The sequence below is a fragment of the Microcebus murinus genome, chromosome 10 (genome assembly GCF_040939455.1).
Source record: "Microcebus murinus isolate Inina chromosome 10, M.murinus_Inina_mat1.0, whole genome shotgun sequence".
In the NCBI taxonomy this organism is placed as follows: Eukaryota; Metazoa; Chordata; class Mammalia; order Primates; family Cheirogaleidae; genus Microcebus; species Microcebus murinus.
Window position 1 is genome coordinate 46,675,095 of NC_134113.1, and position 265,024 is coordinate 46,940,118.

The window sequence follows — 265,024 nt, forward strand, 5'->3', positions numbered from 1 at the left end:
TTTTTGATCTTATCCTTCACTTTCCCCCCAAGTTCTTGTGGGGGTTGGGAACTCCCCTCTGCAGTTCCCATGCTCTGGGTGTCAAAAGCAACAGGGGTCTGTGGTGGAGAAGGTTATGCCAACATTCTCTGTGGTTTAATGTTCTTTTTCCTGGTGTGCAATAAAAGAGATACATTTTACAACTCTTGGTAGCAAGTTAAATTGTTTTTTAGCAGGATTGTTGCTTGGAGATTGGGAAGAAAAACTAATTTTGGGGAAAAGGTGACACTGTAATGTGGAGATAATAATAAGAGGCAAGAAGTAGATTCAGAAAGGCTTTTCTTAAGTGAAAAATAACACCTCCTTAGTATCCAAAATGTACCAGAAGACTAACTCCACTTTGTAAAACACTCATCTACTCCCATTCACAACTCACTGAGTGTGCCACAGTTGGATCTCAGAGCTCCCAACCGTGCAGAATTGTTCCCGGAAAGGTCACCACTGTTACCCAACCCTAAGGGCACTTTTCAGTCCTTCCTGCTCTTGACCTCACTGGTAAACACTTCCCCTTTTAAGTACTTGCCTCCATTCTCTCCTTTTCCCTCTCTCACCCCTCCTTGTACCTCCTGAGCCTCTTCTTCCTCTTTTACCTCTTACATTCCTGAGTCCCCTCTCTTTCTTCCTTTATAAGCTTAGATCTTTCCCTCTCTCCCATTGTAGCAATTACTGTGCTGTATTGCTTCTTCATTGTTTGAATCTCTGCCTCACTAGATTGTTAGTGTTAGCTACTTCAGGTTAAAGACTGGGTCTTCTGGGTCCCCAACACACAGAGCAGAGACCACAGACAGTAGGTACATAGTAGTTGTTGACTTAATAACTAAATATCCTGGGGGATGCTTGTTTTCATAGTCCAAGTGTGCCTTCTTATTATTTAATAATTTTAAACAGTACTCAAAACTAATTAAACCATCAAATTTTTAAATACTTTAGATAGATAGATGTATGCTTCTAATAATAGGTGTAATTAAAATCATCCACTTGGGATAGTAAAAAATACATCTGAATTTTCCAGAAACTCTAGAACTCTAGTACCAATGTTGAAGGATATGATACACACACACACACACACACACACACACACACACGCATATTTTCATTTGGAAAATAAGCATGTATGTGCTTTTATTTTATAGCTGTCTTTGGTAGGGATATGAAACTATGTTCTAAAGATATCTTGTAATTATTGACTTGAAAAGGCAATGTTTTTGCAAAATGAAATTTCAAGTTACTTTTTTTCCTATAAAGAAATATAATAAAAGGTTTATCATTTTATTATTCTTAATATTATTAAGGTTTATCATTTTATTTTTCTTAATATTATTTTATCAGTAGAGGTTAAATACCATGAGTACTCATTTTATGTAATTTAATCCAATAACTATTTCTTTTTTAAATCTTAAGGTGTACAAATATTTTAGGTAGGTATTGCTTTTGTAATGCTTGAGTCCCAGCTATAGATGTGCCAATAAATATTTCTTGATTACCTGTAATACGCCCAGTAACATAAAGCAATGATCTATTCTGGATGAAATAAACATGGATCATTTTCAATTTTTATTTCTCTCCAATACACTAAATATAATATACACGTGTGCTTTTAAAACTTTTAAACTAGAATATAATATTGACATGCAATTTTGGGAGGCTGGTTTTCTGAGGAAACCAACCATGAAGAATGGATGCCCGCTGTTCTAATCTCAGAGTGACTCGGATTTGACTTTAATGAGAGATTATTTCAATTGATATGAGGAGAATATCATACCACAGGGCAGGTGTAATTTTTGTCTCTGGTTCAGAAACCAGAAAAAAGTTGCTTTCAGTATATATAAGACATAGATGATAAAGGATAAGTGCAGGTTCGGTGATTAGATAGCTTCTCTCTGGTTTAATGAAACTCACCCGAGAACAGAATGATTGAAAAAAGTCTGGACTGGGAGGCTGAGAACCTGGTGTCACACAGTCCAGTTCTGCCTCTTAGTGATGACTTTGGAGAGATCATGTAAGTCTTCCAGTCTTCCATTCATGTCCATTCAGATATTCATCTAAGTAACAACTATTCATGGAATGGCTACTGAGTGCCAGGAACTCGTTTGGTGAGTAGGTATAGACAAAATCCAATTCTGTGTTTTCATGGAATTCACAGTGTACCCTTGAACAACACAAGTTTGAACTGCACAGGTCTGCTTATAAACCTTATATGTCTCTGTCAAGTGTCAGTCTGAAATGTCAGTTCTTACTGTTCTCCTGGCTGAAAAATGGCCAGACGCATCAAAGTAAGGCAAGCATGAAAATGAGGTTTATTGAGGAGAGAAAGATAAGATTATAGGGAAAGAACAAGATATAGGTTTACAGAGCATGATACATGTGCCACAGATGATGGATGACTGGACCCATTGTTGTAGCAAAGGAAGGGCACAAAAAGGGACTTGGTTATGTTCTGTGTTTTGCTTTATTTTATAGTGTCCAGATTGGGACCTGCTTAGAGGTTCAGATGTCACCATGGAACCACTTTGGACAGTTGGGAGTTGCATTACTACACATGCAGATGGCTCTAGGTCAATTTCCAGACCCTATTGTACCTATGCAGTTTGGCCCATGGGCTAGAAAGTCCTCTGCATTCTTTTACAGCTGGTGCACTAAGTTCTGTTTGGCAGATTTGTATGGTATTCCCTCCTCCCCCAGGCATGACAGTTGGTTGGGAGATTAAGGTGGGGCAGTACCAAGATGGGGGCAACAGCACCCACTTTCATCCCTAGGAGACCCGGAATCCTTTGCTAACTACCTAACACCTCTGCTTATATGGCTCCCCTTTCACTTCCTCCACCTCTTTCACCTCTGCCACCCCGAGACAGCAAGACCAAACTCTTCTCTTCCTCCTTCTTCTTAGCCTATTCAACATGAAGACAACAAGGATAGACCTTTATGATGATCCACTTCCCCTTAATGAATAGTAAATTATTTTTTCTTCCTCATAATTTTCTGAATAACATTTTCTTTTCTCTAGCATGCTTTCTTGTAAGAATAGAGTATATAATACACATAACATATGTGTATTATATACACATATTATACACATACTATGTGTATTATATAACACATAAAATATGTGTTAGTCTGACACAGAAAATGTCTGGTGCCGGTACGTGGCCGCTTACCACCTCCCCGTCACTCTGCATCTCTGCGGGCAAGCGTTGCATGTGGCCAGTTGGAGGGTACACTGCTGGGGCCAGGCCCTGTGGCAGAGAGGTACTTGAGGCCCGTGTGCGGGAACATCCCCTACCCCGCGTGCCACTGGGGGCCTGTGTGCCTGAACGTCCCCCTGCCACCGCCTGTTTCCAGCCACGCTGCTTGCGTGATCCTGATTGGGTAATTTTTGAATCCCACTGGTTTTGATTGGATGTTAAAGCTTGTTGTTGATTGGATGTTAAAGCTTGTAGTTGATTGGACACTTTTTGAGCCCTACCAAGGGTATAAAAGCAGGAGGAGAACAAGGAAGGGGGAGCAGAAGATCAGAAGACAGGAAGAGAGCTGTAACACTAGGTGTGCTGAGCCTGCCAGAGGAATAAATGCTGTTTTCCAACTCTTCGTGTGTGGCTCGGTTCTTTCCCAGTCAAGAGCTGTAACACTAGCTGTACACACTGCTGTAACAAGTCCACTGTTTATGTCATCAGCAGAGTTTCTGGTCAACAGTAGGCTATTAGTAGTTAAACAGGGGATTCAAAAGGATTTTTGTAGTGAGTTGGTACCCCTAACCCCTTGTGTTGTTCAAGGGTCAAAAGTATTTCTAAGAACCAGGCTATTTAGTTGGGTTGTTGTTTGTGGGCTATGTGGACTTTTGTGTTATAGTATATCCCCAAGGTGTCCCCACTGGAATTCAGTTTGGATTTTCCTATTTTGCTAGTGCCATATAAAATATTTTTACCTTATATTTATTAGAGTGCTATGTTATGGTCATATTTGCCAAATAAGTTTTCTACTGTTAAAGTAAAAGATTGTATTTTATAGTTCTCTTTAATTTTTTTATTATAATTTTCTGTGGAAAATTTGAAAATACAGAAAAATAGAAAGACCATAAAAATTACCCCTAATTTTATCACTCAATATGAATCACTGCTATGTTTGTGTATTACTTACTTTCACTAGTTTTGTCAGGCATGCACTTTTTTGGATGTCTTTGCAAAATTTTAACCAAAATTCTTAAATTTTATGACATAATTTTTCACATATATTATGCATATTTTATTATTTCCTCAAAATAAACTCCCATATAAATTTCAAGGACTTCTTTGCTAATTTGGTGAATAAAAGAATTAATATGTTGTTTTGAGTGCCATTATAGTTGAACATGTGTTTAATTATTTTTATTATGAAATAAGTTAGAAATACAGAATATGGATAATATAATGAACACTGAACACTTATGTACCCCACAGCAAGTGTAAGGAAAAAAAGTTACAGATACAAGTGTAGCTTGCAAAATATTCTTCTTGAATGCATTTCTTCCTTTTTCTTCCCAGTGGTAAACAGTAGCTAGAATTTGGTAGATATTATTCCTATGCATAATATTTATACCTTTAAGATATATATATATATCCCTAAGGTATGTAAAACCTTGCATATTTATAGAATTAGTGTATTGATATCATACTACAAGGTGTTCCAAAAGTTGCCATACCTAGGGAAAATGGGAAATTGTGGCTAAATGTACCTTTATTACAAAATATTCATTATAAAATTTTACAAATTTTTTCCTTTGTAGTCTCCATACTTTTTGTGACTTTTGGGACACCCTGTATATATGTATATTACTGCAACTTTTACAAAAATCTCAGCATTATATTTTCTTGCTATTTAGACATATTGATACATGGAACTCTAGTTCAATATTTTTCACAGATTTATACAAGTCCATTATATGAATATATGCTCTTTAAACGTTGATGAATATTCAAAGGATCTGCATTTTCATTGTAAGCAAAAATATGCTGCACTGAGCAGTCTTACACAAACATCCTCGGGTTCTATATATGAGAGTATCTCTAAGGAATATCCTTAGAGTGAAAATGTCAGGTTATAGGATGGACACACGTTCAACTTTGTTAGATATTGCAGTATTGCTCTCTAAAGTAATTGCTATGATTATACTCTCGCCGGTACTGTGCAAGTATTCTAGTTGTTCCACATCCCAGACAATAATTGTTATTATCAAACTTTAAAGTTTTGGTTAATCTTAGGGGTGTGAATTGGTATCTCATTATGGCTTTAATGAGCATTTCCTTGAATACTTGTGGAGTTGAGCATCTTCTGATAGGTTTATTAGTTTTATTGGCATTTCCTCTTCTGTAAATTATCTTTTATATCTTTTACTCATGTAAAAACTAGGCTACTTGTCTTTTCCTTTATGATTTGTGGTAGTTCTTTTATATATTATTAATTTTTGTTGGTTTTATGCACTATAAAAATCTTCAAGGATATGGTTATCTTTTAACTTTAATAATAGAATCTTTTGCGTACTTAGTTTTAAATTTTAATGTCTCTGAATTTATTAATTTTTTTCCTTTATGGACTGTGATTTTTATGACTTATCTTTCCCTACTTTAATATCAGAAAGACAGTTCCTATATTTTTTCCAAAAATTTTAGTTTCATTTTTCATAAAAAAATGTTCAATCCATGTTGCATTTATTTTTGCACAAGGATATCATTTGATGCTTTTTCCACAACCAGTGGTCTCAGATTCGATTATCCTATTTATTGTCTTTTTTCTTCCCTCTGATACATAATGCAACATTTCTCATATATCATTTCCATATTTGTAAGAGTGTGTTTCTGAGCTCTTTATATTCTTTCACTGCCCATTTTGTATAGCTGTGTCAATAACCTGCTGATTAATTTCTATAGCTTCATAATGACATGATGCTGCATATGTTGTGCAAGTGGTGTCCTGCGTAAGGATTCCAGGATGAAGAAATTCGTGGAAATCCAAATCCTACTTAGTACAACTTGATCTAAGGCTGTGTCTGCTTGGAAAGAGGGGCACATTTATCTAAATCACAGGAAGACGTTGCTAGCTAGGTAAAATATGTGCTTTCAGGTTATATCCTCTCCCTCTTCCCAGGGGCACATTTTATTCCTCTGGGAAATTGATAGACAAAGGCTAGCACATGCCCTGAATCAATGTCCAGTTGGATAACTCTTCCACTTTCTTCTTCTTCAAAGTGTCTGGGGTATTCTAGGCCCCTTTGATCTTGCTGAAATCTATATGAATCTTGCTGAGAACTGCATTACTCTTGTATTGTTTTTTTTAAAACTTTGTGGAGAATTGCCATCTTTTTGATATTTAATCTTCCCATTAATTAATATGGAATATCCATTTATTTATTCCTTTTTAATGCCTTTTAATATAGAGCCATAGTTTCTTCATAAAGGCTTTGTTAATATTTTATTTATTCCCAAGTTTTCTCTATCTTTCTTATTGTCATTACAAACATTACCCCCCACAACTGCATTTTACAACAGTTACTGATGTATATGAACACAATTTTTATATAATGATGAACTTTTTTTATTTAATAGTTATTGTTCATTCACAGTGAGTTTCCTGTTTAAAACCTTAATCTATTTTTTTCTGGCATGTCGGCCCCCTTCCCCCAGTAATTTGTAAGAACTTTTGAAAGATGAAGGCTAATTATATTTTTGTCATATATATTACAACTTTTTTTTTTCCCAGTTTGCTATTTGTCTCTTAGTTTTTTGTATGGGCATTTTTCTTTGACTGCAGAAAACTTAAATTTTATGAAGTCACATGTATCAATCTTCTCTGGTTTCTTTCTTTGTTTTTGTGCTTCCTCATCCAAGATTAAATAACAATTTATATTTTCTTTTTAAAGTTATTTTTATTTAACTTTTTAATCCATCTGGAGTTTGTTTGGGTGTTTGCTGTAATTAGTAATGTGAGTTTTATTTTTTCTTTTCGGGAAGTTAGCCAAATGTTCCAACACCATTTTATTCTCCACTGAACACTGCCTTGGTCATGAATCTGTGCCTGTAGTCTTCATTTTCAGTCTTGTTAACTACCTGAAGAGCTGGTAAGTCTTGGGATTTTAGTTAATTAATTAAATATTTGTGAATGCTAAGAGTATACTTTGCCCTTCCACTGCAGTAGTTCATGGGAGAATGCTTCCAACAGGGAACTCATATTCCCACATTGCCTACCCACAGTCTGGCTAATAAAGAGTAGACAATAAATAAGCAATAGATGAATGAATAAATTAAGGAAATTAGGAGACTTTTAAAATTTAGTTTTACCTTTTTTTGGAAGGGACATAGGTACAATTTCGTGCAAGGTGGTAATCCAGTAGACTGGGAAAGAAGAAACTGATGCAGAGGAACAGGAAGGAAGCCATGAGGGGGAGAATTCCTAGGAACATTTCAGACATTGAGCAGTCAGAAGTTGAAGCAAGTTCAGAAACTACTTAGAAAAGGATATATGGTAGGTCTGATAAAGGTTATAAGATTGGGAGAGCTTTTTCTCCCCCATTATGGGAAATTTTTATACAGAGAGAATAGTCTTATACAACTAGACCACATGAACTTAGCACTTACCTTTAGCAATTAACAATTCAAAAGTTGTTATTTTATCTCTACCTCTACCCATTTCACTTTTCTCCCCAGCATTGGATTACTGTGAATCAAATCCTAACCATTTTATCATTTCAACTGTAAATATTTTAGCATGTCTCTGTAAAAGATAAAGACTCAACATGACATATTTACAATAGCCAGGTTGAGTCAGAACTTGCTTTCTTACGACCCTAATGTGTTAAGGAAGCCTAACCTCAAAGTGGTGGAGTGTGAAGAACCTTCGATCTGGTGTTAGATCTAGCTGAGTTTAAGTCCTGGCTCTCCACTTCCCACCTGTGTGACTCCAGAAAGGCCATCACTTATCAACTCCAAAATCTCAATTTTCTCACTAGTGAAAGAAGGATACATAGCAGCAGTCTTATCCATTTCAGAATTGTCATCGGGATGAGATAACAGATGTGGAAAAAAAATCTAAAATTGTGAAATACTAACTTCAGTTCAATCCTCTCATTTGTAAATGACATTGAGGACCGATCATCTGAAGGCAATAGATCAACTCTGCCCAGCCTTGTCTACCTAGTTCTTCTTACTGAGGCTTCTCTTCCTGAAAAACACATCACTTTGGTACTTCTTTTTTTTAACTTTAGGTTTATAGACACCCATACTCATATGTAATCCTGAACACCAAAAGAACAATATTTAGGTTTGCTTCTTTCACCTTTTCACCTTTCATTTCATATACCCTATCCTTTTCTTAATTCTAACAGGGGAGAGAACTGATTACTTTTGTTGTGCCCCAACTATCAGGATCCTGCCTGGAGCAAACTCACATTTTCAAAAGTTCATTTAGTGGCCTTCTGGAGGAGACCAGAGCTTCCTCCCCTACAAACAGCAAAACAATCTCAGAAAAGACAGTTACTGGGCAAGTTTTAATTGCCAAACTCTCTCTCCATCCTTTGGGGGAAATTACTCATCTCCCTATAGGGGGAACTCTAAAGAGAATGTTTTCCTAAAAGGGGCCAACTGGGCGGTGTCCTCTTTTCCCAACGCCCTGATTTCTATTCTTAGATCTGGAGATAGGCGGCTTTCATTTTTTTCTCCTCCTGGTTCCCAGACTGCAGGAGCCCCCGCGTGGCGGCGGGTCGCGCGGCGTGGCCGGCCGGGGGCAGCCTGCTCCGGGCCACTGCGGGACTCGGGCCTGGGGACTCGGCGCGGTCCGCTGAGTCCGGTTCTCCCCGCGCGACTCCGCGGGGACTGGAATCTGGTCCCCGGAGGCGGCGCCCGCCGGGGGTCGGGTCTCGGCGGGCCTGGGGCCCGGGTCACGGCCCACCCCGGGCCGGGCCCGCTCCGGCCGCCCCTCCGTCGCCGCCGCGGTGCAGCGCGGCCCGTCGCCCCCGGCGGAGCCTGCACAGGCCACTGGGCTCGTTTGTGGGGCCTGGGTGGGGGAGGAGGAAGCCCAGGAGGAGGAGGAGGAGGGCTCGGGGGAGCGAGGAGGGAGGGCGGCGCAGGGCGGGGAGCCGCCGCCTTCCTCTTAAGCAGGCGGGAGCGGGCGGGCGGCGCCGGCTGCGGCACGAGCTGCGGTCCCGCCCGCGGTGACCCGCGCCCGCCCGGCCGCGCGCGTTCGTGCTGGGAGGGCCGGCGCTTGGAGCAGGGGCCACCATGGCCAGTGGCAGCTGCCGGGGGTGCGAGGAGGAGGAGGAAACTCTGAAGAAGTTGATAGTCAGGCTGAACAATGTCCAGGAAGGAAAACAGATAGAGACGCTGGTCCAAATCCTGGAGGATCTGCTGGTGTTCACTTACGCCGACCACGGTAACCATCTGCCAGGAAACTGTTCCTGCGTCCCCCCCCCCCCCGCCTCGACCTCCCCACCGCGGCAAACTTTTCTCCCTGCACTTGGGAGCTGCCCCAAACCGGACTCCTGAGAAGCCAAGCAGACTCCCTTCTCCTACCCCTAGGGCAGAAAGGGGCTGAGAATTCCGGGAAGATCTCGAGCTCACCCCCTTTTTACTTTTCTCCCCTTTTCAGACCCCTACAAGGGGTGCCGCGGATCATAACTTTGTTTCTGTCCCCCCAACCCTTTCTTTTCCAGCCTCCAAGTTATTTCAAGGCAAACATGTCCACGTGCCTCTGTTGATCATCTTGGACTCGTATATGAGAGTGGCCAGCGTGCAGCAGGTAAAGGACGTGTTTTCACTTCACTGGTCCCCCCTCCCCTTTGGAAAGACACGTTTTTCTGTCAATGTTTTATACCCGGAGTTCTTGGTTATCCCTGAGATTGCATTTGGTGAACTGCTGACTGTGATTTTAAGCTGGAAGCATTGTCAAATCATTAGCCAGCGTTCGTGGGATCAAGGGCCCGCTGCATGTCCCCTGACTGTCTCTCAGAAACAACTTTATATAAAACGGACTGACAGAATATGGATGGTGGCAGGAAGGGAGTAAAAACGGGTTGAGGTTTTAGTTCTGCTATTGGCAGGATGAGTTCATTAGTGTTTAGATAGGACTATTCTAAGACTCTTCCCAATGTACAATGTCCTACATATGACAGTATTGTGAATAGTTTGGGAAAAGGAAATAATTACCAGTGATAAAACACAATTAAGTGACTGGCAAACTCTCATAAGTTTCAGCTTGTTGGTTTTAATTTGAAGACAGATTTCGAGTATCTGAGAGAAGTGATGTCTTACGATTCTCCTATATGTTTAAATTTATACATTGCAACTATTGTCCTGTAAAATAAATGTAAAAGTGAAATTTTTAGAATCGGTACCATAGAAAACCCAGAAATCTGCTAAGTATCTTGGACATATTAAAAAAGGAGCCCTGAGATGATAATTAAATGATATACAGTCAAAACAAAATTACTGCCCAAGGTGTTAACTTCCTCTGGAGCCTTTTGAGATTTGGGGAACTGATACCAGTTTTGTCATCTGTATGTTAAGTCAGGCAGTAATTGGACTTTGAACTCTGTGGAGGTGCTAGACAGATTTAAGAATGATTTCGATCTCTAAATTGGTGTATGTCTATTGTTATCTTTATACTTAATCACTGTATCTAGCTGTATCTAATCTGGGTAAACCATATATCTAACTTCTTTTTTATATAAGGACATTTATATCTGGAATAAGTATTTTAATTTTTCTTTAACTGAAATACTTTCCACCTGACTGTTGGTTTTCAGGCTATTATCAAACCAAAACAAGAAAAGATGGAGGCATAGTAAAGATGCTGTTCATTTTAGCACTCAAAGTCTGAATTTTGCCTGTGAACTATGATCACTTTTTAGGCATTGGCCTATTATGCTTGCTGGTCTCCACCCACAACCTCCCTTCCTATGTGCCTCCGCTTTGGTGTTCAAAAGTGCCTGATTCTGGCTGCCTCCATTCCCTGGTCTCTGTGCTTGGTAGAGTTGATACCAGCCAGGACAATTGGACCCTGAGCAGGCTTTGGTCTGCAGGACCCAGAGGAGACAGTGGTGGCCTTGAGGACCCAAAGGAGCTTAGAACATACCCACCACCTAATTCTTAATTTTAGAAACTTCCCAAGCCTGGGCACACTTGTTTGGAGTAGTTGTGAATGTTACTCAATAACTTTGCCCAAAAGTACCAGAGGCAAAGTATGTTGGAAAATAAGGAATAGTCTTTTTTAAAAATTATTAGGCTGGGCATGGTGGCTCATGCCTATAATCCTAGCACTTTGGGAGGCTGAGAGGCAGGATTGCTGAGGCCAGGAGTTCGAGACCAGCCTGGGCAATAGTGAGATTCCATTTGTACAAAAAATTTTTAAAAAGTAGCTGGGCATGGTGGCACACATATGTAGTCTTGGCTAATTGGGAGGCTGAGTCAGGAACGTCCCTTGAACCCAGGAGTTTGAAGTTGCAATGAGCTATGATGACACCACCACACTCTAACCAGGGCAACAGAGTGAGACCCTGTCTCAAAAAAACAAAAACAAAAACAAAAACACACAAAAAACCCCAAATACACCTAAGCTAAAATAAAAAATTAAAATAAAAAAATTAATTCATTTGGGGAGGGGAGGGTATATCATAGTTGTATGTATTTTGGGGATACAAGTGATATTTTGATGTATACATGTGTAATAAACAAATCATGGTATTTGGGATATCCATTACCTCAAACATTTATCATTGTATTGGGAACATTACAATTTTTCTTTATAGCCATTTTAAAAAATATAATAAATTATTTTTAGCTATAATTACTGTACTATCAAATACTAGAATTTATTTCTCTTAACTGTATTTTTGTACCCATGAACTAACTGCTCTTCATCTCCCCTTTCTCCTTCCATTCCCAGCCTCTGGTAACCACCATTTTATTTTCTACCTCCATAACTTTTTTAGTTCCTGCATATGAGTGAGAACATGGGATATTTGTCTTTCTGTTCCTGGCTTATTTTGCTTAACACAATGATCTCTAGTTCCATTCATGTTGCTGCAAATGGCAGGATTTCATTCTTTTTTATGGCTGAGTAATATTCCATTATATATATATATATATACATATATATATACACACACACACACACACACGCACATATATATATATATATATCTCACATTTTCTTTATCCATTCATCTCTTGACAGACACTTAGATTGATTCCATATCTTGGCTATTGTGAATAGTGCTGCAGTATACATGGGAGTTCAGATAGCTCTTTGATATAATGATTTCCTTTCTTTTGCATATATACTCAGTAGTGGAATTGCTGGATGATATGTTAGTTCTATGTTTAGTTTTTTGAGGACACTCCATATTGTTTTCCATAATGGCTGTACTACTTTACATTCCCACTAACAGTGTAAAAGCATTCCCCTATCTCTGTATCCTCACTTGCATTTGTTATTTTTTGTCTTTTTGGTAATAACCATTCTAACTGGCGTGAGATGATATTTCATTGTGGTTTTGATTTGCATTTCCCTAATGATTAGTTATGAGCGTTTTTTTGATATACCTATTGGCTATTTGTACGTCTTCTTTTGACAGGTGTCTATTTGGGTCTTTTGCCCATTTTTTAATTGAATTATTCGTTTTATTATCATTGACTTGAGTTCCTTATATATTCTGGTTATTAATCTTTTGTAGGATGGATAGTTTGCAAATGTTTTCTCCCATTCTGTAGGTTGTCTCTTCACTTTGTTAATTGTTTCTTTTGTTGTACAGAGCTTTTAGCTTGATGTAATCCCTTTTGTCTATTTTTGCTTTTGTTGTCTTTTGAGGTCTTACCCAAAAAATCTTTGCCTAGACCAGTGTCCTGTAGTGTTTCCCCAATGTTTTTTTCTAGTAGTTTCATTGTTTAAGATATTACATTTAAGTCTTAATGCATTTGGGGTTGATTTTTGTATACAGTGAAAGATGGGGATCTAGTTTCCTTCTTCTGCCTGTGGATATCTAGTTTTCCCAGCACTGTTTATTAAAAAGACTGTCCCCAATGCATGTTCCTAGCACCTTTCTTGAAAATGAGTTGGCTGTAAGTGGGTGGATTTATGTCTAAGTTCTCTATTCTGTTATAGTGTTTTATATGAGGAATAGTCTTTTGATTTGTCAGTTTAATGGAATAGAATTATTAATTTTAGCACCATATGTGTATGTGTCTACAAGGGGCATTATTATGTATATTATAGCATCACTGGAATCTCATTGCCTTTTCAGAAATCTTACTTTGACTTTCATAGCTCAGTGAGAGTAAGTAGTTCATTGAGAATCACAGAGCTTATGACAGGGCCAAGATTCAAATCTTCACACACCTTCAAAATCCCTGTCATGATCCACTGGATGCTGAATTCACAAGCTTTTGTGCAAGCAAGTAAAAAGCACCAATAGTGTGGCCATGCTAGCTACCATGACATAATTTTTAATTATTACACTGTTGGCCTCATCAAAGGGATGTAGAAAGGGGTCTCTATACTAACATTTTAATACTTCACTGGAAAATAGGCTTTTTCTTCAAATTCATGTTATTGGTAATTACTCTAAGTATCGTTTAATGCTGTATAAATTGGATTAGCTGAAAGTGCTGAATTAAAAACTCTTAATGATGCATATAAACAGTTAAGGTAAATTATGCTTCAAAAATAAATATGAAGGTGTATTTTCAGAATTCATTTAACATAATATTCAAGACTCTGAATTTTTACTGTCAAGGTTTTTTTTTTAATTTTATTAATGATTCTTAGTAAATGACAGTTTTTAGAGCATTTGTAGTTAGGCAAGCTGTCTTATATTTTTCTTTTCCTGCCCATCATTATACTGTGCTCCTATATTTTACTTCTTTTTATTCACAAAGTTTCAACCTTTGAATAAGGGGAGTAGAATAAATGAAAGTGGCTAAAATTTTCTTTAATCCCTAGACTCTTTCCTATTGTGCATTAATTCGATGCTTGAGTTCATAGAATAATTATAATAAGGTAAAACTACCAATTTGATTGTATTGTAACTGTGCAGGACAGGAACCTTCTCTCTTTGGAAGATAAGCTTTTAATTGAATAGATTAATGGATCAATTGTTACCTCTGCTTTGCTGCTGGAGGTCCCATTTAATCATGGAAGTGACTGAGAGCTTAGCTTCCTGCATCTTTTTGCAAAGCAATTACGGGTGCTGTTGCTTCACCAACTAAAACAAGTTTCTTTTTTTTTTTTTTTCTTGAGTCATCCATACAGGTACAGAGATAAATTTAGCATCCTATGTGATTTCCCCCCCCACACCAAAAGCTGTTCAGAATATTATTTTCTTAAATAGTTGGGGGAAAAAATCTTAATGTATTTTATGAAAGCACAAAAATAGTCGGTTTCCATGACAGCTGGATTGTCAGCGTCTGTTCAGCTTACATGGAGGAGGATGTCCTACTTAAATAGTATAGGAAGGAATAACTGTCAGAAATTGCTGCCTTTTAAAGCAATTTGAAATTATGTAAAATGAAGTAATGACAAAATAAAGCAATTCATGTTTAATCTGGAAAAGATCCAGAAATGATATTGAAAAGAGATGTTCATATCTTTTTTATCTTTTTGAAATAGCCCTTGTTTACTCTTGTAACCAAGTAAGAAAATTGTACTGTTATTCTTTATTGGATACATATAACTTTCTCACTTTGTCATTCAATTCTTTGCAACATTCAACTCCACTTATGCATTCAGTCTTGTCCTGAAATAGCCTCCTCCCCCGTAGCAGTCTCCTTACCATATAGCATCCTACTCTGCTCACCACTCATCAGTTTCAGAGCATTCTTTTGAAATCTGGCTCAAGTTCTACCTCATCCATATAATATCCTCCTCTGAGTAATTCCAGCTCACAGTGAGTCTTATTTTCAGCATCTATATTATATTGGTATTTATCACACCTCATACATAACTTTTTCATTAATCTGTAGGTGCTACATATATATGTATTTTCTATTTTGTTTTTTCCTTTCTGTATCAAGTATAGTTCTATAGCGTAATAGAAAGAATTAAAGATCCTTTAAATTTAGAGAGGAATATATGGTAGGAAGAGTGGGTTAAATTTTATTATCGTCTCCAGTTTGAAATTGAGGCCTCAATTTTCTTGGGGGGTAAAAAGCAACTTATTCAAGTTGGCATCATGTGTAAACAGACTGAGTGAAGATATATTGAAAATGTATCAATGAGTCCATATTTCACTTGGAGATGTGAAAGAATCTAGGGACATCTCTAGACCTCATCAGTTTATATTTAAACATTCTAGAGAAATCTAGGGGTGGGGGCATTGAGGAGTTCTACCTCCTCTCTATATTATGGTGCCCTTTCTCTTTGTCCTGTAACAGATGTAGATTCAATCACTGGACAATGCCATTTCTCTTGCTGCTGTTCGAGCTCCACTACCCTGGGAGCAGTCATTCCAGATAACTTATACTTTGCCACTAAAATCTTCAACTCCCCTCAATTCTAATACACTTCATTGTTTCTTGCTATCAAAATCCTAAATTCAAAGAAATTCTGTCAGGTAGATACAACTTAAAAAGTACTGAGATCTAAGTATAGCCATTCTTGCATTCTGTAATCTTGGTATGCCTTCTAAAACTATTTTTTGTATTTATTTTATTATGTTTTATTTAGACAATAAGCATGTCTATGTCTTTCATCATTCAGAAGTGTTATAATTTTTGTGTATGCCCTTCTAGTATGACTTTTGGAGAAAGATGTATTCTAAGTATACTGGATGACTTGCTTTTTTTTTTTCTAGTAAGCATTTTAGGGTGTCATTTTATTTTAAAATAATTATTTAAAAATGATATAGTCACCTATTCCACTAAGAGTGAAGAGACTCTTGTTTGACTGAATATCTTCCATTAGCATCCTTTAAAAAATGTGAATATTTTTCTTTCTTGCATTTAGGTGGGTTGGTCACTTCTATGCAAATTAATAGAAATCTGCCCTGGTACAATGCAAAGTTTAATGGGACCCCAGGATATTGGAAATGATTGGGAAGTCCTTGGTGTTCACCAGTAAGTATGATAGACATGTAAAAACAAACTGCATTGATATTTACCTATGCAAATAACAACTTTTCCCATGATACATTATATTTTCAATCTGAGGCTACTCCGATAAAACTTTTTAAAATACAGGTGAGCTGCTATGGTTCATGTCTGTAATCCCAAGGCTTTGGGAAGCCATGGTAGGAGGATCACTTGAGGCCAGGCATTTGAGACCAGCCTGGGCAGCACATCAAGACCCCATCTCTATAGAAAGTTAAAAATTAGCTGAGCATGGTGGCACACACCTGTAGTCCTAGGTACTTGGGAGCCTGAGGCAGGATTGCTTGAACCCAGGAGTTTGAGGTTAATAATATAATTATAATTATACAATTGGTTAAGTTGTAGATTTTTGATGATTATTTATGAATTCAAACCAAGAAGAGTTTTTACTTTTTAATAGTAGAACTGATACAAACCACTAGCTCTTAAAAAACATGGGAACTGAAAAGTTAGTTCTGTAACTGTTAATTTAAAAGTTTATGCTGTACTGTCTCTAAATAGTACATTTATGTATATTCATACATACATATTTAGTGAGTTGAAACTATGGCTTTCAAAAGAAGAAAAAAGAGGAAATTACCTTCAGCACATCTGCAGCCAACTCTTGATAGCTAAAATATTTTAGCAGCTATGTTTTTGCAGTTTGCAGCATAATGATTTCTTAGATGAGACTACTTCCTTAGCCATAATTAATTAAGAAAACATTTTCTGAAGAAAAATGTGTTTCCGGGAAAACCCTTTTTGGATAACTCTTGTTTCTTGACATTTTAAAAATATATTCTGTCATTAACTTTAAGTCTTTTTTTATACCTAATGTGACTTTTCTCTACCACAGAGAAGAAAATTGTGAATAATTTTTGCTTCCAATTTTATTTTGCTTAAGAAAAACATAATTTGTGTAAAACTAAATTTTACATATTTGTATTATTGATCAGTATTAACTATAGCTATCAATTTAGATAAATTGGAGCTATGGGTTTTGTTCATGGGTGAACATACCTATGCTTATACATTTTTTAATTTTTGAAAAATATGTGTTGCTGTTCTTCAGTTTTCAGCATTAAAAGGGTATATTTTGAATAGAGCATATTTTCAATTAGTCTATGTTCTTTTCTCCAAACTAATCTTTGAGATTCTATGAGTCAGATGTAAAGTGTACAGCATTTAATGAGAAACTACCCCAAAATGTACCTGTAATTAAGAATTGTAGCTTTAAATGTCCTTTGGTTTGGTTGAGACTTTCCAAAATCTCCAAAGATGAGCCAGTCTGTAACCTAGGGAGTGTGGAAAACTCATCTAGTCATATTCTATTCTAACAGATGAACCAACTGTTAAAATTAAATAAGCATTTCTGTAGGAAATCGCCTTCATTTATTCTTTTATTCACTCGTTGATTCATTCATCTGTCCTCATTCATCACATGTTTATTATGCCCCTCCCGTAGGCCAGAAGCAATGCAGTTGTGAACCAGATAGACACACTGCTCTCTACAGTGGAGGTTCTGAGATCCCAGAAAAATTTTCCCAGCAAAATTTGTCCTAAAACCTATTTCCCTATATTTAAGGTCTTTCCTCCCTCCAAAGACTTTCCAATACTAAAGGAGGAATTTCTTCTGTTGTGATAAAGTTAGGAGCAGTAGGAATGGTATATGGGACCAGTTTCTTGAATCTAGATGAAGCTCTGGATGTTGTCAGCTCAGTCTTCTCCCAACAATGTAAAGCCAAACAATGCTGGGCAGAAGTAGGTTAAAGATTATATTTCAGAGTTGGTAACATAGTGATTAAAATCTCATGACTTTGGACTAATGAAATACTACTGATATGTTAGGTTCACTTTCCTTTTTTTTGAGACAGGGTCTTGCTCTGTTGCCAAGGCTGGAGTGCCGTGGAGTCAGCCTAGCCACAGCAACCTCAAACTCCTGGGCTCAAGTGATCCTCCTGCCTCAGCCTCCCAAGTATCCGGGACTACAGGCATGCACCATCATGCTTGGCCAATTTTTTTTTCTATTTGTAGCTGTCCAGCTAATTTTTTCTATTTTTAGTAGAGACAAGTCTTGCTCTTGCTCAGGCTGGTCTCGAACAACTGAGCTCAAGCCATCCTCCCACCTCGACCTCCCAGAGGTTCACTTTCTAATGTAAAATATTATTAATTTCTCTTTTAAAAATAGTAGCAGTCAATAATTTAAATAACTTAATGAATTCTTAATTTACATATATAAACTAACATCTTTATTACATCTCCCTATATTTTAATATATGGACATGTATAATATAATTCATAAGTTTACATCACATATAAAAAATGGGCTTGCCGTCCTGATGTATATAACTGTTCAAGATATTTTAGATATGAAGTTGGGTGAAAATAGTTAATAACTGAATTTGAATATTTAGTGGAAAATAGGAAGTACTTATAACTTTTCCAATTAGATTCATAATAGTTCCCTGTTAATTTTCTTTGTTTTTTTCCTCAACTTTATTGATGTATAGTTGACAATTAAAAATTGTTTATATTTAAGGTATACAATTGATGATTTGATATATGCATACACTGGAATATTCATCACAATAAAGCTAATTAAAATTCCCCATTAATTTTTATAAGCCTGGCTCAAATTTGTAGAAAGAAAAAAACCACATGAACTTCACTATAGAGTATTAAATACAAGACTGATAAAAATATAGATAAGGAAAAAAACAATATCTAAATAAGCAAACCTCTTAATATAATATTTTACATTTATCTTGATTTCTATTTTTAATTCCAGACTGATTCTTAAAATGCTAACAGTTCATAATGCCAGTATCAACCTGTCAACAATTGGGCTGAAGGCCTTAGATCTCCTCCTATCTTCAGGTAATACACATTTATGTTTTTCATGTTGACTGTAATTTAAAACAATATTTGATGTATATCAAATGTATTTTAATTTTTTTGTAGGATCATAATGTAACCTAAATATCAGCGATTTCCAAAGTTCTTTTTGTTTCCATCTTTCTCTATGCTTTGTATCTCAAAAATCTCATTCAATACCTTGGTTTTAATCAGTGCCTTATATACTACTCCTAAATTTCTATTTCTAGCCCCAGGTTTGCTCCCCAAACCTGGTCCTACATCTCACTTTCCCACTAGCTTGGTTGCCATTATTATATCTTTTTCCATATATATCTTTAATACACTTTCTATAACTATATGTTCTAAGGTGTGCCATAATAGTAATATTTTAAAAATATATATTATAGCATTACTCTTGAATGCTTCCTAGATGCTGAGCTTCATGTGTAAAATGCCTCACATTGCTTTTAAACACATAATCCTCAAAACACCCCCTGCGATAGGGATTTGATCTCAGTTTTCTAGGTGAGAAGCACTGCAGCACAGAGAGATTGCCTTAGCTACTGAGTGGTAGAACCAGGATCTGATTCCTCATGTCAGCTTCTTTGCCTGAGAAAACTTTTGCCTGGAGCATCCTGGACCCCTAAAAACAAGGAATCTTGATACGGTGCAGTAGTTGTGGTCACTGCTGTGATGGGTGCTTGCTGTTGTATAAGGTTTTGAGAAGAAAGGCTACTCACAGGGCAGCTAAGTTTGAAGGTCTAGGAGGAGTTTCCTTCCACGAAGGGGAGGGCATTTCAGATCAAGACAAATGTGGGTTCCAAGGCCTGGGAGGATAGCATGAGAGAGGCTGGACATGTGGGTAGGAAGGTTTTAAATGGTCTTATCAGCCGTGGTAACTGATTAAGACTCTGCAGGAGGAAGAGAAAGGAAGAAAGAGAGTGAAGACAGGGTGTGAAGGAAGAGGGATAGGAAAAACCAGAAGGTGCCCAGCATTTCACCACAGCCTTTTATTACCATATTTAATGGCATGTACTAGCTAGTCTCAACCATGATTCATTTTAATCCCATCTTTGGGAGGCTCTTTTTTTTTTTTTGGGTTCATTCTCCATTTGGCAATAGACAGAAAGATTAGGGTTTATAAATATGAAAAATCTCCCAACACTGGAATATACTGATGTCAGCGGCTTGCAGGTAGTCAGGAAGCTTGACATGTGTTTTGTAAAGACCAGTTCCATGTGATTTCTCCCATATAACATTCAGAATTTTGAGCTGTTAGGTAAGTTTTACATGTGTTTTAAAGTTCATTGCAGATACTTGGAGGTTAATTTGTGAATCATTTTTATTGTCTGGCTATTAGTTAGTTGATTTAATGGTTTATTGGGCACTTACTGTTGTGCTGGGTGCTGGAGAATCCTAAGACAACTGGCTAGGTGCTGTGACTCATACCTGTAATCCCAGAATTTGGGAAGGCTGAAGCAGGAGGATTACTTGAGGCTGGAAGTTCGAGACCAGCATGGGCAGCATATATGGCAAGACTCTGTCTCTACAAAAATCATCATAATAATAATTAGCCAAGTGTGGTGTGTGTGCCTATAATCTCAGCTACTTGTGAGGCTGAGGCAGGATTGCTTCGGCCCAGGAATTCAAGGTTACAGTGAGCTATGATTGTGCCACTGCACTCTAGCTTGAGCAACAGAATGAGCCCTTGTCTCTGAAAAAAGAAAAAAAAATTAAGAAGGGAAAAAAAGAATTCTAAGACAGGTGAAGCAAAACTCCTGTAATATAGATGTTCACTTTCAACACTGCTATCGAATGTAACGTTTTGCAGTGGTGGAAATGTTCTGTGTCTGTGTTGTTGTCCAATACCATAGCTAGGAGCCATGTGGCTATTGAACATGTGGAATGTGAGAAACTAAATTTTAATTTGATTTAATTTAAATTAACTTAAATTTCAGTTTAAATATCCACATGTGATTAGTGACAGCTGAATTGTATAGCATAAGCAGACAGATAAAAGCATTCAGAGAAATAATTACAATTTTACAAGGAAAGTATCATAACAGGTATGAAGAAAACTACCATAGGAATATAGAGGAGAGAGTTGTTAAACTTACTTGTAGGAGTTAAGAGCATGGACATGAACCACCTATATTTTAATTCAACTCTGCAACGTATCAGTTGCTGGACTTTGGGCAAAGTCACTTGAATCACTCAACCATTTTTTGCCTCAGTTTTCTGATCTCTAAAATAGAAGTTGCACTTCCCTCATAGGGTTGCAGTGGGGATCAAATGTGTGATAGTGAAGTTCTTCAAACAGTGTCTGGCATTATGTGCTGTAAAAGTGTTTACTGCTATAGTACTACCACTCCTATTCCAGTACTGTTATTTTTATTGACAGAATAGGTGTCATTTGTGTTATTTCTTGAATTATGTTTCATGTAGAAAACGGCAAGAGTATTTCCATACAGCTAGTGCAAGTGCACAGAGATATCAAAGAACATGTTTAGTGATGAGCAAAGGGTTCAGCATGTTTGCAGTGGAGTCAATGTGTGGAAGAACATGGGGCTGATGAGATATATGGACTGACATTTGTTTTGCGAAGGGCTCTGTTTGTCACACTAAGGCGTATGAGAAGGCCTTCAATGATCAGCAAGAGCTTTGCAAGACCACATTTGTGTTTTTGATATTTGTAATGTCAGGAATAAATTGTAATTTGTGTTTGTAATGTTGGGAATAAATTAATTGGGTAGATATTTGGACCAGTAAAGCAATTGAGCACTGTTTTTGTATTCTAGGTGTAAGATAATGAAGTCTTGAACACAGTAGGAGTGAAGGGGCCTTGTTTGAAAGGGAGTTTTCAAGATGTTTAGGAGGTAAACTTGAAGGACTTGGTAATGAGTTGATTCATTGTTTGAACAGAGAATGAGAAGAAAGAGGGAGGATGCAAGAAGGAAGATGACTTGGTAGTTTCTTGGGTAGCTGTTGGATGATGGTATCACTGATGGAGATAGGGAACAAGAATGGGCTAGGTTTGGGGCACCTGTGGAATATTCAGATGATGTTGTCTAAGTCGGGGATGTAAATATATTTCAGAAGTTTAGAGCAAGAAGTTTAGGCTAGAAGTATTGATTGGGAATCATAAAACTAGAGTACAGTGAATTGGGAATTTATCTCATTTAGAAACACTCTAGGGCAGGTGTCCTCAAGCTACGGCCCGCGGGCCACAGGCAGCCCACCGAGAACATTTATCTGGCCCGCACGGTGTTTTTGCCACCGCTGCCTGTCCTGTTTAGCAGTCAACTCGTCCCGGGCCCACAGTGCGCATGTGTGGAATGTGCGCTGCACTCTCCAACGGCCCTCCAACAGTCTGAGGGACAGTGAACTGGCCCCCTGTTTAAAAAGTTTGAGGACCCCTGCTCTAGTGCCTCAGAGCTCTCACATCTGGAGCAAATTAAGTGGTTTATAAAAAAGAAAAGTCTATAAACCATTCGTGGTGCTCATGTAAAAATTAACATATTGAATGTTCAAGCAACTATTTACTTGGGGTTTATTATTTTTTTCAAAATAGGTAAAATCACTTTGCTGATATTGGATGAAGAAAGTGATATTTTCATGTTAATTTTTGATGCCATGAACACATTTTCAGCTAATGACGAAATCCAGAAACTTGGATGCAAAACATTACATGTGCTCTTTGAAAGAGGTATTTAAAAATGTCAAATTCTTTATTTTGAAATATATATAAGAAAAAAGGGTTTATAATGTTAAAAGTAGAATATGATTATGATAAGAATAAGATGTCTAAGATTGTACTATTTATTAAGAAGTGGGAGTTGTCTGTCGAAGGTAAGTAATGGGGTTAATTCAGAAATATTGCTTGTTTTGGTGGAGCGAATTTCATTCATGGGTTATAAATCATGCAATTGGAATAGACTTTCTTCTATTGCCTAACAGGCGTAAGGTTTACTTTGAAAACTGGCTGTGTGGGTGTTATGAAAGAAAAAATAAAACTGTGAAGTCAAGCATAGGTTACATTTGGGTTGAGTCATCCCCAGAGATTTTAGAAGTGTCCCTTAGGAAAAAGACTAATGCATTTCATAGCTCCACACTGAGATTTTAGAAGTTGTTCAAGGCTCTGCATAAAGAACCAGGAGGCTTACAAAGTGTCCCTTAGGAAAAAGACTAATGCATTTCATAGCTTGACACTGAGATTGATAACAGAGATTAGTATGCAATTTTAGAGTTGGTCAGAACCTTTGTTTAGTCTTTCTGCTGACTTGATGAGAAAATGGGTCAGAGCAGGTGACATGAGCAACCTGCCTGAGGGAACATAGTTCAAAGAGCCCCTTTTGTTATCATTATGAGAACCAATTGTGCTGGGGGTTTAGGATAAGAATGATTTATGCCACCCTGTGTCAGTGTTAGTTTTCCTGTCTAATTTCTGGCAGTTTCAAGAATGGGATAGATTACCTAATACCGTTTAATTACCTGTCTCATTCCAGAAGAACTTTGAACAGATTATAGATAATTATAATACACGGAAAAAATGGGATGAGAAAACAGGTGAAGGGAAAATAATATGAAGCAAGGTTACATTTACTATGTACTTAAGATCCTGTATACTTGCAAAGGGGTAGGCCAGAAGGTTGGCTCTTTGCTTCCTATCTGGAACGATTAACGTTATTGGCTACAAAATTCTTAAGATAAAAGTAAATCCATTACTCAGGAGAAGCAATTGATCTCATGTGAGACCTGAGAAAATCTTCCCATGGGTTTCCCTGGATAAGATGGTCAAGTACACACATTTTGTAAGGATTACAAAGTTTATTTGAGTGACAGCGACAGAGTCAGAACAGCCTGGTCTTGGTACCCAGCTCTTTGATGATCAGACTTGGTGGAGGAGAAGAGAGTTCACTCTGAGTGAGGAATGGAAGAACTTCATGTCTTTCAGGCTATCTTCTGTAAATGTTATATCTTGCAACTAAGCTTTTGATAAGAATTGGGCATGATAAAGTTTGAGGTTTTATTGTCTTGCAAGCCCCGTAATCTTTTCTGTTGCAGTTCAGGGACACATTCTTATTCATGGAAGAAGGGCTGACATCACTCTCTCACCAGCATTGTTGGGTCCCTCCACATGGAGATGGACCAGGGCATGTTAAAAAGAAGATTCTAACTCAGTAGAAAGATCATCAGTACTGAGAGTATTATGATTATAAATGTATAGTAGAAAAATTTTTGACTTTTCCAGGAGTATCAAGTTTCCCAGGACACAGGGGCAACTATAAAGTTAATTTTCAAAATTTGAAAGTATACTGTGAACACTACTGTATAAAACAGGAAAGTTCCATGATATCCCTTGTTTGTCAGAAGAACATAACCAATTGTACATTATATTATAGGGCCAGATTGGCATAAAATTGAAACAAAATTAATGCAGCTCACAAAGAGTGCTACATTTTCAAACATTTTTGTTGTTGGTGCCATTCTCAAGCTAGATAAACCAGATTTTTACAACTTTTTTATTTTTTTTGAGATAGAGTCTTTCTCCATTGCCCAGGCTAGAGTGGTGGTGTCGTAATACCTCACAGCAACCTCAAACTCCTGAGCTCAAGGAATCCTCCTGTCTCAAACTCCCAAGTAGTTGAGACTACAGGCATTTACCACCATGCTTGGCTAATTTTTAAACTTTTTGTAGAGATGGGGGTCTGGCTACTGCCCAGGCTGGTCTCAAACTCCTAGGCTCAAGTGATCTTCCCACCCCAGCCTCCCAAAGTGGTAGGATTATAGGCATTAGCCACCGTGCTCAGCCTTTACAAATGTTTTTGAGGTTTTTGCCTAATAAAATGACTTCAAATGGAACTTGGTGACTTGAGCAAAAGACTTTAATTACAAAAATTAATGAAACATTTTGCTCTCTGATAGCAAACCATTGAGAGTATTTCAAAGTCTGATTGCTTGCCATTTGCTCAAGTTCACAACTCTTGACCTGACATATTAATATTTAGCTGAGCTGGCCTTCAACAGTCTACAATTAACTCCTGCCTTTTAAGTATTATAACATGTTCACTTCAAGTAGGCCATCTTTAGTAGTCACTGATCTGTTTTCTCTAGAATTTCCCAAATGAAATTATTTATAATGAGAACTTTTTAGAACTAATTTATAATGAGAACTTTTGGGTGACTAATACTCTTACATTTGAAAACATGGAGTAACTAATATAGGTAAAAATAAAATTATTTTAATCTCAATAGATTATTTTCCCATTATAAAATTCTTGGAATGGACTGTTTTTTTTATAGGAATTTATTTTCATTTAAGTATATTATATGTGATGTGTCCCGTGCCACTATTACAAAACATTATATTTTTTGAGTAAACTTTTATATCATCTTTAAACTTAACTATTCTTGTCTGTCATTTTTCAGTTTCAGAGGAGCAACTGACTGAATTTGTCGAGAACAAAGATTATATGATATTGTTAAGTGCATTAAAAAATTTTAAGGATGAAGAGGAAATTGTGTTTCACGTACTGCACTGTTTACATTCCCTAGCAATTCCTTGTAAGTAGCCTCTATACATGATTTCTTTTTTGTATGTGAACAATTATATCTTCTGAGTATGTTTTAAAAATATTTTTATTATATAGAAGCTTGTGAATGCTAAATCCCATCCATTTATTCACTTAATGAATTTATATTTACTGAGACTGTACTGCAGCTGGCTCTGGGCTTTGTGATGGGGAAACGATAGTGGAAAATGTAAATGTGTTCTCTGCCTTTTCAGAGCTCATGGTACAATGGGGGATACAGTTAAGTACAGAGGTGATTACAGTGTATAAGGCAAGTGATGGCAGAAGTCCCCAGAGTAATGAGAACTGAAGGATAAGGACAGTTTTGTGTGTAGGGAGGTGTGAGGTGAAGGGGAAGTGTAGGCAGAATGTCCAGGCAATGGGCTCTCTAAGGGTGCTGGAGCCAGAGAGAGTATAGTGCATTCAAGAAGATGAAAGTAGCCCAGTATACTGTGGGTTCATTAGCATGTGTACATGTGTGTGCGTGTGTGCGTGCGTGTGTGCATTTGCGCGTGCACATCCCTGGATATCTGCTTGAGTTTCACCGACTGGGGCAGGGGAGGGAGAAAGGGCAGTGGGTGAAGCTGGAGACATAGAGTGGAGCTCAGGAAGGAGCAAGGGTGAATGAACTTTTTTGTGATTCCCAAGTAGCATTTTGATCATGCTTTGAAATCTAGCCACTTTTTTTCACAAAAAAATACACATCAGAAGAAAGTAGTTTATTGTCTATGCTACCAATCATTGCTAATGGGCTGAAATAATGCCTCAGATGCTTTTATTATTATTATTATTCAGGATATTATGGGGGTTAAAACCATTTTGGTTACATGTTATGATTTTGCCTCACCCAAGCCAGGATTAGAGGTGTGCCCTTCCCCCATACAATGTTCGCTGTGTCCATTAGTTGTGAGTTTACCCATCCCCACCCTCCCAACTCCTAGTGAATATTAGTACCATGTGAGCACCTTAGTGTTGATCAGTCAGTGCTGATTTGATGATAAGTACATGCGGTGCCTATTCTTCCATTCTTGTGATACCTCACTTCAGAAGATGCACTCAAGCTCTATCTAGGAAAATAATAAGAGGTGCTAGTTCACCATTGTTTTTTGTAATTGAGTAGTATTCCACTGTGTGTATATATATATATATATATATATATATATATACCATATTTTATTAATCAACTCATGGATTGATGGGCACTTGGGTTGTTTCCACATCCTTGCAATAGTGAATTGTGCTGCCATAAACATTCGAGTGCAGATGTCTTTATATAGAATGTCTTTTGTTCCTTTGGGTAGATGCCTAATAGTGCTATTGCTGGATCAGATGGTATTTCTATTTTTAGCTCTTTGAGGTATCTCCAAATTCTTTTCCACAGAGGCTGTACTAACTTGCAATCCCACCAGCAGTGTAAGAGTGTTTTAATCTTTCCACATCCATGCCAGCATTTGTTGTTTTGGAACTTATTAATAAAGGCTGTTCTCCCTAGGGTTAGGTGATATTGTGGTTTTGATTTACATTTCCCTGAAGATTAGAGATGTTTAGCATTTTTTATATGTTTGCTGGCAATGCCTCAGATTCTATTTTGTTTTGTAAGTGCCCATTAACATTTCATACTTTATGTATTACCTGTGTGGGTTTCTAGGGAATGTACATATGCATTTATCTATTCATAGTAATATTTTCCTCCTCCCACATTTGAAGTTTTGAGGATTTCATGAGTTAAACAATGTGAACAATATAGAATAGTACTGGTATGTAATACGTGTTCTAAAATCACCAATAGCATCATTCCATAATATGTACTTTATATGTATGTCATAAACTAAATAATAATATAGTATGCATATATGGTTTCAGATATGGAAATCGGTATGGCATTCCGAAGATGTGAAACTTCAGTGTAGGCAGGGTAAAAAATCCAATGCCCTTGTGAAATAATGCCTTTTCTTTGTGATGTTTATAACATCACAATGTTTTCTTATCCACAGGAAATTAAGCATTTAAAAATGAACAATAATAGAGAAAGGCCTTACTTTTACATTTCTCTGAGTCATCATTGCCAACAAGCTGAATATATTTTTCATTATACTTTTCCTTGGCTATATTTGTTCATTTATTTATTTATTTTGGACTGGGTGTATTTAGAATTCATTGTTTTCCACCCACATCTGACATATCTCCAGTTAAATTGTGTTGATTCATAATACAAAGGTCAAAGAATGTAGCAGCTAAAAATTAAGAAATCAAGAGTTTTTTTTTTTTTTTTTTTTTTTTTTGAGACAGAGTCTCACTTTGTTGCACAGGCTAGAGTGAGTGCCATGGCGTCAGCCTAGCTCACAGCAACCTCAAACTCCTGGGCTCAAGCAATCCTTCTGCCTCAGCCTCCTGAGTAGCTGGGACTACAGGCATGTGCCACCATGCCCGGCTAATTTTACATATATATATATATTAGTTGGCCAATTAATTTCTTTCTATTTATAGTAGAGATGGGGTCTTGCTCTTGCTCAGGCTGGTTTCGAACTCCTGACCTAGAGCAATCCGCCCCCCTCGGCCTCCCAGAGTGCTAGGATTACAGGCTTGAGCCACCTCGCCTGGCCTAAATCAAGAGTTTTAAACACTGATTCTACCGGAAAGACATTTGCATTTCCGTCGAAGGGAGAATGAAGTCTGTTCTCAGTTAAAGTAGGTAGTTGCTTTAAGAGGCTATTTTCTTTCATTACTAAAAGTTTTTCTATATTTAATGTTTTCAAATATAATTTAAATATTAAAATATATTTTTGACTGTGCTGAAAAGGAAAGAAAAACAAACAGCTGTTTTGTTTTTTTTTTAAAGAATAGTTAACATTTCATCCAGAGATAGAAATGTTTTCTCCACATAGGCTGACAACTCAACTCTCTTTATTGATTAATTGCTTTTCCTGGTGGCTTCTTTCCTTTCTTTCTGTTTCACCTGTTTGTCCCTGAGTCACGTATTTTAATATTATGCCTCTCTTTTTTTCTTTCTGCCATCCTTCCCCCCATCTATCTTGGAGCCTTCTGGAAACTTGACTTTGCTATCTTATCTACTGGTTGCTTGTTTGGAATGGAGGAAACAGACCATTGCTGATTTTAGCTGTTTTATTATGTGACATAATCTTGATTTTCCTACTGTTGGTTTGAGAAAAACAAACAACGCAAAAGCCATTCTTCAGTGAAATAGGGCCTCATTAGGAAATAGTCCCCCAAATTCATTTATCTGGAAACTTACTGCCAAAAAAGCACTCTGAATCCCTCCTTTTTTGGTCTTAAGTTTTGGGCTTAAGCCAAGAAACAGGAATAAAGTAATTTGCCCTTAATGTTAACAATGAGTCCTACAACTCATTATGTTATCAATCAACAACATAGTATTTTTTGTAGCTCTTTGGCAGAACATAATATTTAGATTTGGAAATGTAGACATTATGCTGCCATGTATTTACAATCTATACAAGATATCTTTGTATGTATATTTGAGAGGAGAAAATTATTACCTTATTGATAATTATGACTTCTTTACATTTAGGTAATAATGTTGAAGTCCTCATGAGTGGCAATGTCAGGTGTTATAATATTGTGGTAGAAGCCATGAAAGCATTCCCTATCAGTGAAAAAATTCAAGAAGTGAGTTGCTGCTTGCTCCACAGGCTTACATTAGGTGAGTTGTGATTCTTGGTTAAATATTTATCACAATCTATATGATTTAAGTATATATAACATATTTACTTATATATGTTGCATGTTGATAGATAAGTAGCATATTGACATATTTTTGATGAAAAAGTATTGTAAAGTAGCAAATTGTTCTGCTATGCTTAGATGGAATTTTAAAAGGGGTGGCAAAAATAGATATGCATCATGTAAAGAAGTATTATCTTCATCTTATTTTTTGTAAAGGTAATTCCATAGATGAGTTTTTATTGTTAGGGGTATATTTAAGATATAATTATATAATAATTGATGCATAAAAATAAGTATAACATATAGAAAACGTGAAGTGTAACGCAGAATTTTGTGTTTATAATATAAATCTTTTGCTTTCTAAATATAGTTTACTACATTTACATGTAGTAAACAAATTTGTTAATGTGTTCTTGTTTTTTGCTTCATCAAAATGGAATAATACTGTATATTATCTTTGGCAATTTAAAAAATTAACACTATGTTTATAAGAATTACATGTATCTTTGCATGTAGCTGTATGGAGTAATCTGTTACATGGATATAGCACAATTTTTTTTTCTTTTTTTTGAGACAGAGTCTTGCTTTGTTGCCCAGGCTAGAGTGAGTGCTGTGGCGTCAGCCTAGCTCACAGCAATCTCAAACTCCTGGGCTTAAGCAATCCTGCTGCCTCAGCCTCCTGAGTAGCTGGGACTACAGGCATGTGCCACCATACCTGGCTAATTTTTTCTATATATATTAGTTGGCTAATTAATTTCTTTCTATTTATAGTAGAGACGGGGTCTCACTCTTGCTCAGGCTGGTTTCAAACTCCTGACCTTGAGCAATCTGCCCGCCTTGGCCTCCCAGAGTACTAAGATTATAGGCATGAGCCACCGCACCCAGCCGGATAGAGCACAATTTACTTAATCCTTTCTCCTATCCATGGATATTTGGATCTTTTCTTGTTTTATGCTACTACTGTCTTGTTATGAAAATATAAATAGGATGAATTTTTTTAAATTATTTTTTTTCTCCCTTTGTGAGAAAAAATAATGTTTCTCCCTTTGTGAAATACATAGTCGGTTCTTTATCCTTTTTTCCATAGGATGGTCTTTATTTTTTAATTTTTTATTAGTCTTTTTAAAATTTATTTATAGATTCTAGATAATAACGTTTTGGTGCTCATATTTCTGCATCCCTAAACCAAACAAAGCCTTCTTTCTAAAATGTAGTAACCATTTACTAGTTTATCTTTTTATCAGGGGAGACTTTACTCATGATTTCATAAAGAAGGATGTGGTTGTATCAACTGGCTTTTATCTGAGAACATTTCAAACTAATGCAAAGGTTGACTTCTTAAATCTAGCTTTTAGAGCAGCATACTAATGTACAATTCTCTGTATCATGTTTTACAACTTAATCATAGTCAAGTTACAACTTGTACAAGTTATAATAAAAATGTGAGTTCACCTTAATCCTTTGAAATGAGTCAGAAGAAGTAGTTTTGTTTTTGTCATTAGGGAAACGGTACTTGACTACCAAATAGGTCTATAATGGCACATTAAAGGTGCTTGATATTATACTATTGAAATTAAATAAACCATGGAAACTATTATGTCACAAGTAATTTTTGAATTATTTTGTAACTTCTTTTTGAAAATATTAATATAAAGCCATCAAATTGATCTTCAGATAAGGATGCTTTTATTCTCTCATTTATCTCTTAACATATTATTTGTTCTATGTAATGACTAGAGAATTTATTATCTCTGTAATTGTTTCAAAAGAAGCTGGATACAACTTTTAACTTCCTCTTCACCGTTAAAATTAAAACCCAAAGTCAATAAATATTTAACATTTTGTCAAAATATATAATCTAATTATGAGTTTAATGCATTTAAGAGCTTTATAAAATTTAGTATATATTTCATACAAGTTGTCTGAACATAAGACTGGTCTTGCTGGTTTTTTGCCCAGAGCCACACAGTTGGTCAGTGGTAGAGTAGCTGTTGGCAGTGGCATGGGAATAATTGCAAGGAAAAGAGGGTGATGGGGACAACCTGGGTGTAGACAACCTGGTAAAAGCATAAGAGAATCTTTTTGAAATGACTCTCCAAGACTAGTGATCACTAAGGGCTGAGGAGAATGTCTGTTTGGAGAGTGAATGTGGAAGAGGCAGGAACATAGGAAGGTGTTGATGAAGGAGAACTGTATCTGGTTAAACTGCCTTTTGAATTATAGATAAATAGGAGTTTCATTCTTACTTTTAGAAGGAAACCTGGTGACTGTTAGTAAGTTACAAATAAGCTAAATGGAAGGAGCCACACATTTCAGGAATATCACTTACCATTTCTTTCCTCATAAGGATTTAGATTTTTGTTTGTCGCATTAATCTTCAGAAGAGGGGATATAAAAAGGTTTGGGACTTCTTCCTGGGATGGGCTGGAGGTGTTGAAATAATCTCTCTCTCTTTTTTTCCCCTGCGATCATCATAGACAAGATCGAACAATTAAGTGTGCCAATGAGTTTTCTGAGCAGTATTCCTTTAAGTAAATGAAGGGTGTTGTAGCAAAAGGATTTAAAAATAGATCTTCTAAAAGATGAAATTAAGACATCCATCATTTAGAAGGCAGAAAAATTAATTTATTTTGTACAATAAATATTGTAGTTATTATAGTGCACTGTATAACAGACATCTCATTGTTTTTATATGGTGATGACATGAGAGGGAATCAAAGAACACAAAGTTAATGCAACCCAAGCTCATATCATTATTTTTGTTCAGTTGCTTCTGTTGTCTAAGTAACATAATTAAATGACAGCATAAAATAACTTTTCAAAACTTTATTCAATCATATTAAGCTATTTTAATTAAAGTAAATATATATTTTAATGTCATTAAAATATTTATCACCATTCAAAATATACTGTTATAAAATTAAAGGTAATTTAAATTCCATGGATGAGAATTCAGCTAATGTGTCACTTAACTTTTAGGCAATTTTTTTAATATCCTGGTATTAAACGAGGTGCACACATTTGTGGTGAAAGCTGTGCAGCAGTATCCAAAGAACGCAGCGTTGCAGATCTCAGCGCTCAGCTGCTTAGCACTCCTCAGTAAGTAACTTTACTAAAAAGAAAACTCTCACCCAATGCATCTGATGTCAAATATTAACATTATAACAAGAGAATCGTATGTGGATAAGGAAGCACTAAATGCCTCTTTTGTCCTAATCTATTTTCCAATAGAGGATACTTAAAAGGGAACTAACAGTTGTGACAGGTATACACATCTCAGTTCATACAGGGTTTTGCTCTACATTCTTGGTTTAGCTTTGTCATTAAGCATCCACGCTCTTCAAATAATCCTCCTCTAGTCTTTTTTTTTTTATTATTTATTTTTTTATTATTTTTTAGAGACAAGGTTTTGTTTTCAATAGGAGTGCCAGGCTGGGCTGCAGTGGCGTGATCGTAGCTCACTGTCACCTTGAATGCCTGAGCTCGAACGATTTTCCCACCTCAGCCTCCCAAATAGCTAGGACGACAGGGCTCGCCACCACACCTGATTAATTTCTCCTCTAGTCAATTAGTTTTGTTTTCTGGTATCCTCTTCCTCATTATATCATTTATCTATATAGGATGGTAGTAGTATATTATATTAAAAATTGCCTTTATAAATTAATCAAGGCTGCTACTAAAGAACACTTTCTTCTGTTGACAACATTTCAAAATATGGACTTAGAGTTGGTTGTTCTAATTGAAGATACATTATATATATGTTATATATATTTCTTTTAATTTTTTCAAGCTGAGACCATTTTCTTAAATCAAGACTTAGAGGAAAAGAATGAGAATCAGGAGAATGATGAAGAGGAAGAAGATAAATTGTTTTGGCTAGAAGCCTGCTATAAAGCATTAACGTGGCATAGAAAGAACAAGCATGTGCAGGTTGGACTGTCACAAATATTCATTATTAAAAATTATGTTTTTCAATAATTTACATTTTGACAGTTTTCTTTTTTTCCTCCCCTAATCCAGGAGGCTGCATGCTGGGCATTGAATAATCTCCTTATGTACCAAAACAGTTTATATGAGAAGATTGGAGATGAAGATGGCCAGTCAGTAGTTTTGATTTTATGTGATAGAAAATTTCATTATATATTTTAATCAATACATATAAAGTAGCTTAACTGTAACTTTTATTGTTAGAAATATTTTCATAGAGGCATTTGTGTTTTAAATTTTGCTGCAAAATAGTAGCGGGCATATAGTATTTTAAGCTCATTGCTTTCAATAGTTAGGAAAAGTGGTATGTTTGACAGTTATTACTGAGAGATTGGGAATCAAGAGTCATTCAGTAATTTGTGATTCATGGAGAAAGAATCTTTCCGTTTTCTGGCTGATCGTTTAAAAATGCCATATTAATTCATCTCAGGTGGTAGAAATTGCAGAGCCATCTGTGACCTATTGCCTTGATTAGCCAGCAGGTTGTCCGTATCAGGAATTAGATTTGGTTAGAAAGCCTCCTATGGTAAGTTCCCATATGATGTGACGGTGTTGACCTGTCTTCCCTTGAGAGAGTTATTTGAAGCTGTTATCTCCCGAGCAGGCTTTCAGTAGGACTGCCACTCAAATATTGTAAGACGGCACTCTCTCCCAGAGATACGAACTGTAACAGGAGTTTTGTGTATATCAGATTTGTTTCCTGTCTAGGAGCCTTTGTCTTCTATGGCAACTGTTCATACTTGTGCTGTTTGCTCTGGGTATCCTCTGGGCTTTAAAATCTGAATGACTTATTTGGGAAGCTCAAATAGTAACATTTCTATGTCTGAAATCCCGACAGCCTCTTTGTATAATGATCCACTTCTGATAAGAAGGGAATTAGTGACACAGATGCTATTTAATTAAACATTTTAATTTTGAAAAGAAACAGCCATTTTTTGGAAAATGATGTTAAACCAATATCCTAATAGTCCCATGATAAGCAGTACTTTAAAAGAGATTAGAGGAAGGGAGATTCATGTTGCAGTTCATAAATTTTAGTTCACTGGACACTTCTTCCTCAGTATCTATAGGAGATCTTTAAAATAAATATATTATTACAATAAAGAAAATATATTTATGTCATACATCTTTAAAACATACTCTGCTTCTTTACAATTTTTTATTTTTCCTTTCTTGTTTTCATTATCTTCTTTTCCTACTTTACCTTTTTCCTTAACACCTTTTCATATATCTGCTGAGCCTCTTTTCTCTCTACTGCTTATCCGCTTTTGAAGAAACAGAGAAATATTAATTTATTAAAGTTTGATGGGTTTGAATCTAACTTTTAAACATAAAATTATCTAAGCATAACTCACTGTTACAAGAGGAGGTGACATAAGATATCGTTTATTGATATGCCATTATTTCTTGTTAGAGATATTAGGTAATGATAAGTGAGATCTTGAGCTAATTATTAAAAACATTACTATTAATATTGTGGTTGGGTTTTTGAAAGGTTCCCAGCTCACAGGGAAGTGATGCTGTCCATGCTGATGCATTCTTCATCAAAAGAAGTCTTCCAGGCATCTGCAAATGCATTGTCGACTCTCTTAGAACAAAATGGTAAGTGGTATACTATATTTTTAAATAAATGGAAACAGATTTTGTATTTTTTTAAATTATGAAAACTATATATTGTAAAAAATTCAAATATTAATATGTAGAGATATGTACCCGACATATGGATATATTGATACATAGGTAAATGGATGAAGAGTAAACATTTTTATGTATGTTCTTTTTGGACTTCTCTGTATATACTCACACATGACATATACAACCTTTTTTCTACTTTTTGCAGACATGGAATCATATTAAACTCTTTTATAACCAAATTTTATATTTTTTTCTTTTTCATGTTAATACACGTGTATTCTTTCATTATCATTTTTAATACCTGTGTAGTTTTCTGATGTATTCCTTAGCTTATGAATCCATTTGTTATTGATGGGCTTTTAGCTTGTGTGCAGTAGGATTTTTTTGGAACCTATATTAAAAACCAAATGGTCACTCTTCTTCTCCTCTATTTTCTGTTATACACTATTCCTGTTATTTTCTTAGGAAAATTTTACAGAAGTGTGACTGGGTGGAGAGATGCTCACCATTTTAAAATCTGGTAAAATTGTCCATTATAAAATTTTTATACTACATTTTAAAAAAAAAATGGTCCCTTATTGTTATTCTTATAAGTCTTGTAGCTTTGCATAATTAAGAAGAGAAAACCAGCTCGTATACCTTTGGAAGAAATTGTGAGGTTTAAGATTGTGGTTTAGGCTGCTCAGATCCCTGCCCCTATAAACAGGAAATCCTGCCAGAAAACCTTGGTGAAAACTTATCATAAAGACATTGGGACTTGACAGCTCTTGCAGGATATTTTTAGAAGGTGAAAAATAGGGAAAAACACTGGAAGTCTGAGACAAGACTAATATAAACTCCAAATTTTAGTAAAGAACTTGAATAGAATGAAAGAAAGAAATAAACCACCTCATGCACCTTTCTTTATACTATTATTTAAGTCAAATCAAGAGGAAAATCCTCTCTTCTTTCTCTTCCTACTTTTTCATCCCATCTCTCTGATGGCACTTTAATAAAAGGTTTGGAGTGGCAAGGGCACTGATAGACGGGTTGCTCCCAGGGACAGTGAATCAGCGTAGGAGTGATTGTAGTGGGAATTGCTATTCTCGAATCTCCCATATTGGACTGTGCAGTCAGAGAGGCCTGGGTAGGGATTTCACTCCTGAAAATGAGGACTGGACTTTGTTGGGGCACCTTAGAGAGGAGACAGACTTCCACTATGTACATACAGCATTGCACTGGTGCAGTAATTCCCAACTACCTGGAAATCTTTGATATGCAGATTGAACAACCATGATTTTGTGAGCTTTGGACTGATTCTTATTACTGTGTCTGAGGATTGGTTGCATTCAGAGTGAGCTTTGATGTCTTTGTTCAGAATCAGTTCTCTGCTCTTTCTAGTTTCTTACTTCTTCTTAGCTACCTGCTGGGTAAACTGTCCTCAGATCTCTTTGTATTGTCCTTGGAGTGCTGCTGCCTTAGTAAAGTGTTAAGAACTGGGGCAGCTTGTTCACCAACCTCCTTGGGCAACTTATCACTGAAAGACACTTGGGAACACCGGGTGTGCAGGGCTGGCTACGGGGCATGGGTTTTTTTTTTTTTTTTTTTTTTTTAAGAAAAATGACTGGGTTGGCAGCCAGAAGAGCTGGATTCTTGGAACCATGGGGATTTCAAGGTCAAGACTCAAACATCTTGCATGACATTTTCCCGATTTAATTAATGAATTAATCAATCAATATTTATTGAGCTCCCATTATCCCCTAGGCACTTGGGATACATCATTTAAATAGAAATCGCAGGCTCATGGAGTTTAAACTTGAGTGGAGAAGATAGATAATAAGACTCACTAAAATATATGATATGTGAAGTAGTTAAGAAAAAAAAATGAAGCAAGGAAGGAGAATATGATATGTTAGGAATCAGAGGAAATGAAATTGTGAGGCAGCTAGGAAAGAAGGTGACTGTTATTTGCCTTTTAAAGGAGATAATTTCCTGTTAAAAATGAAGTGGATGAGGTCAAGGGCGCTATGTAGATAACTGGTAAATAATGTGTGAAATGTTCTTCTGTAAACTCTAAAGTGACTTCATGGTGAAATTTCTTCTCCTAGGTCTAGTGTTTGCAATTTTCAAGTCACACATTAGGTTACTATCTAGGACAGTGTGGGCCCTGGGCCACAGCATTGCCTTGGAAGTTGTTAAAAATGTATAATTCTAGGTCCCCATAGAGACCTACTGAATCATAAACTCTGGAGCTTGGACCCAGCAACCTTTGTATTTTAACAAGCCCTCCAGATGATTCTGATGCAAATTAAAGTTTGAAAACAACTGGTCTAGAGTCACTTTTGTCTTTTAAAGGTGCAGTCCCCAACCCACTGGTGTATTTGATCTTGAACCTGTTAGCCTCTAGAACTGTGAGAAATAAATTTCTATTGCTTAAGCCTGTGGTCCCCAACCCCTGTCCCCAAACCCCAGTCCGTGGCCTGTTAGAAACCAGGCTGCACAGCAGGTGAGTGGCCCATAAGCAAGCAAAGCTTCTTCTGTATCCGCAGCCACTCCCTATCCTTTCCGTCACTGCCTGAGCTCCACCTCCTGTCAGATCAGCAGTGGCATTACATTCTCACAGGACTGCAAGCCGTGCTGTAAACTGCGCGCATGTGTGGGATCTATGCGTGCTCCTTATGAGAATCTAATGTCTGATGATCTGAGTTGGAGCTGAGGTGGTGATGCTAGTGCTGGGGAGCAGCTGCAAATACAGATAGATTATCATTGTCCCATGCTAATGCAGAGAGGTTTGACTGCACAATAAATGTAATGTACTTGAGTCATCCCAAACCATCTCCCTGTCCCCCCCAGTGGAAAAATTGTTTTCCATGAAACCAGTGAAACCAGTCCCTGGTGCCAAAAAATTTGGAGGCCACTGTTGTAAAGTATCTCCTTGGTTAGAAGCTAGCCAGTTTGGGGAGGGTTATTATAACTTTGGATGTGATCAAACCAAATAACCAACTCTTTATGGTATCTTAATGTGTGATATTCTGTATGGCTCCAAAAGCTATGAATTTTTCAGGTTTTTGGCAGTACTTTAGAGTGTGTATATCACTTCTACCTATTCCTGTGTTTTGTCCTATCTTTTCTTCTTGATATAGACAACCCATTTTTAAAAGCAGCACTTTAATTAAAACTTTCTAAGTCTCCTTTTTCCGCCACTTTCTAAGTGTAGTGTTATACTGTATCATGTTGAAATTGATGTTTCTATGGAGGCTTCAAGACAATTGATATTTATATGGAAACTTCAAGACAATGGGTTTGTGTTTGTGTGGGAAGTTTATTATCAAGAGAAAAATTATTCTGTAATCACCATTGCTAGAATACAGTTACTTTTCTACATGGAATGTAAAATCAGATGTAAGCACATGCATGTGTTTCCTAAGCTTTGGCGTTACTTTGAGAAAATAAATGTAATTACCTATGCTCTGTATCAGTGCTTTCTATCCCTGTGCCTATCATGGCATATACAGAGCTGATAATGTTTGCACAGTCCACTGGGGTAGATAGACAAAGCAGCTCAAGGCTGAAAGCAACCCAGCGTGGTTCCAGCTCTTTCATCTCTTACCCCAGCCCCAGATTGTCAATATCTCCACAGGCCTGTAACTTATTCCTAGCTCACTAGTGTCTAGCATATCTGGCTAGTCTTAGCTCTATATAAGTGCAATTATTTGTGAACTTGTTTTAAGTATTGGAATACAATTTAACTTTCATTCGTATTTTGAAGAGCATCATTTAAACACATTTTTTTCTGCAGAAACACTCTTTTCACCTAGACAGGGATATGGTGATTATACTGAAACTAGTCTAGTCTATAAATAAAAATTTTAAAAGCAAAACCTCAACAATAGGTTAATAAATATGAAAAAATCAAAAATTGTATATGTTTTAAAGAAGTAAGTATTATCTTTAAGTTGTCCATAAACTATGCATTATATATGTTCTTGTATATGCTTTCCTGTGAATTTGGACTATCTTAGTAGTCCACATTTTATTGCAAAAGTATGAAAATGTGCCTTCATTTCTATAAGTAACAATTAAAGAATCTTGTAGTTAATTTCAGAAAGATCCTGTTGTCAAAAGGAATATATCTGAATGTTTTGGAGTTAATGCAGAAGCATATATATTCTCCTGAAGTGGCTGAAAGTGGCTGTAAAATGCTAAATCATCTTTTTGAAGGAAGGTAATATAGATTCATGAACCTATGCAGAGTATATCATATTGGAGTAGGTAGCATTTTTCAATGTAATCTTGTATCATTGATATCATGAACTTATTTTATCCGAACATTGAAAGGAATGGCAGCAATTATAAAAATATATTGAAAGATTGTGTTTGTGCTTGGTGCTCGGTATTGGCTATGTTTTGAAAAATGGTAATTACATACTACATACATACCATACAGCAGTTTTTGAATTATTGTGTGTGAAAGGTATAAAAGATAAAATCAGGATATGGCTTCTAATTGTCACTCTTTCACAACAAATATGTTATTTATTATTATTTCTTCATTTGAATTGACTTTGTCTTCTCTTACTGCTTTCATTTCTTAGCTAGGGAAGCTTTTAGTCACATCTAGTCCAAGTGCAGACATGTTAGGATTATATAGCTGGTTAGTGACACAACAGAGACCAGATCTTTTTATCTGGGGGTAGATGGTAGCAGGGAAGGGGGATTAGGGTAGCTGGAGACAGAACTACTGGCTTACAAAAACCTGTTTAACAGACTAAAACCGAATTATATGCAGAAGGTTCCTACAGCAGGATATGCATTTTATTTTTTATTTATTTATTTATTTTTTTTTTTGAGACAGAGTCTCGCTTTGTTGCCCGGGCTAGAGTGAGTGCCGTGGCGTCAGCCTAGCTCACAGCAACCTCAAACTCCTGGGCTCGAGTGATCCTTCTGCCTCAGCCTCCCGGGTAGCTGGGACTACAGGCATGCGCCACCATGCCCGGCTAATTTTTTATATATATATATCAGTTGGCCAATTAATTTGTTTCTATTTATAGTAGAGACGGGGTCTCGCTCAGGCTGGTTTTGAACTCCTGACCTTGAGCAATCCGCCCGCCTCGGCCTCCCAAGAGCTAGGATTACAGGCGTGAGCCACAGCGCCCGGCCCAGGATATGCATTTTATTAGGTCAAAAATGGTGAGGTAACTTCGACATTGTCTGAGTAAATTTCAAACCAAAAGAGGCTATTATATATAGGAAACTGTCATCAGTGAAAGAAAAAATAAGTGGCACAGAAGTTACAGTAAAACTAATTTTATTTCTGGCTTTGCCACTAATTAGAGTCAAGTTTTTGGTTTCTAAACTTCAGATTCCTTACAGAGGGGTAATAATAACAACCTCGAAAGTTGTAAGTTTATAATATAAGGATTAAATAAATTAATTTTTATAAAGCACTTAGGGTAATGCCTGGTACATTTTAAGCACTCAGTAAATCATAGCTATTGTTATTATACTGTTGTTAAATGTGAATAAATGAAGTGTATTAGTGTGATAAACTGTTATATAGCACATCTGTAGACTTGTAAGAAGTGGGGCTACACTGCCTTTCCATTTAATCTATTTATTGTATATCGTATGTTAGTTTTATTTCTCTTATTTAAATACTGCTCTTGAACATTTAAGTGAAAAGATTATCTTAAATGGGGATTTTTATGGTGCTAGAAGTGTGTGAACCTTTATAAATGAGGCAAAGCCACAGTAGAATAAACTACAATTTAGGTTTCTGTAGATTCTGGGCAAGCCATTTAATGTTTTGGCTATTTCCTCATATGTAAAATATGTGTAGTTTCAGTCCTGGGGATTCTAAGTTAGCTATGACGACATGCCTGCCCTGCAAAACTCACTGTCTAGTTGTGGAGTCTGATACTTAAACAGATGATTACAGTCCAGTGTGAGTGTGCAATGGCATTGGTGTGTAAAAGACAGCAGTAAGAAAGAGCAAAGTGAACCCAGCCAGAGTCACAAAGGAATGGGTGTCCAAAGAAGGGATGTATTTAAATTGGGACTTGAAGGTGGAAAAAGAGAATATATCTCAATAACCACGGAACCATGCAAAGTGAGAGCATAGTTCTGATATGCACAGGTTTCAGTTAACATGGCACTGTACAAAGTAAGGACTGCCTGTATTAAAGTTCATAGCACCTACTGAAATCTGGTCAAGTGGCATTTGTTCATATGTGAAACAAAAAATACCTTAAATACCATGACTTTAATATATACCATAAAATCATGACTTTAATGTATACCAAAAATAATTAAGAATACCGTGTAAGAAATCCAGTGATGTTGTTCTGGAACAGGCAGGTTGGTATGATGTAAAGAGCCCTTGCCTCGCAGTCAGTTGAGTTTGGGCACCAGCCTTGACTCTTTCATTTTATAGCGATGAGACCTTGATCTTTAGCCTCCATGCACCTAAGTTCTTCATCTGGAAAATAGGGATAATGAAGAACCCCTACTTTCTGGGGTTCTTGCAAGTGGCCCAGACATACATCAAAAGGAAATTGTGAGTTTTAAGATACTAAATAAGAGAATTACCAGGTGACTATGAATTCTACTTTTTGAGGTCAAAGTTAAACAAAAATTAAAATTATATATGCTTATGCCACTGAATTCAAATGCATGTTCATATAGCCTTTCTTGATAAAATATATTGGTTCTGTTTTCCTGTACTTGTTTCAATTTGGTGTTTGTACCATTGATTCAGATCGTTCTTTCAATAAGCATGTCAATTTTATATCCCCAGTAACACTTCCGTGGATACAGTGGCAGCAGTGGTCCCCAAAATAATAACAGTTATGAAAAGTCATGAGATGTCATTATCAGTGCAGCTGGAGGCACTTCGGGCTATTTTACATTTTATAGGGCCAGGTAAGTTACATAACTGATTGTAGGAAGAGACAGCAATTTAAATGGATTTTTGACTTTTCTTGAAATATCAACTTTCTAGGCAAAAATTAAAGATCTAGTTTTGGTCAATTTAATCCAAATCTTTCTCTTAAATCAAAAATAAAAATAGACGGTAAATGATGATGCAGAGTAGTCATTTAGGGTAATTTACAAGAAAATATAAGAAAAGTCAATAATTTATGCAAAAAATATTACAATGTAAAGTGTGCAGCTTTCATTTGGAAGGAGGATGCTCATCTTTGATAATGTTTTTGTATTCCCGTTGCTATCACCTGAGTTCAAGCTTTTTTTTCTTTATGAACTATAATACTAGCTAATTAATTTTCATACCTCCTCTCTTCTTCATTTCAGTTCTTCTTTTGCTCTGTGGTTGAATTATTTCTTCTCCAGTGTAACCCTGTGGCTCTTTCTTATTAGCCTCAGTGGCTTCCAACCTCCAGCCCCCTTTATCTCGGACTTACATCTGTCACCTTTTTTGTCCTCCAAAGCCCATTTAAAGCACCTGTGCCTCCATTCATTCAACACATATTTATTAAGTGCCTCTTATGTTCTAAATGCCGTGATGCTGTTAAGGTTTGAAAGATGAATGGGAAAAAAAACCAACACAACTGTACTATGATGGGAGCTGAGAAGTAGATAGACATGTAAATAGTTAATTAACGAACAGTATGAGAGGGGCTGGCATAGATCCATGTATAAAAGGCTGTGAGAATATTAGTGGAGCCACTAATAGTTTAGCTATAAACAAGTAGGTCAGGAGACTGTGATATTGGAGGTACAAGGGTGAATAGAGCAGGCCTGGTAGAAAGGCTGGGAGGACATTTCGAGCAGAAGAAGAAAGTGCATGTATCTGGGGTGAGGGAACCCTAGGAAAGAGGAGAGAGGTGCTTGGGGATGAATGTCATGGGACAGGCCGAGACCTCAAGTGAAGGTCCTTGAATGCAATGCTGAGCAATTTGTGCCTTTTTAACGGAAGTCAGTTTAAATTTATTCAAATTTATGAGGGGTGATACTTTTTTTGCTGTTTTGTAGAATTCCCAATTCTTTTGAAGCCCAGTTTTGTTCATTTAAGATGAACTCTTCCTAAATCTATCATTTTCTGTAATTATCCAGGTATTTTATGTTTCTGTGTCTAAGAGTATTACTCAATATGAAAGGTTTTTTTAAGGACAGAGCTTTCTTCAGTCATCTCTTAAGAATCCCCGGGTACCTTGAACAAAAGTAGCTATTCAATCAATATTTTTAAAATTGAATCATGGTATCCCATTCACAGTTGTCAGCTTACTTTTTAGATGTGATTTAACAGACATAATTTGCTTGAAAATATCATTGCTAGTTTTATTGAATTTTGTTTGTAGAACTTAATAAAAAAAAAAACAACAGCAAACCCCTTTTGATTATCCTTGAAGGTGACAGCCTTATTCTTTTGAGGGTGGATTTGAGATTTAAAGATAACAAAAAGATATTCAGAAATCAAATCTGTTAGTTAATAAAATAATCTTCTTTTAGTCCAAAAACAAATTTTGCATATAGTATTTCTTTTCTTACTTGTTATTAAATTGACCCTGAAGCAACATTGTTGGTTAATAATTTAGATGAATTATGAGTGCCCTTGAAAATAATTACTTTAGGACTATAATTCACGTATAGAGATACATATGAATAAACATTTTATGACATATCAGAATATATGTACATATCTTTGTTAGGTAAAGGTTTAACCATCTACTCTACTCTGTGCTGCCACACCATATAACCATACCACCCCACCCCACACTGTGCCGTACTGTACCGTGTTGTGCTGCACTATGTCATTCTGCCTATCAATGAGTAACTATGGTATCAGAACCCCAGTAGTTTCAAGGTTGAATAGGATTCTAGTTGAGGTTCTTATAAGATATCTAGATGTACATGTACTCATTTATTAACTAGATCATATTTAGATTTCCTTAATAACAAAGATGTAGTAATACATTACCGCAAATTTGTATAATTCAGTATCCAATCAAGGGCACAATATTGTACCTAATGTTACATCCTTTAAGTTTCTTTCAGTTTAGTACTGTCACTTTCTCTTCTATTTGATAACAAAAACTTATGGAAGAGGTCGAGCTGGTTGCTTTAAAAAAGTAATAATAAAGACCCTGTTATTTTAATAAAATATCAGTTTGACTTGTTTTTTCTTGACTTAGTGTTAGTGTCAGAGGAAATAATATAAAATTATTTAAGAAGCAACATTGCAAATTGGGAAGTGTATAGAGGAGAGTGATTAGGGATATAAAACCAAATCATTAAAGCAATAAGAGGAACTGAGATTGTTTAATCTAGGGAAGAGATGGAGGATATGAAACTCTATTCAAATCTACTCATTTATAGCTAATAACAAATCATACTGAAAAATATGGAGGACCTAAAAAGTATTTGAAATGCTTTCTGTATAATTAACTTTTTTAATTCTCACAGCAATACACAAAGACAAATAGTAATTTTTTTTTTAGTATTCTATAGACAATAAAAGTAAGGCATAGAAATGCAGAGATTTTTAAGGTCACACCTTATATAGCAGAGACAGATTTTCAACCTGTGCAGACTGACTTCAGAGTAGGCACTTTAAAATACACATTTGTGCAACAATATGAATTGAACAACTGTTGTGTCTAAAGTACTATGCTTGGGACTCTTGAGATCTGGAGATGATGAGGTTATGGATACTGCTCACAAAAAAGTCTACAGTCCACAAAATTTGAAGGACTGTTGTGTAGATAGGAAATTATATCCATTTTGAATAGTAGGGCCTCAAGTAATAAAACAAAGACCTGAGATGAAATTTACAGGAATGCTCATTTGGTCTAAATATAAGGAAGGTGTTTAATAAGACCCATTACAAATGGCAAATGTTTCATACTCAAAAGGACTGATTTTATGTTATGTTATGTTATGTTATGTTGTTATGTTATGTTTTATGTTAGTAGAGATGGGGTCTCGCTCTTGCTCAGGCTGGTCTTGAACTCGACCTCAAACAATCCTCCCACCTAGGCCTCCCAGAGTGCTAGGATTACAGATTTGAGCCACTGCGCCCGGCCAGCAGGGCTGATTTTAGTGGTCATTTCTGCTTAAGGTGCAATAGGCAACCTCAGAAGTTAATGTGGTCTTAGTCACTGAAAATGATACTCAGAGAGTTTAAGGGCCTTGGCCTAGGTTGTACAACTGTCATGAATGTCACAACCTGTTTGAATAAATTTAAACTAAGGACTGAACGTTCCCAGAGGGTGGGAATCTAGTCTGCCTTTTTCACTGTGCTATTCACGGCATGTAGCAAAATTCCTGGCATACAGTTGGCATTTAGACTTTAGTTAAGTAGATGAAAAGATATATGCAGCCAATTTATAGTTCATGTTAATACATATTATTAAAATCAAAGATTATAAGTAATTGTTTATAATAATTATTTCTATGGTCTCAGATTTGGGAAAAATTATTCATTCAAGATAATTTTACTTATCTATTATATAACCAAACTTTTCGGTTTCTAGTGTTTTCAACAGTTTGAGAATGGTTGAGATACAGTATAGCTTAATAAGGAGTATGTTTTCGTTAAATCACTTAATACCATTAAATAACCTTTAGAGGACTTCTACAAAATGACATGTTATCTACCATCATAATACTGAAACTCAAACCTTGCTTTTTCCACTATTATTCCAGCTTCTCTTTTGTGTTTACGTTTCATATCTGACCTTTTTATGTTGTAGCCCAAATAACTTTGAGCTTTTCTCAAGTTGTCCATTGTTGCATGAAAAATCTTCTAGTGTCTTAAAGCACAGCCTGTGCAAACGAAAAGAGATTGTTTGTTACAGAAAATTCCTCCACTAATTGCTACTTTAAGTTCAATAAATGTCTATAACATTGTATTTATTTTATGTTAAGTTATGAACTATTTTTATAGATTCCTTATAACTAGGAATCTAGTTATAGATTCTTATATATCCTTATATATCCTATAGATCCTTATATATTCTTATAACTAGGAATGCTATTTTTTTTTACAAGGAACCATATACTATAAAAACCATGTACATGTGTACTTTCGGATTGATTTTGATCATTTCTAACAAGTGACAATCTTTAGCTTAAAAATGTATGAGAAAAGCACTTACTTCTTGATTATTTTTGCATTTAGGCATGCCAGAAGAATCCAGAGAGGATACTGAATCTCAACGTAAACTAAACATGGTTAAAAAACAGGGTTTCAGGAACGATATTCAACAATTGGTCCTAGCAGCTTTGAACAGGGTATGTTGATTATAGGTTTTCTGCCTTTATGTTATTAACTAGAATATTACATTTGGGGACCTACAGGGCCTTTTTAGTCTAAGTTTTCCATCCTCTGTTTACTATGATGCTAGAAAGTCATGTGATTAGAAACATAAGATGAAAAATAGGGATGTGGGAGGTGAGGAGTTATTTACTAAGCCAAGTCCAGTTAAGTGCACTGTCAATTCCAGACTTAGGCTAGGTTCTTTTGATTGCTAGTAACAGAAATCCAGTCTGGTTTGCTCAGGCAGAAAGAGAAGCAAAGAGCCAGATGTGCGCTAAACTTCACAAGCAATGCCAGGAGCTAGGGCTGCTGTTTTCTCTATCTGTTCCTTCCAGCTGCTCATCTTGCTTTTCTGGTCCCATGGTTCAACCCAGGAGGACATACCAGGCACAATAGTAAAGTCGTCTTTGATTTCTATGCTAGTTTTCATTGCTGTTCTCAGAGATAACCTCTGAAATGGTTGGTATGCATTTTTTTCTTCCCGTTTTTAGGCATTTATATACCTGCATTATTACATTATAGTGAAAGTAATCAATCAATAAATCATATGGAGTATGAAAAAAGGAGAAGAGGGGAATTACATCTATATTGTGCAATGCAAAAGATATTGATGGAATGAATATGGTTTAGAAGCTTAACATAAGATGATTGGTCTTTTTAAAAAGATACAAAGATGTAAAGAATGATTAGAGTGAATGTTTTTATGAAAGGAAGAGTATTCAGATTAATTAATGGAAATGATTCCTTGTGATTTGGTGCACTTTGATAAATGCCATAAGTTAATTAGAGTAGCCTCCAGAGAGATCTCCTTGAAAAATTCAATTTAAACTGAACTTTGTAATGTCATTGTCTCTGATATGTTTGAGTCATTTGTACTCAAATCTTAATATGATTCTTGAGTATAGCAAAAGTATATACTATAATGGGTTAAATTTAATTTGAGAGATAATTGTTTAAAAATAAAAGGATGTGGAAGGAACTTGTTAGGCACTGGGAAGATCAAAAAATGGATATTCTTTGTACTCTTTGCTCCTGGATCTCATAACCTGGCCAGGGGAACAGCAACCATGCATGAAAGCAGTTGTTCTACAATAGTACTCGTGAGCTATGCTAGCTTTGTGAACATACTCTCGGAACATAGAGGAGGAAAGAGCTAATTTGTTAAGTGTTGCCAGAGAAGAAAGAGGTAGCAGAAAATCCTTATAGACAACTCTGATTCTAGTTGACTGGCCTTCTCTGAAGTTGCTGGGCATGAGTGTCATAGAGGGGAAGGAGTCAGGAGTCACGAGAGCCGGCAAGCACTGTGATGTGGAGAAATCACTCGGCTCCCACGGTTGACTTTCCTTTGGTAGAAGTGGTTTAGAACTGCTTTTCTCCCCGTACCCTCACCCTTGCCAACACCTGAGTCATGACACGCAGCATCTTACTAGACAGTGACCATCACTGGTAGATGAGGAGTTACAGTCACAGGGAAACAGAAGCAACAATATTTTATTTTAAAATGCTCTGCAGGGTGGTTCCCCGAATCCTTCATCATGGTTGAGAAAAAATGCTCTAAAAGATGAAAGGTATAACTTTTGCTCTAAAATTCTGTGACTGCATGTCTCACTCTGATTAATGGTGACAGAGCATCAGAGGTTTCAGACCCAAATATTGTAGACACAATGAAATAATTACTGTTAAAAAGACGTCCAAACTTGGAAAGCAGAATTCCAAACAAAGTAGAGCTTGAGATTCAGCTATAACTTTTAAAGCAGAGACTAAGAAACATATTTATTAAAGGGAATCCATGTTTGGGTATGTACAATTCCAATAAAATTCAAGCTGAAGTTAAAATCTCTATCTGGAACGTTAATGTTCCATTTATGCCTAATCCTTTTAGCTTTTCCACAGATGAAAACTTTGTCACCTTTTGCAGAGAGATTTATTGTTATTGGAGAATGAAGTAGAAAATAGACTGTCAACATTTTGGCTTTGTCTGTGTTCTGTATGTGGTGACGCTCCTGTTCTCTTCAGTCAAGGAACCCAGTAAAGTAAAACCAATCTTTTGATGAAATGGACACACATCAAAGACTTTCGGGCTTCACAAAAACCTTGAAGCTAAATGTACTCAGCTTAACTATTGATATTTATTTTAGTTGGAAATTATATATAGTCAAAGAAAGAGTTAATTTGCCAAATCAGCAACAGTGACAACAATAAAAAGAAATTACATAGTAGTAAATTTCTAAAAGGTTTATAGATGACATTACAGAAAACCATGAAAGTTAACTTGAAGGTACACAAAAAGAGTTGAATGTATGAAAAGATAAACCTTATTTTTTGATAAAAGGACTAATTTTTTAAAAATGAAAATTGATCTGTATTTATGAGAACTTAGTAAAGATAACAATAGATAGTATTTTCCGGAACTTGGTAAGCTAGTATAAAATTTATATGAAAAGATTAATATGCATGAATTATCAGGAGAATTTTTAAAAAGAGTGATAATTCATATGGCCTAACTCCAACAGATCATCAAATATATTATAAAATTTTAGTAATTATAATGGTCTGATATTGGCACTGGAGGAGATAAAATCAATGCCACATAATGGTGGCTCAGGAAATAGACTCAAATGAAAATGTGCAATGATATGATATTCCCTGATCACCAGGGAAAAATAGATTACCCAATAACTTCTGTTGGAACAACTAACTCCAGGCATTTGGGGAAAGCAAAGGAAGCTGAATATTTATTTTACGCTTTTTGCCAAAACACATTACAGATGGGTGACATTTAAAGGTAAAAAATGAAATTGGCATATGAACATATGAAATTGGCATATGAACATATGAAATTGGCATATGAACATATGAAAAGGTTCAACTATAATCGTTATTAATGTAAATTTAAAAAGAAAAACTTTGTTGGAGGGAAGCTTGGTAACGCCTATCAAAATTAAAGTAGATGTATTTTCTGATCAGCAATTCCACTCTAAGAATTTATAATATGTATTTACTTGTGCATGTACACAAAGAGTTTTAGACAAGAATATTCGTGTGGCATTATTTGTACTAAGAAATATATGGCAACGTAATTAAATGCTTACGTGGTAATCATTAGTGCTATTTGCCAAATATTTTTACTTCTCTACCTTCTGGTGATTCTGACACAGTATTTAGCAGTTAGATTGAAGCATGTGACTAGTTTTGGCCAGGGAGTTTTTTTTTGTCTGTGGAGGTAATAGCTGGTGGGCATCTTCCAGAACACTCTCTCAGGCACTACGCCCTGCGTTGTTTGCGGCAGCAGTTGCTCCATCAGCAGAGGTCCCTCCTGACCTGTAACATACATGTAGCGTGAGTAAGAATTGAACCTCTTCTTTTCTCAGCCTGTGAAATTTTGAGATTGCAATTTCATTTAATCTGTCCTTACAACACAATACCTATCAATAGAGACCAATCAAATGAATTGTACTACTATGTAGGGATTAAAAAACAATGAGACAAGATTCCTAATGTACTAAGGAAAAATCTCCAATTTTCCATGAATATGAATATATCCCCCAGGTATCCATTTTTCCCCTTCATGTTTGTTAACACATTATCCACACTTTTTGATGAAATTAATATATTTCCACCTCCTAATATCCTCTCCCTTGTATCTATCAACCAATTTTAGCAGATAATACAGTATTTGCTTTTATAGCTTCAGCTATGCAAAATTCTCTAATAGTTAAGTTTGTGGGGTCTTGGAGTCAGGATATCTGGGTATGAATCTGACTCTACCACCTACAGACTGTGCACCCTGGAAAGTTACTTAATTTCTTGGTTTCATTATGTATAAAATGGAGTTAATAAATGATTTTTCACTTAGAGTTATTATGAATATTTTATGAGATAATTCATGAAAGTATGCACTCAATAAATGTTAATTAATGTTATTAATATTAGATTTCAAACTATCTTTTGACCTCTGGCTGTAAAAGATGAGAAAATCAGAGTATTCACATTTTCATTATCTCTTCCAATTTTCCCTCTGACTTTTTTGTTAAATAAATTGATTCTGCATTGGCAGAGTGTATAATATTTACATTTAGTTTTATAACCGTACTTCCTAAGTTTGTTTTCATCTTATTCCTATGGTTATGTGGATTCAGTGTTCTCAAGTCCTTTTTTATATTTTTCCATGCATCTTTTAGTTGTCCCAATATCTTTAAAAAAGTTTAATTCCATGAACATTTTGATGTTTAGAATTGTTTTGTTATTGTTGTTGTTGGCTTTATATTTGGACTCTTGAAAGACAGTTTTGTTTGTTATAAAATATTGGGGATTTTATTTTCCTTCCTTGAAGACTTTGTAGGCATTCCACTGATTTCTAGTACTGAATATTTTAGTGGAGAAGTCTGACACCAGCTTTATTTTTTTCTCACTTTTAAGTGACTTGATATTTTTGCCTGGCTGCCCAGAGGATTTTGTTATCTGGAAACCTAGCAACTGTTTTAGGATATATCTTAGTGTTAGTTCTGGGATATGGTGTTCTCATTCTAGCTATACATTCAATCTTTTTTTTTTCCTGTAAAGTTTTCTTGAATTGCATCTTTAAATATATACTTTTTTTGTTTCATTATTTTAGCTTTCTTCTTTTGGGATATCAGTTATATAATCTTGGACCTCTTTTGCCTTAGCCTTTTAATTTTTCAAAGAATAATCCAGAGGCCACTAATTATTTTTCAGTATGTTATTTACTCATATACGAGGGGCATAAACCTATACATTTATTTTATATGCCCAAGAGCAAGGATGAGATTAATAAGAGAAAAGGAGAAAGGAAAAAAGAAAACAAAAACAAATTATCAGGGAATAATGAGTTCATTTTCCTTTATTGGGCTAATCTACTGAGCTGGCAGCCAGGAAAGAGGCCAGTGTGGGCATATTTCTCTTGAGCTGGCTAGCTTATTCATTAGAGAAACCATTTCCATTATTTATGGATTCTCTTAAAAACAAGCAAGCAAACAACAACAACAAAAAAACCCTTGAGTCGTAGAGCATAGATGGTAGCATGTTTCTAATTATTGTTTGTAGGTGTCTTTCTTTTGGCAATGCCAAAGTTTTACTTGAAAACACTTGCTAAGTGGAAATTGGTAAATTGATTTTAATCTCTATTTGAACAGAAATGCATTCAATCACTGTTTTTAAGATGGAGTTTTAGATTAGTGAAGAAAAGTCCACTGTAGGCTTGTAAATATTATTATATTGTACCTATATAATACATATATGTATATATTAATATTTCAAATTTATTTAGTTATTAAAAACCAAATACTCCTATCTAAGCACCATCACATGTTATCCTGTGATACTCTGAATTTCCTTTTGCATAGACAAATCACAGATTTCCTACTGCAAGCTATTAGTCATTGAATTGGACTGAAATTGTTAGAGACTAGCGGAGCCCAAGAAAGAAGGACCAGTAGTTGAGTAGATACTTGTTACAGGTAAAGATATTAAAGACAAATATAGGTACATTATAAATATCAATGGATAAAATTTTAGCACACAAAATAAGCCTCTGATGCATTTTGAGCTTAGGAACAGAACTGGCTACATAATTTGTGGAGCCCAGTACAATATGAAACTTGGGTTCCTTGTCTGAAAATTATTAAGGATTTCAAGATGGTAACAGCAGAGCATTAAACCAAGTGCTCTGAGCATGGAGCATGTGTGACTGTACAGCTATACACCTGGGTAGCTGGCCCTGCCTGGCAAGCAGAAATGATGGTACTATTAATCTATTAATCAAACAGAAAGTTCAGAATGACAAGCTGACTTCCTTTTTTATTTTTATTTTTTTATAGAAGATACTAACTTTTGGCTTTGAACATCTGAGTTTAAGATGCTGGTGTCAAGCAAAGAGAAATGTGGGCTTACAGCTTAAGAAAGTTTAAATTTATGCTTTGAATTATGTGCTCAAAGTTCTCTATGTCTTAATTTTTTCCATCAATGCACAGGGATAATAATAGTGTGTTCATGTCATAGGGTTTGATGAGGATTAAGTGAGTTATATGAAGCGATTAAAAGAGTGTCTGGCATGCAGCAAGAGCTATGTGTGTTTTGGCACTGTTTTGTGGTGGTTGCTATTGTTGTTATTGTGACTCAAGCCATATTAGTGTATGAAATCCCATCCATGAAAAGAAGAATTTTAAGAAAAGAACTTTGGACAAGGTTTGGAGTTGAAAGAAGAGATTATAAAGGTGATGGGCAAATGAATGGTTTTAAGGTTTGAGAATAACTAAGGGAGTCCTGTGTCATGGAAATCAAGGGATGGAAAAGCAGCAATTAAGCTGTTAGTGGACTTTTCTCTTTGAATGGTTTTAATTCAGGGCGGTTAGGACCGAAGTTTGATTATGTGAAATTAAGGGGTAGGGAGAGTGTGGAGGTAGTGGGTGTAGACTTTTCTATTAATAAACATAGAAATGAAGGAAAAGTAGTAACCTGATGGCAGGGAGGACCCATTAAGGGAAATTCTCTTTCACCACAACAATTAAATTTTCATCTCTGAGGAGAAGGTTTAGCCCAAGATCTGACCTGTGGTCATCTCTCAGTATTTTTTTTTTTTTTTTTTTGAGACAGAGTCTCACTTTTGTTGCCCTGGCTAGAGTGAGTGCCGTGGCGTCAGCGTAGCTCACAGCAACCTCAAACTCCTGGGCTCAAGCAATCCTGCTGCCTCAGCCTCCCAAGTAGCTGGGACTACAGGCATGCGCCACCATGCCCGGCTAATTTTTTGTATATATATTTTTAGTTGGTTAATTAATTTCTTTCTATTTTTAGTAGAGACGGGGTCTCGCTCAGGATGGTTTCGAACTCCCAACCTCGAGCAATCCGCCCGCCTCGGCCTCCCAGAGTGCTAGGATTACAGGCGTGAGCCACCTCGCCTGGCCAATCTCTCAGTATTTATTGCATGGGGAGAGTTATCTTCTTTCATCCTAATAATAACCCTGTATTATTAAGATTGTTTTAGAGGTGAGGAAGCTGAGACAGACACCAAACCATCCCTCTAGTTTCACTTCACGCCACTTTGAATTTCTTTATTTTTCTTGAATAACCTTTTACTTACCACTTCTGAGTAAATGTTATTTCATTCATTTTTAATGGTCTTCGGATTCATAGAATTTAAACACAAATTTACTTGGCTCCAAAGCTGATGTGCTTTTACTACTCAGGGAGTTGGTAAGAAGGGGATAGTGACGGAAAACAATGTTAAGTGAGGAAGGGGTATAAGGGCCTTATTGAATGACAGATGGAATGATGTCCATGCCAAGCAGTGATGAGGTGGAGGAGAAGGGCAGGCACAGGGTGAGAATCTGATGCTTCTCCCACCTGCTGTAAAAAAAAAAAAAAGATGCTGAATAAAGACACTTGGGAGGCATTAGGGGTCTAGCCTGGGAAAGGGGCAAAACTCTGTTCGTTGAGAGTACAGAAGTGAGAAAGGCGAGAAGGCAGAGGAAAGAGCGTTTGGGCCAAACAGGCTGCATCAGAGCTTGAGGTCTGCCTTGAAGCTATTTCAGCTCCACAGTGTATCTGTGGTGGCGGCACCGGATCTTTGGAGTGGAAACACTTTGAAACGAGTGTCTGCCAAGTATCATCCTATGTGAAAGCAAAATCCTGAGAAGGGTAGCACTGTAATTTTTGAAAGGAAAGCTATGAGGTGGGCATTCACATCATGGTAGATATTTGGAGAGTGGTGCTTTTGTGTGGAAAAACAGAGATGACCAATGTTAGAGTTAGATGTACCATGTTTCCCTGAAAATAAGACAGGGTCTCATATTTATTTTTCCTCAAGAAGACACCCTAGGGCTTATTTTCAGGGGATGTGTTATTTTTTTTTAAAGTACGATACAACAATCTACATTTATTCAAATATAGTTAAGTTGTCTTCTTCTGGAACATCATCATAAGTCTTCAAACCCCGAATTCCATCCTGAATTTCTTGCGACTCTATTTCCTTTAGAACCATTGGCCCCAATCCCTCATGTCGAACAGTAGAGCTCTCACGGGGCAGATGAGAAGGGCTGCTCGTCGTCTTTTCTGCTGGGCGACGAAACGCATGGGTTGTGCAGATACACTGCATAGCCACGCCCATCACTAGGCCTTATTTTCAGGGCAGGGCATATATTATGCAAATGCTTAGAAATCCTGCTAGGGCTTATTTTACAGGTAGGTCTTATTTTCGGGAAAACACAGATGTCAAAAGAGGGGAGATGCGACTGTGATTGTGTGTTGACTGTTTGCTTTTCAGTTGATGAGCAGGATGGCCTGGGGAAAAAAAGTGGCTTCTATTAAAATACCTGTAAATAATGTCAGATCATCTGGAGGAAACTCAGATGAAAGAGCTTGAGAGATGTGATTAAAATCCTGAGCTTTTAAGGCAGACACATGCCTGGGCCTGACACTACCTATTATCTCTGTGACTTGAGCTCTTCTTGTTCCTGCATCTTTAATGTTTGGCAAAACTATTACATGGAGGCTGTTGAGGGGATAAATGAAATAAAGCTTTAACAATTGAAGGAAAGAGTAATCCTCAATTAGTATTTTCTGTGGTGAGAGGCAGCATTGCTTTTAATTGGTTAAGTATGTAGGCTTTGGGATCAAACATCCTTGGTTTGGTCTCATCTCTGCAATTTCCAGTCTGTAGGACTTTAGGAAGAGTTACTCAACCTTTCCTACCGTCAGTGAACTCATCCTCTAATGGGGATGATGTTAGTATGGATTTCATGAAATTGTGAAAAGAAAATACATGTAAAGTTTTTAGCATAATGCTTGGCACGGAATAAGCACTCAATACATGTTAAAATGCTAGACTTATCCTTAATAATGAATATAATTAATTAGTAATATAGAAGACAATCAAGGGTATTCATTTGTATTTGGTTTACTTGATTTGTATTTTGTCAGTGTATAACTGGTTTTAACTAAGGAAAGTATTAAGATCTCATTTTTAAAAGCAAATTTATTCTTAAATCCCTTTTGATTGTAGTTCATTGGAAATCCTGGGATTCAGAAGTGTGGATTAAAAGTAATTTCTTCTATAGCACATTTTCCTGAAGCTTTAGCGATATTATCCCTGGATGGTGCTTTTGATTCGGTGCTACACACACTGCAGATGTATCCAGACGACCAAGGTCAGTACTGTTTGAATTCAGGATTTAGGATGGCCTTTTTTTGGCCATTAGCTGTTGACTGGATGTCTTTAAATATTTTCTTCAGTTTTGAGGTTTAAAACAATTAATTTTTGTTTATTTTTTCTTTCATTCTAGAAATTCAGTGTCTGGGTTTAAGTCTTATAGGATGCTTGATTACAAAGAAGAATTTATGCATAGGGACTGAACATCTGCTGGCAAAAATTCTTGTTTCCAGCTTGCAACGATTTAAAGATGTTGCTGAAGTACAAATTGAAGTATGTGCAATATCTTGAAGGGAATTTGGGAACTTGTGCAGATTTCACTTTCAGAGCAGTTTTGTGTAATTCCCACTTTGCATTAATGCATGCTAGTTAATTGAAAACCATTTATCATTTTGTAGTATTTTAATTATAGAAGGCAAAGAGAATTGGATTAAATCTCTATAAATATCCAGCGTTTCATTATTAAATCTCAAAAATCAGCCTGTTTATTTGCCATTTGTCCTTCCCATAGAAAAGTAAGGAATGTACTAAGAAAAGAAATTCCAGCTAGCCGAGTTTATTTGCATAGATTTTAAAGAAATAAAAGTTATAATTATTCTGAAGTTTATCACTGTCTATGTTTTATTATGGGCTGCTTACCTCTAGTAATTTTGCTTCTTGATTTTTTTTCTTACAGTGATATAATGTTTTTAACACTTTTTATCAAGTTAAATTTAAAACATGATATGTAACAATTGTCTTTATAAGGAATCCAAGATACTGGCCTAGGCTTAATCCAAGGGAGATTAAGAAATAAATTCTGTTTCAGTTTTTTTCTTTTAAATTTTAGCAAAACAGTTTCAGAGTTTCTGCTTTGGTTATAGTTTTTAAGTAATGGAGTTTGCATCTTTCATAAACCACACTCAGTAAATATTTTCATAAATGGCAGCATTGACCAGGAATAAAAATACCTAGGCTCTAACTTCTACATAGATATTATCAGTAAATAAGAGAATGTCTGTAAAGGTTTTTTTTTTTCCCCCAGTTATACAGTGCTGAACACCCACAATTCTTAGGTTAAAAACAATAACGCATTTTATAACCTTGCTTTTCATAACATGCTAGCCTGATTAAAGCCAAGGCAGATTGATTAAAAGAAATCTTAGGAAAGGAAATGATTTTGTTTAGGTGTAGAGCTCTCAATCACTCTGGATTAATTCATGTAGGCATAAATTTTAGGATCGCTATAGTAGAGTCTATAAATTATTGACCAGTAGGCTACATCTGGTCTGCTAACATATTTTATTTGGCCAGTTCAGTGTTTAAAAGTTTTTAATTTGAATGATGTTCCTTCTACACATTTGCATTTCTGGCTTTGCTGCAGCATTCATTCAGGTTTGCAGGAACCTGTGCTCTAGAGGTAGGTGAACTACACGTCCCTCAGACATACATAAATTAAGGCCACTTCTCTTATCAAACGTTAGTAAGTATTTGTGGAAACTCAGCATCTTAAGAGCTCAAAATACTAATTTTGAGATGATTTTATTAATATATTGCATTAGAGGTAATAAAATATTAAAAAGCTAAGATGACCTTTGGTGGGTTTACCCAAGCTAAATAATATTAAAGTTATAAGTCCAGTTTTTCCTTAAAATAACCCCTGGGTAGAGAGGCCAGACCACTCTTGAGGATGTGCTTGAGGTGGTTCTAAAAAGAAACGGTCTTCTTTATAAATAACTTGCTGCAAGAATGTAAACCTCTGAGTATCTTCAGAGCTTCTCAAATGCACTCAACGAGAGTAAAATCTAGGAGCTCATACTTATCTCCTTGAGGTGAAAATTTCAGAAGACAGCCAAAAGTTTGGGGGAATATGCTAGGCTCTCTAGAGAACCTAATCTGCAATCTCGTAATAACACAATTTACTCTAGTGGCCTATTTGGATCTGTAACACGGCTGATTCAGCTGTACTAATCCTGTATCTGGCTTTCATCTTATAGGTATGACTTTAGACAACGTTCTTTAAAAGCCACGTTTTCGAGGGTTAGGTCTTTTTCCTGCTTTGCTAGACAATGGTTTGTTAACTAGACTTTTATTCTTTGTGTGCCTGCTGCATTTCTTAGCAATGAGGGCCAGCAAGGAGTATTTGTTTACAGAATTGTTTCAAGGTTTACATCTTTAAAAGCACAAACCCAATAAATATATCTGTAGTTAAATGGACATCTTAGATATTAAGTTTCAAATATAAACTCTCTGTTTTATATTATTTATGTATTCTTTTTACCCATAATTGCTTATGTTATTATTATTTCTGGTCATGCTTTCAGGGCTTGCAGACGATCTTAGCAATACTCGAATTGTCGGTATCTTTTTCCAAGCTCCTGGTGCATCATTCATTTGATTCAGTAATATTCCATCAGCTGTCTTCCAATATCATGGAACAAAAAGATCACCAGGTACAGTGATTTTCACTTGCGTGCTAAATGTGCTGCATTTAGCTGACTCTAATTCTCAATTCCACCTTTTTTAGTTTATAAACCTCTGTTGCAAGTGCTTTGCAAAATTAGCTATGGATGATGAGTTAAAAAATACGTTGCTAGAGAGAGCATGTGATCAGAATAACAGTATCATGGTTGAATGCTTGCTTCTGTTGGGAGCCGACGCCAATCAAGCAAAGGAGACAACTTCTTTAATTTGTCAGGTAAATATTCAATGTCTTACTCTTGTCTTTTTTCTATTTTTGGCCCTGCCATTGTATAGCTCTTACATTCTCTTATTATTTCACTGGAGAATTTACCAGTTTATTGTAATTGCTTGTGATTTGTCATAGGAGTTTAGATTCAAAGAATTTCAGAAGTGATAGGGACCTTTAGGTGTTATCCAGTCCAGTCTTCCATTTTACTTGCTTACATACCTTGGTAGGTTGAAAAATAACTTTTCAAATGTGTCCCTGACTATATAACTTGTTTTCCAGCCACACTCCACTGAACGCACAGTTTTGATCATTTTTCAATCATTTTCTCTATTTTTAGTTTCTTTACCTAGAAAGTTCTCCTCTCAGGGCTACTGCATGAGATTATTGCACTGCACACCTTTGGTGGTGTTATTAACACAGATATCCCTTGCTATGGGCCACCCTCAAAATTTTGTAACTCCAATGCCTTTCTTTCCTTCTCTCCCTTCCCTCCTGATTCGTGCAAACACATATCTGTCTGATGGTTACTGTTCTTTCAAAATCTAATCTAAGCCGGTGCGGTGGCTCACGCCTGTAATCCTAGCACTCTGGGAGGCCAAGGCGGGCGGATTGCTCGAGGTCATGAGTTCGAAACCAGCCTGAGCAAGAGCGAGACCCCGTCTCTACTATAAATAGAAAGAAATTAATTGGCCAACTAATATATATATAAAATTAGCCGGGCATGGTGGCGCATGCCTGTAGTCCCAGCTACTCAGGAGGCTGAGGCAGCAGGATTGCTTGAGCCCAGGAGTTTGAGGTTGCTGTGAGCTAGGCTGACGCCACGGCACTCACTCTAGCCTGGGCAACAAAGCGAGACTCTGTCTCAAAAAAAAAAAAAAAAAAAATCTAATCCAAATAATCTTTCTTTGATAAAGCCCTCTCCACACCCCAAACTTCCAAACAAAATTAAGATTTACTTCTTCTGTAAATCTATGACAATATATGTACACCTATTGTATATGTTGTTTGAAAATAGAAATGTACAATGTTCATCTTTGTATCATTTTAAATGTCCGTTAATAACTCATTGCTTTACATATAGTATGTATTCAGTAAATATTTACTAAAATGGATTACCTGCATTTTAGGTTTGTCCTAGTTGTATAAATGTTAGAGTTTATAATAGCATTTAGGTGGCACCATGTCTATTTTCTAGAAAGTTAATAATATTTCTAACAAAGCAATTATGTAGTGATTTAATAAACATTATTAGTCAGTAGAGTACTGTTTTCTAAAAATTTATTTTTAAGCCTTACTTTATTTAATTCCCACTTGCCTATGAATTGAAATCAATATCTCAACTGTAAGATTAAGTTAGCACTAATTAGTAATTAACATAAAAAGAAACAGAATTTGTAATTCATTTTCATGCACCATTATGTTTATGCATTAAATCAAACAAATAATCAAATTATTTAAATTTAGTCAAATTCCTTTTAAGCAGGCAACATTTAAAATAGTTGCTTCTTTATTACTAAAGGTAATTGAGGCCAGGCTGTGGCTCACACGCCTGTAATCCTAGCACTCTGGGAGGCGGAGGTGGGTGGATCGCTCAAGGTCAGGAGTTCAAAACCAGCCTGAGCAAGAGTGAGACCCCATCTCTACTAAAAATAGAAAGAAATCAATTGATCAACTAAAAATATATAGAAAGTTGGCCAGGTGTGGTGGCTCACGCCTGTAATCCTAGCACTCTGGGAGGCCGAGGCGGGCGGATTGCTCGAGGTCATGAGTTCGAAACCAGCCTGAGCAAGAGCGAGACCCCGTCTCTACTAAATATAGAAAGAAATTAATTGACCAACTAAAAATATATGTAGAAAAAATTAGCCGGGCATGGTGGCACATGCCTGTAGTCCCAGCTACTTGGGAGGCTGAGGCAGAAGGATTGCTTGAGCCCAGGAGTTTGAGGTTGCTGTGAGCTAGGATGATGCCACGGCACTCACTCTAGCCTGGGCAACAAAATGAGACTCTGTCTCAAAATAAAATAAAATAAAATAAAATAAAATAAAATAAAATAAAATAAAATAAAATAAAATAAAAGTAATTGAATTATTTCCCTCAATAACTTAATGCATTTTTATTGTGCATCTTTTGTGTGCAGATCGTTGCCTTAATATCATTTGGAGATGCCAAAGAACTAAAAGAAACTTCCCCTTCCAAGTCCTCTTTAGGGAAACAACATACCTAGGAGCACCCAAGTGCAACTACACTGCGTTCCCCACAGGAAATGCATTCTACTCTTCTCTTATTTATCCAAATCTTTCTATACAAAGGCTTTTTAGATTTTCTTTCTAGTCCCATGTTCTTTTGTACTTTAGGGGCTTATTTTTATCCTCTTTTCTTAAAATAAAATTAGATCTTTACACCCATGGGTTATCTATTACATTTAAAGAATTTATTCTAGTTGTCAGAGATTATCTGTGTCTAGCAAAGAATAAATGTAGATTAAATATTGTGGATGGATTTATTGAATGTACCTTATTTGGACCAGAGCAAAATAAGTTGATCAAGACTAGCCATTTGCCAAGAGGTTGCCTAATTAAGGACTATTCTAGAGCAAGAGTGGAGTTAATTGTGTTAGGGTTTCTGAGGAGAATTTAGTGATGTAATGTACATGATTGGTAGAGAAGAATATAGAAGATTAACACTGAGCACACAAGTGCAGAGATAGAGACTTGAAGATAAGATGCATCAAATCATGGTGGGTGGGAACAGTAAGGACAATTAAGTCTGAATAAAAATAATACCAGACACTTCTGTGGGGCTCATTACCACGTTGGCACTGCTCTGAATACTTCACCCAATTCTACCCTCACAATAGGTCTTAGTGTTAGCCCCATGATGCAGGTGAGAAATTGAGGCACTGAGGGATTAAGTAATTTGCTAAGAACAGTCTTCTGGTAAGTGGTGGAGAATCTGCCTCTCAAGTGCCTGCTCTAAACTTTTGGCTAAACAGCAGATTCATGGTGTTGTTCATTTACTCTCAAATACTAATTTGGAAAATTTGATTTTCATTGTGGGCTGCATTTATTGTGAGAAGATGTGACAATGATTGCAAAATAAAGCAAATTATCATTTTGATAATATTTAGTTATATTCTGAATTTTCTTCATTATTATTTGAATGCAAAACTGTGAATCTTTGCAGTAGTACTTTTTTTCCTGTCAAGAAGCTGAAATTAGTTTCATAAAAATGTGTGGCTATTCTAAAGGGAAGGACGATGTGAGATTTAAAGGAATTATAGTTAAGGAATCTATGTGAGATTTAAAGGAATTATTTCTTATTTTTGCTGGCATTTATTTCTTTTCCCTGATACATTTTCATATATATATATGCCTAAAGTCAGCTTGGATAGCTTGTATCCTCCAAGGAGAACTCCCTCTACAAAAATGTGCTGAGCATTCTCTGTGTGCAAAGTACTGTGCTAGATGATTAACAGAGAGTATAAAAGGAGTTTCCTATTTCAAGACAGTTTTTTCTAAGAGTGTGTGTGTGTGTGTGTGTGTGTGTGTGTGTTGGGATTGAAGAGAGGATGAAACATAAATCGCCTTAGTACAAAGTGTAAAAAAGGTCAGTTTTACCTTATTTTACTTTGTTTCAATCTAAATTGGAGGTGTAGAGAAAAATCACACCAAGTTCAATTTGCCAGTCTTCCCAAACGAAAAATACCAGTTTTTATTATGCTTACCTTTTTTTTTTTCCTTAATAGGTATGTGAGAAAGAGAGCAGTCCCAAATTGGTGGAGCTCTTACTGAATAGCGGGTCCCGTGAACAAGATGTGCGGAAAGCTCTGACTATCAGCATTGGGAAGGGCGACAGCCAGACCATCAGCTTGCTCTTAAGGAGGCTTGCCCTGGATATGGCCAATAATAGCATTTGCCTTGGAGGATTTTGTATAGGAAAAATTGAACCTTCTTGGCTTGGTCCTTTATTTCCAGATAAGACATCTAATCTAAGGAAACAAACAAGTAAGTATCAATAAGAATATTTTGTACAATTCTTATTTTTAGTAGTTTTATTTTTAAAGTCACTAGTTTTATAGTTATTATTCATGCCAGTTTCATATGCCTTAAGCCAAAAATGTTGCAAAGATGTGGATATGTTTTTTTTTGGCCATGAAATACTTGAATGTGACATCATATTTAAGTTCTTTATGAGACAGCAAAGACGTATTTTATAAAAATAGAGCAGAACAGTGGGAGCTTTCTGTGAGGCTACTTTTCTTTTTTTAATATTCTATATATTTTTTATTAAAGTAAGACATATTTGATTCAAAAGTAGGAAAACATAAAAATATAAAGAGGAAAATAAAAATAACATTTTCTCCATTATATGTAATTAATATAGATATTTTTCCTAGACTTTTTATATGCTTACATGTACATATGCATTTAAATGTATATGCAAAAACATAACACAGAAATACTTTGCATTTTTAACTTAATTGTACTTTGTATTTTATTGAGGATGCATTTTTTTATACTTTCAAGTTCATATGTATTTGTATATATTATGTATATTGATGACAAGTTATCATCCTCTGATCACATTTCTGTCTTTGCAGTGCTCTTATTTGCTCACACTGTATGTGTTTTTAAGATTTGAGCTCCCAGCTTTCCCTCTGTTACCTTAGTACCATGCCTATCTCCTTCCCAATAGTCATCTTACTCCATGGTTCTTCACTTTAAAAACTATCTTGCTGATAAGACTTTTGTTTTACTCTCATTCTACTGGTGCACTCACTGGTAAAACTCCGGTTTCAGTCAGTCCACCAGTCTACTTTTTTCCTCACTTTCACCCAGATAGCTGAGTGCTGCCAGAGAAAAGTATCCATCCGTGCATGTTGGTGCCTCTACACATCAAGCTCTCCAACCTTCCAGTGGGCCCTAGAAATTCCAATCAGGCTGAATTTCCCTCGGTGTCTTAAACATTGGACATACTCTTACTTCCAGGCGTTTTCCAATGTTATTCGCTCTACCTAACTCCCTTAACTTCTCTCTTCACCTGGCTGCCTCTTTATTCTTCCTGTCTCAGCACCATCATCACTTTTTACAAGAAAACATTCCTGCACCCATCAAGTCTGGATGGAAGGTCCTCTTACATGCTCCTGTAGCAACTTATTTCTTACCTGTACTACCACTTATTACATATAATGGAATTTTTCATTTTTATAACCTGTTTTTGGTTAATTATAAGCACCATAAAGTCAGTGTCAATTCTGTCCATAGTTGTAACCACATCATCTATAGTAGTTTGCACATGGTAGATGATCATTTAGAATTAAATATTTAATTTTAGTAAAAATAAAAATTTGGTTATAAATGATGTTAGTAAGTATATATGGAAACAGGTACTTCACACATTGTTGATATGAATTTAAACTGTTCTCTTTTTGAGGACAATTTGGCAATATCTCTTAATATTTTCAATGTACATACATACATTTTTGACCCACCAGTAGAGTGTTAGGATTCTGTGATATGGATATTCTCAATGTGCACAAGGAATTATGTACAAAAATGCACACTAAAACATTATTTATAATAGCAAAAGAGTGGGAAAAAAACTCTAAGTACTATTTAAATGAATCATGCTACATTCATGCAGTGAATTCTTTGCAATCATTGTGGAAAAAAATGCAGCAAATCTAAATGTCCTGGTAGACAATGTATTGTTAAATGAAAAAAAAAAAGGGGTGAAGAACAGTGTTTTTAGTATGCTAATGCTGATGAAGATACAATTGGAATGTGGTCATAAATGTTTGAATATGAACTAAACTCTAGAAATGGATTGCCTGGTTGCCTCTGGGGCCTTTGGAAATTAATGAGACATATTAAATCCCATGTTTCATTACTTCAACCAGTTTCATGTCAACTTCCTGCTTACTTTAATCTTTGCTGTCTGATGGAGGGGAATTGTGGGCCCATTGGAGAGGGATGGAGGGAGATTTGTCATTCACTATATTCTCTTTGTTCTGTATGTTTTCACCATTGACAAGTCTTACCTGATTAAAAAATATAATAATATGATTTATTGTTTGGAGGATGTAGCCATGACTTCGTTGGCAACTGGTTTGTGTAAAGACCGTTCTGAGTTCATAGCTTCAAAACATTTTCCAGGTTCTATTTGACTGAGTCACATATGTGTGTTATAGTGTGAGCTAGGAGAGTAATATTTGAAGAAATCTTCCAGGCTGCCTGTAGAACAATGAGGACTTTACCAATTCATTTCTTCATATTGGAACATAAGATAAAATGTAATGAAATTGTGAGAAAAATGTTAACTTTGATTTTTCATCAAATTTCCTGATAATCAGAATGAATTACTCAGCAAAGTTTATAAAGATAACTGTATCATTTATTTAGCATCTTATATATTCTAAGCATTGTGCTAAACATTTTATATGCATCATTTCATTTATTCTCTTCCATCACCCTATGCTGTATATATATATACTGTCATCTTCATTTTCCAGGTCAGGACACTTATACTCAGGGAGTTTATGTAACTTGCAAGTGACATTACTATGATTTGAACACAGGGCTGTCTGGCTTCAAAGCCCAGCCCTTTCAGAGAGATTTATTGTTGTCATCCATGCTGAAGCTTTGTGTAAATTCTTACGATTTTTTAAAAATTCAATTTGCCACCTGCTAAGTATTTAATATCACAATTGGAAAGTGACTTTAGAAGGAAAAATAGAAAAAATTCTCTAGAAGCATGAGACTATATAAAGAGCTTTGGTATATATAGTTGTATTTGTATAATTGTTGGTTTCCAAGTTGCTGGTATATCTCTACTTTTAGATCTAGGATCTACACTAGCAAGAATGGTGCTCAGATATCAGATGAAAAATGCAGTGGCAGAAGGAGCAGCCTCAGGCAGCGATAGGAATTTTCCTGAAGATGTACTTGATAAACTTGATGAATGGACCTTCATTCCTGACTCTTCCATGGACAGTGTGTTTGCTCAAAGTGATGATCTGGATAGTGAAGGTATTTATTATAAAAAACAATTCCCTTTATGTACTTACACATTGGCATGGAACAATAAATAGGAACTGAGACAAAAACCTGATTTAATTGATTTGGAAAAACCTGAGTAAAATTGTGTTTGTTTTCAAAAACAGTTATGCTTACTAACTCCAGTTAAAGCAATGACAAAAAAAAAAGTGTCTCTGTGCTAAATGTTAGGCAAATGAATTGGTTATTGGTGACTATTGCAGTCAAAAAAGTTTGACTCAGACTGGAAGTGGATTCCATGTTCTGTCATTGACTGGATCCGTTTGTAGCTTGTGTAAGCCCCTTAACCTTGTTAAAGGTAGTGAGGCCAACCTTGCAACATGTAGGAATTAGAGAAAATGTATGTGAAGTGTCTGCGACAGTGCTTGGCAAATAGGAAGTACTTAATAATTCTTTACCTTTATTGCAGTTAAAAATAATATTAATATTTTAAAAGGTCACTTGAGACAACTTTTAAAGCTTGATCTGGCAAGATATATAATGACAGTGATTAGGGCTGACATATTTAACACAATGTAGTTTGGTAAAAATGGGGCAAGAGGCTTTTTTATTAACATTGTATGATTGAAAACTTTGGGCCATAGAATAAAAGTATTTGGGAGGGAAAAAACAAGAGTTATTCTACACTGTCTTGACTCAAGTACAGGTATTTTTAAAAATCAAATTTATTGAGATAAAATTTATGCAAAATAAAATGCATTCACTTTAAGTATATATTTCCATAGGTTTTGAAAATTTATACATCCATGTAGTCATCATCACTATGAAGTCATCCAGAAAAGTTCCTTTAGGGTCTCTTCACAGAAAATGCCTCTCTGCCCTTGGCCCCTGGCAGTCACTTATCTGCTTTCTGTCACTATAGATTAAATTAATTTTTTCTTCAGTTTTTAAAAATTGCAGAGTACTGTGGTGATACAAACACTTTGGTTATATAAATTGTCTTTGCACTGCCTGAGTCAGAGCTTACGAGTGTGCCAATCCCCCGGACAGGGCGCACTGCACCTGTTAGGTGTGAGTTTTCCCATCCCCAGCTCCCCCCAACTCACCTGCCTGTTATACGATGAATGTTACTTCCATATGTGCACATACGTTTTGATTGAGTAGTACCAATTTAATGATGAGTACATATGGTGTTTGTTTTTCCATTCTTGTGAAATTTCACTTAGAAGAATGGGCTCCAGGTCCTCCAGGATAATACAAGAGGTAGTTTACCATTTTTTATGGCTGAGTAGTACTCACTCTATGGTATACAAATACTATATTTTATTAATTCACTCATGTATTGATGGGCACTTGGGTTGCTTCTAAAATCATACAGTATGGACTCTTTTGTGTCTGGCTGTTTTCCAAAGTGGTTGTACTACATTATACTTCCACCAGCAATACATGAGAATTCTAGTTGCTGTACATCCTTAACAGTTGGTATTGTCAGTCAATTTAATTTTGGCCATTCTAGTGGAGGTGTAGTCCTAATTCATTTGGGTTTAATTTTCAATTCTCTGATGACTAGTGATATTGAGGATATTTTCATGTTCTTATTGGCCATTCATATATTTTCTTTGTGAAGTGTCTGTTCAAATATTTTGCTTTTAATTGTGTGTTATTATTATTAATATGAGTTCTTTATATATTCTAGATAGAAGTTGTGACATATATGTATTACAAATATTTTCTCCCAGTCATAACTTGTCTTCTCATTTTATTAATGGTATTTTTCAAAGAGCAGAGGTTTTAAATTTTGGTGAAGTGTAGTTTTTCATTTTTTTTTCTTTTATGGTGTATGATTCTTTCTATTCCATTTAAGAAATCTTTTACTAGTCTAAATTTGTGAATATTTTATTCTATGTTTCCTTTTAGTAGTGTTAAATCTTATGTTTACATTTAGGTCTAAATCCATTTTAAGTTGATTTTTGTGTATAGTGTCAATGAAGAGTTGACATTTATTTTTCTCTGTATGGATATCTAGTTGTTCCAACATTATTTGTTGAAAATAATATAATTCCTCATTGAATTAATGGCAACTTTGTTCAATTTAATAGACCATATAGATATGGTTCTATTTTAGCATTATTTATACTATGCCATTGATTAATACCTTATCCTTATGCCAATACCACATTGTCTTGATTATCTACTGCTTAACAGTAGATCTAGAATTCAGGCAGTGTAAGTCCTCTGGTGTTCTTTTATTCAAAATTGTTCTTACTATTCTAGGTTCTTTGCATTTCCATATACATTTTGAATCAGCCAATTTTATGCTGGGATTATAATTGGATTAAATTTATATGTTGATTTAATATAGAACTAATTTTAAAAATGTATTATTTCCTATATTATATAAAATAGAATTAATATATAAGTAACAATTTATGTAGATTAAATCTATAAATCAATTTGGGGCAATTGATACTTTAATAGTGAGTCTTTTGACATAAAAATGGTATATATTTCCATTAATTTGTCTTTTAAAATTCTTTTAGTGGTATTTGTATTGCATGTTTTCTAATACTACTGTAAATGTGTTGTATTTTAATTTCAATTTCCAATAGTTCACTGATGACATATAGAAATACAGTTGATTTATTTGCGTTAACTTTGCTAAACTCACTTATGAATTCTTGTAGCTTTCTGTAGATTCCGTAGGATTTTCAATGTTCACAATTATGCCATTTTCTAATAAAGACAGATTTGCTTCTTCTTTTCTAATCTGTGTATCTTTTTTTTTTCTTGTTTTATTGCACTGGCTAGGACCTCCAGTACTATGTTGAATAGAAGTGGTAAGACTGGGCGTCATTCCCTGGTTTCCAAAGTTAGGGGGAAAGAATTTAGTCTCTCATCATTAAGTATGACATTATCCATAGTTTTTCATGGATGCCCTTCATCAGGTTGAGGAAGCTACTTCCTTAGTCATCATTTGCTGAGCCTTTTATTACATTAATGGGTGTTGGAAAATACTCATCAGCATCTGTGGAAATAGTCATATTTCCCCCCCCTTATTTTGTTAATATGGTCAGTTACATTGATTGATTTTCTAATGTTTTTACAGATAAAACTTGTATTCCTGAGGTAAATCTCACTTGGTTATAGTATACTATCCCTTTTATACAGTATTGAATTTTATTTTCTAAAATTTTAAGAATTTTCCATCTCTGAGAAATATTGGTCTGTAGTTTCATTCGTTCTTATGATAGTAATGCTGGCCTCTTGAAATGACTCGGGAAATGTTCCCAGTTCTACTATTTTCTGAAAGAGTTTGTGTAGAGATATTATTTCCTTCTTAAATGCCTCATAGCATTCATCAGTAATGGCTATCTAGGTTTGGAATTCTTTTTGAGGGGGGAGATTTTAAATTATAAATTTAATGACTTAAAAGATTTATGGTTATTTTGATTTTCTTTTATTTAAGTCAGTTTTAGTGATTTGTGACTTTCAAGGAATATGTCAATTTCACTTAAGTTGCCAAACTTATTCTATGTTTAATGCTATTTATAATAATTTCCTATTGTTAATGTGTGAAGGATCTGTAGTGATGCCTGGTCTTTCGTTCTTGACTTTGGTAATTTGTGTTTTTTCTTTTTTTTTCTTGTTCTTTCTGGCTCAAAGTTTACCAATTTTATTGATCTTTTCAAAGAATCAGATTTTTGTTTGATTTTTTTTCTATTATTTATGCCTTCATTTTCATTTATTTTTGTACTGATCTTTATTATTTACTTTTCTTTTTTGTTTTTTAATTGGCTCTTTTTATAGTTCTTAACTTGAAAGCTTAGGACACTGATTTTTAGACCTTTCTTATTTTATGATATAAACATTTAAGGCTATACATGTGTTACTAAACACCACTTTCATTGCATTCCAAAATTTTGGTATGTTATGTTTTTGTTCAGTGTTTAAAATTTTCAATTGTTTTGTGACTTCTTTGATTCATGCATTATTTAAAGCAATGCCATTTATTTCCAAACTATTTGGAGATTTTTCTGGATAACTTTCTGTTATTGGTTTCAAGCTTTTTTGTGTGTTTGGACAACCACTCTGATGATTTCTATCCTTTTAAATTTATTCAAAATGCTTTGTGGACTATTGTGTGGTGTGTCTTAGTGATGTCCCATGTGCAACTGAAAAGAAAGTGTCTTCAGCCGTTATTGGGTCAAGTCAATTAAGTCAAATTATTTGGTAACATTTTCAAGTCTTCTACAACTTTACTGATTTTTGTCTCTACTTGTGTTTGAGAAATGTTGACATCGTAAATGTGGGTTCGTTAATTTTCCTTTCAGTTCTATCAGTGTATGCTTTGTGTATTTTGTGAGGCTCTCTTGGGTGCACAACATTAAGGATTATATTTTTTTTATGAATTAACCTCTTTGTATTCATCTAAGTATCATTTCCTTCCTCTGGAAGAATTCCCTTTTTATTTCTTATAGTGCGTATCTGCCAGAAACCCTTAATGTGGATTGCTGGAGCTCTTTTTCCATAACTGCTCCAGAACTCACAGCTACCTCAGTCTCCATGAGTGTTCATCTGCAGCTCCTCATCTCAGGAAAGCCACCAGACTATGTTGAAATTTCTTCTCCCTGTGTCAGTGGACCTTAGATTGCCTCTAGGCAGAAGGCAGGGTGATCATAGGGCTCACGTAATTTGTTTCCCTTCTTTCCGGTATCACATAGTTCTGGGCTGTCTGTTGCCTAGTGTCTGAATCCAGTTGTTTAATATATTTGTCCAATTTTCTTGTTTATGGGAGTAGTCTGTTCTTGCCTGTGACTCCATCATGCCTGAAAGAATTATCTTCAAGTATTTTTAAGGAAAACATTAGAGATGTCAACATAAAATAATTATAAAATGTACTATGTTGCTAGTACGAATAATGTGCTAGTAGATCTTTTAGAAACATATAAAGTGAGATAATTATGAAAATTTAATAATCTTTATAAGATATACAAATGTAATTAAATTATGAATCCTATTTTATAGACATTCTTAAGGATAAAAATAATTTAAATGATAGAGTTAATGAAATTTTAATAATGAACCAGGCAGGAACTGTTTGTATCAAGATTTATACTAAATATTATGAAGTTGGTTTTTGGATATATAGATTTTATTATTTGGTTTTGACACACTTACTTCTTTGTGTTTCCAAGCTAAGAGCGGTTGAATTTAACATCTTATGAATAACTTTTCACAAATGCCTCCACATTATTTATCATTAATATGATTTATTTATTAATCTTAATTTTATTAAAAATTTATCATTTTAAAAGTACTTGTCATCCCTTCTATCACAAAACAATTATTGCTAGTTAAACTCATTGTGTTTGTTTTAATGTCACTCCATAAAAGAAACCATGAAATATGAAATTCAAATGAGAGATATTCTCAAGATTTCTGAATGTTAAATAATTTAAGCATCATTCCATTATTTAAAGCAAGACTTGAAACATTTATAAGAAAAATTCAGAGAAACAGAAAAGAGTAACATAGTATACAAACTTTCTCTGCTTTCTTTACACACATGTATTAGTATTTGTTACAGCATATGTAACCACTGACTTACTTGGCTTTTTCCTACTAGACTATGAGGTCCTCCAAGGCATGGATTTTTTTTTCTCCTTATCATTATCCAGCCCTTACTCAGTGCCTAGTCTATGACAGCCATTTAATAAATAATTATGGATGAAGAAAAATGTAGTTGAATTTTTAAAGTGAAAAACCAACATGGCTTATCATTTCTATTTTAAAGGTGCTACACAGGGAATTGACTATGAAATTTCCTTTAAGAAAAATACATTTAATCTTCCATGATTGAGCTAATATACTGGCATCTTATGATTGAATAAGCTTTTCTCACGAACCTTCATGTTATTTTATCATTTCAAAATAGGAAGTGAAGGCTCATTTCTTGTGAAAAAGAAATCAAACTCAATTAGTGTAGGAGAATTTTACCGAGACCCTGCGTTGCAGCGTTATTCTCCAAATTTGCAAAGGCATTCGAATTCACTGGTAAGTGGATTGTGATTACGTTCTGTGCTTTGCTGCTGACATTCTCTTGACAACTAGTTTGTGCCTCAGCAAGAAGTATCACTTTTGAATGGTAGAGAATTCCCTGAAGTATGAAAACTATGTGTAGTTATTTGTCATAAATTATGTTAAATTCACATTTGCAGACTTTTGAGCATACAGAGTTAGAATTTGTTTGGGGCATGTGTATACTGACTGAATACACTTCAGGATGGTTTCCCCCTTCTTTCTTTTCAGAGCTCCATGTCTGAAAAGAGCCCAGGCTGGGTCTGTGCACAATGGTGTGTGTTGGTCTTAGGAATACTTTAGGTAGAAATCTTAGAGTGGTTTCTAAGGAACCAGACAGGAGTCTGAAGGATCATAGCAAGATGGAGTAGCATGATAACCTTGGTCATCAAGACATATTTTTTGTGTGTATTGAGAGTCATTTAATTTCTAGAAACCATTATTATTTCAACCTCCTGTATGTTTAGGAACTATGGAGGAACTATGGCATATTTACATGATGAGTTTGATAATTCCAGTTGGGGAACTTGGGAGCCATTGTGCTTTTAGATTTGCTTTAAAACATCTATGCTAATATATGATTTAATTTGGATCATAATTCTGTACTAAAAATATGAGGGTTATTTTATGTTAATTCTAGATTGTAAGATGGGCAAAAGGAATGACTATAACTGAATAGTTTAAATTAGATCTCGGTCTTTATAGATGCTTGTTCTCATTTATATAAACAGCTTAGTTAGAAAAAATAGTTTGGTTGATGAAATTGTACATATACAGCTTCGACTCAACCTCTCTGCTTTTTGGTTTCATTATATTTAAAACAAAGGAGAAAGAGTAGATGCTTCTATGGTCATTTGGGCACTACAATGGATTTTTTTTTTAATCTTCATGATTGGGTTCTTAGTTTGTACTTGCACATTTTTGTCCCATAATTATACACACTATTTATCTCCATAAAAATTTTTTGGTTGTTACTGTATAAAAATGTCCTCTTCTCAAAAAAAAGACAGCAATTTTATTATATACATCATTATTTATTTCATAGGGGCCCATTATTGACAGTGAAGATTTACTGAGGCGAAAAAGAAAAATATTATCTTCAGATGATTCACTCAGTAAGTATTTGGAAGTAATCATAAGTAAATAGATATTTTGGACAGAATACAGTGCTTTGTTAAATTTTCTCTAATTATTCAAATTTTCTTGGTGTCAATTTCATTTTACATAATCTTCATATGTGTTTATTTAATGATTCTACAGGCTATAGAAAAATGAAATATAGTTATAGATTAAAAAATTACTTTTTATGAATATTATAGGACACTTTGATCGTTTTTATGAATTCTCTGAAATGTAATTAATAACCCTACTAATGCTACTCTTTATCCTTTTCTCCAGTTGTTTTTTTTTAAATACTACTTGTACCACCTGATTAAATATTTTTAATTACTGTTCATCTCTGCCATTGGAATGCAAGTTCCATAGTTTGATTTTCTGCTGAAATTTCAGTGCTTTAAAGATAACTTGATGCTAGTAGGTGCTCAGAAAACTTTTAGCAAGCAAATTTAAATTATTTGCTGATTTTTCCATTGTTGGTTTGTTTTTGACAAAAGGGTCATCAAAACTTCAAACCCATATGAGGCAATCAGACAGCATTTCTTCCCTGGTTTCTGAGAGAGAATATATCACATCACTAGACCTTTCGGCAAATGAACTAAGAGATATTGATGCCCTAAGCCAGAAGTGCTGTCTGAGTGGTCACTTGGAGCATCTTGAAAAGCTGGAGCTTCACCAGAATGCACTCACGAGCTTCCCACCGCAGCTATGTGAAGTAAATTTAATTCATCCTTATTACTTTCAGGACATTTGAAGAGTCTTTGCATTTATATCTAACTTGCATGGCTAAGTTTTTCAAAAGAAGGTTCTGCTTTTGTGTGTCATTGGACAAATAATCCCCCCATTCCTCTGGTTTTCACACAGGTAACTTAGTCTATTCAGAAACATCTTTGAGGGCAGGCAATGGAAACAGAGGTCTGATTAGAAAAAATTCTGGGTCCTGTCTTGATGATACAGGATAAATGATAAAGTCTATCAAGGCTATATTGATTAGGACTTCAATTATTTAATTCTAATAAGACAAATTAAACAATTTAAATTAAATTAGGTAGGCTAGAATTATAGCTGATGTGGTAAGTACCAGCTTTGACTTAGCTACCAATTGTGTAACAATAAGAACTTATCACTCTGCCCATTCTAAGCCTTCATTTTATCATCTGTAAAATACAGAGACTCAACTAAATGATCTTTGTGGCATTGTTTTGCGTCTTAAAATTGTGTGTAACTTAAAGATTGATTTTTTTTGCTTAGTTTCTATCTTGTACAAGTTAAAGTATAATCTAGTTTGTTGATGGGATAGTTCTCTGAATATTGACTTTGCTTATCATTTTTATGTATTATGGGTCAGAATAGTGTCTAAAGCCAAAGAAGATATCATGACAAATTAAAATGATCTTAATATGAATTTTTAAATTTTTAGAGTGAATTGCAAGGTTTGATAAAGGATCACACTTGCTTTTTTTTTAAAAATCCCTAGTTTTGTTGCAAATACATTTCCCCTTTTTCTAACCTATTAACTTTATCATAATTTTGAGATGCTTTAAAAGCAACATTACATAAATTTTAAGTATATTTAAGTTGTATCTTTCCCCTAAAGTTTGTATGTCTGGAGACAGAGAAAAGAAAGAAAAGAGACCCCCTCCCTAACCCCATCTCAATGTCTAAAAGGTATCCTCTATCTCTCTTTCACCTCTTTGCCTGGATAAATCTTCCAAGTCACCCAGGCCTCAGTTTATTTTAACTTAATTTTATTATTATTTTTGAGACAGAATTTTGCTCTGTCACCCAGACTGGAGTGCAATGGCATGACCATAACTCACTGCAACCTTGAACTCCTGGGCTTAAGCAATCCTCCTATCTTAGCTTTGGAGTAACTGGGGCTGCAGGTGCATGCCACCATGCTTGGCAATTTTTTTTATTTTTTTGTAGAGATGGAGGTCTCACTATGTTGTCCAGGCTGGTCTCAAACTCTTGGCCTCAAGTAATCCTCCCACCTCGGCTTCCCAAATTGTTGGTGTGAGCCACCATGCTCTACCCCGGTATCAGTTTAAATGTCATTTCCTCACCCTCTACTTCTCTTCTCTCCTTCTATCCTCCAGCCAACCTACCCACCAGGTTTACATATCTGTGACACCTGATATCTTTTCCCAAATTCTCATTCATTCACAACATTTGATTTAAGGTACATTGCCCTTACTAAACTGTGGGACAGGAATTTTGGTTTAGCCTAATAAGTCCTCATGTACAGTAGGGGCTTGGTAGATAACTTATTGAATTAATTTGTGGAGGAATTGATTGCTAACACTTGGTAAGCCTTCAATAAATATTTGTTAAGTGAATAAGTAAAAGAATTCTAGAATTTGGCATAGCTAAAACAAAAAGAATTTGAAGAGAGCATGACAAAGTGAGATGCAATAGGGCATTCCGTGACTGGACCAGGTCAGAGCCTTCTCTTAGGGAGATTTCAGAATGGCACGACTAGATGGCACTTTTTTTATTACTGCCTGAAAGGGTCTCAACTGTTCCTTTCTAAAAGAAAATTTCCTGATTAAACCTTAGGAATAAATGATTTTCACATCTTTCCTTCTGAATAAGCTAATGGGATCTGATACAAAGGCAGGAATTTTGAAACAACTTCTGGGGTGAAGAGGCATTAATAAGCCTCTATAATCATATCAAACTCTTTAGAATTTCTTACGAGGATAAATATATTGATAGATGAAGAGGAGGATACAAAAGTGATTATTTTTGGCATTTTAGCCATTGGACAGTAATGCATACCAAGGATTTTAAAAATTGACATGATATGTAGATGGAGGTTTGCTATTATCATTGTAAAATTATAAATTGCTTAAAAAAAGAAGAGAGAGATTTGAAACAAAAAGTTCCATTAAAAAGAGGAGATTCTGGCCAGACACAATGGCTCATGCCTGTAACCCTAGAACTCTGGGAGGTCGATGTGGGAGGATCACTTGAGGCCAGGAGTTCAAGACCAGCCTGAACAATATAGCAAGACCCAAAATTATCCAGCTGTGATGGCATGTGCCTGTAGTCCCAGCTGCTCAGGAGGCTGAGAAAGGAGGATGGGTGAGTCCAGTAGTTTGAGGTTTCAGTGAGGTAGGTGATGCCACTGCACTCTAACCTGGGCAACAGAATGACACCCTATCTCAAATAATAAATAAATGAGGAGGTTCTATAATGAAACATGTATTATGTGTGACTACTCTTATGATTAAATCTTATATATATTAAAATGTGAAACAATTTCTAAAAGATAATATTTAGCAATATATTCCCAGGATTATATCGTACTGCTTATCACTAAATTATTGATTCAAATATTTGTTGAGGCCTATTCTCCTTCTATTTTGTTTTTTTCAGAAATAATTTACAAAAAAATCTGAATTAAACTCTAAATCTTATTTTTGTGAACCTGGTTTTGATAGCCTACCTATTGTATTTTTTCTAATTTTACTCATGCTGTAGCAGGTTGGGCTAGTCAGTATACTGAAATTCTGTTGTGGATTGTGTTTCCAATTTTTAAAAAAAATTCTTGATGGTTCTAGTTACCAGAGGTATGGAAGGCAGAAATATTAGCTAGACTTAAGTTTCTTAGATCGTTCATTTTAGAATTTTAAAATATTGTCTTTTCAGACTCTGAAGTGTTTGACACATTTGGACTTGCATAGTAATAAATTTACATCATTTCCCTCTTACTTGTTGAAAATGAATTGTATTGCCAACCTTGATGTCTCTCGAAATGACATTGGACCCTCAGCGGTTTTAGATCCTGCGGTGAAATGTCCAACACTGAAACAGTTTAACCTGTCATATAATCAGCTGTCTTCTGTTCCTGAGAACCTTGCTGATGTGGCAGAGAAACTGGAACAGCTCATTTTAGAAGGGTAAGAAAGGATTCATTAAAGACAAAAGAGTTGCCTAAATATGTTGATGTTGATAAAAGGTGTTACCATTTCTATGGCAATGAATTTCTATTACAGTTAGTTTTAAACAAAAATATAATAAAAAACTGAGGCAATTAACATTATGTCTATCAGTTGACTTAAATTTTCACAACTAATCCTAAAATTAATAAATCTTCTTTGATGCTATTCTTTGAAGGCAAATTATTTTGATATTTTTTTCTTTAAAACATATGAGTTTATACAATATCATCCTTTTTTTTTTTTTGTCTCTCATGACTAGAAATAAAATATCAGAGATATGTTTCCCCTTGAGCCTGAAGGAACTGAAGATTTTAAACCTTAGTAAAAACCACATTTCATCCCTATCAGAGAACTTTCTTGAGGCTTGTCCTAAAGTGGAGATTTTCAGTGCCAGAATGAATTTTCTAGGTAAGTGTGCTGTGTGGGTAACCTCCTTACGAGGCCTTTTAAGTAGTATAAGATGAGTCCTAGATGACCATTTTAGGTGGGGATTTGAAAGTGGTGTTTTAGTTTAAATATTATGCTGGAGTTTCAAAACTGAAATTAGCAGGTTGGCAATAAAAAAAGATATGAGCTATCAGACCATGAAAAGACATGGGGGAAACATAAATGCATATTGTTAAGTGAAAGAAGCCAACCTGAAAAGGCTACATAATGTTTGATCCCGACTATGTGACGTTCTGGGAAAAGCAAAACTATGATAGGGACAGTAAAAAGATCAGTGGTTGCCAGAGGTTGGGGGTGCACAGATGAATAGGCAGAGAGAGCACAGAGGATTTTTAGGGCAATGAAACCATTCTGTATGATACTGTGATGGTGAATACATGTCATTATACCTTTGTCAAAACCCATAGAATGTACCACATAAAGAATGAACCCTAAGGTAACCTGTGATTTTGGGTGACAATGTTGGCTCATCAATTGTAACAAATGTGCCAAACTAATGCAAGTTGTTAATAATGGGGGAGACTGTGTAAGGGAAGGTGAGGGGAGAAGCGGTATGGAGGCGATCCTCTGTACTTTCTGTTCAATTTTTCTATAACCCTAAAGGTGCTCTAGAAATAGTCTATAATTAAAAAGAAAAGTTAGCAGATTGTTATTGTCATAGACTAAAATTACAGTTACCTGGCCTACAAATAGTCATTATACCATGGTTCTTTTATTTTATTAAGCCAAAAATGCACATGGCTGTCTGAGCCAGGTGAAGCATCTTTATGCTGGAATACTGCTTATTATGCTAAAGTTTCTTCAATAATTTTTTTTTGTATTATAAGTGCAATTATTTTTATTGCTATTGTTTTTAGAAATACAATTAATCATGTAACAGTTTTTAAATTAATAAGGTTAATATGTATCCATTTATCTCTTGCTTTTTGCAAGATATTACAGTAATACACAAGATGATCATCACTTTCATCATATTGAAAGTTCTGGAATAGGAATACTGTAAGTTCTCTTAGCATGTGAGATAATACAGGGAATCATGTTCATTTGTAGCCTATCTGAATATTTCAATATTCCGGAACAAAATACTTTTATAGCAATATACAGGGACTCCCCATATTTCATTTCCCTTAATAGAGACCACACATATCTTGCCACCCCTGTGATAATTCTATACCTGACTCAGTAAAATACTTTTTAATACTGCTTAATACTAGAGTACAGTTTGACTACTTATTTAAAAAATTTTGATTTTTCAGAACTTTCAGAAACTAATAATGATAAAAGCCAAATGAATCTGCAGAGTATTTTTCTCCTTTTTCCCTTCCTCCCTTTTCCTACCCTTCTGAATATTAACCATGTATTTACCATGAGCCCTATACTGCAGATAGAGTGATTTACTTGCTAGTGAACAAAGCAAACCCAGTCTCTGCCCTTAATGAACTGTGATTAAGTTCAGAAGACAGACAGGCATGAAATAATGATGGCACAGATGTAAGTGTATATTGTGCTAAATGCTGTGGAAAAGTTTCAGGATGCTACGAGGGTACCTCAAAGGGATTGGATCAGACTGTGAAGTTGGGGATATATTCCATGCTTATGCTGTTTAAGTTGGCTCTGGAAAGAAGAGCATCCAAAAGGACCTTGAAGCTTGTTTATGGTCAATGTGTCATCTCAGCTGAATCTCACAAAAATCCTATAGGGTAGAACATGTATGACCTCTGCCTAATAGAGGAAATTGAAATATACCAAAATGTTGAGAACTCAGATATTTTACTTTATTTATTGGGAGCTCTGAGATATTTTACTTTATCTAGTATTTCTCAATCTCAGATTATATGATCAAAGAATACTTTTATTAACATCCATTATTATTCTATAGAACACTTTTTATGAAATAGTACCATAAAGAATTTTTATCTTTATAGTATATTGTATATTAGTAAAGTGTTTAAAAGTGTTTTGTTATAGTGAGAGTAATAATTTGAATTAATCCATATGTTATGTAATAACATCACACATCATTTAAAATGAATATTCTAATAATTTTTACTTTGTACAAATGTTGGATAGATAAATTTATATCTAGATAATTATTTAGCTTTCATATTAAAAGATTCTGATAAGTATGGCTTATTGTTTTATTGTTTAGTGGAAATACTAAGGATATTACCTTATTTTAAAAAGTAGACTTTTAAAAAATGTCAGTGTGAGGATGAAATTATATTAAGTGATGCATCATTGGTAGGTGTTATTATTGTTGAATTTAATGGAAATCTAGTTAAATCTGGATAAAGTGATTAAAATGTTTATCTCATTTTTATTTTCTTTTAGCTGCTATGCCTTTCTTGCCCTCTTCAGTGACAAGCTTAAAATTATCTCAAAATAAATTCACATGTATTCCAGAAGCAATTTTAAATCTTCCACAGTAAGTTTTTTGTTATTTTAATTTTAAAACCACATGAGCTGGAACAGAACCTTTAGAAACATGGTTTCAATTTGGGCATATAAAAGTGATTGATTTCTAAAAATATTCAGCTTAATATTTTTATACATGTAAATGTTTTTATACATATAAATGTTTGAGTTTTTACTAGACAAAAACCTAACTCATTATTTTGATTTTAAAGTTTTATATTAATTTTGTGGGCTATTGTATAGAATCAATTTAAGGTTGTTTAATTAACTGCTCCATTAGTATAATCAAATGAGATAATGTTGGCTATCACTATAATTTTAAAATTTCAATTATTCTCAGAGGTGGATATGTTGCCAAAATACTAGTAGCTTTGAAATTATGCTTAAGTTATATTTGAGTGAAATTTTTGATGAAGGTTAAGATGATTTATGTAGATCCAGGTTTTGTTTTTTTTTTGTCGTTGTTGTTGATTTCATGAAAAACAAAAGCCTCCTCCTGTTAACTACAGATTCAGACATTAATTAGGTTTTGAGTGTGTTGTCATCTTAAATACTATTCTTTTTTATTTTTATTTTTTAGAGGCAATTTCTTACTCTGTTGCTCAGGCTAGCAGTGGTGTAATCCTAGCTCTGCCTTGAGCTCCTGGGCTCAAGAGAGCCTCCCACCTCAGCTTCCTAAGTAGCTGGTCTACAGTTGCTTGCCACCATGCCCAGCTTATTTTTCTTATTTTTTGTAGTGACAGGGTCTTGCTATGTTGCCTCAGCTGAACTCAAACTCCTGGTCTCAAATGATCTTCCTGCCTTGGCCTCCCCAAATGCTGGGACTACAGGCATGAGCCACTATGCCTGGCCTAAAATACTATTATAACTGTGTCATACATTATAAACCAAATTCATAAGTTTGTATATGCAAATAATACTTATGCAAATATAGGCAGATAATACTTAACTACAATTTAGCCATAGAAGGTGTCAGACAAATGTAATAGCTTTAGAATGTGTCAAACACTGTTCTAACTGCTCTACAGTGGGTCATCTCTTTAATCTTCCTAGTAATACTGTAAAATAGCTACTGTCATCTCCCCTTTGCAGGAGATGGAATAACTTGCCCAAAGGCATGGTTCTTAAACTCTGGTGGTTCAACTTGAGACTCAACTCACCTGCATGTTCATATGTCAACAATGTTAGTTTTAAAGTTATGTCTTATTCTCACTTAGGAGAAAATTACCTGTAATGTTATTTCATGTCTTTTGTAAATACTCATTTGATTTCATTTTGACATTGTATTCTTTTAGCTTGCGGTCTTTAGATATGAGCAACAATGATATTCAATATCTGCCAGGTCCTGTACATTGGAAATCTTTGAACTTAAGGGAACTCTTATTTAGCTATAATCAGATCAGCATCTTGGACTTGAGTGAAAAAGCATATGCATGGTCTAGAGTAGAGAAACTACATCTTTCTCATAATAACCTGAAAGAGGTGAGAAGTCATCTTTAAAATTCTTGCCATTTTAAAATATGGTTCATAATTTGCATTATCAGAAATTATCATTTAAAAATCTGAGTCTGTTGTTTTATCTTGCTTTTTAAATAAGATGTAAGCCTACCCTATGGTAAGTGGATATAGTAACATACCTTAGTTTCCTTAAAAATGACTTTTGTATGATATTTTTGAAGAATTATATGAATATTTTTTTAATTATGATTGTATGTAATGCTTTGTGTCATTGTGTCAATAAATCTCTGTCAGGTCTGTTAACAAACTTCATTCTGTTTTAAATCTGAAATTGATTATCTGTCTTAAAAAATAATTTTTCCAGTTTAAGGCTATTGCCTATAAAACCTCAAAAGAATTAAATATCTGATACCATGAGGTTCAGAAAAGCCATGAATATTTTTGGTACCTGATATTTTGCTATCGAATGAATGTTTCCTATTAAAAATGTCATGTATATTGCTTAAAAATTTGGAACAGGAAAAAAAATCACTCTAATTAGGGTGCCTCCTAAAGTATAAATATTTAATTGTATTTTGAGAACACTAAGTTGCATGTAAGTTTGTAGTGACTGCATCTTGTTGGTTTTACTGAAGAATATGGGTAGTGTGAGGTATCAGAATGAAGCCACAGAATTATAAATAACTTCTTTACTTTCAATGTTGTGAGGAGATGAAGTATTTTACTGAGGGATATTGGATTTTTAAAGATTATAAATGAGTGACATAGATTGTTTGGGGTTAAGTTCTTTATATGTCTGTTTTTATGTTTTTAAACACATACTGAAAACTTACGACAAGCCTTTGGAAAGTTTTAGAACTCTGCAAGCTGCTGATGGAATCTGTGAGCATTTCCTGTTTCCTGTCATCATTCTGTTTCTTGGCAGCACACATTTCTTCCTTCCCACCAACAGGTTTTGCCCTTTTTTATTTCGTTAAGATTCCTCCTGAGATTGGCTGTCTTGAAAATCTGACATCTCTCGATGTTAGTTACAACTCGGAACTGAGATCCTTTCCCAATGAAATGGGAAAATTAAGCAAAATATGGGATCTTCCTTTGGATGAACTGCATCTTAATTTTGATTTTAAACATGTAGGATGTAAAGCCAAAGACATCATAAGGTTAGATCATTATATTTCCATTTGTTTTTATTAAATTTGTTTCAGATTTCCTCTGTTTGTAACTTTGATGGATATATAGTTACAATTTTGGAAACATATGAATAGTACTATTTTTTCATTTAATGAATGAGTTTCTACGGTGCCACTGCAAAGGTTTTTCATTCCTCTTAACCCAAGTTGATTTTGGGAGAATGGCTTCTCCTTCTTACTATTCTTTTCAGCAGAAATGGACTTTAAAAGGAAATTGTATTGTTGTTTGATCTCTTGTTACCAATTAAACAGTCTAAAGAAATATAGCAGGATATAATACTTCTCATGCTACATTTCATACAGCAAATAGTTAACATATGCCAACTATATCTTAAAGTATTATAGTTTATGAAGCTATATGAAACTGACATTATATGAAATTACTAACTTTGATTTTGCTTATGAGGGTAAATAGTCTACTCACCTTGGTCATTTCGAAACCACCAAATCTCAGGTATCACTGTTTCTTGTTTTTACATTGTAAGAACTTCAGATATCTTTGGTAATGGATTTTATCCCACCTTTTGTTCCCTTTCAGCATGTTAGTCTTATTATTACCTACTCATAAAATCCTTTACTCCATTTCCCACAAAGATACTCTATTTACCTTGCTAGCCCTCAGCTCAATTATCACCTCTCAGTGTGACCTTGACTTGGCTATGATGTCCACCAAGGCAGGGACCATGGCTATGTTCACTCACTAGTTGATTCTTGGCACCTATCAGAGCCTGGCACACAATTAATAATTGTTGAATTACCAGTGATTTATACTTATGCATTGTCATCTGCCCAAATTCTCTTAAAATTTACTTGTATATTTAACTTTTTGTCTCTTTTATGAGGAAAGATTTTGGTTTTCTGAACTCCTGAGCTTGACTTAATTTGGAAAGGAAAGAATTTGTTACCTTCTGTGTTAAACATGACTACCCCTTATTCTATGTAATTACTTCCCATGATTTTTCCCTCTCGAAACTGGAAAAGGTGTTCATATACTAATAAAAATTGGTTCAATTCTTACTTACTAAACATTTCATTGAACTAAGTTTCAATGTATTATGTTATATTATCAAGCCAGTATATAATTAAATATTTTAAAATGTGGCTTAATATTTTTTGAAAAGACAGAAGACCTGGAGCAGTTTAGGAATTGTAGGCATCATTTGCTTTTTTAAGAATGACTATTTTTGGAGAGCAATGAATTCTTAATAAATCAATAAATCAAGAAAAATAATGTTGCCTTTGGTCATATCATCAGGAATGTTGTTCAGATTCCTATTAGTTCTAGGAATGGGTCAGTCAATATTCCCTAAAATTCAATTGTGATATAGTTTGTTTCTCTAATTTTAAACTGGGGTAACAGTTTAGCACAGTTTATATCTTTCTATATCCATCATATTTTTTCCATCATATTTTTTATAACATTTTAAATCTATTATTTTAAGGTGGTTTTGTTTAACCACCTACAGCACTTCTAATAAGTTTCAATTATTTTTACATTATTAGGAATAGCAACTTATTAACATCAGATTATAGTATAATAGCTTATATGTATTTCTTCATAATGTAACCAATATGATCTTATTGTCTATATATACTACAAGCATACATAATATACATGAATATATATCTATATATCATGTATATCATATATTAATATACAGGTATATACACATATATAATATAACCAATATGACTTCATTATCAAGCATTAGTATAATAGTATACATATATACCTACTTGGGTTCTATGTCATATGGACTTTGTAAAATTTTATACTTTATGATTTTTAGGGTTCTATTTGTACTATTTAAAGAAATTCACACACACATATTCATTCTAATAGTATTACAAACTTATTTTGGCATTTTGATTATTTCTGGTGATGGTGTAACATGTCATTATATTTGGTAATGCTACCAAACATTATCAACAGCACTAAAATCACCAACAAAATATATGAATTGAGAGTCATGTACATTATTAGGTATAAGGGCTATGAATTCTTTTGTCCACTATATTTTAGCACAATCTGACATTTTGAAGTATTTGATACATGAGAAGAACTCCTTTAAATCTCAAGTGTATTGTTAAGCAGTTGATTATTTTATTTTTATCTTTCAAATACCAGGTTTCTTCAACAGAGGTTAAAAAAGGCTGTGCCTTATAACCGAATGAAACTTATGATTGTGGGAAATACTGGGAGTGGTAAAACCACCTTATTGCAGCAATTAATGAAAACCAAAAAATCAGATCTTGGAATGCAGAGTTCCACAGTTGGCATAGATGTGAAAGACTGGCCTATCCCAATAAGAGGCAAAAAGAAGAAAGACCTCATTCTAAATGTGTGGGATTTTGCAGGTATTTATTTCTCCAGGATTTTTAAATTCAATTTTACATTTATTAATATTTAGAACAGGGATTCAAAAACTGAGTTTTCTGTTCCAATACCTGAAGAGTTGGTATATTGTATAGAATTATGCCAAAGCTATTCAACTTCTAATTTTACCCTGGCCACAAAAATGGCGAAGTACATGGAGGGAAATGTTAGGAATAATTCGATGGCAGCTGAGTGAAGCTAAGTACTTGTTTGGTAGCTGACACAGAGGCTAAAAGTTATCAATTCCTAGTAAAAACAAAAACAAAACCCAGAATAGCCCTCTAAGCATTGTCTGCTGATTGTTTTCTTAGTACACTGAATAATAAATAGTATAATTCCCACCTCACAATTTTTTTAAAAAACGGATTCTTGCCTATTGTCCAGAAGATTAAAACCAAGTCTCCAATTTTTATTTAGGTCGTGAGGAATTTTACAGCACTCATCCCCATTTTATGACCCAACGAGCATTATACCTGGCTGTCTATGACCTCAGCAAAGGGCAGGCTGAAGTTGATGCCATGAAGCCTTGGCTCTTCAATATCAAGGTGATCTCTTCTAATCCTTTGAAAATAGAAAATAATTCTAGGGTTTGTGTGTGGTTTGTGTAAGGCAATTTATTTTGGGAAAATAGTTGCTCCAAACAATTTCTTCAAATAGTTTCTTAAAAGAAAATTAGAAGCACAAAAGTTTGAGTTGGGAACTTTTCCAAGTAATTAAGTCTTGACATGAAAATGGTGTGTTCCCTGTTGGTGATTTCTATTGGTACCCGAAACATTTTATGGTATAAAACTTGAAAATATATATGTTGACTATTTTTATTATATTATTTCTTAAATGGAATATACATTTCTCTAAAATAAACTGTACTAAATAAAAACAGTCTGGAGGGGGGAGGAGGGGAAGAATTTACACTTACAAAATAGGTGCGATGTGCACCATTTGAGGGTAGGACACGCTTGATATTTTGGTAAGGCGGAGGGGCGGGGGGGAGGAATGGCAGGGGCAATATATGTAACCCTAACAATATTTGTACCCCCGTAATATGAAAAAATAATAAAAAAAAACAGTCTGTACATCACCAGCTATATCTTCAGTGGCCGTTTAGTCTGAGGTCCTTCAGATTATTATGCTCTTATATCTGGTATCTAGTTTTTGTCATTTTTCTACGATTTCCTTTGCCATCATGCTGTCAGCCATTCTTTCAAGTACTATGGCTTTTTAGAATTGAGAGTAAAGTAAGAGTGCATTCTCCTTGAATGATGCTCCAATGAACTCTTCTGTGAGTTAAGTCATTAAAAAGGTTGTTGTCAGGGTGTTTGGACAAACTGGACATTTGGGCTACATGCAAGCTTGTTTTGTAATTTGAGTGATTTTTTTTTTTGAGCTTTTCTTTTTTTGACTTTATTACAGTTAGCCAATGTGAGCAAATATTACAGTGGCAGTAATACTTGCTGTAGTGGCTTTTTTTCTTTCATTGTAGACACCAAATTGAATGACTGTACAATGAATTCAGGAGATTAAATTCACAGATAAGGAAGAGAAAGTATAAACTCTATTATGTTACTTTGATATAATTTAGGGGTTTATGAAATGCTTGTTTTATTTCAAAGCACACTTAGTGAATAACCCATTTTAAGGTGTGAACATAAGAAAAGAAAACCTACTTTTCTTATGTTATATGCTACTACCATTATATAGGCCACCTGAGAAGTGGTCAGAATTGGATTAACAAGGAGTCTAAGAATGACTTTTCAAAATTTCTTATGGTTATATTTTATCTTAGGTTTAGGGAAGGAAAGACAATTGTTATTTTCTTCTTCTGAGGTCTTTTATTTTCTCATTTCCACTCAAGTGAATTTAATGAAAAGCAACTATCAACAGAAATATATAAGCAGTCCCCATTTTAAAGCAAACACAAGATTATTTTACATCTTTCCCTACAGGCTCGTGCCTCTTCTTCCCCTGTGATTCTTGTTGGCACACATTTGGATGTTTCTGATGACAAGCAGCGCAAAGCCTGCATAAGCAAAATCAACAAGGAGCTCTTAAATAAGCGGGGGTTCCCTGCAATACGAGATTACCACTTTGTGAACGCCACTGAGGAATCTGATGCTTTGGCAAAACTTCGAAAAACCATCATAAACGAGAGCCTTAATTTCAAGGTAACATGGTTCATGTCTACAGTAGACCAGTAGATTAATATAATTTATTAAGTCTCATGTTATGCAACAATTTAGAAATATCAGAAGTCTTGAGAAGAGAGCAATCCTGTTAAAATTGTGGTTTTTTCCCCCATAACTGTTAGTATTATTACAAGTACTTTCAATGTTAAACTTACCTATTTATGCCATACCTCATTCCTATTTCATAGCAGTGGGAATGAAAAATAATTAGAGGACCCTGAGAGAAAGTAAGAGAATGTTTCTGGGATGTTGAGAAAATGTTTCAGAGAGAGAATCTGAGAAAATGTTTTTGATGTCCTTTCTCTCCTGACTTCCTATAGTTGTGAATATTGAGATCTGGGGGTCACCATTCTTCTATTCTTTGACTGTTTTTCCATCTGCTTCTTTCTTTTGGAGTTCTTATGTTATGCACATCTTGATCCTCTTTGCCACTCTTTTATGTCTCTTGTCGCCGTGATTCCCATTCCAATTTTCCCTCTCAGTATTGTGAGACAACACTTTCATTTAGTCATCAAGACCACTCATTTGGTTTTCAGCAATGTCAACATAATTACTTCGCTCATACAAACTGAGCTTTTCATTTTAGGTCTTATGTTTAAAATTTTCAGAGTTCTTTTCTGGTAAGTTAAATGTTCATAAAACACAAATAAATCAGTTATCAGGGAGAACACTCTTTTTTTTTTTAAATACATACAGGAGAAAGAAATCTTGCCTGTGTTCTATAGGGAGTGTGGTATAACCTGTACAGAAACACACCCTGAATAGTTCAATATGGCAAACATAATGGTGAATTTCACTTAGTCCCTATTAATTTAGCTCATTAGCACTAATGATCAAGATTATGGCTTATAACTAAAATCTTATTTAGTCTGGGCAGTCCTAGCATAATTATTAACAGTATCTCACTGCATTCACAAAGGCATTCCAATTTGGATGGTGAATTATATGGTCACCTTGGTTATCACTCCATCTTCGCCAGTTGTTTTCATTCTGTTCCATTTCTACAAATGATGCTTCTGTCCTAAACCTAATGAGCCATTTATAAATGTGATGGTCTTTGTGGTGCCCAGGGAGAGAATTTTATGTTTGTATCTTTCAACACACATTTGTAACAGTTACTGAAAGTTTTATTGATGGTGGATTGATAGTGGCATTTTATGTAAGAAGAATGACATATTTATTTGTAGATTATATGATTAGAGAGTGATATGACTTAAAAAAAAAAACCCACGTATACAAAATTTATTCATCCAGTGAATCTCTTTATCCAGGTAGTTTTCTTCAAGAATTTTTTTGTTACTTAGAATATTTTAATAGTTTTTCTTTTTGTCATTACTGTCAAAGCATATGTCCTATCTTAAAAAAAAAACTCATTAGAGGATGAGTTTGTTTTGAAAGAGTCTGAATTTAATTGAAACAAAATCTATAGATGAGGTAGTTGGTTCATTAAGCTGGTTTAACCTCCTTTTTTAATATAAAGATATCACTATCAATCAATTGTACCAGTTGTCTTTTAGCACTATAAATGAACTACTTTGAAGACAACTCTATACAGGAAGTAAAACGAATGCTTTGGGAAATGCCAGTATTATTTAAAGAAAAGTATATATTGCTAGCAGATGTATCATTCTGGCATATTCATTTGAAAACTCATTTGATTGCTTTGTAGAACAGTGACTCTTTCAGATGACCCAGGACCAGTGAGCCTGCCAGAGCTTGAATGTTCTTTCTTCCCTGAGGTGCTTCAACCTGTATTCACATAGCAGCTTTTAATATATTAGAGATCATTATTTTGTTCTCTCATTTATTTTTATCTTTTCCTTTGATCTTGGCTCTTCTCTCATCTTCTAATCTTTTCTTGTCTCACCCTTATTAACATGTATCTATGCAGACTCTTTTTTAAAGTAAAAGTTTGGCTTTTGGCATAGCAGTTGGTGAACTGACAATCAAGCTAAAAAGAGAAGCAGGACAAAACAGAGTTCAATACCAACAATACCCTCTTTGATCTTTTCAATCTTGTCCAGCCCATTAGCAGAGCAGACCTCCTTTGCTGGTCTTGTGACCTATGCCTATAAAACTCATGCCCTTTTAACTTGATTTGCTTTCTGTGAGAACCTTGTTTAGTTCTATAGGTAGGTTTTCCTCCTTGAGTTAAAGCATAAACTTCAATCTGAAGTTCTATTTCATCTTAATTTATAAATAATGAAGAAAGGGAATATGAAAAGTGGAGGTTAGTGAAATTATATCTATTTTTCTGGGGCAAGAGATACATGAAAACCATCTTTGTAGTAACCATTTGTAGGTGAATATGGAAGTAACTGTAGTTACTGTAAGTTACTGTAAGTCTGCTGTAAATCAGAATCCTTAAGGTTCTAGTTACAAGTAGAAAGAGAGCAAGTTAGATTTTTGTTTGTATGTGCTGAATTTATATTTGTAATAAGTTTAAGAATTTAAGTAGAAATTCTGATTAGGATTCTCAGGTAAAAAGAATACGTAATTTTCATGGGTCCAGAAATAGGGAGAGTTTGCCATCTGGTGGTTCTTGGAGGCATTCTGGTTACTATTGTTGAGTTGCCTTTCTATTTAAAATTATATTTAAAAAAAAAGGATTGGAAAATATTTTTATTATAGAAACTATAATCTTAAGGTCATTCTTTAAAAATCTTAATTTATATTTTTCTCAATTAGTAGACAGTGATTAGTATTCAAAGTATAGCAGATCAATTGTCATCCTCTCATGTCAGAATCATTGGTGTTTAAATGATTTCTCATTTTCCCAAGTTTAAAATTCCACAAATCTTAAAAGCATAGCTTGGGTGAGAAGATTTTATGTCTCCAGGCTTCACTGTTGATATGTATATTCCACCTATATAACATTTAGCAAATAAGCACAAAATTTAATGTTTTACCTTGGGGCATGAGTATTTTTACCTAATAAATTATGTCCAAAAGCTCTTGTAATATATACAGATTTCTTATGCTAACATGTCTGTTGCACATTAAGTTTAATTTCTTAGAAAATAAAAAAAATGCTTAATTTGTTGTTAGTGATTTATCTTGTTTTTTTGCCATGGAATTTCTGGATAGCTAGATAAATATTTCCATATTATGTTATTTGATAGTTTTTTCCAAAGTGGTCTCTGTGTCTGTAATTTTCTTATTTTAATTTTATCTTCTTTATTCCTTACAATTTAAATAGCTTTACATCACATTTTGATTTTACTCAAAACTATGCTTTGAATAATATACTCATTTCTGTAGAAACTATTGGCACTGAATTTACCAACCACCTGACAAATATGTGAATAAAATAGACTTTTACACCTTGTCATTTATAATTTCATAGATCCGAGATCAGCCTGTTGTTGGGCAGCTGATTCCAGACTGCTATGTAGAACTTGAGAAAATCATTTTATCGGAGCGTAAAAATGTGCCAATTGAATTTCCTGTAATTGACCGGAAAAGATTATTACAACTAGTGAGAGAAAATCAGCTGCAGTTGGATGAAAATGAGCTTCCTCATGCAGTTCACTTCCTAAATGAATCAGGTTTGAGTGTTTGTTTCACATTTTTTTCAAAGCTCAGATGTAGTAATTTATTACAGTGTGTCTGAATCTAGTGTAGAATTTATATTCAAACTTTAAGAGACTATCTCCACAGTTCTTTACTAGGCCACTGTTTTGTTTTGTTTTTTTCTTTTTGGAAGATCATCATGCTCTTGGGTGTTGAATCATACATCTGTCATAAGAAAAGGAATTTAGAAATCATCCAAGGTCAAAGTAGTGGAAAGAGTCCCTGAGGAGTTAAAACATGTGAGGTCTAGAACTTGGCTTTATTATGCAGGAACCCTGAGCACAGCCACAGCCTTTCATAGTGTCAATGTCAAATGAATTTAGTGCATGTGAAAGTTCTTTCTATGTTGCACAGGAGAATTATTGTTAGGATGGTCTAACTGGGACACTTAGCAGATCTAGCTGTGTTGAATCACACATGGATCTCATAGACAAAAACTCTCAAACCTACTTTTAGTGCTATTTGTGTACTTGATCAGTATTACCTAGGGATGTGTAGGTTGATTTGTAGTACTGGAGTAAGTGGCTGGGAAGCTGCTTTTGATCCCCTGGATTCTGTTGTATGAAAAATATCTTTATGTGGATTACAGTCTGCTCTGTTCCCCATCATTCCATCATTCTTAAATCAGATATTCTGATATATAATGTGTTTCTTATCTGTATTTGAAAAATGTCTTTCATTTTTATTTGAAAAATGTCTGTATAAAATGTCTTTTAGTGTATATTTAGCAAGCTAAAGAGAAAACTATGAATTTCTATTTATTTGTAAATATGTGCTCTGCAGTGCATGCCAGTGTCTCAGATATGCTTATGTATGATGATTTTATATAGTTTAAAAATACTTCATTGTTATATTGGGACTTTAGAGCTTGGAAACTAGGATGTATAGGTTCTAGTCTTGGCTCCACCACTAATTATGCTGACTTTTCCTCATCTGTAAAATGAAGAGGTTGGATTAGATTCTCTCTAAAGCCCTTTGATATTGATATGTTCTAGATTCCATGTTTCATTGTTTGATGAATTTTTACTACAGGCGTCCTTCTTCATTTTCAAGACCCAGCCCTGCAGTTAAGTGACTTATATTTTGTGGAACCCAAGTGGCTTTGTAAAATCATGGCACAGGTTGGTGTCTTCTATTTTTGTGGAATGGGGCTTATGATCAAAGAGTAGAACAGATGGCACCCAGAGTATTGAGCATTTTAGAGTTTGTGTTTAGTTAAGGCAGAAACTTGGGAGTATAGAAAACTGAAGAACACTTCACATAGAAGACTACTTGAAGAGCTTCATGAAAGGAAGAAAGATATCTTAAGCGTTCAGCCTCATGTCTGTCTTTTCAAAACACAGAAAGGTGTTTGTATCTCTCGGTTCCATATAGCTTTTCTAGATCCTGGTGATACCTTTAGTTTTGTTATGGCTTAGTCAATAGAATGAAGGCTTTCTTCTTGGGGTAAATGCATATAAGAAAATTTAGTTGGCGAGCCTGTGAAACCTCTGTCTAGATAACATGGGAGGGGAGTTTTGACTAAGGGGAATGATCTGAGCTCTAAATGCTTACAATTTCAAAAACTTTGGATGACATTGGTTATGACTGTCTTTTCTCCATATATATTTCATATGGAAAATGGTTTCTTCTCCCAAAGATAATCCATTACCAATGGATTCATTACCAATAATAATTCATCTCTATGAGTTTGTCATTGTAAAGCTATGAGCAAAATACACTACTTCAGGATTTTTCATCCCTATTGACATTTTAGGTCAGATAATTATTTGTTGCACATTTTAGGATATTAGCAGCATCTTTGGCCTTTACTTTCTAGATGCTAGTAGTACCCTCCAAGTTATGACAAGCAAAAGTGTATCTAGGCATTGCCAAATATTGCCAGGAGGGTGCAAAATTGCCCAGTTGAGAACCATTAAATAACTCCTTTTGTTTATAAGTATAATTTATAGTTTTGCATGTGACTCCTCGAGTCCCTAAAATGATTATATCTTTGTATATTAGAAAAACCCTCTTCCAATTAAACCACAATGGTAATTAAATTCCCTCTGACAATGTTGAGTAATTGTTCCTAAATTCCATCTAAGGCAAAAAAGGAAGATATTTTGCAGAGGGAACTCAGTTGAGGCTAAATCCTATACCGCGGACCTTGAAACATTATTGTAAGGCAGGGCGTGGTGGCTCATGCCTAGCACTCTGGGAGGCTGAGGTGGGGGATTGAGCTTAGGAGTTCGATACCAGCCTGAACAAGAGCAAGACCTGTATCTACTAAAAAAAAATAGAAATAAATTAGCTGGACAACTAAAAATAGATATAGAAAAAATTAGTCAGGCATAGTGGCACATGCCTGTAGTCCCAGCTACTTGGGAGGCTGAGGCAGGAAGATCGCTGGAACCCAGGAGTTTGAGGTTGCTGTGAGCGAGGCTGATGTCATAGCACTCTAGCCAGGGCAACAGAGTGAGACGCTGTGTCAAAAAAGAAAAAAAAAAAAAAAGAAACATTGTAATTGGGAATTAATTGTAATGCGTCAGTTGTTACTACTTTGGTAGATATTTTTAAGTTAGATTTTCATCCTTCTATACATATGCCATGGGAAGTGTGATTTTATTGATCTATTAAAAAATAATGGAGCCAGTAGAGTAGTGTGGTCAAGAGCACATTACTTGGAAGTCAGCTTGACCTAGGTTAAAATCACTTCTAAATACTTACTGACTTTGTGAAATTTCTTAACATTTTAAGGTTCTGTTTCTTTGTTTGTAAAATAAGGATAATAACAATATTATCTTCTGTGTTGCCTCCCAACTTCAATATAAGTGAACAGAAAATGTTAGCTAATTATATTTGACCTTTCTTGCAATTTAAGGCATGTTATTTTAAGAGCTAAAAAAATGTTCAAAACTGTAAAGATGTACTCATGTAGTTTTGGAAAATGTATCAGGTATGAAGCCAAATAAAAAAATATATGTAGGTAGATGCATCTTGTTCAGTAAAGGGAGTTTTAAATATAGCCAGCAGATTTTACTGTCCTGGGTAACACACTGTAGCTATCAGAAAGTTGCCAAACTCTAGTCGAGAAAAGGCTAAAGTTGCCCCCCTCCAAAGTGGTGTGTTTCCATGTGACTTGGGAACATTTGAAGTTGCACATACATGGACAATATTAGGGTAGGTATATCTTTTACAGTAGAATAAGGAAGAGGCTCGCATCAGAATCACCTTTATTTAAACAAAAGCAGATTTCCACTATGGCTGCAATAGCATTCCTGAAGATTCTGTGGAGTAATTAAGTTGAAACTTCATGGAAGTTCTTCTCATTAGCATAGTTACAATAATAAACATGATAATTTAAGTGAGGAATTTGAGTTAGGAATTTGAACAGCTCAAAGTTATTTGAAAGACAGATTTAAAATGTCAATAAGATGGTAATTTAAATTTCATATTAACATAAAAAATAAGCACTATCATTTTTATTTATGCTGATAAATTGAAATATGTCATTTTCAGTAAGGTTTAAAGGGAACGGAAGCTATAAATAAAGTGAAACCAAGAGCGACTTGTCTGATGCCTGTGGGCAAAAATAAATAAGAGTATTCATCTCCACGAATCATCAAGGCAAGGGCAGGAATAATTTCATGGTGCAGAAGCTCTAATGAGCCCATCTACTTTCTATGTGCCCCAAGCTGTTAGATCACTAAACTTATTAGGAAAGGTTCCATCAAGGGAGGGAGAAGTTTGCAAGGCTCATTTAACTGTATGATAAAAGAGATATGAAAGGGACTTATTGAATTCATCAGGTGGAGCATTAAAAAGCTCATGTGGCAATTTAATCTTGATAAAAAATACATGGGAAAAATACAGAAGAATCTGGACAATTCTCATTCCTTGAATAAGACCATGAGTTAGCAATATCAGTTACTAGTTTGAAAGAATATTAGGTCTTTTTGAGGTGGCAAAATTAAGATTTTTATTGCTATATAATAAGCCACCCCAAAACTTGGAGGCTTAACATTGCCAATAGTTTATTATTTCTGAGTATTCTGTGGGCTGGCTGGGCTCAGCCGAGTGGTTCTGCTCCACATGGTGATGGCAAGGGTCATTCACCTGGCTTCATTCGTTGAGCTGGGCTGGAAAGTCCAAGAAAGTTATGCTCACATTTATGGTGTATTGATCCTGCTCGTGGGGCCCTTTCTATGGTTTGGCTGGACTTCTTCATGGCATGAGGATCACAGGGTAATTGAACATCTTACATGGGGGCTAGTTACCAAGAGAAGTGAAGCAGAATTTTCCCATCCTCTTAATGGCTACACCCCAAATTGACAAAAACATCAGTTCTGCCAGAGTCTAGTGACCAGAACAACCACAAGGCCACCTCAGGTTCAAGGGGAGGGAAAATGGACTCTGTCTGAGTAGCTTGCATGTGCAGGGAAAGAATTCATGGTGTCCATCTTTGGAAACTGTCTTCTACAAATAGTGGTAGCACACTATAGATCTACCATAAAAATCAAGCACAAATTCCTATTAAAATGAATTTGTGTAAGTAAAATAAGTTATAATAATTTATAAATTGATGTGCATTTATGAGAGGTTACTATGTGCTTTTCAAAGATTATCTCATTTAATCTCACAGCAACTCTTTGAAATGGTACTGTATTATCTGCTAAATTGCAGATGAAGAAATTGATGGACAGAGAGTTTAAACACATTCAGGAAGAGGGAGAGTTAGGATTTCAAACCAAGTAGTTTGACTCCAGTGCGTTTGAGTTCATGCACTCATGGGGCTAGCATTCAAATGAGACAAAATTAATAATAAATAAACATATAGTATATCAGGTAGGACAGGGTGCTACAAAGAAAATATAAAGTGTGGTTGGTGATAGTGAATTGTCAGAGAAGGTCTTAGCACTTGAAAAACACTAGAACAGCAAGCAGTTTTTTTTTTTTTCAAACCTAAATTGTAAGAGCAAACTAGGACTACTATAAAATACATAATATGGGACTACTATAAACTGCAGTGTCTGTTATTTAACCAGCCATTGCGCACTGTCATGAAATACCAATATGTTCAATCAATCATGCATTCATTGATTCAGTAAACATTATACCTACGAAATAGAGATAGAAAGATGGGTAAGACAAGTCTTTGGGCATAAGAATTTTGCAATCCAGTATTTCACTCAACTACATGATAACATAAATAAGGTTTGCTACTGTTTAAGTGTCCTTTAAACATTATAGATCTACTAAAGAAAATTAAGTGCAAACCTCTTTTTAAAATGAACTCGGCTAAGTAAAATAAATAGGAATATGTATATAATTATGGCTAATATATGACGGTTTACAACATGCTAAAAATTGTCCTTTGTACTTTGCATGCTTTACATGTGTTATCTAAGACAATTTAAGACAGTCACTTTTATTATCTCATTTTACAGAGAAGGAAACTGTGCCTTAAAGAAATCAAATACCTTTCCCAAGGTTCCACAGCTAGTAGTAAAGCCTGAATTTGAACATGGTTTCTGACTTTGATTCTTTGTTTCTTAACTACCATGACAATGATCAGAGCTAAGTATGGTCTCTGTGTTAGAGAGTCATTTGGGTTGCTTGTTAAAAAAGCAGGTTCTCAAGCCTCAACCCATATGTACTGACCCAGACTCTGCAAGGAGAATCCAGCAAAATGCAGTGGTTACTTTGAGAATCACTAAACTGTTCTATACAGCCTCTCTTCCCATTAATGGAAACTCTTCTTATATATAAATGTAAAGTGATATTTCTATTACAAACCTGTAGTGATTACAGTTTGGAAGATAATTTTCCTAGGACTATATTATTAATGAGATTGCAATATGGATGTGAGGTGTTGAATTAATCTGTTAATTGTAGGTAGGGAAATCTTGAAGTTCATTGGCTTCAGAGGATCTCATTAATTTCTGATCTGAATTCACTCTCTTAATTTAGCACATTTTTTGGAAGTGGATGCCCTGCTGGGTTTCTAGGCTACATGGCTACGAGAGAAATTAGATCCCATGTTGTACTTGACAGCACTGAAATTATTCTGATTGCTTTCACTGAGAAAAGAGACATGAAGTGCTTTAAATTTGCAGCATTTCAAGAAAGGAATTCTACTGAGTGTTTATGGTTTGAATCTTTCAGATTTTGACAGTGAAAGTGGAAGGCTATCCGAAACATCCTAAGGGAATTATTTCACGTAGAGATGTGGAAAAATTTCTTTCAAAGAAAAGGAGATTTCCAAAGAACTACATGTCACAGTACTTTAAACTCCTAGAAAAATTTCAGATTGCCTTGCCAATAGGAGAAGAATATTTGCTGGTTCCAAGCAGGTAAAACAAATCTGAAAAATTGAATTCTTCCATGGAAATTGACTGTCTATTATATGTTTTTAGTTGTCAAAGAAACTTTGGTCTATAATAGATGTACTAAATATGTTTTTTTCTTAATTCTATGTAAACTTTCTACTGGAGTGTAGCATTTACTTTTAATGAAAACACTGCATTTGACACATTAAAAATACAGTAAATGGCTTGTTTTATGTATTTAATTCCTATTTGGGTTGCCACTACTTAAATTATTTAAGAAAGGTAAATAGTGGAGATTACTGTGGAGGGAGGAGAGAGAGGGAAAGAAAAAGAAAGAGAGAGAGAGAACGAGAATGTGTCCTTACATGATACTAAGAGAGTTTATTGTATTAGGCAAGTTCTGGGTAGATAGTGGGTTTTCAACAGAATTTTAAAAGAATTGATGGTATCACAATGGAGGCCTAAGTTCTAGCTCTATATTACAGACATTTTTATTTCTTTTCTTTGTAAGCAACTTGGAAATGTTATAAAGTAATACAATGTTGAAAAGTGCAAATTACGTTGATTGATGAATGGCAGCTAGTTCTATTTAAGATATTCTTAAAGTGTATATCTATTTTAAGAACATGTATTTTTTCAAGTTTTATACAATCTCAACATTTTTCTATGCATAACTAATGGTAATAATTTATTAGTGTACATAGCATTACTAAAAAATTTTATGCATCTACTACATCTGAGCATGCATTTGAATTGATTAAATGACTTGAATTTTTGATATAGGAAGAACATGTAGCTAAAGAATGTTAAGAGAAAAGTGTAATTGCTTGGAATAATTATTGATTTCAAGCAGCAAAATCCTTTGGTGAACAAGGTTGGGTGTTTATGAAGCACTATAATGATAGTGTCCTTTTCCTTTTAGTTTGTCTGACCACAGGCCTGTGATAGAGCTTCCTCACTGTGAGAACTCTGAAATTATCATTCGACTGTATGAAATGCCTTATTTTCCAATGGGATTTTGGTCGAGATTAATCAATCGATTACTTGAAATTTCATCTTACATGCTTTCAGGAAGAGGTAAGTATTTAGTGAAGACAATATGTAGAGAAATCGGAGAGAAAGCTTATAAAAGATAATATGCCATTTTCTCAGAGATGGCTTGTTTGGAAGGCAGCTGGAAATTAGAATAAGTTCATAAAACCTCATAGTGGGCAATATAAAGACAGACAAATACATAAAAACTCATGCAATTTGTCAGGAAGAAAATTTCTCAAGTCCTTACTAAAAGCCTCTTTGTTCTTATTTTAGATAGATTTCCAACAGCTAGCAATATTTTCCTTTCTAAGCCACAGCAAAGTAGAAGTAATAGTTTTAATATTGGAATTATTATGAGTCATTAATTTAAACACACACACGCGCGCGGGCGCGTGAAAACAACAACAAAAAGAAAGACCACTATATAGTCAGGAGTTTTACTCTGCAAGTTTGTAGGTCCTGGCCATTCCGTGTAGGGACTATAAGATCTCTATTCTGCTGCATAATCCCTGAGAGATTTACAAAAAAGAACAAAGTGGGTGTTTATAATGGTAGCTCTTCTTTCTAAAGTAAATAAAGAGACATCTTAGTGCTCCAAAGGGAAAAATACCATTTTTTGTTAAAAGTCAGCTTTAAACAGGTGTTACTGGTTTCTGAAATAAACTTTATCTTGCTTGGAATGGATCAACATATATTTACATTACATTAAAAATTTCAAAAATTTTGGGTTTCTTATACCATCAACTTGTTTTTAAAAATTATGAGAACTTATTTATGATTCTCTTTTCTTCATCTGTTAAGCATATTAAACTGCTTAACAGAATGAACTTGAAATGTATCTTAATCTACAGGCTAATTATTTTATTGTAAAATTAAGGATAAAATATTTAATGCAATATTTAATAGATATGGATGAGGGCTCATATTATTAACAACCTAATACTTTCTTTTGAAACAGTTATATCTGTATTATTGTCATTTGTGGTGTGTGAAGTAGTTTTTTTCCCCCTTTAATTTACAAAGTAGTTAATAATTAATGGAAACATTCTGATCCATTTAAATTTCTTTCAGAACGAGCACTTCGCCCAAACAGAATGTATTGGCGACAAGGCATCTATTTGAATTGGTCTCCTGAGGCTTACTGTCTGGTAGGATCTGAAGTCTTAGATAATCACCCAGAGAGTTTCTTAAAAATTACAGTTCCTTCTTGTAGAAAAGGTAAAGAAATTATTTTAAAAACTTTGAATTGTACCGCTAGAGAAATCTGAACTTTTAAAAAAACTTCATAGTTCTCTTTTTCTAGCTTTGCAATAGCATGAGGTTTAGACAAAATGTTGATGAGCTCTTTTGTGGATTCTGTAGGCTGTATTCTCTTGGGCCAAGTTGTGGACCACATTGACTCTCTCATGGAAGAATGGTTTCCTGGGTTGCTGGAGATTGATATTTGTGGTGAAGGAGAAACTCTCTTGAAGAAATGGGCCTTGTATAGTTTTAATGATGGCGAAGAGCATCAAAAAATCTTACTTGATGACTTGATGAAGAAAGCAGAAGAAGGTATATTTTGATACAACTTACAAATGCTTTGAAGAAATCCTTCAATGTTTGGAAGTGACTTTTAATAAATGTAAAAATTATTCTTATCTGTAAGGGATGAGTTAAAATATAGTGTATTCAATTGTAGTGACAGTTTGGAAAAGTAAATATTTATTACCAGTAAAATCTTGTGTTCTAGATTCAGAAAATGTTGATTTGAGAGTTTAATACTGGCACATTGAGCAACACAACCTCATCTGTGAAACAGAAGTTCTGATCACACTTACCTACATAGAATAGTTATGAGGATTAAAATAGACAATATGTAGAATAACTTACCAACATTTCTGCTATGTAATAATTGCTTCATGAATGTAGCAGAAACAGAAAATAGATAACTTCATAGTCAGTTATTGCATAGTTGACAGAAGTTCAGAATTCTGCTCTCTAATGAATGAACCTAGAAATAAATTTTTAAAATTCTAAGTAGATAAATATTAAGTGAACCTTTCAAATTTTTTCAAATTTTCTAGAAAAATCTAGGATTCATTAGAAAAGGAGTGATTAGACATTATAGAAAATATATGATTAATTTTGCAAGTCAAAAACACAAATGTATGTATGTCCCTAAATGTTCTTTTTATTTAAAAAAACAAACAATTTTTATTACTTCTCAGGAGACCTCCTAGTAAATCCAGATCAACCAAGGCTCACCATTCCAATATCTCAGATTGCTCCTGATTTGATTTTGGCTGACCTGCCTAGAAATATTATGTTGAATAATGATGAGTTGGAATTTGAACAAGCTCCGGAGTTTCTCCTAGGTAACTACTTTTGTCAGTTTGAGAATAAAACAGAATTCAATTTTCTCCTTATAATTTATAAAGTATTCAGAAATCTGAATTATTAATATATCATAATAGACTTTTAGCGTCTTCATGTAGTTGTTATAATGCTTTTAATTTGGAATGATATATGATATATTTAAAGTAATATAATGTTACAGATCTGGAATTTCCTTTGCACACATTCATGTAGAGTGGGATCAAGATGAGGTTGGGACCATAATGGAAGCACAAATATTTATGAAGTATTGAACTATGTCCTTGCATTTGCTTTAATTACCAAAGATGAGGGAGGCAGATAAGGAGGTTTTCAGGTGAGTGAAGTGGCCATTTTCCATATGCAAAAGGACAAGCCAAGTAAAGGAGGCACACCTCTGTGTAGTCACAGCAGCAATTGTATGACTCAGTATGACATTGCTCAATTCTCATAAAAATATTCATAAAAATAATTTGGAATTATAAAAACAGTTGTATTAAATTGGTAGCCTACTCAAATTCCTTTTTTTTTTTTTTTTTTGGTATGCTGAACTGTTTACATTTCTTGGTACCATGGATTCAGTCAGTAATTTTCAAGAGGGTGTGATGGATATCACTGAATTCATGTAGCATGTTTAGGTGTTTATTGAAAAAAACATGATAGTCATGTTCCAATATTCATTTCTATCTTTATTGTTTGGGTCTATTCTATTATTACATATGGATTTTGAGGCCTAAAATACGTTTTTAAAAATACTCCATAAACTTAAGATGTTGAAATACTGACACGTTTGAAGTACTTTTGGAAAGAACAGTCGAGATACATCACACCATGTCATTCTGTAGAATACTTCCTTGGCTTTTCTTGACTCTCACAATAAAAGCTAATGTCCTTAAAATGCCTGTGATGCCCTGATCTATCCAGCTCACTGCTTACCTTTTTAAAAACATTTTTAAAAATTATTTTTAATTGAAAAATAAAAATTGTATATAATAACAAAAATTGTTATAGTATACAATGTGATGTTTTCATGTATGTATACATTGTGAAATGGAGAAATCAAGGTATTTAACATATACATTACCTCATATACTTTTTAATGGTGAGAACATTTAAAATTTACTCTTACTAATTTTTGTATATGTAATATACTGTTATTAACTGTAGTGTGATATACTCAAGTTTTAAACATTTCTGGGAGTCATTGGGAAGTCTGTGAAAAGCATTGGATTGATTTAATGTAAAGTATTTGAAGACAGTTCTGACTTAACTTTGTGTACTGTTTATTGTTGTTGTTATATATATACATTTAATTTTAGTTAAATTACCATAGAGATAATGCTTAAAATCTATTGGTCAGGGCATAATATTATTTAAAAATGTCATTTAAAATTTGGGACATGACATATAAAGTTTAATAAACTCCTTTATACTTTTTTTCTTCACATTGATTAGGAAATTTAGAATGAATTCAAATACTTTGGAACTCAGGAAATGAATTTATTGGTAATGGTGGGTTATCACAAAATGCTAAATTTTCAGTGTTGAATCCTACATCTTAACCAACCCCAAACTTCAATAATGATTCAAAGAATTCAAGCAGGTACCAGAAATAGAGTATTCTTTTTCTGAAGGAACCCCAAGCTGTCAGATACAGCTCCCCAAAATATACATTTTTCCTGTATAAAGATGTGTTTCAGATGAGTGGGCACGTTTCTACATGTAGAAACGCTATTCATAAAGGCTGTTTTGAAGCATTTGTGTTTTATACTTAATTACACAGATAGGAAAATGTTTATGTGATTACTCTTCCTTCTCTGGCTCCAGTAAATTTCATGTTTACTTACAGATAGCAGTCTACATCAGAGTTTCTCAACCTTTTTGCTGTTACCATTTTAGATTGGATAATTCTTTGTCATTGGGGGCTGTCCTGTGCATTGTAGGATGTTTAGCAGCATCCCTGGCCTCTACCCACTAGATGTCAGTGGTGTCTCCCTCCCATCTCTCCCCCTACAGATGTGACAATCAAAACTGTTTTCAGACATTGTCAAAGGTAGGAGGTGGGGTTGGTTGAGTACCACTGATCTAAACAAATCAGGTGTATTTTTCTAAAAACATTTCACAGGTATAGGCTCCCAATATCTTTATGCTATGTTGATCGAGGGAAGGTCCCTAGATCATTCTCACCCTCCGCCCAGCTGCCCTCAGCACACATTTTTCTTGTATGGGCAGGAGTCAATTCAGGCTTTCTGTTGACTCTTTCCTTCCCAGATACTGGCAACTAATTGCAGTGACTAATACAACACACCTTAATAGATATGAATAGAATTGTTTTGTTGAGTATATTTTTAAATATAAATGTATGGAGTTTCATTCATACATCTGAGTTGCAGGGTATATCTCTTCTTTGATGGACTAATTTTTTGGACAGCTGCAATAGACAAGCACTTTAATGGTGCGATTTGATGGGTTTAGGAAGGTTTCCTTGCCTTCAATTTTCTTTCCCACCTAGGTGTCACAAATATATAATACAATAGCAGTTCTTAACCTTAGTTTAGTTTGTAGTCACCTAAAGAATATGACAGTCTATATTCCATATTAATGTAGCAGTGATTTTCAAGTAGGAAAGGGTTTTAAAAATTAGAAATCTTTCCCGCTTGAAATTTTGATATATCTCTCTACAGTGTGCTTCATCTCTCTACCCCATTAAAATTTTCCTGTGTTATCAGTAGCTGTCCAGATTGATGGAAACCAGAACAGATTAATCTATTATTTAAGTTTCTGTCCCTCCTGCCCATTCTCTCTCTTCCTCCTCCACTTGCTTTTCTTCTTTTTTTCCAATCCTATTTCTTATTCCAATACTCAACTGTTCCTACAGCATTCATTTCCCTTCTTCACTGTCAATACCAACAATATTAACAAATGATTTTAAAAGTCAAATATTTATTGAATACTAGACGGATAGGAAGAAAGAATATTAAGACTGATAAGATGAAGATTACTCTTAACATATTTATGATTTGGAAATACAAGATGTACTCAAATGAGTTATTTATTTTAGTATGCATTGCTTCTGGGCATAAAATAATGTATGATTTTATATGTTCATTATAGAGATTAAAAATACACAATTAGGTAGAAGCTTCCTATAGATGCGTAATTTCACCACTTAGAAATAACAAGCTATTATTCTATTTCCTTATAGATTTTTCTGTATTTATTCATTTATATCCGTCAAGTGACTACATTTCAAGGTGCTACCTGAGAACTATGAATATTGTATAAATAAGATTTACTATATGCCAGTGGGGAATAATAGTCCACGGGGCCAAGCATGGTCAGTTTTCGAGGCAGTCCTCAATTTCTTGAAATGTATTAGGCTATGTAGGCTTGATAAACTCCCTGGAGATTGAGATGATGGGGTAGCAGAGTTCTTCCAGGTGTGCAGGCCTGAAAGTATGAAGCATGTTCAGGAAATTTTGGCTGTTCCAGTAGGTCTAGAATAGTTATTCTCAGCCCTGCTTGCTCATAACTGTCACCAAGGGAATTAAAAGAAAACAAAACAAAACAAAACAAAAAAATGTAATGACCACCATCTCCTGTGACTAATTAGGTCAGAATCTTTGAGCCCAGACATAAAAGTATCTTTAGAAAACTCCTCCTCTTCAGCCAGGACTAGGAGAAAAACTACTAGACTTGAGCGTAGATAATGAGAAGCAGAGCAAGGAAAACTACAAAAGCAATTCAGGGCCACAATATGAATATGGGGCTGAATTTGGGTTTGATCTAGTAGGCAATGTGAAATAATTTGTTTTTGAGCAGAAGAGTGACACAATCAAAGTAGAATTATTGGGAAATTGATTTTGCAGGAGAGAGAGAATCAGCTGGAGGAAGAGAACTCAGGAGGCCCCCCACAGCCTAGGGAGAAGCTGCTAAGGGCACCAAAGGGGTGTGGTGGTGGTGAAAATGGAAAGGGAGTTGTGGATGTGAGTGAGGCCACAAAGTGGACTGCCATTTAGCTATGGGGCTAGGTGTGGGGACAAGAGTTGATTCTTTAGTTTTAATGCCAGAATGACCTGGAAAAGAGTTTTGTTTTGTTTTTATCAGATATATGGAAGGTGGAATAGAAACTGGTTTGGAGAAAATATGATGAATGTGGCCTTTGATGGAATGTAATTGATATTTGGAAAAGCATATCGTGGAACTCTCCAACACAAAGTTGGAAATATAGGAAAGCATTTAGGAGGTAGCTGTGTCTATAAGTGAAAATGTGAAAATTCTCTACATATAGGGATAGATGAAGTCATGGAGTGGATGAAGTAATTGAGCAGGGCATGTATAGAGGGAAGATAGGAAGGTTAGGGACAAAACCTTTGGGTGTTTCTTAGTTAATCGAGTAGAAGGAAGAGGCAGTGATAAAGGAGATTTATCAGTTGAAACCATTGGGCCAAATTTCTCTTCAAATATACAACAGATATAATTACAACGGATATAATTTTGTTTTTCTTCTGCTTGACTTAAGTGTTTTGTACTTTCTTTAACTTAAGTGTTTTGTACTTTCTTTTCAAAAGGTGATGGCAGTTTTGGATCAGTTTATCGAGCAGCCTATGAAGGAGAAGAAGTGGCTGTGAAGATTTTTAATAAACATACATCACTTAGGCTGTTAAGACAAGTAAGAAATCCAGTAATACTACTACATTCATATTGTTAATGTCCTGGAACTCTTATTCTGCATGCACTTGTGAAAATGCAAAATAATGACCGCATTTACTTTAAAAGTTTACATGAATTTCATGATGAAATCTCCCTTTGTCCTTTCTTTATGGAGTTAAAAGTTTTGTGTTGTTTCTCATGTTGAAAAATGAAGAAAAGACAGTATTTTGAGCATCCTGTAATTGTGATAATTAAGTATGATGGAAAATTTTTTGTAAGACTCACATTCCCTATTTTACTTGAGAACCTTGCAACTCAAAATGGGCCCCATAGACCAGTAGCTGGGCATTCTCTAGGAGATTGTTAGAAATGTAGACTCTTGGAACTCATCAGGGGCATATTTTCATCCCTGGTGCTCCACCATAGTCAGACTTCTAGCTGCTTCTGCCTGCGTCCAGCCCTGAGGCCCAGCAAGCTCCTGACTTCCGGTTCTGTTTTCTTCAGAGTATTTATCTTCATTTTTCTGAGATAATGATTTTTCTTTTTCTTGAGCATGACTTCTATGTGTGCAGAGTGAAAGGAACAGTTTAAAGAATTATCTCACTTTGCTAATTTGATTGGAAGACAGAAATCTTAAATCAAAAACTCTAATTGATAAACTTACACCTCTCCTTCTTGGATTTATCCACTTTAGTAAATTGCATGTCCAGCCTTTTAAGTGGCAATACCTGCTTATTGATTTAATCACTCTAGATCTCCAAACCACATATTGATTTCTCTTTATTAGATTTTTGTATAAAATGCATCAATATAAATAGCTTTGTTTTATGTTGAAACAAACAAAAAACCCTACTGACTACCTGCTACAAATGATGGGGAAAGTTAGCATACTTATTCTGTCTCCTACTTCACCTCCCTGTCCACTTGCTAAAATTTAAAATTGGTTACATTAGTCTTCCTAATATAGTAACATCTGTAACTTGAAATAATTTACAAAACTTCTATTTTTTAGTACACCAACTCTAGACAACAGGTACTGACCCCTTTCTATGTGAGATGAGGAAGAATGATCACGATTCTTCTTTCTTCTTATCTTCCTACCTTCTTCTTAAATTTTGTAACTTATTCCATTATTCTTATAAAGTTATAGTTTATAGTGCTTATATTCTGTTCTGTAATTATAATTAAAATTTTTACATTTTGTCTATACTTTGGTTCCTTTTTTTTTCTTTTGAGATGAGATTCCACTATATTGCTTAGGCTGGTCTGGAACTGAACTCTTGGCTTCAATTGATCCTCCTGCCTGAGCCTCCCAGAGTGCTAGCATGACAGATGTGAGCCATCATGCCCAACCTTACAGTTTGGTTGTGAAAACAAAACCAATAAATACCCTTATGAATGACTTTTTTATTTGTACAAAACCAAGTGTTTCTACTTTTAGAAAAGGAAATGTAACCTTCTCTCACTAACCTGTTTTTCTACTAGATTAGAAATATTCCAAATGTCAAAGTCAAATGGATTCTCTATTGTTACGTGTTTATCATCAATCAATAAAAATAGGGCCATATTTTAATTTGGGTCACATTTATATTTTTATGTTAGTTTTTGGAGTTTTCTGGACTTTATAGTTATCTTATTAAAAAGATGTATTGAGAGAAAATATTTATGCTTCTATCATGCCATTAAGAATTTCTATAATAAAATTTTAACCATACAGTTTGTACAATGAAATTGACTTTATTCTTGAAGAAATTCCTTATTCAGCTCATGACTTTAAGTCATGCTCTAAGTAGGAAAGCTGGATTTCCAGGCTGTTTGCACAGTGGTTAATCTGTGATTTCTTTTCCCTCTTTGATTATTCCCAGTATTTCTTGGATTTTATGTTTTTCTCTTGGTTGGATTGTATTTAGTCTTTGTTGGGGAATATTTTCAAGTAAAGTTTTAAGAAAGAGTATTTAGAAGTTAAAGGTAACATATAAAATCTTTATATGAGACAAATATCTTAATTCTTCCCTCACACTTGATGGGTATGCTATCACGCTTTATTTTTCAGAAATCTAGGTTTGAAATAATTTTTCTTCAAAATCAGCAGAAAATTCCATTGGTTTTTAATGCCGCAGTTGTCTCTGAGAAGTCTAAAGTCAATCAGATACTCATGGCTATATAGGTTACTTTTAGTTTAGTTTTGAAAACTGAAAATTTGATCTTTTGTATTTTTCTTGTTTTGGGTATTCTGACACTACACATGTCTGTGTTTGTGTATGCATTGCTTTTCATTCCATCTGCCTCATTATTGTGTGGAAAATTATCTTCTATGTATTTTATTCTATTATTTGTTATTTCCTTGCCAACATTTATTAATCATTTTTATTGATCAGCTGCTATGTGCCAGGCTAGGTGATGGAATACATAATGGGCACACATTAAGTAGTAAGCTAAACTAGTAAGTCCCTGCTTTTCTGGAGCCTATATCTAGTTACTTATGATCTATTATTTCTGACCATCCTCTAAGAGTAGATGATGAGCCTTCTGGGTCTATCATCCCTGTCCTGAGTTCCCTCTTAAAGTTTTTCTATAGTTTGTGTGAGTGTCTCTTACAGACTTCTAATTTGTTTTTCAGAATTGCTTTATATATTATTTAGCTTTCTACTGAATTTTGTTTTGATAATCATATTTCTCATTTCCAGCAATTCTTTCCCTCCCCTTTAGTAGCTCCATTGTAGCCATTTTTTTAGATGAAATATCCTGAAGAATTTTCATTAATATCAATTAGAATTTAATTTTTTGTATTACTTGCTTTATTACTATTTTCTGAGGTCATTTGTTCTATGGGTTCATCTTGATCGTTCTCTTTTATGTTGTTGATTTTTCAAACTGGGTATTTTTGGATAACTCTTCATATCTGTGAGGTAAGGACTATATTGATTATTAAAAATGGCTGGGCATGGTGGCTCATGCCTATAATCCCAGCACTCTGGGAGGCTGAGGCGGGAGGATCGCTCAAGGTCAGGAGTTCAAGACCAGCCTGAGCGAGAACAAGACCCCCGTCTCCACTAAAAATAGAAAGAAATTAATTGGCCAACTAAAAATAAATAGAAAAAATTAACCGGGCATGGTGGCTCATGCCTGTGGTCCCAGCTACTTGGGAGGCTGAGGCAGAAGGATCGCTTGAATCCAGAAGTTTGAGGTTGCTGTGAGCTAGGCTGATGCCACGGCACTCTAGCCTGAGCAACAGAGTGAGACTCTTTGTCTCAACAACAACAAAAAGTAACTGAAATGGCTATTCTTTGCATTTATTTAGGTCTATTTGTTCAAGTTACCACTCCCTGAATAGAAAGATGGACCATGAGCTCTTAATGGGTGGGCATTGTTTACAGATACTCTTCTTTAGGTTTCATGGGGAGGGATTTCCCAGGCCTGCTGAGACCATAATAGCTGCTAAAGTAAGGAAGGCTTGGGAACTAGTTCCTTCCTGCTTAGTGCTGTATTATTTTTTCCCTTCTTAATTTATTGGAGAGTTCTAGGTCTTTTCAGGCTTTGTTCCACAGCTCTTCTTAGTCTAAAAACTTTCTATAATAAACTTTATCAGACAAATTGTCTTCACTTTCCATCTTTAAAAAAAATGTCACAGAGGGTACTCACCATAGGGTTGGTTTAATCCAGTGGTTCTGGCTAATTTTCTCTAAAATTCCTTTAACCTCTGTGTATTGGTTTTAGTCCCTCAGGATGGCTTTTCTCATTGTGGTAAACTGGTTCCAGGCTTCACAATTACATATCCCAAGTACAGAAGCAAAGAGGGTACCTCTTTTGAGGTTTTATATTTCAAAGGAACCAAAATCACTCCCTACACATTAGCCTATTAAATAAAAAAACTTCTCTTGGTGTCAGTTGAGTCACCTGCCCTTTTTTCAACAAGCACTATGTTCAGGCAATGCTTTGTGCTGCTTGCTTAGACCTGTATTACTGAGCCAATTACTGTGGCCATGAGGATGGCATTACTTACAAAACTCCCACCTTTTCTTGAAGCTGCTATTGGGGTCAGCTCCCCCTGGCCAGAAGTCCGTGGCTGCATGGGTGAGGGTTTGATAACTTGGCAAAAATCAAGGTACTCTTAGAAGGAAAGAAAGGAGAATGTATAACCAACAGTGGCCACTTCTGTATTGTCTCTTGTTTTGGGTAGTGGTGAGGATTTTTTCTCATTTTTTTTTTTTTTTCTTGACTGTAGGAATGAGGGACACAGACAGAGTGAGAGGTGAAGTAAAATCCAATGCTAATTTTGCCACCTTCTACAAGAACTCAATTGTATTTTTTAAATCTCTTCATCCTCACTTTTTTCCTTGATTTATTAGAAGAGACTCTTAGTGGCTGAATCTAAATAACTTATGTAAACTTAAATATGTATATATAGTTGTAATATTTTAGTTACTTAGAATAATGAAAAAAATTTATGTCTGTACAAAATATCTGGGAGAATTTTGATTATTAGTAACAAAAGTCACACTCTAGTTCTGGGACGAAATTAAACATTTTGTAGATAGAAGCAAGTCTGTAAACCACATCTAGGCACAATCTCTTTCAATGTGCAAGTAATCTGTTACATAAATTGATTTCTCCACCTTGGTCATTAATTTCGAATGTATGTTTCAAAGTTTATGGAGAATATTTGGGAGCCCTGATGGAAATGAACTCTAAACATGTGTACAGGGCTGATTAATGTACAGCAGCTAGGCAAGCCAAGGGAACAGAGGAAGAACTTGAAAAAGAAGAGGGTACAAAATTTCCTTTTTTAAAAAATGAAGAAAAAGAAAGAAAAATGACAGTTGAGGGTTATCCCACCAGTAGTCATGAACGGAGGAAGATCTATGATAGTTTCTTTCTTGCTCCTTTCTCTTTGTAGTGAGTTACTTTTCCAGGACAGGACATTAGGATTAGGCCTCTCTCTGTGCCTATGAAAGTAAACAGAGCTAACTCGACTTGTTTTCAGTTTTTACCAAATGAGATAATCAGACATGGGCATTTAAAAAAAAAAACAAACGTCTTTTCTACTAAGCAAATATGGTTGCAGTCTGAAGCTTTGTTCTTGGAAAATCCCCTCGCAGGGTGTTCAGCCTTTCTGTTTTAGCTTGCAGAATTCTCCACACTTCAGTTTCCTGATAAACGTAGTTGGCACTGATACTCCATGTCTTTGAAGCAGGTTGTTAGGAAGCAGAGCTTCTGCAGCGATCACAGTTTAAAATATGAATCAGTTTAACATCACATAAGCTCTAAGTTTCAACTAAGTTACAGTTGCAGAGTAAAGTAGAATATATACAGAATAAAGTGAATATGGAATTCAAACACCATGTCATGAAAGAGACTGTAAAGTCTCACATAATGTGGTCCACAGAGAGGATTGTGTCACAGTGGAGGCCTCTATTCAAGCTCCGGTGGTATTTCTGGCTTCTTGGATTGCAGAGCGATTGTTGCAGCTGGGGATTGATTTAGTAAGGGCGGTCCATGGTGAGCCATTCTGAGAAAGTGTAGTATTCGAGCTAAGATCTGAAAGACAAGAAGCCTTCAGCTGTGTGAAGGCTGCAGGGATTTCTAGCTTGAGGCATCAGCAAAGGCAAAGACCCTTTGGCTGGAAGGAGCTGGGTATGTTCTAGGGATTGGGTGAATGCCAGTGTGGCTGAAGGGTGGTGATGAAGAGGAGGGAGAGAGGAGATGGTTGGGGAGGTAGGCTGGGAATGGATCATGTTAAGCCTTGAGGCCATGGAAGTCCATGGGATTTTAATCTAAGAGTAATGGGAAGTCATCAGAGAGTGTTCAAAAGGGGTTGATGGCATACACTTTGTGGAATTAGGCATTATCCTAGGTAAACTTTTGTAGTCATTAAACCAGAGATTATGGACAGTTTTGTGTCATATGCCAGTTACAGTTGATTAGTAGTGGGTGCTCAGAATCGTGGGCTGGGAAAAACTCTGTGGCTAACGAGAATTCAGTGCATGAGACTGACATGGCGTGTTAGTATCACCACAATGTGTGTACCGTCCCTGTATTAAATGTTCTCATAAAAGCAGAGCAAAAGGAAAAAAATAGAACTTAAAATTTTAATTCAAACAATACAGTTGACCCTGGAACACCATGAGGGTTAGGGGTACTGACCTCCTGCAAAGTTGAAAATTCACATATAACTTTTGACTCCTCTAAAACTTAACTAATAATAGCCTACTGTTGACGTTATTGATAATATAGTCAATGAACCCATATTTTGTATATGTATCATATACTGTATTCTGACAATAAATAAGGTATAGAAAAGAATATTAAGAAAATCATAAAGAAGAGAAATATATTTTCTATTCATTAAGTGGAAGTGGATCATCAGATCATCATGAAAGTCTTTATCCTCATGATCTTCGTGTTGTGTAGGCTGAGGAGGAGATAGAGGAGGGGTTGGTCTTGCTGCCTTTGGGGTGGCAGATGTGGAAGAAAATCCATATATAATTGGATATGCATAGTTCAAACCTGTGCTGTTCAGGGGTCAACTGTAGTTTCAAAACCAGCTGTTTATTACTGAAAATATGGAAAATATATTAAAAAAATCTCAAGAAGAAATGGAAAGTTTGCTATAGTCCGGTCACCCAGAGAACACGTTGGTCAAAATGTTAGATGCACTTAAAGAAGCAGAGACTTGAGTAAGAGCTGGTGTTCTATTTATTACTCTTACAAGAGTCTGGACTTTTGCAGGAGTTGGTGGTGCTTTGTCACCTCCACCACCCCAGCTTGATATCTTTGCTGGCGGCTGGGATTCGTCCTCGAATGTTGGTGATGGAGTTGGCCTCCAAGGGCTCCTTGGATCGCCTGCTCCAGCAGGACAAAGCCAGCCTCACCAGAACCCTGCAGCACAGGATCGCGCTACATGTGGCTGATGGCTTGAGGTAAGTGGGTCACGTTGTTTTCCATTCATTGAACAAGTGTGACCCCAGACTTAGGCTCTAAGAACAGTACTTCCCTGAAACATTGTGCCCCAGTAACATTTTACAAACAATTTGGATGAAAATGACCATTTCCATGATCGAATTTTGCAATTTCGTAAAATAAGAGTAGGAAGGCCATGCAGAAGCTCATAGCTGGTAGTAATAGAGTTTGAACCCAGAATTCCTGCTCTAGAGCCTGTAATCTGAACCCTGTACTGACCTGCCATGCCTAAAAAAATATATAAGATAGGCTTCAAAGTACCAAGGTAAGTCAGTTAGATAACTCTGATGAGGAAGGATTAGTTCAATCTTCTGAAGGGGACTAGAGTGATTTGCAATGGGTCCTTCTGCATGGCTGCCTTGTGTGTCTCACAGGCACATCCAGCTCTGCAGCCAGATGCTAGATAGAGCCTTGGAGAGAGAGCACAGCATAATGGAAAGGCCAAGGTCTTTGGAGACTTACAGGACTGGGATTAGTCACTGCTCCATGCAGTTAATAACCGCGATTTTATACCTGAGTCCCATTTTTTAATAGTTTGTAAACCATGACTAATATTTAATGCATAAAGTTATGATGAGTTTTGTAATAATGGAAGACATCCTAGATTAAACCCCTGACATCTCCCCTTTTTTCTCCCCATCTCCCGTCAGCCTGTTGTTTCACCTTGGGGTCATCCTTTACTCCTTCCTTTCTCTCCATCGCTCACCTCATCCTTCAGTAAATCTTTTCAGCTCTGCCAACAAGATGGATCTTAATGTAGCTACTTCTCACAATATCTCTCACTATCCCTTGAGTCTGAGCCACTGTCTCCCCTCATTCCAACTGGTCCTCTGCTTTTACCTTTGTCCCAAGATATGGCTTGTTCTTCACACAGTAGCCAGAGTGATTTTTTCCAAGGTGGAAGTTGGATCAGGTCTTGTTCCTGGTATCAGCCCTCTCCTGCCTTGCTTGCTGGGCACTGTGCTCAGCCACTCGCCTCTCTGGGGTTTCTTGCTTATGCCAGAGGCTTTATACCTGCACCATCTTCTCCCAGGAATGTTTGGCTTCCAGATGTGCTCTTGGCTAGCTTCTCATTTCATTCTGATCTCTCGTCAGGGAGGATGTCTCTGACGACCCTTTGTCTTTCTAGCACCAATTGCACTTATTGCTGCCTGGTATTCTTCAGATTTCCATTTGAAAACTTTGTTTATTGTCTGTCTTTGCCATCAGAATCTTAAGTTTCATGGGAGCAGGGACTTTTCATCTTGTTTGCCATTGTGTCTCCAGTACCTAGAGCAGAATATGTGTTGGCGGTAGGGGAGAGGGAGAAAGGAAGGAAAACAATGCCTGGTGCACAGTAGGCATGCAGTGGATGCAAATTTCCTTTTCTTCCTTCTCTTCTGAAATGCTGTGAACATGTCTTTGAGGCAGTGTCCAGAAATGTAAACGGAATGCATAGTAAGGAAGACAAATGAACTCCCTCACAAACAAACAAAACCAAACCAGGGGGTTGTAACTATTAATAATTCATGGGGAATATAATAAGTGCCTCAAATGAGTAGATTTCCCTTCCCGAAAAGGTCCAGAAACTACTGAAAACCTTACAGATTTTTAAATAAAACAGGATGCAGGGATTTGGATTTGGGTTGATATTTCTGCTTTTGAACACCAGGGGGAACCTTGTGTTAAATTTATCAGAGTAAACCACAGCTTAGTCTCCTGTATTTCAAAGCCTTCTTGGTCATTTTCCTTAATTTACCTAACTTCAGGCCTTCGTTTTTTTCCTAATTCTTCAACATAATCCCCAAAGTGTTCATTTGTAAGATGAAGAATTGCTATTTTTAAATTCAATGCTGTTTGGAAAACCTCCTCTCTAAAATAACTTATTCTAGTTCTCTGAAACCTTACTTTAAATAACAAATCCAGCAGTTTCTGATGATGTAAGTGAAATGTCAGCATATTTTTCTATAATTTGCCTGATTTGTTCTTAGCATAATGCCAGCAGAGCTTTTCAGGTCCTGTGCCACAAGAGGCTAGATTTCGGTAGCTATCAATTTTCTGCCATCACTAAGTGTATTTTAAAAACACAGCATTAAGGTTTATTTTCCCAAATACATTTCAGCATAGAGCTGTAACTGCAGAGGCAAAAAGAGACAATAAAATCACGCTCTTTTGGCATCCATTAGATGCTGGAGCTGCTTAGAGTAACATGCAATAACGTTTTTCATGTTACATTGTTGTCTCTTCTGCAATCCTGCCTTTCACTGTTAGCCTATGTCTCTAATTCTGTCCACTCCTTTGCACTCTGTATCATAATTCTATGATACCTATGAAGATGTAGTCTCCTGCATTTTCCATAAGTTTTTGTGTTTTAATTTTTTCAAAACTGACTTTGCTCTCCTTGTTACTTCCTGCAGCCATGACTCTTCTTTCTCCTGTATGCCCTACTGGCCTGGCCAGGATCCTTGTAGTCACATCCAGATAAGCCCCTTCCCCCAAAAGCAAGTATCCATTTGTCCACCAAGTCCTTGACTGTATATTACATTATCATTTGAGTCAATTCATTTATTTTTTATTTTTAAAATTTTTTTGCCACTATTTCTGCCTTGGTTCAGTATGTCCAGGGAATTATCAGCATCTTTCTTCTAAAATAAAAATCTAATGATGCTTGAAATCCCCTGGCAGTTCCCAATTATCTGCAAAGTGCATCCAAATTCCTTGGTGTAGCTTCAGAACTCTATTCATATACTTCTTGCCTCCCTCTCCAGCCCCCTGGCACTCCACTGCTGACACTGTGTTCTAGCCATGCTGGAGGGCTTGAATTTTTCAGTTACATTCATGTCTGTCTGTCACTGCATTTGCTATTTTTCTCTTTCCTCAAACTTATCTGCCTAGAGAACTCCTTTTCCTCAAGCATTTGCTCAATACCATCTCTTCTATGAAGCTCAACTGTTCCATAAAGAGTTAGCCTCTCTACCATGTGTAGGACATTTTATTAGGTGCTGATGAGGGGTAGGTAGAGATTGTATTGTTCTTGAGGTTGAAAATTTACAGTCCATTGGGAGAGTCGACTTTGCCGTCTTTACCACTGTGTTTTTCTCCCCGTGTTTCCCTGGTATCGTATGTATACATTTCTGGAACCTCGTTTGAGCACCTGTTTGAGTATTATTTAAGCACAATCCTTCTATCAATAAGTTGTGACCCTCTTAAGAGCTTAGATACACTGATGACTTTGTATCTCTCAGTGACTGGACTTCACAAATGCCTGGGACGTATTTGTTAAATGAATGACTGCCTCCTATTTTTAGAATAAGTCTATTCAGGATGAGACACAGTTTATATTATGAAGAAAAGAGTTTCTTAGCAACTCTTATGATAATCATGATTAAAGAATGACTGTTTAACTGAATATTTAGACCAGTTTATTTTAGTAAAATGTTTGACAATAGTCATTGTCACACAATGCATAAATTATGGCTGAATTATTTTTGAGAAGGTAAAATCTGTGCTTATTATTTCAAAAGCTATTCTATTAAAAGCTATTCAAACTGTACTTTTTAAGATTAAGATTAAATCCTATAATTGAACATTTTAACTAACTTAAATATTCTCTTTCCCACTGCCATTATTTCAAATTAAAGTTAACTTTTTTTTTTTTTTGGCCTTTGGAAAGTATTCAGAAGGAGTCTGTGTTCTATAAATATACTAAAAGAGGCATGGATATGAAGGATTTGGATCCTTTTCAATGATGTGTGACTTGGCTTTAACTTTCTTATTGTTAATCTCCAAGCCTTTCTCTTCAGCAGAGCAAGAGTAGCTAATGGCCTTTCAGTAAGCCCTTAGTAAATTTTTCTTCTAAGCCTATGACTTATTGTTCAAGTCGACTTCATTAGTATATTTATCTTCAGCCAAAAACAGGTATACCAAAATGAATAAGCCTAATGTCAAATGTCTTAACTATATCCTGGAAGAGAGAATCTTCTGTAATTAAATGATACATACTCTCTAGACCATCATGCACTGAAAAGTTCAGGGTATTACTGCCACTCTGCCCATAATCCCTGCAGCATTGATTGGTACTAGGTAATGGAGTACATATTTATTGATATGATATGAGCTAAAATCAAAAGCCACAAATAAACAAATAATTTAAATTCAACTCCATTATTTCCAGTGAAAAATTGTTCCTTCAAGGTAGATCATAAGATTCCTGTGACATCAGGGGAAAGCTGTAGTTAGTCGACTTGACATCATGGGTCAGGGAAGACAGAGTTGGGAGAATGGAATTTCATAGATATCTAAGGAAAAGTGGTAAATAGTAATGTTAGTAGTTGGGACAAGGTAAGCTGTCTGACCATGTTTCTAGAATGGAGAAGACCTGTTAGAGATTAAAACTTTATCTTGTTTTTTATATTAACTAAATTCTTATTTTGTGCCTGAAATATCCAATTCTAATTGCTCATGGTTGCATGAATCAGTTTCTAACAAGAAGGACTTCAATGTCCTTCAACACCATCTTTCCCAAGACTGTTTTTCCCAAGACTGAATTTCCCAAGAATGTTTTATTCATTCTAACTCTCAGTCCAAAGTGTTCTTTCTTAACCTTAATTTAGAACAGAATTGGGTTCACAGTAAATTATTATCTTCAAACAGAGGAAGAGATTAATAAGTAGAAAAAAGTCATATTTTGATTTGTTATTGAAAATGCAGATAATATTAGGAAACATTTTAGTCAGAAAAACTAAATATCAAAGATAGAGAAAATTCTAAAAGCTGAGATGAACTTGTATATTTTGTTAAGAAAATCAAAACTATTTAAATAAATAGGAGTTACAACAAAAGCCTCTTTTTAAACATATTGACATTTGAAAATAGTTAAAATATTCATATGACCATTGGGGGAAATCAGAATTCCCTTTAAGTACTTGTTAAGGTGTACAGAAGTGTCCAAAAATTAGCACTTTGCCTGAGATGATTTTCTCTTAAAATTTTAATCACTCACAGTTTTTTTTTAAAGCATAACCTCACTTCTTAATATCAGACTTGAGTGTTTTGATTTCTTTCTACAATATCTCTTAACTTTGAGGGTCAACATTAGCACAGAATTTTTGACACTTGGCATAATGGACAGACATATTCAAGGAAATTATGACAAAAATTATTATAATGCAATCACATTTTAATCAGATTTCCTGTGCATTTTGTGGCAGATACCTCCACTCAGCCATGATTATCTACCGGGACTTGAAGCCCCACAATGTGCTGCTTTTTACCCTGTACCCCAACGCTGCCATCATTGCAAAGATTGCCGACTATGGGATCGCTCAGTATTGCTGCAGGATGGGCATCAAAACGTCGGAGGGCACACCAGGTAGGAGGGTCTCAGTGCTTGATAATTCTGTCTGCAGGACGAATAATCAGTGGCCTCACATGTGAGTTCAGGAAAGTCAAAAGAAGACTGTGGTCTATCACATTCTGAACAGATATTTATTGTATGAATAATTGTGACCATTCTATTATGATTTTTATCATTGTGTTTTATAGAATAACAATAAAAATCTATCTATTGATGTAATTTCCCAAGGCAAAAACTGAATATAAAGGAGAGAATGTTTGATGTCAAGTTATATTTTTAAAAGTTAGATTTTTGAAATCTTTAAATACTCTTGAGGTGGTAAAAAGTAACAACAGAAAAAGCTTTAATCTAGCTACTGTTGACACTTATGATGCAAATCAAATTCAGGTCCACAAACTCTTTTTCATAACTCTGAAACCCAAAAAACTCTGAATGCCCACAGTTTTTTCTTTTAACTTACTTGGTGGCAAAACTAGCATGAACTGACTTGATGCTTATTAAGATCTTTATTTCTCACACTCATATGAATATGCATATATTTTGCTGCAGAAATATAAACAAGTTTGAGTGCAGGGGGCTAGCCCTGACCCTACTAAGGGTTTGTATAATGTATTGTAACATACATTATACTATGTTATATTACATATATTACATTATACATTATATTATATATTATATTACATACATATATTACATATATTATATATTACATTATATTATTAACTTCCTTGAATGTAAAAAGTATAAATTCCTAAGTACTTCTGGCTTCAAAGATTTTACATAAGGTCTTTGGACCTGACGTTTTTGATTGCACTGTTTTTGATAGAAGCTTACTTTCTTCATATTATAGGTAGATACGGGAGTTTAGGACTATAAACACTGCATTTCAGTTTTCTTTCTTTGTAATTTATAACTTGTTTATGCTTCAATAGTTAAAAATAATGCAGCTTCTCTATTTGGCCCTGTATAGCAAGATGAATCATGTCTACTATGTAAAGAGACACATGCCCACTCTGGATACCCTCATAACTATGATCTCTCCAGAAATCACCGGCACCATTTTCTTGTCTTAGATTTTAACATTACTTCCCTGGGTCATCCCTAACACTTTTTTGTCATGCCAATTCTAATAATCCTGTTACTACTGCCATTAACCAACTCTACTACCAGTGAAAATGTATTTCCTGTGCTATCCTGCACTTGTGTTTTCATGGTGTTACACTTAGCCATGTTCTTTCCACATCACTGTCTACCCCACAGGATCCTCCCTCCCTTTCCCAGTTCCCACTCTCCTTCTTCTCAGCTTCATCAGAATCTCAAGCTCTGATAAGTAAGAAACAGTCACAGGGCCAGTGATCTGTACAGACATCTTGTCTTTCAGATTTCAGTTTGAGTGGGGAATAAAAAATTGAGGGGTTGATGTCTGTTTGGGGGAGGACAGCTCTATCTTCGGGGACACCTTGTATAGTGATTTATTTGTAAATAATGTTACAGGTGGCTTTACATCATTTTGATGGTTGCAGCTCCATGAAAACACCATGTCTAAGACAGAATAAAATACACTAGGGGGCATCTCACTAAGGAAAAGATTCTAGTTTGTTTCATGCCAACCCAACTTAGGTACTCAGATAAGCAAATGTTCCCAGATTCCAATGCCTTGTTTTGTTTCTGCTCCAAATGCACATCCTCTCTTTTGTATAGGTACATTTTGAGGCACAGTGTGCATCCTCATAAGCCCCTCAAAGTATATGTTCTGGCTGAGAGTGTCTCTGGGTTTTTCATTAATTATAAAAATAATTTTCATCCTTGAACACCTGCTATACAGCAGGCTTAGTGCCAGGTACATGGTGTCTTATCTCCATGCCAGGGCTGAAAGTTAGCTATTATTTTCTCATTTGTCAAATGAGAAAACTGAGGCTCAGTGAGATTATGTAACTTGCAGAATGTTATGCAGGAAGTTGCCAAGACGAGAACTCAATCCAGAGCTATTTGGCTTTAAATCCTTTAGTCTTTCTCCTAGACTTCATGCAACTCTAAATATGTATTTGAAAAAGTTTAATTATCAAATTTTAGTTATTAAAAAAACAAAATGAAACAACAGAGCCATGAATAGCAAATATTGTCTACTACAGGTTGGGAAAAACAATCTTAGAGGATGGAATTTGATAGGCTTCATAAATTCTCACCTAGGAAAAGGCACAGGATAATGATCTTCTCTTGGAAGATCTGCTTATTAATCTCCTGTGACACCAGTGTGGGCTGGGCCACTCTCTTGGGGCTTGCAGTTCCTTGCTTCTACATCTCCCAGCCCAGTCTCTCTGTTAATGGGGGGGGGGTCAGAGGCAAGAATCCTGTTGCTGAAGCCTTGTGCACTCAGTGGGACAGTGGATCTTTCTGGTCCCTTATTGACTATGTTCTGGACTTGAGTTCTGCTATTCCCCTTGGTGGTCTGGCCCAGCTAGCAGGCCCCTCAGGTTAACTTGCTTCAAACTCATAGCCTTTTGCTTTAAATATTTGACTTCCTGGTTTTCGTCAAAACCTCTCTAAAATTTAATCTTGATCTGATTCTTCATACCAAGCCAGGTACTTATTTCTGATCCTTTGTATTCTCCAATATTGACTTGTTTTAACATAAATATGGAGAAAGATAATGACAGAAAAACCCAGGGGCTGATCTGTTCTCTTTTGCCCACACTTCCCCCAGGCTGCTTAATACATTGTAAGTGTTTTTTCTTGCTATGTCTGAGACCTTCACTTTATCATTACTATTTTTATGATTGTTAGAGCACTTCTCATTATCTCAGCCCCAAATTTTGCTTCTCATTTGAAATAACAATAACTATTACCACCACTACTACCATCACCAAACAATTTTTTCTCCCAAGCAATTCTGTTTGGGAAGAAAATAGTTCCCTCTCATATAATTTGTTATCTCCTTGTCTTTTCCTTTTAATGGATATTCTTGTTAATGTCATATCTTTTAACATGGAAGCTTCTAGAGGAATTAAAAGACTGTATGTTTGTTAAATTTTTTGGTGCATTTTTATTTAATATATTAACCCATACTCCAGTGTAGGCCTGTGAGTGTGGGTTAATTACATTTGTCTCAGAGAGGACAGTAATTAGGAACAAACCTTTCTAGAGCATGAACAATATGTCTGGCATGCGCTTAGCCATTTCCATGGGTTGATTATACCACTTAGTCCTTACGATCTGCTGACATTGTTATTGCTACTGTTTCTAGTTTATAGGTAAGGAGACAAAAGCTTAGCTTAGGGAGTGTTCCAAATGTCTATAGGGCAGTGTAAGATATTAACCCAAGCAGCCTGGGACAGATGGGGATGCAAAGACAGAAACAATGCAGTCATTGACAGGGACCATGGTGTGGTGTCTGTCTACATTTTGAAAGCAAATATGGTATGGATAGTTTCAACTTTAAATAACTTGGAGAGTTTTACTTCAACTCAGTCAGATGGATATATTTATATTATATCCTGTTGGGAGTGACTGCTATTATAACTCTGGGTCCTGTGACGGTTGCAGTGTTGACTGAGATGAATGCTGACTGATGGATTTAACTCTGTCAAGACCTATATAAATACAACCGTCTTCGGGTAAATGAAATGTTACTCACTACATATGCACTATCACCTGACAGAAATTATAAAACATACTCTACTCATACTTCTCTGAAAGTAAAAAAGAAATAAAATGCATGTTTCTGTTGACAATGTGATATGTATATAAAGACCTATTAGAACAAATTTCTAATATTCTTGATCTACGGATCTTTTCTTTGTTTACTCACTGCGTTGTTAAAATGCAGGCTTCTCGGAAACATTATTTCTAAAAATAGTTTTTAGACAATGAAGCATAATTTCCCAAGTATTTTAACATTGCAATTGTTATGATAATTCTCCAAGGGGGAAATTATGCTTATTTTTTATTCATTTATTTATGCATTTGGCAACAATTTATTTAACATTTACCTAGTTCCAAACTGGCTGTACCACTTAATAGCAGCATGATGTTCATCAAGAAATTGTTAGTGCAATCAAGAACACTAGAGATTCATTGGATGAATCTAAAGAAGGATTTAGAAGAGTATTATATTATAATTCTGGTACTTTCTGAATATATAAATAATATTTTGTTCTCATCAATTAAGATATTTATTTTGAAAGGAGGAAGATAAAGTTAAAAGCATTTTGTATTGAAGTAAATATTTCTTTCCATATTTTCACAATTAACTATCTATGTGTCCTCTGATTCATTGTGAAAAAAATATTCCAGCCTCCTGCACGGCACTAAGATCTATAGATTGATGCCTAGATGCATAAAAACTATAGATCTATAGATTGATGCCTAGATGCATAAAAACGACCCTCGAGTTTTATCCAGCTCTAAAATCCAGCGATTCCAAATTCTGTTTCTAGCAGTGAATTTATCAAAAAAAAAAATACAGAACATATTAATAGTTTTTGAATAATACCTTGATATAATAGATATCCAGTAACTGTGTTGAGTGAATAATAAATAACCAGTTAAGACTTAAATGTCTCCCAAATCCCTTTTAAATTCTAAGAAGGTGAGCATAAAGACTGTTAATGAACTAGTAAATGTGTGGCTAGCTCATTATTTTTAAGTACTTTTGACTTTGCCATTTATTATCTGTATGGCCTTAGGAAAATACATACATTTCTGAAAGGATTATGTCATTTGTAAAATGGAAAGTCCTTATCTGTCTACCCCAGATGATTCTTGTGCCTATCAAATGAAATGTTCAATAAGTATGTCAGTAAAAGGCTAGAGTGATATGAATTAGGAGCTATTGTGATTTGTTTACATTATGTCACAGGTACACTTTATTAGGGATATGTTTTAGAACTATCTTAATTACTTACACAACTCTTTAGCTTAAGGTATGAGGATGATGTAGGAAAATGTCGTTACTCTAAGGAAATGCATAATATATTTAGGACCAAAAGATTGTGTTTGTAACTTAATATAATATGTAAATTACACTAATAATAAATGATTGTATATAATTATATTAATATATTATCAAATATACAATATTATATTTATATACATTATACATATATAATATTAAAAAAGAGTGAGAGGAATGTTAGAACTTTTGCTAGTAGACTGTCTATCAAATAGAATTGTTTCCAAATTCAGTCATTTACTCCTTGAAGACTATGTATTCATACTTTGTTATATTTTTCTAGCTGCATATTTAAATTATTATAACAATTACATATAGTCATTGTAAAAAATTTGGAAATTAAAAAGAAGATGAAATATGTATATATATTATCAGCACATAGAGTGATCATTATTACATGTGAATATATTTCTTTTTATTCTTTCATTATATATATTCCCATGAACTTTTTACGTTGAAAATGTTTAAGCCTGCAGAAGAGTTGAAAGAATAGTACAATATACACTCATATACCCTACCCATAAATTCATTGATTATTAACTTTTGGCCCTACTTGTTCTTCCTCTCTTGCCCTCTTTGCATATGAATGTAAATGTTTGAAATTAAGTTGCAGACATTATGTCATCTCCAAACATGTTGGCATGTATTGCGGTAGAATAAGGATATTCGTTTACATAATCGCAATACCATTATCACAGCTAATAAAATGAATTCAGTTGTTTTTTTCACATATTTGATAACTTTCTATTCAGTTATATCCTACATTTTATTTTTATTTATGAAACATGATTAAACAATGATTTTTAAGTTACTACATAGTATACATTGTTTAACCATTTCCCTTTCACGGTTGGATTGCCTTAGACTGTTTTATATTTTTATTATTAATAATGTTGAAATTACTCTTTTTCTCTGAAGAACTTAAAAATGATTTATCCCTCTTGTGGAATGAAAGGTTTATTTCCCTTTCAAAGAATTTCAGGCATGAACCTGACAGAGAGGGCTTTTATTTGTTTTAGTTGTGGCTGTTATTTTTATGTTTTCATTGGTTAGAAGGAGCAGAGTCACAAGTTTTAGAAATAATGAAGGTGTTGGGATTTTAATCAGGTTAAAGTGACTTGGAGGGAAGTCTAGAAATCTCTATTCTCTTTACCTTTCCTCTTTTAAAAACACTGCTTTGGGAATAGTTATCATTAGGAATAAGAAAAATGATATAGATTTTTTTGTATTATGCTTTAATTATGAAATACCACTTTATAATTTATTATTGAATGGTTATCCTATTATCCTTCAAGGTAATCTTATTGAAGATTGATGATCTTAGAATAAAATTATAAGATCTTGTAATAAAGATTGAAGGATCTTATTATCTTTCTCCTTCGAGATCAACCTTGGAGTGAAACATCCTGGCACAGGGCAATTAATTGACTTGATCAAGGTGTCTCATTGTATTAATAGAAGTGACATGGCCTGGTTTAGAACTCATCTCTCTGACTCTCTTATTTGGCATATAACCTAAGTATATGTGTCCTCGGATGTATGGGCCCTATCATTGGGCATATTTATTATTATATCTGCTTATTTTCAGGGTTTCGTGCACCTGAAGTTGCCAGAGGAAATGTCATTTATAACCAACAGGCTGATGTTTATTCATTTGGTCTCCTTCTCTATGACATTTTAACAACTGGATGTAGGATAGTAGAGGGTTTGAAGTTTCCAAATGAGTTTGATGAATTAGCAATACAAGGAAAATTACCTGGTAAGTTCTATCTTTTATCTACAATAAAGATTATTTTTCCATAATGTCAGCAGCTTCATTTTCAAGTTATTTAATTGTTGTTGTAAACTTAATTCATTAAACAACTGATACTTTTCGCTTAATGCATGAATATTGTTAAATCCTATGAGACATGAATAAAAATCACATGAAAAAGGTAGCAGTTTTAGGCTTTTTAAAAAATCCCAAATTAATATCAGTGTGTTTGGTATTATATTTAGAAGAATGCTCAGAAAAGGGAATTGCTGTCAGAACTTCAGATTTGGTGACTTCTAGTTTTCGTAAAGAATTACTGTGTGCCCATTAGCCTGGAGTGTTTTAAGTTTCTTGGAGTAAAATAATTTCTATGCAGGAATGGAAGCTTGAAATACTTATAATAATAATTTTTAGTAGTAAATATTAATATGAATTGACAAATGGTTTGTCATTCATTCCTTAACCATTACTTTAGTTCCCACTACAAAGTGCCCTTTTTAAAGTTATTTAGCTGTTTTTCATATTTTCTGCTTTGCGTTTCATTTAAGAAGTATTTTTGAGTGTACACTATGTGCCAGATACAGGGAGTATAACTTTATCTCCTTTTGGGTGACCTTTAAAGGTCCTGGCAAAAGGAAATTTATTATTATTTGGGTAAACCTTAGATACAATCTAGGTCATCTCTCTTATGTTACTAATTAGTTTTTCTAGTGAAAATATCCAGGTCTCTATTCTGTACCAACTAGAAGAATGGCATACCTCTTATAAAAACAGATGTGCACAGTCTGTCCACTCTGCAAATAGGAGGATTAAATGCCTGTCTACTCTGAGTATTAAAATAAAACTTATTTCTATAAGAGACTAATTATTTTATGAACAAAAGTGTTTTCAAAGCTATATAAAATGCAACTATGGAATGAAAATCAATTATTTTATTAAATTGGTGTCTGGCTTTTTTTTTATGTCTCTAGTGGAGATCAAGTTAACAAAATTAGCTTTAGTTTTATGATAAGTAAATTCACAGTAAATATAGGATTGTGGTGATCAATATTTTCCTTTGCAATGTCTGGACCTCTCATATACATTGAAAGGAAATATAATTGTTCTGATTTGTTTAATGTTCCAGCATGATATGTTTTTTGATGTTTTAGATCCTGTTAAAGAATATGGTTGTGCCCCATGGCCCACGGTTGAGAAGTTAATTAAAATGTGTTTGAAAGAAAATCCTCAAGAAAGGCCTACTTCTGCCCAGGTATTCTTATAGTGAAAATTTGTTAATATTTTATATAGAACATCATATATATATATGTATATATATATACATATACACACACATATATATTACTATGTAATCTTCAAATATATGTACTCAAATACATAAATAAGCACACACAGAGTTAAAAAGAGTTATAAGGCAAAACTCCTATAAGTCCTACAATCTCAGGTACAGAAAAAGAACATTGTAACACACCAGAAACTCCCATATGCTTCTTCCTGATTGTGTCATATATATGTTTTCTCTTCTTTGAAATGCCTGTTCATTATTTTGCCATTTTCTATTGTGTAATTTGTCTACAAGTCAAATAAGAAAAAGGCATACTTTATATATAGTATATTAATCCTTTGCTGGTTATATATGTTGCAAATTTCTTTTCTGAGTATGTGGCTTGCCTTTTTTATTTCCTGTAAGGTGCCCTGTGATTAACAGAATTTCTTAATTTTAATATAGATAAATTTAACAGTGCTTCTTTTTTATAGTTGTTTTTCAGGTCCTATTTTAAGGAGTCCTTTCACGTAGAATCACAAAAATATTTCCCTGTGGTTTCTTCAAAAATTCAGAAGTTTTGCTTTTGACATTTAAGTTCTTAATGAATCTGGAATTGACATTTTTCTTCTGGCTCCAATTTACTATTTTTCATATGAACCACCAAATTTTGCACCTTCATTTATGAAATGGATCCTCCCCATTATCCACTGATTTGATGTACCTGTTTAGTAATGTATCAAAGATACACATACATATTCACAGATACATTCTCTTCTTTTGGTCAACTTATCTGTTCTTCCTCTGATATTACTCTGTCTTAATTCTTGTAGCTTTATAAAAGTCCCCTTTCATTGCTTATTTTTCTCATCTAGGAATGTTTTGACTATTCATAGGCTTAGTTTGTCTATATAAAATGAAAACCACCTTTTCAAATCTTATGACAAAGCCCATTGTGCTTTTGTTTGAATTTGCATTGAATCTGAAGACAATTTGAGCAGGTTAACACCTTTATGATATGAAGTCTTCCCATTCTTGAATGTGGGCTATCTCTCCATCTACTTAGGTCTTCGCAAGTGTCTTTTGATAAAGTATTATAATTCTACATATAGGTCTTGCTTATCTTTTGCTTGATTTTCTTGCTGCAGATTGCTTTAAACTTAATTCCTGGCTTGAGAATTTTTTTCTTTTAACCACCTTTTGATATGAATCTGGTCTATGAATCTTCTTGAAAGCAAGCATGAGAGTAGCATTTTTTCAAGGTCCTTTTGCTTCTCCTCCTCTCTCCCTGCACAGTCCCAAAGCAATTTTCCTTATACACCTGTGAAGGTGGAAATGTGGACAGGTTCATTTCTGATTCTCAATTATGCGGAATGTCACTGGGCAGGTTCTACCTTCTCTCCCACAGGCCCCAGAAAGCATCCAAAACTACACATCAATTTTGACTCAGTAGACAAATCCCTTTAGGACAAATCTTGCTTTAGGATTCAACTTAGCTGTCTGGTTTTTGTCTCTCACTACAATTTTGGCCTGATAATTCCTCATGGTGCTGTCAGCTATTCAGTGTTTTTAGTACGTTGTTGTTTATTTAAAAATTTATTCAGCATTTTGAATTGTTTTTAGCTGGAAGGGTTGTCCAGGTAACCTCTTCTGCCATATTATCTGAAAGAGAACTCTTGCTGTGTTTTAAATTGATACACATTTTAATAGGTAAAGGTTGTCTTTATGTTGAAAGATCTTGATTTTGCATCATAATTCATTGAAAAAGTTTTGTTCGAGTTTAAATTTCCTAATAAAAAGCAGCTGATGACAACTATAGTGACTTTATCAAATATCATATAATTTTCCTGGCTATTTAACTTACTTGTGTTTTAATGGAGCTTACCACAGTGTTAGTCACATGAACTTTTGATATTTATGTTTTACTTTATCACAGTAAAATTTTCCATAACTTAATTATTTTATTTTTTTTCCTCCTTCCATTTTCAATTATATTTTACCTATTTTTTATAGAATACATATATCAACCTTGTGTTTTTCACAGTATATGACAGTATTAAAAAGCTCAGGCATACCTATTTTATCTTTAAAGTGCAGCACATACTGGGAAAAACAGGTAAACCCATCACCTTTATTAGATGAGGCATGAAGAGAATAAGGAGATTTCTAAGTCTCACCAGTGACAGGCAAGTGGCATGTCATGCCTCTAATCCCAGTTTCCTGATTCCTCGTACTGTTTTCTTACAATGCCTTCACACTGTCTCTCCAGATCTGTAGTGTCTCAAGGAAAAACATAAAAACAGGATAGAGAAATGATTTCTAAATTTAGTAACCAAAGATTAAAATTTGCATTCCTTCCAACTGGTAGAAGCTCGACTCTTTTGTTGTCCCAAGGGCTTTTCTCTGCCTTGCTGTGGCTTTGCAATATAGAATTGAGTGAAGAATAACTCCTGGCTGCACTAAAATTCTGTTTATTTGACACTTTTGAGATAGTCTTTCAAGTTAAAAAATATAGCATACATACAAAAGATTATCTACCATGTACTGCTTAAAAATACATATTAGTTTTTTAATGTAATTTGATCTGTAGTTTGGATTATTAATCTTGATGATTGGGGTGGGTCACAGTTTAACAGATTTAGGTTTTGCTTGATAGAGCCATAACGTTTAGATCTATATTATCTTTCAAGGGAAATGTGTTAATTTGATAAATATTGTTTTGTTATTTTTAAACTTTCTTAGGTCTTTGACCTTTTGAATTCAGCAGAGTTAATCTGTCTGATGAGACACATTTTAATACCTAAAAACTTTAATGTTGAATGCATGGTTGCCACCCATCATAACAGCAAGAACGCGAGCATTTGGCTGGGCTGTGGCCACACTGACAAAGGACAGCTCTTGTTTCTTGACTTAAATACTGAAGGACACACTTCTGAGGTAAATCTGAGTACTCTTTAAATTTTAGAACACTCACTTTGTGGATGACTTAAAGCATGAGCTAGTAAAACATTACTCAGGAAGAACTTAAATAAGAGCCAATATAAAAGTATTATTAAATTAGCTTTCTGTTAGAACAAGATTATGCACGGTCAGTATTTTTGTTTCAAAATCACAGTATATATGTGTCTTAGGGTGGGGTTTCCGGAAACAGAGCCTGAGACAGGTAAACTTGTACAAGTGATTTAAGGAGGGGTGAAAAGAAGTAAAGGAAGTAAGTAAAGGAAAGGAAGTAAAGGAAGCCAGAAAGGGGGAAAGAAAAAGAAGCTCAACAAGATGTCGCCTCAGCCTTCCCTGCGAGGAGCTCTGGAGTGTGAATAGCACTACAGAATTCGAGGCAAGGGGGTCTTTCATTCTCACATTAAGCCAGTCATTGGTGGCAATCTGCCCGGCAGTGCATGTGGGGTAACCTGAAGGACACTTCTGGGCAAGCCAGTTCCCCTTGGCTGAGGACATTCTGTGGTGAAGAGTGCAGCCCTGAGCTGTGAGTAGCCAATACTCAGGGCAGCTGGGGGATGGCACACCTGAGGGAGAAAGGGGATCTGGACGTGGCTCCTACAAGATGGATCAGTCAATTGTATTGGCAAATATAAGATGAATTTCTAGACTTGAAAAATAACCTAGTATTTTGACTGTTGCCTTGAAATAAATGTTGTGCCTACACATTTGCTCTTAAGATTGAACAATCCTCTTACATGGCCTTGATGGAATGAGAATTGATGCTGAAAAATAATTTTCAATTTTTCATTTTAGCTTAAGATGCATTCTTGATAGGCAAAACTTGTTTGCTAGTTAACTCATTTATTGTTGAAAATAACATTGGTATTGTTTTTATTAATAAAAGTGCAAGGAAATAAAAAGAGTTAAGTATGTTGGATAACAGAATATTTTCATTTTATAGAAGTTCCAGTGACATAAGCTTAAACCAAGTTGTTTTGAGTGTATTTTCTTTTCCTAACAGGAAGTTACTGATAGTAGAATACTGTGCTTAGCCTTGGTACATCTTCCTGTTGAAAAGGAAAGCTGGATTGTGTGTGGGACACAGTCTGGTAATCTTCTGGTCATCAACACTGAAGATGGGAAAAAGAGACATATGCTCGAAAGGATGACTGACTCTGTTACTTGTTTGTATTGCAATTCCTTTTCCAAGCAAAGGTACGGTAGTGAATAAGAACATTGTGGGAAAATTACCTAACTTTGAGATGACTTAATTGTGTGTAAAATTGTTATTGCATCAGCAAAGACTGCTCATTTTTAACCTGTTTGCATTGGTTTGCATATATTAAAGGGAATTGTGGAAGGCCACAGAGATATTTGTTACGTTTTTATACAGATCTAGCTGAGGCACTTATAAAATAATTGTCAACCTAATTCTTAGGCCCACTGGTCTTGCTCCTGGTTTTGCTTCAGCTGTGGCTGTATCTCTTTACTTCTTCTCACGTCAGTGTGCTCTTATAGGGTCTCCTCAAAGATGAATTCTCATTCATTCTTTCTTTGAATGCATATATATATATATGTATGTCTATACATGTATTAATATATGCATGTATATATATAAATATATATATAATCTCAAAAACCTATTATGTGCCAGGCTGAAGCATATCAGTTCTTTAACTACCTAATTGGAAAAAAATTGAATAAATAAATTCATAAATTGTTAATAAGTGAAAATGACTTAGCCCTTATCAGTTGCAGGGTTCTTTGGGAAGAAATGTTAACTAAAATGGCAGAATGTGAAGCCCATTTTTGATACCTGAAATATAAATTCTACTGGAAATTTTGGAGTTGAAATTATTTGGATATTTAAAAAAATTTTAATGGATGACGTTGAACAGGGAAGGAAGACTTTATTCAAGGTTATCACAATGGGGGTGGGGGAAGATCAAATTAAACTCCACTGAGACAAAAGGTGGGAGAGTTTTAAGCACAGCAATGGGCTAGTGGAAGAGTACTAGAGGATATGTGGGGATATCGGGGAGGAAGGTTGTCAGTGTGATTAGGCCACCTGTGTTTGCTAATTGTCCCTTGCTGCAGGTGGGCTCCTACCCTCCCACAGAGGTTGGGAGATAGGGCCACTATCTTTTTTGATGATTACATTTCAAAGGTATGGCACCTAGGTCCTTGGAAAAGACATTCCTGGGCTTTAAAAGTAGGAAGAGGCTGGGAAAAGGTTTACATCTTAAAGGGGCAGAGAAAGAATTCATAATTGCAAGTCTTCTGAAGCCAACACTCTAAGAAGATTGAGCCCAGGAGTCTACAGTTGAGAAGAAACCTGTCTAAAGGTTACTTAAGCTGGGGAGAACTCTAAGGCTGTCTTGGTCAATGTAAATGTTCTTTTTGTAACAAATTTGACATTTTTCCTTTTAGCAAGCAAAAAAATTTTCTTCTGGTGGGAACTGCTGATGGCAATTTAGCAATTTTTGAAGATAAGACTGTTAAGGTAAATGTTGAATGCATTCTATATCAAAATTTATTTTAAGTCCTTTGTGTTGTATATTTCCTTCCCTTCTTATGTGATTGTAAGCTACCTGAGAGCAAGAATCATAAATTCTGATTTTTATCTTTTTATTGCTTCATAAAGTCTTATATACAGTAGGTACTCTGAAAATACTTGCTGTTGACTCTATATTTTATATGAAGGGCCTAGGAGTAAAATGATAAATGAAATCTGATTTCTAATGTTATTAATAGAAATAATTCAATTTGTATATGAGAGACAGATAATTCATTATAGATACATTGTGAAAGAAACAAAGGGTAATTAAGTTTTAAATCTGGCTTGCCACTGTTTTTTAAGCATTGAAGAAATAATTTAATTTTCTGTTCTTGAAATTCTCATTTAGCCATTAAAGCATTTATTCCTTCATCCATCCATTTATCTTTGGTTCCAACTATTAATTCAACTTCTGTTGAAGGAATATGAATCTGTTCATTCATACACCTTGTTACCAAAAATGTTATCTAATGAGAGACAGAGAAGTAGAGCATAATCGTTAGGTTATTTCTTACACAATTTTTGCATAGAAAAGAGAAGAGATTGGTTATCAGGATAATATTTTGAATACCACTCAAAATTTTTTGTTACAGGCATAGAATGTATAATGATCAAGTCAGAGTATTTAGAATATTCATCCCCATGAGTATTTATTATTTTTATGTGTTGAGAACATTTCAAGTCCTCTCTTCTAATAATTTTGAAATGTACCATATGTTGTTTTTAACTTTAGTCCCCCTACTCTACTATTGAACATTAGAATTTATTCCTTCTATCAAACTGTATGTTTGTACCCATTAACCAACGTCTCCTCATCCTCCTCTCCTCCACACCCACATCTGTCCTAGCTTATGGTAACTATCATTCTACTCTCTAACTCGATGTGATAAACTTTTAGCTCCCAGATATGAATGAGTACATGCGATATTTGTCTTTTGGTGCCTGGCTTATGTTACTTAACATAGTGGCCTCCCGTTCCATCCATGTTGCTGCAGTGATAGAATTTTATTCTTTCCTATGGATGAGTAATATTTCATTGTGGAAATATACGTCATTTTCTTTGTCTGTTCATCCACTGATGGGCACTTATGTTGCTTCCATATTATCGCTACTGTAACTAAAGCTACAATAAACATGTGGATTCAGGTATCCCTTAGATATAGTGATTTCCTTTCCTTTGGATAAATACCCAGTAGTGAGATTGCTGGATTATGTGGTAGTTCTATTTTTAGTGCTCTGAGAAATCTTTGCACTGTTTTCTATAGTGGCTGTGCTCATTTACATTCCCACCAACAGTGGATGACAGTTCTTATCTCTGTATCCTTGCCAGCATGTTATTTTTTTTTTTTCTTTTCTTTCTGATAATAGCCATTCTGACTGGGGTAAGATGATATCTGGGGCTTTGATTTGCTTTTCCCTGATGGTTGATGATGTAGAGCATTTTTTCGTGTACCTGTTAGCGATTTGTATGTCTTCTTTTGAGAAATGTTTGTTTAGATCCTTTGCCCACTTTTTAATGGGATTTCTTTTTCTGTTGAGTTTTTTGAGTTGCTTGTATGTTCTGGATATTAGTCCCTTATTGGATGAATAGTTTGAAAATACTTGCTCCCATTCAGGTTGTCTCTTCACTCTGTTGATTGTTTCCTTTGTTGTGTAGAAGTTTTTTAGTTTAATACAGTCACATTTGTCTATTTTTGTTTTTGTTGTCTGTGCTTTTGGGGTCTTAGCCATAAAATTTTTGCCTAGACCAAAGTCCTGAAATGTTTTTCCTGGTTTTTTTTTTTCCTAGTTTTTTTTTTTTTTTCTAGTAGTTTCTTAGTTGCATTCCACAGAACAATGGAACACAATAGAGAACCCAGAAATAAACTCCATGTATTTACAGCCATCTTGGGTTGATTTTTGTATATGGTGAGAAAAGAGGGGTCTAATTTCATTCTTTTGCTTATAGATATCCAGTTTTCCCAGGACAAATTATTGAAGGAGATATTCTTTCTCCAATGTATGTTTTTGGTGTCTTTGTCAAAAATCAGTGGGCTGTAAATACGTGGAGTTTATTTCTGGGTCTCTATTGTGTTCTATTGTTCTGTGTGTCAGTTTTTATACCAATGCAATGCTATTTTGGTTACTATAGGCTTGTAATGTATTTTGAAGTCAGGTAGTGTGATGCTTCCTGCTTTGTTCTTTTTGCTCAGGTTTGTTTTGGCTATGTGGGCTCTTATTTGGTTTTGTATAAATTTTAGAAATGTATATGTCAATGACATATGAAATTTAAATGTCAATGACATTGTCATAGAGATTGAGTTGTTCAATCTATAGATTGCTTTGGGTAGTATGGTCATTTTAACCATAATAATTCTTCCAATCCATGAGCATCGGATTTCTTTCCATTTGTTTGTGTCCTCTTCAATATTTTTTATCAGTGTTTTGTAGTTTCCTTTGTAGAGGTCTTTCATCTCCTTGGTTAAATTTATTCCTAGGTATTTTATTTTATTGTTGTAGCTATTGTAAATGTGATTGCTTTCTAGATTTATTTTTCAGCTAGTTGATTATTGGTGTAATGATTTTTGTATGTTGGTTTTGTATCATGCAACTTTACTGAACTTGTTTATCAAAAGTAAGAGATTTTTGCTTGGATTCTTTACGTTTTTCTAAATATAAGGCCATGTCATCTGCAAAGACGGACAATTTGACTTCCTCTTTTCCTATTTGGATGCCTTTTATTTCTTTCTCTTTCCTGATTGCTCTGGCTAGGCCACCCCTTTGAATACTACTTTAAAATTGAATCTTGTTTTTATAGAAACTTTGAAAAGTATATCTGAATTTTTATTTTAATATTTCCAGTTATTTAAGATGGAAAATAGTTTTTCAGAAACACAGATTTTACGTTTCATTCTGCAGATACTCAATTTGCTGAGTGTGTTTTTTCTTTTTGGCAAAGTTTAAAGGAGCTGCTCCTTTGAAGATACTAAATGTGGGAAATGTCAGCACTCCACTGATGTGTTTGAGTGAATCTACAAATTCCACTGAGAAAAACATAATGTGGGGAGGATGTGGTACAAAGATTTTCTCATTTTCTAATGATTTCGCCATTCAGAAGCTCATTGAGACGAGGACGAATCAGCTGTAAGTTATTTTCTGCCTGTACCATTTTATTACCATTTTAATGTACCATTTATTTATGTTTATTCTTCATAATCATGTCAATAGGTTGATTTCATAACAAAGTTCTTTTAAGATGGACAATTCAGTTTTATATTATAAAATTAAACATTCATTGTAGAAAATTTAGAAAATTATGGAAAGTAGAAGGACATTAAAAAATCACCCAGCCTATGGCTGGATGCCATGGCTAACGCTAGCACTCTGGGAGGCTGAGGCAGGTGGATCGCTCAAGGTCAGGAGTTTGAGGCCAGCCTGAGCAAGAGTGAGACCCTGACTCTACTAAAAAAAAAATCACCCAGCCTAGTCACTATTGGAATAAAATATGTAAACCTATTGTAATCTCAATAGTATTTATCAATCTAAATTTTTAGCAATTTTATTATCTCTTTCAAATTAGACATATGGAATTGGAAGGCATTCAACTCAGTATTTTACTAAATCCATGGGTTTTACATGTGCAGTTTTGGATAATTTTCATTAAATATTGATTGTAGTAAACATGTACTGTAAGAATAAAGTTCTTTCTAGATTTGATAATTGTACAGATGTCCACTCTATAGCCGAGTTAGCAATACCAGTTTCAAATGAGAATGAAATAAAATATAAACCTCATCCCAATTTGTTGTTTCAATTTTTAAATTGTATTTTAACCAGATCATTGCAGTTCATTCTTATTTGTTATGTTCCTTGGTGATAAGCAATGTAAGATGGTGGGCAAGAGCATAAATCATAGTTCAAATATGGGCTTTGCCATTTATGGGTTGTGTGAATGTGGGCAAGAACCTTTGAAATCTTCGGCTCTCTCGGCTGAAGATTGTAATATACTCTATCTCAAAGAGATATTTGGAATAATAAATAAGAAAATGAATATAAGGAGCTTAACATAATTGACCAGCCACCTAGTAAACTCAATAAATGTTAGCTATTATTATGATTACTGTTAGCGTAGAGCCACAAATCCCTATCTCAGCAAATTATGCTAGTTTCTCAGTGTCTATCTAGTTACCCAAGGTTGAAACTTGGTAGTAATCTTTGACTCATTTGTCCTTTATTTTCCTTATCCACTTGAGTCTACTAATTGTCTATCAATCCTTGTACTTCTCGCTGTTCCCAGTGTTGCTGCCATGGCCAGACTGCCATCCATCATCTCCGATTGTGTTAACAACAGCATCTTTCCCTCCAGTTGCCAGCCTCTGATTACACTCTCTTCAGTCTGTTTTTAGCATTGCAGATGGAGGACCCTTATACAATGCAAATCAATCTGGTGCCACGCTCCTGCTGAAAACCCTTCAGTGGCATTCCATTATTCTTTGCATGAAGTCCAAATTCCTTGTGATAGCATACAAGGCCCTTCATAATTCAGTCCTTGCTTACCTCTCTAGAGTCCCATTTTGCAACCTCCTTGCCTTCTGCGCTTTAGCCAAATTGAAATTGTCTCACTGCTCAAAGACAGCCTGCTCCCTTTCACACCTAGCCTTTAGATATGTTTTTTTCTTTGCCTGAATGCCTATTATGCCCCCTCCCCTGTCTGTTTCAGTCCAAATGCCACTTCATGTGAGTGACTGTCCTCAATCCTCCCTCTGCAGGTGAATTGCCTTGTATTTGTGCTTCTGTTGCATCCGTTTCCCTTCACAAGAGCTATAGTATTTTATAATTGTATTTTTAAAATACAGTAGTTCCTTGATACTACTACTTCTCTTGGTTCTCAACATTGGATGTGCATTAGAAACCACTAGGTAGCTGAAAACAATCTGATGCCTGGGTCCCACCTCAGACCAATTAAATCAGACAACTTGCACCTAGGATGGAGCCCCAGCTTCAGTTTTTTCCCCTCTAGCTCTAAAGTGTACTCAGGGTTAAGATACACTGCATATTGTAAGTTCTCATGGATGAGGACTTTTATTTTCTGTTGTGTTTACAGATTTGTTTATTAGCATGGGGTCAATATTTGGATGAAATCATTCTCTTTCTGTAATTTCCCCTTTTAACTCAACTATGCAAGCCTGAGAACTTTTAAAAAGAAAGAGCCTCCAATTCTTTTATTTCACACGGTTTTTTATGAGATCATGGGTATCAATCAACTCCTTAAAATTCCATATAAGATTTGAAGTATAGATGCTTTAACCAGAGAAAAACATCTTTAAATATCAGGCTCTCAGAGATGCTCATCTCACAAAAGAGATGATGACCCAGTTTCATAAACACCTGGAAATAATTTCTCTCTTCCAAAAAAATGTCTCCTCTTGCCTGGGTCTCTTCCCTGCTTAAGCAGACATCACATCACTGATCAGGGCCTGCTTCATCATCAGTACTGTGGCTGAGAGGCATATTGCATGGTGGAAGATGACTGCCTTTGAGCCAGAAGACTCCACAGGACTTGTTTTGAGTCCTGAGTCTGCAGCATGTTTGTCATGTGGCCTTGAGCAAATTAGCATTTGTAAACCTTTCTTTCTATAATTAACAAACATTGAGATTTGTCATATTTTAGGTTTTAAAATTAAGGATCAAACAGGATAACATACAAAAGTATTTTGTAAATTCTAAAACTCTATGCAAAAATTTGTGCCAATTGGAACTATCGTCTATTAAATATAGCAAACACCCAGGAGGGGATTACCTAAAGCATTGTGCTCTGGCAACACATTGTATTTTCATCTCCTTTGTTGGAATAGAAAAAAAAGGTGGAGAAAAAAAAAATATTTCTACTCTAGCATATACTAATGATTGTTATATCCCTATGGTATTTTCTTGTCATCTGTCTGATTTAATTGCAATTTTAACCATTTCTACTTTTTCATGGTTGTTTGTTCATCCTGTTAGTTTGTTCTTCATCCAGCCATCCTTCTGTCCACCTGCTTAACAAACTGCCTGGTGTATCAAAGGTACTTACTTACCTATGATAATTCTACTGGATCAGAGGTATACAGAAAAGACATGGTTCTTGTCCTTAAGAAATTACACTTACAGTCTAGTGTAAGCAATACACTAATAAATAAAATTTTATATTTAATAAGGTCCATAATACCATAGCTACACCAGTGGAGGAAAGACAATAGTTGATCTATTTTGATAGGTCAGAGAAGAATTCCAGAGGAGCTGACATTTAAGTTAAGCCTCAAAGGCTAAGTATGTATCTGCCATGCCATCGGGGCCCATGGTAGCCAATCAGTTTGTGAAATGTGTACATTGTCAAATATCTTAAGTTGTAAGGGAGATATTTAACAATGTCATTTTTCTTTATTTTCAAAGTTGCAGGGGGATAGCAAACAATTTACTTTCTATTTTTGTTTGGATGATGTGAATGTTTTTCTTATAACTGGACTGGCTTGTGTTGATGCAGAGATATGGCGTGCTTTAACATTTGAAGACACTGCTACTAAATTTTATGTCAATATTTTGTTTTATGACTCTAATTGTAAAAGACTAACCCTTAATTTTCCAAGCATTCATGCATTATTCAAAAGTTACAGCTATTATGATGGCATTTCTTTTAGAAATTAAGATATGGTATAGAATTCTACAAAGAACCAGATAGAATTGAAATTAAAACTAAAACCAGAAGTAAACATTACTCATAATCTTTATTTTATTATCAAAGGAAATCAATATAAAGTAACAAAAAGGAAACAAAGTATCAAAGTATGTTATATGTTTAATGAAGAATGGTTAGAGGAGAATATGAAATAATTGCAATAGTCTAGCTTGTTTATTTTTCAAAATACTGTTAATTTTTATATGCATTAAGAACTATATAAGGTTTTATTACATGTTGAAATTTAACAAAAAAAACACAAATAGTGGTGACATTCCTTTTTTTTCCTTCCTAGGTTTTCTTATGCAGCTTTCAGTGATTCCAACATCATAGCAGTGGTGGTAGACACTGCTCTCTATATTGCCAAGAAAAACAGCCCTATTGTGGAAGTGTGGGATAAGAAAACTGAAAAACTCTGCGAACTGATAGACTGTGTGCACTTTTTAAGGTAAATTTATTGGTTCTTTATTTTATGCCTGAAAGAGTTGTCATTATACTTCACATTTCACAGAGGGAGGGATTATGTCGTATTTTTCTTCCTTTCTGCCTCTAAGTAGTCAATTAAAAATAATTTTGAAATAAAATTATTAATGCTTTTCAGCACCATCTTTTGGTATCTGGCAAATTTCATTCCAGAAAAATAAAAGAATAGGGGCACACATAGTTTCTTACAAAGAATGTTCTCTAATGAAAAAATAGTACATTATTGAAAATGGATACTGGATTCATTGCTGTCTGTAGATCTAATAGTGTCACAGGATCAAATTTTACTACTTAGCATTTGACTATGGTCTTCTCTTTAGTAATTTATGTTTCAAGTAAAGAAATGTGGCTCTTTGCCATTCTTTGTTTAGCAAAATTTGTTTTGTACCATTTTAATGATATATAATGTATATTGCCATGTTTTTGTGTTTTTGTAACTTAAAATGTTATGTAGGTATATATGTAGACATATCTATTTTATCTCTTAGTTGCTGATAAAATTACTAATGCACATCCTCTTTATGGTTCTAGGGAGGATATGGTAAAAATAAACAAGGAATCAAAACACAAAATGTCTTATTCTGGGAGAGTGAAAACTCTCTGCCTTCAGAAGAACACTGCCCTCTGGATAGGAACTGGTGGAGGCCATATTTTACTTCTTGATCTTTCGACTCGTCGAATTATACGTATAATTTACAACTTCTGTGATTCTATTAGAGTCATGATGACATCACAGTTAGGCAAGTTCTTTTCTGTAGATGTTTTTCATATTCCTGAAGACTATCAAAATATGCCTTTATTTTGAATTTAAGTGTTTCACTTTCCAGTGTCATTTGGAGTGTCTTGAAAGTTCACATAATGAGACATATGACTGGGATAAATTTTGAGTAGGTTCATTCAAGAAATGTGGAGATTAGATGCTCTCAGTCTCAGGAGAGAAGCAGATTGTAGCAGCCAAGTCCTCAATTTGGGTCTGTCTTGATATTTTTTCCTTTAGATCAAAGGTGAAAAGGGAAAATACATAGTGTTGAGTAAATTTTACTTTCTGAGGAAAGATATTAAAGCAAATGCTTATTTTGATCATAGTATAGGCTTTCCACTCTTGTTAAAGAATCTCATTTGGTTTTTCATCCTATAAACAAATTTATACTCTTGTAGCAATATATGCTGAACTCTACAATCTACAAATATTAAAAAATCATGATGTTTTACTCAAACTTTTATAGTCTGTTCTTGATCCTACTTTTCTATTTAAATATGAAGAAATCTTGATAGCACACACAATATATTTTCTGTATTAATACATTTCAGTGCCTTCCTTTGATAATAATTTGATGTAGAAAATAATAATAATATCATATATACAATGTTCTTCACAAAAGTATTCCTATGGGCTTAGCATCAGATGCACCCTCACCTGTTTTTCATTGATGGATATCAGAGTTGCACAGCTGTTAGAATTAGATGCTCTTAATGATTATTAGCTATCAGGATGTGTGTCCACACAGGCAGTGTAGTAGGTCTGTCTATAGTGGGTTGTCTCCCTAGTCTCATTCTACCAAGGTCATTACATTCTGTAATTGAAATTGCTTGTATTTTGAGACCCAAATGGATGTACATTAACTGAAATTATAGTGAAATTTCAATGGGTTATGTTTGATTTTAAAATAAAGATAAATTTAAACATAGTTTACAATATGCTGCATATTGGCTTCACACTATCTCCCTAGCTTCCATCATTTACCAAATTTCTACCCATTCTTTCTGGTCTAGATGAGCATGCAGTCCCTCCCAGTTACTGTGCTTTATCCTGCCTCGGTGATTTGCACGTGCTGTTTCTTTCTTTGCTTAGTGAACCTTCTTGCTTGGTTAACTCATACCTTTTTGGAAATGGTAGCTTATGTGCCAAAACCTCAGATAAGCCAACACTGATTAGGTTAAGGTTCCCTCTTGTGGCTCTCATAACACTTCTCTTGCATAGCATTGATCCTAGTCATGACTTTGCTTTCATTAATGTCTTTATTAGAACATAAACTCCATGTGGGTTGGATCGGCTTGTTTCTGTTTACTGCTTTATTCCTGGGACTTAGCCCAGGGCCTAATATTAATACATAGCAGCCTTTTGATGACTATTTGTTGAATAAATCAGTGAATGACTGAGAAGAAAATACGATTTTGTCACAGAATGTCGGCATATCCACCCAACCAATTCTCCATCCAGATATTCACATTTGTGAATAAAGTAGCCAAGCCGTTTCACACACATTATCTCATTTTATATTATAAATTTTGGGGGGAGGACTGTATAAATGTTAAAAACCTATTTTACAGAAAGGTTAAGCTGTTTTCTCAGACTCACATAATTATAAATTGTAGCAAGGAGTAGATCACAGATTTTCATACTTTTAAAAAATTGTTGGTCTTTATTTAATATAAATGGAGAACCTCCTAAAAATAAAATTGTAAATTTAGCTCCAAGGTATTTGTTTCTTAAAATATTAATAGCTGTACTTTTTTTCAGTCCAGTTTATTATATTGTTTAACAGAAAATTCCTATATTTTGTTTTGGTAAAGGAAGCCTTAAAAACGTCATGCTGGTTTTGGGATACAACCAGAAAAGTACCGAAGGCCCACAACACCAAAAAGGTAATATCTAATAGGATACTGTATTCCAAGCAGTGCAATGATATGAATAATGATAACATATTATGTGTTTTATAAATTTGTAGTAAATATTACATATGATATAATACTTTCAGCAATTTTAACTGGTAGTTTTATAGTGTAAATAATTTAGACATAAATTTTCAAAATTAAGTTTCAGTGATTTAGGAGTATTAACTATTTATTTTTTCAGATGAAGTAGAGCTATCAATCACTACAAATTGAGAACTTGCTCAAGTTTAAACTAAATATGATTTTTTTAAACAACTTATCTATATCCATATGAGGTCTAATTTTGACCAGTGTTTGAAAAAGCTCTATTTCTTTTAGACAATGAAATGTCAGGCAATTAAATGCTCACACTTTCCATGAAATTTAGTAGTTTCTATAATGTGTTGTAAACACGTTCCATGTATAGTTTTTTTGTAATTGGCAATAACTTATTATATTATTTATAGCTGTATTGATATATACATTTGTCTAAGTCAATTAAGTATAAATGAACCAAATTGAAAAATGTTTTATGGTGGATCTTTGAAACATGATTTCATTTTTTTTCTTTTTCTAGAGATACAATCTTGCTTGACTATTTGGGACATCAATCTTCCACATGAAGTGCAAAATTTAGAAAAACACATTGAAGTAAGGAAAGAATTAGCTGAAAAACTGAGGAAAACATCTGTTGAATGAGAGGAAAACTGAAAATCTATATTTTAAAATCTGGATGGAAAAATTATTCTCTTCTCTTGTAAATATTTCTTTAAAAATGTTTACATGAAAAGTATACTTACATATTTAAATAGCTCATGTGTATATGAAAGAATGTTTATATGTTTTATTTTTAATTTAAATATATATAAAAATGGTTACTAGTGAAAGTATGTTTTAAAGTGCTATTTAAGATATATATATATTTCCTATATATCCTAATTAATTTTGTGGATTAATTACTGAAAAGAAATCTATGAAGTACTTAATTACAGTAGTCATACTAAAATTTACAAAGTGTTTAATTTTTGTGTTTTGTTGTCCATAATGAAGGTAAACTTTATTTTAAATTCTGTGCTAATACAAGAGTGTTGCTTGTATACTTCCTAGAGATTCTGCAAGGTAGAATAAAAATATTAGGATGGTTACCCATGTAATACATTCCTTCTTAGATTGCTTTTAAATGCACTATCGTATATGCTTGTAAATAGTTGAGTGAACTTGCACTATTAAAGCCTCTTGGTGTGTGAGTTCTCTTTGTTGCTGAGACAAATGTGCATCTCACACAATTTCATCTAAAAGAAAATGCCATTAAAAGGCTGATGGAAAAATATGACTTATGGTCAAAGTCTTCCTATCTAGCAAAGACACAGAAACTCTCTCTTTCCTTATTTTTCTATCTTTGAATGTGGGTATTCTGAAATTTGTATAATTGGTGTACATACAGTTTTCAGTCCTTCAAGTGATATTTAACTGTTTTTATTTGGATTCTCAGTGGTAAGCTAGACCACCAACTACTTGTTTCCTAATCTGCTTCATTCTAATTCTTCTGTTCAACTTTTTTCTAAATTTGTGATGCTGCACATCCTCCATCATTCAGGTAGAAACCTATTTTCAGAATTATAGAATTCTGCAAACACCACCAAGACCCTGAGGACAAATTTGTAACACTCTTCAGGCTGCTGAGAGTGGAAGGAGCTTTAGCTATGATGGGTAATGGTGTTTGCTGAGTCTTCTAAATTATACCCAAATTGTTTAAATATCTTCCCACAGTAGGAGTATCAGGGCCACTTACCTATGTTATAATTTGAGTGTTATTTCTGCTTTAGGAAAAACACATTTGTTAAATTCATTGGCCCTGGCCAATAGTCATCATTTCAGACAATTCCCTATTATGGGGCAACTATTTAATATTCTCAGAACCAACTGGCATTTTATTGTATGAAAACTTTAAATTTATTTATACTAACGATAATCAAATTCTTAACCATGAAGAAACATTTTCCACTTTTCAAAGGGACCTATCCTTTAATTTGTTATGTAATTAACAAAAAATTCATACACAATGGAGCTTTGTTCCAGTGATATTTCTTTCATTGCTACTTTGTATATGCAATTTTTTTAAACCAAAGATAATTATAGAAAAATATGTAAATGAACATTGTATTTAAATGGAATAATAAACATTTTTAAAGCATGATTATGAATTTTACAACTTTGAGATAGTGTTTTACTTTTTACATATAGGTCTGTTATCTGTCTCATATGAAACTTTGTATTGATCTGTGTATGGAACATTCTAATACAGGAAGGTGCCTACTAAAGTTTTTTTCTTGAAGACCTACTGGATATTTAAATTCATTTTTCTGTAATACAGATAACTGCCAGGATTCCAGGATAAAATCTGATGGGCATGATATATTCTATTTTTCAGTTCTCTTAAAAATGTCCTGTAAGTGAAATTATTTACTCGTGAGTACTGAAAAAAAAAAAAAAGACTTTAGAGCAACAGATATGTACCAAAAATAGATACAGTTATTTTAAGTCTTTCCTGATCAGAGCCCTAAAAGAATTATCAAAATGTAAACATGTTACTTCAACATAAGATATTGTTTTGGGGAAGTTTTGAGTTAAAAAAGGGAGCTTTTCTGAATCTAATTATTGCAAGCATTCTATTGGTTATATATGAACTAATTTAACTAAAATGCAAATCATTTTTCATCAAAGCAGTGAAATATATTGATGAAACAGCAGAATTAACAAAAAACACTGTGAACTTTTCTAAATTAAATGTGAATATGCAAATGTTCAGAGGAAAGAAAAAAATCCAAAACCCTTGGGACTTTGCTTATTTATGTAATCCATCACTTTTGGTTGCCTAATACCTAAGCTAGGTAACTGAATGTTTTCCACAGAGGCTTATCAGCAATCCAGTGAAATCTTAAACCATGCCAACTCAGGAGAACTTGACATCCTTGTTCTCATTTCTGGCTAGTATCCCAGCCAGGTACCATTGTTTTCAATAACAATTCAGAATCTGGCTGCTTAAAAGTACATAGGTACTTGGCTCTTTCTAATTTTTGAAAGCATTTGGGTGTTCCTAGCAAATTGGCTTTCAAACAAGAGTCAGGGAGGCACCTGACCCAAAGGACTGCTGTCTGAGCACACACTGTGTGTGGGTGAGCCAGGTGTGGTGCTTCTCTCTCTGTGCCGTCCTCGTACTCTCCTTGATCTCTACCCTTGCCTGGGAAGTCTCTGCTTGAAGGAATCTCAGGTGAAGGCAAAGAGGGAAGGGGCATTAGTATCTGGGTCACGGGGCTGTTTCTGAGCCTCCTTGAGAATCCTGTCTCATGGCAATCCAGGGCTGGAAAACTAGAGTTTATGTAGTACATTGTAGAATATATACCATTCTGACCCCGGTTTCACCACACTCACCTATCTCAACTCCACCAAGAGAAGGTTATCACCATTTATTTGTGAAAAAACCAAACAGTGTGATAAATACTCTATTAGAAGTATTATGGGAAAGTAGAGAATGTGTCTACTTGGCCAAAGAATGGAGGATATGGGAGGATCACACACACACAAAAGCATGTATTTAAGCTGAGACTTTTAAGATAAAGAGGCATTCAACAAACTGCAGAGTGAAATAAACATTTTAGGCAAAGAAATCACATGTGCATTATCTTAGGAACATGGGCTTATTTTAAAGGCATCCTATCAAATACGTACTGAAATTTGTGACAACTTCTCAGTCATAGTGTATATGAGATACACTTAAGTGACTAAAGATGCCAGAGAATTATCTATTTATATATTGATATAGCGTTTTTCTATGAAATGAGAGACAAAGCTAATGAGCTCTTTTTCTTTTGATTTTGCTGGGAGTTGTTTGTTAGGATGAAATGCAGAAAGATGTTTCAAACACCAAGTTTATCTTATAGGTTAAGAAATTATAAAAGGAATCCATGACTTCATACATATTTATAGTAAAGGACAAGAGATTTCCCCATCTCATTACAAAGTGAGCCCACAGTCACTAAAAATATTTGCTATCATGACAAAAGTAAAAGAAAAAGGTAGTATATAGTGGAAATGTAATACTATTATAGAGATCCAGTGGATATAATGTTTGCAAGCTAATTCTCTCTCATGTTGGCACTGTTTTGATTTCCTGTTATGCATAGTGTAGTTAATGCTGGTGAGGTTATATGTCAGACTGATTAGGTGACCACCAATAGAAGCTGCATGAAGGCAAAGGAGTATTTTCTGACTATAAGCTTTGTTTGGATGGATCTCTACTGCCAGTCACAAGATGCATTTCTTAATGTCACAAGGTTGAAGCAGAAAATCTTTGCCGTAGACAGATCAATAAAACCTTACTTCTTTGACTGAAATAACTGCTTTTACAGACAGACAGAGTATACACATATTAATATTGCTTGGGATATGGCCCTCTTTGATGAGGGACTACATATAATTCAGGGCAGACAAAGTATGCCTAAAAATAAATCTAAAAGCTTGTACATTCAAAGGAAACACATTTTAATAACATTGCTTTTGAGGGCTTTGCATTTATTTAATCAATGCTGCCATCATTGTTCAATTTTTCTTAATTACGTTCCGAGTTATTTTAAAAAACAGAGGAAAAAAGAAACAAAAAGGTATAAAAGAAAATAGTCAGAAGGAACATTCATTTAGAATTGGAAACGACCTTGGTCTAAACTCCAGATTCAGCCTTAGTGAACTGGAACAAGTTGCCCAAAGAGCCAGAGCATCAATTTTTTCATCTGTAAAATGGCAAGAGTTTCATCTGTAAAATGGCCACCGTTTTGGGGGATGAGGATAAAATGAGAAATTATGCAATTAATTCCCAGGCAAGACACAGGCAAGCACCATCCCATGAGGGATTTCACGCTGGATATCAGCTTGATTAAAAATGTATTTCTCTAATAAATTGCACATTACTATATGTCTTGTATCTTTGGAAGTTACTCCTGCAAACCATTGATGATAAATTCAAAGCACCAAGGGCTTTTATCTAATTTACCAAACAATTAACTTAAAGCTTGAAACTATTACCAAGATATTGACTCTAATTATATTTTGTGTGTGTGCTTTTAGCAAAACCTGTGGCCAGTTTTGGCTAGAAAAATGATCTCTGCCCTCATCACGTGCATATCATTGCCTTCTTGGCTGGTTCCATTCCCACCTACCAATCTATCTTTCTGTACTACACTGGTTTGAATTCCACGTCAGGCTGTGACAGCAAGAGGATTTCCTTGTACGGAAACAAAAATGGTAGTTGCCAGATTTATCAGTGTTTTTGTCTGCAATTACTGAAATAAGCACCTTAAGTGTAACTCTATCAGTGGAATTAACTACAAACATTCTTCATTTACTAGGATGAAGATCAGTGCAATTGATTACATTTATGATTTTTTCTATTTCAGTAAATAGCCTGCAGCTGCCAATTTCTTAATAGTGCATTTTCTGATAAGGGTAATGTTTTGTGCAACAGAAGAGGATTGAGATCACTCTAATTTTTTGTTGTTGATTTTGGGGGGTTAGGTGTGAAGAACAGAGCAACACTAAGGTGGAAGATCACTGGGTGAAAACTCTTCTGCTTTAGCACAGAATTACTTTTTCTGTGTAACTTACATACATTACAACCTCTCCTTTCCTCTCCTTTCTTCCCCTCCCCTCCTGCAATATAGGGTTTTTCTATTTATCTGTTTCACAGCCATTATATTATGTCTTAGCAACATTACTAACTAGCATAATGCCTGCAGTACATAATTACATACGGGAATTAAATTTCACATTCAAAACCTTCTACGAATTTCTGATAATTTTTTTTACAGTCCTTTATTCTTGCAGTAGGGAATTATAAAATAAATGGAATCATTTCAGTTTTATGTGTCTTTGTGCTTGAGTAAAGCTGGGAGTACTTTTGGATCTCGATAAACTGTGTGGTTAGCAAGAGGGATTTTATTTCAAAAATAAATATAAGTTTTAGCCACACACAATAGAATGTCTTCATTGATATATATTCATTTCAAAAGTAAACACAAGTGGTAGCAATACATACTAATACAATAAGCAAACTATTGTATTAAGCTTTTAAGTCAACTCAATCACATTTTCACTAAATGTTTTCAATTATTTTATATGCTTTGGTGTTCCATCAAGAGAATTAGTAGGTGACAATTACAAGGAAATGAGCTGTCCTTCATACATTGACTACTAACTTTTCCTTTTTCCTTTTGGGTTATTGACTGTGCATTAAAGAGAATGGTTTTCCAGGTGCTACTTAGATTTTAAATGTCATCATATAAATTGGTCTATAAATTATTTAATTGTTCTTTCAAGTAACTTTTATACTTTCAAGGTAATGTAAATAGGAAGAAAGAAAGCTGACAGAATAGGAAACATTGACTGAAAGAGATTTTTATAGCACAATTATGCATTATGGAAAATGTGAAGAAATAGTCAGCCTAAATCTTTAATTACTAGTTGGAGTCCTGTGTATCAAAAACGTTTGGACAAAATCTCCCTTGTAAGACTACACAGGCAGAAGAATTAATCTTTTTTTCCCCTCTGCTTTTTATGTCAGAATCAAAGAAATTGCACAGGTCAGGAGCATGGCCTGTGGGCTCATGAGCCTGCCCCCGTCTCCTTGTTATGTTGCTGTGTTGCTCAATCTCTTTTTGTATCAATGTCTTCACATGTAAAAAGATATTAAAATACCACTGCATACAGTTGTTGTGAGGAGCTTGTTCTTCTCAGATCCTTCTTATGCCCAAGCCTCAAAGAGCTTTTAGGTGCTTTATATTTGTTGATAAGAGGAAGGAGAGTTTTGAAGTTTGAAGCTAGTAGGTAGAGCCAATATTCTGCTGATTATTCATTTGCTGAGTTATATGAGTGAAAGACTAAGGAACCTGGATTACATATATTATGGATATCAGTGACTGAGAAAACTATAACTTGGCATCACATTGAACTAATACTTTAAATATTTGTTTATCATTTACTTAGTGGGACTTGGGAGAAACTGATTATATATTAATAAAAATAATTTGAAAACAAATTGGCTTTGGTTTCATTTCCAGTAATATGGTAATGATTAGAAAAAAGCCCACTTGCTAAAAACTAAAATGGTCAGATAAAAATGTATTTTAAAAAATCTAAAATTATCAAAGCTCTGATAAAATGGTATGGAATTATCTGGCCAAAATAAAAGTGGGAACACAAAGATGTATGCCGAGCCTGAAAGTTGGGGGTTTTTTTGTTTTGTTTTGTTTTCCTTGTGATCATTTGCTGAACCTGGTACATTTGAGCTTCAATTTCCCCTGCCTTGAAGGGATTGAAGAACAGAAGACAAATTCCAGCACCTCTCAAGGTTAGGAGTCAAATACATGGATATTCCCATTAGGCTGAGGCACAAAAACATATAACTTGGTGTGAGAACCAGAAGTAAAACTGCCCACTTTCTGCTCACTGGGGATGGATGGCAAGAGCCTAAGAAAGCCCCGTAAGCCATCCCTCCTGGAGTTGCAGCCCAAATTCACAACATTGATGTTACTCTAAAAGTCATTCCAGCTATAAATTAAATGAAAATTTCAGACAGTGCAGACTTGGAAGTAAGGAAAGTTATTAGGGAAGGATGAGCACTACACAGTGATACAAGGGTCTTTACACTCAGAGCAGTTGTTGCATGTGGGATGCCTGAAGAAGGCAGAGAGACCCTGAGCACGGCAACACTTTCAGCAGCGGCATCTCTAGGAGAGGACTAAAGAGAACTTGACCACCGTCCTAACAGCTGGGAGAAACGAGTCCTTCAGTTCTCGGTGGCATTGAACAGCATCTATGGTAGAAAACTTAAATCTTTATATGTTTAGAAATTAAAAAATATATGTGTAAATAATTGCCTTGAACACATGTGTTGATTCTAGTGAAACTGAGATGAGATTTCAAAGGACTTATGGTGTATATGGGACAGAAAACCTAAAACATGGGGAGACTAATTAAAGATTCACTCTTCAATAAAAGCCAGAACCCGAAATAACCACAGTTATATGCTGTGTAACAATGTTTTGATCAATGATAGAGAGCATATATGACAACGGTTCCATAAGAATGTAATGAAGCTGAAAAATTCCTATAGTCTAGCTATATAACCTCATAGCACAACCCATTACTCATGTATTTGTGGTGATACTGGCATAAACAACCCTACTGTGCTGCCAGTCATATAAAAGTTTAGCGCAAACAGTACGTAATACTTGGTAATGGTATGTCGCAAATATGTCACTGGATTATGTATTTACTATACTTTTTAATCATTATTTTAGAATGTCCTTCTTTACTTATTAAAAGAGTTAACTGTAAAACAGCCTCAGGCAGGTCCTTCAGGAGGTATTCCAGAAGAAGGCATTGTTATCACAGGAGATGACAGCGCCATGTGTGTTATTGTCCCTGAAGATCTTCCAGTGGGACGAGATGTGGAGGTGGAAGACGGTGATGTTGATGATCCTGACCCTGTGTAGGCCTAGGGTCAGGTTAATGTGTGTGTTTGTGTCTCAATTTTTAATGAAAAAGCTTAAAGAATTTCAAAAACATTAAAAGATTAAAAATAGAAATATGCTTATAGAATAAGGATATAAAGAAAACATTTTCATAGATGTATAATATGTTCCTGTTTTAAGCTGCGTTATTACAAAAGAGTCAAAGTTAAAAAAATTTTTAAGGTTTATAAAATAATTTTTGTAATTTTTTATCTCTTCGGTTTTAGTGTTTGATTTTGCCCAGCCTGTCAAGTATTCATAGATATAAATGGATCACAGATAATGAAATAAGCCATACATTTCCAGCTAACATCACTACATCTTGCCTTATTCAATTTTAACATCATAATTAAGAGTATATATTCGAGATAATTCTGAAATGTTAAGCTTAGATTGTTCCGTATTCAGACATACTGAGAAGTAGAGAAGAACAGCGGGTTTGGTGCAGATGACTATTTAATGTTCGACATGTTTATTTAAGCTACTTGTGAAAACATACAGAAGGAAATGTTCATAAGGCAGATGGGCAGATGTGAATGCTGATCGAGAACTCAGAAGAGATTGTAAGGTCAGAGGTAGATTTGTAAGCCATCTGTTGAGAGCCCATCTATATTTGTTTGATAGGGCTGCCAGAACCACAGAATGGATGGCTTAAATAAGTAAAATTTGTTTGGGCTAGAAGTCTGATATCAAGGTGTTGACAGGGTTCATTCTTTCTGAGGCTGCAGGGGAACAATCTGTTTCAGGCCTCTCTCATTGGCTTGTAGATAGCTGTCTGCTCTCTGTGGCTTCACGTCGGCTTCATTCTGTACCTGTCTATGTCCAAATTTCCTCTTCTTATAAGGCAGCAGTATATTGGATTTAGGTCCACCCTAATGACCTCATTTTAATTTAATTACCTCTTTAAACATCCTGTCTACAAACAGGATTGCGTTCTGAGGTATTGGGGGTTAGGATTTCGACATATGAATTTTTTCCTCTTATATGGAAATTTAGCCCATAACACCATCATTTAAAACTTGGGACAGTTAGGAGCTGGCCAATGTGCAGGGTACACTGAGAAAAGCGGGCTCTGAAAAACACTCATCTTTGAAAGAGGTAGAAGGGAACAGACAGTGAGAAGGAGATAATTTAGTGGAATAAAAAATGGCAGAACATTCAATGATGATCTATTTGGACTAAGTAAAATAAATTAATTTGGTGAGGAAGCTGTATGTGGTGATCACCGATAGCACAGAGATTACAGAGTGGAAAAGAGTGAAAAGCTGACTGAAGTGGGTAAAGGAATATGTCTAACTAAGAAGGTACAATGAGAATGGAAAGACAGCAATCCATGTTAAGACATAGAAGATAACAGTTGGAAAGAAGAGCTGATACAATAACTGGAAGTAATTGTGTAGGACAACTGATAGAGGGAACTTTAAAATATATGATTTAAGATTGAGCACAAGAAACCATTTCAATGATACAAATGCAAAGAGAAGTCACAGATTCAGAGCTTTTGTCAGGAATACAGCTTACTGTAGACCTATTTATTAAGAGAAGGCTGATGTTTAAATTCCTCTTGAAATTTTATTCAGGGAAGTTGATATGACAGCTGTAAGTATCAATGCCACTATAATATCCTGCTCAGAACTCTGAAAAAGTTTCTTTTTTATGCTCTTATAAAAATCACTATTTGAAAGTCCATTCCAACATTGTCAGTTTCTGCCTACTAAGTGCTATTCCAGGGAAATTTTGAGAAGTTCAATTGGAGTTGGTAAATTACTGTAGAAAATTATTTATTGTCTGTATCTAATGTTAAATATTATTTGTGTTTTGAATAATTTTATCGATTTAAATAATATTTCTTCAAAAATTTAATTGTATTGTTATTTCTCTTGGAATGAAACTTTCCATACAACAAACATTTAATTTTCAAACACTCATCCTTCAAACATAATTTTAGATTATAATATATATAAAAACAGAAAACTTTTTGTTCCACAATCCAAATAGATACTGTTAATATTTTCCATATTTCCTTCTGGTAAAAAGGATATTACGAAAACAAACAATACTGATGCTATTGTTCTTTCAACTGTTGACCTTTCCTCTGACAGTGTATCATTAAGTGTATAGACACTTAAGCCACATCCTTTTCAATAAAGGACACATTTGACTATTGTTCTTTTTGATGGATATGCTTTTAAGCTATGTACAGTAGTTATGCTGTATGTTTTCACATTACTAGATGATTTTATCCAGTTGATAAACAATTCCAAAAGAAGTAAAGTATTTAAGATCCATGTAAAAACTAGCTACCTGAAAATAAGTTTCAAAATGAGTCTACTCCCCAGGAAAAAAAATCGTTTTCTTTTTAAGAATCCTATTTATCTGCTAAATTGATAGTATTAATTCATATATATATAATATATATACTTTTTCTCTGATACTAATATTAATTACAGATGCTTTGCAATTGAGAAGACAAAGTTTTCATAATCGTTGAATTAGAAGGTTCTTCGTGAAATTAATAAAAACTCATATAAAGGCAACAAGTATATAGTATATTGGCTTTTTTCTTGTTATATTGACTTTTAGCTTCACTGTGCTAAATTTTATCTATAGTTATAGATAGATAGAAAAAGTTCTAGGAAACATCATTAGAACTTTGTGTCTATTTCTCACTAGTAGACAACTTTGAAATTGTGAAATAAAACAAAAACTGTTAACACCAGTAGTACAACATTTGCCCTTTGTATGAGTCTGGTTTAGAAGTTTCAAATGGTGGGAAGCCTGCCTTTTTTACTTTCTCTCTCTCTCTCTCTCTCTCTCTCTCTCTCTCTCTCTCTCTCTCTCTCTCTTTTCTTTCTTAGATAGGATCTCCTTCTGTCACCCAAGCTGGAGTGCAGTGGCTCAATCCTAGCTCACTGCAGCCTAGAACTCTTAGGTTCAAGCAATCCTCATACCTCAGACTCCCAAAGTGCTGGGATTACAGGCATGAGCCACTTTCCCCAGCCAGAAGCTTTTCTCATCAATCAATGTTTTCCCAGTTTTAATACAGCATGAAGTCAGTGTATGTTGTATTATATTGAATTATATAGCTTAATGTAAATAGCTGCAGTATAAAGCCTATTTGTGACTATTAGCGTTGCCATTATTATTTAATGTAATCTATTTTTAAGCCCAACAGAATTCTTCACTAAATCATTCATTCAATATTTAGTAAGCACCTAGTATGTGACATGGTCTTTTCGAGGTGCTGAGACTCAACAATGAACAAAACACACAGAGATTCCTGCCCTAAATGGGTATAGGGAAGGCATGGTATGGGCAAGGTTTGTAGTTTAAAGTAAGATATTCAGGAAAAATCTCCATGTTGGTATTTGGGCCAAAAGTGAGTGACATCTGGGGGAATTAGCAATTACATGAAAGCATAAGAAAATTTGGAAGAAATTTAAAAGACCTTTAATTTATTTTGGAGTTTGGTGTAAAATGTTAATAATGTCAAAGATTTTATGTTATCTAGTCAAAGATTTTATGTTATCTATCCATCTTTTTGGACATCTGTTTAACACACATGCAAATTATCCAGATTTTGAATCCCTTATGTATGGGGAAGCTTTAACTTATTAAAGCTAAAGTCTAATCATAACTCTGGAAAAAAGTTATTTTCAAGGAAAAAATAATTATAGTATGTAGGAGTGGATACTAGCTATTTGCAAAATATGGCATTAAAACCTGAGTTTTAATGAGGTGAGGGAGCACATTTGTGGTTATCTGAGGGGAAAGCATTCCAAGGAATGGAAACAGCAATGCAAAGGTGGAATCGTGAGTGTGATTCTGAGGTGGGATTGTACATGTTGGGCTCCAACAACAGTAGGAAGGCCTCTGAGCCTGGAGAGGGAAAAGTAAGAGCAAGTGGGTCTGGAGCTTAGAGTTGGGGGCTGGTGGAGCAGGGCCTTATTAGCTGGAAGCCCACTGTGGTAGTCTGGGTGAGAGGTGAGGGTGGCATAAAGAAGGGGGAATCTGGATGGTGGTGGTGGAAGTGTTGAGAAGAGATGGGATTTCAGATTTATTTTAAAGTGAGAATTAAGAAATTAAGAGGGTTTTTGGATGGATTGCTGGGGGGATGAGAGAAAGAAAGGCATCAGGATGGCTCCAAAATTTTGAGCAAGGTAACTAGAAGGACAGAGTTGGCATTAACTGAGATGGAAATGACACTGGGAGAAGACCATTTGTGGAAGGGGTGGATCTGGAGTTTCCTGTTGCACACATTAAGTTTGATCTGCCCAGGAGACATTCAAGTGAAGATGATTAGTATGAGCTTGGAGGTTAGGGGAAAAGTCTAGGATGGATATATAACTTCTGGAAGTAATGGGAATATAAATTATATTTAAATTCATAGAATTTGGATACAATCCCTAAGTGAGTGTGTATAGAAAAAAAGAAAACAAAAAACCAGGAAATTTAAAACTCAAATAAAGTGTACCAAGAAGGAGAAATTGATCCACTATGTTCAATACCATTGAGAGGTTAATAAAATGAGGACTGAAAACTGATACTTGGATTCACAAAAGGAGATCACCAATATACTTGAAAAGAGTACATTTTGTGGAATGATAGAGTGAAAGTTTGATGGATGGAGGGAGTAGAGTAAGTTCATGAGAGAATGAGAAATCAGGAATTGGAGTCATTGAACAGCAATAATTCTTTTGTGAAATTTAACCATTAAAGGAAGCAGAGAAATGGGGGAGAGAATTAGAAGGGAAGTGAAGGAGTTTATCATTTGTTTAAAAATTAAATAACTTTGTAGATATATAATTCATAGATCATAGAACCTTGTTCTATTTATTTATTTATTTTTGGTTAGGACAAATAACAGCATACATTTATATTGTTGAGAATAATTAAAATGAGGAGGAAAACTTTGATGATATGAATAGAGAGAAATGAATTGCTGGCATAATATTCTTGAATGGAATCCAGTACACAAATGAAAATGTCAGTCTTAGATGGTAGCAGAGAGTTAATCTGAATGAATAAGAAGGTAGGTAGAGTTTAGGTACAAATATCAGTAGATAGGTATGTGTGGGAGTGGATAGGTATGTGTGGGGTGGGAGCTGGTAAAGTTTTCTTTTGATAGTTTTTATTTTCTCAGTAAAATTGGAAGAGATATTATTAACTGAAAGTGAGGATGATAAAGATGGTGGATGTTGCAAAAGAAAGAAAACATGGAATAGAATCATAATTTCATCATAAATGTAAGGCATTGGCCCTACCATTTTCCAGATCCATCTGGAAAGCAAATGGACTAGAAAATACAATTGCCTGGCTGTCTTAAAGGTCTACTTAGGGTAATGAATTTAAGAAAGACAAGTCAGCATGACTGCCCATTTTACCCAGTCACATCCACATAGTATAGGTAGGGAAGAGGACAGAGTTTAATTTAAGCCATAGTTGGGGTTTTTCCAAGTATGTTAAAACTTTCCTTCATTCTTCCAAAGTAAAGGAAATCTCACTTTTCTTGAAGCTTCCATAGCATTTCACCTCAACCTTACTTGTTGAAATGTTCTATCTTGCATATATTCTTAGCCTCCCAACAGCTCTTAAGTAACTTCATGTTTCATTCTAGTCCATGTATCTCAGCCTTCTGTTAAGCACACAGCAGAATAATCATGCCATAATGATAACCTGAAAATTGGACTCTCTGGGAATAAGTCTTATTCACAATGAAGTCATTTATGATAAGACAAGAACATCATAAATGGCAGCATTCATATGAGTTTTATGTCTCCAAGATCAGTGTTCCCACAGGTATATGTTATTTTTCTGTTGTTAGAATGAGGACTTATAACATGGACTGAGAAAGAATTCTTGACACAAAGATTGGAATAGTTTTAAAGAAAGAGTTTACTTTACTTCCCAAAGGGCAGGAAGGGCATGGCACAAGACAAAAAAAAGAAGTCCCGGCAGGGAGGATAAGGGACTCTGGGTTTTTATGGGGATAAAAAGAAAGAATCAAAAATGATTGCTGCCAGCTGATAGCAGAAAAATGGCTGTGAAAAGGCTGTGTCTGTTTTTCCTTTTTCTTTTCTTCTCTTCTTTGTGAGTCTGGCTTATCAAAATCCTTGAAATGTGGTCTGGTGAGAGAGCAGGAGCTGGGGAGAGCTCCCACACCTGCTGTCTGCTCAGGGATCTTCAATGCTGTTAAAATAAACTCTCAAAGGCCACAGATGGTTAATCTTAAAGACAATGAGTTGAGCCGCAGGTGGTTAACCAAACAAAGGGGCAGTTGTGCTCTGATCTTTTCCTTCAAGGGGCGATTATATGCTGTGAGTTCTCTCCTTTTTATTCTGTTAGTCTATTTCTCTCAGATAATTTATTAGCAAGTCCATCCTTTCATCTGTGTTGCAGAAATATCCTTGATGCAGTCTTTGTTTATTTGTGAATTATTGAAACAAATAGAACTTGGTTTTAGAAAATTTACAATGTCAGTGAAGTCAGTCTTCATTTGGCCTCTACAACTTCAGTTTGGTATCTCCTTCTTTGTCCTTGGGGTGAGCCCTTTCCCCAGCACTAACACATGTATTGTTTGCCCATTCTCCAAATCTCCTCCCCACAGGAAAAACTCTGATACTTACACTGGTGTCAGCTTTAAAATTTCATGGCCTTCAGTAAATGTACTACCTTAAACAGGCAAATGCATTTAAAATATTTGAAACTGTTAAATTCAGTCTTCTTCCAAACTAATAAACTAAGCAGATTTGGCCAGGCAAGGAACATGTATAAAAGACTTCGATATGCATTTGTGAGACCCTCTGAGAAGGTAGGCATCACTTTTATTTTCTTTAAAAATTAGTTAATAAATGAGTGGATAAAAGGGAAGGAAAGGAATATTCCTTTCCTGGGATTCTTTTGCTTTTCTGGGGAGAACAACCTAAGAACTATTTTCACTTTGGCTACTAACATCTTGGTAGTGATTGGGAGCAGATGAGAAGCTCAGTACAAGCCAGATCTTCTTCTCTGAGATCTTCTTAATTTGTACTCCTCCCTCCACTCCAGAATATCTAGACATATAGTCCATGAATGGAATTTTCTGTTTGATTTTATTTTTGTCCTAAAACTTTCTTTTTCTGGTGTTCTCATTTTTATATATTTTCTACTTATTTATATGTCTGATTGCAAAGTAAAAGTGTATATCATTAGATTATTACATATCCTTGTGAATAATAAAGCTGTTACTGTAACCATGGTACATTTATATGTCTGTTTATACCTATACATTTGTGATGGGTATATATTTCTCTAAGAAAATACGTATTAACATATTGATAAGTAAAGAGTTCTTTGTTTCAAGGTAGGTTAATATTTAAAATACATTTTGTTGTTAAGGGAGAAACAATTGCAATATTTAATCACAGTATTTGAGTTTCTTGCGGTATTAAGACTTCTGCAATGATTGATAGGGTAAAGATAAATGCGTGTTCACAAACACATTTGGTTTTTAATCCTGGGGCTTTTAGTTCCTGGCTCTGTTGTTTGCAGAGGGCGGCAAGAAGCCATGTTCTGGGTTTGTCATAAGCTGGACTTAGTCCAGTACAGAAGATGTCACAGAAATAAGACACTAAACTGACTTGAAATAGATTTTATCTTAGGCATGCTATGACATTTACCTTTTTTCTGTCATCACCACATTTGCCACACCTAGCCTGTGATGAGGGACAGTGGGTTGAGAGGGTATAAAAAGCCAAGTCAGAGTGGCCCGTGTAGACCTCATTCTCCAGGATGACTGGCCTCTGTTTCTAGGACCCAAATCACAACCATGAAATTGATCTTTTTGTACTCGGTTTTGGCCTTTTGCGTCTTCTTCAAAGGTAAGTAACTAATTTTGAGGGACCCATGGATATATTTGCTTGAATGTTTAGTGTTCCTTACTTCAAATATTTTTCTTCCTAGAAATCTTAAGAGTAGGATAATACATAGACTTTAGAGCAGGATAATATATAAGAAAACTGGGATTTTCATCTTATGGAGTATGATTTCAGCTTTAACATTTTTGTCTTAAGGATGTGTATATAAGCATACCTCATAGATATTGCAGTTCAGTTCCAGACCATTGCAAATAAAGTGCATATCACAATAAAGTGAGTCACTTGAATTTTTTGGCTTCCCAGTGCATATAAAAGTTATATTTACACTATACTATAGTCTATTAAGTGTGCAATAGCATCATTTCTGAAAAGCAATGTGCATACTTTAATTAAAAAAAAACTTTATTGCTAACCATGCTAACAATCTCTCGAGCCTTCAGCAAGTCATAATCTTTTTGCTGGTGGAGGAGAGTCTGTCTTGGTGTTGATGGCTGCTTAAAATAAAACAACAATGAAGTTTTCTGTAACAACTGACTCTTCCTTTCACGAAAAATTTCTCTGTAGCATCTAAGGCTATTTAATAGCATGTTACCAGCAGCAGAACTTTTTTCAAAATGAGAGTAAATCTCAAATCCCGCTGTTGCTTTTTCAATGAAATTTATTTATTCTAAGTCATTTGTTGTCTTTTACACAATGTTCATAGCATCTTCACCAGGAGTAAGTTCCTTCTCAAAGAACTTCTTTGCTCATCCCTAAGAAGCAACTCCTCGTCTGCTCAAGTTTGCTCATGAGCTTGCAGCAATTCAGTCACATCTTCAGACTCCACTTCTAATTCTAGCTCTCTTGCTATTTTCACTATATCTGAGCTACTTCCTCCACTAAAATCTTGAACCCCTCAAAGTCATCCAGGAGGGTTCGAAGCAACTTCTTCCAAACTGCTGCTGCTGTTGATCTTTTGACCTTCCATGAATCATGAATGTTTTTAATGGCATCTAGAATGGTGAATCCTTTCCAGGAAATTTTCAATTTGCTTTGTCCAGATCCATCAGAGGAATCACTATCTATGGCAGCTATAGCCTTATAAAATGTCTTTTTGCGATAATAAAACTTGAAAGTTGAAATTATTCCTTTATCCATGGGCTGCAGAATGGGTGTTATGCTAGCAGACATTACGATAAACAACATTAATTTCCTTGTACATCTCTGTCAGAGCTCTTGGGGTGACCAGTGTCATTTTCAATGAGCAGTAATATTTTGAAAGGAATCTTTTTTTCCTATTGAGCAGTAAGTGTCAGTAGTGGGCTTAAAAAATTCAGTAATAACTGGGCATGGAAGCTCACACCTATAATCACAACACTTTGGGAGGCTGAGATAGGAGGATTGCTTGAGGTCAGGAGTTTGAGATCAGCTTGGGTAAAACAGTGAACCCCCATCTCTGCAAAAAATCCAGCAAAAATTAGGCATGGTGGTCTGCGCCTATAGTTCCAGCTGGGGAGGCTAGGTAGGATAGCTTAAGCCCAAGACATCAAGGTTGCTGTGAGCCTTGATCATGCCACTGTACTTCACACTGGACAATACAGTGAGACTCTGTCTCTAAAAAAAAAAAAAAAAACCTCAGTAATCCATGTTATAAACACCTCTGCTGTCATCTAGGCTTTGTTGTTCCACTGATAGAGTACAGGCAGAGTAGGTTTAGCAGAATTCTTTTTTTTTTTTTTTTTAAAGTTAATTGCTATTTTATTGTAGAGGAAAAATATCCCGAAATATTTGTTAAATAACAGTAATTCCTGAAAAAATCACTCTTCAAGGTTTGTAAGCTTCACCATCTGGTCAGATGCAGTGGGCTGTCCCTCATCCTTACAATAAGCTCTATTAATATCGCCACCAACCACAGGAAAACCCCAAAGATTTTCTAAATGGTTTCCGAATTTCTGCATAGATGCCCTTATTTAGTCCAGAGGTAAATAATTAACAGGTTGGCATAGAAATTAGACGGATAGCTGAAAGGATAAAATGTTAACAATTGGCAAGTCTAGAATGAAGTATCCATAGGAGTTCATTATACCATTCTTTTGACTTAATTTTTGAGTTACGGTTGCTTTAGTGTCATTATGCTCTTTTCCAGCCTAGCCTAAAAATATATTCAGTCATTTCTTTTCAAATCAGAAACAAAAAATCAGCTCTTCCTCAAGTGATGCCCCCTTTCTATTCTGTTCAAAAAAAGCTTGCAAAGCTTTCTGGAAAGCTTGAATTAAGGGGCTACAGTCCACCGATATGGTTTTGTAGTTCTTGGAAGGTGTCTGACTCAAGCTCTCACTGAAGGTCTGTGCTGTTCACTGCTCTGTCCACAACAGTCATGTGGCTGCAGCTACAGAAGAGGTGGATTCTTGCTGTGTGGGTGAAATCCTTTCTGGTAACAGGAAGATATCTCCCTGAGTCCATGGTCAGTTAGTTTAAGAATCCAGTTTCCTGGAACTTGGGTGAACAAACAGTGGCTATTGACTCTGGCAACATCATCTGGTAGGAGCACTGAATGTGTAGGTCAACACTGGAGAGAAAGGTGGTCTGTGTGGGATGAGTATGAATCTAGCCCAGTGTGATGAGACCCTGCTGATCCAGTATGAGGAAAAGCAAAGCGTAACACTATCCACACATAAGGGAAAAAAAGTCTGCAGCAGGAAGATTTGTTCTTCATCTAAGCATAAACATCTATTTACTAAATTTAGGGGTAGGACACAGGCATACATTTTACTTTTCTCTGAGAAGCAAGAATATAAAAGGACTACAATTATTTGTTAGTATTAATAGAAAATATCTCTATCTTTAATCCAACTACCTGGGAAATTGGCTGATGAATTATCAGAAAACGATCACATCAAGTCGTGGTGACCTTCGTAATTATATATAGTGCTTTGCTATATGCTTTGTTTCTACTTTGCATATATGTGTGTTTTTTTATTTCAAAGTATAATGAGAGTACAAATCTTTTGGTTACATGGATCACTTTTATAATGCTTGAGTCATAGTTACAAGTGTGCCTTTCACCCAGATAGTGTTCATTGTACCCATTATGTAGTTTTTTCTCCATCCCCTCCTCCCCCTCCCCCCTACATGCTTTCCATTGAGTTTTACTTCCCTCTATGCACATGTGTGCTCATCAATTAGTTCCAATTTAATAGTGAGTGCATGTGGTGGTTGTTTTATCATTCTTTAGATACTTCACTTGGGATAGTGGTCTCTAGTTCCATCCAGGTTGTTGCAAAAGGCATTAAGTCACCCTTTTTTATGTTTGAGTAGTATTCCATGGTGTGTGTGTGTGTGTGTGTATATATATATATATATATATATATATATATATCACATTTTTTTTTTTTTTTTGAGACAGAGTCTCACTTTGTTGTCCAGGCTAGAGTGAGTGCCGTGGCGTCAGCCTAGTTCACAGCAACCTCACACTCCTGGGCTCAAGCGATCCTCCTGCCTCAGCCTCCCGAGTAGCTGGGACTACAGGCATGTGCCACCATGCCCGGCTAATTTTTTATATATATATCAGTTGGCCAATTAATTTCTTTCTATTTATAGTAGAGACGGGGTCTCGCTCTTGCTCAGGCTGGTTTTGAACTCCTGACCTTGAGCAATCCGCCCGCCTCGGCCTCCCAAGAGCTAGGATTACAGGCGTGAGCCACAGCGCCCGGCTATATCACATTTTGTTAATCCATTCATGAATTGATGGGCATTGGAGTTGATTGCACATCTCTGCAATTGTGAATTGTGCTATAACAAACATTTTCCTTTGGGTAAATACCAAATAGTGGGATTGCTGAATTAAATGGTAGGTCTATTTTTAGTTATTTGAGGAATCTCCATACTGTTAGGTCCAATTCTTCTGGTGTCCCATTTAAGTCCAGAGTTTCTTTAGGTATTTTCTGCTTGGATGAGCTTTCCAGTTCTGTCAGTGGGGTGTTAAAGTCCCTGGCAATTACAATGTTGCTGTTTATGTCTCTGCTTAGATCTAGTAGTGTTTGCTTTATGGATCTGAGTCCCCCTGTGTTAGGTGCATACATGTTTAGAATTGTTTAGTCTTCTTGTTGAATTGCTCCCTTTTTAATTATATGATGACAATCTTTATCTTTTTTTACTATTGTTGACTTAAAGTCAATTTTATGTGATACAAAAATGACTACACCTGCTTTCTCTTGGTTTCCATTTTCATGGTATATTTTATTCCATCCCTTAACCTTGAGTCTGTATGAGTCCTTGTGGGTTAAATATGTTTCCTGGAGACATCAGATACTTGGCTTGTATTTTTTAAATCTATTCAGTCAGACTGTGTCTCTTGAGTGGGGAATTCAAGCCATTCACATTGATTATATTGACTGATAGAATTGATATGTGGGAAATTGTTCTGTTCATCCTGGTGAGTAGTACCTCACTGCTTTTTCTTTTTCATTTATTTATTTATTTATTCATTTATTTATTTTACCCCTTGTACTATTGTTTAATTTGAGCTCTGAGCTTTAGCTTTTGGATGGTATTACACTTGTGGGTGGCCATTTTGCTGATCCATGTATAATGCAGTTTGGAATATTTCCTTCAGGACAGATCTTGTCTTGCCACATTCCCTCAGTGTTTGCTTGTCTGGAAAAGTCTTTATTTCTCTTTCATTTATGAAACTTAGTTTTGCAGGATACAAAATTATAGGTTGGCAGTTGTTGTGTTTAAGACTGAATATGTAGTCCCAATCCTTTCTGTCTTGTGAGGTCTCAGTTGAGAAGTCTGCAGTTAGCCTGATGGGTTTTCCTTTATAAGATACTTGACGTTTTTGCCTTATGGCTGGAGGAGTTTCTCCTTCATGTTGACTTTAGCCAGTCTGATGACTATGTGTCGTGGTGATTGCCTCTTTGCAATGAATCTCCCAGGTGTTTGTTAAGCTTCTTGTACCTGGTTATCAAAATCTCTAGCAAGATCAGGGAAGTTTTTCTAAATTATTTCCTCAAATAGATATTCCAGCCCTTGTGTGTTTTCTTCCTTGCCCTCAGGTATGCCTATGATTCTTATATTTGGCTATTTTACATAATGCCATATTTCTCATAGGCTTTGTTTGTTCTTAGTTCTTTGTTCATTATTTTTGATTGACTTAGTTAATTTGATAGAGTTGACTTCAAGCTCTGAGATTCTTTCTTCTGCCTGGTCTAGTCTTAATACTTTCCACTGTGTTTTGTATTTCCTTAAATGAATTTTTCATTTCTAGAAGTTATATTTGGTTTTTCTTTTATATATCTATCTCTTTAGTGAATTTTTCATTCATTTCCTGAATTGTTTTTCTGGTTTGAGATAGTTTTCCATTTTCTCTTGGATTCCATTGAGCTTCCTTACAATCCATATTTGGAATTTTTTTAATCTGTTATTTCAATATTTTCATTTTGCTTAGAATCCATAGCTAGAGAGCTGGTGTTCCCTTTCTTTTGGGGGGTGTCCTTTCACTCTGATTTTTTATACTTCTGGAGTTCTTTTGTTGATTCCTTCTCATCTGGAGCAGCTGTTGTTCTTAATTTTGGATTTTCTTTTATTTTGATGGGGCTTTATTTCACCTGCACTTGTAAAGGAGTGTCTATAGCATATGTTGGGCAAGAACCTTTGGCTTTGCCTGTGGGTGCTTTGATGGGCAATCTAGCCTCCGGATGGTTGCAAGGGTTATATATATATACTTAATGTGGTGATTTTCTCAGTTGCTAGTTGTTTATGGGCTGTAGCTACAGTGAGCTCTGTGTGGGGGCAAATTCCATGTCTCTCTTTGATAAGAGAGGGTGGAGATCTTTGAAATCCCATCTTTCCTCAGCCCTGTGGTTTTCTTAGCAGAGTGAATTGTAATGGCACTCTTAATCTCTGAGACAGTAGGGGTACTTGTTGGTGAGAATTAACCTCACCCTGTATGACTGAGTCAGTAAATGCTATAAAGGGCTGTGCAAATTGACCTCCCTCTGAGTAGATGGCATTTGCCAGAAGGAACAAGCTGCAGTACTGATTTTTTGACCAGCTCTCCTCCTTCAGTAGGAGCACTCAAATGCTCCAGGTGGTGGGTGGGGCCTTTGAACTTCCAGGTGATTCCCTTTCTTTGCCACAGCAGAGGTGGGTGGAGAAGTGAAGCTGGGTGGGTCTGGGTTGGGTTGAGCTTGCCCTCAGGCTCCACAAAGTCTGGTAAGGTAGCTGCTTTGGCCTTGTTCAAAGGTCTGTGTCTAGCCCCTGGGTAAAGCCACCAGGTAGGGCCTCAAGTGGCCCAAACTAGCCAGAAATTCTGCTTGTGGAGACAAGGCCATCTGAGATTCATAGCCTGGCTGTCTAGCTCTCACACCTTTCCCTAGCCTGTTTGTCTAACCTACTACCTCCTTAATTTGATACCTTGGATCCACTGGAGGTCCCCAAGGGGAAAATTGTGGGTCCCACTTTCCATGGAAGTATCAGCCTGTAGCAGCACCCCACCCCCAGGTAGCTGCTTGCCAAATTCTTGGTCCAACTGCTCTCCCAATTGGAATGAGAGAGGGAGGAGCCACAGACTGAATGCGGTCAGTTTGAGTGCCTGAATGCACCACACCTGGTTGCTATGCCATCTGTGGGTGTGGGACCCACCCTAATCAAACCAAGTGGTTTTCCTGCAGGGGGATGGGCATTCTCCCAGATTACTGGGTCTCAGAACCCCACAGTATTCTCCTGTCAGATCTGTCCACGTGGGCTTGCTCACCACCTGAGTCCAACCTCTCTCTTGTGTCCCCAGCAACCCACTGAAGTCCGAAGGGCACAGGGGTCTGGTCTGCCTGTCAGACCTGCTGGTATGGGACACCATGAAATGCTGGCAGACAGGGAAAATCAGGAATCCTGGGTCCACTGCATGTCCCCAATGGGGAATGCATGGGACCCACACTCTGTGGAAACCTCAGCCTGTAGCATGTGACTGCTGGGGAGGTGCAGCAGCTTTCCAAGTTCTTGGTCCCAACTGCTTTTCCAGTTGCATTGGGTTAGGGAAGGGTGGGGAAGGAAGCATCTGAATGGAAGAAAGCTAGCTCTCCAGCTTCTTGTGATACTCTCCTTGGAGGGGATCCCCACACGAATTGTCCAAGCTCCAGGGTCACAGAAGTTCTCCCCACCATACCATGTTTGCAGCCATGCCTGGGCTCGTGAGAGTGGGAAAGCCTCCAAGAAACTTGGTAGCCTGCAGACCACTGAATGCTTCTAGAAGGGTGAGAGAGATCCCCCTTACCCATTCACTGGGCTCATAGCCTCTCAGGGTTTGGTCCTGGCAGATTTCTTTTTCCTTTATCTTCTTCCTTCTCTGCTTTGCAATTTACCTCTGTGAGATCCCTGGAAGCTTCCAGCACTTCTCTCTATGATCTACACCTGCTCTGCATCTCTTTTCCCATTTCCTTTATCTGAAATCCAATCTTCCCTCCAGGACAGTCCGGCTAGCAATGTCTCTAGCATCCATCTTGCCCTGACTCCCCTCCATACATGTGTTTCTGATTTCTTAAATAATAGAGCGCAAAGCACATAATTTTCAAAGTATTTATTAAGTGATACCATATCACAATAAAGTATATGTAAATGTTTTTATTAAAGTATATTAAATTCACTATCAAAGTGGCTCATATTTTCTAAGGTAAATTCCTATATCCATGGTAATTCTGGGAAATAATTATTTCAATCAGCATTTCATGGATTGGTGATTTATCAACAAAATGCAAAGACTTTATATATTTATTTATGAGGCCATGGTGAGAATTAAGAAACAAATCTGAAAAACTGTTCTTTGCAGAAATTCTTGGTTCCTTAGTTGAAATGAGTTTTTGTTGCTCTTAATCAATGAGGTTTATGTTTCAAACACAGATTCTCTTCAGTTTTAGTAGGTTATAGGATGATAAAATTGTGAGGCCTGAGGGTTGGTTAGGCAATTTTTATATAATCAATCAGGAGAAAAATTTGTATTGTTTAACCAACCATAATCATATGGAAAGAGAGAAAATTTAAAAAACAATTTTCTGGTTAATTAGAAAAAAATGGATACAAGAGATATAGATTTGGTACAAAATAGATATGTGTAATCAATTTTTATTTTTTCCCAGGCTATTCTATACTCTCATTAGAGTAAAATCCATACAATTGATTCCTTTCTTTTTTCTTGTTTCTTTTCTGTCTAATTTACTGCTTATGAACACATTATCCGGAAAATGTTTAGAGGAAATAAAAACAGATGAAATTTGATCAGAAAATATACTTTACACCAATAGTTGTAATAGTGTGAAAAAGCTATAGAAAATTGGCTAATATTAATATGTAGGTTTAATTTAGTTGGCCATGCATATTTCCAAGACTGAGATGACATTAGAAACTTTGATATTAAGTATGTTGGTAGGTAAATGCATTAAATCATATTGATGAGTCTAATTAGATAGGAACACTCCAAAATAATAAATTCATATTCAAATATCACAGTAATCAAATATAAAAAACAGATTGTTTGTATTGAATTTTAAGGAAAAATGGAAACCAGAGTGTTTTTCTCATTGTCTTAAAATATGCTATAAAGAATTATAAAATAACCTGTTTTTGTTTCCTTCCATTTTTAAATAGATGTGGAAGCCCTATTTTACAGACGAAAATCAGGTCAGTATCTTTCAGCAATTAATCTTTACTTTGAGATATCACTGTATATAGTGAGCCTGCTTTTGGAATCAGAAAGCTAATGTGTTTCATACACACTTGATTTTGTGAATGAGCTACCATGACCAGGCATTTATCCCACATGATTCTAAACTCCTCAATGACAGGGTTTTGGTTGATGCTTTTCACTTCATATTCATAATGCCAAGGACATTTGGCTGCTATAGAGAAAGTACTCAGTATATATTTATATTAAATTAAGAAAATAGCTTGAAATCATAAGTAAATTATTTATTTTGCATACAAGGATTTTCTACATGAAAGTAACCAAATGCTTTGCAATGTATACTTTCTGAAATAAACCACAGGTACCCTATCTTCTTACTCAAGAAGGGGCTTCTGAACATAGTTTAATCCTTTTAGAGGACATTAAAATGAATGCCTGTTATCATATTATATACTATACAATGATGCCTGGAATCAACTGATGTGTGCAAGACAGTCTCTACTCTAGAAATGGTTTCCAAGTTTCCATGTCTACTTTTGATTTGCCTTTCTGTCTCCTCCCTTCTGTTCAACATCTATTATAGCTCTATATCCTGATAGTATCATGGTGTCTGCTTTCATTTATTGAGATGGGAACACCATTGATCCAAGCTCATTAGCCTTGTACTTGTGGTAAGAAAGTGCCCTCTGTGTGAGTCCCTGAGGAGTTTTTCTTGATGGGTAAAGTGAATAAGTTAAGAATTCACACATGGGCTTGGTAATATCTCTATTTGCTGCAAGAGGATATAGGGGCAACTTCTTGACTACAACCTATGTAGTCAGAATTTTCCAGGTATTCAACCTACATGGAAAATATTACTGTATAATTTTTCTTTAGAAACATTTATATTAATTGTCTCCAAACCATAATCTGTAAACCATTTTTTCTTAGTCTTTGGCTTAATATGTTTGTGTGTAGTTGTTGGTGCAACTACATACAATTTGGTTTTGATAACAATTTATCAGAACACCTGAGAAACCCTTTAACTGGTTCTATTTGCTGTTTGTCTTAATTTTATTACCCCTTAATTACCCCTATATCTCTGGGATAGGTTTGCTGACCATAAGTCCTAGATTTTCTTGAATTAGCTTTTAATTTTAATTTCTAAAAGTTTATCTTAATATCAGACCATGTCCCTTGACTTGTATTTGAATAGTGTGGTCAGTTTGTAGAAAATCTATGAAGATTATAGAGAATAGAGAAGGGTTAAAAACAAACAAACTGCAATCCTGTAAGTCTCCAGATAAAAATATTACCTAAAATGTCTTTGCAGTTTCTTGCACATGTAATCAACATGCAACTTTATGCAAAATTCTATTGCTATTGTTAAGTTTTTTCCCACATAATTACTGAGAAAATTCTTTTGGAAACCAATGCTTTGATGTATTTGATAAAAATATTTGTATATCTGTAAATCTAACTTAATAAGTGTACAGGAATATAAATTATGCCTTCTATTATAAAGTACTTGTCTTATTGTGAGTTTTTGACTCAGCTATACTTACAGTAGCTTGACAATTTTCAAATTTTCATGTCATTTATTTAAATTTGGAGAAAATTTACTTTGATTCACAATAATAACATTTAAATAATTTGTAAATTATATGTACCTGAATTTTGGTATACAGCTGTATAATAGAAATTGTTGCCATTTGACTCAGAAGAAGTGAACTTAGTTTGTTCAGCGTTTTTGTCATATGACAATATCTTTTAAATAAAATTTCAGCATTTCTCAGTAGAATGATAATTAATGCTTTGAAGCATCTTTTCAATTATCCAAGAATTATTGTGTTTTGCTGCATTATAATTTGTACATTTGGACTGTGGTCCAGGTTGGCTGGAAGATTAATGCAGACTTTTTCCTTTATGGAGACATTCTGGAGGGATATAAAAACATCATAGTCGATGACTAATTACCATATTCATGCCTGAATATTTAATTCAGGGAACATATTTCTGTGGAAACACCTCCCAAAGACAATAAATAACTCTAATCAAGATTCACTTTTTACTGGCAAATCTATCATTTAGAGATGCTACTAATGACAGCAATTCTCCCTTTCTTTCTTCAGATAGTAAAATAGTGAAAAGCAGATCAGGTAAATTACTTTTTTCTGTTTTATTATACTGTTTATATTCAAAAGCAACAGGGTAGTAGTGCTTTTCTTTGGAGAGAGGGTATATCTCCCCTGGCAAAATCCTTAAAAGATTTAACATGTAATACCCATTATTATTACAAACAAACATACTTTAATGTGTTTTTGGAAAATCTTGGCCAGGCATTTTAATATTTAATCAGTATTTACAAAGGTGTTGAAATTTGAAATGGAAAATTGTTCTGGATATTTGCTTTTCTAAAATTTCTTAAACCTATAAGAGAAATGTGTATAAGATTTGACTTTCCTATACTTTTTGTAGGCAGAACATGCTTTTGTGTTTTATTTCAAGATTAATTTCTTAGTGATCTATTTTAACTAAAATTGGTCCTAGTCCCAACAATTTTACTAGATTCCTTCAGGCAATTGGATATCACTGTTTCCCATTTTTGTTTGTTTGTTTACTTGTTTCTCCATCCACCAAAATGAAAAATAAACCCTAGGAAGTTATCAAGACTGCTTTTATGGATTTTTTGTTAAAGCCAATAATAAGGTTTTTTGCCAATATCAATATAGATTCAATTTCATTCTGGTCTCATAGATACAGCAATCAAAGTAGCCCAAGATTACTTTCATTTGTTTTCTCGTTGGGCATTTTAGATCCCTCCCTCATTCTAAGACCTAAATATAATAAAATGTAATTTAAAAATGTTTTCTTTGAGGTAGAACATAAACTGAGATTATGCAGCAGCTCAGTTGTCTCATGACAACAGCAAAATTATCTCTTCCTAACTATGGATAGAACTTCTTATGGCCCATCACAGAGACATAGCAAGAGTTTCTCTACTTCCAAGTATACAAAATCTGGTTGTTACTTTGAATATATGGGAACAGATAGTCTTTAGCATTCTTTTAGAAGCCCCCATTCAAGAAATCAGAGTGAGGCAAGGGAACACTTGGAATTTTATAGTTCTCTGAAAGTCCTTTGAAATTTTGAGAAATTGAATACATTCCTATGTCTCATAAGGAGCCCTCCAGGTCTGGGTATTATTTAAGAGAGACTTGAGAGTCTCAGAGACTAGAGCTGTATTGGATGAATAACAATGCCAAGCAGTATAGCCCCTGCCAACTGACCACTCAGCAAGTCAACGTAAAATGGGACAAACTCCAGGGCGATGTTATCCTCTACACTCTTCATTCTTCAGTGAGATTGAGATTCACATATTTGAGAAAAGGATACATAGGCTACTAAAGGACTGCATATTTTTGGTATTCATTGACTTTTACTCATTTCAGATAATATAACTTATTTGTCTCCATTACTTTAAAAATCTTCCCATCCACACAGCTCACTCATATTCACCTCTCCAATCCAACAATTTCTCTCTACAAAATGTGTATGACCTTACTATGAAATACATGAACATATTTTTTTACTTTAAGCTATAAAGTAGATAAACATGTTTTATTTATCTTCATATATTGTATCTGTATAAGTAATCTGTCTTTAAGCAAGATGAAGGCAGTGTACAGTTTATGTAAGAGAGAAGGGTTTCTTGGCAGATTTACTAAATATGTGCTCTTGGACAAATTATTCAACCTCTTCTAAACATCTATTTCCTTATCTACAAGTGACGAAGAGTAATAGCACCTATCATTGAAATTGTGAAGATGAAATAGATAAGGCATGTAAGGTACCATTATACATCGGAGATGTGGTACCTATGAAAAACATGCTGAACATTACTACTAGTAACTTCAACAGCAAATATTTTGGAGCCATTTTTATATAAAAAAGACAAAAGGGATAAAACAATGAATAAAAATAAACATGACACACTGAATAAGATCCTAGGGCTATTAATTTCAAAAATAGAATGAAGAAATTCAGAGGAAACATGAGTCTAATGAAGGCTCTGATAAATCTGTGGGGTTGGATTTAGGAGAGCTTTGATGAGTATAATGAACACATCATTAATTAAATACAATTATATAAAATGTATCTACATGAGTTTGATGTGATGTTTGATGAGTAAAACCAAATATTCTAAAAGATATTCTTTACACCAATTGAATATTTGCTGTGTGTAAGATATACTAGCTACTCTCATTTCATTTAATTCTCTAATTTAATTAATAACTATCAGGAAGTATATATTATGTCATTCTCATTAATTATATAGTCCCCATTTAATAAAAATAATTTTATATAAAACTGTTAGATTATTTCTTAGGACAGGCCAAGGGCACAGTTAGGGACAAGAGTACAAAGGTAGATATATAAATAATGAAAAGTTACAAATAAAAGGAACAAAATATTAAATAAAATGTGTTTTTTCTTTCACCTTGATAAAAATACATTCGTGACAACCTGGAAAACAAGGTGTCAATACAGAATTTTTAGGTTCATTAGAATGCAATGCAAGAATAGAGTTGGCTATGCCTTAGCCAATGTTTCTACAGCCTGCTTTTATTATCTCTGGCTTTGTCCCACACTGAGAGGAATACCCTAGCTTACCTATCTTAGTCTATCTAATTCTGCACACTGGCCACCCCCTGGCCAACCCTAGTCCTAGAAGAAGATGCCCATGTATGCCCAGTTGGAGACTTGGTCCAGAATGGGGGAGGGAGAGTGGCACAGGCTCTGGGTAGGCATGTCTCCTTGGCCTTCAGCCTGTATTCTGTGCTTAGGAGGGCTATGACTTAAGGAAAGCCAGAGTGAGATTTGCATAAATCAGAGCATGAAAACTTCTCTTGCATGTGCTTCTGTTCAAGGCCATTTTGATTGCACATGGGAGAGTTCAGTTGGTTTTGACTCAGAAGTGCACTTTATGACTGAATGTTGTTTTACTTCCTTCTGTTTTGCTACTAAACTAAGATATTTATATATAAAGGAGCAGTTCTGAAACTATGTGACAATGTAGGCAGACAATGAGAGGGTAAAAGAGAAAGAAAGAAAGAGCTGGTAAAGAGGGTATGTGGAAGGACAGAAGAGACAATTAGGGAAAATGCTATGTATGGAGAAGAGTAGTATAAGTACTAGTAGTTTGAATTACAATTTTGTATTATTGTGTTGAAGAAATAATCCAATAGTATAAATTGGCTATATCTGATTAAAGCACTTATGTTCCCCAAAAACCTATATGCAAATATTAGAATATCATAATACATTAAGTGTTGTGTGCCTCTACCTCATAATAAATTATTTTGACTATTCTCAAAATCACATAAATATTATATATCGTATACTATTTACTTTAAAAAATAGAAATATATTTACTAGAAACATGGAAAGTTGCTAAGAATTCGAAGAGTAGCTGTTGGGGAAATGTAATTAAAAACAAAATCTCCTACCACTCCAGAAAACCTCTCTATGAAAATAGAGAAGAAAAGAACAGTTTTATTTGGATGAAGCCTTAAACCAGAATATGATGCACATCGCAGGCATTCTGCCAAAGAGATTGCAAAAACAGAAGGAAATTTCACTCTTTTATTTTTATTTTTTTAATTTTATTTTCATACCCTGGATATGCTAAGACTCACTCTTTTATATAGCCAAGCAGATACATATAACACATTACATACATCTTATCAAGATAAACAATATCTAGTCCTCAGGTAGAGGATTTGACAGCATTATTTGTCACACCTAGGTTCATCCTATAGTTCCTTGGTGAATGGGGTGTCCAGCTGTGTTTGCCCATTGCCTTTAAAATAAAAAAATGAATTTGTTGAATGTTGGTGAATGGAAGTAGGTTTGCAATTTGTAGCTAGGCACCAGCTGAAGTTAGCTCCTTCCTCCCAGGAAGCCAGGAGGTGGAGGAGCTATCTTCGTCAATAATTACATGTCAAAGTGGTGGCCCTAGGTCCCCGAGGAAAATTTCTGGGGTGCTTACTGAATCTTTGAAAAGACTTATATACATATATACATTATATACATTTCACAAGAGTAGATAAAGAACTCACAAGATTTCTAAAGCAAATGGTCTAAGAAAAAGTGTGTGCAGGGGGAGAAGTCTGTTTCCTTATTTTTGATAGGAAGAATTAAGCCACTTGTATTTATTTGTATTTACTCTTACACATTCTTCAAGTTTTACTAATAGAAATACCAAAAAAAAAAAATCAGGTATGTTAACTTTATCAGCTAGAAGGTGTAGGAGCCAAGCACAATATGAATTCAACATGGGAGAGTATTTTGATGAGTGTCTTAGTCCATTTGTAAAGGAATATCTGAGTCTGGATAATTCCTAAAGAAAAGAGGCTTACTTCACTGGGTGTTGTACAAAAATGTATAAGAAGCATGGCCCAAGCCTTGACTTCTGGTCTGGGTCCCTGGCTGCTTCCATTTATGTCAGAAGGCACAGGACAGCCAGTGTGTGCAGGGATCACATGGTGAGACAGGGAGAAAGAGAGAGAAAGGGGAGATGCCAGGCTCATTTTAACAATTACCTATGCGGAAAGTACTAGAGTGAGAATGCACTGATTATCTGGAGGACAAAATCAAGCCATTAATGAAGGAAACACCCCCATGACCCAAATATTCCCCATTCAGCCCAAACTCTAACATTGGGAGCTAATTTCAACATGAGATTTAGAGAGACTGATATACAAACCACAGCAACGTGGAGAGGTGGGCCATGAACTTGGTTCTTACTAATGCAGTGGGAAGCAGACAGGGAGATTTCTGCCCTGTCCAGAAGAGGGGTTGCTAGTATACATCAATTATTAAACCTTCACAGACCCATTCACCTCTCTTTATTGAGGTCTCAGAATCAAGGGAAAAAAAAGATATGGATATAGTGATTAAGTCAAAGACTGGTGTCCACTGTTTCAAGTGCTGCCAGAATAATGGGACTTACACAAAATAAAATGTGCCCTTTCATAGTGCCATAATCAGATCACTTTTATAGTCTGTGCCAGCAAAGCTGTTTCCAAAGGGAATCTTGTGTTTTCACTGTAGGAGGCTATTTTTATGGTCGTTCATCCTCTGGTGACTCAGACACAAGAAACTCACTGTTTAGCCTTGAACTTGGTGCTCCAGGAGAGTCTGAATACAAGTCAAGAGAACATCAGAACACTGGCAGTTCAACATTAGAAGACTCAACAGCAGGTACTGTTAAAGAAAAAAATACCTAGGAAGCAAGTGCTCTTATTTTTTTCTATTTCGGATAATCTGCTAATCTTCATTTCATTTAAACACATGGGCTTAATGGTAACAGAGACTCTATAGGCACCAAATCCAGTGCCAGTGAGAGTGAAGACTTCTGTCTTTAGGAATTTTGACAATGATATGTACATTAAATTAATCATTTTCCTGATAATGTTTATTTTCTCATGCTATCTCTATACGTGGTGCTATTATTATAATTATCATTCATTTTTATGACATTTCACTTTGGAAATTAATAATGTAAAAGTCTCCTTGGACTCATATATTGTGTATGTTCTCTCCACTCACATTCCTGTATACAACCACCGTTCATTTTCTACACCAGGATTCTCTCTGTGTGTTATACACTCAGTTTCTGAATAATGAGGTAAAGCACAGTTTCTAAATGGTTTATGGCCTGCAATTTTATGTTTTGGGGGAAAAAAGTAGATTTCTGTAGGTGGGGCATGTCCTCTCTGGTCCAACATATTTCTTGCTACTGACCTGTTCACATTTTTACTGTATTTACCCAGTCCCTGAAATCTCCATCATTTAGACTTCTACAAAAATGGGAAAGGAGGTACAGTGAGGAAAATAACTTCAACATTTTATATTAAAATTTAATATTTGAGTCCATGTGATGAACGGCAGACACGCTTTGGGTATAGGGATGTTGAAATATCTTCAGGAAGGGCATACACTTTTCTGTGTTCCCTTGAAGTTGCTATTGTTTTATCCTCATTCATTATGTAGCTCCTATTTAATAGATGAGGAAAATTTATTTAAGGAAAATTTGTTTTAGGAGCATTAAATTGCTTATCCAAGGACAGGCCAAGGGTACAGTCTAGGGCAAGAGTATAAATGTATGTGCATGAAAAATCAAAAGTTAAGAAAAGAGAAAAAATGTTAAGTAAAATGGTTCTAATTTTAGTTTGACAAAAATACAGTTGTGACAACCTGGAAGGCCAGGTTCTAAAGCAGACTATTTGGATTCATTGGCATTCAATCCAAGAACAGGGTTGGTAGTGCCCTAGCTTAGGTTCCTGCACCCCTCTTCCTTCTGTCTCTGGCCTTGTCTGATACCAAGAGAGATATCTCAGTTTACCTATCTTACTCCACCTTCTTTGGTAGAGTGGCCACCCACTGGCCATTCCTAGGCCTAGAAGTTCAATCTTTGCAATGTGGTCTGACTGGGGGAAGAAGGTCTTGGGAAAGATGTCCATGCAGGTCCTGGTAGTGGTCTTGGGGCTGCTGCCCTGGGCACTTAGAACATGGTCATGAATGGGAGACAGAGAGTGGTATAGGCTCTGGGTAGGCATGTCCCCTTGACCTTCAGCCTGTAATCTTTGCCCTGTAAAGAGGGCCATGACCCAAAGAAGACCAGGGCCAGACTATGTAGGTCAGAGCAGAAACCCCTCTTGTGTGAGTCTAAGAGAGGTCCTGTCCAAGGCCATTCTGATTGCATATGGGGAGCTCAGATGGGTTCACCTTGGAATAAAATATACTTCTTTCACGAATAGACACCCTTCACTTCCATCTGCTTTATCATCAGAGTGAAATATTTATATTAAGCGGTAGTTCTGAAACTATATGACAATGAAGAAAGGGAAAAAGAAGACAATGAGAGAGAGGGTAAAAGAGGAAAGCAGAAAGAATATATAGTGGAGAAAGGTGGGTAGAGTGAAAAAGGAGATAAAGATGGGAAATGCTGTATATGGAGAAGAGTAGTATAAGTAATAGTGGTTGGAGGGTTCTTTAATAAAATAATACTGTATATTGGCTACACTTGATTTAAGCACCTGTAATTCTCCTAAACCGAGTACCTACATACTAATATGATAATTTCATAATGTCTTAAGTGTTGGGTGCCTTTCCTTCAAAGTACATAATGGACTATATTTTGACTATTTAAAAAATTACATAAATATTTTATTTTGGTATAGCATCTATGTTAGAAAGCCACAACTTAACTTCTTAGAAACATGGAAAATGGCTAAGAATTGTAAGCGTAGTCATTGGGATACTGTAATTAAAAACATAGTCTCTTGCTACCCCATAAATCATCTCCCTGAAATTAGAAGAGAAAGAAAAGAGTTTATCACTAAATAAGCATTAAAATGGAATGTGATACACATCATGAGGCATTCCACAAAGACAGAATGATATCTCCCTCTTATATAGCCAAGTAGATACAACACATTATATATATGTTCTCAAGATAAAAAACAACTAGTCCTAAAGTAAGAGGCCTTGATAGCACTATTTGTCACACCTAGTTCATCCTAATTTACATAAGATTCTTAAATCCTATGTAAGGATGAATACAAACAATAATAGATGGTTTAATTCTCCCTATTAAAAATAAGGGACTAGACTTCTCTCTCCACATAGTTTTTAAAATATCATTTGCTTTAGTAAACCAGCAAGTTATTTCTCTACCTGTCTGAAAGTGTATACACAATAATATGACATATAGTTTGTGTATATCACATGCATCTTATCATTTAAAGAACAAGTTTCTAGTCCAAATCCTCCATAAATAATATGATACATGAATTTAAAAAATTTATTTTGTTCTATGAATTCAGAGCAGTGATTCTTAATGTTTTTTTATATTTTACATTTTTAATTGACATATAATAATTGTTCATGTTTATGGAGTACATAGAGATGTTTTGTTGCATATACACATGAGGGTAATTAGCATATCCCTTATCTCAAACATTTATCATATATTTGTGTTAGGAACTATCATTGATATGCTCTTTCTAGTTATTTGAAACTATATATTATATTGTTATGTATACATGTAAGAGGGGTAGAGAAAGAATTCACAAGTTTTCTAAGCAAAGTATCTTATAAAAAGTGTGTGGGGGGGACAGAATTCTCTTCCCTAATTTTTTCCTTTTTTTTGAGACAGAGTCTCACTCCTTCACCCTGGGTAGAGTACAGTGGCATCATCGTAGCTCTCTGCAACCTCAAACTCCTAGGCTCCTCCTGCCTCAGCATCCCTAGTAGCTGGGACTACAGGTGCATACCACAACACTCACCTAATTTTTCTATTTTTAGTAGCCATGAGGTCTCACTCTTGATCTGGCTGTTCTCAAACTCCTGAGCTCAAGCAATTCTCCTGCCTTGGCCTACCAGAATGCTAGGATTATAGGCTAGAGCCACTGCACCCTGCTTTTTCCCTAATTTTTAATAGAATTAAACTACCTCTTCTAATTTGTATTTGCCCTTATATAATCTTCAAATTCAACTCACAAACCATGTGCTTCATTCTCTTATCTATGTGATGACAAAAATGTATATAAGCTTCCACAGCTTTACACAAATATAGTTAAGATGTTATTAATTCTAAAGCATTTAAATTTTATTGTAGAGATTTTAAAAATCCAAAGAGCATGACATATAGCACATATGCCTCATGTGACAAGGTATATATTACGCTGGGCATGGTGGTGCATGCCTGTAGTTCCAGCTACTCCGGAGGCTGAGGCAGCAGAATGGCTTGAGCCCGGGAGTTTGAGGTTGCTGTGAGCTAGGCTGACGTCACGGCACTCACTCTAGCCTGGGCAACAAAGTGAGACTTTGTCTCAAAAAAAAAAAAAAAAAAAAAAAAAAAAAAAGAGAAGTAATGTTGGTGAATGCATTTATTACATACATACATACATATTAATTGAGCGCCCTCTATGGTTCAGGCCCTGTTCTAGACACGTGGGACATCTCAGTGAATAAAACATGCAAAGAAACCTTGAGTTTAGGGAGCTTAGAATGTAGAAGGATAAAGTCAATAAAGAATGACATAATTAGTAGTAAACATAGTATATTGTAAGGTGATAAATTTTATGGTATAAAATAGAGTAATATCGTGACAACTGAGAGTATAAGGATATGGTTGGGTTACCATTTTAAATTGTCAAAATGTGCCTCATTGATGAAAGCTAAACTGAGAATAAAAGGAGATGAATGCTACAATTAATCTACAATTAAATGTTTTCATATTGTTTTCTTTGCAGAACTACCAAAAGGAGAATCAGGTATGCTGTTTTAATTTCATCAGCTACAAGGTGCAGTGATCAAAGACAGTACAGATTGAATGGGGTAGAATATTCTGGTGGAGGAAAGTGGGGTTGGGAATTTCAGGGTTAGTAATGAGAAGCGAAAAGGCAGGGTTGTTTCTGCCCTGTCCAGGACAAGATGAGTTTCTAGTATACTTCAATTATGAAATCTTTGCAGCTCCATTACACTCTCTGTCTCGAGGTCTAGGATGATGAAAAGAAGCTGTAGACATTGTGAGGAAGTCAGTCAGTGGTGTACACTGTTTCAAGTGCTGCCAGAATAATGGAACTTACACAGAATGAAATGTGGCTTTTCATAGTGTCATAATCAGATCACTTTTATAGTCTGTGCCAGCAATGTTGTTTTCAAAGAAAATCTTGTGTTTTCACCGTAGGTGGCTTTTTTTATGGTCGTTCATCCTCCGGTGACTCAGACACAAGAAACTCACTCTTTAGCTTTGGATTTGGTGCCTCAGGAGTGTCTGAATACAAGTCAAGAAAACGTCAGAACGCTGGCAGTTTAACGTTAGAAGACTCAGCAGCAGGTACTGTTAGAGAAAAAGTACTCATCCAGGCATCAAATTCTTTTTATTTTTCCTCTTTGTATAATCTGATACTCTTTCTTGTATTTGAATACATGGCCTTAGTGGTAATAGTGGAGACTCCAAATGTACTAATTCCAGTTTTAATTAGGATGATAAATTCTGTCTTCAGAAAATTTTGGCAAGAATGTTAACATTAAAATAATTTTTTTGATAATTTTTAACTTTTCCAATGCTACCTTTATATTTGATACTATTATTATAATGATTATTCATTTTATGGATATTTTTTACTGTATAAAATAATAATTTGAGGCTGTGCGCACTGGCTCATGCCTGTAATCCTCGCACTCTGGGAGGCTGAGGTGGGGGATAGTTTGAGCTCAGGTGTTCGAGACCAGCCTGAGCAAGAGTGAGACCCTGTCTCTACTAAAATTATAGAAAGAAATTAGCTGGACAACTGAAAAAAAAAATATATATATACACACACATTAGCTGGGCATGGTGGTGCATACTTGTAGTCCCAGCTATTCGGGAGGCTAAAGCAGGAGGATTGCTTGAGCCCAGGAGTTTGAGGTTGCTGTGAGCTAGGCTGATGCCATGGCACTCTAGTCCAGGCAACAGAGATTCTGTCTCTAAAAAATAATAATAATAACTTAAAATGCTTCCTAGACCCAAATGTCATGTACCAACTCTCTACTCATTTATTGTATCTATTATAACAACAAATCATTTTCTAAGTCACAATTCTTTGTACAAGTTAAACATTCACTTTGTTGAACAATATGATAAAGTTGAATTTCTAAATAGCTCATGGCCTACAATTTTTTTTTTTTTAAAGAAAAATGTAAGTTTTCTTAGGGGAAGCATGTCTTCTCTTATTCAACACATTTCTCCTTACTGGTTTATTAAAGCTTTTATTGTACTTGCATGGTCCCTGAAATCTCTATCATTTGTGCCACTACAAAAATAGGAATGAAAAATGTCCAGTGAGGACAACTTCAACATTTTTTTAGAATTTAATATTAATATTTGAGTCTATGTGGTGAAAAGCCTGAAACAGCTTTAGGTGTAGGGGTGTGATTGAATTATCTTTTGGAAGGGCACAATTTTCTTTCTTTCCATGAAGTTGATATTGTTTGTATTCATTCATTTATGTAGTCCCCATTTAATAGAAAATGAAACTTTGTTTCAGAATACTTGAATTCTTTATCTAAGGAGAGGCCAAAAGCAAAACCAGGGGCTATATTATAAATGCTGTGCACAAGTAATTAAAAGTTACCACAAAAAAAAGCAGAATGTCACATAAAATGTATTTTCTTATCCACCTTGACAACAACAACAAAAAAATTGTGATATTCTGGAAGGCCAGGTTCCAATGCAGAGTTTTCAGATTCATTGGAATTCAATGCATGAGCAGGGCTGGCTGTGCCTTAGCCAAGATCCTTATTTCCCTGTCCTTCTATTTCTGGCTTTTTCCCATAGTGAGAGGGATATCCCAATTGACCTATCTCAATCCATCCACTTTAGCACACCAGCCACACCCTGGCCATTTCTCAGAACTATGAGTTCAATCTTTGCAATACCATCTGACCTTGAGAAGAAGGTCTTGGGAATGTTCACCCTGTAGGTTCAAGTAATGGTCTTGGGATGGTTGCTCTGGGGTCTTAGGATATGATCCAGAATGGGAGAAGAAGTGGGGAACAGATTCTGGGTAGGTATGTCCCCTTGACTCTCAGTTGTATTCTTTGCCTTCCAAAGAGGGCCATGACCCAAGGAAGGCCAGGATGAGACTTGCGTAGATCAGAGCCAGAACTCCTCCTGTCCTAGTCTGACAGAGGTCTTGTTCAAGGCTGTTTCAATTGCGTGTGAGAGAACTCAGATAGATTTGATTCAGAAGTCCATACTTTTTCCATGACTGGAAACTACTTTACTTCCTTTCCTTTTGCCATCAAAGAAAGATATTTATATACTAAGGAGCAGGTCTAAAATTACATGGCAATGATGAAAGACAATGAGAAACGGGATAAAAGAAGAATGAGGAAGAGTTTATAGTGAAGAAGGGTAGGTCAAGGGAAAGAGGAAACAAAGAGTAAAATGCTGTCTATGGGGAAGAGTAGTGTATGTAAGAATGGTTGAAGGGTTACTTCACAGCATAATAATATATCTATTGGCTATACCTGATTCAAACACTTGTATTCCTCCCAACCCAAATACCTATGTGTAAGTGTTATAATTTCATAATCTCTCAAATGTTGGGTGCCTCTCCCTCAAGCTACATAAAAGACAATTATTTTGACTATTTTCAAAGTCTCATAAAAAAGTATTTTTGTATAATATTTGCTTTAGAAAAATACAAACATATTTGCTAGAAATATAGAATCGGGCTATGAATATAAGACTAGTTATTGGGAAAATCTTATTAAAAACAAAATTTCCTACCACTCTTGAAAACGTCTTCAGGAAAGTACAGAGAACAGTTTTATTATTAAACAAGCATTAAACTGCAATGTAATGCATATAGCATGCATTCTGCTATAGAGATTGCAAAGATACTGGGAAATCTCTCTTCCTTATAGTCAAGCAGATCCAACCCATTACATATACATTCTCAAGATAAACAGTAACAAGTTCTCAGCACTTGTCACACCTAGTTCATCTTACATTTATTTGATAGTTGGGTTAGCCGCCTGTGTTTGCTGATTGACATTAAAAGAAAAACTATTTTTTGTATATTTATTACTAGAGGTAGATTTGCAATCTGTAGCCAGACATCAGCTGAAGTTAGGCTCCCTTGGTCCTCCCAGGACCCTTGGAGTTAGGGAAGTTATCATCGTCCATGATTTCATGTCAAAGTGATGGCCCCAGACACTTGAGGAAACATTTCTGTGGTCTTTTAAACCATTATTCAGTCTTTTAAAAGATTATATATATATATATATATATATATATATATATATATATATTTCAGAGAGATACAGAAATTACTCAATGTTTTCTTTTTCTTTATATGGATCTTGTCATTTAAAGCACAAGTTTATAGCACATATTGTCCATAAATTATAGAGTATATGAATCTTTTTTCAATTTGTCTACTCTAACTTCAGAGCCATGACTCTTAAAAATTTTAAAATTTTATTTCTTTCTAGATATATAATAATTACATACATTTATGGGGTACATAGTGATGTTTTAATACATATAGTGTGTAGTTAACAGATTAAAGTATTTAGCATATGCATCATCTCAAACATTTATCATATCTTTCTATTGGGAACAGTCAATGTCCTCCTTCTACCTATTTGAAACTATATATTATATTATAGTTTATACCTTTTATAGAGGAAAAGAACTAACAAGTTTTATAAAGTAAATAATCCAAGAAAAAAGTATGTGCGAAGAAGTCTTTTTGCATATTTTTAATAGGGAGAATAAACCACCTAGTTTTATTTATATTAACCCTTTATATAGTCTTCAAATTTTACTTACGAATCATGCACTTCATTTTCTTGTTTATTTGGTGACTGAAATATATATCTTCCACAACTGTACAGGAATATCATTATTAAGATATTATTTAGTCTAAAGTATTTTAATTTATTATAGAGAGTTAAAAAATACACATGGCATGACAGAACACACATATGCTTCATGTAACAAGGTATATAGTACCTTAAGAAATGGTCTTTGTTGGTGAGTGCATTTATTAAATACATATTAATCAAGTACCCTCTATGGTTCAGGTCCTGTTCTAGACGCCTGGGTTATCACATTGAATAAAACAGGCAAAAAACCTTGAGTTTATGGAACTTAAAATCTAGAAGAAAGATACAGTCAATAAAGAAAAAAAACATAATTCGAAAGATACAGTCAATAAAGGAAAAACATAATTAGCAGTAAACATGGTATATTACAAGATGATAAAATCTATGGGATAAAATAGAGTAATATAACAGTAATTGAGAAGATAAAGGTAGGGTGGGGTTACCATTTTAAAGTGTCAGAGTGGGCCTCACTGATGAAAGTTAAGGTGAGACTTTAAGGTGATGAATGCTATAATTAATCGATGAGTAAATGTATTCATATTTTCTTCTTTACAGAAATACCAAAAAGAGAATCAGGTATGTTATTAATATCTTAATTTTATCAGCTATAAGGAGCAGTGGCCAAAGACAGTATGGATTGAACAGGGCAGAATATTCTGATGGAGTAGATGGGGCAATGGTGATTGGGATTTAGTAATGGCAAGAGTGTCTAGTGTATGCCAATTAGTTAGTCCTTACAGCTCTATTCTACTCTCGTTCTTGATGTCTAGAACCATGCCAAAAAGAACATGGATGTGATGAATAAGTCAATCAGCGGTGTCTGTTTTTCCAAGTGCTGCCAGGGGCTTAATAAAAAATAAAATGTGGCTTTTCAGAGTGTCATAATCACATCACATTTATAGTTTGCACTAGCTTGAAATGCTGTTTTCTAATAAAATCTTCTGTTATTCACTGTAGGTGGATTCTTTTATGGTAGTTTATTGTCTCATGATTCAGACACAAGAAACTCACTCTTTGGCTTTGGCATCGATTCTCCAGGGGAGGATGAAGACAAGTCGAGAGAACGCCGGGACACTGACAGTTTAGCATTAGAAGACTCGACAGCAGGTACTGTTAGAGAGAAAATACTTATCTGGGAAGCTAGTACTTTTTTTTTTCATTTTGGATAATCTGATAACGTTCACTCTATGTGAATACATAGCCTTACTAGTGGTAGTGAAGACTTAAAAGGCACTAATTCCAGTGCCAATGAGAGTGATGAATTCTGTCTTAGGAGACTTTTAGGAAAGATGTTTACATTAAGCTAATTGTTTTCCTGATATTTTTTTATTTGTTCATACTATCTTTATACTTGCTACTATTATTATAATCATCCATTTTCATATTATTATCATCCATTTTCATTACATTTTTCACTTTATAAATTAATAACTTGAAATGCCTCCTAGATCCAAATATTGTTTAGAGTCTCTCCACTAAGGTTTCTGTAACCAACCACCATTCATTTTCTACACCGGGATTCTCTCTTTAAATTATATAATTTGCTGAATAGTTTTATAAGCAGAGTTTCTACATAGTTTGTGGTTTGCAATTTTGTTTTTTAGGGGGAAAAAAGTAAATTTCTTTAGGTGAGGCATGTCTTTTCTGGTTCAACACATTATTTCTGACTTGCCTATTCAAACTTTTACTTGTACTTGCCTGGTCCCTGAAACCTCTAGTTCGTGCCTCTACAAAAATGGGAAATAATAAGGTCCAGTGAGGAAAATAGCTTCAATATTTTATGTTAAAATTCAATATTTGTGCCCATGCATTGAAAAAGTAGAAACAGCTTTCGGCATGGGGTGTGGTTGAAACATCTTTAGGAAGGACACAAAATTTTCTAATTTTCCAGGCACCTGTTTTGTGATTGAGAAACTCAATCTGACCAGAGTTAAGGAGAATATATTATATTTGCTGTTTTTTTAATAAAACTGAGGCGCTAATCATCTTCTCATGTTCTGTAGAAGCCAGTGAAACTTTATCTTCAATGGCCTCAAAGCTTCACTTTTCTTATGGAATTCTCTCAAACTTCATGGTAAATTGGTTGCCATGTGCACCCCTGATTATACCATGTAGAATCAGTTATGGAAAGATATGGGGTGGGGGAGACATAGGAATCCATCATGAGCTATAATGCAGACCTTCTTCAAGCAATGTATATAGATCAATTTCTTGTATTATAGGAATGAATGCAACTTTTCTCTGGTAATGACTGTGTTTTGTGTATGGTAGATGAAACCAATTCAGCAGGTGGCGTTGCCAACATTGTCTCTGATGGTACGGAAGTTGGTGATATTCCTTCAACAGAAATTGAAATTGATAGGGATCTATCTGACCAAAATGAATTTGACGCGAATGCAGGATATGAACTAGCTGGTTCTCATTCTGATGCCAGGGAAACAGGTATTTTAAGTTGTTTCTTAGTTTCTGCTTTTGACAAAAATTCAGTTAGCAGAGCAGGGATTAATGGTGCCGTCTTTGAGCAAGGCAGATTTAGTGTTAGAGGAATTCATGAGAAAAATTTGTAAACTTTATGCTTGGTTCTTAAAGGATCTGTGTTATCTTCAACAGAAATAAGCAATTTAAACACTTTAGTGAAGAGGCAAATAGATTTCAGGTTTTTATTGAATGACGTAAGACCTGGGAGAAAGAGGCCTAGTTTCTATTCCCAGTCACTCATACTAACCTTCTTGTTCCCAAGTTTTGTCATTTGGAACATAAAAACTTTGGGCTCGTGTTTCTTGTGTTTCTGATATTTACAATACTAACTTTTAAAATACTATTACTCAAATTTGGGTTAATTTTTTTGAAAAAGAATGCCAGAAAAAAATAAATTTGTGAAAATGTGGATAATTAGTATTTTATGTTCAGAAATTAGAGACAGTGAAGGAAGTGAGGCTCAATAAAGTGTAGTAACTTTAGGTATTTTTTTAGTTAGAGTGATTTACTTTAAAAGATGTGGACATTGGTAGCAACAAGAAGTTGGTGGTAAATCCATAGGCCTTGGTGACAATGACCATAGTGAAATGGAATGAAAGTTACTAGAGAATCTAGTCCCAGTGCTTTAGGTAGTGATATTTCATTTCTGTGCATAAAAATGTTGACTCATAAACTTACTGAATTATATTCTGATGACAATCACTTTATATTCTACAAGTTGTACTGGTGCAAAAAATGGGCATTTGTTTGTGTGATGTATCAGAAAATTTGGATTTTCGTTCTAAGAAATTTGGTTGAAAGAGATAGGGAAGCAGCAGATCTGTTAGAATGATAGGAGCAACATTGGCTCTGATGTTAGCAGCTCAGATAATATCTAATCTTGGACTCTGCTCTGGTGAAATATAAATTGATTTCAACCTTTCACCCATTATTTTATTAGCATTTTATTTCTCTGCCAGTGGGAAAGTTTTGGCTATTTGATTTTGGGCCTGGAGAAAGGAAGGGTGGATCTGAATTTGGTTCTGGAGATTCTAGTTCAAATCAACTTGGTGAGAATGGCTATAGTGGTAAAAACTTTGATGGAAACGTGTTAGGTAGTTTGGGAGGTTCTAGTTCCAGTGCGCTAGGTACTGATAGTTAATTTCTGTGCACAGAACAATTCTGAATCATAATATGCAGTGAAATTCTTGTGACCATCATTTTGTATTCAGCAGGTACCTCAAGTGCAAAAAATGGGGTTGAATATTATGATGGTGTCGCTGAAGATTCAGGAGTCAATGCGGGGTCACCTGACCAACAGGGATTTGAATTCGGTGGAATTGTTGAGAATAGAAAGAGAAGCAGCGACTCTGCTGAGGCTGGATACTTGAGTCCTAAACCTGATGTCAGTGACTCAGGTATCCTAACCTGGACCCTATTCCCAAGAAATCTCAATTTTCTTTCTTCATTATTCCTTTAATCACATTTTGATTTTTCATTAGGAGGAAACACTTGGTCTTCTGGTTCTGGAAGTGGTGAAGAAAGGAAGGGTGCAGCTGGTGTTGGTGCTTCTGGACTAAATGAATTCAGTGAAACTGGCCTTAGTGGTACAGGTACTTGTGATACTAGAAAGGACGTTACTGGATCTGGTTCCCACGGCTTAGGCATTGAGGTTTATTTCTGATGATTAGAAAGTCAGAATTCTAGAATATATTTTAAAATAACAGTGAAAATTAGGCCAGGTGCAGTGGCATAGGTCTGTAATTCCAGTACTTAGGGAGGTGAGGATGGAGGATCGCTTGAGGTCAGGAGTTCAAAGCTAGCCAGGGCAACATAGGGAGACCCTGTCTCTATAAAAACAAAACAAGAAAATTAGCCAGGCATGCTGGCATGCACCTATGGTCCCAGCTACTCAGGAGGCTGAGGTGGGAGGATCTCTTGAGCCCAGGAGTATAAGGCCACAGTGAGCTATGATCATGCCATAGCACCTCAGTCTAGGTGATAGAAAGACCTTGTCTCTTAATAAAACCAAAAAAACAAAAATTAGAAACATTATTATAAATAATTTAAAAAGCAAGCCTGAATCCTCAAATGTTGACGTATATTTAGATATGATCAAGCAAAAGGCATAGGATGTGGAACTGGTTTTATGGCTCTGAATATATGAGTGTGGAATGTTTTTGGTTGTCTTTGTACTAAATTGATTTGGAATTAATTGAAGAGGTAGTTAAAGAAGCAGATGATTTGTTGGGCTCAAACTTTGTGTCCTGGATCTGGACTTGGTGGCTTAAGTTTTCTTTGTAGTTCTGATCCTGAGAAAAGTAAGAAATAGTTCTACCTTTTTTGAAAATCTCATGAAATTTAATATTTCCACTTATTGAAAACATTAGATTGAATAGTCTTGGAATTTGTAGTAGAAATTTTAAAAATTATGTTTGTTCTTGATGTGGGCACTGTTTTGATGCTGTTAACAGTGTAGGGCGCCACTAGAGTAGAAGACCAGAGAATTGTGGGCAATAGATAACTTCTAATGAAACAGGTGCTCTAACAAATAATAAAAACAAAAAAAACACAAAGATTCATCTTTAGAACTAAATTTTAGGATTAATACCTTTTTAAAATAAATGAAATCTAATTAGCAAGAGACATGGTTTAGTACAGTAATGGATAACCTAACCCAGAAATGAATCTCAATAAATCTGCTCAAAAAGGGCTTGGGCATACAGAAATAATAATTGTATTTTTGGTTGTTCTATATCATTTGGACATCAGTTTTGAAGTCAATACTTCATGGAACCAAGAAATTTGAAAACATCCATTATTTATTGGCATAGATTTTGTTTAGTCACAATTGGTACACATGATTTAAAAGACTCTGAATTTCTGAACTCCAGATTTGCTGCCATTAACTCAGGTATTCAAATTTAGGTTTTGTGTCTGAGAAATGTATTCAGAATTGATTACCTCTTATCTTTCTGCTGTGGAGTGGTTACCAATTTGAGATTTTTCTGCTATTTGGACATCAGATTTTGACTGTTTTCATTTCTCCACATCAGGTAGATTTTTATTAAGTAGTTCTTTCTGGTAGTGTATCCAATGGTGGTAAATTCAGTAGCTTTGAAATGGGAGGTTCTGGATCTCTTGACATTAGTTAAGATGTCAGTTCATCTAGATTAGTGGTTTTCCTATTTCTAGTTTCTGTGAAGGCAGAATCCTTTGTTCAATTGGCTTCTGGAAATAATACGTGGATTTCCCAAATGTAAAACAATCTAGAATGGGAGCAAGTTTGGTTGAAACTGGGATAGAAAACCTAAAACTCTGTCTATTCAACCCTTTTCTTTTTCCCTGGATGAATTTAAGACAATTGATCTGGAAGAAATTAATTTGGTTAATTGATGGTAATATAGTGGCAAGGCATTTAATCTGTCACTCCAGCAAGTTGTTGAGTTGATAATATTTTTTTTCTTGTACAGCTTTACATGGTCTAAGTCTGCTAGCATTAGCATTGCTGAACTTGGATCCATGGTCTATCCATCAGATTAAAAAATGAACTTTACTATGTAAAATTATACACAGAGAGTAGCCTAATCATTTTGTGTTAAAATAGGTGTCACAAGCTCATCTGAATACAGTACATCTGGATCACTCAATATTCCAGGTAATTTGATTTATGACTTTTGGTGTTTCAAAAGATATACACATATATACAATGTTGAAATGTTCTGTTGATTATTGATATGCTAGGACTTTATTTTATTGTATTTCCTATATTGGCTTTCAAGTGCTTCTTTTTGGGTACTGAAGTTTAGATGACCAACTGGGCATTTGAAACAATTTTATGAATAAGAGAGATTAAATTCATTTTAAGGGAATTTGAATAAAACATAGTACAAGTTCTCCTTTGTTATTTTAGACATATTTTTAAAAAATCCTTATAAATAAATTAGGAATTCAATTTATTTTCACTCAATGTGAGGAAAGACAGACAACCTATAGTAAAGAGAAGTGGCTTCAAGCTTGACAATAAATATCATTGTGAAAAATATTTTAAATTTCTACCAAAATATCTACTTTTGTTATTGTTATTACTGTTCTGTCCTGCTTGCTTTTAGCCCTTGCCTTAAGATTTCATATAAATTTACATGGTTACATAAAGGGCTCATTAGAAATAAACAATTGTGGAAAACAAAGTTTCATGATATACATATTTTTGTCTTTGATCAGAAGAGTTACATTTTCCTCATATATAGATAATTGAATTATTAGTATTAATAATAGACTGAATAAAATTTGTGTCATGGCTTCTGAATAAAAGGGGCATGCAATGTTTTAGTTGTGATGTTGAAAAAATAGTTCTGTAAGGAATGTAACATATATTATTAATTGTACATGACCTCAAATAAATAAGCCTTTAACGAATGTTGAGCAGACTATGGCTGATTGTTTGCAGAAACAATATGAACTACAGAGATAATCATGTGTGTGGCTTTGGCAAATCCCAGTTCTCATAAAGTCAACTTATATATTCAGGATAAAGAAATGTATTGATGACCTTCAATACCAACTTCTAAATTCCCATGTAGAAGTTCTAATATTTTTTATAACTAAAATCAATATGTCTTAACATTTAAATTATCTATGCATTGTGTTGAATAGAAAAAGGATCCCATATTCCAGAAGCAACTCCCAAATACTCAGAAACAAATGCAATTATTGGTAAGTAAAAATGGCTGTGATATCCACCCATCTTTTTATGTGCAAGCCAGTACCTAATGAAGTCACAAAGTAACCAAAATTTGAAACTAGTTTTAAAATATTTGCCCATCATCTATGTGTTTAATCATTGTATATTTGAATGACATCACATTTGTACTATTTTTTTCTCCAAACAATATATGTATAATTGTATATATACCCACATAACACCTACACTAAAACACATATACATACATAGATAAATACACATATATTTATACATAGAGAGAAATAATGTGATTCTTTACACTCATTTAATATAAATGGTACCACACTCAGACAACAATAGAGAAACTGCTTCTGCAAAACAGCAAAATAAGTAAGAAAACAAACCACAACTTCCCTCCCTATATTAGAGATAATTTCTCGTTTCCAATGGGAAACAAGATGTTTTTATTCTTGTTTTGTTTCAGCCAGAATAGCCAATTTTGGGTACTCCAAAGAAGTACTCAGGTACTACCTCAGTGTGTGTTTTTTGTAGTAGTGAAAGAAAGAAAATACTGATTTAAGGTGGTGGCTGTGAAAATAGAACCTTTCAGTGATTTTTCTCCTATTGGGTCACAAAAGATTGGAAAAACAGAACTAGAAGGCACATTAATTGTTCTAAATAATTCTGAATACTTTCCTGTGAATATTTTGTAGGTGAAGCTACTACTTGGAGCAAAGGCTCATATAAAGCTTTCAATGGCCGCATCTTTTCCTTTGAATCTTCATGCACGTACACTTTCTGCCGTCACTGCGTTGAATCTGGAGGAGATTTCAATATTGAGATCAAACGAAACAATGGCAGTGAGATTGAAAAAATAACAGTTCTAATTGACAATAATGACATCTCTATTTTTGGTGATGTTATTGTAGTTAATGGAGAAAGGTAAATATTAGTGTTTTGGAAAATGCTGTGGAAATTACTTGAAGTTAACTGAGCAAAAAAAGAAAAAGAAAAAATTAAACAGGAAAAAGATGGTACTTTTTTCCCATTTTGATGTTTGTATTGATATTTATAATAAATTAGACAGGAGTTTGATAAACATCTAAGACTTGGCCATATTTAGAATTGTAAGATATTATATTTATTCCTATAATAAGGTGGAAAAATTGGGTATTTCTGTTGTTTGACTATTCTGAGTATTTGGATTTTAGGAAACATGCATAGTCAATAAAACAGTTAACAGAATATTTCAATTTTCATTTGCATGTTTAATATTAAATATAAATTTGAGGTTTTGCAAATTAGTGATTGAAGAAATGGAAAATTCTTAGGCCATTGTTTTTATAAGAAGTAATTCATATTTGCAAGGGATGGTATATGTGAATACTTTCCAGGATAAGAAGATGAGGCATGCTATTTGTGAATATTTCAAATTATTTAATTGTTTTTTTCTGACACTGAACCAATGTTTCACCTTGTTCATTTCTGCAAAACTCCAAGGATTTGTTAATTGTTCCTTAGAAGGTCCTCCAATATTACAAAAAGTCATTGTTTCTCATTTTCTGAAATAAGAAAAACTAATATTTATAAGCCAGTATTATATTTATAACATACTAAATATGGAAACATGAATTATCAGAAAAAGATGCTGTAATAGTACTATTCTTATCTTTTAAATGTACTTGTATTTTATACTTTTCAGTGTACAGATGCCATATAACAATAAGTTGATTCACATTAAAAAATATGGAGAATATAATGTCCTAAATAGCCGTAGAGGAATTCTTTCTTTAATGTGGGACAAAAATAACAAACTCTCAGTAAGTCCATCTGTGATTTTCTCATAGTCTTGTGCTTTTTGTCCTTGAATTTAAGTTATAAAATCAATATAGTATAAGGAAAATATTGATAAGAGATAAAGTTTATTGAGAAATTTCTATGTATTAGTCACTATGCAAAGCATTATCTTATTTGGTATTAAAAAATACATTCAAGTCTATACTATTATTAACCTTATTTTGCAGATGATGGAACTCAAGAAATGCAGGCTAAGGAAAGTTAGATAGTCTTTCCAAGGACATATAGTAAGTAAGTGGTGGAATCAGTAACTTTTCCAAATTCTAGAGGCAGGTCCTTAAGAAAATGTCCTGTAGTACACTTCTAAGTAACCAGCTTAAACAGAATCGAATTTGAGGAGGCCCTGTTTTTTGCTTTGAGTAAATTTTGTTTTTAGATATTTTCAATATATTACAAACATATAAACATAATTTTTTTTTAAAGCTCACTCTTCACAAGCAATATCCAACTTGTGGTCTTTGTGGCAACTTCAACAGCACTCCAGGTAAGATTTCAATGGGTTATGCCTAATACAATTACTTCCCAAAAGAAAATTGGGAATTAAAATACTTTTTCATATTTGGATAAATCTACTACCAATTTGCCTTTGTCTAAAGAATGAGAATTTGTAAAATGAAAAAATATATTTATGTTGCCAAGTCCATATGAAACTTGAAAATAATGTACATAAATAAAGAATAACTTGAACTAAACAATGCTTTCTTTTTAAGGATCAGATATTAATGAGCACATTGCCAATAGTAAGATTCCTGGTGATTGTCCCAATGCTATCAGTAAAAGCTATGAAGTTTGTGAAGATGGAGTACAGGTATGTAATTTATATTTCATTTCGTAATTTCAGTAATATTTCTCTTGGTTTATTTTTTAAAATGAATTTTATTGTGTATATTTAAGGTATACAACATGATACCATGGGATACCTCTAGAGAGTAAAAAAGTTTATTATACGGAAGCAAGTTAACATATCCAGCATCTGATAATTACCCATTTTTTTTGTTTTTGTGTAAGAACAGTTAAAATCTACTCATTTAGCATGAAGATCATATACAGTATAATTTTATTACTTATAGTCCTCATATTATAGATTAGATATCTAGATTCATTCATCCTACATATATGCTACTTTGTATCCACTGGACTATATTTCCCAATTTCTTTTCCCCACCCCACCCTCTCTGGTAATCACTGTTGTGTTTTCTATCTCTGTATATCTGAATTTATTTTTCTTTTGGATTCTACATATAAATGAGATCATGCAATATTTTTCCTTCTGTGTCTGGTTTATTTCACTTAGCATAATGTCCTATAGGCTCATCCATGGCAAATGGCAAGATCTCATTCTTTTTTAGGGCTAAGTGATGTTCCATTGTATATATATGTATACACCATAGTTTCTTTATCCATTCACTCATTGATGGACACTTAGGTTGCTCCTACGTTTTGGCTATTGCAAATAATGCTGCAATGAACATAGTAGTGTAGATAGGTATCCTTATGAGGTGGCGATTTCATTTCCTTAGGGTATATGCCCAGAAGAGGGATTGCTGGGTCATATGGATCGTAGTTCTATTTTTAATTTCTTTAGAAACCTCCATATTGTTTTCCATAATGGCTGCACCAATTTACATTATTACAAACAGTGTACATGAATTCCTTGTTCTCTACACCCTCACTGACATTTGTTATCTTTGACTTTTCCATAATAGCTATCCTAATGGGTGTGAAGTAATAGCTCACTGTGGTTTTGACTTGCATTTCCCTGATGATTAATGATGTTTCACATACTTGTTAATGATTTTTATGTCTTCTTCTGAGAACTGTCTAGTCACATCTTTTGCCCATTTTTAAAATCAGGTTATTTCTTTTTACACTATTGAGTTGTATGTATTCCTTATAAATTTTGGATATTAAGACCCTATCAGATACATGGTTTGCAAATAATTTTTTGCCTGATTTGTAGGCTGCCATTTCATTTTGTTGATTGTTTCTTTTGCTATGCAGAAACTGTTTAGTTTGCAGTAGGCTCCATCTTTTTATTTTTGTTTCTGTGGTCTGAGCTTTTTGGTGTGATATCCAAATTATCATTGCCAAGGCCAATGTCCAGAACCTTTCCCCCTATGTTTTCTTCTAGAAGGTTTATATTTTCTGGTGTTAAATTTAGGTCTTTTATCCATTTGAGTTGATTTTTGTGTATAGAGTAAGATAAGGGTTCAATTTTATTCTTTACATATGGAAATCCAGTTTTCCAGCACCTTTTATTGAAGAAACTATCCTTTCCCCATTGTGTCGTCTTGGTGCTCTTGTCAAAAATTAGTTGATAGTATATATTTAGATTTATTTCTAGGCTATTTATTCTGTTCCACTGTTCTGTGTGCCTGTAATTATGCCATTACTCTGCTGTTTTTATTACTGGCTTTGTAACCCTTGGTTTCAGTTTAGATAGCCATCATCCTCTTCTAAGCACTCATATCCTATTCTTAGAATTCTGCAAGTGCTTTCTCTCCAATATCCCTAAAATCTATTTTCAGCTTTAGCCTAGCTATACATGCTTAAACAGCAGTCCCCAACCTTTTTGTCATGAGGGACTAGTTTCATGGAAGACATTTTTTTCCATGGATCAGGGAGCAGGCGAGGATGGTTTCAGGATGATTCCAGTGCATTACATTTATTGTGTATTTTATTTCTATTATTATTATATTATAATATATAATGAAATAATTATACAACTCACCATAATGCAGAATCAGTGGGAACTCTGAGCTTGTTTTCCTACAACTAATGCTGCCACTGATCTGAAAGGAAGCAGAGCTCAGGCGATGATGTAAGCATTGGGGAGTGGCTGTAAATATAGATGAAGCTTCACTCACTGTACCACTCACCTCCTGCTGTGCGGCCTGGTCCCTAACAGGCCATGGACCAGTACTGGTCAGCAGCCCAGTGGTTGGGGACTGCATTACTAAAATAATTTTTTTTCTAAAACATTATGATATTTAGTATATGTTTGTGTAACAGTTATAGTTTCATTTGCATAGCATTAGGGTTTTAGTGTGTCTGTAAACTGACATGCTTCACCTCTCCATTACTAGAATCTCTTGATGGGTACTGACTTGACTCTTAGAATTTGGAAATCCATGTACTGTATCCTACTCCCTTACTTTGGTCCCAAATATCCAGTCTGAATTGTCATCCCCACTATCCTTTACATTCTTTTTGAAAAAGTTACAGGTAATATTTTTGACTTCAACACTTGAAAATAGCCATCATTTACTCTGTGAAATTTTTGCACTTAAGTAATTCTGTTATGCTGAATTCAATAGACTGTATCCATTTGATGACTAAATGAATGTTCACATATCCTCATTTCAATCTAGAGCAAAATTCTCAAGATCAAGAGATGTATGGATAGTATGAATAGTATTGCTAGGAGAGACTTCTGTTTCATTGACACTGGATGTTGTACTTATAGTGATCTTGTCATCTTCTGGCAAAGCAAATTAAGCTCCATGGCATTATATAAGAACATCTGCCATCTTCCTTGTGAAACTCTTCTTGATCTTTGCAGTTGGATTGCCTTCTGTTTCCTCTGTTGCCATATGCTACTCATTTGCACTTATTTACTCTATGAAACCCATTGGCACTTACAATAATGTATCATCCATAAAAATTGCCAATGCTTTTATCATATGTTCCTTGTAAAATTATGATTTATGTGATAACAGGGATTATGTTTTATCTGTTGTGGTAGTTGCATGCTATTTGAGAACTTATTCCTGGTTATTCAAAAATGTTATTTGAATGTATATATAAATTTATGTTAAAACCAATACATCTTTATGAAGGACCAGCATATGTATAAGATCATTATGTTAAGTTCATGGCATACAAAGTTGTATTTCTTGCCCTAAAGGACCCTATAATCTGGTAAGAAAGATGTACAAAAGATAATAGATGAAAAAAATAATCTTGGAAGATTTTATTTCGCTTAACTGTATACCTTACTTGGAGAATGTTATCAGCCTTCCTCGAGCCTAATTGTTACAAATTATGCATTTGTTTGACAGTAGCTTTTGTGTTTCTCAAAACTAATTATTAAAATACAAAACATCTATGTGGTAGTTGAACTATGTTGAAATTTGAGTTTTTTAGGTTCCATAATACATATCTTTTTTTTTTTTTTATTTTGGCATATTATGGGGGTACAGATTTTAAGGTTTCAATAAATGCCCATTTCCCCCCTCCCCCCAAAAGTCTGAGTCTCCATCATGACCATCCCCCAGATGGTGCACATCTCACTCATTATGTATGTTTATACCCACCCCCCTCCCCCCTCCCCCCTCCCACCTGCCCAATACCCTATTACTGTAGTACCTATGTGTCCACTTAGGTGCTAGTCAGTTAATACCAGTTTTCTGGAGAATATATCTGGTGCTTGTTTTTCCATTCTTGGGATACTTCACTTAGTAGTATGGGTTCCAGCTCTAACCAGGAAAATATAAGATGTGCTATATCACCATTGTTTCTTAGAGCTGAATAGTACTCCATGGTATACATATACCACATTTCCATAATACATATCTTTACGTCCTTTACCAACATATAACAAATATGTTGTTTTCAGAGCAAACATACATGGCTCCCGCAAAGAAAAGGTAGAATCACTCTATTTTATGGTCATCTGTTTGCTCATCAAATGCAAGCAAATTAACAGTTAAGGGGACAATATTTCTGTCTATTGTGGTATTCCATCAGTTACTATCCCAATCTTCAGCATTGATTAATCTCTCCTCTCTTCTTCTCACTCCTTCCATTTTTCTAGTTCTAAAATTCATGTCACCTCTAGAGACATTTCAGATAAGTCTAGGTACAACAATTTTTGAAATTTCTATATAGCAATCCACAATGTCAAGTATCCAAAAGTATTCTTTCAGAAGTCACTTTGCCAACTATAATACATCTGAAACTTCCATTTCAACCAGTGTCCAACAGTTCTCCTTGTCAAAGCTACAGGATATCACTCAAAAATGAAACAGAACAAACTTCCACACTTGTCTCTTTAAAAAATTCATCTTGTTGCCCATTTTTCTTATTTTTTATCGCCCATTTAAATAAAACATCATGCTTTATTTTGCAGTATTGTAACAAAATTATCGGGACCTACTTTGAGAAATGTGGAAAGGTTGCCACTTTATCCAATGATTATAAAATGATCTGCATTGATGAGTACTGCCAAACTGGAGACAAAAAGTCTACATGTGACACATATTCAGAATTGTCCCGCCTCTGTGCCTCAGATGGTCCTGGCACCTTTGAATCTTGGCGAAACGATTTCGATGTGGTTTGCGGTAGGTTTTTACCTTTACTGTAGATTACAAATGAGTACATTTCTAAAGCTCTTTGAAGTTAAGCTACAGTTCAATGTAATCTCAAATGATTCTAAGCTTTAGAAGGGATCTTAGAGATCGTGTCCTGTCTCTTGCATGCACTTCTGAGGAAATTGAGGCTTGTTTTGGTGAAGTGACTTGCCTCAAGTTGCAGTGCATTGTGTTATGATCTTAATTAGGAATTTTGTAGTCATTATAATCAGTAAAAGTTATGGGGAAAAATGAGTAAATTCTGTAAAAAAAAATTGGAAAATTTGTCAAATGTATACTGATTAGTATTATGAATTTTTTCAGAACAGCTGGTAAAACATAAATATGGGTTTCATGCAAATAGAAATATACTTCCATATGCTTAGGTCAATCCTCATAATATAAATAGAGTATCAATTTTACCTGAAGATGAAATTAAATTATACACAATATACATTTCCTCCAAATTACATATTGTATCATAAAATAATGTCTGGGAAAGTGACATAATTTTGTTATATTCAGTATCTTTAAAGACCGACATATCTTGAAAATCAGACTCAAAGAATCCCACTTGAAAAGCTCCTCATTAGAATACTATGTATTTATCACATTCATTTCCCTCTAATTTCCATGTATACATTTCTATATTTTTCCAGAAAAACCTAGCTGCCCAGAACAACATATCTACAAAGAATGTGGACTCTCCAATCCTGCAACTTGTTCTAATGTGGCTCCTTTTCAAGACAGTGAATGTGTGAGTGGCTGCACCTGCCCAGAAGGTACTAAATACACCTGTGAGAGTATTTACGCCAACATAGCTGAAAGCAAAGTAGGTGGGACTCAAGTCTTGCCAGAATGGTGATTTATCTGTAACAAGATATTTCAACAATCCAGCTGCTCCTAATCTATCCTCCTAGCAAACTGCAGAGGAAGATTAGAAAGAATTTTAAAGCTAATGCGTATTTCTGTCTCTATAGTACCTGAGGCTTCTGGTGTTCCACTGAATATTCTCTAGTCCTACATTATTAAGCTCAGTAGGACTGTGCTTTGTGGAGCAGTAACTAAGGCTCAGAAAATTGTTATCTTTTCTCTTGCCAGTTCTCAAATGAGTAATTTAACAAGAAATTACCATTTTCAGTGCATGTTTACACTTGAAGAACTATTTCAAGTGATTTTACAATACGCTGCTGTACAATTTACTGATGTTTATATAGTTTTGAGATTAACCTTATATAATGTATTCTAGGTTATCTATTGGATGATATTGGAGCGAAAGGAAAATGTGTATTGAAGGCTGAATGTCCCTGTGAATCCAATGGAAAAGTGTATCAGTCAGGAGAAGTCCGAGAAGGTCCTTGTGGTTCCCAGTGGTATGTGTGTGCTTTTTGTTCACATTTTGCTAATGGTGAAATAATACCAGTATTTTTAAATCTAATTTGAAAGAAATTCCTAAGCTAACCCTTAAAATAAAAATAAAAAGCAATCTCATTGCATATTCTGTATTGCTGTTATATCTTTTTTTTTTTTTGAGGAAGGCTTACTGTGTTTTTTATTAAAAATATGAGCTTTCTATGTATCTCGAAAAGATAATGTTATTCACTAAGTGAAATAGTATTTTGAATAGTAAACCGCTTGGTAGTTGCAAATATAGGGCAACGCATATTAAAAGAGTTTGGTTACAATACTGAAAAAATAGTGATGCTAATGCTGCCAAGAATGTTTAGTAAAATGTATATTCAGAAGCAACCTAATATTTTTCAAATAATTTTCCTATGCAGCTAGATTGGTGAAGATAGGTAATAACTGGAGTAAATTTTAATATGCCCAAAGCTAGTGTAGATTATTTCTCTATTAATCGAATAGTCAATGTGAGTCTTCCTTTCGAGTTCAACAACAATCCACTGACCAGTGAGATTTCTCCATTCTTCATTATGGTTTTTCTATGAAACTCCAAATTTCTGCAAGAATTCAAAGGACTTTTCTAGAAATGTTTTATGTCCTTGTGGAGAAATAATCTGGCCCAGTGGAAAAAATCTATTTTCTCTATAAATAAAAAATATTTAGTTATTGTGGTAATAGCATATTAATAACTATGAATAACAATAACTATGATTTATTGAATATCTGCAACAATACTGTCCAAGAGAAATAGAATATGGGCCACAAATGTGATTTACATATACAATTAAACATTTTTTTAGTTGATATGTTTTAAAGAAGTAAAAAGAAGCAACCAGGTAGAATTAATTATGTATTTTATATCATGCAATATCTTTAAAATATTATTGCAAGATATTAATATAAAATAAAGTTAATGAGAGATTTTATGATTTTTTCACATTGTCTTCAAAAATCTGTGCGTATTTTAAATTTACAGAAGATCTCAATTTGGACTAGCTACATTTCAAAAGCTCAATAGCTATATGTCTCTGTACTGGACTGGACAGGCAAGTCTACAATGTGGCTTGTAGTGGGTGTTTTAATACTATTAATGAAATGTGTTCCATTTAAGCAAACTCATAAAATCCAGTTTATGGTTTTTATATGTTTAATCCATGTGGAAATTATCATTTTACTCAATAGAATTAAAATCTATTTCCTAGGCTGGAGTGTAATGGCCTGATCATAGCTAACTGCAGCTTCAAATTCCTGGGCTCAAGCAATCCTCCCTCCTCTCTTAGCCTAGTACCGAATAGCTGGTACTACACGGGTGTACTACCACATCCAGCTAACTAAAAAAAAAATTTCTTTTAGACATGAGGTCTTGCTATATTGCCCAGGCTGGTCTCAAACTCCTGGCCTCAAGTGATCCTCCCACCTCAGCCTCCCAAAGTGCTGAGATTACAGGAATGAACTGCCACGCCTGACCTAGAATTAAAGTCTTTTAAAATACCAGGATACTACCATCAATGAGCTATTTTATCAGAGCTGAGATGTTGAGTGGGGAATGAGGATGATATTCTAATAAAGCTTAGCCAAACATTACTATTTTTTAGTGTTGTGATATTTATTTTCACCATAGAGAAACACAATTGATGACCTTTAACATAACTATTAAATTTTAACAGCACGTGCCAAGAAGCAAAGTGGTCTTGCACTGAAGCATTATGTCCTGGAAGATGTAAGGTGGAAGGAAGTTCACTTACCACCTTTGATGGTATCAAATACAACCATCCTGGAAACTGTTATTTCTTGGCCATTCACGTATGTAATCACTTACAATACTAGAAAAAACTAATATAGACACAAAGCTATTTCTCAACCAACTAAAACACAATCTTCACCTTGAGTTACTATTTAAAGAAATGAAAACCAAACAGCCCTCCAATTACTGGTTATATATTTCAATATCTGTTTTCTGTCACATATTATCCTTGATAGTACTACCTGTCAATATTTAATCAATGTTACCTGTACTCCTTGGAAATTCCTTGCAAAAAACACCTTAACAAATAAAACCCTCTTCATTTACTAATAATCGTCTAAATATACTGGAAAAGAATTTCATTATACTTCTCTTTGCATGTGTTCACCAATGCTTCAAATAAAACAGTATTTTACATTCTATGAATCATCTCTTTCATCATTCTCTTTAATTTATTTTTAGGATTTATAATACAATAGTGCCAATATAATAGAGGCTATCCTTATATTTAAATTCTTATCAGTACTAAAATTTTAATTCATCTGAATTTCAATGAAAGATTAATTCCATTTTGTTGCTTGTGCCTTTAGTCAACATGAGAATTAGCCATTGCATTTAATCTTCCTGGTGAGAAATGCAGAATTTGTGAGTCCTGAAGTGAGAGATGTGGGTTAATGTCCATTAAGCTGCAAAATATATTTGCTGCCACTGAAAGTCAGTATTCTAAAATAAAGATTCCTAATTGTCTACCAACACAGTTTATGTTTCCTACTTTCTATGCTGCTCTCTTAATCCATCAGAATAGGAGTCAGGGAAATTGAGAGGGAAAAATTGCAAAGCATATGAAACATTTGCTTCTTGTAGATTGGAGGTTTCTAGACTTTGAAATGAGAACTGGAAGCCAATGTTTGACATGACTTATGTTATCTTTTTACAAGGTAAAGACCTCTCACATTGGATTTACATAGGCATTGTGAACTGTTCAGAGAATAAACAAGCTAAGCTACCTTTAATTCCTACTAGTCCCTGCAAGGCAGCACAATTCCCTTTCAGGAAAAGACAAAGAGTAAAGATAAAAGAAAAAAAATGATGACTATGAAAATCCATCAATTGTAGACTACGTAGATATAGTTTATGCAAGCTGCTTGCACTGAACTACAAAGTTCTTGGCCGATCCTTAGACTATACCGTGGACTGAACTAAGTTTCTATTTTCAGAACAGACTGATTGTGTGTGGAAATTATTCATACTTAAAATTCAAACGTGCACTGTAAATGAATCACTGAATCACACAGTAATAGCATACAATAACATTTTAATGATATGCATTTATTTTAACAGGATAAAGATTGGTCTGTCAGTGTTGAGCTTCGTCCGTGTCCAAGTGGTCAGACAGGAACATGCTTAAATAGTGTTACACTTCTCTTGAATTCTGTAAGTAATCAACTTTCTAAGGTTTATTCAAATTATATCAATTATTTCATAAATTCAGAATTTTTAAGGTTAAGGAAGTGAGGCTTTACTATGTATATTAAAAGCATAAGTAAGATGCACAGAAAATTGGTAAAGTCTATAGAAGAGCTGGGTAGTTCCAAAGATCCTGAAGTATACCAAAATTATTAAAGACACATGATCAATCAGCTAATTGCAAATCAACCTTATGCGTTTACTGAATTGTTAAACTCTGTGGACCACTTAAAAAGAAAGGCAAGGACATTTGTTTAGCATTTTATGTATTTGGAACTGACATAAGTAGAAATAGATTTACATGGGAAGGGAGGACAACTAGCTTAGACTTTGGCACTTACAAGCTGTTTGACCTTTGGAAATCCAAATTACCTTCTTGGGTTTTAGTTTTTGCACCTAAAAATTGGGGATGAAGTTTCCTTTACAATCTGCTACACAGAGTTGGTATGAGAAACATTGAAGCAAAATATTAGAAATTGCTTTAAAAATATTCTCTATTTTAGATATTTATAAATTAATTCAATAAAATTAAACATGTTTCATGGCACAAAAATTCAGGTTCACATATTACATTAAAAACTAACACTGTAAATTAATATGAACTAACAAAGTGTTTTAAATATTAGTCTGTTTCAGTTGATAAATACATATTCAACAGAGATGGAGCAGTCACAAATGACAAGATCAGAAATCAAGGTTATTATTATTCAGGTAAGTTCAATAATAGCATTTTAAATTAAATGTAAGATATAGTCATTCATTCAATTTTTAAAGATATTAAATGTTTCTGTTTTTTAACATATATGAAAATATTAAAGTATTTTAAGAAATTAAAAGCTATTGAACATGTTGATTGTTATTAATGTTGATAATTATTTAACAGATAAAATACAGATCTTCAATGCATCTTCCTCATATCTTCAAGTAGAAACATACTGTCATGTAAAAATGCAAATACAAATCGTTCCTGTGATGCAATTATATGTTTCCATGCCACCTAACCAATTCACAGACACCGTAGGTAAGTCCTCTGGATATATTTTTATTCCCAAGGCTCTAATGTGACCATCATTTATTATAATTTCCTTTGTTCTTCCAATAATAACACTAAACAATAAAGCATTTTGACCCAATCTTCCCTTCCACATTGCAGTAAAATAATTCCAACTTGCTTTTCATCGTAAAGACACTTTATTTATTGCAAAAATCTATTTTTAAGCACTTAAAAATTTTAAATTAAGGCTTTTATTTAAATGAGATTTGATAATATGTCAATATATCACTTTGCTAGTATATATTACTAAGGCCTTGACCTATAGTTAATTAAATGAAAATATAACAAATATATAACTTCTGAAAATCCTATTTCAAATACAAGCTGCACGATTACTTGTTTTTCTGATAGATTACATGGTCATGTCTTTCACTAATGTTTTCTATCACAGAAATCAATCTTACATACAGCCATGAATGTTGAATAAAATGAACAAAGCAATTGTGGCAAGTCCCACAAAGAGTTACTAATTTATAAACACTACACACTTTTGCAATACTTGAGAAGGTAATACACTTGCACATAGAGGAAAAATGTAACTTATGGGTGAGAAGGACCCAAGTCATATTCTCAGGTAGCATTTACAGTCTTACAGGATCTGATTTGAGCAAAGAACTGAAGTTAGAATAGGAATCCAAAAAGTTGAGTGGGCGAGGAGCTGTTAAACGTTGTTCTGTGCTATTATACAGGACTCTGCGGCTCCTACAACAACAAAGCGGAGGATGATTTCATGTCAAGTCAGAATATATTGGAGAAGACATCTCAGGCGTTTGCTAACTCTTGGGAAATGATGTCCTGTCCTAAAGGAGACTCCGCTTCATGTATCAGCATAGAAAAAGGTAATATTAATTGAACATCAAGCTCTATAATTACAGATTTGGTGCTAGGAATTATGTACTCATCCTAGTAATAATATAAGCACATTAGATGATCCTGATTTTAGCTAGTGTTTGTTGTACTGTCCCAATTTTAGAGGAAACAGCAGAGAGAAGCAGCTCGGCTGGCTGAGCATACCCTGGAAAATACATCTTTCACTGGGGACTCATCTTGGTTGTCTTTTTCTATACCTACTCTTTCCCTCTTTCCCTTCTTTTTTTTTTTTTTTTTTTTTTGAGACAGAGTCTCGCTTGTTGCCCAGGCTAGAGTGAGTGCCGTGGCGTCAGCCTAGCTCACAGCAACCTCAAACTCCTGGGCTCGAGCGATCCTTCTGCCTCAGCTTCCCGAGTAGCTGGGACTACAGGCATGCGCCACCATGCCCGGCTAATTTTATATATATATATCTTAGTTGGCCAATTAATTTCTTTCTATTTATAGTAGAGACGGGGTCTCACTCTTGCTCAGGCTGGTTTCGAACTCCTGACCTCGAGCAATCCGCCCGCCTCAGCCTCCCAGAGTGCTAGGATTACAGGCGTGAGCCACCGCGCCCGGCCTACTCTTTCCCTTCTTACACATTTTTCTCCATAATTATAGAATAACAGGGTCAGAGGAGACTTTGGAGATCATCTAGTTTCTTATTTTTTCCTTCCTTTAATTTAGTTGTAAAAATGATCATTTTTACCTGTAAATAGCAAGACTCACCCAAACTGTTGCAGCGACTTGATGACAAAGCCGTAGCTATGTCTAGGTGTCCTAACCACTGCTTTCATATATATAAGTAATACAAACCCCAAATATAGATCCTGTTAATTAAAATTTATACTGGTATTATGTTTATGTTTCAGTTTACCAAAAGACTTTCATTGTTCAGTTTATTTTCACTAAAACTAATAAAGGACATGGGTGGGGTTATTATTCCATTGATATAGATATTGAGCCCAAAGAGCTATAAATAAGGATGACAGATAAAGTTTGAATGCAAGTATGTTGAATCCAAGCCATGCTTTGATTATTCCTCTAGTATTGTTGATATTAATGAGTGCTTTATTTGATATTGCTTCTTTCATAAACATGAAATGCAACAAAGCTAGGTTAAAATACATTATATTGGCATGCTAATTAGTTGTTTCTCAATCCACATATTTGAAACAAATGGTCTGATCGGTTTATAATAATATACTATAATATAATATTTTAAAAATTACTAAAGCAATTCCTTTTGAAACTTCCTCTACTAACTTTGATTTTAAAAAATGAGTGGGTTGAAGCATTATTATGGTAATACATATTTCAGGGTTTCATATTTCATATAACATGATTGTCATGTTATTTTGTTTGGGGGGGTGTTGCAATGAAAACAATTATAATGAGAATAGACAAAAGAATGTATAACTCATAGGAAACCAACTCAGTTTATGTTGAGCAGACTATATACCACCACTTTGGAGATATATATAAATTAATTAAATTTAATTTTAAATGCAGAAAATTGCACTGTACTTTAATAAGTTTTTAGTAATATTTACATAGAAAATGGTGATATCTAGTTACCAATTTGTCAAAATTTTAAAAATAATTGGTCTGTGTCTTTTTAATAGAATAAGTTTTCTTTATTGCCAAAAATCATTAAGCAAAGCCATTGCTACTAAGATACTATTATATTTTTATGAATTTTATTTTTTTGTTAATTCAATATTAGGCTAGTTATTTATAAACTAAATACCAGTTAAACACTTTTCAAAAAAATTAAATTAGTATATTTCAATTAGTGATACTGGTTGTTCTAAAACCTGACCTTCAGAAAAACTGATATGACCTGCCAGGCTGATGGGGGAGGGGGGAGCATTTGTGGCTGGTTTATTTACCAACTTGTCACAATTTAGCCATAAATATATATTTTAAAGTTAAAAGTCACCTAAAGATGTAATCAGGTCATTTTTATATAAAAAGTACATTTTAGAGAAAGGTTAATTGATTTGATACAAAAATCCAAAGTTACTAAAGACTACCTCTTAGTGTAAGATGTTTATAATTATATCATGCTATTTTTGTATATAGTGACAAACTAGATTTATTATAGCAAAACACTTCAAGATTGTTTTAACAAAGACAAAATTCTATTAAAGATTTACATCTTTTCTTTTAATTAAAAATTTTGTGATGTTATTGATACTAAGTTTGGGCATGTTAATTTACTTACAGAAAGGTTTGCTGAAAAGCAATGTGCGATTCTTCTTGATTCCAGTGGGCCTTTTGCTTCCTGCCATCCAATTGTGAATCCTAAACCCTATCATGAGGTGCGTGAAGGTCTAACATTAACAGCTCTTTTTGAGATATACTTTGATGATATTGACAAAAGCAGGTAGAAAGTAAATATTTCAAACAGCCACTATCAATAGATTGAAGTATAGGCTTAAATTTAACATTAGATTTTATTAATTTATTCAAGTGTTAGATATACCAACTTAAAAAAAAACAGTAGTGCTAGAAAATAACCCCAAATGAAGCAAATCTTAAATTTTTCTCTTCATATTTTTTCTAAGTTTTTCAACAAATGAGTTAATTCATTTGCTATTTTGAATATTTAAAAACTATTTCCAAAGGTTTCAGAGTTAAAACATTTTTCAGGATAGAGGAGTGATTATGAACTGAATTATTATATCCAGTTTGCCTATTCCAAATAATTTTGTAATGCAATATAAATTTGTTTCTTATTTTAAAGGAATGCAAAAAATATACTTGCTCTTGTGAAAACAGTCAAGATTGCCTGTGTACAATTTTAGGAAACTATGTGAAAGCATGTGCTGAGAAGGAAACCTACATAGCAGGATGGAGAACAGGACATTGTGGTGAGTAGAATGGAGGCTTCAGTTAACTCTACTTCCTTCTCAGTTTCACTAGAGTCTTCTGTGTGTGTGTGTGTGTGTGTGTGTGTGTATGTGGTTTAGGCACATGTATTTAAAATTTGTACCTGGTTCTTTCAAAGATTATTTTTCTGTTTTTTTTTCCTTTTAATACTTGAGCATTCCTTGCATTTTTTTTCTTGATTTACTTCTTGCTTCATTTCTTTTGTCTTGATTTAATATATTCACATATAAATAAGAAAAGAATATATAGGTATTCATATATAAATATATCTCTGTTCAATTACTGTATGCTGAAATTTAAATAATATTCTGACTGCTAATTCATTTGTAAATGGTATTCTAATATTAATAATTTATTTCAAGAAAACTAAATAAAAACAAATCCATAAATTAGGGGCCCCACTATCATATTTATAAAACTTTGCTTTGTTTTAAACTATTTATTGCACTATTTGAATATGACGTTACAAAAATACTTGACTTACCAAAAGAAAAAAAGAAAACAACAAACTGTGTAGAAACACATCTCTTGTAGATCATACTTAACACCTTGTAGCCCATATCCTGTTAATCAATAAGACCTGTCAAATTCACCTTCAAAGTCTCTCTCAAATCCATTTCCATCTTTGTTGCCACCAACCTAGTTCCATAAACCACCATTTGTTTCTCCTGTGTGATTACAATAGCTCCCTTCCATCTCCACTGTTGGCTCCCTCTAATCCATTTTCCACAGAGAAACCAGGGTAATCTATAAAGCAAAACCAAATCAAACTAACCTTATCATGTGACACTGCTAATATCTAAAACCAGTTAATGGCTTCTCATTGCTCTAAGGCTAAAGACCAAACTCTTTAACGGGGACCTGTAAGTTCTAACTTCTGATTCTGTCTCTAGCTTTATAGCTCTTATTTTTCTATGTGTTCTTTGAAAGAATCATCCTCCCTTCTGACTTAGGCTATTCCCTAGACATAGAACTGCCTGTCTTTGGGTTGCCTGTCTGCTCCCCATCTACCCACCCTCTTCACTAAGTGGGGGTCCTCAGCTGTACACACTTAGTGCTTCTCATCTCGCTTCTTCCCAGCACATACCACAATTGTTCTTCTTCCAGGAGTATAAACCACATGATAGCAGTGTCTTGACTATCCTGTTTGTGGGCCTTATCCCCAGGAGAGTGTTTAAACATACAGTAGGAACTTATTATTCACTGGAAAAAAACAAAAAACAAAAAACAATGAACAAGCACCTTTTTTCTTAATTCATAATCTCAATTATGGATAATTCTCTATAATATGTATAAACATCAAGTTGAAGTAAAATTGTTTATTTTCCTGGACATACACATATTCATTATTTTTTATTTCTGTACTGACAGAACATTCTTGTCCAAGTGGCCTCGTTTTCAAGTACAATGTAAAAGCCTGCAACAGTTCTTGCCGATCACTGTCAGAGAGAGATAGGAGCTGTGACGTAGAAGATGTTCCAGTTGATGGATGCACTTGCCCTGATGGAATGTACCAGAATAATGAAGGGAACTGTGTTTCGAAATCTCAGTGTGACTGCTACATAAATGACGAGGTCATGCAACCAGGCAAACTCATCCATATTGGCGATAATAAATGGTATGGAGATTCCATATATCTTGTTATGACTTTGAAACCAAGGTACTGAGTCCTTTTCAGAGAAGTGGTCTTTTACTAGTACTAAGTCTTCTTAGACCTTCCATATATTTTGTATTTCCTGTTCAGGTTAGTTATTGTTTCTTTTCTTCTGGAGAGGGTTCACTCCATCTAATGGCTATAAATGATTTATCCTACTCTGGTTTGGTTTAAAAATATTGTGGCAGCTCCTATATACAGACAATGCAAAATGATTTCATACTAAGACAATACTTTCTAGATATCTCTCAGCAGTTCTCATTCAACAAACACTTATTAAGTACCTATGGTGTGCCAGGCCTTGTGCTAAGTTCTGGAGTTACAAAGATGAATGAAGATTGTCTTGGACTCACGGAGTAAGGAGGGTGACTATTAAAAGGAAGTTTGTATACTATAACATGGTACCAGAAGGGACCAGTCACTACCTGAGGAAATTAAGGAAAACTTCTAAGAGAAGACTGAGATTTGGTATGAATCATCTTTCCAACAAAATTGAGATGTGGAGAATGATTTCCTGTAGCATAAACAAAATGAATGAATATAGGAAATGTTTGGAAAAAGATTTATACAAGTGGATTTCTATTGTATAATAGAATATTGTATAATTGGGCTAGAAACATGAATAGTGGCCAAGCCATACCCAAGAATTTAGATTTAGTTCCTGAAAAGTTGAATAATTTTGACTATTTTGTCATGAGGATGCTATGATTTCTGCAGTTTGGAGCAAAGTGATTTAACCACATTTCTAATTCCACAGACAGAATTCTTGATAACATAACTACAAAAATGAAGTAGCCATCCCAAAATACTTTGGATGTGGCTTCTCTCTTTTCTTTAGTTTCAAGACACTGTCATCTAGCAATAAATAATTTTTCTTGGCCATTTAAATGGAAAGCATAGATAACCCCTTTCCATCAAAGCCCACAAACATTTGGCTAGTCATGATAGTGATATTTTCTTTTCCTCTGTAATATTAATAGTTGGAGAATCAATAGAATAACTTTGTATTGAATCTTAGGCTAGCACCTCTGCATTATGGTTCTCTTCATCACTACCCTATTTCAGACCCCCATCAATTCTTGCTGGCACTGCTGTGATAGCTAACTGGATAGTTCATTATCCTGTTTCTTTCTATCCCTGTCTCACATTTCCTGTACTGCAGCAAGAATGTCTAACACAGACCATGATTCTGATAGTGCCACCTCCATGCTCAGAAACTTTTGTGGCTGAAAGTTGCCTGAAGAATATAAACAAAGTTGAAAGTCATTTAAGTCCATCCAAAATCTGACCCAACCTACTTATACCACATCTTCCTATTGTGCTTTCTGTCTTTTGTCCAAGCATGACTCATTGAAGTCATTGGAACATATCTTGTTCTTTCCTGTCTCACAGTTTTACATCTTATCAGCAGTATCTATTGGCTCTTACTTTCCCATCAAGATCCAGCCAAGCTCTCCATGAAGTTTTGTCTGATGTCCATAGAACCTTGTTTGTACATTCCTATAATGCTTACAAGGCTATATCTTATGCTTTGGTATATCTTATATATCTTCTGGGGATTATGTCTCATCCATCTAGCTAATTGTCCTTGAAATAATTTGATGTTTACATGTATATTTTTGTTTTATTTCCAGTGTCTGTCAGGATGGAATTCTCCTGTGCCAGATTCCCATTGATTTAACCCTACGTAAGTGTTGAAATCATGGTGCAAGCTTAAAATATCTAGTTTGGCTAAAATAAACAGATCAATAGGCCATCGATTATAATAATTTCCTTTATTCTGCAGAAAATTGTTCTGGAGGGGCTGAGTATGTAGACTGCAGTGATCCCAAGGCACAGAGAAGAACTGACAGAACATGTAGCACTAGGAACATACCTACTTTTGGTGTAAGTGACATGGCATTGGGGTATGGGCTTTGAAAACTTTTAATTATTTCAGGGCATAAGGAAGCTAAAATTTCAGTGAAAAATAATTCAAAGATCATGTTATTTTTGTGTATAATTTTCATTTGTCAAATGTTGACTCCAAATGTATACGTGGTATGTTTATGTATTTAAATTAATGCTGATAGTGTGACATGATTAGAATAGTGCTTCATGGTATATATTTTTTATTCATTCTTGTAGGACAACTTGCCTTGCAAACGTGGGTGCTACTGTCCAGAAGGAATGGTTCGAAATTCTAAAGGAAAATGTGTCTTTCCTGACGACTGCCCATGCTCTTTTGGTGGACAAGAATACGACCAAGGAAGTGTCACTTCAGTTGGCTGCAATGAATGGTGCTTAACAAAGGATTATAATTTTATTTGTTTTGAATATTAGAAAATATACAGTCTGCTCTTATTTTCATCGGAAAGAAGAAATCATAATTTGGGATATTTGAAAAAAATAATGGTGAAATATCGTTAGAGAAAGATACTATTTTTTTAAAAATAGAAACTTTATATAGCATCGTATGTAATGAATATCATATATTATGATGCATACAACTACAAAATTTAAATCAATATGAGCTATCAGGTCCAATGTGCACTACCATGGTGATGTGTACACTAAAAGCCCTGACTGCAGCATTATACAATTCATCCATATAACAAAAAATATTTTGTACTGCCTTAATCTATTGAAATTAAAAAAATTATAAAATAAAAATGGAAACTTTACATAGGATTATATACAATGACTATCATACATTATAATGAAGACAACTGCAAAATTTAAATCAATAGGAAACATTACTTTGTGCCTCTTTACCAAAGCAATATGAGTGTATGAATCCTGGCATCATATAATTACCACACTCTCATCTTTTCCTTTTAGTACTTGCATAAAAGGGGCTTGGAGCTGTACACAAAATGAATGTCAAACTACCTGCCACATCTATGGGGAAGGTCACGTTAGAACTTTTGATGGGAAAAGTTACAGCTTTGATGGTCTCTGTCAGTATTCATTTCTTGAGGTAATTATGAGTGTGTTTTATCATAATATTTCCATACTTCTTAATTATGATTCATTTATAGATGAGTTCTGGAGAATTTTTATTTTCAAAATAGCAACTATATTAAAAAGGGCCCTTGTATGTTTCTAGAAGGCAGTAAAATGTTATACCACGTAATATTGACTCTGGAGGCTAGGACTAGATTTCAGTGTTGGCTCCACCATTTATCAAATGTGTGACTTTGGGCACACTCCTTAACCTCTCAGTGTCTCAGTTTCTTTATCTGTAAAACAGGCATGAAAATAGTCTCTACTTGGAACCAAACTAGAGCACACTCTAGAGTACATATTGAGGGTATAATAAGTGTTAGATATTATTATTCTAACACCACCACTAATAGCAAAAATGACACCTACCATTTTATGAGTGCTTCTTTACCAAGCAAACTTATATCTTTGCATTTAATAATTGTAATATTTTAAGACAGGAATTATTATTCCTATGATGCAGATGATGAAATTGAGGTTAAGCAACTTCAGCTACTAAATAGAAAATGTTATATTCAAACCTAGACCTGTCTGATTCCAGAGTCCATGCTTGTTACATACAACTAAGCTGCTTCCTAAATGACACTTAAGGGGTGAAATTTGGATTGTTTTGTATTTATGCAAGTCTTGATTAAATATCAAGTTTCCTATAAGTCTCTGAGGAAAATAGACTGCCTTTATCTAGCTATTCACAGAGGCTAGAAATAAATCTATGATTACAAACATATGTATTTTAAATATTTATATATCTATTGTATAATTCTAAACTCGTGTAGAAGTAACTGAAAAAGGGCTGAGTTGAAACAAGTTAACTAGATTGGACTTGGCCAAGGGCTACCTATCCATAAATATGGTTAAACTTTTATCTTTTGGAAGTCCCATAACACAGCATATGGTGATTTATTGAGTTTAAGGAAAATAGTCTCTGTAAGAATATTTGTGTGATACTCTATTGCAGTTGGATTCTGTTTCTCTGATATTCATACACTTATTACCATGATTTAATTTTAAAGGATTATTGTGGTGGTGAAAATGGCACATTCCGTGTTTTGACTGAGAGTGTCCCGTGCTGTGAAGATGGGCTTACATGTTCAAGAAAAATCATAGTTGCTTTCCAGGTATGTTACTACTTCTCTTTATTTTCTTTTCCTCTCACAATATGAACAGCCTAATAAAACTGTTGCTGTAAATCTGTCTTTTACTTTGCAGGATCAGAATGTTGTCTTGCAAGATGGTAAAGTAACAGCAGTGAAAACTACAGAAAGTAAAGAATGTGAACTTAAGACAAATGCATACTCCGTACATACTGTTGGCCTGTACTTGATTCTGAAATTTCCAAATGGAATTATCATTATATGGGACAAAAATACCAGACTGTCTGTTATACTGGATCCAAGCTGGAATGTATGTATATCATTAATAAGTGAATAATGGGGAAGCAAAGTCATTTCTGTTACTAAAACTTAAAGATAGGTATTCTCTAATAGGTGAAGAGTGGGAGAATGGTAAGGTCTCTGTTATAGTAATAAGCCTTCCACCTCTCTTCTATTCTGTCATGAGATATGAAATGTAATCAAAGATGATAAAATCTGATAAGGTAAATATGATAAACGTGAGGTATCCAATTTAATCACATTTCGTTACTTGAGATTATCACATGATATGATTTTGAGGTAGTTGGTATAGTTAGAATTAAATGTGTTCCTTGGAGCAGATATTCTAAGAACACTCATGTATAATTTGAAGGTAGCAAATATAATTATTTTTGGTTCTTAAGGCATTTATTCTACTTGATATTAGATTGTTTTGCAATATGGGATACCTTAAACGGGAGCAGAATCTTATCCACAAATTCTGGTTTCTTTCCAAAATTTGGAATTTAACACACATTCAGCACACAACTTACATAATCGTGATATCTGTTTGCCTATCCTCTGTCTATCTAGCTATCAATCAATCAATCACAACGTCCCTAATACAACTGATTTTTAAATCTCCCTTTCTGATCAACATAGGGCAAAGTGTGTGGTCTTTGCGGAAATAACAATGGCGATCTCAAGGATGATTTCACAACAAGATACTCATCAGTAGCTGCTGGAGCGCTGGAATTTGGAAACAGTTGGAAAACAAGTCAAGAATGTTCAGACACAGTAACTCAGAGTTTCCCATGTGACTCAAACCCATACTGCAAAGCCTGGGCTGTGCGGAAATGTGAGATCATCAGAGACAGCACCTTCAGAGACTGCCACAACAAGGTAGCACTGCTCTGCAAGAGATCACTCATGCAGGGTTTCCTCGCAGAGACTCACGTGTTGTGCTCTCCCTAGGTTGACCCAAGTGCTTACTATGACGCATGCATTGAGGAAGCCTGTGCGTGCGACATGGAGGGGAAGTACCTTGGATTCTGCACTGCTGTGGCCATGTATGCAGAGGCGTGTAGTGCAGTTGGGGTCTGTGTCTCGTGGAGAAAACCAAATCTGTGTCGTAAGTGAAATCCATATGTTGTTGTTCCTTAAGAATGTAATTAGATAGGATTGTTTTGTTAGACAATCGATCTTCCTCTTCTGTTTTCTGTAAAACACATGTTCTTGTACTGAGAAAGGTTTAAAAACATGTTAGTATTTTTGTTTATGATGTGAAAAACATCTAATTTAAAAAATATAGCACCTGGCAGAGCATTTCTAGTTCACTTTTAGTTTCAGGAATTCTTGTGTTCACAGGGAAAAGTATTGAATACTGATGGAGAATATTTCTTATTCATACTTAGATGAACAATGAACTGTTTACTTACATTGGCATAGCCATATGTCCTTAGACATTTACGTCATATATTATTTTTGGTTTAAGTTCTCACGTGTTATGTTTCCTTGAAAATTTTATAGAACCTTAGGGAAGATGAACTCTAAATTGAGTGTAAACTGAATCTTGATGTATATGGAATATGATAATCTTTATAGAAATCAGTCAACTCTTGTTCTTCTAAGCAAGGTATTATGAGGGAATGTATGATAAATGATAAGCGTTGAAATAGAATACTCATTTTATTCAATTTATTATGCAAAGAATTATATTGACATCTTTAGTTATCTCATTTAGGAGCTGTTATTTTATATATGTAAACTTTTAATTTTCCCAGAGGTTTATTTTTCCAATTTAAGCTTCAACATTCAAACCATGAATCTAGACTATGACCTAAAATATCTCCAAATGGGAAAATTACTGTTTACGTTTCCACCTCAAACCAACCTTAGTATGAGATGTCAAAAGGAAGTGCTCCTTTGAGCTTATATTCCCCCCATTTTTGTGAGCTATTTTGGCCTGTATTGCAATTTAGATGAAGCACAAGGAACTTGGTAAGACGAAATGATATACTTTAGGTAGGTCTGTTTATTAATATTGTCCAAAATCCCTTTTAAAAATGCTTTGAAAAATGAAAGGTGAAAATTGTCATATAATGAAATGAAAGTAATTTGATATAATTCAATTACAGCTGTCTACTGTGATTATTACAATGCACCTGGGGAATGCAGCTGGCATTATGAACCTTGTGGTACAGTGGCTGCAAAAACATGCAAAGATCGGGTCATTGGCCAGAAATTTTCTTCACTTTTAGAGGGTAAGGCATATATTAAGAATATCCAGGAAGTAGTGCAAATGATATTGATCTTTTAAAACTGGAAAATACTGTTGGTTTCTCCAGTTCAGTGTCTTACATTCTACAATTTAAAGAGTATATATTTATCTATATTAGGACATTCATATTCCTATATTAGAAACATTTTCTCCAAACATAATTTATCTGTTTAACAGCTGAGAGAGAGAGACAGAGAGAAAGAGAAGGAACAGCTTTGTGATCCTGTTGTCACTCTTTATACCTTTCATTAGACAATGTAGTTTGGTGAAAATGAAATTCCAAAAGGCAATATATAATATAATCTTGCTTAAATGTGGCCAATTAACTGTATCTCACACTTAAACAGCATTTTATTCTTGGCATTATATATTTTAGAGAGAAAGAAGGAAGTGGTAAGAAAACCAGGATAATGCAGAACGTTTCCAAAAGTTACACCCATGTTAAATCCCTAGGCTTTGGGATATTTTCAGCCCATTTTATTATGACTTCAATATCTACCTACTCTTGCAAAAACAGATATTTGGAACTGGCTTTCCCATTTCAAGCTATTTACCATATTTACCATATGTATTTATGTTTTATGTTCAACATCATGCTGGTCATTAAAATAATAAATCATTTAAAAATATTTTAGGAAAAATTTTAGAAAAAAAAATTACAGTGACCAAAATTTGTAAGTTCTTAGGTTATTTTACTACAAAAAGATATGAATCTTGTTCTATTTGTATATTTTTATTATGAGTGTGTTGTTTTGCTATAATATATTGCAGTTCATGGAATCATTTAAGTAACTTTACAAATATATAATGCAGTATAATGAGTTTCAGAAAATAGAGATGAACTGGGGGTTGTTTTCACATACAGGTTGTTACGCTAAGTGCCCGGATAGTGCTCCCTACCTGGATGAGAACACCATGAAATGTGTCAGTTTAACTGAGTGCAGCTGCTTCTATAATGATATCATACCAGCAGGGGGAGTGACCCAAGATAACTGTGGAAGAACCTGGTATATTCTCTACTAACTTTCCAATAAGCAATTCTGATTTTTACATTTTAATTTGGGAAAAAAATATATGTATGTGTTATCTCAATAATATTATATTTTTTAAATAATTTTTTATACTGCCATTTCTAAATAAGCTTTAGGTTCAGTTTTATATCAGTTATGTTATTTCATATTGCCAGAAAACCCACGTATCAACAAATGATTTGTTGAATCTTAATAATGCAGAAGACAGACAGAAAATATCAGATATAGTTTTAAGTAAAAAAGAAAGTTTTGATTCTGCAGATGTAAAATCATGTTTGCAGGCTTTCCAACAGTTACATGGAAGCAAATTGATGGAGTCATACTAGAATAACATGGCCATCAAATAACATCATGTTTGAAACTGCTAATGTAAGAATTAACTTTACAGCTTGACTGTAAACCATTTCTTAAGGTGCCAAGAACTCTTTAGTGAAATGACTGGGAATAATAGTACATGAAAAAAACAAGCAGTTTGAATTGATAGGATGTTTCTGGGGAAGCAATTACTTTTATTTGATTCTGTTTGATTTTTACTGTTAGACAATATGCCATTAGGAGTCAAAATTTCAAACTCTATTTTCCTTTTTAAATTTAACTTTCAGCTACTGTATTGCAGGAGAGTTGGTGTGCAGTGGTGAGTCATTGCATTTTATACTAATCGGTTTAGGAAAGATCAGATAAGGGGATTGGGATTTTTTTTTTATTTTGGCATATTATGGGGGTACAGATTTTGAGGTTTCAATAAATGCCCTTTCCTCCCCTCCCCCCACAAGTCTGAGTCTCCAGCATGACCATCCCCGAGATGGTGCATATCTCAGGGGAGCAGGTACTTAATGCTCTAGCCTGCCCCTCAGGGGACTGGCACAATTCCATCCCTGTGTGATTGTTCATGGCCAGTCACTCTTCATGTGAACCCCTGCCTATCTCTAGGTTTTGGGAATTAAGGGTGTGAGCATCAGTCAAAATAATTTAATGAAGGGACGGTATAGAAGGGAGAATCAATATAGAAAGAATTAAACAATTGAAGGACTGCTTTTGAGCAACACGTATCTTAAAAATAAATCTCCATAAGCGTCAAAGGAATACATGACCTACTCCTTTTTTATATTAGGAAGTGCAAGAAGTAAAATAAAAAAGAGACAGACGACTTATAGACAGCTTGGGATGTAGAATTTTTTAAAGATTTTTCAATTCCTGCCAATAATAGTAATTTATGATTATTTCAGAAACTCCTCCTACAAATTCAACGTTTACAGGTAAAAATCATCATTATTAGGTTTTAAGTATGTATTCTGGTTTCTTTTTGGATAATCCTTTATAGTTTCATGTGAGTCTGTGCTGGTAAAATATATGCTGGCAAATCTGCTGATACAAAAATTTTAAACTAAATTAATAGTTACTAGAAATATGTCAAAATATTCCATTATATTCCTGTGAATTAATGAAATATGAAAACATACATTAAGTATTATTGGTTAATATTTATGTTATTAGTTAATATTTGAACTATGTTTATTAGTTAAATGTCATCTAAAGCTTGACATTTTCGGACAATAATTGGATAAGTGGATGAAGTAAATGTGGTCTTCTGTGAAGTACATATTTTAAAATAATGATCACACTGAGGGATGATTGAAAATATTGAAATAAAAAATGAATTCATTTTTCTTAACTCCTGCATTTGCATTAAGCCATAGGGATACTACATTATGTTTATTCAAGAGAATACTGGGGAAAAAGTTAAAAAATTAACTTTAATTTTGGAACATTTAACTTACCAGCAACATAGGTACACTTAGAGTTGGTGCAGTACACTTACGTATTTCTGCCTTGTGTGATTTAAAGAAGAATTTTATTTTCTGTTGATTGATTGATGTTTGGAGGTAGAATCATTAGAAGGTAGTACAGTAAATTGGAAGCCTTAGGTTTTAATAATATGTTTAAAGTCATGAGACCTTCTGTAAAATATTATTTTTATTATTGATCACTTTCTAAAGCTAAGTCATCACATAAGGGCTCTGAATCATATTTCTGGGCCCATAAATAGACCTTATAAAGTTTCTGTGGGATATTCATTAAGTGGTAATAACAAGAAGTAATTAGTTATTTTGGTGGACATGCAACAAATATGTAATGTTATTCATATTGATATAAGTGAAAAATTGTTTTGTCACTTAACCTCTGCACGTATTTCAAAATTTTAATTTTAGTTTATGGCAACTGTTTTCTTGAACTAAATTTCCTAGCAAAAAATTATTCAACTAATCCATTTTCATATTGTCTTTCCTAAACAGTTTCCCCTACAACAGCTACCTCCATATTAAGCACCAGTGCAGGTAAGTTAAAACAAAAAACAGTGTCTATTAGATTTTTAGCTCCTAAGTGAGCAGCAAAATGAATTTACAGTTCAGGTGTTTGGGCCGTTTTTTCAGATTCATCATTCTCCATTTATCCATTTCCTAAATGCCCATGCTAAGTAGCAGGGTCTATATCCAGTTGAAAAACTGGTAAAGATCATCTTCCCTTTTCAAAGATTGTCCTATAAAGAACATTCTACATACTACTTACTGATTTGGAGAAAGAGGCTATACTAGGAAATTCTTCATGAAGTTCTTTGAAAATAATTTACAATTCTCTCTTACTAACACTGAGGAATTTTAACTTTAACTGGCTGGTTTGTAATTAAAGCAGTGGCTAGCAGAGTATAAAATTATATTGAAATATGTGAACATTTTATAAATGAACATAACTGTTACATTTATTGGCATTCTGGGGATCTCTAAGCATGTCTAGATGCATAAATCTTAACTCTGTCTTTCAATACTATTTTAACATACATTTCCAAATATTTGTCTTCTTTGCATAGCAATTACACTGGTTACCAGTAGCTCACCCACAGGTAAGCTATAACCTCCAACCACAACTTAATCAAGCGGGGACTATCAAGAACATGCAAAACTTTCTTTTCGGTATTATGCTTTTGCAATGACATTTTTAGAGGAAGTAGACAAATTTTTGTTTTACAAAGAATGTCTTAGAGGAAAAGCATTTGGGAAAAAACAATAAGTTTTCAACCTTTTACTTATGATTAAATTTTAAAACTTTAGCATCACATTTGGGCATCTATCCCCTATATGATCAAATTTTTCTAATACATTAATTTCATGTTGATTCATTTTGTGTATGACCATAGATATTTTTGGAAGGATAATTTTCTATTTACACAAAACTTATTTTTCATTGTTTTCTCAAATTCAGCAGCATCCATTCAAGGGATTACAACATCAAGCAGTGAAACAATAGGTAGGTAAATCAGAAAATCTATAAATCATGAATAAAGATTTTTACATACATGGAATTTTTGTCAGCTATAAACCTAGAACAACTTACGTATTAGAATCATTAGTTTGATTACACTTTTGAAATATTAAGGTCTGAATTTTCCCTTTGCCCATCCAAACAGTTTTCCTAGTTTACCTTGCTATTTTGTCTTTCTACCTAAACTTTAAAATTCATTAAGTTTCAGTATCTTTAACATAAATGAAAATATAAGGAAGAAAAGAACTTGAGAAAAATGGCTAGCCAATAATTTATCACTGTAACTCTACTTTATTTTTGTTTGTGATATAGCCACCTTCTTTTATTTAAATTATAACAATTAATTCTACAGTAAAAATAGATGTCAATTTTCTTGAATGAAGATTCACATCCATAATGTATGTCATTTCTTCCTAGAGCCTACATGTTTGAGAAAATCGCTAATAGACTTCACCATTCCAACTCTATATTATTTCTGACATGGTCACTTTCCTACAGTTAGGGTCTTTTTTCTCCCAATGTAGCACTATTTCTCATTCTCCTATTATTTATTAACTTTTCCAGTACTAAATGAATAAATTCATTGAAGTTATAAATCATGGATTGCCGTCCTTGCATTCCTAATTACATCTAGTGTCCAAGGTATATGTAATTAGTATTCAATAAATATTTGGAGAATGAATGGATGAATATTCTTTTTTCCTGTTGAGAATTTAGAACTCAGGTTTAGAATTTTGGCACAGAATTTCTGGTGAAGGTTAAACAATTGTTCAGATATAACTTATAATGATAAATTCAACAGTTCATGCATTTCATTCATTGGAACTACTCTTCTTTCTGTAGAATAAAGACATATAGTTAAAATCAAGACGATTTTTTAATGAAAAATTGATACAGATAATAATACAGAACTATGGCTATAATTTTGAACATTTTGCAATTCTTTGCATTATTTGATTTATGTGTTAATCAGTCTATTTTTATATTCAAAGAGCAAATATATATATTTTAAAGTATCAGCCATCATAGGGTATATTATTATTTAAAATACTCAAAACAACATGCTTACTTCCTATCAAACTTGCTCTTATGTTGAATGTCATTAACACCACCAGGGACTACTGGCTCTTTCAATAGAAATCTTAGAAAGATGGGCACATTTCAGAAATGTTTTCCTCCCTTCTGTAATCATAAATTCATTTCCTAAGACCAATAACAATTTCATCCCAATAATTCTTCTGAATTGTCTCATATACACTGCAGAATAATTTTCTAGCTACGTATTACCTTAGGTACAAGCAATGGACTGAATTCCTAATTCTCAGCCTGGTTCTGTTTCTAAGATGATTAATTTGGTTCCGTTATATAGTTCTCCTTTCATTAAAATCATTCATCAATTATTAAAACTTCTGAATCTTGTGACTGTTTAAAGAAATAAAATTTTCCTTGACTGCTTTTTGATGAATACCATCGCTATGCATGATTCATAAGCAATTTGGATAACTATTTCATGTTCTTTCCAATATGATGATTACTACCCCTTATATCACAGTAGGTACCCTTAATTAAGAAAACTGGTTCAGTTTTTCCAGTTTATACATATATTTTCTTTATTTTTCTTTCTCATTCAGTTTTTAACATAATATTCAATTTTATGTGTCAGCACTTCATAGCAAGCAAACTTTTCATGTGAATCAGAAGGTCATCAGTAGGTTAATAGAGTTTTTGTGAGCAAATGATGGTTTTAAATGTAAAATTTTGTCTCATTAACTGTAAAAAACTATAAGAATCTTATTATCTTCATGATAACATTTAAAGAATTATAAATCTAATGTAGAGTTGAATTATAGGAAAGATTACCTAGGTTATTTTCCCCTGAATTCATTAGATATCATTTATGACTTTCTATGCTTTGCCATACTGAATCCTAATGTTTAGTTTCACTGAGATTCCAGTAGATATTTCATGTTCTATAAATATAATATTGATAATTTACTGAACATTATATTAATGTTAGTACTATATTGAAGGATATAGTTAAGAAATTTTATTGAGGATTTACTACATTCTAATCATTATGTTAAGTACTTTTCATTCATCTTATTAAATCTTAACAATCCTCTAATTAATCCACAGCTTCCCTCTCCTCATCATTTTATAGGTGAGGAAAGGCAAAGGGCTTAAATAACATTGTCAGGATTATGAGGTTTAGAAAGAAAAGGAGTTTTCTGATATGACAGAGAGAAATCAGGGTTGTTTTTCTTTTTCTTGTTATCCACGAAATCCAGTAATGTAGTCAACATTATTTTAAAATCAATATATAATTTTTTTATGTTAAAATTGTGCAATTGTGTCACAAATTGTGTTTCAAATAAATGTAGGCAAATAATCCTAGTGTACAGAAAACATTGATTATCAAATTATCTAATCAATAACACCTTCCCAGCATTTATTAATAATGTACATTTAGCTAACTTTATTGCTGGAATAAATTAGGAAGTGCTTATTTTCTAGATAAATTGAGGTACATAAAATTTTGGTTAAATTTTAGATAAATTTACTAATTTCGATTCAAAAATAATGATTAGTGGTAAGATTTGTTTTAATTCTTAGTTCCTCATCCACTTTGTCACATCTTTTTTGAGGCTATGCCCATATCATACTCAATCGTTGGGAATTTATAGATCATTCAAGTAATAATAAATTTAGTTTTCCTTAAAATGTGTAACTTGAGAGCTTAGATCATACTACTTGGTCATCTTTGTTGGTTCAATTAATTGGATAATCATAAATTGTCTACTTCAACTTGTGCTAGGGACCCTTGGACTGAGTACAAAATATTCAAAATAAAATGTGAAATTTCTGAATTTTAACAACCGTAAGAGATGACATGTCAATTTACTTCCCACTAAAGAATCATAATAATCCATATAAAGTAAAAATGGTAATCAGAAGAATCTCAGAAATTAGTAGATATGTTTACTGACAGTTGTATATTGAAGCTTTAAAAGACAAAAAAGACAAGCCTATTATTTTCCATTTTCCAAGTAAGAATATTTCCTTTTAAGAAACACAACCAATTTTTTCTTTTTTTAACTTTTTTTCTAAATTCATCCAATAAACGTGATGTCAAAGTGAAAACAAAACACTTTTAAAGTGTTTGCTTTTAGAACTCTTTTAAACGAAATAACAATCTTTTTTTGGTGGGGCACTTGCCTTTCACAAATTGTAGGCTTGAAAGTCACATCCTGTTTATTTTACTGATGACAATGCTTTAAAAGTTGGAGAACATTTGACAAATTGTGATAAATTGATAACTAACTATATCATGATTTCTGTTTTTCAGTCTTCTAGTGGTAAGTCTCACTTGATCAGTGATGAGAAAAATAGATATCATTTTTTATGTTTAAAAAAGAGTTATCCCTAGCAAAGTTTTTTGTTTATTTTTAAATATAATGTACATCAACCAAAAATATTTCACTAGAGTTTTAAAAGTAAAAGATTGATATTGTCAGATATAATTTAGCTAGGAAGGCACCTCATTTTGAATATGTATTTTCTCTCCGTGAGCTGTCTATAATAGATGGAAGGATATGTTTCTTAGACATGGGAACTCAAGTCACTTAGAAATTTTGGCTTAGAATCCCAGTGCTCTCAATGTGATTTCATTTTAGATAATATATTGGTGCTTTTGAGTTGAGCCTATGTGATTAGTGGAGTAAGTTAATTAGCCAAAGCTTTTTAAGTTTTATTTTCTGCTTTATGGTTTAAAATAAATCAATTTAATATAAAAAATATAATTCTTAATCACAAAGGTAAGATTTATTTTAAGAAGAGTCTAGGTGGGGGGTGAGGAGCAGGTTTTTGCCACTAATTTGTTCCCTGAATGAAATACGTTTGATCAAGCACTGAATCACACTGTAATCTTGGCTAGATGATGAGGTATGAGTTCATTGTTCCACGTATTCATAACCTTTTTATTGAGGTAAATAGCATAAAAGTAAAGGAATTTAGAAAAACATTACAGAAAACTTTAAAGCACAAAGGAAGCAATATGCAAAACCTAATTTTTCCCATGCTTTGTGTATCTGTTTTCTTTTCTATATAGTGAATGCTTTCAAAAGGCTAAAATACCGAGTGATGCCTAATTAACCATTCTAATACACATGTTATTTTTAGAAGAATTATACAGTTACAGAGTTTTTCCTCTTTAGATTGACTAATTTTGACATAGAGCTAATATTTACTGAACACTGCTCTAAATATGTGACGCATATTATCTTATTGACACAGAAAACCCTATGAAGTGGGTGCCTTTATTTTCCCCTATTTACAAACGAGTAAATGGAAGTACAAAGAGGATACGTTTCATGTCCAAGGTTACTTTCTAATAAGTGACAGAGAAAGAATTAAAATCCAGGACATCTTTTTTTAGACTTCAGTCCTAATGCCTCTGTGTTTTTTTTTTTTTTTTTTTTTTTTTTTTTGAGACAGAGTCTCGCTTTGTTGCCCAGGCTAGAGTGAGTGCCATGGCGTCAGCCTAGCTCACAGCAACCTCAAACTCCTGGGCTCGAGTGATCCTTCTGCCTCAGCCTCCCGGGTAGCTGGGACTACAGGCATGCGCCACCATGCCCGGCTAATTTTTTATATATATATCAGTTGGCCAATTAATTTCTTTCTATTTATAGTAGAGACGGGGTCTCGCTCTTGCTCAGGCTGGTTTTGAACTCCTGACCTTGAGCAATCCGCCCGCCTCGGCCTCCCAAGAGCTAGGATTACAGGCGTGAGCCACAGCGCCCGGCCTGCCTCTGTGTTTTGATGTCTGAAAAAGATAATGAAGGTGAATTTAAATTAAGTCAGTTGTAGAAGTAGCATGTAATTGTAGATTCTGATTTCAAATACTCGTGTTAAAATTTATAGTTTGTTTAGTAAGTTTCCATTAAGACTAAAAAAACCCACCTCAAATACATGAGATACTGATTCATATAATTAAAAAGTAGGTTTCTGTTACCAGAATATTGTAAGTATAGGTTATATCTAAATTTTATTTGTGTAACATGCTTTTTCTAAAATATCATCAATCACACAAAGAAAATAATTGCATTAGGCTATTCTACTGAGGTAGCTGATTATAGTGGGATGTGAATCAGAACAGTAAGAATTTGAATTATTTCTCTTTTGCATACTAGCTCTGTGACCCTAAGTCCCTCAAATACCCGGAGACTTAGCATTGATTTTTTTCATCTGTTAAGTGGGAAAAATAATATCTACATTTCATGGTTTGAAAAATGAGTAAATGTGATTGTGCAGCTTAGCATAATACATAGTAAATACTCAGTACAGTCAACTTTACTGTCAGCTTTATAAAGAATAATTCTTTAGGTGAATGAATTTAGATTTTAGTAGAGAAGTTTAGTATTTTCTCAGTGACTAATCACAAGCATACTGCTTCCTGAATCAAAGCCAATTTTATGGATTTTTAATATTTTTCACAAATAAGATATTTTGCAAAAGCTGTAGATTTTGCAGCTTGTTTGTTGTTCATAAGGGGAAATGTTATGGACACTTCTTAAACTTATCTAACTTATCTTTTAGACATTTATTTTAAATGAAATGGAATCCATTGAAGAAAAATGCCACAATTATTATTTGCCTTATAAAAATTAAAGTGATACTTAGAAGTAATCAAAAAACTTAGTGGTAGCTAGAAAATTAATTGCTAGATTTTATATTAAGTTTATGATGAGGTAAAAAAAAATAAATGGATACAGCCATTTTGAAAAACTTTTTGGGTGGAGTATCATATTATTAATACCTTGTAGTGTGCAGAGCTATCAATATTTTGTTAAAGGTAGCTCTTCCTATTACATTTAAGGCTTGGCAATAATGAAGCTGATACATAGAAATTAATGATGTGAAGTACATCCAGCATGTATGTTCATTTGGAAGTTAATAGAAAAATCAGTTGAAATTGTAATGGCTATGAATGTCAAAATTAATGAGAACGCTAATGCTTTATCTATCAGTTTTGGTAATTAAACCATGAAGATAAGGGGATTCTCATATATTCCTATTAGTAAAGGCTTATCCCTACTTTTATTGCTGTATCAACAATTTCAGACTTACATCTTGCGAAGTTCATTCGTGGGAAAAGGGAGCTATATCATAGTAGCCCAACTGGTATGTACTCCAATCTGTGACTAGCTAACTCTTATGACCCTGGTAAAAGATGGGTTGTTGAGATGCACTTTGGAGCATGTTGCCATATTAGCCACACCAATTATAAGGAAAGGCCTTATAAATATGTTCTCTCATGCATTTGGTAAAAGTATCAGTACACTATCACCTACAAAGTACTATGTTTCCCTTTAAATCCATATTGATTAAAGCATATTCAGATGTATAAATTTTGGAGATTTGATTTTCTTCCATATGATAATGCTGCTTTTAATTAAATGTAATTGTCTTCAATCTGAAAGTGCTCAAATTGAGATCACTGAAATTCCTTAAAGGTTGAATCAATATGAAATCTACACCAAAATCTTTGGGAATATCAGGGTCTATCCTGCTGTAGCACTATACTCTTAACAGTCTCAACGGCCATGGAATAATAATCTTTCTATGCTATCCTTTTATCTAAATGAGCAAGAGATTCTAATTCAAATGTCCAATTTTTGTCTTCATTAGTGAGAAAAAATATCAGGATTTGAATTGGTCTGTTAATAGAGTCTGCTAAATACTGATTTTGAGAATTCTTCCCAATTTTGAGAACTTTCAAATGAATTTTCTCTGAAACTACTTAACATATGGATTTATATAGCCATTTTGTAAAGTAATCGGGAGACAATGTTTCATTATTTATTTGATATTATATTCTATAATTTCTAAGTTCTAATATTTCCACGAATATGCTAAATAGGTAGTTAAAAAAACTTAAAAACTACCAGAGGTGATGTATTATACATAAAGGCAAAGTTATATAAAAGGCAGTATGGGTCAAGTCCTAGTTACTGGATGACTTAGATTTTAGCTCCAACTTTGTCACCAACAGTGATCTTGTACAAATCACTTAAATTTTCCAAGCCCAACTCTTTATATGAAAATTGGGCATAAAACTTTTTTATTTTTTACTTTTTTATTTCAAAATATTAATTAAGGGAGTAAAAGTGTTTTTGTTATAAGAATTCCTTGTATAGTGCTAAGTCACTGCTTTGTACATACCCATCACCAGGAGAGTGTCCATTGTACCCGATAGGTAAGTTTTTATCCCACAACTCCCTCACATTCTCCCCTTCTTAGTTTCTCATATACTTCCTATTGCTTTGTGCCAGTGTATACTCATTTTTAACTCCCAGTCATTAGCGACTACATACGGTGTTTGGTTTTCCATTCCTCCTGAGATACTTCACTTAGGATAATGGTGTCCAGCTCTACCTATGTTGCTGCAAATGACATTATTTCATTCCTTTTCATGGCTGAGTAGTAGTGATAAACATTTGAGTGCAGGTATCTTTTTGATAAAATGACTTTATTTTCTTCGGGTAGATAACCAGGAGTGGAATTGCTGGATCAAATGGTAGGTCTACATTCCTTTCCTTGAGGAATCGTCATACTATTTTCCATTGAGGTTATATTAATTTGCAGTCCCACCAACAGTGTATAGGAGTTCCTCTCTCTCTGCATCCACGCCAGCATATATTGTTTTTTTGACTCTTTAATAATGGCCATTCTGATAGGGGTAAGTTGGTATCTCATTGTAATTTTAATTTGCATTTCCCTGATGATTAGTGATGTTGAACATTTTTTTCATATGTTTGTTGGCCATGTGTCTGTCTTCTTTTGAAAAACTTCTGTTTATGTTCTTTGCCTACTTTTTGATGGGGTTGTTTTTTCTTTCTGATTTCTTTGAGTTCTTTATAGATTATGGATATCAGTCCTATGTTGGATATATAGTATGCAAATATTTTATCCTATTTTATAGGTTGTCTATACACTATGTTGATTATTTCCTTTGCTGTGCAGAAACTTTATAATTTAATTAAGTCCTATTTATTTATTTTTGTTGTTATAGTATTAGCCTGTGAGGTTTTAGTCATACATTCTTGTCCTAGGTCGATATCTAGAAGAAATTTTCCGACCTCTCCCTCTAAAATTTTTATGGTTTCATGCCTTACATTTGAGTCTTTAATCCATCATGAATTAATTTTAGTATATAGCAAGACATAGGGGTTCTATTTCATTTTACTGCATGTGGCTATCCAATTTTCTCAGCACCATTTATTGGTGGGGCTTCCTTTCACTGGCAGCAGCAACTTTTGGGCTTGTGAGGGTAGAGAAGCTCTCTACCCAGCTCAGGAGCCTCCTGACTACCAGAGATGTGAAAGGAGGAAAAACAAACACCCTCACCTACCCTTTCCATGGGGCTCCAAGTTCCCTGGGATCTGATCTCTGTCAAAATCTTGCTCCTTCCTATTCTGTCCCACAACTTCTTCCCATGGAATCTGTGGTAGGTTCTGGGACTTTTTCCTCAGAATTACACCTGAGCTATTTTTTTTTTTTTTTTACATCGGAAACTTTTCCTTTCTTTTTGAGATTATCTGGTGACCGATATCTCTAGTCAGCCATCTTGTCCCATCCTCTGGCATAATACTTTGAATCCATTCATTCATTCATTCATTCATTTTATGGACAAATATCTATCAAGTACCTATTATGTTCTAGGCAATCTGATAGACATTGGAGATATAAAATTAAATTAAAATAGACGTGGTTCTCGCCATCATAGAGCCTAAAGATTGTCAGAAAGATGGATATTAATCAAGTAATTACAAAAACAAATAGAAACTTTCAACACAAGAGCCATGAAGTGTTTAAAATGGGGCATTGGATAAAGGAGAGAGAATTTAATCAAGTCAGGGAGCTAAGGAAATATAGAAAAAAAGATAAGAGTTTAACTAGAAGAAGAGCAGAAAGAACCATGTTCTCCAGGTACAGAGAACTATAAACAGCAGGTATGAAAGTTAGAAAGAAGGTCAGTGTGGTTGGATGAAGAATAAGAATCCAACAGATTATGTGAGAAGTTCTTTCTTTTTCCTTCCTCCTTCCTTTTCTTCCTCCTCCTCCTCCTCTCCCTCTTCATCCTCTATAAAATAGTAAATGGCATTGTTGCCAGGGATTTCTAATAGAAATTAACACTGAAAGAGAAAATACTTGACTCTTCATTGTTTATAAAAACCTCAAATTAATGAAGGCTTATTTTTAAGTGCACAGACCCTCACCAAACATTTAATGGACTCCCACCTCATTCCTGCCAATGTTCAGGCAATGGGAATACAAAGACAAAACATGGCCTCTTCTTTTGAAAGTTTACTGATAATCTACAATAGTTGCTTATTGGTAACTTCAGATTTATTTTCACAAGCTTGCTATCAAATCATAAAAATAAATCTAAAAATTATTTCTCCCTTCCCCCTCAAACCCTTATGGACTAAATGCTATTTGATAGAAAAATTTCCAAACTGCAGATGACCAGAAGCAAAGAGAAGCTGACAAAATCATAAACTGCAAAATCAGCCTCTACATAACCCAGAATTGATTTTGTCATAATTAAATATATATTTGTGCCATTCTGTATTAGTAGAATTAAGTATTTGTGTGTATACATATATATATATATATAGACATATACATTTATTGGAATTATACCGTGTCACTGTTTAAAAAATGAAACAAAATTAGGGGGGAGGGGGTGGGTATATACATACATAATGAGTGAGATGTGCACCATCTGGGGGATACTCATGCTGGAAACTCAGATTGTGGGGGGAGGGGGGAAAGGGCATTTATTGAAACCTAAAATCTGTAACCCTATAATATGCTGAAATAAAAAAAATGAAACAAAATTTATTATTAACTCTAAACACATGACTATCTGTATTGAAAACTATTTAACAGGAGAGCAATCATTCTATTATTTTTCCCCTACAGCCAGAAAAATTAATCGCATTTCTGTTTCTCTAAATTAGGAACAACTCCTTTCACTGAACCTTTTACTACAGGTCAGTATGTTAATTCCTGGTTTTACATGTGACATAAAGATAGCCAATGGTATAAATTGTTAGTAACTTTGGGTTTTTAATAAAGAATTGATGAGAGTTTGGCTTTTGACAAAATATTTCAAACAAGTAGTTTACTAGACTTTTCCTACTGGTTTTAAACTTATTTAAACAAACACAATGAGTGACATGTACAACATTTGGGGGGCTCTGACTTGAGGCTCTGACTTGAGGGGGGAGGAGGGAGGGACATGGGCAATATATGTAACCTTAACACTTGTATCCCCATAATATGCTAAAAAAAGGAAAAAACTTATTTAAAAAACTGAATTTAATTTTCTTCCTTAACTAGTAACATAGCATCTACAACAGCAGTAAATATCTCAAAAAATTTTTAAAAGAATATAAGTTGAAAGAAAATATCTGTTTATCTAATAGTATATTTTACTCTTTAGATGCTTTAAGTGTAAAAATAGCAATCAGCTGTTTCATAATAGATTTTTATCATTCTTATTATCAGCCCTTGGGAATAGTGATTAGGGCCTAAGGTTTGGCTTATTTTAAAACAGTTATTTAGACAAATGCTTGAAGACTTAGTGTGATCCAATTCAAAATGCAGAAAGATGTCTTTGTAAAACAAAAGCAAAAATAAATAAATAAATAAATAAATAAATAAATAAATAAAATCACTAAGTAACCAAAATCTTTGAGAAAATATTAGAAGAAAATCTTAAGAGAGCTCTGGGCAGAAAGTCACCAGATTCATTTATTCTATTTTCTACAGTAGAAATTGATAACAAAGTCCAAATAGACTTCAGACGAGCAGTTTATTTTGTGTTTTCCCCAGGCATTACTAGAACTTCAGTTCCCATCCCCTCAGCTGCCGGAAGTGCAGGCACCACAGGAGCGGTGAGCCCCACCTTCCCCAGTGCTGGGGGCGTATCAGGTAAATTAAGCTCAGAACCAAGTGTAGCAGCCTCAGCTAAGCAACTGTTTTCAGGCAATGCTGCTCAGGACAATATTTGTCAGAATAAAAGCATTAGACTTAGGTGATTATTCCTTATATGGAATTAAAATGGAATTAAAATGCAATTTCTTATATTACACATTTCCACAAGTTGCTTTCTTAAAGTATATCATGTTTGAACTATATGCACCCATTACTTGATAGTTGGTGGTGCCCGTGCACCTTTTTTTAGCCAGGCATTTGTTTTTCCTTTACCTTCATCAGGGACAACTGGAGTGTCACCAGGTGTAACCACAACAGCTAACAATGGAATTTCAGGTGAAACAGGCTTCAGAGCAGGTGAGACCAAAAAAAGGAGTCAAAGGCTATCCCTTCCATAGCTTGTTTCTACAGGAGTCCTCTGCTTCAACTCAGCAACAACTTGACCATGAGTATAGCCTTAGATAACAGGGGCCAAGTGTCAGAGCTATCTAAGTCAACTGGGTCATCTGGATGACTTTGTGGGAAAATTCAATGATTAATATTTATATATTAATAAAATATTAATGATATATTTCTATGGAACATGAAAAATTTTGAATTATGTGCAAATATATAACGCATAATTTAATCAACATTAACACTATGGTAGTTGCTATATTGTCATTATTCACATGAGGTGAGAAATTGATAAAAGGTCTCCAAGCTGGGAGAGGCAGGATTAGAACACGGACTGCAGCTACCCCAGAGTTCTGTGATCTGTGCCTAAGAGCATACATCCAACAAAAGCCAGTGAGAATATGCTTGTCCTTATGCATCTTGACTAAAGCTTAACTATATTTGAGTTCATGAATAAAATATTACTGCCATTCTTTAAGCACAGATAATTTTGCTTAAAAACAAACAAACCGGAGTTCACCCCTGCCCATCATGCAATCAGCTAATACTTTTAAGTAGCTCTTCAGTTTTTTCTCCTCTGAGTCACATTTGCTTCTGCTTTTGTTCAGTGTTAAATATTTTCCACCTAGTCTCTGTGTTGTCTATTTAGCTCACCTTCCTCCAACACAGTGGTGTGCACAGTGTGGGTCCTGGACCAGCAGTATTAGCATGTTCTGGGAACTTGTTAGAGATGCAGATTTCTGGGCCTACCTGCCTAGACTCAGAAGCTGTTGGAGTGGAGCCCAGTAAAGAGTGCCATAACAAGCCCTTTACACAGTGGCTGCTCACCCAGGGGAGAACCACTGCTCTAACATTTCCACTCTTTCTCCACTGCCTTCCAATTTACACTCCAGTTGATAGATACCACACCACAATGACCTTCCAGACACTCAGCTATCATCATGTCACTACACTACTTAAAATTCTTCTGTTGTTCTGATTGTCTTTAAGATAAATCAAAATTCCTTTTATGGGACTGTTTCTCTTGATGCATTTATTAGCTAATACATGGCCTGTTTTTATTTTTCTTTCATTTATTGTCCCTTAGCAATTTTCTTGATTTAAAATTTATGACTTAAATACTTTTTGGAATAAGACAGAGTTTATGTAAAAAATATTGGGTTAAAAATATAATCTAGGCCAGGCGTGGTGGCTCTCGCCTGTAGTCCTAGCACTCTGGGAGGCCGAGGTGGGCGGATTGCTTGAGGTCATGAGTTCAAAACCAGCCTGAGCAAGAGCAAGAGCAAGACCCCGTTTCTACTATAAATAGAAAGAAATTAATTGGCCAACTAATATATATAGAAAAAAATTAGCCGGGCATGGTGGCGCATGCCTGTAGTTCCAGCTACTCGGGAGGCTGAGGCAGCAGGATTGCTTGAGCCCAGGAGTTTGAGGTTGCTGTGAGCTAGGCTGATGCCATGGAACTCACTCTAGCCTGGGCAACAAAGTGAGACTCTGCCTAAAAATATATATATATATAATCTATATACAGCAGCACAAATTAAGAATTGGGTTAATTCCAATTGGATCAGTAAACTGATTAATATTTTAGTGTGATGACCATTTAGTTTATATTTCCTAAAATCTGAAAATCTGAATCAATTACTGAATAATGACAAGTCACCTATCTCTTTTGGTTATCAGGCAGTATGTACAGTAATTTTTAACAGGGTTACTCAAAGTTTAGTCTACTTTTAAAAATTCCATTCCTCTATTTACTTCTATGGCATTTTTCAAAGCATCAATTTAGAACAGATTAGACATTTTACAATCACAGACCATTTGAGAAGCACAGGGTAGAGTATAAACTCTGGGGCTAGACTGCTTGAGTTTGGCTCCTGAATCTGCTATCCACCATTAGGTGGGTGACCTAGAACAAGTCACTTAACCACATCTGATGAACAGGAATAACAATAGTACTTGTTTGGAGGATTTTTATAAGATTGAATGAGTTGATTATGTCTAAGGCATTTTTTTTAAATGTTATTTTTTATCTGGAGGAACAGGAGGCCATACTGTACCAACACCCAGAAGGGAGGAAAGCAGCACACCTGGGGAACCAAGCAATGGAGCTACAAGCCCAGGAAAATCAGGCAAGCCTGGACAAACCCTTTAGTGCCTGTTAAATGGGTATAAGTATCAAAACATGTGGGCTGTTGGATAATTGCTGAAAATTTTTAAGAAGATTAAAACTTTGACTCGAATCTCCCAATCTTTTCCTTCTAAGATAGCATACATTGAAACCACTGCTACTGTGTTTATCAGGTACAGCTGGAGCATCTGTGGGAGTGAGCACGGGAGTGGGCAGCAACAGCACACCTGGAGCATCAGGCACTGGGGCCACCAGCACTGGACACTCAGCAGGCAAGACGAACCCCCCTTTCAGGGCTGTGTATAGGGAACCGACATAGACTGATTCACTAAGACCCTGGAATATGATAATGAGATGAAGTAAAGACAACCAAGGACATTTTAGCAATGAATGACTTGACACTATGAAATGTCCTCTTAGCGTGTTTCCTTCATAACTCTCCATGTACGTCAAGCACCATTGTTCTTCCAATTAGGAACAACTGGAAGACCAGATGCAACCACCACCAGAGCTGCTGGTGAAAATACATCTGCAAGAACAGGTACTAAAGTGGCATGACTGGCATGAAATCCAGCCAGCAGACATGCTGGCTTTCTGCTCAAAATTTAGTCAGAATAGGATTTCCTGAGGAATCCAAATATTGTTATTTGTGTCATGCCAAGTGTATAGAGGATCAGAACTATATAAATATTAGGAATTTGTTGTGTGCCTAATATTGTGTTAGATGCTCTGTGGAATAGAGGAAAAGAATAAGATCATGTACCTGTTCTCACTCAACTTCTCTTTGGAGAGGGAGGAATGAATATTCATACAGATATAGACAACAAAGACTAAGCAAGACAGGAGTTAATCAAGTGGGGAGAAGGTGCTTGCTGGGCATAAGACAATCTAGTAAGAAAAGATAATTCAGTGTTGAACTATTCAATGTTGAACATTGAGTTATCTACATGATTACTATATTTTATTAAGAGGTATACTTTAGTGTAATCAGTACCTTATCAGGATTACCTGATTTATCTGATTTACCTTGAATAAAAACATAACACCCAGTGAAATTTATGGGATAGATTCATTTTTTAAAGGAAAAAAGCAAGCATAATTCAGGTCACTTTTATAAGAGGATTTAACTTTATGTTTTCTTAACCTGACATATTTTTCCATGTTAAAAAAAAAATCAGGCAAACCTGACATATCATCTGGAGCAACCCCCAGGAGCGGAGGTGACAGTACCCCTGGAGAAGCAGGTATTGGAGCCGTCGGTTACAGTAAGATCAACCGGGTTGGGCATGATGTCTCAGCAGCTCCCAGCCGTGCCCTCCCACAGCATGTGATGGTCTGTAAATTCAGGCTGTAACTGGGCTTAGGAAAATTGGAGGGATAGCATCTTTTACTTTCTTTTTTTTCTGGGAACTCCCAAGTACTCACAGTAATGGCAAGTGAAAAGGGCATCTCCACGCCTCTCGTTCTTGGTTTCAGGGACCACAGGAGTTTATGTAGACTCCAGCACTGCCAGCCCTGCAGCCTCAGCTCTGCCAGCCACAACTTCTGAAAGCAGCAAATCAGGTAAGTAAAAGGGAGAAATCAGTGATTGCACAGGAGTAAAATGGAGTGTGTGGATCCGTCCCCATTCCCTTTATTTGGCAGCGCTGAGAAAATGGAAAGGAATTTCTGAGACTGGAGTTAGGGAAGCCCAGTTAATCACCAACAGTACTTGTGATAGTAATTGAAGGCCTGGATTAGATGGTATTTCTTTAATCTTGTACAATCTCTAGAATCCCTAAGTGTGTTTATAGGCCATAGAGATTCCAAGACTGCTGCCCCAGAACTTCTGGGACTGTGAGTCTGGAGTGGGACTGGGGTCATGGTTTGCAATCCTGGCTAAGAATTACAATCAACTAGAGAATTTTTTATTTTTTATTTTTTTTTTGAGACAGTCTTGTTCTGTTCCCTGGGCTAGAGTGCCGTGGCTTCAGCCTAGCTCACGGCAACCTCAAACTCCTGGGCTCAAGCAATCCTTCTGCCTCAGCCTCCCGAGTAGCTGGGACTACAGGCATGTGCCACCATGCCCAGCTAATTTTTTCTATATATATTTTTAGTTGGCCAATTAATTTTTTTCTATTTTTAGTAGAGACGGGGTCTCGCTCTAGCTCAGGCTGGTTTTGAACTCCTGACCTTGAGCAATCCTCCCACCTCAGCCTCCCAGAGTGCTAGGATTATAGGCATGAGCCAACGTGCCTGGCCCAACTAGAGAAATTTTTGAAAATGTATACTGAGGAGTCTTTTACCAACTAATTGAATCTGGATCTCTGGAAGAAGAGACTGGGCATCAATATTTTTAAAAAGCCTCATGGTTTCAATGTGTAGCCTGGTTTGAGAATTACTAGGCTAAAATACCTGAATATTAAATGAGTAAATAACAAATAGGCTTATATACAAGCAACAAATAAATAAGCATGCTTAGGGATGCTAACTATCGTATAAGATTTTTATGATCAGTTTTTAGAAAGAGTAAGCCATTTTTGGAAATGGAGAAGTATAAACAAAAGATATTTTGAACACAGAGATTAGCACGATCTGCTCTGCTTAATCAAAGACCATAATAGATATTTATTGTTTACTTGAAAGGAACTGCTGGACCATCAGTTGGTGAAACAACTGGAGCCCCAAGCATTGAAGTGACACCATCTGAAGGCATGGCAGGTGAGTAGATGTTATTCCGAAGCTGTGGCTTTTGTCAAAAAGGACAGTCTTTCACCAGAACCCTGCTATTTTCCCTTGGTATTAATCAAACACGATTTAGGAAAAGATGTAGAATGGTCAATAAATAACTAATATTTTCAAGAAAATTTTTATTTTATGGTTTCTCCAAATCTCCCCTTCAAAAGGACTACAGTACTGAGTTATCACAATAATATATGTGTTCTCCCAGTACCATGTTTATAACATAGAACAGGACAGTCTGTTGGAACTACCACCAGATCTGGCAGTGGAACACAGCTAGAGCACCTTTCACTGGTTCCAGCCCACCTGGGAACTCAGAGGCGTGGCCCTGGCTACCTACCTAGTCACTTTAGTGGTGTTGCATCATAAGCTTAGCTGCGAGCTCTCATTCTTATAGGTTTAAATGAATTTAGCCATGGCTATAATTTTAGGGCAAAGGATCATGGATAGTTTAAGTCCTAATGCCTCCTCATTCCCCCTCCCAAAAGACCTCTGAAATTCTTTCCAAGAGTACTTTCATCATAACCATCTAAGTGGACTAGATTGCCAGAAAAAAAACACAGGATGCCCATTAAATTTGAATTTCACATAAATAAGGTAACTGGCTAGTCAGGGTCAAAAACAACATGCTATTCTATCTTTAAAAGACTGTATTATAATTAGTGCACAAAGAGCTGTGTCTTTGTGCCCTCACTTGAACAAGCTCTCAAGATGTGAGCGGGCTGAGCGAAATGTTAGGGATCTATTCGACCTCAGGGGAATAAAGAGCCGTCATCTTTCAGGTGCTGGAGAAAGAGAATTGCAGACAAGATACTCTCTGAACCCAGAAACCTTTTCCACAAAGGTAACACAGAATAAAAAATGGGATTATCAAAGAAGCATTAAGCCAGAATGTGATGTGCTTCACAGACAGTCCTATTAGAGTTTGCAAAATCAGAGAGAAATCTCGCTCTTTTATATGTCCAAGTAGATACAACCCACTACATACATGTTCTCAATATAAATAATAATCGTCCTCAAGTAAGAGGACTTGATACACTATTTATTACACATAGTTCATCCTAAATTCATCTCTGGAAATGAAGCAGGTTGTAATGAGTGAGGTGTAAACATCTGAATCTATGGAGAACCTTTCTGAATGGAGAAACATCTGAATCTATGGAGAACCTTTCTCATCTAGTCTCTTAAATGCTGTATCTCTGTTGTGACTATCTAATGACCTGGTTAAATATTCAAATATACCAAAAATGCTTTTATCACAAGCGGAATGTAATTTAGTTAGCCATTGTATCAACCTGATCCTTAATTTGTGCTGATGCTCATAGAATCAAGTAGCATCTAAGCTCAAGGAACCAATGGAAAAAACTATTTAAAAAAAATTAAAAGGAGGCAGGAAAATGATGGGTGGCTGCATAAATTAGAATCTACAGAGACCTCATTCTACAAACCATAATGATCAGCACAGAGTCCACACCTGGAGTATTTAGAGGAGACAGAGAAGACCGAGACTCCAAAGACTAGGAAAGTTGGCTTTGGAGCTCAGAACAGAGTAGGGATTTGGGTAAGAGCATCCCAGAAGAAAGGGAAGGAGAAAGAGATCCTAATAATGGTAGAACACGTGGTTCAATCAACTCGAGTTCAGCCCCAACACAAATGGAAAATAGTGAGAGAAGATCTGGGACCTGGCAGGTAGGAGCACTCATGAATGTGGAGTTGAAACAAAGAGTAGTGGAGAGTGCATGGAATGACAACTGGAAGCCTTGGGAAGGCACCAAGACCACTGCTAAAAAAGTGGGAGAGATTTTGGAAGGAAGAGGAATCTTTGGAGTGTGGATGTCAAAGGAAAAAGAAGTGTATAAAGACAAGAGTGTCAATAAAACAGGATAATAATTAAGAATCAGAAGACAAAAAAAAGGGCCACTTATAAAAGAAACTTGCTTCACTGTAAGGACATAAGAGCAATCCCTTGATCTGAGAAATTTGGGAAGCTACTCAAAAGCCTCTCTACAACTCTCCACATAGGACATCTGCTCTTGCTGGTCCAGGAAAACCCAATGGAGGGGGGGAAAAAAAAGAAAAGAAAAAAAGTGAAAAAATGAAAAATAATTCCAATATCTTATACATAGCTATTCTTTTTCAATGCAAATTTTCAATGGCAAGCAAATTTGAAAAATCCAGTTACGAAGCAGAGAAATACTAAAACATAACATTAACATGAATCTAAAATAACTAAAAGAAATAACTACAGATATTAAGAGACATAAAAATCATAAATTAAAACTCAGTAAAAATAGATAAACAGCAGGAAGGTGTTAAATTAGAATTGATGAAAACCCAAAAGAGAAATTGAAGGAAATAAATCATCTCAAAAATAAAGATCAAATATCAAGGTACCCAAGAGACAATAAATAAGACTGAAAATACAGCAAGAGTATTAGAGGATAGAACTGAGAAGAGGCCCCTTCCCCCTAAAATATTGCAGATACTTTCAAAAAAGATAAAATGGATGAAAGAAGGATATAGTTATAGGAAACAGATAAAAATATTCAACATATGTATTATTGTAATTTCTAGAGAAGGAAAAAATAGTGAAACAGAATTAATATTTAAAATTATAAAACAGGAAATATTTCCTGAAATTAAAAAAAAAGACCTAAATCTATATATTGAGAAGACCCACCATAGACCTGGAAATATTTAATCCTGAACAGTCAATTCTGCAACTTATTTTTTAAAACTATTAGACTTGGTTTGCTCATAGTAAGTCAAATGAATTATTTAAAACTTATGAACCAAGAAAGAGAACCTTAAATTTATTAAAAAGGAAAAAAAATGAGCATTAAGGAAAAAGTTGTTTAATAATAGTTTCTATTAATAATTTTTGCTGAAGATTTCTCTGAATAAGAAAACCATTAATGTGATTCATAATACTAATAGACCTAAGAAAAATAAAAACAACTGGTCATTCCCTCCAAGACTAAAAGGTGTTTTATAAACATTCAATGAACATACATGATGGAAAATAACCACTCAAGATAATAGAAATGAATGGATACTTAAAATGATAAAATGCATGTACTTATACCTCAGCCATACATGCAGCATCTTAATGAGGAATTACCAGAGTTATCCACTAATGGCAGCAACAAGGTAAGGATACAGATTGTCGTACTACTATTTAACATGTTTTGCAGTTATTAATAAATTGGGATTAGTTAATAATTAGAAGTATAAAATTTGAAATAGAATATATTAAATCGTTGCTATCTATCTTCAGGTGATATAATAGTACACCTGTAAATGCTAGAGAATCAGCGGAAAAACTACAAACAGTAGGAGCTTTTAATAAGATACCAAGATATAAGATTAATCTGTCAAAATTAATTGTCTTTATGAATACAAACAATAAACAAGTTAAACTATATATTGGAAGACAAAACTCCAGTTTGTAAAAACAATGAGAACAAAAAATACCTGGGAATAATCCTAACAAGGAAGCAAAACTTACATGAGGAAAACTTTAAAACTCTTCTTAAAAACACAAAAGTGTCTTTGACCAAATGGAAAAGCACATTGTGTCAGGGTCCCCCAAACGCCCTCAGGTTTTGTGATTTGCTAGGACTCACCAGCCTCAGCATATAGTCCTACTCATGGCTATGATTTATTATAGCAAAAGGATACAAGAAAAATCAGCAAAGGGAAAAAGTACATAAAGCAAAGTCTGAAGAAGAATAGAATAAAAGAAGATGTGAATTAAAGTTCACAGAAAAAAAAGTGTAAATGGTTCTTAATCATATAAAAAGATTATCACTTTACGCCCAAGAAGAAGGCAAATTAAAACTACCCTGAGACATCATTTCTCACTTTTTAGATTGGCAGAAATCCAAAAGTTTGACAACAGCCCTGTTGACAGGTCTGGAAAGAAACAGGTGGTGCTCTGTACGTTGCTGGTGGGAGCACAAAATGTTACAGCTCCATGGAGGGCAACTTGGCAAAACCTAGCAGAATTATGGATTCATTTACCCTTTGACCCAGAAATCCCACTTAGTGCTCTATCCTGAAGTTACACAACCAAAGTACAAAATAACATATGTATAACCTTTGATGCTGGCATTTTTTTAAAGAGAAAAAGATTGGAAACAACTCACATTTCCAATCAGAGAAGACACATTGAATAAAATATGGTGTAAAGTAGCACTGGGTCATCCTAATAAAAGGGTGAGGAACTAGAGCTGTTTCCAGAATTTATTAAGGGAAAAAATAAAGCAGCAGAATTGTGCATGTAATTTGTGCCTTTATGAAATAAATAAAAAAAAAAAACCAAACACTAAAATTGAAAACCAAAGTAAGTAAACATATTTAAATATCAAATCATACTCACCTGCAGAAAATAATTATTTCACATATCAGACTGTACATGCTTAGTGTCATATATTTTGAGGATAATAGGATTGCTATGAAATCTTAAACTTTATTAATTTTATTCTTAGTAGTTATGTTAGTATTCCCACTTTGAATGATTTTTGCATCTTATATAATAAAGCAATATGAATGTTATTAGAAACCAAAAGCTTAAAGAGTAAAATAAAAATGAATTAAATCAAATAATTAAGTAAATCCTCATCATGTTCCATTTGAGTTGGAAATATCAATATGAACTCATGAACTCAAATATCAATATGAACTCATATATATGATTTATATAAATATAAACATATAATATATAATTAAATTTTTATATATGTATATATTTCTAAAATATAGAAAAATATCTATGCATATATACATACACACACATATATACACACCTTCTAACTCAGACCCCTGAAGTAGCATAAAAGCAATGGCATTTTAATAGTAGTGAGCAGTGCGTATCACCAAGTTTGGGCTCCTACATTTCGTTCATTGTTGCTTGCAGAAATGACTAATACCAGGTCTGGGGCAGAAAAGGTACAAAGTGAGCTTGGGACTTCTTGAGTCAGAAAATGAGGGCGCATTCAAAGACTAACGGAGCTCTGCCCAAATGCCAAGGCTGCCAAACTGCAGTACCTCCCGTTGGCCAAATGTGGGGGATCTTCAGCACTAAAAAAAATAATTACTGTGATTGAAACACATTGATAATATTAAAATATACATGACTCAATGATAATAAAGAGAACAACAAAAGCAACAGTGGGTTTGATACTGATGGAGGTGACTATTATGCCAAGTCCTTATTCTGAAAATTTGTAATTAAGGGGAAAATTAAATAAGTATCAAGCATTTTTATTAGAATGGCTCAAGATATCCAGATAGTTCTGTTGATAAGTCACTCTTTTAAAATAAAAATGCCAACAAATACATGTTGAAAAAAAGGCACAATTAGAAAAATCACTGTTTGACAACCCTGAATGAAATAGGCAGTGAGCATAAATAAATGCTGAAAACATTAGGTGAAAGGTTGACTAGTACCTGGGTGTTTGCCTGATAGCAAAGTATCAGCCATCAGATTATTTGGTAATTGCAAATGGGAAAAATAGTTTACACTGGAGAGATCTGGCTGTCACCACCTAAACCTAGTGATCAAACATGGCTTCACTTATAGGGAACTTGATGTTATGTATCTCTTTTTGTAATACATCCTATAGAAAGTATTCCTGCCCAGAATTATGAACCTGAATCTAATATGTTTTTTATTTCAGGGGTACAAATGTTTTGGATACATAAATTGCTTTTGTACCATTTGAGTCAAAGTTGTAAGTGTGCCCATCCCTCAGATAGTGTGCATTGTACCCATTGTACCCATATTGTACCCATTAAGTATGTGAATTTACCCATCCCTTCCTCCCCCCTCCCACCTGCTTGATTTCTGATGAATGTTATTTCCATATGTTCACATTAAGTGGTGATTGATTAGTTCCATTTTAATGGTGAATACATGTGGTGTTTGTTTTTCCATTCTTGTGATACTTTGCTTAGAAGAATGGTCTCCACTTCCATTGAGGTTAATACAAGAGGTATTAGTTCACCACTTTTTATGGCTGAGTAGTACTCCATGGTATACAAATATCACATTTTATTAATCCACTCATGTATTGATGGACTCTTGGATTGTTTCCACATCTTTGCAATTGTGAATTGTGCTTCTATAAACATTTGAGTGCAGGTATCTTTTTTACAGAATGTCTTGTTTTGATTTGGGTAAATACTCAGTGGTGAGATTGCTGGATCAAATGGTAGTTCTACTTTTAGTTCTTTGAGGTATCTCTACACTACATTCCATACTCATCTGCAGTCCCACCATCAGTGTATGAGTGAGTGTTCCCATCTCTCTGCATCCATGGCATCATATGTTGTTTTGGGACTTTTTGATAAAAGTCTTACTACTTACTGTAGTTAAGTGATATCTGATTGTGGTTTTGATTTGCATTTCCCTGATGATTAGCGATGTTGAGCATTTTTTCATGTTTTTTGGACATTAGTCTATCTTCTTTTAAAAAGTTTCTGTTCATGTCTTTTGCCCAATTTTTAATGGGATTGTTTGGTTGTTTTCTTGCTGATTTGCTTGAGTTCTTTATAGATTCTAGTTATCAGCCCTCTATCAGATACATAGCATGTAAATATTTTCTCCTATTCTGTAGGTTGTCTATTCACTCTAATGATTGTTTCCTTGGTTGTGCAGAATCTTTCTAATTTAATCAAGTCCCATTTGTTAATTGTTGTTTTTCCTGTGATTGCTTTTGGGATCTTCTTCATAAATTCTTTGCCTAGGCCAATGTCTGTACAAGTTTTTCCAATACTTTCTTCTAGAATTATTATAGTTTCATGCCTTAGATTTAAGTCTGTTACCATCATGAGTTGATTTTTGTGAGTGGTGGGAGGTGCAGATCCTATTTCAGTCTTCTACATGTGGCTATAATTTTCCCAGTACCATTTATTGAATAGGGTTTTTTTTCTCCATTGTATGTTTTCTTCTGCTTTGTCAAATATCAGATGGCAATATGAGGATGATTTTATATATAGGTTCTCTGTTCTGATCCATTGATCTATGTGTCTGTTCTTGTGCCATGATGTTTTGGTTACTGTAGCCTTGCAGTATAGCTGAGAGTCTGGTAAATTGGTGCATCCCAATTTGTTCTTTTTGCCTAAGATTGCTTTTGCTATATGGTATCTTTCTCTGGTTCCATATGGAGCATAGAGTTATTTTTTCTAGATCTGTGAAAAATGATGTTCGTATTTAATAGGTATTGCATTGAATCTGTAGATCATTTTGAGTAGTATAGACATTTTAACAATGTTGAATCTGCCAACCAATGAGCATGGTATATTTTTCCATTTGTTTACATCCTCTGCTGTTTCCTTCCACAGTGTTTCATAGTTCTCTCTGTAGAGATCTTTCACCTCTTTAGCTAAATATATTCCTAGGTATTTTGTTTTCTTTGTTGCTATTGTGAAGGGTACTGAGTCTTTGATTTGTTTCTCAGTTTGACTATTGTTGGCGTATACTAATGCTACTCATTTGTATACATTGATTTTGTAACCTGAGACTTTGCTGAATTTATTTATCAATCCCACTAGTCTCTTTGCAGAATCTTTAGGGTTTTCTAAATATAAGATCATCTTGTCAGCAAAGAGTGGTAGTTTGACCTCTTCTGCCCCTATTTGGATACTCTTGATTTCCTTCTCTTGTCTGATTGCTCTAGCTAGCACTTCCAGCACTATGTTGAATAGAAGTGGTGATAGTGGGCAACCTTGTGTGGTTCCAGTTCTAATCAGGAATGCTTTCAATTTTTCCCCCGTCAGTATGATGTTGGCTGTGGGTTTGTCATATATAGTTTTTATAATTTTGAGGAAAGTCCCGTCTGTACCTATTTTGTTAAATGTTCATATCATCAAAGGGTGCTGAATTTTGTCAAATGCTTTATCTGTGTCTATTGAGAGGATCATATGGTCTTTGTGTTTACTTCTATTTTGTGACAAATTACATGTATAGATTTGTGTATGCTGTACCACCCTTGCATCTCTGGGATGAAGCCCACTTGGTCCTGATGAATCTAAGTGCTAGCACTTTGGAAGGCCAAGGCAGAAGAATGGCTTGAGCCCAGGAGATCAAGACTAGTTTGGGCAATAGTGTGACCCTCTCTCTACAAAAAATTAAAAAATTAGCCCAGGATGGTGGTGCATGCCTGTAGTCCCAGCTACTCGGGAGGTTGAGGCCAGGAGGATAGCTTGTGCCTGGGAGTTGGAGGCTGCAGTGAGCTATGATGACACCACTGTACTCTAGCACTCTAGCCTAGGCAACAGACTGAGACTCTGTTTCATAAGAAAAAAAAAAAACACACAAAAAACCCCAACAAAACCCTTGCCAGAAAGCACTTGCAGCATAGCAACAATGCATAGGCAGAACCTCATTATTTTTAAAATTGGATAAAACTGGAAGATCAGATGGAGCAATCACTTTAGCTTCAGATGAAGTTACATTTGGAGCATCATTTAAAATCATATCTAATTAGCAGAAATGTAAACTCTTGGATCAAAATTTGATTTAACAAAAGAGATTATGAATTACTTGGGAGCTGTAAATAAATTAATGCAAACACTTATATTTTGGGAAAACAATATTTATTGAGAGCTTAGTATTATGTTAGGTAACAGAGATACCAGAAGATGGTCCTGTACTTATAATTTAAACACATGAAAAAAGCAAGAAGTAAGTAATAGAGCAATGGGAAAATGGTGCAGATGAGAAAAGGATGTAATCTGGAATGACAGTTTCTAGGTAATTCTAGGAAGAAGCATGTTCAATGTCAAAGGCATATATAAATTCCATGTTTAAAATAAGGATTGTGACATTGTAATTAATGTATTATTAAATTAGTCTGTATTCATGTTCTGAGCAAGGAGTCCTAACATTGCTGAGCTGAGTAAATATTTGTGGGTATAAATATGTTCTGGAAGGGATTCCCAAGCTTGTTTCAGGTCATAGTGACTGAATAAAAGCCAGTTCCTTAAACTATGTGTTTTTTCTGAAAATCTCAGGCACACCTGCAATATCCCCTGGAGCAACCCCTGGAGCTGGAGGTAGCAGCACCCACGGGGAACCAGGCACTGGAACCACAAGTCCTGGAAAGTCAGGCAAGTCTGGACATGATTCCTTAGCAGGCCCCAACCATGCTTTGCTCAGCAGGGTGTAGACTAATGGTCAAGCCATAACGGGTATTAGATTTCAGAGCAAAGGGGAACCATAGGGAAGATGCCCTTAATGCCCTATACTTTAGAAATCTGAGTCTAGTACTATCAGCACAGAATAGGGACCAGCATATTTGCAGCATTAACAGTGAACCACTGTCATTGATAACTAGGGACCCCAGCAATATCTGGTGTCTCAACCAGCAGTAGTGCTGTGAGTGAAAACTCCAATGCAGCTTCAGCAACAATTTCTGGAAGCAAACCAGGTGGGTAAAATGGAGGAGTCAGTGCTTGCCCAGGAGCAATATTAGGTGTAGTGTAACACTGCTCTTAGAATAAGTTATCATGCGATTAAGGAAGCCCATCACTTAACTTCTGTAACCTTTGTTTCCTTGTCTCCAAAATGTAGGGCAAAGTTATCTACTTACTGGGATTGTGATGAGGATCCAATGAAATAATGAATAATGTAAATCAAAGCACATTAAAAATGTATAAAGGATAATTATTGATATAGAAAAATGGATATTTCTGTAATATTTAGCTGAAGGTTAATTTAAGTCAGAATTAGTTATCTCATAGTTTAAGAAATTCTGTAAATTAGCTACTTTTTTTCTTTGCAACAGGTACACCTGAAACATCAGGTGGTGCAACTAGTGGAGGTGAAAGTACACCTGGGTTGCCCAGCAGTGGTACTACCACAAGCTCTTCATATAAACCAGGTGAAGTTAGCTAAGCATAAAAATGTCACAAAAATCTGAGTCAACATAAAAACTTGTTTATGAAAGGCTATTTAGTAGGCTATTTATTCACTTGAAAATCTTTACTGCTTGAAAATATTAGAACACTGTTATTCAAACATTATGTGAATCAATTAGGAAGATTACCCTTGCATTTTTGTCATTAAGTGTTTATACACTATCAGGGTATCAGAGCAACACCTAATGTCACATTTAAAATCTGATAGTGTTATGTGGCCAGTTTAGAAATCACTGGAATGTTACCTGATACAAACATAGTGGAATGAAGTAAAAAAAAGTAAGAGTGATCATCTAACATTTCATCTTATGTTTAGTCCTTAAATGTTGTTTTTGAGTAAAGGACTTCTCAGGATGTATTTGCTCATCCAGTTAGTTACAATTTCATTTTCTATGTTTTGCATTTGTCCAGAAAAAATCACTTAGACAATAAGCTAAGATAATAAAATATAGGTTAAAAATACTTAATAATTACAAAATGATATGTTAGTTATCTTTGCATGTCATTGATTTATATGATTTTTCCTATAATACAAATATTTGAGAGTTCAATAAATTCTTTTCTATCTTGAAAAATAGGCTGTTGGATATGAAAAGCTTATCAGGCATCAACAAGGATATTGAAATTTTACATTAGAATTCTTCTCTTGAAATCTATTGTAAAATACCACTATCTTTAGTAATAGAAAATTTTTGTGGTTTAAAATATTAACATATTTTTCCATAAGTTCTTTATTGAACTGAGATTTAGAACCTTGATGAACAGCTTTTCCCATTTGGAAAAATAACTTTTAAATTACATTGCCTCTGAGTTATCTAAAAATTCAGAAACAGTTTTCTCCCTAAAACATCTACACATTGGATTTTAAAAATTGTTCTTTCCTCCAATTTGCAAATAGGCCATTGGTTTTCAGTCTTTTCTAGAATTTGAAATTTGCCTCATTTGCTCAAAGCTCACGTGTAGAGGAAAAATGTAAAGCGAGCAATGGGTCTTGCCACTCCTTACCAAACAATGTTTGTGTCTCATAATACTTGTTTCAAAGGACTGAATATATAGATTAAAATTAAATAAATAAATTGATTGGTAAATATTTCTTAGAAAATAAGCAACCTCTCCAAAAAAGCTTGCCTGAAAAATGTAATTGGTAGAATAAAATAATACCATTCTTATATCTTAGTTTTTTACTGGATTTATTGAGTCCAACTTAATTAATAAAATAAAGATATGAAAGTCATTAACCATTATATAATATCATTTGTGAATCATCTTAATCTATTTTAACAATAATAAAAATGATAATCAGAAAAAAGTATACCAAGTATAAAATGGACAAAGTATTCTCACATATGCCAACCACCCTGCACAATTATACTAGTAATTATTCACATTTTTTATATGAAAAATCAATGTGTTTACCCTGAAGTCACAGGATGAGTATGTGGTGGGGCCAGAACAGGGCTTAGATTGTTAATTTTTAATCCAGTCATTCTTTATTACTAGTCAGGCCACAAACATGGTGAATTTCTGACAAAGCTAGAAAAAGATCTTTTCACCTGGCCTGTTTTTGTTTACAATTGTGTGCCCAATGCCTACTTCATTTCCTGTTTTGAGTACTTGATAAATATCGTTTGGATATCTGGTGAATAAGTAAATAAGTGAATTGTAGCTCCCAGTCTTATAAAGGAGAAAGACATTTTATTCTCATCAGTGAGGTAAAATAACAGGCCACATGGAAGAGAACCTTCTGGAAGGATTAGAGATGTGAGGAGGGAGTGGACTATTTTTTGCTATACCCAAGCAGTAGAGTTTTGCTAGAAACATGTACCTATCCACACACATACCATTGTGCAGACCCTAGTCTCTATAAATCCAAGGTTTCCATTTTCATCTGGTTCCTTAGTGGAATTTTTAATATTAGGATCTCAGAACTAGAGTATTCTGGGTAGTACTGGATCTCCCTTCATGCCCACACCTGTTCTCCTAGTCTTCCCATATTAGTAAATAGCACCATTTCTGACTCAGTTCACTCAGGTAAAATTTTTAGAGTTATCCTTGATGCCTCTCTTCTTTTTTTCTGTACCTCTCACATATAAACAAGGCCTGTTAATGCTACATCTAGAACATATTCTGATCCCATCCACTGTTCTCAGTCTCCTTTATCACCACTCTAGTTCAAGCCACTCAAGAATTATCAGATCTACTGAAATCACCTCATAATTGATCTTCTTACTTATATTATTTACCTCTTACCATATGTTCTCCACAAGTGGAGAGTGGGATTTTGAATATATATAAATCACTCTCTAGCTTAAAATTATATCCCATTCCTTTTAGAAAAATGTCCAATCTCCCTTACCTGATTCATAATACTTTGCCCACTCCTATGTGCCTGACCTCACTTCGTAATATTCTCCTCCTTACCTCCTGTGATCCAGCTACACTCAACTTCTAGCTCTGTTTTTCTAGCAAGTATAGTTCAATCAGTCTTATGACTTTTGTACTGACTGTTCTCTTTGCCTGAAATGCTATTCTCCTAGAACTTCATTAGCTGGCTGCTTCTTATTATCAGACCTCAAAAGAAATAAAATCTCCTCAGAGAAGCCTTTTCTAATTAGGCAATCTAAAATAGAATATTCCAGTTGCTCAGTATCACTTCACTTTATGATAGTGCTCTGAAGTTTTTCTTGTTTGAGAATTTGACTTCTCGATTGGCTAGTTATTTCATTCATATGTCTACCTATCAATCCTCCAATTACAGTGCTTTATAGGAACAGAGAACTCTACTTAATCTCTGTGTGCTTTAATTTCTACTCTATAAAATGGAAAAGTAATACTATATACCTCATAGAATGAGTATGATGATAACATAAGGTAATACAAGTTACTGAGAACATCTTTGGCATATAGTAGATATTGAATAAATGATTGTTTAAAGTTAACAGGAGGAAGTTACACTGTAGCAGAAAGAAAAGTATGAAATAAGGTAGAGGTAATTGGGATAAAGAGGTATAAAAGCTAAACTGGAGAAAGAAAGCAGCATAAGTTCTTAAGGTTAAACAAGGACCAAGGCAGCTATTAACATAATTCTACTTTTACTACTTTTTTTGTCAGGGACAAGTGGATCATTAGCTGGAGAGACAGGGACAACTAGACCATCACCTGAAGTAACAGGGAATTATGGACAATCATCTAGAGCGACTGGGACAACTAGTTTATCATCTAAAGTGTCAGGGACAATAGGACCACCAGATGTAGGTTCACGAACAACTGGACAATCATCTGGAGAGACAGGGACTACTGGGCCATCAACTGAAGAATCAAGAACAACAAGACCATCTGTTACAGGGTCAGGAACAATTGGACCATCTATTGTAGCATCAGGGACAACTGGATCATCATTTGGAGAATCAGGGACAACTAGACTATTAGGGGAAGGATCAACAACAATAGAACCATTATCTCCAGGAACAGGTATAACTAGATCATTAACTGAGAAAGCAGGAACAACTGGACAATTATTTGGAGTGACAGGGGCTACTGAACCATCAACTGAAGGATTAGGAACAACAAGACCATCTATTATAGGTTCAGGAACAACGAGGCCATCTGTTGTAGGAACAGGAACATTTGGACAATCAGTTGGAGGATCAGAGACAACTAGACCATCAGCTGCAGTAACAGGGACAAATGGACCATCATCTGGAGTGACAGGTTCAATTGGGCCATCTGTTGGAGTGACAGGGACAACTGGAGTCTCACCTGGAATGACAAGGGTGACGGGACTCTCAGATATAGTGACAGGGACAACTATATCATCTGCTGGAGTGAAAAGTTCAACTGGACTCACAGCTGGACTGACAGGTTCAACTGGACCATTTTCTGGAGTGACAGGTTCAAGTGGTCCATCAGATGCAGTGACAGAGATAACTGGTCCATCAGCTGGAGTGACAGGAAAAACTGGACTCTCAGCTGGAGTAACAGGGACAACTGGACAGTCAGTTAAAGTGGTAGGGACCAGTGGACCATCTACTAGTGTGACAGGTTCAAGTAGATCATCAGCTGGAGTGACAGAGATAACTGGTCCATCAGCTGGAGTGACAGGGACAACTGGACAATCAGTTAAAGTGACAGGGACAACTGTATCATCTGCTGGAGTGAAAAGTTCAACTGGACTCTCAGCTGGAGAGACAAGTTCAACTGGACCAATTTCTGGAGTGACAGGTTCAAGTAGACCATCAGCTGCAGTGACAGAAATAACTGGTCCATCAGCTGGAGTGACAGGAAAAACTGGATTCTCAGCAGGAGTAAGAGGGACAACTGGACCATCAGCTGCAGTGACAGGGACAACTGGACCATCAGCTGCTGTGACAGGTACAACTGGACCATCCATTAGATTGACAGGGAGTGCTGGACCACCATCTGGAGTGACAGAGAAATCTGGGCCGTCTTCTGGAGGATCGGGGACAACTGTTTCATCTGCTGGAGTGACAGGTTCAAATGGACCATCAGCTGGAGTAACTAGAATATCAGTGACAGGGACAACTGGTCCATCAGCTGGAGTGACAGGGACAACTGTACTCTCAGCTAGAGTGACAGTGACAACTGGACAATCAGTTAAAGTGACAAGGACCAGTGGACCATCTTCTGTAGTGACAGGTTCAATTGTACCACCATCTGGTGGTACAGAGATACCTGGGCCATCATCTGGAAACTCAGGAACAACTGGACCATCCACTGAAGTCACAGGTTCAACCAGACACTCATCTGGAGTGACAGGTTCAACTGAACCATCAGCGGCTGTGACAGGCACAACTGGACCATCCACTAGATTGACAGGGAGTGCTGGACCACCATCTGGAGTGACAGAGATATCTGGGCCATCTTCTGGAGGATCAGGGACCACTGTTTCATCTGCTGGAGTGACAGGTTCAACTGGACCATCAGCTAGAATAACTGGACTATCAGTGACAGGGACAACTGGGGCATCAGCTGGAGTGACAGGGACAACTGTACTCTCAGCTGGAGTGACAGGGACAACTGTACTCTCAGCAGGAGTGACAGTGACAACTGGACAATCAGTTAAAGTGACAGGGACTGGTGGACCATCTTCTGCAGTGACAGATTCAATTGCACCACCATCTGGTAGTACAGAGATACCTGGGCCGCCATCTGGAAAATCAGGAACAACTGGACCGTCCACCAAAGTGACAGGTTCAACTGGACTCTCATCTGGAGTGACTGGTTCAACTGGACCATCAGCTGCTGTGACAGGCACAACTGGGCCATCCACAAGACTTACAGGGAGTGCTGGACCAACATCTGGAGTAACAGAGATATCTGGGCCATCTTCTGGAGGATCAGGGACAACTTTATCATCTGCTGGAGGGACAGGTTCAACTGGACCATCGGCTGGAGTAACTAGTTTATCAGGTAGAGAGACAGGGACAACTGGGCCATCAGCTGGAGTGACAGGGTCAACTATACTCTCAGCTGGAGTGACAATGAAAACTGGACAATCAGTTAAAGTGACAGGGACCAGTGGACCATCTTCTGTAGTGACAGGTTCAATTGTACCACCATCTGGTGGTACAGAGATACCTGGGCCATCATCTGGAAACTCAGGAACAACTGGACCATCAACTGAAATCCCAGGTTCAACCGGATTCTCATCTGAAGTGACAGGTTCAACTGGACCATCAGCGGCTGTGACAGGCACAACTGGACCATCCACTAGATTGATAGGAAGTGCTGGACCACCATCTGGAGTGACAGAGATATCTGGGCCATCTTCTGGAGGATCAGGGACAACTTTATCGTCTACTGGAGTGACAGATTCAACTGGACTGTCAGCTGGAGTAACTAGTCTATCAGGTAGAGAGACAAGGACAACTGGACCATCAGCTGGAGTGACAGGGACAACTGTACTCTCAGCTGGAGTGAAAGGTACAACTGGACAATCAGTTAAAGTTACAGAGACCAGTGGACTATCTTCTGTAGTGACAGGTTCAATTGCACCACCATCTGGTGGTACAAAGATACCTGGGCCATCATCTGGAAACTCAGGAACAACTAGACCATCAACTGAAATCCCAGGTTCAACTGGACTCTCATCTGAAGTGACAGGTTCAACTGGACCATCAGCTGCTGTGACAGGCACAACTGGACCATCCACTAGATTGACAGGGAGTGCAGGACCACCATCTGGAGTGACAGAGATATCTGGGCCATCTTCTGGAGGATCAGGGACCACTGTTTCATCTGCTGGAGTGACAAGTTCAACTGGACTATCAAGTAGAGAGACAGGGACAACTGGTCCATCAGTTGGAGTGACAGGGACAACTGTACTCTCAGCTAGAGTGACAGTGACAACTGGACAATCAGTTAAAGTGACAAGGACCAGTGGACCATCTTCTGTAGTGACTGGTTCAATTGCACCACCATCTGGTAGTACAGAGATACCTGGGCCATCATCTGGAAACTCAGGAATAACTGGACCATCCACTGAAGTCACAGGTTCAATCAGATACTCATCTGGAGTGACAGGTTCAACTGGACCATCAGCTGCTGTTACAGGTTCAACTGGACCATCAGCTACAGTAACAGGCACAACTGGACCATCCACTGGATTGACAGGGAGTGCAGGACCACCATCTGGAGTGACAGAGATATCTAGGCCATCTTCTGGAGGATCAGGGACCACTGTTTCATCTGCTGGAGTGACAGGTTCAACTGGACTATCAGCTGGAGTAACTGGACTATCAGGTAGAGAGACAGGGACAACTGGTCCATCAGCTGGAGTGACAGGGACAACAGTACTCTCAGCTGGAGTGACAGTGACAACTAGACAATCAGTTAAAGTTACAGAGACCAGTGGACCATCTTCTGCAGTGACAGGTTCAATTGTACCACCATCTGGTGGTACAGAGATACCTGGGCCATCATCTGGAAACTCAGGAACAACTGGACCATTCACTGAAGCCATAGGTTCAACCAGACACTCATCTGGAGTGACAGGTTCAACTGAACCATCAGCTACAGTGACAGGCACAACTGGACCATCCATTAGATTGACAGGGAGTGCTGGACCACCATCTGGAGTGACAGAGAAATCTGGGCCGTCTTCTGGAGGATCGGGGACAACTGTTTCATCTGCTGGAGTGACAGGTTCAAATGGACCATCAGCTGGAGTAACTAGAATATCAGTGACAGGGACAACTGGTCCATCAGCTGGAGTGACAGGGACAACTGTACTCTCAGCTAGAGTGACAGTGACAACTGGACAATCAGTTAAAGTGACAAGGACCAGTGGACCATCTTCTGTAGTGACAGGTTCAATTGTACCACCATCTGGTGGTACAGAGATACCTGGGCCATCATCTGGAAACTCAGGAACAACTGGACCATCCACTGAAGTCACAGGTTCAACCAGACACTCATCTGGAGTGACAGGTTCAACTGAACCATCAGCGGCTGTGACAGGCACAACTGGACCATCCACTAGATTGACAGGGAGTGCTGGACCACCATCTGGAGTGACAGAGATATCTGGGCCATCTTCTGGAGGATCAGGGACCACTGTTTCATCTGCTGGAGTGACAGGTTCAAATGGACCATCAGCTGAAGTAACTGGACTATCAAGTAGAGTGACAAGGACAACTGGGGCATCAGCTGGAGTGACAGGGACAACTGTACTCTCAGCTGGAGTTACAGTGACAACTGGACAATCAGTTAAAGTGACAGGGACAGGTTCAATTGCACCACCCTCTGGTGGTACAGAGATACCTGGGCCGTCATCTGGAAAATTAGGGACAACTGGACCATCCACTGGACTGACAGGTTCAACTGGACTCTTATCTGGAGTGACAGGTTCAATTGGACCATCCACTAGATTGACAGGGAATACTGGGCCATCTTCTGGAGGACTGGGGACAACTGTATCATCTGCTGGAGTGACAGGTTCAGTTGGACCATCAGGTGGAGTAACAGGTTCAACTAGACTATCAGCTGGAGTGAAAGAGAGAACTAGTTCATCATCTGGAGAATTAGGGACAACTGGACCATCAACCAGCATGACCACTGTGGCAGGAAGAACTACTGGAGAACCAGGAAGTGAATTTACAACACATGAAGGCAAGTCTGATTACCTAAAGATAGACCATTTAATGTGGACAATCTAATGTTATGACAGAGTCCCAGACTTGAATCTGTAGACATTTGTCACAATTAAGTATGGTATTAACTCAAATTGGTGGATAATGATAGGACCCTTTCAGAACATTATTGTTTTAAACGGATTCCTCAGATTTCTTGAGAAGGTTATGTTTTCATCAACTAATACAACTAGAGGGTCAGTGGGGACTAGCATAGGCACAGGCAGGGGTCACACAGCTGGAGCTGGCTCTGGTGGCATCACTGCTGGGAAGCAAGCAGGCAGGGCTCACCTGGGTACTCTGCTGGTGGCCCATAAGCATGGCTGAGACCCAAATTATGAATATAAGATTAAGTAATTTAAGCAAGGACTTAGATTTTGGAAGAAATGATCAAGAGAGGATCTAGATTTATTAACATCTAAATTTGAAATTCACATAAATGACAGTTCATTATTTTTATTAAAATGAACCATGTTAAGATAATAATTATTTCTTTAACCACACACAACTGAACAACCATATGGACCCACCATTGGAGCTGGTGCAAGCCCAACCAGATTAACCACACCTGGAAAATCAGGCATGTGGAAAGGGAAGAATTTGGCCCAGATTGTAGCTCAAATTAAGGTTTTCATATAAATCTAATAATACTAATGACAGTATTGTAAGTAAGAAAATCAGAGAATCAGATCCACATCTAGTTTTTATGACCTTATATTTTGTTCAGTATTTTAGGATTAAGAATAGCAAATTGTTTTTACAATGCTAATTCTATGAAGAGATAAATTTTAAATGAAGAAGTTTAAAACAAAGCAAGAAAAAATATTGAGAAGTTATTGGGCAGCCAGGCACTGCTCTAAGTTATGTGACATGTAATTAATTTTCATAGCAACCGGTGAGATAAGTACTACTTTTGCCCACATTTTCAAATGAAGTCAGGGAGAAGTTTGGTTAGCAGGTGCATATGAAGACTTAAACCAAGGATATCTGGCCCCAGATCCTATTCCTTACCTATTACAGTGTCTTTTCTCCTTTGGCAGTGGTTGGAAACTAGGACAGCAAATATATATATTCCCTGGAAGGGAACTCCCAAAGAAGACTCATATATATCAAATTCAACCACTCAAAGAAAATCAGATTAATATAAAGGCTACCATACCAGAACTTTACGGTAGCACACAGTTTGAAATTTTCTATAATAACAGCTGTGTCCCAATTTTATTAAATTGATTTAAACGTTATAATTTTATTAAATTTTGGTTATTTAATGATTATTATTTGCCATCTGTGCGCCAGGTACTATGACAGGTGTGTGAGTTGAAAGGCGAACAAGTCTGACAAGGTCCCTGCTCTCAGGACATCCTGTCTAGTGGGGGTATTTAGCCAGTCAAAAGAAAAAATACCTAAGTGATATGATTCCAATTATGTTAAGTGCTAAGAAAAAGATGAGGGTGTTAGGAAAGTGACATTCCACCTGCTGTCCCAAAGAATGGAGAGGCACTAGTCAGAGAGAGAGTAAGGCAGGGCGGGAAATGGGAAGAGAGCTCTAGGGAGAAGTAACAGAGTCTGGAGAGTTTAAAGTTGAAGGAGGCCACGGTGCCCAGTGCCAGTTAGAAGGCTGGAGAGAGGTAGAAAACAAGCCTAGAGAAGTAGGAAGGTACCTGATCACCAGAGCCTTGAAACCCAAGTTAAGGATTTTAGATTTGTTCTTAAGAGCTAAGGGAGGCTACCAAAAGATGTGAGACAGAAGAGTGATGTGATCCATTTCACATTTTCAAAAGACCAGTAAGACTTCAGTGTGAAGAAGGATTATATAAGGTGAGATTGGAGGCAGAGAGATTTGTTAGGAAGTTGTTGCTGAGTCAAGTGAAGAGAATAAACTATGGTGGCAGATGGAAAGAAATGGAAAGATTCAAAACACATTTTGGGGGGAACCATGGAGTGGATTTGGCGATAGTTTGGATGAGGATTTGGTGACAGGGTCATTTTCAAGCTGACAAGTTTAGGTTTTTGGATGATGGTACTACCACTTATTGAAATAGGGAATGTTAAAAGGGCAGCAGTTTGTGGATGTTACAGGTTCAGGTAGGAATAAGTTGAATTTGAGATGTCAGGGAGAAGTCCAAATGAAAATAACCCATTATATGTTGTTAAGATTGTTTTTCATTTGTCTTAAATTCAGCTACAACTGGAGGACCTTCTGCAATTTCCACAGGAGCCAGGGGTGAAAGCACAGTTTTCACATCAGGTACTAGAACTACAGCACCTGGACTCAAAACAGTTATGTTGATTAATATCTGAGTGTTACGGTAAAATAAGAACACTGCTCATGAATTTCCACTTTTTAATTTTAGGTTCCACGGGAGCCATATCTGGCTCAACAATTGCACCAGGAAGTAGCACCACAGGTAAGTAAGCAGGGAGATACCAGATGTATTTTTGACTTGTTTTTATGCCCATTTGCTAATTAAAAATGGACAAATAATAAGAACACCAGTTAAATAATTGCAATGTCCTTGAATACGTTATCTCAATTATTTAAATAAGTATTATTATCTCATTTTGGTCATGAGAAACTTAAGCAAAGACATTACCTAACTGGTCTAGGTTCTACAGCAAGTCAAATAGTGGAAACAATACTTTTATCCACTGTTTACTGACTCCAAAGACTGTGCTTTTTAGTGTGATGTCTTCTTCCTCTGAAGCAAAATATGCAGTGATCTTTCATAACCCATCTGGAAAGCTTGTTTTTTTTTTTTTTTTTTTTTTTTTTTGCAATGACAAAGGTTAAATATTCTCTATTTCTAATTACAAGAACTACAGCTGCAGGTAATAAGAAGTTTAAATTTTTATATAATGACAAACTGTGTTATACATTATTCTGAAACAATAAGATTTGGAGCATTTTATTTGGCAAAACTATAATACCATTGTTTCGTAAGTCAAAATTGTATAACTATCTTTCTTTTTATAGTTATTCCAAACTGACAAAATTCACAGATATTTATAGGGCAATTCTTTTTCCTGAAACTAAATAAATGGACTAAATTATGTTTAAGGCTATAGTGCATTATTATTTAAGTTTCTGAACTCGTAATATACTCGGTATCATAGTACTTGAGAAAGACATCATTTCTCAATCTGCAGGTGTCTAACAGAACCTAGGCTTTAGTGACTAAATTGTTCACTATTAGTTTAAGGAATAGATTACTTACACTTTTATTTTTCTGGCAAATATTCTTTCTACATTTATTCTAACTACTGTTATAAAGTCCTCTTATGTAAATTTATTTTACAAACTGGTCACTAGAAAATAATTTAATTTGACAATTTAACTCAAGCTAAATTAACATTTATTTATTCAATATATTAATATTATATAAAGTAAATGAATTGGCATGATTCATCTTATATATTGAACACCAGAATTATAAATTAACAACAAGCCTACACAAAGTGACTATTGGGGCACAGTATGTATTTTATCATTTTTGGCATTCTCTGAGTTCAAGACTTAATCTTTAATTAAATGGAACCAAAGAAGAAATACACGTGTATAAATATTTTACTTGGAAAAAGGCAACGATTTGTTTTTAGTTTGAGAATTTGTAACTCATAGATGATTACTCAGCAGAGCACTTTACAATATTTCTCCCAAGAGTTCTCTCATTTTAATTTGAATTTCTAAGATAAGCTTCTATGGGAGTAATATACTGCTGTTCTTTAACAAAAATCTTATATATCATGCCTTTGAAACATAGCAAATTTAAAAAATAAAATTCAAGTATATTATTTAATCAAAGCATGAACTTAGTATTTTCTTTAATATGTCCAGTTAAGAGAATTCCATCACAACTCTTTGAAGGTAAATTGAAACTAATATGACATGAAAACATGTTTCTGCACAACGGGGTTTGAAATAGAATTTGTTTTTTCCATCTGTACACTAAAAAATATCTAAGGGACTATGCCATTCTGCTCAAATTATAATCTAATATATAAAATAATCTTTATAAATTGAAATAAATAAGAAATTTACATTTATAAACATTTGTGTTTTTAAATTTAGTGCCACCGAAACAGCCTGAAGTAGCAGGTAAGAAAATGTGATTATAAATGTGCATTTAAAAAACAAAGCCATAAAAAATAAAAAAAAAATACATAAAAAATCAGGAGAAAGCACAGCCCCCCAAAACAAGAAAAAAGAAAAAAAAGATGTTACATTAACTAGAATAGAAAACATGGCAGCAGAAGTCTTAATTTATCAGATTAATAAAACATGAACTTCAAATTAGACTTTGGTACCATAGTGATTTTGCTTTCTCTGTTCTTATACCTTCTTAAATCATAATAAATGTGTATTGAATCCTTTATGTGATAGTTAAATTCTACACTGGTTGTTTACAAACTCAGTCAAACAAAAATAACTCCCCAAAGATCCCCCTTATTAAAAAAGAAATAGTATCATATGTCTTAGCATATTGGTCTTATTTGTCACTCACTATTTCCATGAAAGTTATTTAGCTTTTATTGCATCTTGATGTCTGTTTTTAAACTTAAGAACAGTTTTTAAAGATAAACAAAAGAAGGTAATTCTTTAGAACACCTCACTTTTTCTTATTTCCTCTTCTGATTCTTTTAGCATTTACATTAGAATATAAGCTCCCTGAAAATAGGCATTTTTGTCTTATTTTTCACTGATATAAAACCTTTTTATGGACCTTTTCTGATGAGGTATTTGATTTCAATACTAATTCGCTGACCCCCTAGACTGTCTTTGTTAAAAGGGGACGGTGCCTTGTGTAGCATGAATGTATCATTCAGGGAGCTTTGCATATGACAAACACTCAATAGATTTGAATTATGTTTGGGTTTCATCCAGTATCTCATTTGAATCCTGTAGGCATTATTTTTCCCTAACTTGCAGGTGAGGAATCCAAGGTTCAAAGATGTTAACCTGTTTAAAACCAGACAAATCTGTTTGATTCCAGACGGACTCTTAATACATTTCTTAGGCTGAATGAGTTAATGCATTCACACCCATGCTAACCTTTAGTCTGGACTATTGTAGGCAAGTTCCCTCTCTTCCAGTTTTCTCTATTCTCAGATGCATTCTATACAAAGCAGTGGCCAGTGGTCCTCTGTTGACTTATCTCTGTTCATGTTATTTCTATCTTCAGTACACTGTAGGAGCTACCCAATGCCAAATAATTTCTAAATTCTTTTGTCTAATATTTGAGTCCTTTGGAGTTCCAATCTACTTTCCAAACTTACTTCTCATTACCCTTCTTCACATACCAATGTTTAGCCTCACCAAATTGCCTGTCTGTACTGTTATAAAGTTCCTTTACAAAGTCTTACAAGCTAGTCACTAGGAAGTTATTTTCTCACTTAATTCAAGCTAAATTTATAGTTATTTTTTCCACTCCATCTATGTTTATGCAACATATGTTGCTGTGTTTCTCTAAACCTTGGCTCTCCCTGTGTCTTCTGCCTGCTGTGCCCTTCCTGGATTTCAAACAGACAAGTCCTACCAATGGTAAAGCCCCAGATCTGTCTCTTCCAGGGAGCCTTTCTTGATCCCACTAACCGGAAGTAATGCCCAGTAGTGTCCCATTGTCCCAGGTACTCAGCACATGTAAACCATCTTTTGTACCAGAGAGCTAAGGCACAATGACAGTAAACTGGGTAAATATGAGAGAGAGAAAATTACCTTTCATCTTAGGGAATGCCAGGTCAGGATGTTTCAAGTGGAGAACATTGCCAATCTTTGCTTTGAGAATGGATCAATCCAAGGGGAGAAACTCACAAAATTATGGATCTGCCAGGTCCCAGAAAAGGATACTTGTTATAGTTAAGGAACATCCATACGGCATCTAGCTGCAGGTCTTCCCGTGCAGAATGAGTCACCCTGGTGACCCTGGCCTGTCTGTGTTTCAGGTACCACTAGGGCCACGACTGGCACAACTTCTACCCCTACAAGTTCCAACACAGGTAAGAACATGATGAGTGGAATTTTCCCATGGGGACTTCTTTTCAGGAGATATTTCCTCAGGTTTTATTTCTAGGCAAGATTATCACTATAATAATTCGTAATCCTTGATGTTTTTCTAATCACACTTTTCTTCTTTTCCTCTGTCTCAGAGGCCACAGCTTCCCTGGGAGGAAGTGAAATCCCTGCAGGTGGGACAGTCCCCGCTGAACCTGTGAAGCCATAGCACTTTTTGATCATCTCCCAATAGACAGTGTTGCCTGAAATGTAGCCCCACTGTTTTATTCTCCCAGGTTAAACAGTTTTTAAAATGAAAAAGAGCTACAATTATAGATGACAAATGACAAGATTTAGTAGCCTGAAACTTATTTCTACCTCAAGGAGCTCCATTTTGAGTACCAGGGAGTCAAGTCACTGGCCAGTGAGATACGTATGTTTCCTGGCACTGAACCTCAAAGAAAGATACTCAAGGGTCTAGAATTGTGTCAGGAAATTTGCTATGGAAAAGAAATGCTACTTAGGACACATGCAGATTAAGTCTTGACATTAGAAAGCTACAAGAAGACACTTCTAATGTATTTAAGAAATGCAGAGTTGTTTTAATAGGCAAGTCCCAAGTCATGGCACATTGACCACCATTTCTTTCTTATTTCAGGAACTTCTGGTGGTGTCTCAGGCAAAACTCTCCAACCCGGAAGTTATACCACAGGTAAGTTGCCACACACTAGGAAATCCTGAAGGGGACCACTGAGGTAATCTGTAGCTCCAGCATTTTCTTACTTCACTGCTTTCATTCTTTTCCCTTTCAGAGGCCACAACTGCTACAGGGAGCACCAGAGCAGGACTGTCAGGAGGTGAGTGTTGCTCATCCCGAGACTTTGGGTTCTTTTGGTTTATTATTTGGGATTGCAGCAAAGAACAGAAGAATATGAGAGATGAGGACACAACACATAAGGCCAAGCCAAATTATTAATCCCACTGGAATTGTGTGTATCCAGGCCCCTCAGCCAAGTGTTCCTGAATCCTGGCTTCCAGAGATAGTTCTCTGAAGACAGGGATGAAAGTGTCACCTCTTTGAATTTCACAACATTTCTTTTTACAGCTACCACCATTATCTCTCCTGAAGTCAGTAGCAGTTCAGGATCATCCAAGACAGGTAACACGACATAAACAAAACAGCTTATACTGTTCTTACTTCCATATGTGTGTATTGTGGATGTTGTATGTATGTGAACATGTATGCTTTAAGGATTTCATAAAAACAACCACGAAAATATCCCAGGAATATTTAGAAAGAACTTTATCTTCCATTTTCCTCCCTCTGTAGTCATTCCTGGCACACCAGGGAGACATATAACAAGAAATGAAACAGGCATGAAATGTGCCCCCATCCCTCTGCGATGTTGGGTGTTCATTTGCAAGGCACCATGAATAAATGGGCCAAGGAGATGATGTGAGAGGAGGGCACTCATGATTTATCATTTGGAACATTAAGTCCTCAGGAAAGGCCATACATTGGTGTAGGACCATTCACTGCCAGCTTCCATGAAAGAACTGAGACATTACCAAGTTCCCTTCTTCTTCTTTTAGATATGTATGTCTGGAGTAGGCTCTGAGACATCCATTTAAACAGAAATTTCCTACATAGGTAGAATTGAAAGAAAACCATCTCTAAGAGGAAATGATTATTTTTTTTTGTAGGAGTGTTCTTATAAAATAACACAAAATACTCCTTCCCAGTATCCCAACAGTCCAGAACTTAAGGTTAATTACCTCTTCCCTCAGAGGCCACGACTCCCACAGAAGGTGTTGGCACCACTGGAGTTGCATTCAGGCTAGATGAGAAGGAGCAACTCACGTCTTTGTCGTTATCACTAATTTGCATAGCAGAGGCTATAGAGAGGAAGTTTCTGGAAAGTAGTTTGTATTTACTAAAAATGCATTTTTGGCCAACGATTTCTTTTTCAGTTTAGTCCTGAAAAGCTGCTAATTACTCAGTGCAGAATCATACCTATAACTGCTGAAGATAGAAAACTTATAGTAATTGTTTCAAGTAATTTCTGCTGTGAAATTACAAACATCATGAGCTTTTGAAAGGAGATGGGTGATAAAACGTCCTGAGAAATAGAGAGAAGCTGTGAGAACCCAGGAAACATACCTGCCCTGCATAAATGTTTTCTTATTGCAAAGGAAGAGCTAAATATTTTCACATTGTCTAGAATTCTCAGCACATTCATATGTTTCTCTGCGACCACGCCACAGCAGGTACCACTCTGGCATCAGAGGACCAAGTCACAGGGAAGAAAACAGGTGACTATGGGAGAAACTCACCCCATCTCCCTGACAGAGATAGCCAGGAAGATTATCTCACATTGAGAACATTGTCTCTCTAATTGCGTTGGCAATAAAATGGTTAATGAGAAACTACAGAGGCCTTGTTATCAAGGAGGAACTAAAGACGAGCCAGTGAGATATAAGATGGGCGTAGAGTCTCTCTAGAGACAGGTCTTAGGGAAGAAAGGTTGAACACCACCATGATCCCAGTCTTATTTGTTTTTCAGTCACCACTGGGACAGCTCCTGGCACAACTGTTGCTGCTGGCAGGTCCAGTACAGGTGAGTCCTCAGATTGGCTGGGAAGACTTCAGGGGTCCTCCCACAATTAGATGTCTCCTCTGGTGTTATTCTTTATAAGAATAATATCCTATTTTTTCATAGCTCTTAAATATTTTCCAAATATCCCTTTCCCCATTTTCTCTCTCTCAGAGGCTACAACTTCCACTGTAGGAAGTGAAACAAGAAGTGGAATAGCCATAGGTAAGCATTGCTGGATTAGTGCATTCACCTGTTACTAATACTCTATAAAGGTTGTGCCTTGAAATGTATCCATGACACCCCTGTCTCCCATATTAGAGAACATTTTACCATTGTTCGTTCATTAACTAAAGTCTAGAAACTCAGATTTCATTCTTATTCCCTGTGCTTTGAACAAACTGTCCTCCCACCCCGCAAGGCAAGCTGACAGTTCCATAGACATCTAGAGAGAGAGCTCCTGTCTCCCTGTTCTTAAACTGTAAAGAAGGTCCGAATAAGTAAAAATATCTTTGGTAAATGTTTTGTTGGTAGGATATTATAGCAGAAGTATACAGATTAGCTTCGGGGATTAAAAGCCCAGTTTACTAAAAAATGAAATAGATAGATTTTGTCCATTTGTTTGCTAGCTATCATTTGCCCACTTCATGATGATCAGCTATTGACCCATGACTACCCATCCCTTTTTTTTAATAGACACCACTGGGGTACTCTCTGGAAGGACTACAGGATTTGGGAATGACAAGACAGGTACGTCTAAAAGCACACAGGGAACGCTGCCCAATGGCTGCATAGGAGATAAGTCCCTAAGCTACCGCAACCCCGTGCTTCCCCATGTTCCAGACTCGTGCTTGCTTGCTTTTTTCTCAGAAGCCACCAGTTCCACAAGAGTAGGTGGGACCACCCCATCAGAAGCGCCAGGAGATGAGCTTTGTCAGCTTGAGGCTTTGGGATTCTAATCTTTTCCCTGTTTTTTTTTTTCTTTTTGTTTGTTTGTCTTGTGCTTCAGTGAACAAATAAATGAGAATGAGGGCCAGGAAAGAGGGTCACTTCCAGTCTGGCAGGACAACATGTGTGTCTGCCCAACCTGGGTAGTTCTGCCTAAAAATTGCAGACACTGGTTATCTATGTGAGTCTTTCCTCTATGTCCTGTGTGACAGTGTCGGCTCCCTCGACACCTGTCTGAGGACCACAGCCCTGCAGTATCCTTCCCTGGATGCCCAATTCACTCAGCTCTGCTCATCATGATTCTCCAAAGTACTATCCCCTCCTAACAACCACCTTACGTGTTTAGAAATTCATTGAGATGACAAAATGTCTTCTTACCAACAGAAGACTGTCAGGCACAGAGGAAATGCTTACAAAATACAAAATAAGTGAGAGCAGTATTCTTTTGTAGACTTTCACTCTGCTTACTTGAACAGCGACCACCATGGTTTCACCAGGACTCAGCAGAAGTTTACAGATAGGATGGGCAACTTAAAATCATCAGGGGAAGCAATAAATATCTGATATGTTAATGTCATAATCAAGTATTTATGATAATTACCTGTTACAAAAGTGAGAATATTTTAAAAGATCAGGGCAATTTTTATTATACTGGGACATCAGGGAGCCAAATCACTGGACATGAAATAGGTAAAGTGAAATTAAACTTCCTTCCATTTTTAAAGAGGCTACAGTGGCAGGAGCAGTAGAAAGTAGCAAAACCTTTGGGGGGGAAAAATCATCATTGATTTTTTTCTTCTGAAACCTAAGCTCTCAGCAATGGTCTCCAGTGGTTCAGGACCACATTGCTGCTTCCAGTATTGTTTGCTCTATTGGCTCCTTTACTTTTCTCATTTAGGTACTTCTGGAACATTCTCTGGGACAACCACTACATCTGGAGTTTCCAACACAGGTAGTTGAGCAAGAAGAGACTCCTCATTTTAGATGCATGATAACTTCACAGAGCTGTAATGATAATATGGCACCTCGATATTTTGTGCTTGTGTCTCAACGTCCCCAGACCTCATGATTCCTCTCTTCCTGCAGAGACCACGGGTTCCACAGAAGGCAGGGGCAGGACTGGGAGTGAATCCAGAACAGGTGAGGATGAGCAGCCCATGATTTGGTTGTTGCCGCAAATAAAGGCTCTCATTGCGAGGCCTTGTTTGTAAGTGGGTTTCCCTGCAGAAAAATTTTTTAGGGACAGTGCATCTAAGGCCAAATGTATTTTCCTTTAGATCTAACACTACAAATTTATCAATAGTCTCTGTGAAATGGGATGTCGCGTGTATTCTGAGAAATTTCTCCTGGAAGGTTATATACAAACATATCCAGGTTATAAGGAATTAAAGACAGTTGTGAACCTGAGAAGTATAGATAACACAAATGAGCCTCAGACACATACCATCATAGAGGTTTCATGTTCTCAAAGTGATACAAATACTTAGTATTTTCTTGATGGCTAAATATCCCATCAAGATTAATTTTTCATCTTGTATCTCTGGCAGGAAAAAACAGGTGAGTAGGAGTGAAAACCACCTGTCTCCTTCTGAGGGAATGCCAGGAATACTGCCTATGTGGAGGAATTGGTCACACTCTTTGCTTTGTTATCAAAATGGTTAATAAGAAAACAAACATACGCCCCTTTCCTCCTCCTCCCTCCCGCCTGCCCACCACCTGATAAAAAGTTTTTTTTTTTTAAGTTTTGTTTTGTTTTGTTTTTTTGACATTTTGGTTACATTGTATGTTTCCATAACATGTGTGATGCACACCACCGGGGGATTGGACACATCGGGGAGGGGGAGGCAGGGGCAATATTTGTAACCCTAACAATATTTGTACCTCCATAATATGATGAAATAAAATAAAAAAAAATAAGAAAACAGGTCCCATTATTAGGGAAGAGCAAGGGAAAAAGCTATTTAGATATGGCAAAAATAGGCTTAGATTCTTTCTAGAGGCAGGCCTCTAGGAAAGGGGAAAATAGAACACCATGGTGAGCTAAGTCCTCTTTGTGTTTCAGCCACCACTGGGACAGCTTCTGGCACAAGTGTTGCCCCTGGCAGTTCCAACACAGGTGAGTCCACAGGTTGGCTGGGAAGACTTCAGGGCTGCTTCGATAATTAGATATCTTTTCTGGTCTTATTATATGAGTAATATCATATTCTTCTCATGGCCCTTGAATATTTTCCAAAAATGTCTTTCCTGTTTTTCTCTCTCAGAGGCCACAACTTTCATAGGAGGAAGCGGAACAACAAGGGGTGGAATAGCCTCAGGTGAGCACTGCTGGGTCATCATATTCACTTTCTAATAATACCTAATAACGGTGGTGGCTTGATATCTATTCATGTCATTCTTGTCTCCTGTATCAAACGTTGTTAGGTAAAGTAGTATAATTCATTGACTAAAGTTCAGTAACTCAATGTCATTCTTATTCTCTGAGCAAATGCTTCTCCCAACCCACAAGGCAATTATACACCATTTGATGGACACTTATATAGATGATCTATAGAGAGAGCTCCTGTCTCCCTGTTCCTGAACTCTAGAGAAAAGGAGCCCCAATAAGGAAAAACAATTTGGGGAAATATACCATTGGAGGGATTCTATGGGAGGAGTATATAGATTACCTTTTGGGATTAAAAGCCCACTTTATTTGATCTTGAATAAATATATAGATTTTGTCCATTTATTTGCTTATTACCCTTTGTCCACTTCATGATGACCATGGCTACCCCTCACTTTCTTACTAGCTACCTCTAGATTAGGCTCTGGAAAGACTCAGGAACCTGAGACGTACAACACAGGTAAGATGAAAGCACACAGGGCATTCCACACAACCACTCCTCAGGTGATAGGTTTCTTAGGTAACATGACCCTATATTTCCTCACATTCCAACTCATTCTTGCTTTCTTTTCTCTCAGAGGCCACAAGTTCCACAGGAGACAACAGGACCACCCCATCAGAAGCTCCAGGAGGTGAGCTTTGTCTGCTTGAGGTTTCAGAGTTTTCATCCTTTCCCAGTTTTGCTGTGCTGAGGGGAACAAATAAATGAGTATGAAGGACAAGAAAAGGGGGTTACTTCTAGTCTGGAAGGATGGTGTATATGTCTGACCAACCTAGGTAGTTCTGCCCAACAAGTTCAGACACTGCTTATCTATATGAGGCTTTTGTCCACATCTTCTGTGACAGTGTCAGGTCACTGGACACCTGTCTTAGGCCCAAGCCTTGCAGTATCCACCGAGGAACCCCATGCTCTCAGCTGTGCTCAACAGGATTCTCCAAAGTACCATCACCTTCTAACAACTACCTAAAATATTTATAATACTTTCTTTATTTTTTGTGTTTCCTCTCCCAAAAATGCACGAGGCACAAAACCTTGTCTATTCTTCTTTCTGAAAGAAGAATGTCATGCACAGAGGGGGTGCTTACAAACCATAAGATGAGTGATAGGTATATTCTTATGTAGAGTGTCACTCTGTTTGTTTCAGCAGTTACCACCAAGTTTTTACTTGGTCTCAGTAGTAGTTCAGAGTGTTAATCCAGGTAGGATGGGCTACCTAAAATCAGCAGGGGAGGCTATAGATATGGCATGTGTGTATTGTAAACACTTGATGACAGTTACACCAGTTAAACAAATGAGATAAGTTAAAATTATCAAGCCTTTGTCTCCTGTCTTGGTATACCAGGAAATGAACTCACCGGATATGAAACATGTAAAATGAAATTAAGCTTTCTTCTTTTTTAAATTAGGTACAGTAGAAGAAAGTCAATACCAAAACCTTAGTAATTGGCAAAAGAAAAGAAAAATTATGGTTCATTTTATCCAGAAACTGAAGTTCCCAGGAAAGATGTTCCCATGGTTCAGGATGACATTACAGTTCCAGTTTTGTTTGTCCCATTAACTCCTTCACTGTTCTCATTTTAGGTACTCCTGGTGAATTCTCCACAACAACCATTATATCTGGACATTCCAACACAGGTAGTTAAACAAGACAGAGCTCCTCATCCTCACTGCACAGTAACTTTGTAGAGCTGCAATGATGAGAAAGTACCTATTTTTTTTTACCAGTATCTCAGATTCCCCAGCCCTCATGAGTCCTCTCTTCCCTCAGGGGCCACAGGTTCCACAGAAGGCAGGGGCAGTACTGGAAGTGAATCCAGAACAGGTGAGGATGAACAGCCCATGATTTGGTTGTTGAAATAATGACTCTCATTACAAGGCCTTGTTTGTAAGTGGGGTTTCCTGCAGAATAATACACTTTTTCTAAGGGACAGTGCATCTAAGGCCAAATATATTTTCCAGTAGACCTAATATTTTCCTAAAACTTTATCAATAACATCTTGTGAAATGGGTTGTCTCTTGTATTTTTTCTGAGAAATTTCTCCTAGAAGGTTACATAGAAATATGACAAAACAATTTTGACCCAGGGAAGTATAGACAATTTATGTGAACTTGGAAACATGCCTCCATAGAAGTTTTCATTTTCCAAGGCAATATAAATGTTTAATATTTTCTTGATGTCTAAATATCTTAGCAAACTTAATTTTTT

General features: G+C 35.2%; 1 protein-coding gene across 1 annotated transcript; it reads left to right on the forward strand.

Annotated features, from left to right (window-relative positions):
* Positions 1–9,131: 9,131 nt before the first annotated feature.
* Positions 9,132–141,898, forward strand: LRRK2 (leucine rich repeat kinase 2). Its single transcript, XM_076007179.1, has 51 exons — positions 9,132–9,432; positions 9,713–9,798; positions 16,000–16,109; positions 18,910–18,998; positions 22,549–22,683; positions 25,407–25,541; positions 29,097–29,228; positions 32,231–32,350; positions 33,042–33,181; positions 33,272–33,351; positions 34,734–34,840; positions 38,948–39,077; positions 41,649–41,773; positions 45,993–46,105; positions 55,147–55,291; positions 55,427–55,566; positions 57,597–57,725; positions 57,800–57,970; positions 61,710–61,968; positions 64,804–64,992; positions 70,895–71,013; positions 72,083–72,152; positions 72,651–72,868; positions 75,808–76,058; positions 76,360–76,508; positions 78,879–78,972; positions 80,258–80,444; positions 81,399–81,580; positions 83,739–83,968; positions 84,405–84,532; positions 85,931–86,149; positions 89,517–89,718; positions 90,776–90,864; positions 95,891–96,078; positions 96,977–97,131; positions 98,161–98,307; positions 98,452–98,643; positions 99,300–99,446; positions 104,016–104,116; positions 110,827–111,017; positions 116,247–116,407; positions 122,932–123,102; positions 124,248–124,348; positions 127,103–127,297; positions 128,319–128,512; positions 129,728–129,800; positions 132,793–132,977; positions 136,844–136,996; positions 137,563–137,775; positions 139,610–139,677; positions 140,264–141,898. Exons 1-51 carry the CDS (start codon positions 9,282–9,284, stop codon positions 140,383–140,385), a joined length of 7,581 nt encoding a protein of 2,526 aa, XP_075863294.1. The 5' UTR covers positions 9,132–9,281; the 3' UTR covers positions 140,386–141,898.
* Positions 141,899–265,024: the final 123,126 nt, after the last annotated feature.

Bases quoted from the DNA above. Each gene is read 5' to 3' on its own strand.
- LRRK2 (XM_076007179.1), top strand. From the start codon at position 9,282: ATGGCCAGTGGCAGCTGCCGGGGGTGCGAGGAGGAGGAGGAAACTCTG. The intron at 34,841-38,947 runs GTAAGTGGTATA...AGAATCTTGTAG, and splicing joins GACTCTCTTAGAACAAAATG to TTAATTTCAGAAAGATCCTG. The intron at 72,153-72,650 runs GTAAGTATTTGG...TTTTGACAAAAG, and splicing joins ATCTTCAGATGATTCACTCA to GGTCATCAAAACTTCAAACC.